Genomic DNA, 288,358 nt, shown 5'->3' with positions numbered 1-288,358 from the left:
TATTTTTGTGGCATTATCCAGTCCCCTAGGCTAAGATGAAGGGCTAGTGATGGCAAGGATGAACAATGCTTTGGTAGCCTAACACTGACTGAAATCTGAGGTTTTGCAGTTAGTGTTTTATTTGGGGCTTAGGTTTGAGATATGCTAGTAACTCTCAGTAGCATTGTGTCACATAGTGCCCTGATGATCTTGAAGATCTTGAACACAACCTCTAACCCTAACATTAACTACTGTCCAGTGGAACTGCAGCGGTGGACTATTAAAGCAATAAAGCTCACTCTTCAAATTCCTCTTGCCTTAAAGCTTATTCCCTCTTCTCTTGCAAATAAATCAGTCTAGCTCTTATACCAACCTGTCCTAAACTTAGTCCTTCTCCCAGGGAAGGTTAGTTCAGTCACAGATTCTTACAGATCCCCATCTGATGCAGAGGTGTCCTTCAGCCATTCCTCTTCTCCAGCACCAAACTACACTGGTTTTATAGGACTTCCTGAACCCATTGGTTATCTGGTATTGTTAATCTCAACATGTAATGTCAACCCTAATCCTAAATCCATCTCATATATACAATAGATCTATGTGTGCTGTGCTGGACATGTCAGGATTTAATACCAAAGCTAGATTCTGACATGCACTCATAGTTTCTCCTTTCTCTCCTTCCCCATCTGTTGTGACATGGGATAGACAGCCAAAACCAGACTGTTGCCAATCGCAGAATGTAAATGAACAGGGGTTCAGGATGTCCAGATCTGTAACAAAAACAAGTTCAAAAATAACCTCACAGCCTTACATCTTTTTTTACAAATTATAAGTCACGAGGCTTATAATTTGTAATATATGGCCCCCATTTAAGCTTCAGAGCTTTTTCAGTGCCTAATTCTCTTGGAAACTCTTCTAATGCTTTCCTTCTGCCTTATTAAAAAGGATTGAGTGTTGGGTCAGACACAGAGACCAGTCAGTGAGGGATGCCTCGGTAGCCAAATGGATGCAAATATGACATAGCATGCAAAAGTCCCAGCATGCTGAATTAGCCCCAGGTAGTGCAGTGAAATGCAGGATGGAGAGAAGCAGAAGCCCTTCGAATCCCATTGGTGCATTGACCTCTCGAGGCTTGAGTTCAATTCTGTGTTCTTGTATCCAAAAATGTGAGATGATGCCAGTGAGCATTTCCACAGCATAATGACTGGAGCAAGACACATCACATTATCCTGGAAACAGTATTCTTTCTTCCATGATGGAAAGGGAAGACAAGCTTTGAAAGAGAAGCTACATAAAACTTGCTGAACGTCTTGCTTAAATGTAGTAACCCATCCAAGAGTAAGAGCTGCAATTAACAGCATAGTCCTTGCTGTATATATGAGTTCATTCATATTCAGGAAGTGCAGAGGATGAAGACAGAATATTGCTAAACCATGTTAATATTGCTAAACCATGAGAAGATTTCAGAAGAGGATTGGTGCAAAGCCTTGATTAGGTTCCATAAAACAAACTGACTTCCCAGAGAGAATACATGAAAACTTTTTGACTGTCCCCTTTTGGTAACAGATGAGTCTTGAACCCCACTCAAAGATCTTTTGGCTTCTTTGCATTATACTACACTGAAAATCCTTACTTCCTTGTTCTGCACATATAACCAAGGTCAAAACTTTCATTTCCATACTCCTTCCCCAACACACAATTTACATTGCAAAGATCTGTCTCTAGCCAGTCTCTTAGGACAAAAGCAGGAATGGATTTGATCCTGCTGTAAGCATCCTAGTAGTTACTGCCTTAGAAAGCCCTCTGGTTCTCAACTGAAGGGGAACCAGTTTAAGGATGTAACTAAGGTTATGATAGGTTTGTGTTGATGCAGTTACCTAGACAAGATGCCTGTGTACTATGTGAGTAAGAAGTTGAATCGTTCAACTGGCCTAATGACAGGTGGGGAAAAGGTGTAGGGCTCCAAATATCTCTAAAACAGAGCTGGTTCCTGCAACCCCCATGTGAAGAGAGAGTGAAAGAGGCAAATGATATTAAGGCAGCTTCCTAAACCATGTGGAAGTTGCTTCCAACTCCCAGGCTGCACAAGGAAAAATGCCCTGCAGAGAGTACTGCAATGGTGAATATTTCACAAATATCATAAATCAGTAAACATATGTTTTAGTAAAACCATACATTCCTGCAGGGTATCCTTGTCTCTAAATTGGAGAAACATGGATGTGATGGATGGACCACTCAGTTTGTAAGGAATTGGTTGGATGATCACACTCAAAGAGTTGTAGTCAACAGCTCAACATCCAAGTGGAGATCAGTAATGATTGGTGTTCCTCAGGTGTCGGTAACCAGCACTGTTTAACGTCTTTGTTGGTGAAATGTGCAGTGAAACTGAGTGCACCTTTAGCAAGTTTGCCAATAACACCAAGCTGTGTGGTGCAGTTGACACACTGGAGGGAAGGGATGCCATCCAGAGGGACCTGGACAGGCTTGAGATGTGGGTCTATGCAAACCTCGAGTTTCAACAAGGCCATATGCAAGGTCCTACATCTGGTTAGGGGCAATCCTAAGCACAAATACAGGCTAGGTGGAGAATGGACTGAGAGCAGCCCTGAGGAGAAGGACTTGGAGGTGTCGATTTGATGGGAAGTTTGACATGAGCCAGCCATGTGTACTTGCAGCCCAGAAAGCCTACCATATCCTGTGCTGCATTAAAAGCAGAGTGGCCAGCAGGGTGAGGGAGGTGATTCTCCCCCTCTGCTCTGCTCTCATGAGACCTTCCTGGAGCACTGTGTTCAGCTCTGGGGCCCCCAGCACAAAAAGGACATGGACTTACTAGAATGAGTCCAGAGGAGGGTCACCAAGATGATCGAGAGTCTGGAGCACCTCTCCTACGAGGATGGGCTGAGGGAGCTGGGGTTGTTCAGTCTGGAGAAGAGAAGGCTCCAGGAAGACCTCAATGCAGCCTTACAGTACCTAGAGGGGGCCTACAGGAAAGATGGGAAAGGACTCTTTATCAGGGTGTGTAGTGACAGGACAAGAGGTAATGTATTTAAACTAAAACAGGGTCAGTCTAGATTAGATATTTGGAAGAAGTTATTCACTATAAAGATGTTAAGGTGCTGGAACAGTCTGCCCAGAGAAGCTGTGGATGCCCCATCCCTGGAATTGTTCAAGGCCAGGATGGTTGAGTCTTTGGGCAACCTAGTTTGGTGGGAGGTGTCCCTGCCATGGGCAAGGTGGAATCAGATAATCTTTAAAGTCCCTTCCAAACCAAACCATTCTATAGTTCTAAAACTAGATACCAATTTTCATCTTTCTTATCATTTGGGACAATTAACTGCTGCACAGATAATGTAGAGAATACTCAAGAAAAAGCTGCTTAAGTACTCTCACTCTGGACTGAAACACAACTTTAAAATGCCTAAATGGGAGCCCCTCTGGATTGGAGGCCATGTGGATGTCAATGGCTGGAATGTACAGTGCCCTTGGGATACCAAAATAATATGCGTGGTACCAAAAGGAGACTGCTTTGCAGTGTACTGCATCTTTCAAATGACAACTCTCACTGCAGGTTGAAAATGTTATACAAGACAGATACAACTTCACACTCCAGTTCATATGCAGAAGTGTTCCATGTGGATATCTTTCCTTCCCCAGAGATGCTTTGCATTTTCTTTTTTGTTTGCTAATTTTCTGCCTTTGAAACAAAAGCTGTATTTTGTTCTTCACCATTGAAATGGAAGTTAATATTGCTTGCTGAAAGGAAGCCAGAGGAAGTCTCTCTGGAGGACAGGGTTTCCTTCTCCCCCATCATGGTACAGTGTGTGTTTGTTGTCTCCACAGAGGACTTCCCCAGGGAAGCCAGGAGGCACAAGCTGAGCATCCTGCATGGATTAAAATCTCTCTGATGTCTAAAACAAAAGCACTTTAGAGATAAATCATAGTTCCTTTTTCTACTGGTGGTTTTAAGCTGTTGCACACCACCTCAGCTTCTGCATGGTGGGAAGCTAAATAAATCATTATACAATTAATGTAAGTCTGACACTCATGGGAGCAACCATGTAATTAATTGTGACTAATGCAACTGTTACACTACAGAAGAGAAATTAAGAATGTTTTGCTACTTATTGTAAAGAATTACCAGAAGGCAGCCTATTACCATATTAACTACTGTCATTTAGTCATCAAGTCACAAACTGTCTGCAGTCTGATTTAGACATTTTCCACTTTAATGTACCAATCCCACTATGTGGAGGCTAAATACTGCATCAAAATTCTTTAGATGAAATTCTTCAAAACTTCACAAATGACATTGCCATTGAGGACTCCATCCAATATAGTTCTTTCAAGATGATTAAATATGTTAATGAGCTTTTTCACTACTAAGATAACTGACTGGAGTTTTTAACCATTTTATAATAGAGATGCATTCAGAAATGTGTACATTTCTTGTGCATGAACAGGTTTTATGTACCCCTTAGCTTTTTTGGACTTACCATTACATGGATACATAAGTGAAGGCATGAATATTTAAGCACACCTCTAGAACCTTTCACTCAGGTATGTTACTTTAGGTGACCTTTGGATGAAGTTTACGTGTACTTACACTAATGCCTGAAGATGAGAGGAGTTGATGAGAAAGGGTGCATCTCTGTAACATGTGCAGAGTAAACGTGAGCTCATTCTGCCAGTTGTCCAAAACAGCTAAGGGGAAAGAAAAAAGGAGGAGGAAAACAAAGATGCCAGTGCATGCCAATATGTACAGCTGCATGTGAGAGCTCAGAAAAATTCCTTCTTGTCCCCCTGCACTCCTCCAGGAACATCCTGGTCTGCACAGACTGGTGGAAAAGCTTGTGTTGGTTGATAACATTTATTTGTTGCTCCCATGGCTATGCTGCTTCTCTTGCTAAAGGGGCTAACAATATTGAAACATCTTCTGCTATAGGGAGTATTAGAGAACACAGAAGCCTATAAATGAACAAAGCCTTACCAGACGAGCAGTGGGACTCAGTCCTGGTATTTCCACTTAATCGCTATGGTATCTTATTGTATCTAGTTATTACAGGGTGACAATGGATGTGTGCCACAGAAAGCTCTCATTATGCAAGGATGAGCATGCTATTACTGTTTTAAAAGACTCTTAGTGAGTTTCATTTCTTTGTGTTTTGATAAGTCTGCTTCTCCTTCTCCCACAATTCTATGCAGATGGAGGTGCAGTGAGTCAGCTGGACTGTAACAGGACTTAATTTCTGGTACACGTCTTCAGCTACTTGTCCAAATCCCCTGAACTGACTAGCAGTGCTAGAAATCTGTGTCCTGATGCACAGGGTGCAATCCAGTTGCCAAAGCACAGGCATGAAGGGCTCTGCCTAGCCCTCAGCTCTTCCTCATGAGGACCTGTGTCTCACAGGCACTATGCCACATCTCCTAGTTTCATGACATGCAGTCCTGGATACCCTGCATTGCCTCCAACAGCACCAGTCATCCATCCCATTTAGGCAGTGGAATTTCACCCACAGTCTGGTGTCCCCGGGCAGGTGACACCGCAGCTGTGAGCAGCAGATGCTGCTGTGATTGCAGATCACAGCCTAGCTGCTTGTGTGTGAGGTAGCCATCTGCACATTGTTGATGTAAATACCCAATATTAACATAATTTTCATGCCCCTGACTGTACATATCAGACAACACTTCTGCTAGACACAGAATACATACTGCATGCTACCAGTGAACTATGATCTGTCAGATCCTTCAGGATCAAAGGAATTATAATACTTCTCTGTGTAAAACCTAATCTACCTCTCAGGAATATTAAGGAACGAGGAATGGGTGAGGTATTTCTCTTTCCATTGTCAAAATAAGTTCATGTAAAGACTGCCTGGATTTTTTTTAAAGTGATCAGTACTTAAACAATTAATTATACTTAGCATTTAGATGAACAGTGATGTGATGAGCTGTGTATGCAATTTCCAATATTTGACATTATAAATAAAATGAACATCATTTCTTTGTTATTACATATGAGTGAACCATTACAAACTGATTAATCTAGCCCACAGTTTTGCAAAGTTTTCTCTCTCTCCATCTCCTTTTCTTTATCCTCAACACTGGACAAAGTTACTTGAAGGTGTTTTCAACCAAGTCATTAAAGGTTTTTGCAGACATAGTTTTCTGATGACAAAGACCCGCAGTCAAGAAAAACTGACATTACAGCATGCAGTCATTGTTATTTACCATCTTTGCTGTAGGCCTGGAGAAAACAGCTCCTAAAAATGATAGCAGTTGTTGTTACAAAAGTCAGTGACATATCCCACAGGGAACTGCCTAGGAAAACTCTTCCTCTGATCCTGCTAATATAAATCAAGCTGACAATCAATGTCAAGGATGGCTATAAGCCACACACTTCCGTATAAGAAAAAAGACTCAGGGGGGAGGAGATTAAAAAATACATTTAAAAATAAATAAATATATAAAGTTGAGATGGCAAATTAACTTATCTTGATATTATACCTAAGGACAATTATTGACAATTTTAATGTCAGGCATCTCAAGTAGATAATATTGGGAAATACAGATTTTTTTATTTTTTTTTGCTCGTGTCAAATACTGTTTTTCCTTTAAGCAATAAACAGATTTTCAAAGATAAGAGTTAAAACTACATGACAGCTGAAATGTGGGATGTTGCAAAGTTTTTGTTTGTATTACCATGGGTTATTTGGTGCTCTTATTACAAGTTACGTAATAAAATAATGGCATTATATCGATTTATTTATTTTCAGTTGTCAAGGAGGAGTAATGATACTCTCCAAACTAGCCAGCATGCCTCCCAGCCTTTGTGATTAACCAGACCAATTGCCTCACTCAAGATTTGTGCACGCACCTCACCACCTGCATTATGAGATCTTACTCTGTAAAAAAAAATAATCCATTATGAAACAATTTCCATTAGGAAATACATTCTCTTCTCCAAGGAGATTGCATGGTTTTAACTAGCATAGGTTTGTAAGTTGTGATCTGTACCTCATACATTGCTTCTGCTCCAGAGGGTTTTCCCTTCCAGTTGTCATGCTGTTATGACTTGTGAGCTGGATAACTCCATAGAAGCACAGCTTAGCCTGCTCCTTTTTCACCTCTCAATACTATAAAAATTAATATCCTCTGATAATAATAAAAGTAATGACTTGATTTACAGTACCGTCAAAGATTTACTGTGTCATTGGTAAACAGTGATTCATCCAGATATAGGACAGCAGATATCTCCAAAAAAAAGTCACAAAGGGTAAAAAGATACAAAGAAGAAATGATGGCATTTTTCACAACATAGCAAACAAACAGAAGGTAAAATTTGAACTTTGACACTTGCATTTGTATGCCATTATCTGAAATGAAAAGGATGATGCTGGGTATTTGCCTGTATTATTAGATTATGAGTCTACCGTTTTCATTCTCATTGTAGAAGACACTGAACCAAAGAGCTATCTGGATAAATCACAAAAGGCAATGACTGGCTGGTATTTAACATTTAACAGTGAATATAAACTTATTCTAGCAGCCAAGGGATCTGTGTGTCAGGTGGGCAGAGGGAGCAAAAAACTACAGCTTTTTTAGCAGTGATAATCTGTGACTTTCACTCCTAGAGACTGTTTCTGCCTCTTCCTATGATCTGGGACAAGTGACATCACATCTCCAGGCAGGTCCCAATTCATCTCTATTAAGACAGTTGAATGATCTGTTTTAGGGTCTTTTACCAAGCAGCTGACAAGAATATTTAAATCAGTAAGCCTAGATTATATTTCCTTTTTTTTTTTTTTTTGATTCAGTGATTGAAGACTGTATTGTTGCCATAGTTCATAATTTTGCAAAGTTCCTACGTTTTGAAGTTATCTTAATCTTAAAGATTTTGTAATACTACTCCCCCCCTCCCCCCCCCAAAAAAAAAAAAAAAAAAAAAAAGAGTTCTTATTTGTTCCAAGGTTAGATGGTTAGATGGACTTCATGCTACTTTATCATTCACTGGACTTGTCTTCACAATTCTCAAACCAACAGAAGAATAGACAAGACTGGAACCATCAGAACAGATTGGTAGACTCACCTTTAGTCAGGCACTGAAAATAGAGTTCATCTTTAATTTATTCTTCTACTTCAAACTTGCAAATCTGAAAATCACCAATGAGTGTAAAATGCCTGAGCAGTTTGTAGAGCAGAGCCCACAGGCCAGTCCTTGTCCCTGGAGAAGTCAGGTGAAGGGTGCAACATAGTGCTTTCACTATCAAACTGCTGGCAAAGCCTTTGGAGACATTTCCTTTCTGGTTTTGTACTGTGGAGTGAGACATGAATGCTTTTGGTATGACAAGATAATTTACTGACTCTGGTGCCCCACAGATTTTGGGGTCCTCTTTTGTAGATCTCGACAACCTGAAATAACCCTTTTTCTGATCTTCTTGCCTGACAAGGCTGAACGATCACAAAACCTCATCATGAGAAGACCTGACTTCACCATGTCTCACAAATGTGTTTCCTAAAAGAGAGCAATTTTTACATGCTCAACTTTCAATTGATTAAAGTTTTGCACTTTCCAAAAGGTTTTTAAAAAGTCTTGTGACAAAGGTGATCCGGGGAAGGTTGGAGCCGGAACACAGAGATGAAATAACCTCAGCAGGGTGTCACAAGGACACACAGTAATAGATGCAGAGGTTCCTGACGTGCAGCCCTTCCATCTGATCTCTTGATGACATTGCCTTCATCTTTCTTGACCCAATGTCATCTAAAAAGCACCCTGTCACTTCCTTCTCTTCTGAAGTTGAAAACTATCATATCCATCACAAATCAATTAAAATTAAGAGAGGAACACAAGATAAAACATTACTGATACCAAGTGCCTATTCCTTTTTACAGGAGAGATGTTATTCCATACTGAGTTTTTTCCTCAGTTTTCCTGACATTTTTTTAAATGGTGTGTAAAACTATCCTAACTTCTTGTTTGACTAGTGCCACCCCACCCTATAATGGAGTCTGGGCTAGTGGTGTCAACAATGTATTTTTATTAGCAGTGGCAAACGTGAGCCTTGTAAACCATTTCTTTCCTAATCTTTGTCTAATTGTGCACATAATTATACACGCATGAAACATTTTGTCATTTAATCATATTTCCACACATATTCTATAGGCTACCTTCACTACCTTTTTTCCCCACTTTTCATGACTAGGGAGGATTTCACACATGTCCATGTGACAACAAGTCTATTCCATAACCACCTTTCCCCTGTTGGTATCCTTTTTTTTCTCATATTATTCTTCTCTGATTTTGTATTTATTACTTAATAACTAATTTGAAAACCAGTACTTTTAAAAGGCTTTGAGATGCCTGACCTATTAGCTGCATGCATAAAGATATGACATTTTATCCAAAACCACAAAGAAATTGTAAGTATATTGTATGATTTACATCGCTTTACTTTTACTATTTTAGGATATCCTTAATTCCTTTAGCTACTAGCTTGTTAATAGCTCCTGATATTTTTGATTTCTACCTAAGCAGGACACTGAAGAAATGTAATACAATACCAGATTTAGTCAGTTGTGTAAATACAAATCACAGGCTGTCAGCCGGTCAATACAAATATTGAAGGATCATTAAAAGGTTCATTACAAATAAGCTCAGGTAAGCACCACAACAATGCCTTTATCTTAAAGTTTGTTTAATGTATTCTTGTTATCCAATAGATATTTTCCCTGTCTTCTTTATGAATTTAATTCATGTGTCAGTGACAAGTATGCCTGAATAGAAAATTAAATAACATTTGCTTTCACTCATCAACAGTAAATTCTGCCAATATTATGAATACCAGCAAGAGAGGGACTGTCCTTGTACCCATTGCATTTGACACAATTTGACACTGCTTTGGGGAAGCAGTGCTTCCCCAAGTACACACCTTTTATATTTCTTTTCCTTTCTTCTTTCCTCCTTTTCAACCTCCTTTTCCTTCTTTTCAACTCTGTGCCCAGATGCTGCTTATAGCAGTGCTTTTAATGGCTCCTTTGAAGTCTGACACTTCTATTATAATAGCTAAATTGGAAGCCATTTAACACCCCCTATTTCATTTTCACTATTAAAAATGGGTGTTAAATGCAGACAGGGCATTGTGGAAACAATGGTGAATGCAGTATCCGGACCCACAGGGAACCAATTTATTGACAGATGCTCTGTGAGGTGTCCATCTCCCTCTCCACATGTTGGGTGACGGAGGCACTCTCTAGCCATCTCGATTGTCTTTCTGCAGCTTCAGCTGCCTTAGTTGTTATATTGCTTCTCTTTCACATCAATAATAAAAATATTTCCCAGTTAAACTTGTTAAATCCCAGATGGTGTAGCACATTACTTGTAACTCTTTCCTTGTCTCAGATAGCTTCCCACAGCATCCATCTGCAGTGAAATGTCCTCCCCAAGCAGTCAAGCTCTGTACCTCAGTCTGACAGTAGATACAGTTGTGATGAGGAACGGCTGTGGTCCTGTACCATACAGAAAACAGCTCTTCAATTATCATTTTTTGTGTGTGTTCAGCTCAAATATTTAGTGCTCTGAGTTTCCCTGTAAATCCCTACTTTAAGGAGCAAAATGTATGACTACTGCGAAAATCATGTAACTGCCTTCTCCAGAGCAATGGGATTGTAAACAAAAGCCAAAAAGAAAAAAAAAAAAAAAAAAAAGGTATACCAAGTAGTCACTAATCTCATCAAAAAGTGCTTTGAATCAAAACTTTTATTATTACAGCAAATGAAGAGAGGAAAAAAATAAACTCACAGAAGAAGAAGAGACACAAAGATTTTTATACCAACAAGAAGGAGTTGAATGTTCCTCATCAGGAGCAAGATTTTCTGAACCTTAGCTCAAAAGAAAAAGCCTGTGTAGCAAAGATTAAACATTGCCAGGTAGCTGCAAAGAGCTGACAAGGACTGTAGGAGCAATTCCTAAAGAAAATGAACCTTATGGTTCTGAATTTCCAAGTGAGAAAGAATCCACTAAAACAACAAAGTCAAACAATTTCCAGATATCAGCATAAAGGACACCCCTGTAATTTTCCCATCTTGTGCCAGGCTCAGACAGTGTCATTATGCTGTTACAAACTCTTCTGCTTAAAAAGCAGTCTTGAACACACCCTCAAGGAATGCAAAATGCACAGAAAGGTAGAGGAAATCATAACTTGTATTTGGTTTGTCTGTATGATATTCTTCTTAAAGCATCATACTTGCCATACACAGGCAAAACTTCACAGGACAATGAGCACGAGAAAAGTTGTGAGCCTGATTAAGCTTCAGAAGCAAGATAGAGTCAATCATGCCACATTTTCCTAAATGAGATTTGATCAAAATATGACTTCCTGCTGTAGAAAGACATACGTGAGCAAAGCCTCCTGACCAGTATATGTTCTAGAGCCCAAAGCAAACTGGTGATCGAGTTCCAGGAATTTATATTGCAAATGTCATGGATTTTATATTGCAAAAACCATCATCAAAGTGCAAATAAAATGCAGCATACATGATATCTCCCAAGCACATGGAACCACAGAATATTTAACAAAAAATCTCCTTTTCAATTAGCAGAATAATAATGGGATGGTATATTATGGTATGAGTTCCTACTTCATTTTAAAGTGAGAGCTACTACTGCACATTTTCTATAGATATCAGAGTGACTTTTATAAGTATGGAGTTTCTGGCTGTTAGATTGTCACTGACTCTTGTCAAATGAAGGTCATCCCTTTGCTAAGGAGACATCACATGTCATCCATCCTGCCTTGACAGCTGTGGGTCTGGGAGGCAGCACTTGAAACCTTTCCCAAAGATGTCTTGAGCTTTCTTCCTTTTCTGATGTAATGGAGAAAAGCTCACATATCTGTTTCTGCACAGATCTGTTCCATTCTTATTCCCTCAGTAATTTCTGCTGGCTGCAGTGCTAAGATTTTAATCCAGGAAGAGGGAGATGTGGTGTAATAGGAATGTAACCAAGGGTGAAGCCTTTCTGCTCAGTGAGAGTGGCCAGTTGTGATATCTGATGTTGGCATCCTACACTAAAATCCTCACAGAGAGATTTGGAAGAGGCCATCCACATCCTCCTAGTACATCCCCAACGTGCCGAGTCTTCTTACTTCTGCACTGGCAAGGAAGAGGGGAGGAGAAGGAGGAAGAAAGAAAAAAAAAAATCCTGACCCTTGAGGAGTTCATCACTCACTCTGTCAGAGGAGGAAAGCAGAGCATTTTTCATGCTCTTGTCAGTGTTGTCTCTGCTCATCTTTGAAGGCTTTGGAAGGGTATATGTGTCTCAGTGCTCCACAACATTCAGGGAAGGCCTCTTGTTTTGATTTAATGGTACAAAGTGAGAGTGAGTTAATTCTTACTACAAAGCTGCTTGTGTTGTAGCAAGCAGCATTATGAAGACCAACTTTCTCTAATCTCAAAAGCTTGCTAGGACTCTGAGATTGAAGTGTTCTTCAAGTCTACGCATAAGGCACTACTGAAGTCATGTTATTGAAGAGCATTCATGTTCTTTAGTAGCATTACCACTACCAGAGACATACTTTTACCTACTTAATATAACATCCTGTAAGTCTTGAATGCTTAAGCTTGAACAATATTTTTACTATTTCCTCTGCTGATTCTTTTCAGATGTACTGTGCTGAATTCTTAACAGGCAAGAATATTTTCATGGTATAATGACTGCTTTCTGAAAGATATAAACTAAAGAATATGATCTAAGAACTTAAAACTTCATCAGAGAGATTGTCTGAGTATACCTGATGCTGCAGAGAAAATGGAAAGGGAGGCTGTAGAACATCCTTTTCCTTATTCTATGAACCCATGCAGGGAAAGCCATTGGTCACATCAGTGTCTCGCTCAGAGGCAAGGGTGGGTGCAGTACCATGATCAAATGCTGCTAGCTCACACTGCTGACTATTCAGAGTCCTCCCAGGGGATGCTCATGGATTTATTCATGGAGGATGACCCAATCCCTCTCAGGCATTAAGACCTTGGGAAAAGCAATTCAGTGCTATGAGATCCTCTGCAGTAGCCCAGGGCTCCCTGAATCCTGTGCCCATCCTGACTTCTGGCAGCTTTCGTAGATATTTTCAGCTCCTCTCACGTTTTTAATGATCATTGGCCATGATCAGTACTGCAGAACTGGCACTGCCTTTAAATGCCTTTCTACATTTCTATTTGGATTCAAATACTAAAATAAAATAACATATTTACTGTTTGACATTTTGGCAGGCAATGTGTGTCTGTATTTAGATTCATGGTCTAAAAAAATAAATTCACTGTTTTGCATTTTGGCAGGCAATGCTGGTTCTGTTAAGCTCTGCCTGGACTTTCCTTTTATCTTTCAAAATTAATTTTTTCACTCTGAATCACTTAGCTTGCTCAAACCTTAACTTCAGGAGAGAACATAATAGCAGACACTGTTTTTGACCTGAGTTTCTGGTTATTTCTAGAAGACACAAACTGAGTAACTACCTTCAGAAACTGCTTTTGTGGTGACCTACCTGTGAGACCTCCTGGCAGTCTGCTGTTTGTCTGCTGTGTTCTGCAAAACTGTATGGAAAGGGCAGTAGTCTTCCTAGGAAGCAAAGCTACTTTCTTTCTGACCTTCTCATTTTGACTCTAATAAAGCCAAATAAGATATAATAATAAGATATAATAATAAGATAGTACTAAGACAACCTGAATATATAAAGGTAGCACTAAGACAAGCCAGAATAAGAGAGCAAAAAGGCAGAAAGGCAGAATGAAGTGTATATATATATTTCATATATATACTATATACTGTATATATTTAATAATCATATGGTGGCCTCATTATTCATGTGTTATAGATTATGGGAAAAACAGTCTGTTTTTCTTTGCTTAGCTGACTGTTTTTGTGTATGTTTGCAGTTACCTCTTGGAGCTACCTATGTGTGATTAGAACTGTCAAGAAACCTAGGTATCCAAAAACATTCAGATAATAGGATGTGCACCGCTCTGTAAATAATGATGTCAAGCTGTCAGAGAAGGGATCATAACCCCTAGCACCATAGTATCCATAGTATTGTCCTTTCTCAGTGTTTTGATTTTTATTTTGCCTCCATGCTGTTATTAAATTCGTATGAGCTTGGATGATATTTCAGTCTGATGAAAGCCTAAATTATAAATGAATCCATGCAGCTGGAAAGAAATCATCTCATATAAGTGTCATGTTTGAGGTATTGAAATAAGGGAATTCGAGTCCCCTCTCAAATGAGACAAAATTATCAAGAGATATTCAGTAGTAGTTGTAATACATACTAATGTGAAGATACTCTCTACGACTCAATCCCTTCTTCATACAATGTTTGAACTTGATGCTTTCTCCTTGGATTGCATGTAATTGTTTTCAGGTCCTTCAGTGGAAAGAAAACCCCACCCACGCTATTATCCCCAAGTACCAGAGTGCTTGATTAACTAGCTTTCCAGCTCAAAAAGAGAATGTACCAGGCTCTTTCCCAATGCTCACTAACTCTTTGTTCCCATCTCACAGCCTTCTGCCTTCCCTGTGGGATTTCGCTGCTGCCTGCTCTGCAGAGAGCAATGGACTGTCCATGACAAGGCAGAAAAGCCTGCAGGAATGTGAAGAACCTCCCTGATTTTGTTATGTATATACACAGAGCAGAGGGAGGTGATGAGGGAGACAGGCAGGGCGTTTCAGTGCAGTCCTCATTTCATTGGATTAGCTGTGTACAAGCTTTGCGTTGTGCATGATGTACCCCATCGCTAACTGTGGAAATGGGGCAATTTTGCAGCCTTCCATACTTCTGAGGTGACTGCCCCATCACTGGTCTCTTCATCAGTCTGATTAAGCAAGGACCCATATGTCTGGCTGGACTGCCACTGCCACCCTCTGTGTAGCCAGGGCAGACTTCTTACAGATATCACTCCTGGTTTCTCTGATAGGAAGAAAGGGAAGGAGCTGCAAGACTAGAGCCATGGTCACATCCCAAAGCACAGCCTTCCTGGCCAGCTGCTCTCCCTGCTTGGACCTGATCAGACCACTTGTTCCCTAGGTCATGGTGACATGGTGACAGCTGCATCTCCTCCCCAGAAACTGAGGACTTCTCATGCAATGAGTCGCTGTGGTCTTCATGACACGGGAAGGTGTCAGGGACCTGTCCTGACAAATGGGCAAAGCTCTGCCAGGCTGCTCTCTCTCCTCAGTAGTGCATTGACAGGCAGCTGTGTATAGTATCGAGAGGGAGAGTGGTGGCCATTTCTGGGGAGGAGGAGGGTGAAGAAACGCTTTGAGAAAGATGGGTGGATGGACAGATGGACGGACAGACAGATGGGCTTTTGCTTTATGTCAGACTGGCAGTCTGTCCATTTGTAATCCTGCTTCTATGTTCTTCTCTTTGTAAAATGAGTAAGATACCATTATCTGAGGGGGTGAAAAAAAGCCAAAAATCTGACAAGGCTTGACTTTCTATTTTTAAATTGAGCTAATGCCTTGTATGGCAGGTGGACACATTCCTTCTTCTTTCATGAAGCCACTGGCAAATATTTTTTATATCTTTACCTTATGTAGTGAGATTTATTTTTTAAGAGAGCCTACAGACGTGTGACAATCTGTGTTACAGCTTGAGATATGGGAGACAGGAATAGCCAAAATTTTGGAGAAAGCTGAACAGATCTGAGACAAAATCTGTCTCAGAGTGTTGTGGAAAGCACAATCTCTGCAGTCAGACCCAGGGGGCCTCTTGTGTCCATACCCCTGCTGAGGAAGGAGAGAGGGAGAGAGCTCTCCAACCCTGGTGAGCTCAAGAGGAAACCTCTGAGCTGCAATTGCCCCAGCAGAGCTCAGGGGACTTGTTACAGTTGCTTATTCTAAGCATTTTTTTATTGCAGATTTGCTTCAATATTACAATGTTATTACCCTCCAAATGACTATGAAATGTCTTTCCCTCTGAAGAATTAAAGTGGAATTGTTTTCTATCTACTTTTTAATGTCTTTCCTGAAAAACCTTCTGTTTGTCACAGTACTACTCATGCTTTTGTCAGATGTTTTCTCACACCTGGCAGTTTACAGTTCCCCTTCCACAGTAATTAGGAAGTGCACTGAATTTGCCCTCCCTTGTTTTGCTGTGGGTAGGGTAGAAAAGAGACTACAGTATGTGGCTGCCTTGTTTAAGGAAGATGGATTCTGCATACACAAACTAGCACTATCCTGGCTATATTCATGTCCAAAGTAAAATCTATTTCATGAAAGGAACACAGAGCAGTCCTTCCAAACCAGCCTTGCAAAAGACTACAAGACCAGCACATAGTACAAAATACTGGAATTATTTCTCAGTATGCAGCATTCAAAATAATGTCCATATTGTGAAAGAAGCCATGGTCTACTCCTTTTCACATTGGCTCCACAATGTAACAGGGCTGCTGTGAGGCTGCACACCACCTTTGCTTTCTCATTTAAAATGCTGGCTGATGCCCACTGCGATAGACACATTTTGGAAATTGTATTGGTACACGAATGACGTGTGGAATGCGACAGGCTTTGAGATACCTGTGGCTGGGAGTTTCTGTGCTGTATCTCAGGCAAGGCAGTGTAAGTTACGATGGGTTTGGTTATGTGGGACGCCATTTTTTGGCAGAAGAGTTATAAAATAGGGGGAAACACCCCTAAAATCTCCCATGTGAGACACAGGCTTATTTTTTCCCTGTTCAGATTAGTTCTCAGAGGAGAGCACTGGCAGTCAAGGCTGCATGATCGTGTGCAGAAAAGACAGGGCAGCTGACAACAAGGAGCAAGGACCCCGGTGACAATGCAGGGCTCATCCTGAGACAGGAGAGCTAGGCTTCAGCACATTTGCAGCCATCATTTAGCCAGTGCAAGTAACTGGAAGGTGAAGTTCAAGCAAAATCACTACCTGAAAAGCAGCCACAAATTAATTCAATAACATTTAACAAACGTATGTTTTTCTGCATTGGGTTTCCCAGCAACACCCACAATAACTACTGTGACTCTCAAAGGAAGGTCAGTCATTGCAACCAAATCCCATCCAGCCCTGCTCTGTTATTTTCCTGGGACATTTTCCTACCAGGACATTTTTTTTCCAGGTGTCTCTTTTGTCCTCCTGCTAATTGCTGGACTCAGTCTGCATCCTGTATCCAAAATGGTTTCACCATCCTCTGCTCCCACAGCTGGACTCCTCGCTGCTGCCCCTTTATGGCAGTGCTGTCATTCCCTCTCCTCACCCTGCTCACCATCTCAGACTCTGATGTGTTTTCACCTTCACTTCAACCCCTAGTGCCTTTGAACCTGTCTCTTTGTCAAAGCCATACTATTTGTGGTCCTTGCTGCCTCTTGAAGCAGGAGGTCCAACAGCATGAACCCCTCAGCCCCACTACATCTCTGGGTGTAGAAGAACTCTCAGGAGACACACTGAATGCCAGCGAGGTGCAAAACCACTGAGACTGCTGAGACACGTGCCTGCACTGGTATGCAAAGCCGTGGCAAAACACCAGTCATGCAGCACGGCACCACACTGATACTACCATCCATACCCCCACGTCATGGTGCATCCAGCCATGCCTGCCTATACAAATAAAGTCTCTTCATGACAAAGAAAAACAGGTGCTTGTTTACAGTAATCCAATTTTAGTCTCTAATCAACCTCAGCCAGTTGTTATTATTTCTTTATCAGCTGAAGTTTCTTGATGATACACAACTTCACTCACTTGAGGCAACTAAAATCCTCCAGCAGCAAAACACATATTATCAGGGGACTTCTAACACCGTGCAGGGAAACAATATTATCACCAGGAGTGCTGCAAGTAAATCTGGTAAAGAAAATAAATTATGCTATTTCTACCCAGTTAAAATGTGGAAATTAACTGACTGTGCAAAGCTATCTTGCACAGGCTACATTAACCTTCAGCTTCTCCTCTTTAAATCTTAAGGTCTGTGTTCTCTAGTATCTCCTTAAATCAGGTCCATAGTCTCAAATATTTAACTTAAACAGTGAATGAGTACCTTCTTCTAAGCTTATCCTTAAGGAGGATAGATATTTTCAGATACCAATAGTATTGCTTGCAAGGGTTTGTTTTTGTAGATGTCTAAGTCAGGTACAAAACCAGTATGACTGCGTACACTATGAAGGGAGAGAACAAGAAACTAAGCAGTTACTTAAAAAATCCAAAAAGTCTTCTCCCAGGAGGCAAAGAGGAGCATGTGGGTAAGAGTATGCTGTGTTACCAAAAGCTGAGATAGCACAAAAGTGGGCATGGGCAAAACACCCAGAAGGTGCTTTCCCCCAAGCAGGCTCAGTGTTGGAGGGGATGTGCGTGGCTGCACACTGTGCAGTGCAAGGCAGTGGAGCAGCATCTCTACTGCTTCTGTGCTTCATGAGCTGCCCTTTGGGGTGGACGGGAGGCGATTGCACCCTCCTGCCACCTGGGACTTGTGCTCTGCACATCCTCATGGCACAGGAGTGAGGAGTTTACATCCCCTTGTTACTTGCCGGAAAAAAAAAAAAAAAAAAGAGACTGGTTTGTATCTCTATGCAAAACATTCTTTTTCGAGAGAAGAAAGTACACGACACAAGGCAGTCTTTCCCCTGGAGACTCAGACTGATCTCACAAAGACAAAAACAAATATCTGCCAGGAAAGACAGATTGCTTATCCCCTCCTCATCTTCAAGCAGCTTGCAGCCTTCAGCAAACTCACTCACCATCAGAAATCTGAGCACTGGTTTTCCTAGTTTCTAAACTTCCCAACAGCTCTTTTCTTTGACAGCCAACAAATGTTGCAATGGAGCACCCTGTTTCCCAGCTTGTCATTTTTACTGTATAAATTACAAATTTCTCTGAAATGTAATGCCTTCACACAGACTTTGTTGGTTCAGCAGCGAGCAATATTTAAAACATTGGTGAAACTTTCTCATTTGGCACAAGGAGTCTCATGGTGAATGTTGCAAGAGTACTACTCAGTTTGAGTTTTAAAACATTTCCAACTCAGTCACTTTTGCCAATGATGCAGGGTACCCCATCTGTGCCAATCCCATCTGTCTACTTTAGATCAATCAAGTTAAAGAGTATTGCTGGCTGTTATGCCTTCAGGAGGTTTTCCCTGCTCCTCAAATGTGTCAGAGGCAGCGGTCAGAGCACCAAGCAACAGGAGACCCTATGTCACACCAGGGTTTTCGGTCTCACACTGAAGAATAAGTCTGTCCTCAGCAGCATCACAATCATTGTTAATTATTAATAGTGCTTTTTCACAGCCAGGAAATTTCTGATTTGTTCTGACAGGCCACTAGGCATCAGGATATTATGAGTGCCCGTGAAGGAGCAGAGCTGGTTGTTTAACAGGCTGGTGGGAAGGGAAAATGAGTAACTCTAACACTGGGAGGCCTTACCTCACTACTTGAAATCTTCATCGCCCCAAAAAGTCTTTTCTCTTTTGTGATAATAAAATGTCTATTAAATGCAATATGTACGTATACAGTTTCTAGGTAAGCTACAAGTATAGTTCAATGGTATCATTTCCATTTTATTTATTGAGGCTTAATGCCTTTTTATTTTTTCCCCTGTACAATCAGGTTGCAAAGCAGACCTGCTAGGACAGTTCATATTCATTTCAGCATGGATTTAGAAAAATTGTTGCTTTTTGCTACAGCTGCAATGTTAGATGCCAGATGCAATGAACCTCTCCCTTCTTCCAACAAGCACCAGCCTATCAAGGCAGGTTAAATCACTTCCTTGTACTGTCAGTTTTGTAATTTCAGCTGATATGTTTGATCACCTTCAGCATTTGAAGACTGTCATCACCAGCAATTACAGTAAAATTTACCTAAGTGTGAAGCAAAGCTATTAGAACAAAGATCACAGGCAAAAACATGTCAGATCTCTGCTGGGCTCCTTGCTCCACACTGCCTTGTGCCTCTCAAGCTGTGGAGGTGGCCAGCAAAGTTGCACCTGATGTTGTTTGCCCTTGCCCTCCTTGGCAGCCTGCAGTGTGCATGCCAGCCCTGACAGCACCTTCTCTTTCATGTAATCATAGAATGGCTTGGGTGGGAAGGGACCTAAAAGGTCGTCCAGGTCTGTTTAGATGGCATCCCTTCCTTCTGTTGTATCAATTGCACCACTCAGCTTGGTGTCATCTCTAAACTTGCTGAGGGTGCACTCAATCCCTCTGTCTATGTTACTGATGAAGATATTAAACAGCACCAGTCCCAAAACAGGCCCCTGAGGGACACCAGTCATCACTAGCCTCCACCTGGACATAGAGCCATTGACCACCACTCTCTGGGTGTGACCTTCAAGCCAACTCCTTATCCACTGAATGGTTTACCCATCAAATCCATCTCTCTCCAATTTGGATATCAGGATGTCATGTGGGACAGCATCAAAGGCTTTATAAAAAGTCCAGGTAGGTGAGATTGGTCTGACATCAAACAAGCCCTCACCCATAAATTCAGGGAAATGAGAGACATGGGCAGCCTGATTGACAGTGAAGCCTGAGGCAAAGCTGTTGCTCCATGTCTGTTGTTACCAGTTTACCCTTCTCATCCATCAGAGAGGGCACATTCTCCTTGGCTTTTCTTTTCTGGCCAATGTATCAATAAAATCCCTTGATATTTGCATCCCTTGCCAAGCTCAGTTCCATCAGTGCCTTGGCCCTCCTGATCCTATCCTTGCACATTCAACAGCACCCCTGTACTCTTCTCAGGTCACACGTCCCTTACATGTCTTTAACATCACTTAAGTGTTCCCTGACTGAGAGTCATGTGAGAGAGGTGCTTATTATTCTTTTTTTTTTTTTTTTTCTCATTTTTTTTAAACAGTGTAATACTTTTATGTTCAATAAACAGATTTATTAAAAAATTGTTTTCCACCCTCCAACACTCCTGTGATACCACTTTTACCCAGCTTCCCTCAGGTATAAATCCTAGCCAAATACCAAATTAAAGCAATCAAGTATTTTTTTCTAAGTCAATAATATTTTGTCTTCATTATCCTTCAGCACTGTATCACAAATTGTACTGGGATTTGTCTACCAGTTTCTCCCACAGTTTCTGGCAGAGATTGCTGTGAAATTTTGAATAAGTTCTGCATGTAAACCATGCCATAAGTGACAGCATGATATACCCCTACCCTCAAAGAAGGTGTGTGGCACAGAGGTATGTTTCTAGACAGAGAGTTTTCAAGCCATTGTCATGTTGCAGAACTCCATACATTTCCTGGGGGAGAAATACATCCACTTAAAAATTTTACCTAACATATTTTAACTAAAAATTGATTTATCTTAATATCTTAGCATATAATAAAACAAATTAAAATATAATGTGCTTATAGTTCTGGTCATCGCTTTAAAGATGGTTGAGATAACTTTTTTTTGGCACCAAATAAGTAAAGAAGAGCATGAATTTCAGTTATATATCCCTTTTCAACATATAAGGTTTTATTTTGTTTTAAATTTCATTTACATTTATTTTTAAAATGAAAATTCCCCTTCATATCAGTAGCTGGACAAAAATCATATCAGTTTAGGCATAAAGACATCTGGTAGTTTCTACTATTTTCTGTTTAACTAAGAGAGGTAAAAAAGTCCTACTTCAATCCAACTTTCAGTATTTTCAGTTTCTGTATAAATTTTTTTTCTTTAGTTGATATATTGCACCCAAAGTTATAGCCTTTTACAGACAGGTTTTGTGTCTAGTTGGTCTCTGTTGATTTCAGGGAAATGTTGACAAAACTAACAATTTAATTGCTAAATATTCCCCTATTTCTTTTAAATCTCTTGAGGATAAATTCACGTTTTAGCCTAGAAATTGACCAATTTTATAAATGTATCAAGGACTTTTTTGTTTCCATGACAGATCTGTATTTGAAGCATCATTACACTTCCACACTGAAAATGTTTTGTGAGAAATCAGGAGTGCAGCGATGCCTCTGGGTAAAGCAGGCTGCTTTTTCAGAGCAGCATAAACCAGTGTCCAGCTCAGTGGCCCAAACAGATTGTCTGGAAGGAGCTTTGCATTTACAAATGTGGCTAAAAAACCCTCAAATCTATTTTGGCTAGACAGTCTCCAAATTTACCTGGAAGGAAGTTCACGTATATATTTGCATTTCTTTACCTACAGATGACTTAGGGGTGACTTTGCTACTTAGAACATTTTCACAGTGTGGTTCAAAGCAATTTCCAAATTGCCTACCAAAGCAATAGTCAATGTTTTTGCGACTACTGCTTCCTAGATGGTGTTTAATGTGCTCCAGGAAGATAGCAAAGCCCCTTTACACTTGCACGCAGCAAATATAAGGTGTCTGTCACTCGTGTGCTCCACTTGTGTGATTCTGGATGCATCAGGCACAGCACAGCAGTCAGTCAAGGGAAGTGATTGTCCCACTCTGCTGTGTGCTGGGACAGCCTCACCTTGACTACTGTGTGCAGTGAGAAAGGCTTAAAACTGCCCAAAGGAGGGCTATGAAGATAGTAAAGGGTCTAGAGAGGAAAGATAAGGAGTCTCCAGTCTCCGCATCCTACTACTCACCTTTCACACTGCCCCATTTTGCAGTCCTGAAGCCTAAGCCAGGAGGTCAGGGAGGGCTCCTAAGCACACTTTGGGTTTCCCAGCTGTCACACCTCCGCAGGTCATGCAGGAGATGGTGGCTTGGGCATGATGGAAGCTGAGCCAACCTTTCCCTTCCTGGTTAGTTTGTTCAGTTTACGCGCAAGTGATACCAGACTGTTCTCCTTAAGAAGGGTGCTTCATTTCAAGGTCACAGTGAAAGCTAGTTCATTTTAAACTCTTTAAAATGTGGAATTTCTTACTCCATGTTGGCTACAGATTTAGGCAAAGCCATTGACTATATTTAGGGCCTCTTTTTTCCTAAGGTCTGGAAGACATCTGTTTGAATATTTTATTATTATTATTTTTAGTAGCAGAAGGAATGACTCTTTGGCTTAACACATGTTCATCAATCATTGTGATTATGGGAGAAACATTTGTTTTTCATTTCACTGTTTAAATTTTGTTTCACACTTCAGTCCCAAGCTGCAGATCCACTGTCAAAGCACAAAGCCCACAACAGTAAAAGCCAGTTGTAGCAGTGTTGGTATGATAAGAAGCAGGATTGATGGACTTACAATAATCGTATAAATACAAGATGACCAATGCAGCATTGGTTTAGTGAAAAATATTTTGTGCTGCCAGACTGCCTCTGGAACCTGCCACAAAAGCACAAATCACAGATGTGTTTGGTTTCTTGGTGCCTAGATCTCAGTTGTCTCTGTATTGTGGGCCAGAGGAAAAAAATGGTGTGCAGAAAGCATCTACTACCCTAGGGTGAGGAATAGCTGCAGCAACAGAAGAAAAAAAAAAAAAAAAAAAAAGCACAGATCACAGCTGAAGAGATTGAAAGACTTACAAGAAAATCATCAGAAAAAAATACAATTGCAAATGTCTAGAATGGCCTCTGTGCTGCTGGAAGTAGTAACAAAAAGGAAATGCAATCATGTTTCATTTGAGATAATGACATACATTCATTTAATATCAGTGTTTCCTCATAGGAAAAAGAATTTACAGTACTGTCACGTGGAAGATATTAAGATCTGAGTGTCCTGATATTCCCCTCCTGCATCTTTTCAAAAAAACATTGAGCAATGCAAGGACAGTAAGGCTTCATTCCTCCAAGCAGCAAGCTGCATGTTGTCTTCAGCAAAGAGCAAGCACTGCAGGCAGATTTCAAACACCTAAATAACATGGTGTTGTGAAATGAGTAAGCATTTTGTTTTCTTCATAGGCTAATCTTTGCATCTCTCCCATTCCTGATGATTCATAAGCAGTAACCTTTGTAAGAGACCAGAATGCTTCATTAGAACTCTGCAAACCTGTTTTGCTAAATCATGACTCAGATCTGGAAAACTCTACCAAAGAAACAGATTCTTTGGTAAACAGATGTGTGACTCCCTACATTTCAGTGGTGGGAACACTTCAAAACAAAAAAAGGGGGGGGGGGGGGTGCGGAGAAAAACAAAAAGAAAAAAAAAACATATAGAAATTGACTATTTTCTAGTAGATAGTAACCTAGCCACAAGGTTTGCATCCAAGAGATAGCAACTAATCCAACCAGAAGATGACTGCATTCTTCCTTTGTTCTTTGCAAGTTCAGATGCATTTAAAAAGAGAAGAGGACCTGAACCACAACATTGGGCACTACCCTGTGTGGAAAAAAAAAAAAAAAAAAAAAAGAAAGCTGGCCACCATCCAAAACAGCAGACATGAAGACACAAATACTGAATCACATGTAAGATGGCTCGGGTTGATATTCTTAAATTGTTAAATTATCTTCAGCTTGATCTGTAACTGCTTGCAAAATTCAACATGGTGTTGAACGTTTCCTAGAGTGACAAAGGACTGAGGACTGAGAACAGATTTGCTAAGGAATGGTGCACAATCAGCTAGCAACATCCAAACTAGACAGCTCCACTTCAACCAGATTATCTTGAGAAACTTGCAGGTCTGACAAACCAGAAGATCACACATCACATTGCTAACAAGACAACCCTGCTACAAATCTTGTGGGTTTTTCTCCTCTTCGCTGATGTTTCAGTGTACTGATGGATACATGGATGCTGAGATTTAGAAATTCTACTAGTGAAATTATAAAGTGTTGATCAAGCCTGAACAGATGAAAACTATTTTTTCTTGTTCTTAATCCCAGCTGACTCACTGCTATCTTTTCCTGAGCCACCTTGAGTTTTGATTATATGGCTTTCAAATTCCACATTTCCACTGCCCACTGCCAAACTATGTACAGCCCAGAAAAAAAAAAAAAAAAAAAAAAAAATGTTGCAAGGTCCTCCCTTCTGTAAATTGTAAGGCAATATTCCTTAAGATCTTGCATGCTATCTGAGCCACTGGCATGCTGCTAAGTCAAAGCAATGAGAGCACGAGAAGATGATGCTAATTGTTTCATATTCACACACAAGTTTAAAACAGCAGACCTTGGAAAAATCCTCTCTGCCTTGCCCGTCTCTCAGAGAAGATCTGATGAAGTCCTATGAATTCTGCCTCTTACAGGGCCCTTGTAGCTGGAATCACTGCTTTGTCTATGTCAAAGACCTTTCTCAAAATCCTAATGCCTTAACTGATTGTATTAGCCCTCTATATCAGTCATCCATATGGGAATGTTAGCCAGAATTATGTATTTCCTTTCAAAAATTTGTAAGAAGTGAACATTCCTTTGCAACACTGATTCAGAACTTAACCTTTTAGAGTGATCCCAAAGACCTGAACTCCATTTCTTAAAACACACCAGAAATATTATATAATATATAAGTAAAATAGTACTTATTGCATAAGTCAAACATGGCAACCTATGCTAAAACTCACAAATGTCACCTGAAATACAGCTTGTGCCTTGCTGTGTACTGTAGTTTCTCAGCTCTATGCAACTGCAACTCACTTTGAAGCAGAGAAAAAGACACCACATTCACATGTTCCCCAGCACTGGCTCATTATCCTCTCTGACTTAGTGACATTCAAGGAGAAGAAACTGCTTCTGAGTTACAAACGGCCTTGTTTTGTCATAAAGAGCAAAGCTTCTTGCTTTTCTACCAATTCATCCCAGCTCTACTTTGATCCATATGTTAAAATAAGTAAATCTGCATGGTCCAAAAGTTGGCAAATTTTGACGTGTAATTTTTTTTTTTTTTTAATGGATCACAGTCATTAGAGTGGTAAATTTGATCATTTTGGACCTTAGTTTTCTGTCTGTAATGGCAATAGAACCAACTTAAATTTATAGTAACAAAAAGCCTGTAAAATATGAAAAGAAAATGAAGTGCTCAAACAGCACAAGGACAGCAGTGAAGACAAACAGGGACAGAGCTGAGGAAACATTACAGAACAAACAAGTTTCTTCTCCTCTGTGAATCTCCTGCAAACACAGGGTAGATTTTCCACATTCTTGAGCCTTCCAAGGATTAACAAAAACAATATTTAACTTTTCAGTTACAGACTGCTACAAGATGACATCCATGTGACTAAGAAACTTCAGATATATTTTTCAGATTTATTTCTAGATTTAAATGGAAGGTAAATCTCACTGGAAAAGAAAGGAGCACAAACCTACCTGCCCACCATGTTTTTTCAAAGAGAAACTCGGAGTGGACAAAACCAAGATACTGCTCCTTTCTTGACTACCTCATCTTTTCTTTCTTGGGTAATACTTCCCAAGGTTTCTAGCAGTTGTATCAACACAAAACACGGGAAAGAATTGGATACCTGTCCTCAAGGTGGTTTTTTTTTTTTTTTTTTTTTTTTTTTTTCAGTTTCTCCTCAAGCTGGGAACCTGCTGGAGTAAATAGATGCTCTCTCTGAAGGCTCCCAGAACAGCGTAACTGCACGTGCTCCCCATAATCCCCATCCACGTAGCAGTACAGGACAGCCAGCACAGGAATACCGGGATGGACTCTCTGCACAGGCTGCAAATAAATTTCTTAACACTTGCTTAAAACCCCCGCAGGCATCCAGTGTGAGGGACAGGAAGAAGCATCACATCAGTCACAGTGTCTGCTAATAAAGCAATATGTGGGATTACATACATACCAACATAATTTGTTCAAGATAGTATTTAAAAATCGTTCTCTTAGGGTATAATGCAATGGACTGGCATAAATGAACATTGCTTTTCTAAGGTTTCCCACCTATTTCCAGACTAGACTAAGAACCCACGTTTGTACAACCATTTTGTAGAACAAAGCCTGTCTAGCTGCAAACTCCAGAAGAAAATACCATTTTCCTTTAAAAGGCGCTACAGAATCTTGGGTCACCAACATCAGCTGCATGCTTAAATTTAGGGAAAGAAAAAGGAAAATACGGTAAATGCTACTTGTGTACATGAAAATGCACTTCACGGTATGGGGATTATAGTCGTTCACTCATGTCAGTAGGTTAAGCATCAATCTGTAAGCGTTAGTTGTACCAGATTAATGAAGCATCTGTGGTGGTTGCCCAGATTTGCTTTCCTTTCAGCAATTTATCAATTGTAGCACTCTAGACAATAAAAGCTTAACAAATTCTGTTTATGCTTCTTTTTCACACTACCATTGTCATCTATATTTATTTAAATGATGCTCCTCATTTCTGACACTTTCCCTGGAGCTTGAAGAACAGGTGTTCAAATATAGCTCCAAGCTGTCAAAAATGAAACTGGCAATGGTTAACAGATACCAGGCTAAGGAAATGCAAGAAAGTTGTAATTCTGAAAAATTAACCACCACACAGGGTTTGTTAGACTGCATCGTCATTACCCAAAGGACATCTTAATTCAGATTTCATCATAAACACAAAATGATCCTCGTGGGACTGATACTGGAATTCGGATTTGAGTTCTAGTGTCTGAAGCATTTCTTTGCAAAATCTCAGGAAACCATGTTGGATTGGAACCAGAACTATCAAAATTGCTTTTATTTCTTCTCCTGGGCCCCTGCCTAGGGGAACACTTGCTCTAGGGAGACCACTTACATAGCTGGCTGTAAAAACACGTTGTGCAGCATTGATCTGCCTTGCACTCTTGGCTTTCTAGATGAAATTGATACATGGCTTGAATCTCTACCATTTCCTTTCTCTTCAAGCAGCAATGCTAGTTTGTTGTTTTGGCTACTGTACTGGAATGTACTGGAATATACATATATACTGGAACAACATGAGTAGATGTTAATCATTATTTATACTGGGCTTTGCAACAGAAAATACGTATTACACTATCTGTTCCTTCTGGTAAGTTCTAACAGGCTGTGTTTTTGCCCCTTTCTAAAAAAAGTTTGTACAGGCACATTTATTTCAGGGGCAAGGTCTTGTTCAGACCTTGAGACTAAAGGAAACAGGCACAGCAACTTCATGTTTTTGAAGAATATTTCAAGGCACTCACTGTTTCTTGCTGTCTGAATCACGTCCTGGCATATCCCATGGGCTCATCAAGATGAGCAAAATGCATAATTTACCATTCTTCTAAGAAAGTATTTTCAGCATGGGGCAAAACCTCCAAAAATATTTTGAAACAAACAAACAAACAAACCCAAGTGACAGTAAAATAATAAATACATTCTACTGCGGAAAATAAAAGATGAATAAACAAAAGTTATAGCCTTTTTTTTTTTTTTTTCTTATTCAAGCTTTTCTAAATTTCAACCAGCTCCAGTACAGTCCTAATGCAACAGATATGAGAATTAAAATTGGACAGAGGAAATATTACTAACAAATCAAGAGACCCATTGGCATAATGAAGAACTTAACTGCCCTTTGAGTGGGCTACCATTATACTTTGTACTGTGCTGAAGACTACAATGACTGGCAACTGAGAGGATTTTGTGTTGTGCCCCCACAAAAAGGGTTTTTTGTTTGGACGTCACTATTAACTTCTGCTATTCCATGAGAATGAATTGCCTACTGCAATTTAAAAAACAACCAACCAAAAAAACCACAAGTGCTATTAGCTGCAATCACGCAGCAATAATTGAATGTTCTCCAGCTGTTAGCCCAGCATTTCTTTCAATGTTTAGGAAAACAGGAGTGACTTAGAGCATGTCAAGTAGGTAGTTTGATGCACCAGTCTGGCAAATGAAGTAAATTGGGAGTTGAGATAGCTACTGATATAAATCTGGTAAGCTGCTCACTCTTTGCTCATGCAACTCAGGTACTTCAGTACTTCTCAGAAGTAGCAAAGTAGTAATTGCAAAGCTTGACCAGGAATCAATCTGAATCAGTCATCTGAATCAGTCTCAGCCAAGGCCAGCACGTGGAACTGCACTCACCTGCTCTGCGAAGAAGAAAAACCTCACTAGAGCCATGCTTCTTGGGAGGTAGATTTTCCTCACTTCATTTTCTAAGTAGTCTCTATGTCTAATGCTGTAGGCATTTACCATAAAAGTGGCAAAACCAAGATTTGTGAAATTTGAACTGAAAAGCAAGACTGAAATGATTTAGAAAACTGAAAATGGGAAGCTATGCTTCTCACTAGCTGCAGGAAACACAAACCCAGAAGCTGTCAGTGCTGGAAAGTGCCTGAGAAATAGGCATGAGAATTCCAAAGGTTATACTGAAATAAGTTAGCTTGAAACACTAACTTACAATTGCTTGCCTTTGTTCCACCTATCATGGCAATGCAGCAACTGACACAACACTGAGTCAGTTACTCCTCAGTGACCCACCTTCCAGGGAACAATGAGCCACACACTCCTGAAACTCATTTAAGATGATTTTTTAGCCTCACAGAAGAGCCCACAACATGCTCCTCTTGGCTAATTAGAACTAATTACTTTTTCCAAAACTAATGCATAAACTGGAAATACAGACTTCATGGCTCAGGCACAGTATCTTGTGAAACTACTGCAGGATGTAAAGCAGTGAGTCTTACCTGGAATGCATTTTGTTGAACAGTGATGTATGGACAAATTTAAATGTGTTCTATTATTAATATTTAAACCACAGTTATGTTTACCAAGATACGCATATTTGTTTTGTATGGATTTGCATTACTTCTGCCATGGTATTATCATCTGATATCTGTTTATCTTACTCTGCCTAAGAATTTAAGGTGATCTATTTTACTTTTGTCTGGTAAATATGATCAAAACTTCCATTATGCAACAGACTATGGGTCATTACCATATTGACCCCTACTTCATGCTAAGTATCTAGACTAATGAGAACCAAACCCAAGGACGGAGCTACTTTAAAAACACTGAACATTCAAGACTATGTATTTCCTCAATTTTATTTTGTAACTGCATTTTTCTGAAACATATTAAAATAGAAAAAAATGTTAATCTGATCCATCATACAAAGAAAATACCAACATAGTAATAGAATACTGAAAATATTTATGAAAGCACCAAAACATTCAAATATTCATATTGGCAAAGACTCTAAGAATATATTTCTTGCAATTTTACAGTAAAGTGCTATTCAATCCACTCAAATGAAGGAATCATTTTAATAGCATGGTTAGCAAGTATTATCTGAAAGTTACAAGTTAGTTACCTTTCTCAACAAGACAACAATCCATTTTGCTCAAAGCAAGCATTTGAATGTTGTGTGCGTGAAAATAATTTACACAAAAGTTTCATAGTAAGCAGTGAACAATATAAGTTGCCAATTCATTAAGAAAACCAAATGTTGGTAAGCAAAATGTACAGAAATGAGATTAGTGAAAAATTAAGAAAATGCAGATTAAGTAAAACTGTATAAAGTAAGAAAGGACAGAAGACCACGCACCGAACAATTCCGAAGACTTGCCTTTTACATAGTAGTTTTTTTTAGTAATCATATTAAATCATTGCTGCTTTATTAGTTAATCAGTTTACTAGCACATTTTCTAAACTGCCTTTTTCTATTTCCTAGAAATGGAACTACATCTACAACACATTGGAGAGATACTGTCAGCAAAAAGACAGTGGCAGAGTATTACCTTTATTTTTCCCCAATAATCTCTTCTTGTCTATTGAAATCAACCAGTCAAAACTAAATAATCTATTATGAAGTAAATTTGTAGCAAAAACTAATTCTAGTAAAGAAATTATTTTAAAATTTTAGACTTCATCTAGAGTGAAAAAAATAAATGTATGAAAGATACCATTAGTCTCCTTTAAGGTGTTTAGCATTTTAATGTACATATTTACAGCCATGAATACAAAGAATCCGTGTTAGAATAAATTCACACTAGCTTCATACACCATTTCTACAACAGTTTTGGAGAAATGGTAGATACAACACTTTTATGTTGCCTTTAATAACATTTAATCTTCCTGACTCGACTGTCTTTTTTCACGAATTCATCTGTGATTTAAGCATATTGCACATCTCAGAGTTAAGTCCTTACACTATTTATTAGCCTTTTTAAGAACCATAACTAGGTCATCAAAAGTCAACTGTTACACTCCTCCTGCAATTTGACTAGGATCTTTGGGATTGAACAAGGGTTATTTTCCTGGTCAATATGGCTGTGTGACTGTTATTTGTTTAGGAAATATTTACAGTACATTTGCATTCAGGAAAAGCACAAAAATAAGGAATTTAACTAATGAAAGCAATGACCCTGAAGTACCAAAATAATTACTATGAACAAATACCTTCCTTTATACGCGAATTTACATAGATTATACAAAAAAATCTGCCTATTCTACCTAATTTCTGTAAATTTTCCTGAATGAACAAGTAAACCTTTAGAATACACTAAGCAGACTGCTTACAATTTCTATTAGAGTAATTCTGAATGTAAGAATATGATGAAAAGAAATTAAATACTGCATTTAAAGTACTTGAATAGAGGAAAAAAAGTTTTAAATTATATTGTTGTATTTGGTTTCCTCCCTCCAGTTCAGTAGTATTAAGTTGTACAGTGAAAATAACTCCAAGCTCTAAAATCTTCGTGAACTGTTTGAAGTGTCAAGTTTCAGTAATTTCCTTTGCCAGTCATTCATTCCTTTTTTCAGAAAATTTTATCATCACTCATTGCTGTGGGCTCACAAGCCTCATTTTGGCAGTTCCATTATCTAAGAGCAGTACTGAAACCTTTTCCACTCAAGTCCAACATGATAAGCAGCACCTTCAGAGTAAAGCAGTTCTTTTCAGCCTCTCTGGGTATACACCAGGTAGAAGCAAAAGGCAACAACAGTAATTGATAATAATGATAAAACGGCTGACAACTGCTGAAACCAGAGGCAGCGATCAATCTGTTCTTGAAGTCTTTTATTAATTTGCAGTAAATGAGTTAGCTGAAATGAGAAATAGTTTCATTAATTTAAAATTACTACAAATGAAAGTATTTGATGATTTAGAGCTATTTAGCCATGATAACTTAAGCACAGTAAAAATATAAAAATGACATCTCTTAGTGATACATCTATCAGAATATACTTCAGGAAATTCCTAAATAAGCTTAGCACTTCTAAGAGTTACAAATTATTGCCTATATCAAGCAGGTGACATCTTTATGCTACTAAGCAGTACATAATGCTGAGTATCATTCACACCTGAGATCATACAAAAAAAAAGAAATGAATAAAATGCATTGAAAATGTATTTTATTAAATCATTAACACTCAAAGTAAACAAAACAAAACAAAACTATTACTGGTTTAGTTACTCTCAAGTACTAAAGTTTTTCAAACAGTCTAACCTACAAAGTACCAAAGAAGTTAAGTACAAAAGTTATTTTTATCTCTATCATATTTTAAGTTTATTCAGCACAAAGGAATATACTATTACCTGCATATGTAAATCTTCATTGGTTTTTGCTGGAATATTAAATGCATTCTCTTTTAATGTAAGAGTAGAAGGCTTACTACTTTCTATGACGTGACACCTGAGCCTGTTTAAAGGGTTAAAAAAAAGGATACGTGAAACACTGTAAGTTTAATGTAACATTGAAAAATTAATAGGGAAAGTAAACAGTCCAAACAACTGTTAGTTATATGTACTTTATAATCTGTTCTGCTTGATGAATTTTATAAATAACCATTGTAACAACAGTCTGAAAAGGCTTCTTCATTCTTCAGTTCACCAATTACATTTAGACAGTTTTTCATATATAAAGACAGACCATAATGACCTGTAAGCTCAGGTAAAATATACCTTCTTTATTTTAAAATTTGTAATACAGAATCCATTTGTTTATTTAGTGGTCAAAAACTTGCTACCAGAGATGTAACAAGTTATTAAACAGTAAACAAAAACTAAAGGTTTTCCTTCTGTTTTCATCTTTTTTTTTCATCACAATATTTTGCACATACTCCACCTCTCCTGCAGTTGAATATGTAGGAATAGAATTTCATGCCACTATGAAAGGCAGTGGAATCCTACACGATTTATAAACACAGCAGAAGCTCCCTGATAACATGCATGCTTCTCCTTAACATGTACAGTGACATCGCTAGATGTGAACAGATGTAAGAAAGGAGTAACAGGCATATTTAAAACAGTATATTGGGATACTTATTTTCCTAGTGGTATTTTTCCACCGTTATACAAGGAAAACATACATCTTAACAGGTGATGGCTTTTACAGAGATCTTCTCTACAATTATTTTTCCTAAGCATTTAGGGAGTATTTTCTAATATTTCCTAGAAAATATTTTGCATTGTTAATTCTCCCCTTGCATGCTTCTTTTTAGAAAACTAAAGGGGCATATTCCTATTAAAAATATGTATCTACTGTACACATGTATTTTCCTGTCCAATGACATTCATTTCCACTTATTTTTAAAGCAGCGCAAAAAAGCAACAATATAAAAAAAAAGCATGTACAGAACACCATGATGTTTTACATGTTAAAAAACTCCTCTAATAACTTAAAACAGAGAGGAAGTCACAGTGATATACTTCAGTCAGCAAGCACACAACTGGGGTTTGTAGAATCCTTCACTGATTATGATAATGCAAATGCTATTAATCAGATAAATGATGGCTAAAAAAAACCTGTCAACAGAAAACGCTATGCTCACCTATGTTCCATCACTTTGGTCCTAGGAACTTCTTTCCAAAACTGAGACAGATCTTGTACACCTGATCCAGAAGACTGGTCCATTTCTGCTGCCATTATAAGGAAACGATCCTGCAGAGAAGCTGCAAAACCTGCCCTCAAAGGAAAAAAGTAAAAATAAAAATAAGCAAAACGGGTGCTTGGATAAAATAACAGTATGACAAAACACATGGAGCATTTTTGAACAAAAACCTATTGAAATAAGAGCTTGTTTAGGGCAGGACATTGAACACTGACTTACTAGAAATAAAAATGGTGAAATAATTCTCTTATGCTCACCAATTTTCTCTACATTTGTTCCTAAATTAGGCAGTTGCTTTTTAACAGAGTTTCATGTGAGTGATTCAATGGCAACCCACAATTTTGTAATGAAAACATTCTCCAGAAAATTCACCTGCCCTTGCAACAATTTAGAAAACTTGATTTTCTACAGATAAACTTTCACTATAAGAGAGTGAGCCAGCTGCCACTAACTTTTTGTTGTTGTTGTTGTTTTTTAAGACAAGAAACTGAATCAGTTGCAGTCAACATCTGCTTATGGCTAGGTGTAGTAAACCAGTATGGGCCACTCAAATACTGTCTGACAGTAACAAATAGTAACAATGCCATACTTCAGTCAGGTAGACGGGAGTTTTAGTCAGCCTTACTACCAAACAAAGGTTTGCATCCAAAGTAGTTAGCCTGTTACTCCTCCAGGCTTTGTAAAAATTCTACAATAAGATTTTACTTACCACCATGAAGAGAGACTATTATGTCTAACGACGTGCCAGGTTCACAGCTACTGTTACTGGGTTTAACTCTGTATTTTTCAGGAGCAGTTGTTCTCACCTAAATACAAAAAGTAACAAGCAAGCATATAGTAAATACACATACAAACTATGACCTTTTAATGACCTAATTCTGCCTTGACTAAAAATACCAAAACTGTAAAACATTGTTTAAGACACAGTGATGCACATGGTCTTTAAATTATCGTACTCTGTAGGAATAATCACATTATTTTTTTCCTCTCAACCACTTTTATTCTTTCCTGTGTGGTATATCCTATTACTGCCTCTCTTATATGCATAAATAAAGCCAAGAATATCAAATGGACTATCTGTCCAAACCCTTAACAGGATTACGGAAACTACAGTTATCTGTATGTGAAGAAAACACAAAAGATGTGGTAGAAAACCAAATCAAGATGCGAGTCAACTCAGAATTTCTGAAGCAAACATAACTGCATTCATTCCTTTGATGGCAACGTCTGCAGACAGAGCTGCATCATTATTGAGCGTTATGAACTTGTTTCCGGCCAAGATTTAAAATGGCAAAAAGTTATAAAAAGATCCCTTTTCAAAGTTCTAAGCATATTTTTTTAAAAGTGAAGTATTAGACTACCACTAAAGAACTAACAATCACAATAGCTGTTTTTTGTCAATGCTCCAAAGATTTGTATTGCTGATTATCCCTTTTGGTGTGGTACGCCATATGCACAAATTCAGCTAAAAGATTTCTTTGATCTGCTCTAAATACCCCAACAGAATAAAAATTTGGACTGGAAAAGTGGCTTAATAGTATTTCCACCTCCTTACCCAAAACTATGCAAAAAGTTATACATTTCATAAAGTAAACCAGGTCACGCTTAAGATATTTACCTTAAAAGCTACTACGTTTTTAGTGACGTTTGTCAGAACTATCAAACACTTTTTTTCTCCAGTTTCTTTGGATCCAAAATACAGTTCTTCTGCAGGGCTAGTGAGAAATATTGAAAGAATAGTTTTATTCAAATCATCTTTATCATATATCATTGAAATAAACGGGCTACACATACAAGAAAATAAAACACTTTCAACCTTTCAGCTATCATCACTATAAACAGTTTTACATTTAAAAAGTTGTGAAAAAAATGCAAAAATTTTGTAGTGAAGCTTAGGGCTGACTCAGTGTCCACATGTGGATGGACTTAGTTGCATCAGTTGAGTTGTCTACAGCCCTTGACTGCTTCCATCTGGAAGAGCATGACCATCTGCAACAGCAGGCTTGGCAGACATACATATAGTCACTTTACTCTCTGCATTTTATAATGGTATGCTAAGGGAAAAGGTAATTAGTTTCAATTAATGCTAATATGAAGGGCTGTAAACTGTTACAGCCTACTAGCAATTTCCACCTTGTACGTCTGCCCTCGTTAATGGCCATCATGCATGCATACGAGGAGTAGGCAGGTATCTGTGAGCAGCATACATCTCAGCCACTACTGCTAAGTTGACTTGTACTTATTAGTCAGTCTTCACATACCTCTGAAGGTGCATGCACAAAAAAAAAATATCTAAAGGCTTTGCTTATTTTTAATATTCTTGTGAAATTACGAGTCACACAGTCTTTTAAAACCATGTTAAACTACCACAATTTATTCTGGATTAAGCATTCAAATGAACACATAGACCAAAAAAGCAGGGCATGCTCGTATACTGAGAGGAAACTAGAAACAAATTAAAAACTTGTTTTCTTTAAATATGCCACAATAGGAATTTGCAAAGAACTCCCAAAGTATGCAGTACTACAGAAATGGGTATTCTTTGACAGAAAGCCTTTTGCAAAAATGAACATTACTTTACTTCTGCTCCCCCCTTTTTAGAACGTCAGTTTCACATTTGACCTCTTCCTCCAATGATCTCCTTTCATAATGCCAATTCTTTCTTCTCTCTCATTTAAACATACAAGTGTATTAGCTAAAAAGAATAAATCCTTGGTGCTGGATGGCGAGCCTGAACTGCTATGCTAGAACAGGAGTCCAAAGGTGATTGTGTGTGGGAGGAAGGTGCCTATGTTTTGCAATGTATTAGGCAGTTCACATTCTTGGTGGTGAGGAAGGAACTGTGCTAAGGAAGGCAGAAAACGAGAAAGTGATGTGTAAAAAATGACTAATAGGGTAACTATCTCCTCCTCTCAGCTCTTTTATTCCTGTTCCCAAATTATCAGCCTAAATAACCAACAGCAGTAAGGAAAAGGAACGGAGATATTTCAGTTGTCTTACTACCACGTTACTGCAGCCATGAGCATTACAGAATTGCAAGATAAATCATAAATGGTATTGGAAAGCATTAACTAGTGTCAAAATAAGCAAAGAAACTAGCTGGAGGATAGAATATTGTGCCATAGCCTGATTTTTTTTCCCTACCACAAACTGTGGCAACTGACAAAAAAAATAAAACACACTTCAGGGCAACACTGAACGTTTGTTGTCTGTCAAGTCAAACAGTTGCACAGTATGGGATGGGGGTGGTATTTTAAATTAACACCAGAGCTTTTTTTCCATTTCATACTACTGTCTTTACTATCTGATGTGTGGGAATATAGCAGTTCAGATCATACTACAAATTCCAGTCTCCAAACATACTACAACATGAGCTGTCTTCTGCCAGACAGTGCAACTGAACCATTGCAGGTTTTTTTGTTTGTTTGTTTTGTTTTGCCTTACCAAATGTATTCATTTATTCATCAGGAGGGCCAAGAGAGATCTACCTTCCCTTGGAAGGAATGCAAGGCAAATGCAATAATGATCTAAACCAGGAAGAGATGAATCACTTGTGGCCACAACTATGCATGAACAAAAAGAAGAGCCCAAGTTTGCCAGTTCTGCTTGGTTACTCAGCTTTGGCCATACGCCAAAGCCACATAGTAGTAAGTAGACATCGGTTAAGAAGTATCTGTGCAGGGGGTACTTTGCAGAAGCACTTGGGCACAAAAATGCTACCGGTTGTTAGTGACTTCACACTACCAGCACCGCTGTGCCTCAGCTCCCTCCTCAGTCTCTTTGGGGCTCCCTGGACAGGGTAATGCTGGTATCAGCAAACATAACCTAACTTTACCGGCAGAGGTTCCATTCATGCCTCATCTGTGATATAGATGCTTGTGAGTGAAAATCTGCTGGTTATTTGGTTATAAAGTAAAATATATAATGTCAAGTCAATGCCCTGAGAAAGACTCCAGGGAAATCAAAAGCAGGTCTAGCTTCTACAGAGTGACAGCATCAATAAAGAACAAGGACTGTGCATACTCCTTCAAGAGTTTACTCAAGGAACAAACAGCAAAAACAATAAAGAAACCAGTATTTTATTTTTCCATGACAGCAAGTATTAGCACCACTGTAATTGACTAAGTTTATTCTTCTTGAAATTTACATCATCTCCAACACCTCTACTCCAACAGCAGAACTTCAAAGATTAAGAGAAAAAAGGCACTTTTTTTTTTTTTATTTTTAATATTTTTAAATGGATGGAAGGACGCAGCTTCTTTTGTCACATGGAGAGAAAGGAAAATATTTCATCTGAATTCTCTTCAGACAAAACCTAAGTAGATGTCCATGGATTTCTGAAATTCTTTTAAGATAATAACTCTGCAGTCTATGCCTTTGTACAGCTATACAAGAAACTAGGACTATAAATAGATTTTTTGCAAATAACTAATTTTCATTTCAAACACAAGGAAAACTTGACATACACAAGATGTTCACATGCTAATAAAAATGTCATTTTTCAAATTCACTTCAAATTTAATTCAGTGAAGCATTTATGAAATTAGCTAAGGAATACCTATATCTTATTTTCTGCATTCATCTAATAGCAAACTGGAAATGAAAAATAAAAGTTAACGTCTAAATCATTTTCTAAACAAGCATCTCAACCTGAAAGTTGGTGAAAAGAAAAAAAAAGATTTCCTGATTATTTTTTCTTAAACTTTCCTGATAAGAAGCACGTTAACTGTAAGACATAAGAATCTTGGATGACAAAATCTTCTAAGCAGATATGCCATTTATACAAGGCACTTCTCACAGGAAGAGTTTTGTACCCATTCATTTAAATTGGTTCTAACTACTAGTGTATATACTTATACATCTTAAGTTAAAACAAAGCAAGATTTAACAGTGTATGCTGTTTTCTCTATGAAATGCTACAATTTCATTGGCTTAAGAAATTAGTGTCAAATCATTAACTGTTCTTCTTACAGATATTCACAAATTTAAAGCCAATGAGAGTTTCCCGACAGAAATGAAATATACACCTATTAATTAGCACAAAAGGCATGCCAATGGTTACACCAAAAGATTCACTGAAGATTCACATAAAACCAGAAAAATTGTAAGAATTTGTTTTGTTTGCAACTACTGTGTTGTTTAATAGTCTAAAAACAATTTTAAAAATTCACTGTTCAAGTGTCCAAGGCACATTGTTGAAAAAATTAAAGAAAATTAATATTACCTGATATGTAATAAAGGTCCTTTAAAAGTGGTTAGTGCTTTCTTTGCATTTTTTGGTTTGAACTCTGTTTTGTCACTTTCCTCTGATTTGGAATTTTGTTCTATAGAATTCATCTGAGTAAAAATCATAGTTATAATGATTAACTAGAACACTGGGTTACACACACTACAGATTCATGCACGTATTTCAAGGAACATGAGGCTTATTTCAATTTATACATTACAGACCAAGCTTAATGTGCATTCATTCTTTAAGGACGATGAATGTCCACTGCATTAAAAAATGTGTATTAGAGGTTACGTTATATATTAAACATGAATGATGAAGCTTTTTTGCCTTTTTTCCCACCCTTGAGTATTTTCCTGATGCTTAAGTTGATTATTTTTGAAAATGCCAGACATATAAGTTGCAGTACTTCAAATATCAGTTTACCAAGCACTGATGTTACTCTTCCACTGAAAAAAAACTTTCAAAGCAGACCCCTCAAAACAATCACTGCAACACTGAAGAGCAAGCACAGCAACAGTTCCACACACTGCATTTAGGAGATGCTAAACAAATCTTCATTATTTTTAAATGGAACTCTGAAGTACTGGACTTAAAAGAAGTAACACTGATGGAACTGGTACATAGGAAACTGCAGAGATACTGTAGGTTCCAAAGTTTTTCCTCAATATATTAAGAAACTATATGCATGTCAACAGGCTTGGATGTCCACATCATAATTTTAGAGTTCTTTATTTTCAACAAAGTGCGTAACAGGGAAAAAACAGAGAATCAGAAACATTAGTGGTGTGATGAAGATCAGCTAGCTAGCTAGGCAGTTTGCTTAGCCTTGTGTTTATTCCACTTGAAATACTGACAGAAGAGAATCCAGATAATGTAAATTTGAAGCATGGGAATTAAAGAAATTGTTTTATAGAAGATAAACATAAAAAAAACACAGTTTTTTTTTTTTTTTTTTTTTTTAATAATTGTGGTTATATTAGAAGGTTATTGTGTAAATATACTGCACCTGTCATATGTTTGAATTTATTCTAAATACCTCTGATTTAAATTACCAGAAAAAAAAAATATTACTGTAGTGTACTTTAGATGTGGAATCTGTTTCCAAATATTGGTGTTGATATGAAAGGCACTTACAATTAAGTTTATCACTCATGGCTCCCTCTACTCTGTGAAAGAGCTAAGCATTTCTATAGGATGACAGGAGGCATACATACAGAAAACAAATCAGATGAATTCTTGATGATGACAAAATACTGCAGATAAACATTAGTACCACAGTAAATAATAATGAAGAAAAATTCTCAAAGATCACTTGAAACCTGTCAGTTTGGAAGCTGGCCTTATTCAAAAATAGTTAATTATTTATGTTTAAAATAGACACAAAATAACTTAAGACTAAGAAATACCAACAACTCACAAAATAAGGGACTGTTTCTGAAAAACATTTTGGAACAGGATGCAATATTGAAGCGACATGTTTCTGTGTAAGAAATAGTAAGTATTGCTGTGTAAGAAATAGGAAGTATTATCCTTAAATATGTGAACAGAACAGCAAATTTAAGAAAAACAATTCACTTTTTGTATTTTTTGGAACAGGAACAGTGAGATCTATAACCCAAAATTTTTAAAGTATGTTAAGGGTGACGCCTTAAACATGCCTCAGAGTTAATTGATAAGAGTAAAAATATCAGTCTGCTTAACTCAAAAAAAAAAAAAAAAAAAAACAACAAAAAACAAAAAACAAGTAGCACCTTAATTATACAGTACAAAAAAAAGAAGATACCATAAACCAAACCATTAGTTTTAACACTGTAATAGACAGAAATACCACAAGTATAAAGCTGAAGTCAACCAAGCAAATCAGATAGTAACTAAATAGAAATATTGAGGCTATTAAGCACCAAAGCCAACTCTCACACTAAGCAGGGATTCCTAATATGTCTGTATCTGAGAATCAGATCTTAAGAGACGTGCTATAACCAAAACAAGCTAGAGCCCAGTGGTCATGAAGCCACAATAGTTACATATTGCTTCTTTTTGACTTTAAAAAGATTATTTCACTGAATTTATTTTGAATAGAATACCAAGTTGCAAAAAAAATAAGTGTAAAGTTAGCTGTGTGCCTCAAGTGATTCTGACAAAAATTTAACACAGTAAATGAAACCAAAATTAATACTAATAAAATATTTAAGTGCTCCACTCAATTAAATAGAAGTTTTACAATTCATATTCCAATATTAATTATGGCACTGGTGAATGAATTTCAGATTTCTCTGTTTTTTTCCTGCCATTTTTAAAAACAATATCCCCACTGACTATAACTGCATATTCTGAAGTATAACTTCATGCACTTATATAAAATAATGCCTTATATTTGTGGATAAACAACACTGCAGGAAGATTGTATTGTCAGCATAGAATTGATAGATTAGCAATAAAATTTGTCCTGAGATTAAGTGATTACTTTCATATGTTTAAATTTTACAAACAATTTTTAAAAAAGTTAGCTTTCAGTAAGGCATAAAAAATTATTTTCTCACGTGCGTACTGATTTAAGCATCTGAGAACAATAGATGTATTTTAAAATATCTGCCACAAAATAACCCAAGCTTAAAAATCTACTAGGTAGAAAGACAAGGTTTGAAAACAGTACGCAGACTTTTTAAATATTACTGTGCAATTCACTAAATTCCAGACATACTAAGCATACTAAGTACTTAGTACAGACTTTACTCATTCAGAAGCACAAAGCTGGTCTTAACAGTCAAATCTGTTCAAACTAAGAAGCAAGGCTGAACCTGCAGTTATATTTTTCAGTTTTACTGTGTACTTATTTCAAACTAAAAAGAAAAAAAAAAAAAAAAAGCCTGAGCACAAAAAAAAGTTACATGACCCCTATCTTACTTTGTAAACATATAATTAGTTCTGCCTCAGCCTTCAGTCAGATACCTTTTTCTGATTAAGATTTTGTTCTTCATTCAGATCCCCAGTTTCTCTGGCATCTGCATCAATCTCTTCTTTACTTTCATGCTCATCTTCACTAGTAATGGGCCCATTTTCACATAAAGGTGTTTGGAAGTCATCATCAACAAGTGGAGGATAACTGTACTTGAAAGAATCCTAAAACATAAGGAGATTTATAAAAGACCATTTAGCATGATGAGAAGTGCCTTCTGTAGGTTTTTTTTTTTTTTTTTTTTTTTTAAATGGAAACACTATTATTTTGTTTCATATGACTTGCAAGTTTCATTTACCTATTTTATATTAGGTCCCTGTGCAGAAAGCTGATATTACAAATAGATTTGATTTTATCATCATTAATAAACAGACCCCTAAAGCCACTAAATTATAATAACTGTTACAGAGCCACATAGAACTGTAGTATTAGGTCTATCAAGGATCAGTATTCAAAGTCATAGTGCTTTTTTTTTGTTTGTTTGTTTTGTTTTTGTTAGGTTTTAGACCATGTTTCCTACAACTATGACAGCTTAGGATGTGAAGAAACAGCCTCAAGGTGTACTGGGGAGAATTAGATAGGACATTAGGAAGAATTTCTTCATGGAGACAGTGGTCAAGCATTGGAATAGGCTGCCCAGGGCAATGGCAAAATCCCTATCCCTGGAAGTATTCAGGAGACATGTGGACACAGCACTAAGGGACATAGTTCAATGGTAGAGTTCTGTATGGTTAGGTTGATGGTTTCGGACTCAGTAATCTTGAACATCTTTTCCATCCTTGATGACTGTATGTCTCTAAAGAATGTTCTAAGTGATTAAAAAAATGTTAGAAACAACTTCTAAATAGGGCACTATTTCTACTGCAATTTCAGTTTTAAACCCCAAGTAAACTGAGTTAGTTTGTTAGCTTTTCCAGTGGAAAAGGAAAATACCAAAGCATTGACTTCTTTGAGGCAGACTTGAGCCATGCCCACTGTTTCCAAACTCTGCCACCAGCAGAGTTGAAACAAAAAAAGTTTTGTCTTCTCAAAACAGATCTGACGTTAGGCAGGAAAAAAAAAAAAAAAAAAAAAAAGGAGAGATGCTATGTTTGCTGCACATTTCACTTCACCATGATGCTGGGTAATGTCATCAGCTGACGTGAATCTCATCACTGTGGGAAGTGTGGGACTTTCAGTTGTCAATCACAATCCATCAATTTCAGTGACACGGGCTTACCTATTAACAAGGCTGAAGCCTCAGACAGGTAAACAAGACAGATTTATCCAATGCTCGATACATCCATTCCACAGAATGACAGCTTTCTTTTAAGGTGAACACAGACTTTACACAGCTATGTTTGTCAGTAATGGTAGAGGTTTTAATCATGGTAGCCGTTATTTTCTAAGACTGCATGTACACAATGGCCATGAAATCGCATGCAAAAGGCCGACTAATATCTTAAACTTCAGGCCACAGATCTATTAAAGGTTCTTCCAAGAAAACCTAAGCTATAGGCTGTCAATTCATACATATGAATAGTGCAGCAATGCTGGCACCAGTGGAGGGAACCTTGAATTCAACAGGGGTGAACTGCTTACCTCTGACAAAGGAAAACTGGGCAAATAAACAAGCTTAATAATCCTATGGAATGTGCACATACTGGATCCTGTACAAAATGTTATTGAAGCAGCAACAAATTTCCCTGGCCAGACAAAAACATGTGTCTAACAAACTGTTCTATCATTATCTTCAAGAGCTGGAACCGTTCTTGTAGAATGTGGACTACTAAGGATTGTGAATCTAGGAAAACAAGTTTTGAATACATTTACTATTATATGCAAAGTATTAGGGAGTGGTTTTTGTGCATCTGACCCAATTTCACAAACTGCTTATCATCAACTTGTTCCTAAATCTGTTTGGGGCAATTTCAACAAGTTCTTCAAGACACACGCACCCCTTAATAAAAGATAGGGAGACCTATGCAGCACAGACAAGAAACTCTCAAAACCAAGTACATGGTACATAGGCCCTCTTTGATTAGCAGCACGGAAATAGTGACAGCCAACAGATATTGATGGATATAACTTGCGATGTATATGTGCAAATTCCTGCAAAAAACACATTTCTGTTTTCCATAATTAGTATTAATGCTTTGGATACCCTGAAGACACCTTTATCCACCAGTTGTCCAAAACCAGTTAGGTCATTTTCCTCCTTTCTCAGCTGGGTGACAGCTGATTGAAGGATTTTCTTGCTAAGGAAAGCCTCAAATTTATCATGTGAGTGACCCATGTCACAGCAAAAACAAAACATATTTGAAGACATCCTGACAGATGGAGACACAGAACAGTTCCCTTGATTAAGCAGAGCAATTGGTGACTCCAAGGTGAACAATTCAAGCTGTATTACCAAAACAGACTACTTTTTTATTTAATTCCAGAGCTTGTCTCTAAATAACATTCTTTTTGGACACCTGGATTCCATAGCAAACACTTTTCCCAAAGTGACCAAGTGACCTGCTCCACTAGCTGTTTACATCTGGCAAAATAAAGAAGATGAAACTTATGAAATGAAATGACTCTCATGAAATAAAATGAATCTCTCAGCCTATGAGGAAAGGCTAAGAGACCTGTGTCTGTTCAGCCTTGAGAAAAGAAAACTGAGAGGGGATCTCATCAATGTTTACAAATATCTGCAGTGTGGGAGACAGAGGGATTTGTCCAACCTCTTTTCAGTGGTTTGTGGGGACAGGACAAGGAACAAAGGCTGCAAAAAAGGCTGCACAGGAAGTTCCACACCAACACAGGAAAGAACTTCTTCACTGTGAGGCTGACGGAGCAGTGGGACAGGCTGCCTAGGGAGGTTGTGGAGTCTCCTTCTCTGGAGATATTCAAGGCCCATCTGGATGCCTACCTGGGCAGCCTGCTCTAAGGAACCTGCTTTGGCAGGGGGGTTGCACCCGATGATCTATCAAGGTCCCTTCCAACCCTTAGAATTCTGTGATTCTGTGCAAACCTGACTCCACAGGATGGATCCCAGTAGGGAACTAGGAGAGAAAGGAGAGTATACTTATGGCTAGAGTACTGAGCAAAAACAAAGAACAGATACGCTGTGTTCTTTCACCTGCACTATGCTGGTTGCAAAGCTGACCATGTTCTTAAGTGACTGGAAATCATTAAAAGAGGAAATGGATATGGGGAAAAATGCTTCAGTAGAAAGTGGAAGATATTTTTTACATATCAGGTACCTTAAAAAAAATGAACAAAAACCCCCACTGGCCTGTCAACACTAGCACTAGTAGATGCACTTCCTCTTCAGACTCTAGCTGTCTCAGGAGAAGGCAAGCTCGATCACATCAAGAGAAAACACACTTTCAGAAAAAGTGCTGGAGACTAACTGAATACTTGCTAACAACACTTGCAGATGGTGACAGTTCTGATGTAAAAAGTTCAGAACACCTATTAAGTGTTTAAATACTAAAGAGACTCAGTAGTTAGACAAAACATCTGCTGGTTCAAAATATAGGACTTAATAAGCAGTGATATGTTTTTTTTTTTTCTGAAATAAACACACTTAAGAGTCTGTGTTAAACAGATGTACTCCTGCACTACTAATTTATTACTGTCACTACAACTTAGCACCACAGCTAAGCAGGTTGGCCAACATGGGGCCAGCTTGGTCACTATAGCTAGCACTGAGAGCTTTCAGGACCAAGGTGAGATGAAGGAAAACTAACTCTGTGTGCTCAATATAGGGGGATAAAGGATGCAAAATGATATTTAGCAAAGCAGCAAGCTTCTTGAAAAGGGAATTAGCTGTCAGATACAACAGTATAAAGCAGACAGGAGATACTGAGGTCTAAGAGTGAAAAGAAGAGCTTTCCCTGCTATTGCAACAGTAAAACAACAACTTGGAAGTTAGGCTCAGAAGAGCCATTGTTGTTCAAATCCTTACTGAAGCCAGTTAAGACAACATCAGTCCTTCCCTCAGCGTCCACTATGTAAGTTCAGAGAGTTCAACTTTCTCTAACACAAGCAAGTTCTTACACAAGACTGTGGAGTTAAGGCAGCAATTTTCTATGGAGAAGGATACGATCTTTTCAGGTTTTTGTGATAGGAGCGTCACTTAAAAAGTGCTTTTTACAGCGTGCTATTTTCAGTTAAATAGAAACAGAGTAACACTATGTACATTCTCAAAATGTTTTTGCATGATGTTGTGGCTACCAACACTCTGCTTTGAGCTTAAATACTAAGGAACAAGCTTCTCCTACTTTGGCTGAAGCAGAATCTTCATTTTCTCCATATTGTTACTGTTTAACATCAAAAACATTCAGGAGAAAAAGTAAAAATGAAAAAAAGAAAAAAAAAAAAAGGTAAAGATTACTACAGTGGGTTTATTCCATTAAGATAAACTGTTTGCAAAAGTTTTAAAGAAAATAAATATCCTTTCTGCAGATTCTGTTACAAAAATTATGCAAAATTATTTACCAGCTTTACAAAAAATGAAGCTTGTTGTGTAAGAGCATTGTTTTGTTTTGCCATTTAGGTCATAATAGAATAGGATCCAGCTTCTGTCAAAGCAATACTGGATTGAAAAATACTTTGGAGTATGCTCTCTAACATCCTCTTAAAAAGTCTTCTATAGTGTCTTAGAAAATGCAGCCCTAGGGACAACAAAGGAAAAATAATTGCAATACTTTCTTTCCTAAACCATAGCTTTGGAGCAGGATGAATTTTCAGAGGGCCATGAAATCTATTTTCTGTTTGCAGAACCTGTATCATAAACCAACACAATCCTTCTTTAATTCATCAGGTAAGGGAAAAGAAAAGTGGAAAAAGGCATTTAAAACAGATAGATATTTTTTGCTGTTGAAGGTCTGAAAACTAAATTTCTTAGGACTTGAAAATGAATGATTAAAATCATTCACAAAACTGATTTCTACATTTAAGACTACAAGATACCAAATTCTTACAAAAACTAATCCATTTTATACTAATGTGATTTAGAAAATATCATTTTAACGGAACAAGCTCAAGAAATTTCACATCCAAGAACTGCCAAGTTGCAACATCACGTATGTTACTTAAATAAGCATGGCTCAACCTATCACAAAAGGATTATGAAGTGATAATATACTTACAGTTCCACCCATGTGAGGTGGCAGATATTCTCCACTGATGTATTCCTGTACATCACTCTTGTTTGTGAACTTCAGCATGCTTATTGCATCCGGGCCAAGCCAGCCCTTCACAATTTTAAAAGCAGCTTTATAATGGAAACAAAAAAAAAAGCATATGTAAGATGTCAAGAAGGTTTTTTTTCCATAGTGTATCAGTAGACCTTATGAAGCAAGTGAGCTACGCCCCAAAAATATGGGCCTGTTCTGAAAATCTGTTATAAAGTGGGAACATGATGCAAAGGAAAAAAAATATTATTTACAAAGAAAACATTTTACGGACTATGTTTTTCTATAGCAGAATGCAAACCTATCACAGACTAGCAAGTTCTGGAGGAAGTGGGGGATTGCAGTGGTACAGGGGAGAGCTGTAAAGCAACTGTATTTCCAAATCTGTATGAGGGAGGTTGGGAAAGTTATATATACACATTTTAAACATTTTGCTGCTTTAAATTACTCTGGTTTAGAGCTTTCAAACACCATAGTTGTTTTATTGGTGGTAAAACTTAATTATACAGGAAGAATATAGAGCTACCATAAAGGTATGTATTTCAAGTGGCATAGATACTGGAATAACCTGCTTATTGCATACATTATAATTAAGGATAAATAACGAAGTATACATCAGAATACATGCATATAACAATTGCCATGTTGTGTCAGGCAGGCAGGCATTTGACTTAAATTGTACAACATAGTTTTTGGCTGGTTGTTAGTACTCAATGTTGATGACAGTATTCTTGAATCATGAACTCATCCAGTTTTAAAGAATAAAAGTTGGAAACATTCATGAAATAGACTATTTACCAAAGTCTCTCAAGTTTTAAAGGTAACAGGACAAATTTTTAATCCATTTAAAAGTGTAACCCAAAATACAACACTAAACACAAAAACATCTATGTGCAGCCTACACATCAACAGATTTAAAGATGACCATTTAACAAATCCACCATTTTACTGTATCTAGAGAAAAAGATAAAAGATGCTTCTTGTTCACTCTAACTTTAAAAAGTCATCATGATCTTAAGAAAGCAAACCAAAAAGTTACTTGCCATTCATTATCCAAGGCATTTCAAAGATCACTATCTTTGCTGAAAAGAAAAGGAAACAAAGGTAGGTATTTCTGTTTAACAGGGAGTACAACAATAATGGTAATGTAAAAAGGGAATACTTCATTTTTTGAAACTGCCATGCTTTCTTCCTTGTAGAAGAAACTAGTTTATAGCATGTATAAGCCTATTTCTATTACTATACTAAGGCAGTAAGTATTTATGTGGAAACTGTTTACAAAATCTCTCTGGCTTACTGCTTTTCTGACATATTACTAGTAACTAATTACCCCAGTAAGGCAGAGAAAGGTAAGGATTTATCCTGATCTAGAAAAGTACCTGCTTAATGGAAAAGAAAGAAGATTAACAGGTATATTCAGCACCTCTTTTTCCCAAGCAGATAGTCTTTGTAAATCTACACTTGTTCTAATTTTTTTGTTGTTCTTGTTTTGTTTTAGGAAAGAAGCCTGAAAAGTTAGTGCCTTGACTCAAATGTCCCTAAACATTTTTCTCAAATGTCAAAATTAAAACAAAAACATTGCTGCACTTCTATTTAAGTTCAATCTTTGATCAAAGTTCAAAACTTGTCAATAAACTGAAATCTCATTTCAGAGTTCAAGCAATTGCTGATACAGAGCTCCAAAATTCAGACACTTTCACTCACGTACAACAAACTGGCAAAAGTGATTCAATTTTCACCTATTCATAGAAAATTAGCAGGCAATTAACTATGCACATACCAACATGCCTTAATCCTGTTCTGAGGAATCAGACTATGGCTACTGAAGACTTTCTATAGCCAGTATTCTTTTGTTCCCTAAAGACTCTTAAAGGATACCAATTGTCATATAAGTTTCCAAAGCTTCACCCCAGATAAAAGAGTGAAAGATAAAAAAGGCTAATTTAATTCTAGTAGATATATATATTGATTTTCAATCCACATGCGGATTGAAAACTGGTAAATACAAAGCAAATTATTCATATGTCTTGAAAAGTCAGCTCATTTGGGATATATTATAAACAAACTTTATATTCACAATTGTGCTGATTCTTAAAAGTGCAAAAATATCCTGAATCTACAATGTCAAAGCTTTCTATGCACTTAGGCTTTATCTAAAAATCAAATCTTATAGTCAGAACACTAAATTCCAAAGACAAGCCTTCCACTTATTTTTAAAAACCACATAAAGAACATGCAAAAAGACTTCAAAAAAGTCTCCCCCATCATCTGCAATATTAATAAATGCTTCTGTTAAACAAGTCTACTGTACTTCATATGCAATACTTACTGAGAAAGTTTGGATAATAATCTGTAAAACAGTTGACAATAAACCGAACAAAATCCAAGTCCTAAAATAAAAACAAAGTAAATAAAATGTAAATCAAAACATTAAAATATAAGCTCAGTTAAGATAAAACACTTATTGAGTAGTACAAGATAAGTATCTTGTAATCATCTGTATTTCTTATCTTAAGACATTACAAACATTATCCAAATTTGTATAATGCCTTTCATTTCATTAAATTGCTGCAGAATTGTGGTCACACAGGCTTAGCTTTATGATATAACAGAAGTTAACAGACTTATTATCAACACAATAAATTAGGTAATAAAGTAACTACTGATATCAACAGAATTTAAGGTGTACAGGAAACACAAAGAAAAATAAAGCTTTAACTCTAGGGAACATGACAGATTACTGTTAGCTGACTTATAAGGTTTTAAACACACTGAAATTTCAATTGAATAACTCATCTACCAAAAGGCATGCAAGATAACTTCATTCAGAATCTACCAGAAGGAAAAAGAAAATTTAAGAGAATTTTTGTTGTTGGCTTTAGTTAGTGCTATGTTGACAAATTATAGGCAGAGGCAGCACCCAACAAAACTGCCTGGATACCACCCACTGTAGGGGTACTCCTATCCAATGACCAGCAGGACAAATACAGTACAACTGAGTCTCCACTGCAAAATCCTGCTGTAATGGGACTACACAATAAAAAGCAAAAAAGGCATTTTATGAAACTGATATAGAAAATACAGGAAGAGTTACCTTATCACAATAAATTACTTCGGTTAGGTGGGAAGCCTGCCACAAGCACTCATTTTCCTTAGCCCTTCTAACAGAAGATTACCTAACAAGGAGGCTTTCAGAGGCAGGACAAAACATATTACTGATAGAGGATCCCCCAATGCCTGTCACATAAGAACAGTACGATGCTATGGGGAACTGGCTCCTAAAGTGATGTAAACACACTATTACTACATTGCTAATAAACTGATAAAGAAAAGCTGTATGAACAGGATTACCCAAGACCTGAAAGCTTCGTTAGGAGCTTCAGTAATTATCAACTAACTGAAAGCTTGGATATCTTTAGAGGAAAGAGATAGCATTTTGCAGAAGAATTTATCTCAACTCGCAGTTGCTTGTACCAAAACAGTATCTCCTACTTAACAGTATAAACAGTGATAGATTTTCAAGTAATGATTAGCATCTCCTGTGCATTAGCAAGCACACTGATCTTATTTCTTCTGTCTAGCCAAAAGCAACACTATCAGATATAAGGAGGCTGAATCCATTATTTTGATGAAAGTCAAATAAGAGCTTAGATTTGAGCAGACCATTCAATGACTGCATTAATTCTAGTTACCTGAAATGCCTCAACAAGGCATGAACTATCAGAATTATCTGACTGCATACCAATGAGAGAAGCTGACATAGCAGATGAGACAATATTAACAATAGAACAAACGAAACATGCTCTGGAAAAGAACTCAAAACCCCAAGTTCTTTTAGGATAACTTTTATCAGTTACTCTACATGGCTACAAACAGCCATAAAAAAAAATAAAAATACTTCTAGCAAAATGAGACTGTGCAATGTAAGACTTATGAACAGCACTTGCAGAGAATATCTCTGGGAGCCTCAAACAAAATGGAAACAAGTTGCTTCAGGATATATTCCACAAATTAAAAAAAAAGAAATCTAGCGTGGTTTTTTGTTTGTTTGTTTTCAACCATAAAGGTAATTATATTCTAGTCTTTCATTTTTATTATATAAAAACCATTGCTTCAGTATTAGCTTAAGATAATAGATAGACAGCTCTCAACTAAAAGTTAAGAACCCCAATTCAGTTTTGTAAGTTAGGATTGGCCCACACTTATTTGTAAAAATGTCTTCTCAAAAGCTTACAGCCCTGTATTGCATGGCTGCAAGATCACAACGCAACACTGGGGTTCGCTCATTTTTAAAAGGCATTTCCACCATATAAACAAAAATATAAGATGACATGTTCTAGCCATTCTTATAAAATGATAGAATGGCATTATGTAAATAAAAAATCCAATGATTTTACCTAGTCACTGTGATTTCTAATTATTGGGTATCTATAGAGTCAGTCTAATGATAGGCAAGAGCTGTGCCTTACAGTCTTAAACAGTTTAGATCCTGCTCCTGAAAGCGGATTCTAAAAATGGATTTCTCTGCTCAATTCAGCTGAAGAGAATGATCCACAGAACTCTGCAGATATTTACTCATCTAACATCCCTTCCTCTCCTACATCCCCTTGCCCCCCCAAATATCCCGATTTCAGGGATAACTTAAGGATTGGTAAAGATGTAGGCAGTGACAATGTTCTATTCCTCTAAACAGGTTTCTGCAAATAAATTCTTAAATAAGATGCCCGCAACAAACTATGGATATGTATTTATGCTTTCCATATAAAGATACTAACAGGTTAGAACAAACAAATAAAAAACAGACCTGAAGTAAGAGGTACAACATACATTCCCTCCTAAATCTATATAAATTGAAAAACGCATTTTTGTTTCCTAAATGTTATCCTTTCTAAGTTCGAACAGACCCATCGCTTCATTCTATACCATTACTAATCAGTTCCACTAATTGCAGTGGTGTCTCATTCAGCTTGCATTCACAACTGCAAATAAAGCTGCACAGAAGCAGACTCATATCTAACATGGATCACAAAAAAAAACAGACTTGGGCTGCATTTGTGAAGATGAGTAAAATAGCAATGCCTACTTGATAAATTGCTCTTACGCATCAAGCTAACTTCACAAGATAATTCAGTAAGTTGCATGCAGGATCTTCAGAAACACGCCATTTAAACGTATGGGGAAACATACACGGCATGCAGGATGGAGCAACAGGAACAGGATCAGAATTGTCAACTGAACATGCTGACTTTTCAAAACACATCATCATTCTCATAGATCTCAGCTTAGGTCTCAATACTTCACCATTACCCCATTTTTCCATCCTTTGCTCTTGACAAACTTTGATTTGTTGAAAGAAAAGACAACAGTGAATTTTGAACTGTTGAGGAAGAGGAAGCAACTATGTTAACAATAAGAGGCCTCAACTTAATTTTTAAGTACCCAAAAGGCAATAAGTTCCACTATCATCATCTGTAACAACTAACAAACTAAGCTTGTGAGCAACTACTATATAGTTGGCTCCATCCATTTGGCTCCATCACTTAACAAATTAAAAAGAAGTTTTCAGTGTGTTCTACAAGACTGAAAAACTGTTTAATATGTAACAATGGATTTCTGAAACTGTTTATGTCTTGGGAACAACCCCTACATAACACTGCTGTTAACTGTTATTTTAGTTTAAATGATTGCACAAGAATCCTCTTCTGGGGAGACGAGGACTTAGATTAAATAATTCAGAAAGCAATCAGAAAAAATAAATATACTTACTATGTGACTGATTCCAGTTTCAGCCATGTCAAATACCACTGTTAAGGGCTTTCCATGATCTCTCTTCGCATAATGTTCTAGCCAAAAAGCTACCAATTTCTTTTTCTCAAGTTGCTGTTTTTGATCTCTTACATGAAGTTTCACTCTAAACCAAACTTGGGAGAATAAAGGAAGAAAAACACACAGAAGTTGAAACAACAGATGTGAATTAACAGGAAACATTTTCATAACCATACAGGATGCACTGTGAAATTTACCAATCCCTCTTTGTTTGTATTCTACATCTTTATTGATTTTATGGTCACACTGAACAGTCAGAACAATTGGATACTTTTTTCCTTTTCTTTTGCTCTTTTTTGCACATTTTTTTTTAATTTGAAAATGTTACAGATAAGGGACAGTAGAGAAGAAAAATACTTTTAATGTATTTAAAGACTCCCACTACTTATTCAATAATTTCAAATTAAATGCATGCAGTCCTCAGATATTGTGTTCTGAAGACTGTTGTCGTTTTGACATTTACACTTTTATCTGCTTAAATTTTCTATGGTCTTGTAGTTGTCATGTCCTGAAAAAAACTATTTATACACAAGTTATTATGAATTATATAAAAAGCAACAGACCTTCCTAAAATAAAACTAAGAAGTTCATAAGATGAACAACATTACTTATATGAAAGCCTGATATATATCCTTCTGGAATAAGAAATGAATCACACAGAGACAAGTTTCTCATGTAAGTAGTGGATTTCAAAGTAAGACTTCATAAAAATGCCTGCAACCAAATGACTGACTATACAATTAAGTGATAAAAGAATTATTCAGGGGCCCAACATCAAGAGCTGCCTTCATTTGTGGTACATCTACACTAGGAAAAAATAGACAAGACACGAAAATAGCAGTAGATGTGCTAATATTTTTCTCCTTGAAATGTCAGGAAGTTTTACTTAAAATCATGATTTTTTCCCCCCATCTTTTACTTCCTTATCACAAGCTCATTCTGTGAATTCAATGGAAGTTTTCCAAGCTTTATAGCTTGTGTAGAGACAGGCTTTTTATTTATCTATTTATTTTTAACTGCAGCATATTAACTGGATTCTGTAAATGCAGAATTTCAGAAAGATATCCTACTTGAACACAGGACTCTTTTGAAAGCAAACAATTCTTTATAGCTTAAAAGGTCTATTTCACATAGTAGTTAAAATGGAGTGTGTGGCCCAAGAAATATTTCTCAAAAGCTCACTAACCAGTAACTCTTAACTACAACACAATCTCATTTGCATACTGAGATATTCTAACCCAGTAATATTCACAGAAGAAACACTTTAGGGATAGGAAATTGAGATATTGGTTATCATTCAGTGACAATAAAATCAGAAATATTTATTCGGCCACCTGACTTGCACATTCCTATAACGCAACTGAAGTATTCTGACTACCAATGCAAAAAAGTATCATGTCTTCCTACTTCACTTCCCCACCCTCTTCAATCTCATCAAATTGAACCACAGCATAATCATGTTTAGCTTTATAAATAAAATATATATCTGTAAAAATGATATATTTTTATGCTATAAAAATATCTAATCACCACTTAGCCTTGATTACTTACCTTGCAGGTGATAGAAAAATCATGAAGCATAAAAATGCATCAACTTTTCATAAAGCACTTATATCTTACAGTAGTAAGAAAAGGGACAATTTGACAAAATACAGCCAGGGAATATAAGCTGTATTTTTCTGGTCATGATTTTATTGGAAAACTAGCATATTAGTGTTTAAAACAGTCATTTCTGTAAGAGACTGGATTGTTAATGCATTTCTGGAGGTACAATCTGGCCTTGGTAAAAGAAGGAAAGTACAATTGCAGACTTTGTTTTTTTTTGCAGACGGTTTTCCCCTTTCCCCACTCCCCATCATTGAAGATTATTGCCTGGATAGTCTATCGGGTGATTTGTTTTAAAAGACTCTTTGGTTTTATAGGTTTTAAGGTTATTTTTGTCAAATGTTATACCAAATTAATTTATAGAAAATAATACTGCTCATCTACTACCCACTCAAACCCAAGAGTACTTCAGGAAATATTTACTGCTCCTCTACAAGTCTTACTCCTTATTGCTAAGTTAATCACACGGTTTGGGAGTTCATTCTCCACCAATTTTCAGCTGCTCACACTATTACTGAACATGCCAATGTCATAAGAAAACAAAACAAAAACCAGTGAACCCCTGCAAGTATGTAAGAATGTGGGTTGCTAGAAAAGCAGTGTCAATGCACTGCAATAATCAGCATTTCATAATCAGCATTTCTTCTATGTATATATTCAACATAGTAGATAAAGAAATAATGCACTTCAACAGGGAAGATAGAAAACCCACTGACAATTACACTTAAAGGATTATGATTTTTTAAAATTGATGATGATATTAATTATCAACTTCTGCGACCCAAAGAGATAATAGACATTACCAACTTCTCAGAATACAGGCAGTTGCTAATACATACATATTTTTATTTTGAAAACATTTATTTTTCAAAACAGATGCTACTGAAATGCTGGAAACAAAAAGTAATGACGGATGACTGAATATTATGTTTTGCATAACTTACATAATTTATAGCCTTCTTTATCATATCCATGCAGAAAGAGTGCGCCATTTTCAAGTAATGCTTTTGGAAGGACAGATTCGGTCAAGTCTGCAAAGCCAAAGGAAAAAATATTTCAGCCATCACATTAATAATCACATTTCAACTTAACAAAAGTCACTAAGAACACAGAAGAATAACAACAAAATATAAAAATGTTTTCATAGACCACCTCCCAAATCATTTTGGAAATTAATGCAAAAATTGAGCTCATTTGAGAATTTTATTATCTTCTTCTCAGGCTGTATGATTGGATCTGTTTAGGAAGACAAAAAAATAAAATTCTGAGGGAAGAAAAATATGCTGCAAGTGTTTTTTGTTCTGATCTACAGCCCTTCTTGCTCTATCCTTTCTTAATTCAGATTATGAAGTCTTGTAGATGAAGTTCATCTTCAAAACACTCAGAAAAAAAAAAATAATCTATTCTACCTGGCAGGCCAATGCTAGTGTGATAAACTTGTATCACAACATCAGAGATACGATTTTCATTTATTTATTAGGACCCCATTTTAGCTCACAAACACAAAACAAGAGAGAGCTATTTTCCCTTCTTTCCCTTAAACAACCTTGTAATTAGAAGTACAATGTTACAGTACTGGTTTATATAAGAAGCAATTTTTTATTTTATTTTTTTTAATTGAGTAGAAAAGTTCTTGCTAAGTACTCTGTGGTGTTTTCACAACCTTTGAGAGCGAGAAATGTAATGAAATTAAGCGTGGAGGTTAGATGTAGTTCAACAGGAAAGCAACATTCACCACCACAAGAATTACATAACATAGCTTACCATTAACAGTATATTCTTTCCTCCACTGAAAGCTTTGATCAATCATCTTTAATGTATCATCCACAACATCTTGACGCCAAATCAGGTAATTTTCAACCCATTTGTCATCTTGCTGAAGTCTTTCCACATCTCTGGAATCATATTTATCTGATTTATCTAGCAAATAAATGTATTATTGTAAGAACATAGCATTTGCAATGAAAATAGAAAACGATTTGTCAAGTTTCAACAGGCATTTACTAAATGTATAGGATTTCTTTTGCAGTCTCATACTTAAGGAGACAAAAATTTTCAATTAATTTTCTAACCCATGACAACTATCTAATGTGAAGATATTACAAACACTACTGTATTACTCTCACTAGAAAGAGTAATATCAAAAAAAAAACACATTAGAAATAAAGGTGTGTGTGTTGAGGGGTGGGTAGGTATAATTTTCCATAGACAAAAACAGTTTTTTGTAGTTAACACAAAAAGGTGTGTAGTCTAAGAATCTGCATACTAACAGATGCATATGTATTAAGAATTAGTAACTCAAGCTTGAGCTCTCTAGGCATCAGCATGACAGACCACAAAGTGTGGTATAAAAATTACTAGCACACAAAGTGTGCACACTAGTTTTAATTGTGCTTTAAATATCATTACATTATCATTGCATTCAACAATTATTTCATTTAAAAAGGAAATTATAGATTTTCATTTAAAAATCTATACTTGTTATAGATTGTTACCTTACTGAACACAAAATATGTGCTACTCTGGAATAGTACAAATCCCCCAAGCCTCATATATCATGTTAAGAAGACAACAGTTTAATACACTTTAGGAAGTACTTATGATGAAACAGGAGTTATTGCTACTTTTTGCTTTATTATTAATAAATAGCTTTTTTTGTTGTTGTTGTTTTGTCAGGTGTTTGTTTCTTTAAACAGGGAGGTTTGTAAAATACAAAAGCCTAAGTGAACCCAATTTTATTGTAAACATGCTTAAAGGACAGCTCAGTTTATAGATCAGTGTTCCCCTTTCTCTGAACAATCTGCATCACTGGAATGTAAATCAAGAAACAGGCTTCTGAAAGCAACAGACACTGATACGTACCTCTGCCAACCACCAAAAACATAACCTTTTTTTTTTTTTTTTTTTTTTTTTAATTATTCACTTAAACTGGTTAGTGTCTTGACCCCTTCATGGTTTGATTGAGAAAATTTAAGACCTTTCTTAAAATACTGTTAATTTTCACATACTGGAACAACCACTTCTCTCTCAGCAGCAAGAAATTCAATGTAAATGCTTTCAGGGAGGGCCATCACAATGAAAATTAAGTATTTATAACTGTTAGTGGATGGTTTAGTGATGCCTATTTCACTTAGACCCTAACACTGCACAAAATGTTAAAAAAAAAAACAACACACCATTAAATTGTAATATTTTTAGTTTTACTAGTTTACATGTAAAGACTTGACCTATTTTACTGATATTTTAGTTTATACTCTTTTGTACAACACAAATTCGATTTAAATGCAAGAACCACTCTACTCTGTGCTGGTGCAGCCTCACCTCAAGTACTGTGTGCAATTCTGGGCACCACAGTACAAGGAGGACATTAAACAGTTGGAAAGTGTCCGGAGGAGGGCGACAAAGATGGTGAAGGGCCTAGAGGGGAAGATGTCTGAGGAGCAGCTGAGGCCACTGGGCCTGTTCAGCCTGGAGAAGGGGAGGCTGAGGGGGGACCTCATCAGAGTCTACAACTTCCTCGTGAGGGGGAGTGGAGAGGCAGGAGACCTATTCTCTGTAAACACCAGTGATAGGACCCGCAGGAATGGTGTTAAGCTGTGGCAAGGGAAGTTTAGGCTGGACATAAGGAAGAGGTTCTTCACCGAGAGGGTGGTCACACGCTGGAACAGGCTCCCCAGGGAACTAGTCACTGCACCAAGCCTGTCTGAATTTAAGAAGCGATTGGACTGTGCACTTAGTCACATGGTCTAAACTTCTGGGCAGACCTGTGCGGTGCCAGGACTTGGACTTGATGATCCTTATGGGTCCCTTCCAACTTGGGATATTCTATGATTCTAACATATCCCTTCTTGTTCCTCTTGCCCAGTAGCCTCTCACCCACTAAAAACTCTCTTGCTCTTCCAGTTCCTTCTCTGATCATTTCTATGATCACACCAGACAACTTATTCCCTATAGTCTGACTAAGTTCAGGTCTGAACATCCAGCACACAAAAGACTGAAACGCTTTTCAGTGTTGTGGTCAAGCACAGCTGGAACACTGTGCAAAGATTTTGAGCATTAAGTTCTGTAAAGTCTCAATTGCTCATTTCAAATTTGATTATTCCTACAGTGATTTATGATCTGGGTAGTTTTGAAAATGTCCATGTGTTATGTGAAACATATCTCAATACATATTTCTGGCCCAGTGACAATTTTTTCCTCAAACTGTGAACTTCGATAATATTGAAAAATAGAATTTTAAGTTAATGTTTTACAAAAATGAAAAAGAAATGGAGAAAACATTTAAAACTGACTTTCTACATCACAATGTAAAGCAAGCTGGGTTGAGAGGTAAGGAAAGCAGAAAAATGCATTCCCACCCCTCCTTCAGCAACTAAGCTCTCTACAAAGTGACAATCTAAATTTATGTATATGCAGCACTCAAACATGTCAAACTAGTCAAATTCTGCTTCCACATGCACTTGAAGAATTTCAATCAGGTAAGCTCAGTAAAACTGATAGAACAACATGAGTGCTGATTACTATTTTAACCTTACCTGATTTATCCAACTCTTGCTACAAAATAAATAAAATTTAGAATGAGACTGTAAACCCGAAATACAATTGTATCTTGCACACATAAAATATTGAGAAGAGATTGCTGCAGTCCTTCCAATACCGAAGTTACTGAAAGCATGTCAATTTAAAGGAGGAATTCCTCTTCAAATCCATGCACTGCCAATAACTCTACAGACATTTGGAAACTTATTTTCAAACAATGCTGTAAAAGAATCAGAAAGCTTCTCAATTGAAGTTACTCTTGCAACATTTAACTGAACCTACTGGATTATTAGGAATTTCTAGAGTTTTCTAACAGAATTAGTTAAAAGAAAAATAGACCTTTCTAGTTCTCAACATATATTTTAAACAGCCTGCACAATAGTTGATGATGCTAAGACACTGAGTTCAGTCATCATTTGCTGAGGGATATGGGCATCTCTCTCATTTAGTTCATAACCAACACTTTCTAAGGTACTCAGAACACTCCCCATCTGCTCTGAGATTAAAATACCAGAAACAGCATTCACAGCGACTCCTGTTCAGAAAGAGTAAGCAAAAGCTGCAAATGGAACTGCAGTACTAGGTTTTTGTGACACATTGCATAGGTAAGATAACTGCCCAAAAGCTTGGAAGCCTGGTTCATCCTTCAGCTCAAGATACTCATGCCCTATTGTTCATCCAGAGGAGTGCCACTACCAGTAAAAGACACACAGCTGGGATGATGCAAGACTCTTCTGTTGAACTGACAGGCTGTGTAGAAACTAATCAAGACTCAGATCCAAAAACGAAAGAGCATACAGTGCTTAGTTATGCAAATTAGCCAGATGTTATTAAAAAAAAATTCTACATTACATCTGAGGGAATAACAGTCACAACAGCAAGGAGAAGAGTTCAAAACTAACTCTCTTCCTCCTCACAGATAATAAACCTTGAAAAATTTGAAGGAAAATTTGAAAGAACAAGAAGATAACTACTTCCAAGTTACTTCCATCTTCTCATTGGACATGTGGGATAAAGGGAGAAAAGGCTAGAAGACAAAAAAAGTTCAGGAACCACTTCTTCCTATTACTCAGCTTCCTTTCTTCTTGTCTAAGTGAGGAGTTATTTGTTATGGACACATTCTGCCCCATTAGTAGTAGTCGTCTTTAAGCTAAGATACTTTAGGTGAAAACCATGGCTCAGCTACCATCTTTCAAGACAGTAGATTCTATACTAAAAAAAGAACAACTCTAAAACAAACTCTACACTCATGCAAAACTAAACAAATGTGAGTTTCACTGCAACACTTGTTCTGGAAGAATTCATGAAATTCTCTGATTCACAAATGGAGATGTCCTTTCTGTGTGTGTGTGTGTGTAAGAAGTAGGAATAGCAACCTACATGACTCCAAATAGTAAGAATAGCTTAAAAAGTACTTTATTGTACAAAAGAATCGGAACAAGCAACTTATCAGATCATGTAAAACTTCCCATTAAACAAGACCTTTCAGTTTAACTAATGTTTTTCTAAAAGATATGTCAGTCAAGAAGTCTTGAGTCTGAAACAGTTATAATTACTCCTCCAGCCATAGAAAGAGGAAACCCACTGTAATTGACTGTTGACTTCTAACATGTCAAGATGGCCACTTATAACCACTTAGATAAGTGCCTTCAATTGTTAAGCAAGGAAATTGACAGGGCTGAAAGCAATTTAGGAATGTCAGTAGCCATACACAGACTGGGAGGAAGAAAACAAAACCATTTCCATCCAGTAAGGAGTCGTTTCAATAGAAATAGAACTGCAAGATACAAATAAAATATCTGCCTCCAACAAGAGGTAATAAATTTAAGCTTTCAGCAAAAACATACTATTGGTGACGATAAAAGCTACTTTGAATGGAAAGGGCAAGAATTAGTATCACATAGCTTTCTGTAAAAGTATGTTTGCTATCCTATCCATACATGTTTACTATCTTATCCTCACAAAGCTTCTCAGCCTTAAAGCCATGAATCTGAAAAAAAAAAAAAACAGATTTTTCAGAGCATAAGCACAGAAAAGCAGCTATTCAAAACATTACCTTAAGAGTTTCCTATGACAGTTATATCACTATACTTTCTTGGGGATGTCCCAGATGTCTAAAACCATATTTGCAATTGTCCCATATAGTTAATAAATCACATTTTGCCACTGGCTTGAAGCCATGATGAAATTTAATCTGTAAATTGCTGTGGGAAACCTCTCTTGCAAAGTGTTTTTTTTTGTGTGAAAATTAAGCTTTCCCTGAAGGAAAATGCAAGAGGATGCAAATGAGGAAGAACAAGGAGTACAGACAAGAAAGGTAAACGTGCAAAAGAAAGCATGGAAAACAGACTTCTTGAATCAGAAAACCTACTAAGATTTCTAAAATCTAAAATCCACCAAGAACTATAAATGAATTCTTTTGCAACATGAAAACGTTAATTTTCATGTTAACGGTCCAGGAATAAAACCTAGTTTCAGAAATATTCTAATGAGCGAAATCCACCAATGGATGAGAAAAGACTGATTGTTAGAAAATATTGGTAGTACCAGTCAGTACTGGAAAATAATCTTTTGTTTTCGTTGTTCCTGTCACCACACAGACCACTTACATCACCAACCCTCACAAAGAATCCAAACAGAAATCAGGCACCAAACTGCCGGGACAATGTGCTGTCCACCTACCACATCAGACAGAACTAAGAGGATACTTCTCAAAGGCATGCGTCCAATACTGAAAAGGAAGAGTTTTAATTACTAGGGATATACATTCTTCACAAGCACTGAAGTTTTGTCTTCCAAATACAGCTTGAAAATTTACTGTGAAGGGGAAAAAAACACACAAGATAACAGTTATCTGTGCAACAGTGCTTTATGATAAGATCTCACAATAGCTAAGTTTTCCTTCTAAAGCCCCGCCAGGGCCACGTGAGTTCAACAACTTCAGCAAGAAAATTCTCATGCAAACTTCAGGGAAATGAACCAGTAGAGTTCTCCAACACTACTTCCCAAACTGTATCTAACTATTAAAGCCATTCTTTGACTTAGTCACATAAAAGAAACAGCCATTTAATTCAGAAACAGATTTCTAGTGCTTTTATATGAAAATGACTGTCCCCATTTTACCTTGAAAATTGTCAAGACTGTAGCATATAATTTGATTATAACTTCTACCTGAGACATTCCGACACGCAGTATTAAATGTGGAAGTTTAACATGAGACTTTTCTCAGTCAGATATGATTTAAGATATTTTAACATATTCTGCTTTAATGTAAAACACTGTATTCTGCCAATAAATTTCAACCAAAATAAAGATTTCCAAAGAACCTTTATGTTTTCATTTCACAACAAAAATAAACACTACTGCAGGACCACACAGCGTATGTGGCCATTAGCAAATCATCCTGCATGGGGGGAGGAAATCCAGTAACTGTGAGTTCCACAAAGTGACTCTGACATTTTAACACAAACCCTTACTGTCTAGAATAATCACTACCACTGTTTTCTTCAGACGGAAAATAAAACAGCAGCAGCTGCAACTCCCCAGAAATAAAATCTGCCTGTAAGTTTTATTCAACTATTACCACTTACATCTCACTTGTAAGTGGAATTAGGATCATTCTGTGGTGGCTGACAATTCTACAACCACACCGAACTTTCTATGAAAGCATCAGTTTCCCAATGTACCTTGACAGTGACCTTACTTTTTCAAGCAGACTAAACTTGCTGAATATGAAGCAATCATCTGTACCTTTACAACTTAAGAAGTCACAGGTTTGGGGGTGTCTGTATCTGTGCCCCTTTGCATCCCTTTTCAAATAAGAAAGGATAGAAGAATACATTTTAGAATATATACAGTAAAGGCAGAAGGACCACAGTCACACAAAAACTTTTGTGTTTTTCACACTCAAACTGAATGGGACAACATTAATTTGCTTGTGGCATTTCTAAATTTAAGGGAGGGACTTAAGAACCTAAACTCAAAAAAATCCCTAATCCGATTTTCTCGAAAGGGCTGAGAGCCCTAAACCACAACCAAAAAAGGGAGCTTATTGAGAAAGTGTGTGTTCCAAATACTGCAGGCAGGATTAGAGCTCACCTTGCAACAGTGTTGAATTATTTTAGAGACTATGACAACCAGCCCAACGGCAGCTTCATTACAACTAAAGTAGTTTGCAGAGTTACAGGATTCTAATGGATAGTTCAAGTGAAAAGGTAATACTCTCTTTGAGCAGCAACTGGTCTCAAAGCACTTTAAAGCTAAGTAGGTTTTTGTTTTTTTTTTTGGGGGGGGGGAGGGGGGGAGGGTCGTTTTTGAACAGCACATGTAGCTCTAGGATAATAGATACATCTATCATAGGAAAACAACACATTAATTGAAAACATTAGCAGCCAAAAGAATTTATAGTTGAAGATTCTTTGCTCTCCTGAGTTTCAAGGCTGCTGAAGAACTTCATTAACAAATCAAAATGTAAGATAAACCCTTCTCTTCCCTTCAAGACATTATTCTAATAATTGTATTGTTATGCTAGAAATACATGCCATGGCTAAACATGGACCAAAGTAATTTCTTTATGACTACTAGAAGGGCAAACATGTGAAACAAAGTCATACCAGATTCAAGATCCCCCAGAATTTATAAAGATAAGTGCTTTAAGTGCTGATCATAAAGAAGTTACAGAGGTGCGGAAGCCTTATGAAGAAGTGGTAAGAAACTTTAATAGTCCTGATCAGGTACATCAATGCAAAGCGTGTGTTTGCAGGATTTGGACTTACAGGAGATGAATGCAACTCCTACGCTACTGGGCTCTTGCTGTATTTGCATTCAAAATTGGGGAGGAGAATGTTTGTAAGGGAGAGCCTTCGCACAGTCACAGCAAAACGTCGTGCTTCCTGCGGCTGTCAGCAGACTGCCCGACCTGCTGTACAGCCTCCAACCCTAAGCAATGCAAATCAGCTTGGGATCGAGCGAAAAGCCCCGCAGCCTTCCCTGGCTCCCCTCTCCCCGGGGGCTCCCCCTGCCCTTCATTCCGCAGCCCACACGCTTCCGAAGCTGGCAGCGCAGCTTTAATCCGGACCAGCACGAAGCGAAGGCTCGAGATGCTCCGGGAAACCAGCTCCTTCCCCACGCAGGCCGGCGGAGGGCAGGGCATTTCTCCCCTAGGGCCGCCAAGCGCCGAGCCCAGCACCACCAGCAGCAAGGGCGAAGCCACCGCGGAGGAGAAACCCCCCTGAGGCTCGGGGCACGGCGCGGCCGGGGCTCACCTGGCAGGTACTCGGCCTCGAAGCGCCGCCTCGTCTCGCTGACCAGCGCCGCCTTGTCCCGGCGCTGCTGAGGGCGAACGACAAAAAGGGGGAGAAAAGAAAGAGAAAGAGAGACAAAGAGGGGGGGGCGTGAGGAGGGCCCGCGGCGCCCCCCAAACCGCCCCCAACGGTCGCCAACCGCCCGCTGTGAGGGAAGGGAGGGGGGGAGGTGTGGGGGGGGGGTAGCGGCGCGAGCCCACTCACGTCAGCCATGCTCCGGGGGGCAGGAAGGAATGGGGAGGGGCGGGGCCGCGCGCCGCGTGACCCCGCGGGAGGGGCGGGGCGACGAGGGGAAAGGGGCGGGGCTTGTGATAGGAGGTCACGCCCCTTCCCGCCCTCCTCCCGTCGTGCCCCGCGCGCGGCGGCGGCGGCGGGAGGTTCGGACGGGTGCGCACCGCCTCCTCCTCTCCCCTCCCTCCCCTCCCTCCCCCCCCCCGCCTTCCGTTAATTCCGTTGGGGCTCCAACGGCCCCGCTGCTGCCTCAGGGATGGCCGCGGGGTCCCCGGGCGGTGGCGGCGGGGCGCACGCCCTGCCCTACGGCGGGCAGGTGCTGGTGCTGTGGCTGGCGGAGGCGGAGCTGCGGCTGAGGAGGACGGCGCTGGGCGGCGGGCGCTTCGGCGGCGGCTCGAGCGGGGCGTTCGGGCTGCGGGGCCGGCGCCGCGACGCCGCCATCGTCTGCTGCGGCTGCGCCGCGCACGCCGCCACGGGGGTGGTGCTGCCCTGCGTGCTGCTGAGGAGGAGGAAGGGGAGCGAGGCCGTCGAGTACCTGCTCCTCGCCGTGCACGGCTCCAACCGCTTCGAGCTCTGCTGTCGGTTCGAGTTGGACTACGAGCTGAAGGAGGACGTCAGGCTGCTCGGCGGCCCCGCGGTGCTGTGGAGGCACGCCGACAGGCTCTTCTACATCTCCCCCGGCACCAGCACGGTGCTGAGCCCGCCCGTTCAACTTTCTTCTGTGGTGTGGGCAGGGGAAATCGAAGGGGAAGGCACTGTAGTCCTAGGGGTGAGAACCGCTCGCCTGCAAGAGGGCGAAGCTGAGGATGGGCTCTCCGCTTCGGACAGAGCCATCTGGGGCACCGAGTTCTTCGGCTACGCCATCGAAGCGCAGAAAATGCTGGCCAGCACGTGCTTCATGCCCCACGCGTACAGCAGAGTGGTGTCCTCTGCCCACGTCTGTAAGAGCGAGATGCTGAAAAAGCAGTTCAGGACATCGGTGGTTGCCGTCACCCACAAGAATCAACTCATCTGGTTCCAAGACGGTCACCCTAAAGGTGTTTGCGAGCTTCCTTATGAGAAGCCGTGGTCAATAAAAACAGCTGTAACCAGTGGCAATCATTTGCTATTTATTGTGTCTTTTGCCTCTGGGAATGTGTGTGTTGTACGGAGTGAGAACTTACAGGTATTTATGGCCTTCAATAGCTCCCTTTTACTATCCTATCTTTTTTTTTTTTTTGTACATATTGTCTTAACTGAAGCTTCTGCAAGTGAAAAGCCTACATGTTCAGGTCCTATAACACTTTTTGGTTGTTATTGATTGTGTTAAAATAACCTGTTTTAAGTATGAGTAATGAAAAACTTTTGTTTATTTCTTACAGACTTGAAAATAAATCCTGGATTCTAGTATTTAATAATGCATTTTTATAAGCCTAGGCCAAAGCTTCTGCTGATAATTAAAAACTTCCATAGAATGAGGATTTAAAGTTATAAGATAGTTACGAATGGGTTTACGTATTTTAGGTTAAAATGATAGTAAATTTGTATCATTTTAAAGCATAACCTTCTTGAAATTGAGAAGCTTTTGAGTCTTACTTACCAGTCACAAAAAAAAACCCACACTGTTTCTAAGACATCATAGAATGGCTTGTGTTAGAAGGGACCACAAAGATCATGTAACTCCAACCTTGCTTTTCTTTCCTGAAGTCAGTAGTTACAAAACTGCTAGAGTTTTGTAATACTCTGTCAAGAAGTCACATAACTCAGGAAATGAAAGTTTCTGGTCCTCAGCATTTTATAGATATTGTTACTGTACAATTTTGGCTTTACATCTCAGTTATCTTTGTTGTGTATAGCTACACATTTTTCTGAGTGTTAAAGGTAGAATATCTGTAAGTGATCTGAAATTATTATGCGTTCTGAATAACTTGCACAGCTTTCAGCTATTCATCTGTTTGACTACACTGAAAAAGTGCAGTCTTTGCCACCTGTGTTCTGGAAAGTGGTCTTCAAAGAGGAGTGGCTAGGCTTTCCCAGTGTTACAGAGGCTCCAAACAATGGATTAAGATCTTGAAATTTATGAAATCACTGTATTCCAGACACTCAGTTAGGGTGCCTCATTCTAAAAAGCAAACTTCATCAAAACAACATCTCACGTACAAGATTTATTCCAATATACGTATTTTGAAACTTCTACTGTAGGTTGCTTCCAAGTGGCAGAAGGTGAAGTCTGTTCTGGTAGATGATTTTGTTGGCTGTGGAACTGACCAACTGTTGCTGCTTTTTAAGGATGACTCCAGTACAGACTTGTTAAGTACATTCAAAATAACGGATTTGGGAAAAGTCAACTATGAAGTAAGTTCAGTTTGCCTTTTCTCAGCTGCACAGTCTGTGCTTACTAAATCAAGAAACCTCAAGAAATTATTAAGATACTGGTACAAAGTGAAATTGGATGTCTGTTGCAAAATGCCCCGAATTTTGAATACAACACTCTCTGAGTCTGAATTGCAATGTAAGTTATCTGAGGAGATTGTTTTGCTTTCTGGACAGCATCAGTATTCTTTCAGGAATTTAAAATAATGTGGTTGAAAATGTTTCAGATGTGCAACAAGTTTGCTACAATGCTTAGCTTTTAGCTAAGAAAATTAAGGTAAATTATCAATTATCTTCTCGTAACTGGGCCTTTTTGTTATGTACTACCAAATACTAATTGCTGTCAGAAGATAAGACTTTTCTTTTAGAATGCATATGGTTACTCTTATGGTGTTCCCTGTCACCCCCCTCCCCTTTATTTTAGTAGGATGTAATAGCCTGTACCTTTCTTTCAGCTTTTTACTTTTTTAACTTATTTTTTTTAGAGTGGTATTAATTACAAAGATGATGTTCCTGCTGCAGAAGGATTGCAAGAGAATGGTTTGCTTACCATCCAAGCTCTTGAAAAAAGATTACAGGTTTGTACTCCATAGTACTCTGTATTTTCTGTATATAGTACTATGTATTTAGTACTCTGTACGTAGTACTCTGTATTTTCTGTGTTCTCTGTATTTTCTGTATTCTCTCCACATTACTTTATCATTACATTACCCAAAGGGTAAGGTTAACGATACTGTTACTGTTTTTATTGGAGAAGTGATTAATGGAGAAAACAATGTTATTTAGTGTCCATTCCTGAACTGGTGGTAGTCTGCTTTAGTTCTCTCAGTTATAAACGCATATGGGTAATCAGAAGGGTCTAATTTTATTTAAAATTTTGAGATAATGCTGAAGCCATTTTTTAAAGGCTTTGTAACAGTCATTTTACTGTTAGATATTGAACAACCAGTTTTATAAAATCTGAGTGGCTACTTATTTTGCTCGGCATTATGTGCTTTGAGCCAGTGTAGTGACAGGTTCCCAAAAGAGTGCCAATGAGCAGCAGCTAATCCTGAAAGAATCAACTTTTCCTTTGTCTATGGACTTCAGTCAAGTCAATTTTGATTTCTGCCCTACTTAGTAACCATGGTTATTTCATCACCTGCTGATGATTTTCTTCCAGTTATTAGCAGCTTTCTTAGGCTAATATTGCAAAGTAGAATGATTGAAGTTAAAATGCATCCTTTTAATTAGCTTCATTTATAAAACAAGCTGGGGGAAACTTGCTAGAGTATAAGTAATGATGGGAATATATTGTTGGCTGCTAGTGAAACATGAAAATGCAACTTTCTAACTTTCATCCTGCTAGTAAACCTCCAGCGTGCTCTCCAATATGTTCTTTTTCAGTACTGTGTGTAGTTACCTTGGTCTAAGGTAGATGGCTAGCAATTGACCAAATAGGAAAATTAAAAACAACAGCAAAACCCAGAAACTTAAGGAGATAGTATAAATCTCAAAGAGAGCCAATGATGTAAGAATGTTGTTAGTTTGCTGAGAATGCTTTAAGTATGACATAGAAGGTAATTATTCTGTTCATTTGAGAACTAGTGAAAACCAGTGTTGTGGCAGATCTCCAGCCCTTAAAAATTTGTTGAGTTGACTGCAAAAAAAAAAATTTGCAAGTTGACTGGGAAAAATTTAGGACTCAAATAAAAGAAGGAATCTGATCCATTATGGAAAGACTGAAAAAGGAGATTTTTCTATTTTTTAATGACAGAAGAGATGTTTGAAGTTGTGTCATTCAAAAGATAATAACTGTTTCTTGGAAAACACTGAAAAATGGATTTGTCTTTCCTGGAAGGCAGAAGAAAGTATTTTGATTAATTCCAAAGACCTCAGGAGGTCCGTTCCAACCCTAGATTTTCACAGCTATTTGCTTTGTGCATTAGAGGCTTATTGGCTTTCACATAAAAAAAAGTGCATATTTCCTTCACAATACACTACTTTCTCTTTTTAGACTCTTTTGGTAGTCAAATATTTTAAAATTGAATTATTTGTTCCTATAGTCTGTCCTTACTTAGTAAGCTACTTTCTCCCTCTGCCAGACAGACATTAGTTTTCCCTCTTGTTTGTTGATCCTTCCAGTTTGGTCATGAAGATGTCTGCCCTGCCACTGACTGCAAAATGTTTTATGTAACTTGTCTTTTGACATTGTTCTTTTTAAATACCAGCTGGTTTTCTGTTTTACATCTTGGTGGATCTGTGCTAGGATCAAATGAATACTCTGTTTTGCACATTCTAATGGCTCTGGTAGAAGCAAGCCACTGGCTGAAGTTCTCATGTTATCATCTGCTGATACAGTCCTTCTGACAGAGACACAGAATCAGTCATAAATATATATATTTTTAAGTAGTAGATTTCTAATTTCCAAAACCACGTGCTAGCACAAGCACTACAGGCAAATCAAAAATCCTCTTATGTTTTAATGCTGTAAATCTTTGCCATTGCCATGGTGATGAATTTGGACGTAGGTGCCTTGGTGTTGCTTCCCTGTTGAGATCTCTGCTGTTTTGTGTGTTTCCCTGAATAGTAAAGTGCTGTTGCTGCTTTGTTGCAATCTGATTTATTACTGAATTTCAGGGATGGTTGTTTGATACAATAGTGCATGGATCCTGCTTAGCTTGGAAATGTGCAAAAGTTATTTAGCCTTGGAGTGGGGGCTCTAATACTCATCATCAAAATTTGGGTCCTGTAGAATTTTGCAATCTAATCATGCTTTGACAGTCTCTGTGCTATCTCCTATGTTAGGACAAAGTGAAATAGCAAATGCAGCCCTTTCTCATACCTCTGTTTTTACCCCTAAATATTCTACACTCGCATAGCTGTTTTCTAGCCACGTGAAAACTTTGGCAGGACTAAGTTGAGCTCCACTCCATAGGAATAGGCTGCATTTAAGTTATGCACAGTAATACGTGTAAGCTGCATTTTGCAGATGGTAAAACTGAAAAATCTGGAAGTGTATTTTTGGAACTGTTCTAAGTTTCTCATGCATTCATTCTTCCTTCATTCTTCCTTAACATTCATTACAGTATCTTCTGAAGAAAACTTCCTTTGGCAGAGTAGTGCAGCTACACTACAACAGCCACAGTTACAGGGTTTCTGATGATTTTAGTTGGCTGTTCTGGCAGGAGTGCTGGCCTGTTCTATATCCAGCTACTAAACAATTTTGTAAGGATTATAATGCCATGTTCTTTTGACTGTGATAAAATTGCTTCCTTCAACTCGGCTTGCCTGTTTCAGGGCAGGGTTGGTGTTTTTTTTTTGTTGTTGTTGTTTGTTTTTGTTTTTCTCACATCCTTCTGATTTATTGGATTGCTACAATGTCTAATTGTTTCTGTTCCCGTCCTAGTAATGTTGATTCAGTAGTGGGTGGGAAGTATTCAAGAAATGTTATGTACAACTAATTTTTATTACTGTGTTTTATTACTGTGTTTAGTCTGAACTTTCAGTAGTTATTCTTCTATCTTTGCTGTAAATCAACCCTTTTTTCAGTTTGTTTTTTCATAATGGATTTTAGTCACTAGAAAACCACAGAGCCTGTTACTTACTATAGCAGCAGCTTCAGATTCTAGGCCTCTGAATTAGGTTTCCCTTTGGCTTTGTCGACTTTTTCTGTTTCACCTTTACTTTTCACAGTATTTTAAGTCTTATCATGAATCTTCCTTTTCATTCTCTGCCCTTTGCAAAAAGGCCACAGTTCTTGGTAGCTTTAGCTTTATTTATTTATTTAATTATCAATATTGTAATAATTATCAATATTTATTTATAATATTTATCAATAATTATCAATAATTATCAGTATTTAATTGCAGCGTGTCAAAGCACTGGCTGTTTTACTTGACACTAAGTCTCTGCCTTAATTTGTTTTGTTTCAGACAGTGATTCATCTGTTCTGCTGTTTATGCTGGATTTTCTCTTAGCTCTGTTGTATTCAACTCTGTACTGCAATGGTTTTATGTTGGTATTTATCTTCTGTTTTAAAGTGATGCACTCTTATTTTCTCAGTTCCACAGCGCAAAGGTTGTGGCTTCTGCTGACACTTGTTGGTCAGCACATCTTGGGGTATGAGACAAAGAATGTGCATTTCCCTTCTTGCAGAGACAACAGTAGCCACATGTTAGTCTAGGTTTGCCATGTGATAAATTTCAGTTCTCATTCCTGTTGCTTTGTGAGGGGAAGAAGCACTTGCAAAAGTTAGATGGGTCAGCAAGCATAGATGAGTGAATCTTTAGCCATTATGACTTTTAGTCTGTGCTTTCCTGTTTGTTTTCTGTACCTCAGTTGCTCACTCAGGAGTTACTCACCAGTGGGACCAAGTAATGTAAGGTATTCTGATAACTGCAATTAGGAAGAGATCGTAGAAACATCTTTCTTCTTAACTTTTCCTTTTCTTTCCCCACCCTAAATCTGGCATTGGAGTATTTTGTGGAATGCGGTACTTTGGACACATGGTTTGATAGGTGGTGAATCATTTTGTTTTATGATGGGTACTACTTGCTCTAAATGCTCTTTGCTGTTGCAGCTTGAGCAAATGGCATCATTTCTGTTACTTGAAGTGCTTTCTATTCAGTCTTGCCAGTTGGTGATGACTTATCTTGATGTCTTTCTATTTCTTTATTAATTTAGAGGCTGTTTTTCAGTTCTAATGATAAGCTTTGTTCTCACGTCTTTTGCAGACTTCTTGGGATCTTGTCTTCCAGAGGACAGTTTTGAGGAGTTTTCTTAAACTTAAAATCTGGAGCTGGCATGCTTTTTTTTTTTTTAAGCTGAGAATTAGCCTACATATTTGTCTGTAAAACTGTCGACTCCTCAATATATTTACTTGAATAATAATCACTACAAGTCCTAATAAAAAATCAAAATTGATGTCGTTACAAAAGTAGGAGCAATAATGAAGGAGATTACCTACCTAATTTGAGAATATTTACTTTAGAAGTTTAAGTTCAGATCAAGCTTTAATTTTAAGAGGCCAGGACTCTTAGATTCATATTTTGGCAGCAGAGTAACCTGACCCGGACAACTTTTAGAAGCTCTTTTTGAGGAACAAAAGGTCGTGATGCTTGCTTAAAATGGAAAGCTAAAGGATATCTTGGTAACTTCAATAACAGTTCTTACTTGCTGTAGACTAAAGCCAAAGTCTGATAATCATTTTTATCTTTTACAGGCTGGTCTTTCTTCTGTTCGAGAGCTCCAGCAGCATTTAGGCCTCAAAAAGAGGGTTCTTATTGAATCATGCAGAGCATTAATAGACCTTGTTGAAGAAAGAAGCCATATTCTACCAACTGCAAAAAAGGTAAAAAGCAGAGGAGAGCACAGACCACTTCTGAGTTCTGCTGAGCCATTTGTACAGGGTGCTTCCCTCAACCACTTGTTACTTTTATCAGTAGGGATTGCCACTATCAAAACTCACTAATTTGCTCTAAGTAAAGTCTGGTTCATTCTCTTAACCTGTCAGTGTATGTAGAAAAGAGTAAATTTAATTGATTTTCCTTGAAATTGATTCACACAGTACCTCCTGACTAGGTTGGATGGAGGTGTAAACTCTAACAAAGAGTTAGTGACAAACAGCAGGGGGAGCGTACAGTCCTAATTGGCACAGTTGCCTAGATAACATGTTAGATCATGGACAGTTATTTGATATGAAAAATTAGCTGTGATAGATTTGTGTAAGCAAAATTGATTTTGTAACAGGGGCAGAGTGAATTGAAGCTAAAAAGGTGATGGGGTTTATTCAAATGTTATTTTAGTATGTTTCTTTAAATAAACATCTTAACTTACCTGAAATACACTTGATATTTCAGTTAATGTTGTTGTCCCCTTCAGGTCCCCTTCAGCCAGGTTTAGATGGCAAATTTTAAGCAATTAATGCAATAATATAATATAACTTCTAATACCTTAAGTCTTCTCAGGATAATTAGTTATATTACAGTACAAGATTTATACTCATGCTGCTTAGGAGAGAATGAGTTGCTTTTGTCATGACAGCTTGTGTTTTAAGAAAAGGTGATTATATATTTTAAATCTATTCTAGAGAACAAACTAGTTTATATAGATTTCATTTTATGTATCTTAAAAGCACTTCCAGGGATCACTTCTGGCAAAACACTAAAAAATGCAATATGAAAAGAACAAGTATATGCACTTAATTTATCTAAACAAACATTTTTCTATAAGGAAGGTCTTGTCTCTCTCTGGGATGATGTAGAAAATCCTCCTCATTCTCTTAGTAAAGAGGCATCATCAACATCTAAAGTTCCGGACCACTTCGTAGAGAAATTGTGGCAGCGTGTTGTGGGTGAAAGCTTGGTAGTTGGAGTAAAACTAACTGAATCGTTTTCCTTGTAAGTATATGAAACTAATAATTTTGTTCTTTAGTTTTATAGAAATTGAGACTACAAGTTAAGCCCCGCAGTAGCAAGAGTGGATTTTTGAGATTTGACTTTTCTCATTGTGTGTATAAATTGTTTCATGTGTGTGTCTTGCCAGTGTTGTTGCTGCAGCTTGTCTCTCTCTAGCACTGTGCAAAAAATGCGTTATATAGCCAAAAATTAGCTGCATCAATATAACTACATCGTTACTGGAGACTTTTTATAACAGCTTTCTTTGACAACAATTATGGTTCTCTATAGTTCCTATTAGCATAAGTAAGGTATACTGATGTCAGCAAGTAGTGTAAATTTAGTTCTGTCCTAGCTATAACATGCCTGCTGCCTTAGTGTTAATATCTTGCCATTCCTAGAATGCGATTTGCTTAAAAAGAAGTGCAGAAGAAAACATCTTAAATTCTCTGATCAACTTAATAGTGTTCAGCGATGCTAAAGTCAATATCCAATCAAATAAAGTATTTGCTAAGCCAATTTATTATGTAAATTACATGGAACAAAGACGCATTCAATACTTAAAGTTTCAAAACTGTTTGTTTATTCTTATTGTTGTTATAATGATTTGTTTATTTTGTACATTATGATTGCTTAGTTCTGGTAGTAATTACTGCTGATGTCATTTCCCTCTTAGATGGAGGGAGATAATTTGGAGCATACTTTTTGAAAAAGCAGGATTACATTAAACAAACTTATGCTGGTGGAGACAGAACTTGCCTTTTGACCTATATTCCCACATGCTGTGTAGCTGAGACTGTGTTAGGGTAAGCTTAAAGAGTGTTGATGCCACTGAAAATAATTCCGGTGGCTGTGAGGGAGCTGACCTATTAGGCCCTTTGGCTGCTCTGTTGGAGCTGTGGGTATATTATTGCTCAACTGCCAGGTTGCTATAACTTTACAGGAAAGTTGATCTTGTCTTCTTGACGGCCTATTAAGAGCCACTGAGGCAAGAGATTGCTTTTGCCTTTCCAGTGCTTATTCTTTTAGCTTTGATGACAATTTGGTTTTGAAATTGAAATACCTAATTCCTGTATAGCTTCAGAAGCCTTCAAGATTTGTAACTGTTCTTTAAAAATCAGCAGCAATATTGCCCTATCCCCCATTTTTACAGCTGAGAAAAGATCTGTGAAGATCTTCTGAGATCATTTGTCAAAGGTTACCTGGTAGGCTAGCAGCAGAATCTAGGTCTTCTGGTCTCCAGTTCAATACTCTATACAACAACCTGTGGTTCCAGGTAAAAGGGCTTTCCTTCTTTCTACCCCAAAGCTGCAAGTCTTTACTGATTATTTTTTGGGCTTCCTACTAATGCAAGATTATAGTGATATTTTAGATTGCACTGTAAGGTGGTGATACTTCTCTGTGAAGAAAATTAGACATTTATAAGACTTTCAGGTGTCAGTGACATCTTGAGACTGAGTTGATTGACAGAAAAAAATAATCTTCATTAAGAGAAGATCAGAAACAGTACTATTAGGATTTCATGGAAGAACCCTGTGTTGAATGAACAAAGCACTTCATACATTTCAGGAAATTACTGAATGTTTAAGGAAATGGTATTTTAAATCTTTTATTTTACTCTCTACAAGCACTTTTGTTTGAATACCTAAAAAGCAATATAAAATACTAGAATAGCTTTTAGTTAAACCTCAAAGACAGTAGAGTTGATATTTTCTGAATTTATCATTAAAAGATTTGGGTTTTAAAAATAGATTACAAATGCTTAGAGTATCTGCAATAGTTATGTAGAATTTTCAACATATTCTGGGGGAATGAAATGCCCAAATTACTTGAGTTAGACGCATCGAACTCCTAGAAGCTCTTAATACCAAGCTTAGATGAAACAGTCATTCAAAATATACTCTTTGTGTGTTCTCTGAATTAATTTGGAATGATATTGGAGTTTCGTAGTCTTACAAGTCTGTATATGTCTGAAAAGTTTTGGTTATTTCTCAGAGGCGAAATGCATTCTGTGCGTGCAGTCATCTTACATGGATTTTTACAGGTCACTGAGTGATGTCAGTTTATCTTTAGTGGTGGATCAAGACTTCTCTTCAATTTCTCCAATTATTGAGTGTCGGAATAAAATCATTAAGCTGAACAAAGCCTTCTCAGCATTATCTGTTTCCTCGTGTCAAATTGAGCCTCCACCGAAAAAGATGAAATTGGACTTGCATAGCAAGAATGATCTGAAAAAACAGGTTCATAAGAAATGTTCAAAGATTAATCTGGAAGGAGCGAAGACAGTCACTGCTGTTACCAGCCTTTCACCCTTATTGGCATTTCATTGTGTATGTTGTGTAGTTCTACTACATGCAAAGAAACAAAAACATCAGAATGATGGTTTACAGAAGAGCAAAAAGATCACTTTACTCTGTGGGAAAGTTTTATTAAGTCTGGAAGATATCTCAGATGGAAAATACTCAGTAAAGATGCTAAGGGATAATAGTTACTGTACAGGTAAATGGCTTGATATGATTTGGATTCATAAATACGTGGTTGATTCTTCTGTTTATTCTAGATGAGGCTAAGTTTTCAGGGTGTAATTATGTCTCTCTCTTTGAATGCAAACTGCAGAGATTTTTTCAATTTAGAAATGGGTGAAATACAAGGCAGAAGAAACTTTTCAAAATGGAAAAAAGCATTGCTGTAAGGTTTTGTGATAGCATTGGTGCTGAAGCGCATCTGGAAAGGTTAACTTTAAAGATAAGTCTGAACATGGAAAGCTGCATCCTGCTTTTTTTCATCTAAGATATTTAGTATTGATTAGACACGCTTTTCTGACTTAGTATTACTATTTTCCAAATAATACCAAAGTAATTGAAGCTTTTCCTCATCTTCACATCTTTTTTTTTCTTTTTTTTTTTTTTATTTCAAAGTTCCTAATTCAACTGGTTTTGAACTGGGCTTTTACTAATGTAGTGAAATGTCTTTCTGATCATTTTCAAAGAATTTCAATTTCTTCCTTTAATGCTATATCATCAGCTAACACCAGTGTGTTAGCCTCCAATAGGAGGCTATTAATAGTATTCGTTTGGCAAGGTGATGCTTCTCTTTAGAGCTCTTTTTTTTTTTTTTTTTTTTTTATACAGATGATACTGTTAATCAGGTAACCATTTTGTTTGACAGAAGTACGTATAAGAATTTAGGTGAGAAGAAAATTTCCAGAGAACACTTGAATGCAGGTGCAGATTCTTCAAGTAACACTAGGAGTGTGAAGCAAAAATCTATTCACATTTACTGCGTGCAACCTGATCAAAATATTTAGGTCAAATATCTTTTTACTGTATTTTCTTGCAGGTTCCATGGAAGACATACTCGCTGTCCTTGCAGCATCTATGAGATTTTCCTTTCAGATTCAGTCTTCTGACTTCACACTAACTTCAGTAAATTCATGGTTACTTGGAGAAATGGAGTGCACACCATTTAAAGAATGCCATGACTATATGTTCTGTCATAAAGCAGGAAATGTATACAGTACAGTTTTTAACTGGACCCTGAAAAGTCCATTTGAAGGAGTTCTAACGCTATTTTGCAGGTAAAATTGGTCAAAAAGTGTGGAATATATTTATCTAACATATACGCTTTAGATCATCTTTATATTGTTTCCTACAGCTGCATAGAACTATTTTCATATCAGAACTATGTCAGAGCATGAGTTGTAACATTTAATTTTGTCTTTGGCAGTACATTGGATTCCAAATATTCTAGTCTCCTTTAATATGTGCTTGGTACTATTTTGTTCTTTTCAGCCAATCATAATTTTATATTCATTATTCTTATTAGAGTAATATGAACATATGCTGATAATATTTGTGTTTTGTTTTTTTTTTTTTAAAAGAAAATTTTTAAGAGAATTTTAAAAAACAATTGAATTTGAACTACAAATAAAAATGCCTTTCTGATCAGTGTGGGAAACCTAGCTATTTGCGGATGCTTGTGGATGCTTTTTGTTTGTCTTTCGTTCTGAAACAATTTTTTTTTTATTTTTTTTTTATCAAAAGACATCTGCAGAGCTCATCTGGCCAAATACAGGAAATAAGAATATTTTGAAAAACTCTGCATTCCTCTTAGAATGTGTGTCAGTCTGTCACTGCATCGTATACACTATACTGGTGTCTAAGGGAGTCAGTTCCCTGATGTACACCAACACTATTTTATCCGGGATCCTTACTAATTTTGAATATCTGAATTGAAGTGTAACACTTTCTTACCAGTGACCATTCCAAAAAGACAAGTAGTGAGCCACCAAATAGCTGTGCAGTACATATCTACTGATAGTAACAACCTATGAATATAACTGACTTTTTTTTTTTTTGCCTTTGCATGCAGACCAGGAAGCATATTTCTTTGTGTTATCCCATGTGGCCCTTACATACAATGAAATACTTCTCAAAGAAAGAAGAGATGCTCATGTAACTGCATGTATTTTAATGTAGATTATTTATATTGCTGAACAAACTTTTTTTTGTGTACATTGGCTAAGTGCACTCCATTAGACAGTCCTTGCTTATGGTTGTGTATGCTGTATACACAGTACTTAAAACCATAATCATCTTAAGTTTTTTCCCTGGTTGATTTAAAGTAGCGTTACTGTAGTTGCCACTACTGAATTTTGAACATACAAGGTAGATTAATTACAATACTCTTATTTTACAGAAGTCTGACAGTCTTGTTCCAGTGCCTTCATAGCCTCACTAAAGTTCTCCCACCAAGTTGTGATGTAAAACTCCTGAAATCTGGAAGCAAAGATGTACTTACTGAGCAGTTAGCGCTGGCTTTGGAAAAAGAAATGCTCACCTCACGGACTTCTCTCTCCTCAAAAGAAAGTAAAGCTGAAAACAGTTTGACAAGGCAGAATGAGCCTGGCAAAAAAATCAGTGATGCTCCTGTGGCTTCTTTACTGGACAGTGAGGACAAAGTTCAGCAATTCAGAATGAAGCTTCAGAATGAACGGGAAGAGAGTGTGCTAAATATGAATCAAACAATGAATGGTGCCCTTTACCAGGAAATGGCTTTGAAACTAGCAGAAGCTCAGCTCAGTTCTGATATGATTGTGTGGAGACTGAACAAGTCCTAGAAACTATTTATTTTGAACAAAATTTTAATTAAAAATATAGAATTAAATATTTATATTTTCATAGATACTTATTCATATTTTTAATCTCTAGAAATAACTATAGAATAACTAATTTGGTTGGTGACTTCTACTTCAGCAAAAAAGAGTATTCAAGAGTCATTTTGTTACAGATTTCTAAAATACATTAAGGTATTTTCTAATAAATGCTATTTCAAAGTTGTAATTCTCGATCTTGAAATACGTTAGAAAAAAATAGCAAGCAAGTACTGTTCAAATGTTCAAAATAACCCTATTAAATTTATAAGTGACTGCTTACACAGACAAAGCTAAACTTTTTAGAAATCTTAAGACTAATCTAAAGTTAGATCTAAGTTAAGCAAAAAATTTTAATTCATAATTTAAGTATGGGGTTTGACAAATTCAAAACAGCAACAGCCTATTTTTAATGATAGATCCAGTATCTTAAATAACTTAGATGTAGTGATAGCTCTTAAAGAAGAAAGCTCTTGACCATACCTTGCAGACCAATTTTTCAAGAGGCCGCCATTAGATCTGAGACAGTTTGGAGAACTTATTTGAGCTGGAGAAACTAGATCAGGCAGACTACAACATTTCAAGTATTCCTGAACATTCACCCTGTAATAAAATGCTTTTAGATTTGAGAGGTCCATCCCCATCTATAAGTCTGTCATAGCACTAATTTGGTTGGTAAATCGTAGATGAAACTCTGTCCTTCCTTGGACCTTAGTCAGGTTCAAAGACATAAGATTTGTTTGCTCATTCCCTCAGTTGTAAATGATTATCTGCTGATACTAGCTGCTTAGTGGTTTTGTCTTATCTTGAACATTTTAAGTAATAAACAACTCCTTGCCAATGGAGTTGCTTCTCGTTTGAAGATCATAGAATCATTAAGGTAGGAAAAGACCTCCAAGATCCAACCATTCCCCTACCACCAATGTCATCCACTAAACCATGTCCCTAAGCACCACGTCCAACCTTTCCTTAAACACCCCCAGAGACTGTGATGCCACTGCTTCCCTGGGTAACCTGTTCTAATGCCTGGCTATTCTTTCTGAGAAGAAATGTCTCCTGATTTCCAACCTAAACCTCCCCTGGCACAACTTGAGGCCATTCCCTCTAGTCCTACCACTAGTTACCTGTGAGAAGAGGCTGACCCCCAGTTCCTCACACCTTCCTTTCAAGTAGTTGTAGGGAGCAACGAGGTCTCCCTGAGCCTCCTCTTCTCCAGACCAAACAATCCCAGTTCCCTCAGCCGTTCCTCACAGGACTTGTGCTCCAGGCCCTTCACCAGCTTCGTAGCCCTGCTCTGGACATGCTCTAGGGCCTCAATGCCCTCCTTGTAGTGAGGGACCCAAAGCTGAACACAGTACTTGAGGTGCAATCTATAGCATCTGTGCATCCCAGAAGAGAGCTGCCTGTGATCTTGCAGGTAATACTTGCTGTGACAGTTCTTATCAATTTTTTTTTTTTGTAGTTTTGTAAGTGGCAAAAAGCTTTGAAAATCATAAATGATAATTTTTGCTTCCTTTTTCTGTGCCTTATGCAAGCAAAACAAAGCAAAACTTGTGTTTGTCACCATTTTTCTAAAGTTGTCAAGACTTTGCTTTTCAGTTCTCCTGTAAACAAAGTTTTAATAGTTAAGAACTTCAGCACGCACTCTGACAGTAAGAGTTAGGTGGGAAGAATGAAAGATTTATTAACCTAAAAGAACATTTCAGAAGAATACTGTATCATTTTTACATTAGAAAGTTCTATGTATGTTCTCTAGAAGCATTAGAGATGCCAAGAATTTGTTTTCAAATGGTGATGTTTTTCAGTGCAAAATGTCATCTCATACTGGCAACCAGAGTTCAAGTAGTGCACATCCAAAGATGTGCAAAACACTGGATAGAAAACCAGTAAATAAGAAAACACTTTTGTGTTTCCAAGGTTCAATTTTGTTTAGTGAGGTAGTTTCCCCTCTGTGACACTGTGACAAGTAATGAATGTCTTTATTTTAGGATACAGACAAAGAAAATTTTCATGAAGTTGTCAAGAATGCCTTAAGAACAGATACTCTGTATTACTGGGTGAGAAGGAAATACTAAAACCACCCACAGAGAGAAAAAGCCCTTGTTGTTAAGCCACAATTCTGTTCAGCCCACAGTCAAAGCTAAGAGCTCATTGTCAGGGCTTGGCTATCTGTTGTCACTGGAATTCCCAGAAGAAAATATCTAATTATAAGCACTTAAAAAAAAAAAAAAAAAAAAAAAAAAAAGCAACCTTGTGGTTTACAGTTAAAGAAGATGCCTCGGTAAACCAGCTGAGCAGGAACTTTCAGAGCAACAAAGTTATTATTCGTCACAAGGTACTTGAAGGAGGTTATGCAAAGCAGTGGAAATAGTCCAGTAATTGCTTTTTGTTGTAGCAGCATGGTGTCATGCAGTAACTAACCTTAGCATGTGTGTCTCTGGATCTAAAATGAAACCTCCATCTGTATTCTTATCAATCCCTTTGCTGAACTAGTACAGTTGACCAAATAAAGAGAAGCTTCTAAAAGACAGAAGTTGCCAGTTTCAACTCCATGAAATTGTTACCTATTATTTAGGTAACTTTAGGTAACTTACCTATTTTATATACCGAAAAGCAGCAGTGAAATCACATAATTATGTGGCTCTCCCTTAGAGTAGAACAGCTCATATAACAACATGTTTCTACTACAGAGCTCTTCCGGAGGCATGAATGCTTAGTTTGCAGGTCCTCAGGTGAGGTCATTATAAGCTTTCCTAAGACCTCTGACGCTCCTGAGAGTAGGTTCCCAAGTGACTGGTAATGCGTGAGGATATTGCACAATTTTTGTTGGTAGTAAGTGATGCAATTGGTAGATGCACTGTATACATGTGGGAGATTCTTTGATGTGGCAAAATGCTTCGAAGGTTTCTGCTGGTATATTTTCTGGGCCAGGAATCATGCAGAAAATGGAGCTGCTCTGAACAGAGGTGGTTTTCTTTAAGCAAGTCTTTTGAGAAAGGAAATTGGTTGATGGTAGCAGCCGTCCTTGTTAGGTGGGGATTGGTATTGCCAAGAAATACCTGATGAAATATTTGGATGCCCGATTCTGTAAATTTGCTTTTCCCTAACAGTGGATCAGGTTGGTGAAGATGCAGATCACAACCAACAGAACACTTTTTGTTAATAAAACTCTTGCCAATAGTAGGTAACTTCACACAACACATTCACTTATTTGTAATTACTCAGTAGGAGCAAATCCTGGGAGGCCGATCCCAACCCCTCAGAGCTCTGACTTCCAGGCCAGTAGTTCAGAGAATTCCTTGAAGGGTCCTTTGCTTTATCAGGTGCATACATATAACCCTGCAATGTTTTTGCCTCCATATAGCAACTGCTACCTGCTTGTACATGGTCCAAATTATGCAAGTTGATACAAGAGTGGGTGGTAGTCAAATGATAGAGCCAACTTGTCTTGACCCCAAAGAGTCAATAAAATGTAGTTTTTAATTTCTGAAAACCAGCAAACATCAGTGACTTCTGGCAGACAGCTATAGTTTTCTGGCCAGTAACATGTAGATACGTACCTTCCAATGGCTCTACTACCAGCTGTTTGAAAAAACTTGGCTGTAAGAGAGAAGCCTGGTAAAAGAAGTATGAGTTGTCATGCCTAAATGCACTCTTACATCTGTCTTAACACTTTTAAAGTCTGCATGATTTAAGACTGTAAGATGAGGCATTGTTTCAAAGGACTGTTTTTCCAGCCAAGATGGTATAATAAATAAATTTAGTTGTTTTAGTGATTTTCTCTGTTGTTTTCAGGCCTCTCAGACAGGGGAAACCTGTCTGCATTAAAGCATTCTCTGTTGGATGGCCATATTTCTTTTTCAAGTACGTGTACGTATGTATTTATACATTTCAGATCAACCAAAAGGCTGCTGGATTATTCACGGTAGTAACAGCTAAGCCTTCTCTCTCAGCTACTAATTAATTGTTTTCCCATAGCTTTTGATAATTTGGGAACTGTGACAGTCTTGTGACTGTTTTGAATCGTGCTGACTGTGCTAAGATGACAAAATAATAATGCTAACATGTTTATCCATGACTGAGTTACTCATTAAATACTATTAACAAAGATGACAGGGTCAGCAAAAGGAATATCCAGATAATGGTAAGGTTTTTTTTCCTCTCTTCCCTACTTTCCTGGAAGAGCTGAAGTTTGACAGAGGTAAGTAAGAGTCGATGTAAGGATTTAAAATCTTGAATAGATCTAAAGTCACAAGTGCAGGTGTTTTTTTTTTGTTTGTTTGTTTGTTTTAGGTTTGGATCTTGTTATTTATTTATTTATTTATTTTGATTTTTTTTCCCCAGATGTTGTCTGCTCTGTATTCTAGGCATGCCGCTGGGTAGGAACAAAGTGAACATCTTGATTCAGTACGAGTTTCTAGCCAAGAGAAAGGCTCTATCAAATGCTCCCAGGGGAAAGACAAAGGAGTAGGAGGTTTCATACTGCTCTTTAGTCTTATTAATTATTGCTTCAAGAAGGTGATACTACTTTGGTCTTTTGTGACCTCAGGTTTCTGGTATGTGGCAACCTTACTCCTTTAATGCATTGAGAAATTCATAATTCATAGGTGCAGGATGGCAGTTGCATGTTTAGAGCAAAGACTGCTGGGGTGTCAGGTCTGCATTTGTCCAGTTCCTGCTAGAAATCCCACACTCACAAAAACCTGTTCCTTAACTGTGGTATTTAGGTCAGTTCCATGGGTTCATAAAGCAGTCTCAGGTTAACTAATCCTCCTCCTCATTGTTTAAGTGGAGAGGTGGTGAATCATCTGCCCAGCTGCTATCCTTACCTCTGCAGAGAGGTATAAAGAAAAGTGCTTTGTAATGAGTTCTTCAAAACCACGTCTGCTGTCTCCATACCTGCCCCCTTCCCTCTTCTCAGAGCCCTAGTTACAATTTTGAACTGAACATGTGATGTCTTTTATGATACTGCCTTTGAAATGTTCTCAAGCACAAGGGGAAAAACAGAGGCTGCAAAATCTTCCCAAATACCTGGATGATGGGACTCTGCTGTTTCTGCACGGCCTGTACTGTCCCCTCCCTATAGGCTCTACCAACACTGTGCTTTGAGAGCCTTCATGCTTTCCTCCCCCTCTCACCCCAGTGATCAAATGCTGAGGACCAGAAAGGCAGTCACTTTTAAAATTAACTTTACCTCTCTTTGTCATATTGGGAACAGCTATATTTTCTTTTCCAACATATATATCTCTGCTAAGTCAGATAATCTGTGGATAAAAGTCACATCCCTGATGCAAAGCACACCTTGATAAAGCTTTCAGGTGTCTGAAAGATTCAAACAAGTAATTCTGTAACATAGATAAAGCATTTCCTCTCCACAACCCTTACCACTACCACCACCTCTAGCTGAGTACTTGATGACTAATTATGAGGGTAAGGCGCTGAATTTTTTGTTTTGTTTTGTTTTGTTTTTTAAGCTTTATGCAATTAAGTCTTCCTCTTAATTCAACTGTACTTACTGGCAGTGGATTTTATTGCTACTCATAATCATTCAAAAACTTTGCTTTGAATTTGCCTCTTAACCTCATTTAAGCAGTCACGAAATGTATTGTTACACTACTACAATTAAAAAATAATAATAATAACCTAAATGTAGATTAATAGATAAGATTTGTAGAAAATCAAAGAAGGGAGTGAATTTGAGAGGGGTTGACAGATTTTTTTGCCTTTATTTTTCCAAGTATGAAACTTAATGATCACATCAGCCAGGTGTGTCCAAATGTTGATAACATAATAGCTCCTTTAATGATCCCAAATCAGTTGAGAAAGGTGAAGTTACATCAGAGAAATCCGAGGAAGTTGTAAAATTGTAGGAATGCATACTTATCCAGTGCAATGAGAAGAAGCAACAAGAGACAGACAAACCAGTTCAATACTCTTCACTGTTTGTCAGCTGTTTTGTTTGAAAAACACCACCTAATCACTGAGAGCATCTGTTGGATTTGAAGATCTGTTCAGCACATATAAGAATCAGTTCATATTCCATAGAATCACCTAGGTTGGCAGAGACTTTCAAAATGATCAAGTCCAAGCATCAGCCTGAGTTTTGCTAACCTTCAGTAGATTGTGAGTGAGCCCTTCCCCATGCTGGCCAGTCAGTGTAATGACCATGTTGTTGCCAAGAGTGTTGCCTTTCACCATTCCCTCTAAAAGCTGTCCATGACAGGATGATGAATACAAAAGCCATCCTATGAATAATGATTAACCTCAGCAGGTGAGTTGGAGAAACCCAAAGTTACATTTTCCAGTGGGAGACAATCATCAACCTCCTAATGCTGGTGATTATTATCAGATTATTATGTGTTTTTTGTTTGTTTGTTTGTTTTGTTTTGTTTTTTTTCCTAGTTATGTCCCTAACTTTCTCAAAGCACATGATTCATATTTATTTAGTCAAACTCTGTACACTGTATTTCAGTTATGGTTAATTAACTAAAACACTCAAAAAATCTAAAATTTGTTCATTCCACGTGGTCTCAAGTCATGCATGTTGTGGAATAATTTACCCACTGCTTGTTCAGAGAAGTGCCCGCATAAACACAGGAATGAGCCATTATATTCCTGGGGTAATTTCTTAGTGTTTCCATCTCACTGCAAAACTAAGCGAACTATTCCAGTGCAAAGTGCCTCACTAGTACACAGCACTTTCTTGATAAAAAAATGGTATTTTTAAAATAGAGATCAGCATTTAATAATTTTATGGAAATAATATTAGTTTCACCCTTTAAAAGAAATGAATTTCATTGAAAAGCGTGCTCTGACTGTATATATGTTTTCCTATGAATGACTGATATATTTCAGAGGCTGGAAAAAATAAGATACTTTATTACTGGGATGTTTTACCTCTGAAAGAAATAGCTAATTTAAAAACTTTTCTTTGTTACGGTTGAACAAAGAAATAGAAGTGGCAGAAATACTCAAAGCAGATAAGTAATGATCCCTGTTTACTGTATTTTCCTAAAACTTCAATATATTGTCTTCTGACAGCTTAACTTCAATATACTGTCTTCAGCTGTGGAATTTATTTTTTTGCTGTATGCTTAAAATTAATAACTTCTGTTTTTAAATTCATAAAAAATTTTGACATGTCAGTATTTTTTTTCATAGGCCTGAGAAATGGCTATTTGTCTGTACACAACTATAACCAATCTTCCACTCTGCATCTTGATTTAAAATCCTTTTGGGATCCATTGTAATCTTTCCTTTCCTCCCCTGCTTCCCCTTTCCCTATCCTGATCTCCTTTTTAGGCCTGGTGAAACCTTTGGGTTAAATCCTGGCCTCTTCCAAGATGACAGCAAATGTTTCTGAGAGCTTCCACGGTCTGGACATCCATATGGTGATTTGGAACCTGCTTTTGATCTCAGCTCAAAGTTCAGTGCTGGAGTGTGGGGGGGATTCCACAGGCCCAGATCCAAAAACATTCTGCTCCTTTGCCCAAGCTTTCATTGGCTGTTAGTGTAATTTTTGAGTAAGCACTACTTGGCTGAAAGTCCCAAGTTAAAAGCAGAGAATAACAAATAATATACCCAGCAATAAATTCAGACCTGAATTTGTTTAGCAGTTAATTATTGTTTGCTTCTGAGTCTCTGTTCTTACTCTTTTATTTACTCTGACAACAGATGTGATGCTTCAATTTCATTTGAAATTGTTTGTAATAAAGCTGACCAATATGCCCATATTCAACAATGTAATAGTACATCTTGTTTTAGTAATTGCTAATGATATTTTGAGATATAAATCTTCATCTCAAATTGCTTAAATTGCTGAATGAACATGTGTTTTGAATACCATGGGTGGGCTGGAAAAGAAAACCAGTCTTCAGTCATAAGCTGTGAGAAATCATTAAAATTACATTTCAGGACAGGGGAACTCCATTCCAGGGGAACTCCAGAAGGAATTACGAAATTGTTTTCAGTGTGCCCCTCAAACCATAAGAAGCTCTACAGCTATCACCCTCCCACTCAGGAACTGCTCAATCTCCCTGTGACCGGAGCTGTTAAATGGAAGAGTGATATTCAAACAACTAATGCAGTTGGGTTCTTTCTCTTATGAGTTCAAAAAGAAGAAGAGCAGCAGGAGGAGCCCTCCTGTAAGATGGTTGCAGGAGGCTCTGAGGATGTGGGGTTCTCTGAGGTGATTTTGGTGACTTGTGAAACTACAATTTGGGAAGTGGCTTGCTTATTTTGAGATGTTATTTGGTATACGTCTGTAATCTTGTGCAGATAGCGATATTAGCACAAAATATTTCATTTACCTTAGAAGCTTCTACAAGATAACCAGTGCTGATACATTGCTTCAAAGGCATCCATAGGTGTAAACAACACTGTTACCATATATCACTTCCTGAAAAACAAAACAAAACAAAACAAAACATAAAAAAGTGAATAAATTCCTCAGCTGTTTCTCATAACAGGTTTTATCTTTTCCCCTGTCAGTTTACAAGTGTTATCCTTATTGCAGGTGATGTGCATTGATTTACCTCACCTTTGTGCTGGAATCCCTTATCAATCTATTCTGAATCAGAGCAAATCTTGTCTCGTAAGATAAGGTTGCTGAGCTTCTCTGCTTGCAACATACTGCAATTACAAAGCCATTTACACATTTATATTTGCCACTGGAGGAAAGAAAAATCAGGCTTGAATTTACTCCTCTATTATCTTGAAAAGCAAGATAGTATCGCTGAAGGAAGAATAGAGAACTTCGCTTGATACCTGAAAAATAAGTTTTTCTCCAAAACCAAAAAGTGGCTTTGGTATTTAATTTAAGGTCAGCTAAATGTGTCCTTTCAAATAGTCTTGGAAGAAATAAAGTCATGTTTAAACATATGGGTGACATTTACTAGTGGTTAGCATACAGCATATCTACTGATTACTAATCCATGGAAGACAGAAATGTTGCGTGCTGAAGGTGCATCTGGCTGCAGCTGTCCTTGGTTGCCACATGAAGCAGTGGGTGATGCTGTGAGACCACCTATGATGGATGCCTCACCGAAGGCTGTGTGGAGGATCTCTAAAATGGGCTTTTATGACTCAGTTTATCAGCAGGCCCTGCCTTCTCCCAGCAGTGGCCGGAGGTTGAGCTGGCCTCAGGTGCCTCCGTGTCCCCAGACTGCAGGGAATGCCTATGTAAATGGCTCCATGCAGTACTAAAATGAGGGTGGCAGCACATGATGCTCTTGGTTTATCTATGTGTCTGAAAGCTCTGGGGGGCTGGTAACAAAACATCAGGTTTACACAGTGAGCTGTTTCTTTCCCCTCCTCCAGGCAATCTAATTCATAAAAACCCTTGTTTTCCTCTATCCATCTCAGTTACTTGCTTGCTTGCAGGGACAACTATCAAAGAAGTTTGCTGAGCTAACAGGCAGATCCCAGTTTGGTAGCACTTTACTGGTGACCCGGAGTGAAAGCTGTATTCATGTGTGCACGCTGAGGGCTGGGGGACACAAGGCCAGGTCCCCTGCCATGGTCTCACTTTCTAGCTGCTGTCAAGCTAGGGATGATCCTGCTAGGAGAGTTCATGGTTCAAAGCTGAAGCAAAATAATTTTTTATGAGGCAGGCAGTTAGATGTCACTTTGTGATGCTGCAAAACAAACATCTCCATACCCGGTTTTAACACAAGATGCCACAGTCTGACTCTACCCCTAGCACAAACTGACAGAGATGTTCCCAAAAATGCTCCGCTGTTGGTGGCTGGAGGCAGATGGCTGGCTGAAGAGCAAACACATGGGGAAGGGACAATTTGTCACTGTGTAACTGGAACTTGGCTGTATGTGTGTGACAATGAGGATGCAGGTGAGGAATTATTTGTGGTGAATAGGTTAATGCATTAGACTCGAGCAGCTGTCTCACCTTTAGAGGGTCCTCATGTTTCAGTTCTTGCTTTCTGCCAGTGATCTCTCTAAAAGAAGCCAGCATGAAGGAGATTAAGCAGAATGTGGCAAATTACTTTTATTCTGCAACTTTGTTACATCAACAATTAATGTTCATGGTCCTAATGGTGTTTGTGAGCCTTCATGGGGTGCAATGTTAAAGGGGGCAGAGGAAAAAAATTCCTCAATACAAATTTGTAATCTGGACTTCTGCCAAGAAGCTGCCTCCTCATCGGGTATAAAATGTACTCCTTTATACTATGCACGTTATGGAGATAGCGTTTCTGATGGAAACCAACTGAGAGGCTGCTCACTTAAAGCACACTAATAAAGTCTAGTACTTGTTCAGGTGAATAAACAAATAAACACATAGTGACTTATTTTTCTTACACCCACGAATTTGTCTATTTGCTTTTTATTATTTTTTTTTTTTTTCCCCAAATAAAGAGAACATCAAGGGAACATCAACAGATGTATGTCAACAGGTGACTGTATGGGGAAATAACTGGTATGAGCTCTGCACTTTTATGTCTTTGCTAGTACTTTGCTGCTTAGCAAAAAGTCAAGAGGCTTCCATATTGGAGATGAGGGATGGGTTCATCTCATTTGTATGCATGAAATGTTTATTTCCCTCATAGCATTTTATTTTCCTGGTTCTTTTTCTCTACTGTTTCACAATATCATTACAAAGCATGTTTGTTTTATTCATGTTGACAACTAAGCACATTAAAACAAAAAAACTTTCCAACCTCCTTGCATTAAAACAAAAAAACTTTCAAACCCACTGTACATATCCAGGTAATAAATATCTAGAAGTAATTCATGCATATGGAAACCACTGTAGGGATTATTAGTCCCTGACTATAGTATAAGACCCTGGAAACCCAACAGCACAGTTGAGAGTTTATCATCAGTATTTCTTCTTTCCAAAGGGCAGATAAAACATAGTTTTTCTTTCAAAAATATTTTTTGCATAGATTTGTTCACAAGAGAGGAGAAGAACTTTCTACCTGGATGACTGGGACCTGTTTGATTTGATCTTGCTGGATTTGGTGACATAGCCATGACTGTCAATAATAAGCTTAACCAGAGTTTAGCCTTAAGGCTTTGCCTCATTGTGCACCAAACAGAAATTTTAAAGTATTTTGATGACATATTTTGTATATTTATTATAGAACTTTTATGAACATATAGCAAGCACTCATCCGTATCCTCATTTCTATTACTGGACTGTTGCTTGTATCTCATTGCTCTGAATAAGACGCAATGCTACATTTCATTTGACGTCCAAAATTGAACTCTTCCACCAGGGCCAAATGCCACCTAGTGATTAAATCAGGAATTGCACTTAAACACTTAATGCTGGTGGAGATCATGCGAGAAACTCGCAGCCAGAATAGTTCTTAAAGATAGCAAATTTATCATTGTGATTAGAGACGCCTGTTATAAAAATTTTATCTATGTGAACTATGAGTAAATCAATTTTTAATCTCCTAATTAGAGCACTATACAGTTGCAAAGCATCAGTTAATTGTAATGAGATGCATTTTCCCAAAGACAATATTTCCCATTCAGTTTTAGCTATGGTTTATATGCATAATATATATGTAGTGAGTGTTTCTCAGGATACCTCTCAATTGATGCATGGCCATAGACAGGATATGGGGCCAGCTGGTGCATCTGTTCTACCTCCTTCATAAGTCACATTTACCACTCCTGAAAATCCACATAGACATTTTTGTGCAAGATCATAACATTTCTTTTGGTATACTTCTTGGCTATTTTTGTGTTTTAAAAATACATTTTTTCCAGTATTGTTCATTCTGTGTGCAGAGGGAATGTAAAAGCGGAAACTGTTTTATGGAGATGAATTGCATTGCTTTCCCTGGTATGATTTCATTCCAGCAGCTCTCTACATGCAGGCTACCTCACCCTTAAGCCTTGCATTTTCACAGTTGTTTTTGTTGTTTTTCCCCTGCTTGATGCTACTCATATGCCAGGCTAGGAGCATGTCCTGCAGAGCTCAGCCCCATGGCCCTTGGTAGGGATCTTCAGCAGCACAACGAGCAGCGTGGGAGCTGGCCAGACTGCCTGCAGGGTGCTGAGCCTCCCCTTGGGAATGGCACCTGTCAGTATGCAATGTTGATGAGACAGATAATGTAATGGTTCCTCCGTTACATAGCTTTCTATAATGCTTTACTGGTCATGACCTGATGCTTGCCCTGACCCAACCTGGAATACAAATTTCATGTGCTTGGTGCAACTGATGCGACACAAGCAAATCCAGTGCCTCTCCAGGCGTAAAATACCATCCTTAATCCTGGTTTTGCATGAGATTTATTTTTATGAACTGTAGCTGGTGGCTCCTGAATCTTCGCTTGCTTGGTCTCTCTCAGTGCAACACAGTTCCTGATATAATTTCCTATTGCTCTGCACTCATTTCTCTTGCACTGACCCCCAGAAAGATGTTGAGAAAGGGAATTGTTCATCCACCTTTGTATAAAATTCAGCTCTGAATGGTAAGATTGTAAACAAAACTAATAGCTTCTGAAAATAAACTGGTACCCAGAATGCAACAGGTTGTCTCCAGCTGCAGAATAAAACAGTGCCTGATCTGAAAGACATAAAATCCTCAGGTAAACAGCACAGCTTTCAACAGAGAAATACATTAATTTTTCAAAGTCATTTTTATATTTACATAATTATATTCACATAGAAAAAAAAATGTACTTTAGATTATTATCACTAAATTCTCTGTGCATTTTTTTTTCTGGTATCAGTGGAGTTGCAGGAGGAAAACTTTTATGCTTTCATGTTAAGAGTGTGAATGCATTGGAGCAGAATTTGTCAAAGCTAACCAGTATATTATGAATATATTTATCTTTTCTTTGCCATTTTTTTTGAGGATATCTGTATAGAAGACCAAAAGACTGTCGTGATTAAAGTTTCTGAAATGTTGGTGTATTCTTAAACAATTCAGTAAAAATCCCAAGGGAAAAAAAAAAAATAAAAAATAAAAAATAAAAATGAACCAATAGCCATTCATATGGGAGCTGATCTCACCCAATAGACTTTGAAAATTGATAATTAACCAGACACAGGAAGGTTCATCACTTGGTAATGAGCTGCCTCCAAAATCATCTGATGAATAAAGGCTGTCAACCAAAATCTCTTGGCATGGCATGTCAAGCTGCAGGGCTTACTACAGATGGCATGTTGTGTCTGACCATCTGATCAAGTCAGGAGATACTAATGAAAAAGGGATGTGAGCTCCAGACAATAATTTCTAATTCTTCAAAAACGGCAGAAACAAGTGGTAGAATCTCCATATCCTCCATGGTATATTTCAGGAAAGGGAGGGAAACATGGTCCCAGGCCAGTGTTAGAAGCAAAACACAGCATAAAACAACAAAATTACATATGCATTATTTAACACCATTACTAGAGAGGATGCAGTTGTGGAGAAAGAGCTACAGTAAGAGGATGAAATGGAATCCCAGAGCATTTATAATATCCGTCTTCCCTGTGGCACAAACTGGCACACATACTGCTAGCCGCTATTTCTTCCAATTTGTACAATTCAAGGCTGTTTTTCACCCCTTTGAAAAAGGCCTACCCAGTAGTCTTTACTCAAAGGAGAATTGTAAATGATAGCTACTCTGGGCTGGAGCTCCATCTACCCAATAACACACAGTTGAGCTGTGCAGTGAAAACCATCAGTTCTCTTGTGCTGTGTAGCAGTGCTGTGGGTACCATAGATGTTACAGCTTTGTGGAGTTAGAGGGTAGCATGCACATGCATAAAAGCCATTTGGATAGAAACAAATGGTGTTGAAGGGTCACATCTTTTCTCTCTCCAAACCAGGCCACACCAAAACATGCTCCAGACTTTATTCAGCCAGTTCCCTCACAGTGAACATCGGCACTTAGCCCAAGATGGATTACTGTGTGCTTACTCCATGCAAGACATAAAAATAACCAAAAAACGACCACCCTGGCCACGTGCAGAGAGAGCTGGCGAGCATCTGGGTGCATAGGTTTGCAAGAACGAGGGCAGCTGTGTGGCTTCCAGGGCCAGCTTCTCCCCCTGGGAAGGAGGCAGTGAGGAAATTTCTTGGTTATCAAGAAACCTTACCCACCTCACCCAGCAGTAAAGCAGATTGTTACACCAAGCCAAGACAACCTGCAAAATTAGAAAACCCCAACCCAGCCGACTCCAGCACACTTTGCAACAGGAGGATGGCACCAACCTGGCAACATATCCCGTAGCATGCCTTTCCTTATCAGACCATGAGGAAGACAAACATAGAATATCCTGAGTAGGAAGGGACTCACAAGAATCGTTGAATTCAACTCCAATATCTTCCAAATAAGAAAAAATGGGTAATGGGTGGCAACCTGACCTAATAATTGTAATTGGGCTCCATCAAAATAACCTGAAGTCAGCTTGATACTTAGGTTAGCTAGGGAACAGTCCTGAAGAGCTGATGGTTCTCAGAGAGTATGAGAGATTTGTCCAAAATGGTTTTGCTGGTTGTTTGTTTTCTAGGGGGGTTGTTTTCAGGATGAACCCCAGTGAAAAATGAAGGACTTGACATGACAGCTGGTGTCCTTTGTTCTTGGTCATATACAAGTGATCTATGCCAGACTTGAGTGCAGGTATCTTGGTGCTCGTGAGTAAGTGATGTAAGAGTTGGTGAAAAAAATATATGAAAGAATGGTTGTTAACAGGTAGAATGGAATTTCTTGGAGCTGTTAATAAAGAAACATTACCTCCTCCTTCCATAATAGCTTACACTGAGTTTTGTCTCACTGTTCCACCCAAACACACACCTGGCCAGGAGAAATAACTTAAGCTGCCTACCAGGCAAGCCGGATTGGGATGGGCTGTCCCTGTGATGCTTTACCCAGCCATAGATATTGTGTGGGGTAAGCTTGTGGTTGGCAGGTTGGGTCTGGGCTACACACCAAGCTGAAGCAGCGTAATTCTGTAATTGTTTCCCAGGCAACCTTGGAAATGGCATAGTCGTGTTCATACCTAATGAACCTGGCTCTGTGTGAGTTGCCTGTGATGGAGGCAGTCCTTTCTATCACCAATGCCAAGGGATGGTTAATTTGGGATGAAATAAAGTGTCCTTCTGTAAATTTTTAGAGTGGGCTGATAAGCCTGTGGGATTTCCTTGGGGGGCTATCAGCAACCTGTTGGCTTGCTGAATCCCGTAATGGCCTGTAAATATTGATTAATCCCTTACAGATTTTTTTCTTGTGTTTGGAAAGTGGAAACCAAGAAAATATGCATTTATTTATTTATTTTAGATTCATTTCAAGGTAATTGAGACTAATGTTGCAGTGAATAGAAAAAATATTTCCTGTTCCCCTGCTGCCAGCACATATGGGACACACATGACTGCTGCAGTGACACCATCTGTCTTGAATTAAGCTTAATGTGTGTTTCATACATGCAGCAGTAAACAATGTGCTGAATACAGTATTTGACAGAGGTCAGAAGCTTTCCTTTTAGTTATGTTTTAGATATCTTTGGACATTTCAGATGGCTTAATTATAAAGGTTAGGAGCTTCATGGGCAGGGTTACAATTAATTTTGAACTTAAACCTCAGATTCATTTTTTAGTATGTGCTCTTCCCAAATTACATCAATTGCATTTTCTAAGGCTTTACAAATTAAATACACTGATTAGAAATTAAAATTAATCCATATTAGTATGCCAGAGCACATAACATCCAATATATAAAATCTTTTTTTTTTGTCCTTTATCTCCTTAGCAGAAGTACACAGTGTTATCTCTTTGTATGTGGCAGTAACATTATGAAAGGCCTCCATCTTCTCCTTCTCCCTATGTGAACCTAAAATGATCACATTTACTCAAAAAAAAAATGAGGGCTGTGAGCTGCACAAACATTTCTGCATTACCTGGTGTCATGGTTTTGACTGGGATAGAATTAATTTTCTTTGTAGAGGCTCATAAGATGATATGTTTTTGATTTTTTTTATTTTTTTTTTTGAAAACAGTGTGAAAACACAGTGGAGTTTTCAGTTGTTGCAGAGCAGTATTTGCATACAGCCAAGGAGTTTTTTGCTCCTCACATTGCCCTGCTATCGAGGAGGATGGGGGTGCAGCAGGAGCTATGAGGGGACACAGGCAGGACAGCTGACCCAAACTGGCCAGAGGGATGTCCCATACCATACGAGGTCATGGTCGGGGGGAATGTTTAGAGTGATGGCATTTGTCTTCCCAAGAGACCATCGCGCATGATGAGCCCTGCTGTCCTGGGAGTGTTTGAACACCTGCCTGCTGATGGGAAGCAGTGAATGAATTCCTTATTTTGCTTTGCTTGCATGTGCAGCTTTTGCTTTACCTAGTAAACTGTCCTTATCTCAGTCCATGAGTTCTTGCACTTTTACCTTTCTGATTTTCTCCACCAACCCACCTTGGGGGAGTGATTGGGCATTTGTGTGGGGCTGAGCTGCCTGCTAGGGCTAAACTGCAACACCTGGCTTCTTAAACATTGAACCAATGCCCCGCTGGAGGGATTATAAAGAATCATAAAATCACATAATTATTAAGGTTGGAAAAGCTCTCCAAGATAACTTTGTCCAGCCATTCCCCTACTGCCAATGTCGCCCACTGAACCATGTCCCTAAGCACTACATCCAGCCTTTCCTTGAACACCCCCAGGGACGATGACTCCACCACCTCCCTGGGCAACCCGTCCCAATGCCTGGCTGCTCTTTCTGAGAAGAATGGTGTATGCCAACCTGCTATTTGGCTGCACAGCACAGAAGGTTTTCCAATAAACTCCAAACCTGTGGAAACTTTATGCAAGTGGTATTTTCCAGTATGCATGTCCTTGTGAAGGAGCAGTGGTGACTTGCAGCTGCTCTATCTCATACTGACTGTCACATTTACACCAGAGACTCTGGTTCACCTTAATTTGTTAGAAGAGCTCCACAGAGGGCATGTCCACAAATTTGCTTTGCTCTCAGCAGGGATGACACTATGCAGCCCTAAATGTTGGCTGCTTCCAAGAACACATCTCAGCTGCCATTCCTGTGTCACAACTGAAGAAATCTTTTGTAAGAGCTTGTATGTAGGACCAACTTTTGGTTGGCCCACATCACCTGGGGGCTTTTCCTTGGTCTCCAGAAAGCTCAGCAATTATTTCTAATGACACAAGGAATGAGAGGTTGTCTCTTCCAGAAAAAGTGCAGATTTTTGTTGGAAGACCATTTTCAAATGCAGAAATAATAAGAACAAAAATTGGTGTTGATCCAAAACTTTATTTGAAAATCATAAGATACTTCCTGTATCTCCTTCAAAGGAAAAGAAAAAGGGAAGGAAAATGAGTCTCTAGATGCTTGGGATGTGTTCAGGAGAAGTGTAGAGGTGACAAGACTTAGCAAAAAGCTCTTTGGCAGGAATGATATTATAAAACCCTGCACTGTCTTGGTTTGCTCCAGGAAACCAGGCAGCTGTCTATCCAGGTAGTCTTGTAGTTCCCGTTTCTTTAGCACTGATTTGAAATGCATGTTCTGGTTATTTATTTTTAATGTTTTCCCCTCAAGGTGTCACTGCAGGGTAGACTTAAGGCTATTTACAAGCTCCAGCTGTATATTTTCATTCCTAAAAGCATTTGGCTTCCTTTGAAATGCAACCTTAACTACAAACACCTTGGGTAGACAATGCATCATCTGAAGCTCATGCAATATCTCAGTAATGTAAGTTAAGTTACCCTTCTTCACATTTTCATCTTTTCCCCATAATTGTATAGTTCACCTGGGAAGAGTTATGAATGGCTACAGCGTTGGGTTTAAGCTCATTCAAATGCAGCTCTTAGGTTAGTACTAGGGAAAAATAGATCCATACCACCTTTAATTCCCACCTCAGCACTAGGGCTGCTACTTGCACTAGCATCCTGTTGAAATATCTTTCTGTGATTTTTTTAATAGTTTTCTGTGCACATCTTGAATCCAAAAGGCAGTCAGCACTGCCTGACACATTAGCTGGCATCTCAGGTGGTCAAAGCACAGGGAGAACAACACAGGCTTACTTAAAGTGATTACCTCTTTGTTAAACAGGAATTAGGATGGACTTTTATTTATTAATTTTTATTTTTTTCTCAAAGTGGTGCAATTGATAGGAGCCTTCATTTTGTGAGAGGAAATATCAATTATTCCACTAGCAGTAGGAGGAATAAAGCCTTATATTGTTACATCCCCCCAAGTTACAGTAATCCCATTGCCTTGTATAGTCCCTGTGACACCTCTCTCTGAGGGCAACTTACATACCAGCTGGCAAATGCACTGATCTGCCAGCCAGCAGTTCTTAAAAAAATAAAAATAAAATAAGTGTAACACATGAAATCTACCTATCTGTCAGGGAGATGAAGGGATTGATGAAGGGATTAATTTGTGTGTTGTTGTTGTTGATTGGTTGGTTGTTTTTTTTTAACTTCTGCTGAAATCCTGGCTTTTATATATCCTGCAGGGTATTTTGAACGTGTACCTTATCATCACATCTGTTTTCAATTAGCCAGTGAGCTCAAAGGTGGTGATTCACAAGCACCATTTTCTTAGGACAACAACCTAAAAAATATCTGGTTAGGTGAGCTAGGGAAATTTTTTCCTACTGTGACTCAGATTAATTCAAAATCACTCATCTACTTGCTTGTAGGAGTATAAAGGAGTTAGTATTCTGTATAGGTATGGAAGACAACTAGATGGTTCCTCTGTGTCCTACATGCAATGCATCCAGACTCTTACAACAAGTGACTTCTTCATACTTTGCAAGTAACGTAAAAAATGCAAATACTTTGCACTTCAGTCTTATCAGGTACAAGATTGTGATGGAGCTGATGAATCATGGTGAACTGACACGACTTAGACTGGAGTGTTTTATGCACATGAAGTTCAAATGTGTCTTGGTGGAAGAAGATAGCTCTCACTGGTGATCCTTTTTCTATTTCAGTCTTGTACATGTTTAGACTCCAGACTTTATTATCTATTTATTTATTTATTTTTCTGTCCTATCTGCTTATGTACGTATTTGATTAAACTTCCCTAAGAAAGAAAGCGAGAATGCAATGAGGGTCAGCAAGAGGGTTCTACTTTTTCTTCTTAACCCAATTGCATTTTGTCTTGTGCCTTCCACTTTTTCTTCTGATATTTTCCTATTGCTGACAAAATAATGTATTAACATTACCATTTTTGCTGTCAGTAGAAAAACATCTAAGCTACCTCTCAGAAAACTGATTGGGTCAACAGTGGGTAGTATAAAGAGATCCTGAATTAAAGCACGCCTGGCTGAAATATATAGAGAGATGTAATTAGGGGCCATTAAGCTGAGCATCGCTACTTGTGATGCAGTTGTGATGATGTTTTAAGCCAGCCTCTGCAATCTAATTACATTCACTAACCATCAAGAGGATGTTATAAGGGTGATAATTCAATCACAAGAAAGTTAGAAAATACCAGCATTTAGGTTTTATCTATGATCCAAAGTGCGTATTACACAGCAGTCTCTGATTGCTTTCTTCTAAATATATTTTAAAATCCCTCTCAGAAAATGAAATCTAGACACAAGAGCAGAACCTGGAGGCTAGGTGTGGAGTTTAAATCTTCCTTGCAGCTATCCTAGCTCATAGGATATACACGGTTAGTGAGAACTTGCTCGCGCCCCTGAGTTCACACCCCTGTTAACACTCAGATACTTCCTGCCACCTCTTCCCTCACCCTTTGCTGCTGCACTCTAAAATAACATTGCTCTTTTCCAGCAGGACAGGGCTGCTCTGATCCCAACAACCCCAATAGAAATTGGCTCCTGCCTGCAAATTTCTTTTTTAATAGACCTTCATCAGGAACTTTCCCTCTACCTTGATGCATGATGGCACCCTCTGTGGCAGGTGGACTTCACAGTCATTATTTACCTCCAGGCTTCTGAGAAATTTTGTTGCTGTCCAGATAGAAATGAGGAGTGGACAGTCCATGTTGTGCAGAGCATGCAGGGCTTGTCCAGCTTGGCAAGTGTAGAAAGGGATCCACTTTAAGACTAAGAAAGTGGCCATGTGCACATCATTCAGAGGAAAATTCCTTGCAGATTATTACTGCTGAACCCACAAATGTAATGTCTACACAGCAGTCAGAGAAGTAATTGCTGCACATACTGTCATATATGAACAGGCTTAGCCCCACTAATTCAATAACAATAGTAAACTCAAGCCATTCAATAACAGTACAGGCTCAATCACAGAAACAACAGTGGTGACAATACAACAACACAACAACACAACCTTCATCTCCATGAAGTTTCTTGGGCAGCCAGGGGCTGGGAGACTTGGACAGCTGGAAGACATCAGATGCATTGTTATTATCATACCTGTCAACTGAAGTAAAGTTGGCTCATGTGTGCACTACAGTGCATTCCTTGCATTTTACCACAGATGTAAGCAACAGCATGATTTAAGAATACAGTATACCTGTTTGCCTCCCCCTGATTATGACTATTACAAATCAAATTGGAACACTGCTAATCAATTACACAAGCTGAGATTTAATTTGCTCAGGTACAGCTAAGTGACAGATCTCATTAAAATACAACTATGTGAAAAATTTGAGAAGTCTATGTTATTATTTTGTGAAGTTCATTAGGGTTAATAAGTATGAAGTAACTTTCTCTGAATTAAAACAAAAATAAGTTAATAATATTCCTCTGAAAACAGGGAAAATGTCCTATCCCATGAAAACTCAATATTTCTCTGGAGAGAAACTGTGTTGTATTTTTTAATATAAAATTAATCAGAGCATCCCAGACCTAGACAGCAGGGATACAAAATAAGGATGCTTTTTCATTTCAGAAAGTATAGGAATACCACTGAGTTACCAAGACCCTTTCAGCTCTTCAGCACTCATTAAGCTGCAGATGTTGAGGTTCAGAGAACTCAGCAGTCACCTTGTAGTCTAGGATGTATAATTGCTCTATCCAATTTTATTTGCCCTGCTTAATGCAGTATGTCAATTCATGACATATTGATTCGACTTATAGAAGTATTTTTTTTTTCCTGTTCATTTAAATTATAGTTTAGACTGAACATGCTTGAAGGAGATGTCTATAAATTATGTTGGCTTTCAGTAAGTCTATGTTCAAAAATACAATTCAAATAAAAAGTGTTAACTAATTTTGTTTAATTATTGATTTAAGTCTACCCTGCTTCTGGAAAATGTAATTACCAAAGTTGAATTTGGCCAGGTGCACTGAGGATTATATGGGTTCAGATGGTAAAAGAAGGAACTTGGTCTCCTAGATCGATGAAGGAAATGCATTCTTTGATTGTGGTTCCAAAGTCCAGCAGTGACTGAGAGTGTCTGATTATCCTACTAGCCATCCCCCAGAGAATAGAGAATGTCAGTTATTTGCTGGGACCTTTCCAGCATGGTATCTCATTGAAATATGAACCAGAGTGATGTTCTTTGAGTGAAAAAGAGGTCAGATTAGGCCTCGAGCTGAAACATGTGTCTACACAAGTATGTGTCTTATAAATGAATTTTGTACCTTTCTGACTGCACTCTTCTCACCCCAGGGCCTGTTTTTTCCTCTACAGCCCAATATGAACACCAGCAAAAGGACAAGAGTCTTCTAAGGAGGCTCTCAAGGGAGGGTCACTTCTGGAAGCATCTCCACCAGCCTCAAACCTGTGAAGCAGAGAAGGACAGAGTCTCTGACACTGACACCAGAAAACAAGGATCACTGTTTAAATTGTGATTGTTTGAATGAGTCTTACTTTTGTCCAAGAAGGAGGATACACCTGAGAACAGCTGGAGTTTCCCAGGTACATGTCCAGGAATCAACCAGATCTTTGAAGAGTGTGCTTTGACAAAGCTGCTCCCATCAATAGAGTTTCCTATGAGGCGATATTGTCAGACCATCATGTTAAAATTTTAAACTAAAAGTTTCTATTGTACTTCTTGCACTACTAAAATGCCAATTCATTTTTCTTTAATGAACATTGTAGTATTCCTGAAGGTTAAATTTATCACTTCCAGAAGATTTCAATACTGATCAAATAAAAGTCTTTTGCTGATACATTCCCAAACAATAGCATTAGGTTTGTAGGAGGATTTGAAAGATTATGTGTGGGATTGTAAAACAGCTTTAGGATAACCTCTAATTCATGTTTTTGAATTACTACAGTCTTAGTGCGGCAATCACGGTGGGACTCTTTCCTTTCATTACAAATATTCAGATTTCTTTCTGTCAGGAAAATGGGGGTCTCTTAATGGCATCCTTTCCCAAATAGTTTAGGTGTGTTGGAAGTTTTCCCTCAGATAGAGGTTGCTTTCCACTGGTTTGCACAGCTGAGTAATTTGTGGGGTCAAAAGTAACTCAAGGCAGGCAAGGAACCCAGCTGCACTTGTGCTCCTCTCTGTGCTCAGCTTTCCTGACGTTTGCCAAGCTCAGCAATTTTTTTGGCAGGGTAGTGAGGAGATCATGAGTCTTTGGGCAAGGATTTGAAGGCTGGCCAGGAGAATTAGACTGGGGGCAAATGTCAGGGCATGGGGATTATTCGCTGCTAAGGTAAGGTTTGTATTGATTCGGTACTGTCTGACAAACTCAGTGCTCCTTGCAAAGTCAGGAGGCTGGGATCTGTGTTTTTTTTCAAGGCCTATGGTTGCATGTTTGAGATCTTTTTCCTCTGAAAACTGTGACATTGCATTTGCAGGAAATAGATCCCTGTGAGGAGCTGAGATAAAGCTGATGTGATCTCTGTGGAGACTTCTCTGCAAATGAAAGGAAACCCATGCTACTGCCCTGCTTGGTCCAAGGCTGGGGAAGATGTCCCAGCTGGCCAGGAAGTATGGGTCATCTCCCTCCGAGCTTTCAGCCAAAAAGAAACAGCTTGCAGCCCATGTGGCATGCCAGGGCGAGCAGTACACACTACGTTAATGCTCATCGGAACCCAATGACCTGTCAGTGTGGGTTTGGCAGCACTGCCTGAACTGCCCCAGCATCTGTGAGCTGCATGGTCAGGGCAGCTGGGAGCACATAGGGACAGCTTGCTCCTGCCCCGGGGGGCTGCCTGGGCTTGGGGAGGGGGAGCAGCAGGGAACAGCAGTGGCCAAAGGGTCCCTGCACCCACCTTGCAAAGGAAAGCCAAAATGTATGGAAAAAGCAGGTCCTGTGAGCTCAGCCCTGGCTGGGCCCAGGGAAGTTTGGAGCAAAATGTTGCCATTACACCCATAAGGGGAATGCAGAGAATCATGGCACAATGCCTCATGGTCCCTGGTAGAGGATGCTGGAAATGATGCAATAAAAGCTTCTGGACATGCATAGCTGCTAACGTAAGCCATAACCAAGATCTACATCCCAGTGTGTGGCAGTTACTTGTTTGGATATTGATGGTCTTATGAAAGCCTCTGTTGAAAATGATACAGGATCAAAGATGAAGAGCTGTGTTGTATGGGAAGATCTTAGCATCCTCTTTTAATCTTTTAGCTCTGAGATATGTAACTAACATTATCATGATGGAAACTGCTGGGTTTGCTCTTTCTTTACAACACTTCTCTAGAAAAATGTCCAACCACCATTTTTCTTTTACATTTTTTCTTTTACATGTTGTTGTTGTTGTTGTTGTTTCTTTTTATTTTTCTTCCTGTTCAGGTGACTTATAAGGTCCTTTAAAAGTTTCCCATTACAGACACAAGGGACAACCTATTGTGTTCCCAAAAGCCTCATGCCCTGGTTAAAAGGCCAGTGGTGTGCTCAGAAACTACTCCTTGGAAGAAACGAAGGGAGTTATTAATCAATGAACGGGTACAACTTCAGGCAAAAGAGTTGCTCTGGCTATAATATTTAAAGCTGAGATTTCCAAAAGCACTTAATAATTATGAGTGCCTCACTTCTTGGGTATTCCACCGGAGAAATCTTTGAGGCCTTATGTTTGGAGAATAAGTGCTTGGCATTTCCTGAAAATTATGTCTCCGTTAACATATTTCAAGTGGTGCATGAAGAAAGGGAGCTATTGAAAATCACAAGGCCAAGATGTTCTTTAGTGACTTTAAATGGTCAGACAAAACATATTGTCATGCCGAGACACAGCTCTTCAAGGATTTTGAACATTTTTTTTCCTTCTCTGAAAGAGAGATTAAATAACAGTATATCTGAAATCTTACACTGCACTTCAGTTGTGTCATGAAAAATGGAATTCCTATTTGATATTAATGGAGCAGGTGAAACGTGAAATGATATTTCTTTAATCTTTAATGAAATTTCTGGTTTTAGCATTTAGCTCATCTGTTCAGTGACACAGAAGAGCTAATAATATCACTGTTTTTTGAAGGATTTATTCACTACGGGCAGCCTGATTTTCTGAATCTGTAGGAGACTGCTTAGGTGCTCCAATGATGCATGAAAATAATAATAAAAAAATCCCGTGTCCTTGAAGCCCAGTGAGCAGAGTTGCAAAGGTATAATTAAAAAAGAAAAAAAAAAATCTCCCAATAAGCCACCACCTTAGAACAGGAGCACAGTAGTTTAGAAAATAACCATTCTGAGAATTAACAGGAGCAATGGGTTCTCAGGAAATCTTCAAATGAGGATGCTCTATAGCTTGGATAAACAACTATACATTCAACACTAAAAGGTTGAAGGGTGCTCTCTGTAACAAACTGTTTCTGTGCTGAACTACCTTACTGATTTAAAATTGAATACCTGCTTTTGTAAAACCCCATGAGAGGGTTTACTCAAAAGGTTACTAATGAAGTTGCAAAATCTGTGGGGAGAAACCAAACTTTTCTCACAAGTGGTAGGATGTATAAATCAGAAAATACTGTGCATGACAGAAAGTTTTCAATCAGGTTGTCTATTGATTTCTCTTTATTTCTCTCCACATCTTGGCTGCTTTTCCATCACCAGACAGTTGTCCTGGAGCATGATGTCAGGGAATGCCTCTTGGCTGAAGAACAAAATGGAGCAGAAACAAGAGGAGGACGTGGGGGACAGTGGGGGAAGTTCCCATGTCTGCACAACCTGAGCGCCCACCATGAGCAGTATCCAGGAGACATGGGATCCATGGAATGACAGGGACAAAAATAAACAGATAAAACCTCCCATAGTTCTCCAAAATTCCTTCACCGACCCCTTCCAACCACCCCAGTCACTGATATACATCCAGTGTTCCCTCTCCAGCCTAGCCTTTTTGGGGTTATGGTATGCTACATGATCTCTTGAAGTCATCCCCACTTTGAATTTCCACTATTTCAGCCCAGACATCTTTCCTTTTTTTGTTTTTCGTTTGTTAGTGAGGGAAGGAGGAGGCTGACCTCTTAGAAGAGAGGAACATTGGAGGAGTGTCCAAGAGAAGCAGTTATACTTTCAAATTCAGAGATGCTCTCCAGTACCCATTAAAGCTAGCTAGTAATGAAGCTAATATAAGCCTTGGCCATTCTCCCAGCTAACTGTCCTAATAATAGAAATACCCCTGTGAATGAGTATCTGATACTGGGGATCTGCCAGGTGATTTCCATTAAAAAGAGCAATTGGTGACAGAAGCCCAGTACAACACCATTGGTGGAGTTCTGCTTCTCTTCTTCAGAACACGACTGGGATGAGCAAGAGGAGTTCCATTCTCCATGCCCTGTTTTCAGTTTCCCTTTTGTTATTAGCACTTTCCTGATGTCTCTGCTCTTTTGGACTTCTCTCCAAAGTCTGCTTCCCTTTGTTTCCCACTTATACTATGTCTGCACACACAGCAGTGCAAACAAATTCACCCTCTCACCCTTGTGTTAGTTTGTAGGAAGCCTCCAGAGCCTGTGTGGCTGAGCTGGGGAACAGTGCTGTGTGCAGCTCCATGCTGGTGGGTGGATTTTCCTCTATCTATCTTATTTTAAAGATCTATCTCACTTCTTCCGTGCAGCCTGAAGGAAGAATCACCTTCCTTCAGCTGGGGAGCAGCTAGTGAACCCATCAGGTTGCAGCGGCCTGAGATGAGATTTAAATGAGGTGGTCACAAAATCTACTGGTGCATAGCCATGTGGTCATTTAACCACAGTTTGAAAGCACCAGCATGAACAAAAGGGATCCAGCAACCTCTAAAAGACAATTTGTCCAAGCTATCACGAGAAGATTCAAACATTTGCAACGTAGCTTCATCTTGAACTACTCCAAGGACCAATGTTGCTTGTAGCTTAATGTAGATGCTTCTGGACATGTGCATCACTACAAGGCAAGACCCCCAGTGCCCCATGCCTGGGAAGTTGGTGGCTTTCCCAGGTGACACGAGGACCCTCCTTAGCCACAGCTGGGGCTTTTGGAGCCCGTCCATGTCAGTGTGCGTCCTCTGCCAGCATGAGGTGCAGGAAGAGGTTGAAGAGCTCTGTCCAGGCCTCTTAATTCATGTTTCCCTTCTGTTTTATTAATATCAGCTCAGATTTTAATTTACAGAAAAAATGTACCTCGGTAGTACCCACAATCACATTTTCTGCTGGGCTCTTCAGATGTGACCCAGAAACCTTATCAGAGTGCACCGGGCAGAGTGCCTGCTTAGCAAAACTCGCCGCAGACATTATCTGAGGGCTGCCATTTGCAGGATGTCTGAACAGTGTCTCAGCTATTTCAGATGACATATATATTTAATCCGTGGCAGTACATTAGCAGATCAGGCTTAGATTAATCAGGCTGAAGGTAAGTTTTGGACCTTTTCCACAACTAGGTCAGAGATAAATAAGGTAGATTGTCATGTGCCACAACACAAGCAAGCACTGGGTAGCAGGTGAAATTTTCAGGGACATCAAGCCAAAGAGATATTGTAATAAGATTAAGGAAAGCAAAGTGAATGGTGTGTGTGTATCTGCATGTATGCGCACAAATGTGATATGAGCTTTTCAATTTGCAGAAACCATTAATTTCCACTGAAATTTTCTCTGCTGTTATAGCAGGGAATATGCAAATTTGCTTTATGCTAAAATATCCTCCTCTATTTCCTTAGTGTTATAAAATCAGTCCTGCCCACTGATATTAATACAGAAAGCTACAGCTAGAATAACAACACAGCTGTTCAAAAACAAGGAAAACCCTTTGGTTTTGAGGCTCAGTAATGCTTGGAATATAGTCAGCAAACACAGGGGGATTAGTTCCTCTGAAAATGGAATAGGTCACGTTCAGGACCTCTAACATAAAATGTGACTGTGGGTATTAGTGGGACACTTTTCTGCAAATTAAAAATTGAGCTAATGTTAATAAATCAAAGGAAACATTAAAAAGCTCTTTAGCCTCTACCAACGCCCCTTGGAAAAGGGCTCTGAAGCACTACTCTACACACTGATTCCTCAACACCAGAGGGCAAGTGGTGAAAAGTCTCATTACAGTAATTCAAGGAACCGAAGTCACCGGACTCCAAAGCAAAAAGCAACTGGGCTATAACAGTGGATGTCTGAGATGCAGGTTATCTTGCCTACAATGAAGCTTTCCAAAGGATTTTTCACTATCAACTTGTAATGGCTAGTATTACATCTGAGGTGAGTAAAAGTTTCCTTTTTTTTTCTTTTTTTTTTCTCTCAAGCTACTCTAAGAAAAAATCAAGAGATACCATTTTGTTGGTGGTGTTTGTTTTGTTTCATTTTGTTTTGCTCTTTTCTTTTGCTTTGCTCCTTTCATGGAAGATTCTGATTTTCTTTCTTGGAAGATTCTGATACTCTTCCAAGCAGAGACCATGCTTTCAGGGCCCCATGACAATGAATGTCATACACATGAAAGGAGAACCCAATTTTTCTGCAGCTGGCAGCTTTTTCAGATCTTCCTTTTCTAAGCTAGTGGCTTGGTGGTAGGCCTTCTTCTCACCCCTCCTCTGAAGAGCATCTTTGGCAAACCCTGTTAGGAGGTACACTGACAATGTCCCACATTTCTCTCAGAGGATGAACCTCACTAGCTTATTGCATGAAAAATACACTCACTCTCATTTTCTAAAGGTTAATTAGCTCATTACATATATTTGTCCATGCTGTTTTTGTTGGTGTCCTCCAAAAGCAGCAATATACATCTCTCCTTCATGCTCCAAGAAATGGCTTAGAGAACATCTTTACCCACACAGCATCGGTCTTCTTCCAGACTCTCAAGACTCTTCCTGACATTTCTGCCTGACAATGCAGACAGAGGAGGATGTAGTGTCTCCAGTGTGAAATATATTACTGGAGCTTTCATTTTCTCAGTGGAATTCCTTCTAAAGACTCTTTCCAGATCCACATGCAAAGGTACTATTTCTTCTTGCCAGGAGGGCCAACCATATCCTGGGATGCATCAAGCACGGCATCGCTAGTCAGTTGAGGGAAGTGATTGTCCCACACTACTCTGTGCTGGTGCGGCCTCACCTCAAGTACTGTGTGCAGTTCTGGGTACCACAGTACAAAAAGGACGTGAAAATGTTGGAGAGTGTCCAGAGGAGGGCGACAAAGATGGTGAAAGGCCTAGAGGGGAAGACGTATGAGGAGCAGCTGAGGGCACTGGGCCTGTTCAGCCTGGGGAAGAGGAGGCTGAGAGGGGACCTCATCACGGTCTACAACTTCCTCGTGAGGGGGTGTGGGGAGGCAGGTGACCTATTCTCTGTAAACACCAGTGATAGGACCCAGAGGAACGGTGTTAAGCTGTGGCAAGGGAAGTTTAGGCTGGACATAAGGAAGAGGTTCTTCACCAAGAGGGTGGTCACACACTGGACCAGGCTCCCCAGGGAACTAGTCACTGCACCAAGCCTGTCTGAATTTAAGAAGTGTTTGGACTGTGCACTTAGTCACATGGTCTAAACTTTTGGGCAGACCTGTGCGGTGCCAGGAGTTGGACTTGATGATCCTTATGGGTCCCTTCCAACTTGGAATATTCTATGATTCTGTGATTCTGTGATTCTTATTTGGAGCATGTATCCTATCAGGCATATTGCAGTAGGACTTTCATTTCTATTAGTAGGATTGTACCCAGTAGACAAGAGTGAAAGTGTTCTGAAAATACATATTTTATGCTTGGCCCTTCTTTGATGAATTTTTCCCCTTCCTATTAGTCTAATCTGGAGTGGGTTCTGCTCCTGGCCCTACCACAACCTACTATTATGGCCATTTCTTGGTCACTTCCCATCCCTGGGGGTCCCATTTTTCCCATTCCCCTTGATTGGCCTTGCTCATAAACCCTGTATCAAGATGATATGTGAATTGGCTGGCTCATTCCCCCATCTCCCCACTGGCAACATCCTTGAGCTCCCTCTGTTCCTCTTGCACCATCCTGGTGCTCCTCAAAACCCTGGCTGTACTCTCCTGTCACCTGAGTCAGGAAAAGCCTTCACTGCTCCTGTGGGCCGATGAGCTGAAAAGATGCATCTTAGGGTTTGATGCATTCTGGGTCAGCCGAAGAGAAACAAACCCGCAGCAGCTGACTCATGTCCTCACACGAAGGCTGCTGAGAATACCAATACCACTGGATTTAGCTTGTGATGCTTGCATTGATCTCTCTCTTTTTGGAGTAAAATAAAAATAAGGACGATGTTTTTTTTGAGTGCTGCAGTATCTTTCAAACTATTTCCATGGCCACAGTAGCATCCCTGTTGAATATCTGGTGTTGGGATAGGACAAATGTGCTGGTAAAGTGATCTCTGAACACTCCCCCACAACATGTTTAGCCTCAGGACATGCTTCAGGTCTCAGAAGACCTTCTGGGCAACATATCCCAGGTTTGGGCTCTCCAGGGTGTCAGGAGAGTCACCCTTGCACATGTGGTCCTTGTCCTACAGCAACCACTGGTGGTGCATCCTCACTTCTCGTCTCTCACCTCCCTGCTCTGGAGCCATGGTGTGCAGTATAATGACCATCGAAGTTGTTTTTCAAGGACATATCCAGACTGCTTTGTCCCAAAGATCATGCAGGCAGACAAAGAGGACTTGCAGCTCAGAAGGGAATTCTCCAGGACCCAAGGGGTAAAGATGGGACTTATCCTGTTGCAGTGATGTCAGGGTTAGCAATCTGAGTCACCTTAGGGAAAACATATTAGTGCCAAAGCTAAGGTAAAGCAGAAATTTGTGAAACCTTCAATCTATTTGTGTCAATGCATTGTCACTAAGTGCTTCTGAGGAATGTATTCCCCCTGGGGACCCTCAGGCTTCTTGCAGTTTTTCAAAGACGGTGGAAAGGAGCAATGCCTCCAGGTGCCATCTTCCAAGCATGGCACACACTGCCTGCTGTTCCCAGCATCAGGAAGCCACTTTTGCTAAAAATCAGATTCAGATAGTGAGCTGAAAAAGCTGTTTATTGAATCAGTTATATAGCTGTTCAAATGACTAGAGAGCATTTTATATAATTTGTCCCAGTAAAAACATAGTGTTTATTACAAGTAAAATGCTGTCAGGATACCCAGAATTCATTTCCTTTTCATTAATACTGCCTCACAAGTTTTCTCCATAGCAAGAATATTAATTGAGCATGTTTGTTTCAGTAGGATCTTACAGAATTGAGTGTATGCATTTCACAAAGTCAGTTTTCCTAATTATTATCTGAGATGCTTATTTTGACTGAAGTTTCTATTCCCCCTTAGGGGATACTGAAGAGAGCTAATCCACTATGAATATTTTCCCTCCCAGATTATTTCTGCTGCTTAGCATTGGAAACTTATCTTTCATTAGGGACTGAACTGGAAGCTATTGAAGTCAATGAAGCACTTTTTTTTTTTTTTTTTTTTTTTTTCCTTCTGATTTCAGTGAGCACTGCATTGGAATTGGAAGCAAATTGGTTGGACGAGTTTGTCTGGCAATGGTGAAACTGCTCTTGTTCTGCAGCTTAGCCCTAAATGTGATGACATTTCATATTTTCCATGCAAAAGTAGGGAAAGTATCTTCAAATAGCAAAAATATCTTCTTTTTCTTTTCCTGTCAAGTCAGAGAAGATTAATTTTTAAAGTAAAATCTGTAAGGGACATTTATGGAGAAAGCACGGCTTTGCTCAGATTATTCTCCTAGGTAGGAGTTCCTCTAGAAAGCCTTGTTTTTTGTTTTCTAGTGTTCCAAAACAGTATAAGACATGAACTTCTATGCCCCATACTATTAAAATAAATTACCTTGAATGTCTGGAAGAAGCTGTTATTTTTCAAGATACTGTATTATTGATAACAAAAAGGAATAGATTCATTAAAATAATTTCATACTACTTTGTGTAATGCAGATGCCATCCTATTGCTTTTGTTTTTTTTGTTCCTTGCCATGTTCTAATTTTAAAGGAGTAAAGATTATAAAGCTGTGCATATGCTCTTTATGTCCACATGTTAAAATTATTTATTTCTCTATTTAGAAATATATTTCTAAACATAGAAATGTCAACATCATACTGTGTCAGATCTCTTGATTGCATTCATGAAATGTGACTTCCAGATGATGCAGGATCCTCTTGCTCAGATGAAGACACCAGTACAACCTAGTGAGAGCCCCCTGCAGGAAATGATCATGTCAGTAATTTCAAAGCTTAGTTTCAGATTCCTCCAGAATGTTTTTCATGTTTTTCGTAACATCTCTTATTTATGACTGTCCCCCCCCCTGCCCCCCAATTATGAGTTGTCAGTAACTCATGTGAGACTCCAAAAGCCTCTATTGTAATAACACATATCAGCTTTGATTTAGAGTATCATAAGTGATGGCTCTGTAGCCTGCAAAAAAAGTATGGAGAAAAAGAAGCAGGATAAGAGAAACAAAAGGAGATCCTTAATCTCATATTGCACATTTTTCTCATTTTCCTCCTATTGCAACAAGTTTTTTCTAAAAGATCCTTTTTATTGATTTGGCTTCATCATAGTGCATGACAGCATCTATCTAGTGAGAGATGACTAAACCTTTCTCTTTGAGTACTGAACCACTCAGGTCCAGCTAGTCACAACAGGATGCCAAAGACTGACCTGATGCTATATCCTTTAAAGACCTGCTTAAAGCTTTTAAAGCTTTCTTGATAAATTAGAAGTCAGTATAATTGCTTTATAGCTAAATGCAAGTAGTTTAAATGTCCTAGGGCTTCATTTTGTCTTACTAGCTAGAATTGTAACCTGCAGTTTTTCCAATATGTCTGGATGCTCTTTAGAATTAATCCTGGGTCTCTTTCCTTCTATCCCACTGTGTCTCCTACTTCACAAAGGCTATTTGTCTGGGACTTATTTTCTAAGCCATTCTTTTTCTCCTTAAATTAGTGTCTTGAAATGAAACTGCTTCATTATTTTATTCTACTACTTCTCTGAGTGTGAAGTGACTGGGTTTCGAGTCTTGTTTCTCTGGTAGCCCTACTGAGCATTCATTTAGGAAAGTTATGTCTTCCTGTAAGGTCTGCTACCCTTGTTATTTGACTTTTTATCTGCAGGCAGTTTCTCAGCAAGTATACATCTTCCTGGTGCCCATCATGTTCTTTGAGGAAAGGTTCTCTGATACCTGCCTGGTATCAAAACCTCTCTGGGTGAGACACTGCACAGGGCCATTGACTGGTATGTCTAGAAGTCTTCCATGTTATGTGGCCATTCCCAGTTGCCATGCTTGGTGGGCTTTGCCCATTTACATGCATTATTTATGTACAACATTTAGTAAGATATTTTCAAGATTCATAACTAATTGTTGTTTAGCTATAAATTCAATCTGTCTTCAGAAATGAGAGACCTGTAAGGATTTTGTGTTCAGATTACTCCCATGATTGGACCTAAGTTTTTTAAAAAGTCAAGAGCAGAGTAATCTTTCCATGCATGCTGTCAACATACCTCACACTTGATCAGCAGAATATTTTTTTTAGCAAGCTGTTTAGTCAATGTTTAAAGCCAAGCACTTTAAAGTGTGCAGGTGACTTTGCAGTGTGGGTGCTAGAGGCATGCTGGCTTCACCTTGAACAGAGACCTGCAACCATCCATCAACTGAGAACAGTTTTGCAACTGTACCGCAATGGGCTAAAATGGGGGAGTGGGCTGCAGTGGGCGGCACATTAGCAACACATCTGGACACTGAGAATAAACATTAATCCTGGCATTACACCTCAATGTAAAGCAGAATTTCTGGAATGATGGATGGGTAAAAGTGAGCACTGAATGGTTATGCACCAGTGAAGGCTCCTAACTTTCCATACAAATCCAGCTGACAGATAGGAATCTTCACCTCACCAGAGCTCATGGAACTACAATTGCACTGGGATTTTCTCAACGTCATTATCCACTAATCAAATACCGTTCTGTTGTAAATATGAATAAAACCAAATCTTACATTAAGAAAATTAGATATTTCTATAACTACATTTGAGTCAAAAGCTCATTTTGAAAAGCCTAATAGTTTAAGCAGTTGTCTTGAGTTCTCCCTTTAACTTCTGGTTGCTACCTCTGGCACTGTCAATCACACCTGGATCCACAGCCTCAAAGAGATGAAGCAGACTATTGCCAATTCAGTCCCAGGGGAGTAGGAGAGTTTACAGATCTGAGGAGGGTATGGGGGGATAACACATACAGATAGCTTTCTGCCATTGACTTACATAACTGCTTGGGAATTGGCCTTGTCAAGATCTCTAGATTCTCTCCCTGGTCATGGGAAAGGATGGTGCACCAGGGCGGTGCAGCTGGTGGAAGCAGCTCAGCTTGGGCTCAGCTCTACAGTACTTTTGGAATATGTCAATCCCTAGCTGCATTCCTGACATACTGCTTGACATACTCCCAGGGATGGCAACATTACTTTTACCGTAGAATAGGTAGAAAAAAAAATGGCATGTTAGACCAGTGTACCAGATCAAAAGAAGTTTGCTTTTCACCCTCTTTCTTTTGACTGAGCAGTGGCATAGTGGTAGACCTGGGTCTTGATGTGAACAGCCCAGCTGTATAGGAAAAAAAAAGAGTGAAGGAAATGTTAATAGCACATTTAGCTTTATTGAAATTGAACAAATAACCTTTTTTTTTTTTTTTTTTTAATAAACCCTTTTACATCAAGTGTAAAATTTTAATGTTTGATTCATTTTATGTTACAGGTTGTCTTCTGTGTAAGCAAAAATACCATCTTTTATTATTATTTTATTTTATTTTCTACTTTAAAACATGTAGCAAGGATTTGAATAACGCAGATCCGGCACCAAAAGGTAACAGGTTCTGAAAATCACAGTACAGTTTTAAAATTCTTAGGTTAATTGATGATATTTAAAATGATAGCCACTTTGATATAAATTAGAGGTCTGTAAACAAGTTGTGTTTACCTATAGAGCTATTGATCACAGCTACAATGAGAGCAATAATAGAAACTCAATGCTAAACTGAGCTACACCTTTGAGGAAACAAGTTCTTACTAAGTAGCGTGGTACAGGGTAGCACAATAGGTAAAATACAGTTTGGCACCTCAAGTTGCATGTAAAATCAGCAGAAATAAAATGAAGTAAGTGCACTGTATTCCAACAAAAATAAACTGGGCAGTTTCACTGGTTTTGGAGTGTCAGCTATCAAATAAATCACACGACACACAAGTTCAACCCCAAAATTACAATTCTAGTAAAGCAAGATAATATTAAAATGCACACCCACGAGGATAATAAAGTATAAATCATTTTTGTTTGTTTGTGTGTTCATTTGTTTTGCTTTGTTTTTCTTTTCTTTTGTTTTTCTTCTCTCCCCTGTCAGTAGAAATAATTTACAACCCACAAAAGAAGGACTCCTTGGTGAAACCACTAACTACAGACATGGTCATGGAATGTAGCTCAGTAGACTTGTTTCAAATAGAAAGGCAACATTATCCTGAAAAAGTTTGGTCCTCTTATAACTCACTGTACTGTAGCCACCACAGTCTCTTGGTAGATGCTTTAGGAGGATTGTTTGTTTTCTGATTCTCTTATGTTTCAAACAATAATATCTTGGTGATAAAGTTGGGTAAAATTTGGCCCCATTTACAGATGTCTGATTAATGGTGATTCTGGAAGAAGAACACTGAGAGTACATAAAGGGACCCCTTATTGACTGTTCTCAGGCATATTGTTTCATGCAATCAACTTTTCTTCTATAATTTTTTTTCTCTTTCATTTTCTCTTCAGAGTCCTGAGGGGAAAAAGAAACCTTTAATCCAAATGACAGAAAGACATTTCACTGTTTATTTACATGTGGATCACTTTGGCTGAGTAGTCCTGGCAAACCAGAGTTGCCTATTTCTTGTGAATGTCCTCATGCCGTATAATTTTGTATGTAATCCAGTAAAAGATGTTGAAAATGAGGAAGGCGAGTGGGAATGCAGCACGAGATATTGTATCAATCCTTTTTGCACGGTCAACAAACTTCTTTTTGATGGAATCTGAATCCTTTGGTGGTGCTGGCGGTGGGTTAGGTGGAGCAGCTTTGACTGCTGTGCCATCTTTCACTTGGAGACAGTGACCCATGCCATAGCCACTGAAATTGAATCGACTGTCACGAGCAACTTCATCTTCCTGAGAGATAAATAAGACAAATAAGTCAAAGAAGACAATAGGACACAATCTCCTCTCTATCAAGCATGCCATATACCTGAATATTTGATGTGCACCCCTCCAAACCACCTAAGTGAATTAGCTGTTTAACTACGATACAAAATCCAGATTTAAAAGACAAGCGAGCAATTAAAACTCACAAGAAAAGACATGGAAATTCGGTGACTGCCTTACTTTCTCTCTGGCTAAACCAACAGAGGAAACAGCAGTGCCCCAATCCCCACAGAAGAGGAAGGGATACAGCCCATCTCTTCCTACCCCATAGGAAGAGATATGACTTCAAAGACTCTTATTGTTCTCCTTGGGCTTACTGCGAGGAGGAACCCTGGTCATGTTGGCAGCAGAGAGTTTGCTCTGGCCATATTGATTTAAACAACCATGGGATCCAGGGGCCCAAGATCATGGTAAAGAATACACTTGGCTCAGTCTAGCTGCAGCCTTGCAACCCCATCCTTGATTTGCAAAACAAGGGTTGATCACATCCTCCCCCACCCCTGTGCTTGTAGGAATACTCCTAGAATCAATACTTCAAAACACACTGAGCATTTGGACTTAGTGGTGGTAACAGGTACAATATTGCAAGCTAACATAGCACCATCTTGCAAAAATCCATTTTTTTTCTCTTGTCTGAGTGGGTAATATTTGTTTTTGGAAAGGTGAGTAACTTAACTTTATCATCATGACCATGTGATGAAAGGTTTGTGTCTGTTTGTGCTGGTAAATTCTCACTTCTCCTGTCTGATAGCACAGTAATATATGAGTTAACAGTTACTGGCAGCCCTCCACAAAGGATACAAAACCAGCAAATAAGTAATTCTACTCTTTTTCATTCCAGCAGTGATGAAATGTAGTTCCAGCAGCTTGCCCTAGTTAAAGACATTCTCTTTAACCAACAGATACTTCATTGTTGACTTTAAATGACCTCTTCCTGGGTCCACAAGCAGCCCACTCACTCACAGGGAATACTCCCTCTTATCTCTTGCTAACCCACAGCCTTCTGATCTTAACGGAGAATCAGAGACCACAAAAAAAAACATCAGAGTAGCAAGATACTGAATACTGAAGTTTGCTGAACTTGGGATGGGGACAGAGGACAATTTACACCAAGTCGGGATGCAAATCACTGCTCCTTCACAGAAGCAAATCTTTTCATAATTACATTGCTCTCTCCTTGTCTTCAGCATTGGAATTGTATATATCACCAGGCTTGCTCTCCTTACCTTGGAGTTGACATGCAAATATGAAAAACCAATAGTGGAATCCAAGGCTACCAAATGAGAAATAGTCACTCTGAGGTGATGCAAGTGGTTATGGAAGGAGGATAGGCAATAAACAGTGCTTTTGAGCTCCTGTCACTTCAGGCTGAGGACTATTCTACAGTGTACACATTAATAGGTGGATAATTGCTTTATTGTAAGACTGTTTGAGCACCTCTCCATGTTTTATATCCCTTCCATCTCTGAAGCTCATCATCACTAAGGCAAAGAAGCTTGGTCCTTTCTTTTTTCAATTTTATTTATTTAGAGTTTGCAGTTCCTCCGTGAAAAAATACAAAGTTCTCCTTGTCCTAGTGATTATAAATATGTAGACGATTTAAAGATAAATCCATTGAGAACTAAGTTGTGGGCAGTCCTATGCAAGACTTCTCTTGCATAACTCAGTAACATCACACAGTCCTCCAATAATACAGGATTCTGCTTTCCTTGCAGCACTTTCCCTTTTACTGAGTTTGAAGGATAAAATGTCTGCTCAGGACATAAAAGGTGATTAAAAAGGGTAATAGATTTTCAACAGCTGTGTTACCATATGTGCTTCATTCTTTTTTTTAAGTTTAATTTTGGTTACTTGTGAGGGACCTGGGGGGAGAAGTGGGGGAAAGGGAGTGGAATAAAATGTCAGTGTAGGACTTGGAAAGCCCAGACTTCCATGCCCTGCTGTGCCACAGCTTTGTTGTGTGGGGCTGAGCAACTCATCTTCAATGTTATAACATTTTTTCTGAGCTTACACTGTTGTAATTCCAGTGGGAAGCCACCTAAGATTAGGGACATGGACCTTTAACCTGCATTCTTCCAGGCCTTCAGCACCCAGCCCTTATCTGTAAGGAACCACCCATTTTCCAAAAGTATTCAGAGCCCTGTATTTTGCCCTACAGACAGTTGGCTGCACCACTTCATTTTTACAAAACCCAGAGGAAAGTGTGCCCAGTTCCCATGCTATCTTTTTTTTTTTTATTATTTAGGACTTCAATCCTAAATTCAGTTTACACTGAATACAAGAGGTACAGCATTCTTCTGGGATATGAGTACAAACTTGGTTGCCTTCTCTTCTTGAGTAGATTTGAATCTCCTTCTCCCTGATCAAAGTTTGCATCAGCTTGTTGGCTTGTTGCCTGCTCTTCCAACATGGAGCTCTTTGCTGTTTGCAAAAAGTGAGAATTTATGTAGCTTTCCTTTTCTTAAGTTTACCAGAAAAACTCTTTTCAAAGCCTAATAACTAATGAAGAGAATGGCGCTGTGTCTCCACGCTATTCTTTTCCATGTTTGATATTCCACTCTTACAAAAACTCAGTATTACTGACACCTAAGGATTGCAGTTGTTGTGATCATCTAAGGCTCTGCTTGGTAGGGGGCTGGACCAGATGACCTCCAGAGGTCCCTTCCAACCTTGACTATGCTGTGATTCTCTGATCAAAGTGCCTCTGCAAGCAAGCAAAGCCACAGTCCTTTCAACCCACAGATAGCTTTCAGCTCCATCTCCACCATACTGTTTCCAGTGGTAAAATCCAGCAAGAGTTGAAGTGGCTTTGCAGTCTGGCACCCACCAGCCCTCTAAACACTGCCTGCACCTAAAGTCTCACTGGCAAGCTCTGACACCATCAGAGCTCTCCCACCTGACCAGACATCACTTGAAAGACCTCAGGGTGGTGAGGTCTCTGCTGTCTTTCATGAAACAGGTCAATAAGGTTGAAAGCTGAAAACAAAACCCTGTGGAGATCAAGAACCACATGTCTATGGGTTTCCAGTGAGAATGCAGTCAGGTGTGTGTCCTGTTGGTGCCCTGAGCCCTTGAACCTGCTCCACCCAAAATGACACAGGAGGGAATGTAAGGCTTTCTTTCTGCTGTTGAACAAAAAGAACCCAGAGGGTAAACTCTAGAACTGGAACTTCAGGGTCCATGCAGCTTGTCTTACTCCGGTGTGGACAATATGGACAAGCTTTCTTCAAGATACATTTGGTCCACTGGAGCCTAGCACTACACTCTGTGGTCATAAGCCATGTGGTGACACCTCATGGCCTTAGGAACAATAAAATCCCCAATGTTCTTAATTTTATCAATACAGACATGGTTAAAGAGATTTTCTTTAAAACACCGTAGTCTTACTGAAAAGACATAATTTGATGTTTCAGAGTATCTTCCAACATTCTATTATACATAAAGGACTTTGGGGAAGAGTCATGGAGATAAAATACCAAATGTAGATCCTTTGACAAAGAGAACCCTTTTTTCACATTTCAGTATTTGAGATGAATTCACCTCAAGTACCTTCTCTTAACATAGTGCACATTTTCCTTTCACCTGGAGGCTTGAAGAACTACTGGGCAAACTACCTAGGGTACCTTCTGACATGGCTGCAGAATTCCTCCTCACTCCTGACATCATATTCAGTTTGTACAATCTCACATAACCTACAGTGCAGACTCATCCAAAGACAGTCCTCAATTAGTGCTTTTCACCAGCTTAGTCACTGGTAGAATAGTGCAAACCACTTTGCAAACATTTCGATCTTTGTTTTCATCAGATTACACATAAAACTTGCATTTGTTTTAAACCGGACAGGATCTCACTTGCTTCAATCCCCACTTTTTTGTTTTCACAGGTTTTGAAGCTAAAATCGAAGAGTGGGTAGAAGCCACTGGACATCAACTGGAGTGGCAAAATCCACTGACATTGAAGTGAAAGACTTTGTCCTTCTAAAGGGATGTAAAGTTAGTGTTGCATACTACACACCCCATAACTCAATCTGCCCTTGATAAAGACACAAGCTAGATTTAAAAACAGAAAAGAAATAAATAGCAAGATGAAAGTGTTCTTTTGCTGTTTTTCTCTCAGATGTTCACACTCCTGAGTATTTTACAGGAACTATCCACTGAAAACTACATTTCCTGAGAGTTGGGCAAATGGTTTCTGCAGATGCATTTTCAACACCACATAATTTTCTAAATAGGTTTTTGTGTATTATCGTATGGTGTCATACCAAACTTATTTAGATGTTGACTTTAACCAATTTTCATCAAGAAAGATGTGTTTATTTTTTTTTTCCTCAAAAATTTTAATTCCTTTTATGAATACAATAATTTTATTTGCTTTACAAAATAATGGCATTAGATTCTCTTGTCCTTGCTTTACAATAGACAACATCTAAATCAGAAGGATCATATTTTTGACATGATTTTCTTTCTTCATATTCCATCTTTGAAAAGCTTTATTTTCTACTATGTCAGGTTTGGAATGAAACTCATACCATCAACTTCATGCCAAAGCAACCATGAACAGGAAAAACACTTTAGAAAATCAGTCCATTCTCTGCCTTGCTTGCACAGCTTTCTATACAATGCATTCTGAATTTCTTTGTCCAGAACACTTTTAAATGCTTATTGTCAGAACTGACTCAGTTTTAACAATGAGGAAAATGAGAGAGAGGCTGGCTTCAAACGGTGTATTTAATTTACTCTCTGATGTGATTTATTCATTTAATTTTGCTACTCTTTTTTCCAACATATGGTGGGCAAACGATTTAAAAGACTATCTAGTTTAATTAAATTTCAAGGACATAGGAAATTAATTTTAGCTATAGGGTAGAGAACATCAGGAAAATTTTCCTTTTGGCATTCATAAGCACAAAGTTAGAAAACCACAATAAATTTAGACTTGAATGCAAAATGGAATCGATATGAATTAGACAGCAAAATAACTTCAGAGACTTCATTCCTAAATCATTATGATTTTGAAACAACTCCCATCTCTCAGTACCTTACATAATTCACAGTGTGGTTTTGCAAAGACACTCATGCTCACATGATTTCTGTTCTCAGGAGTCAGTGAATAAGTGATGGAGGTAGTTCAGCCAAGAAGCATGGTTGGATTTTCAAAACCTTATTGCTTCCCCACAGAAGGCCCTCAGAAAGTTAAATTGTCAGGTGAACTGTCAGAGAAAAGGTCCTTTCATAGACTTCATAGGCTAACTGTTTAAAAGACAGTAATGGATTTTAGGAATAAAAGATCCGTTTTATAACTGAGGGATTTGCTGGAGAGGATCCTCCAAGCATCATCACTAGAACCAGCAGCAAGGAAGAGATTTATAAAAGATCTGAGGAAAAGGTCTTTTCCCCAAGTGAAGGTATGCAGGAGAAACAGGCTATTCAGAATGGACAACTTTCAACCAAGCAGAAGGATCTCTAAATATTGAGTGACTGAGTAATGAAATAGCAGTAGGTGAAAGGCAAGCTAAAGCACATTGCAAAAGGTAACCCTGATTAGACATAGACAGTAATTGGCTCAAATGCATTCTTTCTTGGGTGAGAACTGTGGGAATTACCATGTAGATGACTGAAAACATCAGTTCACTACTAAATGGAAGTCAGGCAAACAAATCAGAAAATGTCCTTCTGCCACTTTGTCCACTTAAAGCGTGAACAGTTTTTGAACCTGAGGAACATTTCTAGTCATACAAAGTCAGGAAAGACATAGCAGAATAATATAAAGTACAAAGAGAAACAACAACAATTATAAAAGACTTTTTATGTATGTAGGGATCCAAAGTAGATGAGATCTCTTCAGCTTAGAAAAGCTGTGTTTGAAGGACAGGGGAATATTACAGATATCATAAAATCACAGTGAAAATTAATTAACGGAGGGAAAATGAATAGGTTATAGTATTATTATTTTTTTTTTTTTCCAATGCAGGAAATAAGATAAAACACAATGACACAAGGAGGAAGAAAAGGAAAATTTATTTTTAGGAGGAAATTATCTTTCATTTACCTGTGTAAATCATTGTGTTAGAACAATTTAGAGGATGAAAATAGCACAATGGCACGGATTCAGGAAATATACACCTATGTGTGGCTATTGAATGTGCAACCTTAGTTCATGAAAAAGTACACCCTTAGCTCCTTGTTTTCAGAATACAGAAAAGTCCTTCTGGAGGAACCTGGAGGTTTTAAATACAATTTTTTCTCAACATCCATGCCCAGTCACTTTTCACTCACTATGGCATGTCTTATGAGAATTAAGATCTCCCATCTCTTGGTAATATGCTGGGAGCTGGAGCTAGTATTGTAATGCTCTGCATTTCCACTGATTTTCAGTATTTTGAGAGTCTTTTTTTTTTTTTTTTTTTTTTTTTTTTCTCCTCTTCACACAGCTGAGGCAGAAAGTGATGACTCTCACATAGCAAACCTATTTGGTCATTAACAGACTTCTCTGTTTTTTTTCCTTCTTGAACCTGATCTCAGGAACCTGATCTCTAGTTTGTTCCTTCCTGATGTGGATCTTAGTTCACCTACACCAGATGCCATTTCCTCTCCTCAATCAAGGTTCAGGAGCAGAAAATAATGTAAAATTGTTACTTTCTCACTGCAATCTGTCCCAAAGTATTGATCAAGATGGGCCCCTAACTTGCTCTAAGTATTGTTTTTTCCTAAATATTCACCTAGGTGTTTCATCAAAAACATAAGAAATCTTTCACTGATCGTCCTGAGTGATATTGCTCTGTCAGGATGCATCATTCTGTGTGTAACAGTGGTTTTGTTCCTTTTCTACCTCTCTTAACACAAACTTTTCTGCTCAGTGAGGTTTGTTTTTCTCTCATTTGGACACCCATGCCTTATAAAATCTAAGTGAAACAGACCTTGTATTATACACAGCATCAACATTTTAATTAATGGAAGAAAAATCAGTCATTGCGGTCTTCAGTAAGGGTTTCCAATGGACAAATCTAAGCTTGTTTTAGAAAGCTGTGTTTAATAATACCTCCTATCTCCAATAAACAGCAGAAGAATCTTTGAAGCATGACTGATTTACTTACTCTTTCTGTAAGAACAGCAAGTGAACTGTTGTTAATACAATAATGAAATGGTAGTTAATGTGGTTTTGCCCTCGTTGAGTAGGAATTGAGCATTATCCAACTGAAAGAGTAACATAATTTAAACATGTTGGGAAGCAAAAATATTTTCCTGCCTTGAAATATCTTTAAGTGGTACCTAAATTTTTCAAGAAAATCTTTAATAATAGAGATTATACAGTTAGTAAGGGTGATTGGTTTATTACAAAAAAAAAAAAAAAAAAAAAAAAGAAAGCAAGAAAAAAATTCTTCTTTAGTAAAGCAAGACTTGTTTCTCTCAAATTCTTAAATGCACTTAATATAAATTTATTATTCAATTTCATGTTTTATATATAATATGATTAATATTTTAATTTTTTTGGGGGGAGGGAGGGAAAAAGAGATGAAATGCTGTTTTGCAAAGCACCATAGGTATTCTGATAGACAGTTATAGATGCTAAAGAAGAACAGATCTATTTCTGGCACAGAAGAACTATGCCTCAGTTTCCATTTGTTTTAAATGACAGTGCCCAGGCTCAGTAATCTACGAGTGCCATACAGACTCATTTTGCCAGTTTATCAGTGGCAATGGCACATCAGTCTGTTATACATCAGAGAGATCCACATTAATGACCCAGATTTGAAGGATAATCTGCAGAAGTCTGGTGGATATGGGGTGACTAGTTTCTCTTCATCCTGTCTGCATGTGAAGCAGAATAAACTGCAAAGCTAGTGTTTAAACATGGGGCTATTCTGACATTTTACCAATGGAACACCAATGGAAACTTACCTAAATCCCACCTTTGCTGCTTCCTCTTGCTCTCTGCAAAACGGCTGTCTCAGGATAGACATGCTGCACCACAAGCAGACTCTCCCCCACTTGCAGCTGGCAGTACCTAAGCCCCATCCTCAGACTGCAGCTCCTCCTTGCCCTGACACCCGCTGCCCACCCAGAAAGTCCTGTCCCAGGACATATCTTGTGAAACAAGCCCCCTGTGTGACTGTTGGAGGGGAAACAGCCACTGCCTTTTCTACCACAGCATGCAGGAGACATGAGCTTGCGGCCCCCAGCTGCAGGAGGGGGTTCCTGAGTGCCTGCCCCCTCGGGAGCTTTCCCAAAAGGTTCTCTGGTGCTTTTATCAAAGAAGATTTAAATATTTTGGGGAAGATGATAGTTTTTATTGTGCCTCTGGGAAATTTTCCGCTGCTCCCTGCCTCAGCTGTAATCATTTTAGATTGCTTTTTTAGAGTACCCCAGTGCCCTGACCTCAGCATCTCAGAGTATCTCATTTGTCAAACAGCCAAAATTAAAAAAAAAAAAATGTATATCTGTGTACAAAGCCCAGAAATGACACTCGACACTTGATTTATGCAGATTATCCTCCAGAACAATACATTGCTAGCCAGTTTTTCAGACTTGGGTTTCAGTTCCCCCAGCTCCCCAGTTTTTGGGGCCAGGCAACTGGGGCCAGCCCTGTAGCCCATACTGTGACAGCCCAGGGACAGCGTACATCATCCTCCCTGCCTGAGCCAGGTGCTAGTGATGCAGAGTTGTGACCTGTGATATCAATGCCCACCACTGAGGACCAGTAGCATCCTACTCAGTGCATGCTGAGAGTGGCGAGCATCTGTGGGAAGCTGGGGGGAGAAGAGAGGAGAGAGGCTTCCCCTGCACCTCTGCAGCCCTGCATGGGGGATAAAGGGAAGGGGAAGGGGAAGGGGAAGGGGAAGGGGAAGGGGAAGGGGAAGGGGAAGGGGAAGGGGAAGGGGAAGGGGAAGGGGAAGGGGAAGGGGAAGGGGAAGGGGAAGGGGAAGGGGAAGGGGAAGGGGAAGGGGAAGGGGAAGACCAGGCTTTTTTTCTCTTTCTGTGGAAGGATTCTTTCCTTCAAGTCCTTTGCTACAACAGCATCCAGCACAAAACCCAGTAAACACAGAAACGGATTGCCAGAGCTTTCTCAGACAGACTTCATGCATTTAATTTATGCAAATACTGCACAAAACAAATTAAATATTGCAAATTATATTAATAATTTAAATTGTGCAGCTAAAAATAGTCAGGAATATCTGCAACATCTTGAAGTGTTCACATGCAAATTTTATAAGTTTTGTGTTTTTTTTTTTTTTTTTTTTTTCCTGAGGAGACAAGCCAACTGATAAATCAATGCCTTCCTTTTCCAGCTATCAGTTATTAATATGGACTCCCAATAAATAATGTTTTGGGGTTGGTTTTCTTATCTTCTATTACACAAATTATCCTTTCTGGCTTTGCATATCATTTAGTTCTTGTTAGCCAAGATCTCAATCTGCGTTTCTCTAGCTGTTTTTACTTTGCTCTGAAGCGTGATTTGGTTAAACAAACTATTTTACAGCTATCTGCACTTCAGACTTGGTTTCTGAAATTAAATTGTGGCTTCTTAGAAACATCTCGACAGTTTGAATATATTAGAAATTTACTACACAAATCCACTTCCTTATTTTCATCTTGATTTGTTTTTAAGAGGGTTGTTCCATAAAGGTCTGATATTATTTATTCACGGCAAAATAAACATTAATCATGGGGTTAAAATCAATGGCACTCAATGCTATAGCAACTTCATAGTCTAATCTTTACACAGATTTTTTTTTTTTCTTTATCTGGTAAGTAATAAATCCACAAATCCTACAAGGTCATTGGAAATATGAATACAACAAAAATGAAATAAGATTTCATTTAAAATGAGTTTGATAGTTTTTCTTCTACTGTATTAAACACAAAGATATATATACACACTTACATAGTCTGTATACACCCACACGTGTAGATATATGTACACATATATGCATATGTTCATCTACTTAATTTAGTAATCTAATGCCTTTTGTATTCGGTCAAGTCACATATTAGTGAGAAATGCAGAGATAGATTTGCTGTATTCCAGTGTAATGTTTGGAGCTCTCTCTGGAGCATTTCTGAAGCTACAACATCCATTTTGCTAGCTTTTCTGCTTGTTTTTCCCCTTCAGATGGGACTGCAGTTCTGAGGAGCAGGCATACAGGATGCACAAGCAAGAGTCATTAAACATTCCCAATCCTCTCTGCCTATGAACAGGCTCTTTGCTGGGGTGCTGGCACCTCTCCAAAAGGACCATCTACCCAGACCAGTAGCTAAGCAATAGATCACCTTGTGGTGGACTTTTATTACTTGGCAAAACTGATTAAAAGATAAAGTGAAACAGTAGATTTAATAGTATATAAAAGGCACAGGCAGACCAAATGTGGAAGAATGACTATAGCAGTGGAAGAGGCATTCTTGAGAGAGGAAATCAGATGCTCATCTGATCTCAAGGCTTGTTCAAGATGATTAAGAAGAACGGGAGAAGAAATATCCAATTAATTTATCTAGAGGAGACAGCATGAGAACACCCTATGCCAAAAAGTTGTTATTCCAGTAGCCTTCCCCAAATGTGTATATTGCATGTTTCATCTTTCACGTGTTCTGGAACATTAAGTCCTAAATCAGTGTTCCCAAAGCTGGAGAAAAGCCTGTCTTTGGGAGTACCGAGGAGATCAGGATTCACTTTGAGGGCCTAAGACCACCTGATCTTGAGGTGTTATTCTGGGAGGGACTAAGATCTGGAGAAGGATTTTGTTCAGCAAATGTGCCCCTAACTCAGAGCACGAAGTAGTGTAGGAGCCCTCCTGGACCAAGGGAGACCCAGCAGCATGGATTTCTACTTCACTGGACCTCCAACAGCCTCATGAGCAACAGGCAGAAATGTTATGCCAAGATCAAGCAACATGATGACTTTGGGAGCAACCTTTTTGGGGGATCAACCTATTTTGGGAGTGCATAGTAGCATACCACACACTGTGCATTCACAATGAGTAGACTTTAACCTGATTTGCTTGTCCTCTGAGCTGAAAACATGAATGGTGTCTTGAAATCACTAATGAGAAATACAAGCAAATCAATTAGGAAATGGTATTCAATAGCCACTCTCAGGCTGTCTCCTTCCTTCTACAGCTGTCTCTTTTCTTTGTGATTGCCTTTTTATTTTTTTCTACTATACATTTTGCCTCATTAATTCTCAGTTCTGCTCTTGCGTACATCCTCTTTGATGCTTTTGCCCTTGCTCATTTCCAAACACACGACCTCCACATTCTGCTTGTCAAATTCAGTTACTTCCTCAACCCCTGCCTGTTCTTGCCCCTTTCTGGTCCCTGCAGCTAAATTCTCTTCCTCCAAAGAGAAGTCAAATCATTAAAGTAGAGCTACACCTTGCCAAGACCACTTCTGATCTGAGAGGTGTTATTTGACCTTTTAAGAATAATCAGGAATTGTTTAATTTTTTAGTGAAAAGCCTACTTCCACTTCTGCATAACCATAGAGCTCCTAATTGCTCAGAGAGTTTCCAGTATGACAGAGCATTTTGAAAAGTATCACCATGCATTTGTACTACTGTTCATGATATATCGCATGCCCTGCTACCGGTGCAGAAAGCTGGAGATTGCCAAGTGCGTTGTTGGCCCATGGAGCCTCCTGTGCCTTTGTTCTGACTGCCCAGAGCTTGCAACCAAATCCACTTTGAGACTTTGGAAAATGAACACAATAAGTGCAAAAAGCAAAACCTTAAAGTGGGATTTTTCTTTTATTCCCAGTTTAAAACCCAGCAAAGAGAGTTGTCATTTGTGCATTTTACATGTTCCAGTCTACTGAGAGCTCAGTAGTGGAGTAATGTGTGCATATAGTAACAGATTAAAGACTTGGCATGCTCTAGAATGCTCCAATGACGTGTCCAATCGCAGCAGTACCATCTGCTTTTCCTTATACGTGCTAAATTTATAGTGCTGTGTTAATTTCTATATTAGTTTACACACCACCTACAGGAAATTATATTCAACAGATAAGCAATATTTGGGCTTTGTTGTTTGTCTTTAGCAAACAGTTAGTAAATGCCTCTCCAATTACTCTGAGCTCTCATTTTAGAGAAAGAAGGCTAGAGATCACTAACATTGATTGTTCTTTTTTGTTCCTGAAGGTGTGACAATGACTCACAATTCAAGTGTTATTTCCCTAAATTGTTGTTCATTCAGATCTGGGTAGAATTTTGAGAATGTATGACAGACTGAAAGGTGGTCAGACTTCCACCCAGAGTCTGGACACCCTGACAATAGAAGAACCCTGTATTTTAGCTGTATTTTAAATTATATAATTAAATGAACCTCTCCTATACCTTGTGGAAATTCTACTGTGCAGGAAAGCTCATTGTTAACTGTATTTTCTCTTCAGGTGGCATTCAATTTGATGCTACAGAAAATGCCACCTTATTGATCAACACAGTAAACAAACCTACAAAACATGTGGGTATGTTCTCCCTGTACTGTGGAAAGAAACAAAAATAATAGAACAAGGCCATGGAGTCTGCACAGTATTGGCAATATCCCACTCCTCAAGCTTGGTCACTGAAAATCTGAAGCGTGGGAAGACAGAAGGCAGGGCTAAAAAAAAATCCATATGACAAACATCTGGGGTTTCTACAGGACTCTTGCCCCACTAGCGTTGTGGTAGCATGATTTACTGAAGATTCCATAGCTAGCCCATTTGCAGCATCTCTGCATGACATTGTGCCGAGTGATTTTTCCCCATCAGATGAAAGACTCAGTTATCCCTCCATGGGTATGAGGGAAGCAGGCATTTCAAAGTGCAAGACCACTGAACTACCACCTGAGGGGACAATTGTCTAGAGGATATTTTTTAAATGTGTTTGCCACATTTAAATAGATGGTTTCAGCTTGCCAGTCTTGGAATGGCTCCTAAAATAAACATCAATATAAAGAATAAGGCAATTTGTTTTGGATGATTAAGAGAATCTGGCTCATATATCCGAGGTGTGACAATTCCAATCACATCTTCATTTCAATTTACAGGGAAAGAAATAATCTAGGCTTTGTTATTGTTCATAATGCTGTTGCTATATATTTGACATGATAATCTACAGTATTAGTCAGTAAATTGACTCACTGGACTGCCCTTGATCATATGTTCCATTTTCTGCTCAGCAGGGCCCTCTCTAACAGCTATATATAACCAGGAAGAAAAAAAGAAAGACAGCTTTCTCTTAGATCATTACAAGATGATGTTGCATTCAGTTTTCCTGTTGCTTCAAAGGTCATAAATGATGTGATCTTTTTGCCATCACAGATAATATATGGCTGCTGTTTCTCTGACTTGTCAACTCCTCATACAGAAATCCAATACTCCCCACTTGTCATATATTCATTTCCGATGCATCTTCTCTTGCCAGGCCCAAAATGAAATAGTCATTGTATTCCTACCTGCCAGCTTTCAAGTCTTGGCTTGTATGGTCCTTCCTTGTCAAAACCCAGTTGTCACGTTAGCAATCCACGAGTACTTGCAGTAAATGTAAAGTCTCCTGATCTTAATTAAAATTCTGTATGCTTTTCTGTTAAATAAAGAAAATTGCTATGTACCTTAATCCATAGCCCTGCTCTTCTCCCATAGTTTTTCAATGTCTGATTACTAAGCTAATTGCACAGGCAAGTTGCTTTTATACTGCATCATGCATTTATTAGTTTTATATCACTATCAAAATAAGTATTAGATTAATCTTGTCTCTTCGCATGTATTTTGAAAAATTGTTTCCTCCGTCCAGGCAGAAGTTAAAATTAGGAATGACCTCTAAAAGGGGCTGGAGTATGAAGGGCCGTTCTCAGGGCTAAGAAAGGATGAGAGCAGAGACTCAGAAAGCAGGCAGCTTAGCAGGAGATCAGCACAAGTTACAGAATATGAACTCATGTAGCTGTATTTTAGCAGAGTATCAGCAGCTGTGTAACCTGGGCTGCTGCCGAGGATGGGGAACTGCAGAGCCTTGGGACAGAAAGAGCCTATTGCTATTCCTGTCCAGAAGGGTAAATAATTGTTCAGAGTCCTTTGTACTGACCTTTGTTCTAGGAGTGCTTGTGAGTCAAGGAGAATTACAGGGTGTAAATCAGAAATACTCAGCTACAGGTCAGCACATCCACGAAGAGACATAATTCAGCTCACAGTCTCCCAGAGGAGCAATCCCTCACAAATCTCTCTTAAACTCCCTCCTGATATATTGGGCACGTTACAGAAGGAACTGTTTAAGAGCACTGATTAATATTATCAGCCACTGTAAATCTCCCAGTGTGCTGCCTGGTGCTGGCAGTGCCAGCTGGCTCTCAAGGACCCTTCTGGTCCTGTCTTCTGTGAGCCTCTGATTCTGTGTTTATAATATGAGGAATGGAAAAGGAATCAATAACTGGCCAGGACAGGCAGCTTCCTCAACATTGTAATGCTGTTTGCATATTTAAAACATGCAAAGAGGCTAAAGCCTAAGCCTCTTTGCTTCGAAAGCTGCTAGTAAAAATGATCCCTGGTTTCATATGAATCTGGTACCAGTTCCTAAGACATTTTCACTTTGATACAGAAGACAAGAGAGGAGGACTTGGGGGAAAGAAAAGTAGAAATTCACATTGCACCACAGCCTGCCAATCACCCTGAGGTAACCCACCTTGGGATTACAGGTATCTGCCTCGGGCTAAGGCAGCCTGCAGCTTGCAGAAGAGGTAAGGAATGGTATGCCCCCCAAAATGCTTTTCTATCTCTCCTCTGCTAGACAATACCACAGGAGAGCTTGGTTCTTGTTTCTGAGCTGAACGAAGTAGGTATTTGACAGACTCATGAGAGTTGGGATGGGCAGCAAGAAACATACTGCATAGGCAGTGACAGGAAAAAAGGGAGACTGGGAGCACTGGCTGAGATTCCACATGCAATAAAACCATCTATTAGCATCATATGGGGTTGGGAAAATATTCAGGAAATAACAGCTTTTCGACTCAAAACCAGTTTAAGATAAAAACAATCATATCATGATACAAGTCTGATATTCAACCCTAGCTATAAATGCCCACAATATAACTCATCAGAAAAAGGGGAAAAGCAATAACTGAACAAAACGTGATGAAATCATCAGTCTGCATATGTCAGTAAAAAAATAAATAAATAAATAAAATGCTTTTACAACAAAATAACACAACATAAGCCACAAGGGAAAGTGAACAAAGATCAAAGAGCAAATAAGAAACAGACAGCACAAGCAGGCATCACCAGTATCTAGAAGTAATAAAAGAATAAGAGCATTCAGCACCAGAGCATCTTAAAAGAGCTGTTGTGTACTTGGGGGAAAAAACAAACAAACAAACAAACAAAAACATCCTTCGTGGAAACGTAAAAAAAAGTCTTTATTTACGGCTAGGGAGCAAAACAACATTTTCTGTGCCTGCAAAAAACTACCTTTTTTTGACTATTTATTATTCTCTTTCACACTCCTGTGTGGTTCTGTATGAAAAAGTACAGTTTATACAACCTCCACATGAGCACACAGCACAGGTAACAGTAAGGGCAGAATAATAAAAGACTAACCCATTAGCAGCAAATACAGAACTGACTCCACTGCAGTTCATGACAGACAAATCTAGGACAAATCTCCAAAATAAGGAACAAAATGACAGTACTCAAAAACATTTTAAAAAAGAACTGTAACCGCTAGCTAAACAATTGCTTTTCTGTAGGATCTGAAGCCAACATAAAAGGTGAAGATATAGCACAGCAGAACTGTCTTAGTGTTATATGATTATTATTATATATATATATATGTTTTAATTATGGAAGCAAATAATCTTGTTTTTCTCCATTGTTTTTGTTTACTCCCTTGGATTGGTCAAGGATGACAAATAGCCCCACAACCACCATCTGAGAAATGTGGGATAGCAGGATGAAGCTAGCTTATGTTGAACTCCTTAAGTGTGTTAAAATGTTCCTGCTTTTATTCATATCATTGTACAAACATAAACACATCAGATGAGGAAAGAAAATACAAATACCAAAAATGCCTCACAAAACTAGCTCTCCTCCTTTTTCTTTCAGCCCGGTTCTCCTTGGAGACACAGTCACTGAACTCAGCCTTACTTTTTTCATGACGAATGCCAAATGTACCCTGTGAATATGCATTACAATTTGCAAAGTCATTAGTCATCCTGTTTGCTTTCATCTAACACATGGCTTTGGTTATTTCTATTCCCTCAATAACCTTGTACAAGATCCTTCTTCACTGCCAAGACCCTATTCACTCCACACAATTCTGGCTGCTCCAAAGGGCACGTGCACTCCTAGTTGCACAAATGCTGAGGGGATGGTATGAACATCTAAGAGCAAGTTCACAAAAAGTGTTTCAATAATCTATGAATCTCATTCAAAAAACTGAGAGGAAATCCACTTCTATGGTGTCCCTGATGAGAGACTTGACTATTGCCAGGTAGAAAGTTTAAGCTGAAAACAAATGCTACAATGAAGAATACGTTGAATATGCTGAAAAGGCATAAAGCCTATTTGCAAACTGGGTAGGAAGAGCAACTAAGCTAACTCTTGGTAGGCAAGAATGTGAAGTAACTAAAAAAAAAAATAATAAAAAATGCAGCTATATAGAGTGATAATTCTGAAGACAGCATGAAAATCAAGAAATGACTAATCCCCGTTAGTTTTGCTAGGCAAATCATAGAAATATTGGTGAGGCCACCTGGAGTGAGAAGCATGATATCCAAACATAAAAGGCTCAGAAAGAGAACAACAATTAATAAATTCAGAAAACCTGAAGCCCAGGCATGGCAGGACATGCCAGTATGTGAGGGCCTGGGGGAAACTGACAATGACTAGGCAGACAAGCACAAATGAGATCTGGTGACCTCTCTGGGAATCACAATGAAAAGGTAATGTAGGGAGAATAATGTCTAAAATATGTTATGCCTCCTCTGCTTTTTCACCTTAGACATGAACACTTACACACACAAATGCCCGCAGAATGACCTGTCTGCTAGAATATTGGCTGACTTTATGGTCTAATAAGCAAACTGCAGTTAAATAGCTGCCTAATTTGCCACTGCCATTCTATAAAGGATGGGACAAGAGCTTGCAAAACTTACAAGAAATGTAATTGTCTTTTCTGAGAGCCACTGGAAGTTTATAGGAAATAACTACGTAGCCTATTGATAGAACTGAAGGATTAATGAGCAAGAGCACAAAGTAATTTTCTGAAGACTTGAGTACCCACTCACTGGTGTAAATATCTGTGAACACAAGAATGTCCCCCTGAGTTTCACATGGGAATTCCTATGATGGTGGCAAGGTCATCAACCTGTCATAGATTGGACAAACTATTTGTGTAGTATTAGCACCTATGCTGAACATGCAATGAAACACATGGCAACACCCAAATACATCCTAACTAATCTAACTAGGTACCTTACAGCAAAAAAAAAATAAAATAGTGTTAAGACCTAGCAGTATGTCTTCTGGACAGAAGGTACCAACGGCTGTAAAAGAGCACCTTGTGAAGGACAAGTTGTCTTCATTTCATCAGCCTGTAATGGCATCACACTCAATTAGACTTTCTATAATTTCTTTTGCCTTCCATGCTCAGCACAGGAAAAAAAAACAAACAAACAAACAAAAAAAAAACTATAATTCTGCAGATGAAACAAACAAGGAGACTTAGTATTTGATTTTACACAATGTTTTGCAAAGCATCCAGACTGTGAATGTGCTAGAACCTTGGTTTTTGCAGAAATATCTGTTGCACTGACCTTGCCTATCAATTTGACAACCAAGACAAAACATATTAGAGTGAGACCTCCATGGAAGTGAAAAAGGAAGCTGACGTAGGTTAACAGACAACAGATAGATACACTTCTTGGAGAGTTTGTGCTGGAGAGTATCAGGGCTGATCCATGCAGGTACCAACGTGAAGCTGCATCCTGAAGAGGCAATGTAAGACTTGCTTTCCTATAATGGAATATAAGAGCTTGTGTTTGTGTAACTCAGATAATCCTTAATGAACAGGGTTTATGATCCCCACTCTTAATTAGCTATTCTTTTGGCAGATGAAGATTGCAAAGCACATGAAGGCAAGTCTCCACCACCAGCAGGTTTGGGAAGGCTTAACAGAAAAATGAATGAGTTGGTCCTAAGCAGAGCACTTCCACATGACTGGCAGAAAAAATGACCTCAGACAGCTTTGTGTAGAACCAGTTGAAGAAAGTGAGCTGAGGCATCAAAATAAAGATTTCCTGTCACCTCAGAGTCTTGTCATAATATGGAGAAATCAAAACTTTGGCACCTCACTAGAATAACCTACACTTATGCAAGTGGATTATATGTGTGTGTGTACAAATGCACACACAGTGTCTGTGTGAGAAATTATACACACGGGTTAGAAGTTTAATGATTCAAAGAGCTATACAACACCTCAAGCAGAAGTTACAAGCTTGATGCAGAAATTTACAGGCATGATTCTCGGTTTCTTTTAGTCCACATGTTTAGGAAACCACAGCAGCGTTTTCTGACCTTTCCAATCTGTTTATCCAAGAGCTAAAAACACTCTGGCATACTTATTCTGCCAGTAACACCCAATCAACCACCAGAAACTGAGCTTACCAATAGTAACACTACCAGTCCTTCTTGGCATTGATCCTGTTGGAGTACAGAAGTGTTGGGTGAGCAGACCCAGGGCTGTGCCAGCTCTGAGATGCCATGAGAAGAGCCCAGTCACAGAGAATGGAAGTGGGTAAGTGACCTGTGGCTGGCCTTGGAAAGTTTTCAGATGCTTCCAATTTGAAATGGCTGAGGACTCTGGGAAGACTCAGTAGCAAGCACTCAGAATGTGTGGATCTTCAAGGTGTTTATTTCTCCCAGTGTAACTCGTCCTATCCCCTTCCTCCTGTTGTAGCAAAAAAAAATCTCATTCCCTACAACCTACTCCCAGTTGGCCAATTGCCCGTTTTCTATTACCAATAATAATAATAAATAAAATATTAAAAAAGAAACCCATATTTACACTAACATCTTTTCCTAGCAGTGGATCAGGTGAAATAGACATCTCTGATCATTAAATCAAACTAAAGGTGTCAAGAATCAGTCTCTGACCAATCAGTTTGCTATAAGCAATGATTAGTAATGTGAAAAAGAAATACAAAACAGTGCTGTTTTCCCTTTGGGGGGAAAAAATGAATGAGAGAAAGAAAGAAATTACTGTAACACCGCTTTTTTAAGAGTCCTATAAAAACTGGATTTTACTAGAACCCATGAAGTTTTTCAGACCTTGAGAAACCATGAGGTTTCAAAAATCTAGTTAATACAATTTGGTTTTGCACAATGTCATTTGGACAACATCATTACAGAATGCTTCACAATTAATTACATTAAAATAACAGCTTCCATCCCCTGTGGAGAACGGGATTAATTGGGTCAGATGTAAATGTGCATTTCATGGATCTTACTGAACACTTGCCCATCTCACCAATTTACCATGTAATTTGATACAACTGGTGTGCTATCCTCTGGAGATGGGTAGAGCAAGCACAGTTGCAAATCTGGGTAGAAATACACTGATATAGCAATGCTGATATTCTTAGCCTGTATTATGCTTGGCTATAACAGTGTCACACTTTCATTCTCTTGCAGAAACACTAGTTTGTTCTTATTCATGCTGAAATACTCGTCAGTTGGCTATGAAGCTTAGGACAGAACTCAGAACTGATAAGAAGTGTTGTGATTGACAAAGGATCAGAAACTGTCCTCCTCCCAGGTGTCTTCACCTTCCATTTCCCACCTGCAGTGAGAAACCCTGAGATCAGGGCCTTGTTGGATCCTGATTCTGGGCAGGAAAAGAGTAAAGATAAGGTATCTACAATGGGATAAACAAAGGAGCTAACATGGGACAAAGTTTTTTTTTCCTTGACACCTTGTGCAGCCTAAACCAAAGTCTTGAGACTGCAATGTATTTTCATTCTTTTCTTGGACGCTTGGGCAGGGACAATTTAGGTTAAGTGTACTCCTCCTGAAGCCTTCCTTCTTCATTTTTGATCATGAAGTGTGTATTCAACATTTTTTTTTCCACTGGATTTTTTATTAAATAAGATAGGTCAGAATGCAGCCAATGAAAGAACCACCTTTTCTAAAATAATCTGGAAAACACAAGTTTATGCCTGTGTCAGGTGGTTCTTGAAAAGCTATTTTTTTTGTGTGCTTTAAAGCATTAAAAATAAGAACACTGTTTCCTGGCTCTTTTTAGCTTTCTCTGCCCTATTTTCAGTTTGCACTCTCCCCTAGGTATAATAAAAAATGAGACATTTGCACCCAGCTGGAGAGTACCTTTTATGAGCTGGAAAACTGCAGAGTTCATTTCTGGTGTATTTCCTGCTGTTCATGAGTAACTACCAAGACAAACTCACTCAAGTGAAGTGCAAACTTCAGTCCTCAAGGCTTGTCGGTTCAGAGTTGATCTTTTCAGCCACTGCATGCTGGGTAGGTACAAGAGAGGACTCAGAGCTTCTAAAGCAAGAGTAACACTACCGAGCAAACAAAAAAACTCTATCAGGTACACCTTCAGGCTTTTCCAGTCCTACCTTTCCCAGGTGGCACAGCATACTGCTGTTTCATAGCTCTAGATCTGAAATATTGTGGGTTTTATTGTTCCACAGCCCCTTTATGCTTCTATGTTCTGTGACACTTACATCCTGTTCATATCTTACTTAATGCTAAGGATTAATGTGCTAGCATACTTGCAAGCTAGCCAACGTGATTCATTATTCTGCATTGTGTCCTGGCTGGTGTTTTGGAGCAGAGCCTGGTCCCTACAGCCCCTTCTCCCACAGGGTGCTCCATGTTGCACCTTTCTGCTCATTTCAGTGAATATTAATATTTGCCATTTTGCAGTCTTATCAGCTTCCTATCAGTTCTCTACTTTTCTGGATTTTATACCTCTATGCTAGGCATTTTTTTTCCACTCCTCCTTTTCCCTTATATTTTTCATAGAACTATGGATTTTGTTCTCCTGATTTTGTCCACTTGGCTCTGTCTCTACTCTGATACTTAGTCACAATAGTTCAGCTTGTATACATGAACTCTACCATCTTTTCTAAATGCTTAGATATTTGTGACTTGATACCTGGAGGTGTTTCTCAGAAACTCGTATTATGTATTCCATAAATTAGTCTGCCTTTAGTTACAGAATGGTTAATGTGTCCTTTTTTATTATTATTTGGGTTTCAGAGTTCTCTCTTTGGAAATATAACTGTCCTTTTTCTCTTCTGTTTCTTAGTTTCAAATGAAATATATAAAAAAATCCATCATTGCATAGTGTTTGAAGCTATAACACACATTAATCACAGATATTCACTTATTTTGTTTTCCTAGCTTCTCTCTTACAATATTGCAACAAAAACTTTAATATCATTTTTCACAACACTTGTAAACAGCCCCTTATTAAAAATAACAATAATAATGATCCCTCTTCCACTGTCTCTTTTTCTATGTTTGCTTTTCACTGGAAAATCTTCTGAACACATTGGTGTTACTAAATTTTTTTGATCCATTGCTTGTATACCACCCTCCCTTGGCTGAACATCTTTGTTTTCTACAGGTTACTCTGTCTTTTAGGACTCTTGTCACTCTTCAGGCTTCTGTCTAGAGCTAGACTATCTGTAAAGATATTTTTCTAGTTTGAAAGAATACTTTTGTTTAAACTCACTACAGTAAGCCCATTTAATAAATAATAGATACTTTGATGTTAACTAGGGCCAATGCTAGTCTATTCATGCTCACAAAGATAAACAAGGACATTCAGATGAAGTTGCAAGGGAAAGAGCAACGTGTTGGAATGTATTGTACCTATTGCTTAACTGGTTCTGTGTGGTTGTATATGGGACTGCTACTTCAAGATAATGATCATTTTGGTGTATTTATCTTCTGCTAGAATTTTTCTGCACAATTACATTAAAGTGCTAATGCAATTGCCCTGGAGAAGGAAAATAACCACAATATCTTGAGCGTGTTTATCTACAGCAGGAGCTACCCACTCTTTAATCCGCTAAGTAAGCAAGATGTCAGAGAGAGAAAAAGCCATTCAGACTCTGATTCCTATTTTTCACAATGAAGCTCATGTGCTACAGCTTGCTCTGTGAGTACCAAAAATAGAACACCAAAGAGGGCTTTCCTTGAGCACTTCCATTATTCACATGATGCGGCATCTTACATAACGCAAACCCTGCATGTTATCCCACTGAGTGCTGTATGCACAGATGCTAGTGGACAAAAATTTCCATTGGGGACAGTAGTAACAAGTGCTTTAAAGGCAAATTCAGGATAAAGGCAGTGATTTTTTTGACTGGCAAGTCTAGGAAAGCTCAGAAAATTTACTGGGGGTCTGGTGGAGGGATTTTGATAGGATTAAAATGGCAGAGATGGTCTTTACTGCTCAGTGCGTACTTCTCCTTTTTGAAGATGGAAACATTTGATCACCTTGACAGTTGCAATGGTTTTGTTCAGGGTACCTGCCTGCCCACCGGCAGCTCCATCCAGAGATCAGTCGTTCTCTGGACCACTTGGCCAGCTGCTGCCACCTCTGCTTAGTGGAGTTATCCTTTGCTGCTGTAACCACCGAGTCTCAGTCCCAGCTCTGTCATTCGAAAACACCATTTGTGCCTCCCTCTGCTAATCTGCATGCATCTGAGCCCTGCTGGCTGCAGCACTGTTATTTGTATTGCTCTGTGTTCCCTGCACATGGGATTAAAGTCTGTCACAGCCTCCAGCTGCACAGTTTTTTGCTCAAGCTACAAAGTATTGATTTTAACACTAACTGTCCCAGACTTAACCCCTACTCTTGGCCACGGAATAATTTAGGAAGTCATCTTTGAGATGCTGGTATGAATACTAGTGTGCTGTGACTCATTTTTACTACTGAACGTATAACATAATTATTACAGTTTTCAAAAAGGGATGATTGAGTCCATGTAAACAGAATTCTGCTTTCCTGGAAACACATCATTTTGGAAAATAAGCAAGTCTTGTTCGATTATTACAAATCATATTTTAAAAATAAGTTTTTTTCTTTCAGTTGATCTGGCACTAATAAAATTTAGATTCTAATGTAATGAAACTGTACTAGATCTTCAGTGCCATCAGACTCATGGCTTCTGTAGCCTCTACACTATATATACAAAAAGTGGTATCATATACATTAAATAAAAGCCATTTCTCTCATCAATGAAATATAATTACTCTTGGATGTATTTCACTGTGAGCAGGAAGACTACACAAATCTTTAGGATAAACATTCAATATTTCCTCCAACAGAAACTGCACGGGGGGCACAGACAAGTTGCAGGTCTGAGTAGCTGAGGACATAGGGTTTTATTCTGTATGGAAGGTGGCAACTGGTCCTGATAGTGCAATCTTTTCTAATGCAGTGACAGAACAGTGGTTCAGCTGTAAATACAATTTCTTGTACACCAACAATGCAGCTTAAGCTTTCCTAGAGAAACATTAACCAGTCTGACTTCTGGTTTCAGAGATTTGACAGGCTCAGGTTTGTTGTGCTTTTGTGCAGTGCTCTGAGGGTTGCAGCACTAAGAGGAACAAGACACAGAAGTAGCAATAACAAAAGCAGTGATAGAGGTGTAGGCTTACAAAACTGTGAACAGTCTTGTTTTGCAGATCTAGCTGCTTAACCTAGGAATCTTGCTCAGGCATGGCTTGGTCCTTATTTTTTCAAATTAGCACTGAATGATACAGTATAAATATTCAATCACCCTTCTTTTCCACTCTCTCTTCTTGACTATGTCACAGTCACTTGCCTGTGAGTTTTATGTTCGCATTCACCATAAGCCCTTAGTTCAGCGAGCAATAACTCAGCAAGCCAAACTCCCTGCTTATGAGGCTTCTTGTGGCACCACAGGCTATGTTCCCCTATGCACATAAGTGTCCTTTTCTTGAGCAGAAAAGTACAGAGCTGCAGCTATGGCAGCACTGCTCCTGAAACCTCCATCTTGATGTATTTACTGTGTTCACCCTGCTAGAGCAAAACACCTCTGTGTTGGGAGTTCTCTAGGGGAAATCAACTCCAGTACAGCTCCAGCTCTTAGGGATTTACAGCAAAAATAAATAAATAAATAAATAAAATAATAAAATAAAATAGAGATATATAGTCCCTATTTGTACAGTCCTGGATGTAAATATAACACCAATATTAAATATATATATATACATGTATATATATATATAAATAAAAGAGAGAGAGAGAGAGATTTCTGCAAGCTTCCCTTAGGCAGAGGGTATCTTTGTCTTACATGAACCTTAGCTGGGCTACTTGTACTAAGTGACTGATAAAATATACAGCACTGACTACTTACTTGGACTGTTTTTGTAGATGTATGACACCAGCTTTCAACTGACAGCACAGTAATACTGAATAATGATTATATCTTCTAGGAGACACTAAAAAAATTATTTTTGTATTCATTCCTGTATGTGTGTAAGTATGACTATTTCTACAGTAGAAAAAATGCAGAAATGAAGGCTTTCTCCTATTGTTTGATACTGTAGCTCTTTAAGAGAACAATTTATTACTTTGCAAGCCCTCTATCCTAATTTTGCTGTGTAACAGGAGCAATGTTTTTCATTTTGATTTGGAAGGCCAGCAATTCCCTTTACAGTGTACAAAATCCACTGAAATCATATGCATCTTATAATCAAATGACTTTACGGACCTTGATCAAAGTAAGGCCCATTACAGCTTAAAAGCTCTTCAGGCAATGATTTTTTGTTATTGTTGTTGTTTCGGAAAACCAGGTCCTGAAAGATTTAAATTCTAGACACATTTTATTTAAGCGAATGAACCGGTAGCAAGCAGTGAGCTGCACGCTAAACTCATTTCTCTCTCCATCACTGATTTTATTACTTCCACAACTCACCCGTAATCTGGATCTATCAGCTGGTATTGTATTGCTTCAGATCTGCTACACATCACACTGTGTAAAAGATTTCAGCCCCATGGCTCTTCTCCAAACAAGTAAAAAGAAACCAATGAAATACATTTTTTGGTTCACAGCTATTCATACTCCACTAAACAAGGTTTAGGACAAGATGAGAAGGAACAGTGAAGGCATACAGGCCAGGAATAAATACCACACCAGTAAAAATGTATTTCATTATACATACCTAAGTTGGTTGGACTGCATTCATCTGAAAGATGACACAGTGTGGGGTTTTCTGTCTCAAGGCATTCCTTATGCTCCTGCTTCATGGTCTCTCTCCCTCCCCCAGCCATCCCCACCCCACAGCTCCTCTTCCCCCCAGGTTAAACAGGGTTAGCCTTCAGAATATACATGCACTTTGCTTAGGTTTGGAAAGGGAATTGCACAACCCAACCATGGAAGAAAAGCAAGCATAAGGAAGGGCCACAAGAACGTGCAACATGAAACTGCTGTTCATGCTGGGGACAGTACTGAATATCTTGTGGGGACATTTAGCAAAGAGAATACCAGAGGTTACTAGTGATGCCATGAAAATCATCCATTCCGCTGATTTATGACATCACTGCGCATACGAAACCTCTCTCTTGCTTTCTCTTTCTCACTACGGTTTTACCCTCAAACTTGAATTGCCGATCTGATTCACTGTCCCATATGCTGATGACTCTTTGCTCCGCAAGCCATTCACGCGCCTCACGGACTCGACGCTTTCATTCCCAACAGTCATAGTCTGTGCCTGTCCCCAGATTGTCAGCAAGAATGAGAACAGCACAGTGGCAACACAACGACATACGTACACAACACGCAAAGAGAAGAATGGTTCTGTTAGAGAAGACCATCATGCAAAACAACATGAACCACTTTCAAAGCAAAATAAACTGAGAACATTGTGAGAGACAAGCTCAGGTAAAGAGATACAGAAGATGCCTCATAAAGAGATGGCCTCAGCATCACTATTCTCTATTTTGAAATTTGTGCAAACATTCATAGGAAAAGTGATAGTAAGCCTGTGCAAATGGATGTGTCTCTTACTCCAACAGAATATTTCACAGTATTTAATTATGGCATTGCCCATTTTGCATAGAATTAGGTGGTATCTTCTGGTGATTAGGTCTTAAGTATCTTTCTCTTAATAATCACTAAAATAATCCTTCCCATAGCAGATGAATGATGACTGCCCTGGACCAAAACTTCATAATTTTCAAATGATGTCACTGTCATAGTGTTACCAGTAGTGGCTGCTTGCCAACTAGTTTACCCCTAATGAAGACATCATACCCCAAACTGAAATTACAGACCCAATTCAGCAGCTTCTGCTGCTGCTATGCAGTTTTTGGAAACAGAGGTTTCCAGTGGTGGTACCTCTGGCTTGCGTGCCTGCAAATGAGCAAGCATTTCTGTTCTGTCCCGTAATCTAATATTAACGGGAATCTCAAATCATCTGACAATAGCATTAAACCAGAGGACAGCACTGGATTGCTTCCCAGAGCGTCCATCAAATATTACATTAGCTAATGAACAATTATTAGACAGACCTGTCAAAACACAAATGCCCTATGCCATTGTTGTCATCCCTCTTATAAGGGAACCATTATCTGTAGCTTGAAACACTTGCACAGCTTAAGTGAATATTTACTTTGCCTAGCAAATGTTCATGTGAAACAGCAAACCTAAGAATTTCTACTGATACTAAGATAACAGTGGCACAGATACAGGAAGGATAAGATGCTATAGCGATGGGAATGATTACTCCTGGACTAAAATTCAGTTTAATATATATTCTTGCCTTTTCATTTACCAAAGAGAAAAAAAAAAAAAAAAAAAAAAAAAAGTTGACAGACTTCCTAAAAATATTTTTAGACTGACATCTAAGTTAAGAACAAGCCTCCCTTCTGCATTTCAGTTGCTGGTATTAAACGATATAATCATAATACTCAAAAAGCATTTATTTGTTTAAAAAAAAAAAAAAAAAGTGAAATTAATATCAGTAACAAACTTTGAAATGATAGAATATAGAAAGGAAATTGTCCTAATCCTTCCCTTTTTCTGGGTGGTCAACTTTACAGGTTTTGAACATTGGTGCCCACACCTGCAGTGGGCTATGCTAAATAATTTCCCATTTTAGCATAAAAATCAACAGGAAAGATAGGTCTCAAGCACATGCTGATGTCAGCACATCTGGGTGATATCAAAGAAATAATATTGGTACACTATCTGTGTCACTGCTTCCGACTGTTCCTTATCTGCTAGTTAGTGCCACATATCAGCAAAATATTTGGGGATTAGAAGAAAATATAATGCCAGTCCAGACTGGAATAGCTAATAAATTTATGTATAAAGGTGAAGCTGCTTCAGCAATTTCAAGAAGACAATAACATTCTTGGAACCAGTGACCAGTCTATTGACATTTATTGATATCTTCATGAACTGCAAATAACCACACTGGCCAATTTTCATCTCTTTCTCAACACGTAAAGCACTCAAGAAGAAATTTTAGAATAAGACTCTCCTGCAAGGGCAACAACTGAAGTGAGAAATCAACCTGTATGTCAAGAATGCTGTCAGGGCAAAGTCAATTGTCCTGAGTAAAGAGCAAGTTGTACCTTGTTTTGTCTCCTTTGCCTTCTTCGAAGCCTCAGAAACTCCTTGTGCTGCCGTGAAACAAAGTTGACTGCTGCATATTCTAGCAATGCAGCAAAGACAAAGAGAAGGCACACGGCCATCCAGATGTCAATAGCTTTTACGTAGGAGACCTAGAAAGAAAAAGAACATAGCATATTATGTTTCAAACTTCTTCATAAGCTGAAGGTATTGACATGAAAAAGTGAACACATTTCTGCACAATGTGAATTCCAGTTGCTCAATTAGGTGTTAGTTCGTTTTTGTTTATTTATTTATTTATTTATTTGGTTTGGTTGGGTTGAGTTTGTTGCCTTGTTGGCTTATAACAAAATAATCCATCTATTCATGGACGAGTGTCTTCACAAAGAACACACAAATTATGAGCTACAGCCTTGAGCAAAAGAATCAGGATAAGTATAACAAAACACAATTGCGTTTAAAACTCACAATCCCAGTTTATCAGAATGAATATGAATACAACACCTGTTGAAAAAAAATCCTAGAAAGGTTATATTTTTTTACCTTTTTTTCTCTATTATCAACCAATTAGCATATTGATTAAATGCCTATGTTTGATGCCTATAACCCAAAAGTAAACTCAGGGTACTGTATCGTAATGGTTGGTATGACTTCACTAATACATGTGATATTAAATATTAGAACACAGTGCCTTGACCTTTATCCAACAAGTTTATAAGTAAAAATAAATCTTCACAGACATTATCCATTAGAAATATACAAATACCAGATGTCTTTTTTCTAGGAAAAGCCTATTCTGATTTGAGTTGACAGGTCCACAATATGATCAGATGTACTAAGCACAGTAATGTCACAAGATTTTTATCATATTACCCACACAGCAGGCCAAATAGTAGCCAATTAATGAGCTACACACTATCCATATCAAAGGTACATTGTCCTCCATCGCTGTATTTGGTCTCTGCCTTTCTTTGTAGTCTTAGAGTTTTTAAGTAAAGATCTTATGATTAAGCAACAGCAGGATGTCTCTACTGTTTATCAGATATTACACCAGGGTGGAATTATAATCATCTGACTTTTAATGTCTGCAATATATATGTGAGCTAGTTGCCTAAACTCCTTTGATATAAACGAATCAGGGAACGAAGAATAGGTGTTTCTAGGATGCAATACATCTGAGCTGTTTTAGATGTCTGCTTTAGGATGAGATGAATAACACCCTAGCAGTGTTTTTTTGTCTTCGTGTCTGTGTATAGTAGCTTAGAACTACATGATCTTACCATAGATGCACGGGACTTTATGCAGTTGTCTAAATAAAAGCATTGCATACTATCATCTTAGGTATTTAGCCTCCATTTGCTAATCGAGGACAGCACAGATCTCCAGTATCAGGTCCTCTGGAGATGTCTCAGAAACCCAAAGGAACCAACACTCAACTGAATTAAGCTAAGAAAAGTGGATTGTATCCAAACTCTGAAAAATTATAATCAACAGGCATTTAATGTCAGAGTAGTACCCTGCAGGTTAAGCAATTCAATGCAGTCAAGACATGCAGTAGACCGAAAAAAAAAAAAAAAAAAAAAAAAAAAAAGGCAGAAAAGAATGTATTGTGCATCTAATCTAATCTAATGTTTAGTAGACCTAATCTCCACCTCAGGAGACTTCCTTCTTACCCTGAGACACTTTGCACATGCTATTTAAATTGTCCTGGCTCTTACACTCATGGCTACCATTTCAAGACAAAGAGAAGCATGCCTATCTCTGTCGATTTTGCTCCTGTTCACCATGTGCTTAAATGACATTATTTTTCAAAGCCAGTAGAACATTTTTTGATAGCATAAAAGAGAATATACTGCACTATATGTTCCAACAAGCAATACAAGAGGAGGATAATACTAGCATTTAAAGCATGGCAGAAAAGATACAGAGCTCCATTTTGCAGATCCTGAACACTGAGAAGATCTTTTTGGAAGAGCCAAGTATTGTTATCCAACCTGCATGAGGAGAACAAAAATTTCTGCAGCTGAGTTCAGCCCCACACTGCAGTGCCCGCTTCAGTGTTCACAGTACAGCATGACCAGGCTGGGATGGAAGAGGACCATTCAGCAGGCAAAAGTGATAGTGCGAATCTGTGCCTTTTGGTTAGATATACCACAGATATGCATTTCTCTCTCACAGACAGAAAAATCTTGTAAGTGAAATCTTCATTGAGCAGCTGTGAAACCCAGTGAAAACTCTTCAACGTTCCAGACACTCTGTACCACAGGCTGGAGCGCAGTAGGAATCAAGTCACTGTAATTTCTGTAAAATGCAGTTGGGTTTAGGTTGTTTGTTACCTTCCTCGAAGGGGCAGCTTGTTTTGCTTTACAAATGCCCTTAGGAGACATATTAGACATGCATAAACAGCTGGACTGTGCTGCCAGAGACAGCACAATGCAGGGAGCTGAAGTCACAAGAATCAACGTTTCTGACTGTGCAAATCCTGTCCTGGTGGGCTTAAAGCAGTGAGGGCAAAATAATAAAGAAAACTCTGAGTTCACCTTCCTGCCACTGACACAATGCTGCCATAAATGGCATCCACACACTTGCTGAGCCAGCTGGATTATTTTAGATCCAGGATGCTGTGCTGGGATCAGAGGATCACAATATACTTGGCAAGTACTCAGCTTGTTTTATTGTTTAGTCACTGCCACACCATGGCACAGATTTAAATGCACAAACAGAAAGCAATTGCTTCCAAAACACACTCAAAATAAATATATGGAAAAGTGCTACAATAAGTGAAATCTGACCCCCTCATTTCAAACCACTTTATATCATTTTTTTTCTGCATATCTATCCCTGGTATGTACAAAATTCTGCTGCTAAAAATCTAAAAGCCTATGCAATTTTATGAAGCCAGACTTTTTTCTAGCCATCCCTATGCCTGGAAAATTACATGAGTCTTTTACACCAAGACTAGGAGGTCCTCATCTGGTACACGTTTCCAGGGAAGGTTTAAGGTGGGTGCCCAGCTTTTAGGTCAGCAATTGATACATGCTGCAAAGCATACACAAAGTAAAAAATCTATGGACTTCAGGGTCTCCCTCTGCTTTAACTGACTTTTTGTCTGTATCTTCCTTCAACTGGAAAAGGGCCATAGCTACCAGTTCACAGACTGCTCTGAAGTGAGCCCCTCCCAACCATCCCTGCTGAAGCTGTGCCACTTTGTATGAAAACACATAAAAATACATTGGCTTGGGGACCGGGACCAGTCTCCTCTTTCCAGATGTAAATGATAACCTGTGGAATGAATTCATCCCGTCTGTGTCCTAAACACATGCAGTGATTGAGAGGGCCATATCACAGAGTCTTTCAAGGTGGATGAACAATTTCCTCAGGGACATGAACGCAGAAAGGTTGTGAATTTGATCTACACATTCCAGGTGAATGCTATAACCACTTGCCTACCAGATGCTTCAGCTTCTCACTGTGGTATCTCACATGTCAATGAAATGCCCTTTTCTAGAAGCTCCTCAGCATTTCCCACTTATCTCCACAGGAAACTCTCCACTCAGCAGGCTCTATGATGTATCTCATTCCTAGATGCTTATTTCTCCTTTGCACTATACAGGGAACTTTTCACATCTAATTTTCAGATAAAAATACTTCTGAATGAGGCACTCTTAGGAGCTGGGGTCTGCAAAACTGAGTACTTTGTGATAACATAAGCACACTCCTTGCTTTGGCAGATTCTTCCAACAAGCCCAAAAAGAGTTAGCACACTGTTAGCAGCTTTTTTTTTTTTTTTTTTTTTTTCCCCAGATTGCAGTCTAGCATGAAAACTGATGTGTCTGCCCAACCAAAAGGCTAACAGCACTTGCTTCAGTAACGACCTCATCAAACAATACTTTATCTCCACCTTCCTTAACTACTGCATCCAAGCTCTTTGAAACATAGTCACTAATGTGTACATGTTCTTGGAGAAGGTTCCTTGCCCCTAACTAAAAAAAAAGTTTAAAAAGTTATGTACGTGAGATTTTTGTTTGTTTTTATGCTAATGGTAAGAAATTATAAAGGGGGGGCAAAATGCATCTAAGTGAAGCATAGACATCAACACCATAGTCAAAAGAACTGGACCCTAAAAATGTCAATCTCTTATTTTTGAGCAAGTCTGGAGTTTTGGATGGCTATTTCAGGTATAGATATCTGCTTGATATAGGCCTGTGATGGTAAGATAAAGCTTGTGAGTGAGTCGTTGTTAGCTGGCGTCTTGTTACCCCACACTAGCCTATGTACTATGTACTGTTACCTTAGTGTCTACCAACTTTCTCATAGTTTCTCTTACAGGACAGAATACAAGGCCTACAGTAACACTACCAATTCAGAGTTTACATTATCAAGCTGCCAAGCACAAAATGTAAAAGTAGTACTGGTTGTTGTTTTTCTAAAGCTAGATCTTGTCAAGCATTCTCTGAAAAGCCCGTAACTCTGATAGTACACTGGCTCCATTTACTTTGCAGTACTTTTAGAAGTATTTGTTTGGAAACTCTTTGTCATTCTGCATTATCATGTTCAGAAAGCACATTCAGATTTTTTTTTGTTGCCCTTTTCTTTCTTTAAATAGCTGTTCTGGTTTTTACTGTGTGTTGAACAGCTTTTTTTTTTTTTTTATGGTGATGGTGGTGGTGGTATTTAATGGTTCCCACTAATAAAACCACAAATTATATCAATTATTCAGACACTCTTTAAATGTTTTAAGGCCAGCTCTATTTCTGTTACAGTACAAGCCTCTTGAGACAACTGCTTTAACTCTCTGATCCAGTCTAACAGGTGTAAAATGGGAATAAAGACACTTCAATTCTCTCCCAGTGTGAAAATGATTTCAATAAGCAGTGTAAAGATCTCAGAATGTGATACAATCCATATATTCACTTATTTTGGCTGATCTCAAAAAAAATTAAAAAAAAAAATAAACACTTTGAAATGAGACATTAAGCTCAAACTCTCCACCCTCTGTTTTGTACAATGCTACATTCTAGGCAAGAATTTTTGAAGAAGCAAATTTTCAGCTACTGGGAAATGTACAATTTGGAAATAAATGTCTCTTATGCAGTCAAAAATCCCTTGGGGAACAAAAAGTCAAAGAAGTTTTTAGATTGGAAATATAGAAATAGAAGAAAGTAATATTTTAAATCAAAACTGAAATCAAAGTTAAGTAAAACTGCCTTCCAGTACTCGGAATTGTTGCATTAAATTTCATTTTAGTTTTTAAATCAAAGCACTTACATGGATTTTTGTTATCATAAAATCTAAATTCATAAAGAAAGTGATAGCTCTTTCATTCATATCAGCTTTACATATTTGAATCTGGAAGCACCCACTCTAGTTTCACTGAATTTTCTAGACAGAAAATTTTCTGAATGATGAACATGTTGTCTGTGACTTCTTTTTGTTTCACCATTATTCTGGATCTCTCTTTTCACCCAAGTGTTTCACTGCCATAAATTCATATAAGAAAATGCAAATTACTTTTCCAGTCCTAAACTTTCAGGCATTTTATATTATTCTGTTGTTGCAATGAAAAAAAAAATAAAAAATAAAATAAAAAAAAAAGAGAGAGAGAGAAAGTCTGACAGCATCAACTTTAAAATCAATGGGATTGACCTACTGGTGAGAAAACCTTCATGAAGCATTCAAGTAAGACAAGTAAAACAACTGCCCATCACAGATGGCTCTGGGACTTGTTCGTGAAGGGCAATGTTTTTGCAGGATAGTAAGAGGGCAGATCATTATCAGTTCTAACCGCTGGGATCTCACTCTTTCACACAAGCATCCCTGGAAATCTAGAAAAAGTCCTCCAGGCCAAAATAATCGGGTCTAATATGTTTTATTTTCTCTGTGCAACAACCATTTGGTTGGAGAAAAGGAGAAACTAGGTCAGCTTTTCTTGCCTTGAGTTGCTCAGCCCAGCAAATACCTTGGGTTAGGAGCTGGGGCTTTGCTTGGGCATGGGAGTGAGTAACCAAGCTGCAGAAGATGTTTGGCCCATTCTCTGTCATAATAAATAAATAAGTAAATAAATAAATAAATAAATAAGTCTGGAAGAAGGTGAGAACAGACAGGGAAAGGATGAGGCCATTTTTGTGATGTTTATAGTGCACCCACTACAACACAGTAATCAATAACCAAAGTAATGACAAGGTTTACTGCAGAAAGGAATATTGTCAGGCTCCAGAAGTTCAGTGTAAAGGATGGAAAAGGAGGGAATGATAACAGAAGCTGTCATCTCCCAGACTGAGACTGTGACAAATGTTTGTTTGCATCTTCAAGACTTCATTGTTCACATTCTTTCACTTAAGGATTTGTAATGGAAAAGTATAAGCTATCAGAACTACTATTCTGTTACTGGAAAATAAACACTTGTACTATGGGCCTGATTTTAACAGGATATGGTTCGTTGGTGAATGAGTCCTGTGGAAGCTGTATGTGCCTGTGCTGATTTTGCCTGGGATAGAGTTAATTGTCTTCATAGTAGCTCATATGGTGCTATGTCTTGGATTTGTGATGAAAACAGTGTTGATAATGCACCAATGTTTTAGTCATTGCAGAGCAGTGCTTATACTGAGTCAAGGACTTTTCAGCTTCTTGTGCTCCCTGCCAGCTAAGAGGCTGGGAGTCCACCAGCAGCTGGGATGGGACACAGCCAGGACAGCTGACCCCTGCTAAGGACAGCTAACCCCTAGTGACCAAAGGGATGTCCCATACTATATGAGGTTATGCTCAGCGATAAAAGCTGGGAAAGAAGTTTTCAAGGCAGCCATTGCTTGGGGACTGGCTTGGTGTCTGTCAGATGGTCATGAGCAACTGGGTTTTGCATTTCTTGTTTTTGTTTGTTTGCTTTTTTTTTTTTTTATGTTTTTATAATAAAAAAAAAAAAAACCACTGATTTTGCTTTTCTTTGTTTCTTTTTTTTTTTTTTTAATTATTATTATTTAAATGTTACTTATTAAACTGTCTTTACTTCAACTCACAAGTTTTCTAATTTTTGTCCTTCCATTTCTGCCCCTCATCCCACTGGGGCAGGGGAGTGAGTGAGCAGCTGCACGGAGCTTAGCTGCCTACCATGGCTACACATCAGCACTGTCCTTCACCAACTCACTTACTTAATTGCTAGGCAGGTTGGGAAGACACTAGCCTGGATGGTGACCTTCTTTCCTTTTCAGGTTAAATGGGGTTAAAATCAAATCCCAGATGTTCCACTGCAGAGCCCAGCTACTATCTTCAAAGTAAAATGTTTATTTTATGCTCACATAACTGGTTTGGTTGGCTTGTTGGACGAATGGAAAAACAGCAATAACTGGTGAATGTAAAACACATTTTTCCCACTTGTTTTAATAAAACATCTTTACTTTAATTTGCCTAAAATATGTTGTTTATTTCTTTCCCCAGAAACATCTGTTTTGTCTTCCATTTTCTAATGCAATGTAGAACATTTTCAAAACAAAATAATAAACAAGGAAGAAATATTTAATTTAAAAATGCTGAAAAAAATATCCTAACCTCCCTCCATTATTTGGATTCCATTTGAAACTATCCACCAAATCATCAGGGATTCACAAGTTGTTCCAGTCACCCAGAAATGCCTCTTTTTAGTGAATAAACTATTCATCCAATTTTTTATATATATATTTTTTGCTCTATTTGTATCGTGGGTTCTGCCAAGTCATGAGATGCGAGGCCTCGCACCCACCACTGATGCAGAACTAAATGCTGACTGTATTCAAGCTAGAAAAAGTATGGAAAACACTTATGTGTTGTTTTTTTTTCCTTCAAAGATGAAGAGTATCTTTTTATATTCTTTGAAGATTGTAAGGGAGTTACGGTGTTTACAAGGATGCTGGGCAGGAGACAGAGGAGGTATGTAACAAAATTCAGTAATATGGCTAATAGTGATTTTATTGTCGCTAACCATCCCAAAATGCTGCAGTAAGTATTTGGAAGTGCTGACTGACACCACTGTACTAGTTCAATCCTACTCCCCTGGAAGAGGGAGAACAAGATACTCCCCACATTTAGTCAGAGTGAAACTGGCTGCTGAGAAACCACAAGTACCCAACACTTTGTGAACCTCTCCAACACTTTGTGAACCTCTGCAACACATGGTTGAGACCTGATTCTGATGACACAGGACTGTGTTATAGTGCACTGTATCAGCAGCAAGTGATAAAGTGAGCACAGAAAAGTTACTTCACACTGGAGACCACTATTTCTTTAAAGTATGTAACTCTATTCTGTATGATATATTACAAAAAAATAAACAGGTGTACCATGTAAAGGAAAGCTATTCTATAGAAGCAAATATATATATGTATCTTTTAAGCATGAGCTGTGTCTGTACATATTTTATGATCTTTCTTCTCAAACAGCATATTTACACCTCTAAAAACTGTAATCCCATAAATACTGAATCAGTTATCAGGCTGGTGAAGCCAGAAGACTGTTTGTTTTTCCTTCCTAAGGGCGTTTGAAGTATTGGCATATTCATCATGTGTCATTTTCTGTGATCATATGGTGTAGTTGCCTTGTATTTCTGTGGTGGGTTTACTCAGCGGGGCACCTGAGCTCTGCCACAACTGCTCTCTCACTCCCCATTCTCAAAGGAAAAGGGGATAAAATATGATTAAATGGGCTCAAGGGTTGAGATAAGGACAGGGAGATCGCTCAATAATTATCATCATGGGCAAAACACACTCTGCATAGGGAGATTAATGTAATTTATTGCCTACTGATAACAGACTAGAGCAGTGATAACCGAAAGCAAACTATAAACATCTTACCCCCATTCAACCTCTTCTACCTCCCCCTTGAACATTGCGAGGGAATGGGGAATGGGGGTTGCGGTCAGTCCCTGAGACTTCGTTTCCACCACTCCTTCACGGTCACTCCCTGCCCCTGCTCCCCATGGGGTCCCTCCCACGGGATGCCGTCCTTCCCCAACTGAGCTTGGGGGGCTGCTCACAGGCAGCAGCTCTTCAAGCACTGCTCCCACATGGCTCCGTACCACGGGGTCCATCCATCCCCCAGGAGCAAACTGCTCCAGCACGGGTCCCCCACGAGTGGGTGGCAGCTCCCCCCAGGCCCCCTGCTCCTGCGTGGGCTCCTCTCCACGGGCTGCAGCTCCGGCCTGGGGCCTGCTCCTGCAGGAGCTCTCCATGGGCTGCAGCCTCCTCCAGGCCACATCCACCTGCTCCACCGGGGGCTCCTCCACCCATGGGGGGGCTGCAGCATGGAGATCTGCTCCATGTGGGACCCATGGGCTGCAGGGGGACAGCGTGCTCCACCAGGGGCCTCTCCACAGGTCACAGGAGAACTGCTGCTGCCTGCCTGGAGCACCTCCTGCCCTCCTGCTGCACTGACCTGGGGGGCTGCAGGGCTGCTTCTCACTCCTTGCTCTCCCAGCTGCTGTTGCCCAGCATTTTTTTTCCCTTTTCTTAAATCTGCTCTTACAGAGGTAGGAGCAAACCCAGTGGTTTTATTATGCAGTGATAATGCAGGGACTAGCTGGTCACTCCTACTGGGAATGAAGTGACACATATTGAAATCGTACCCTCAGAATCAGACCTCCAACACCAAGCATAAGCTCTCTCCATATATATTCCACACATCTCTGTTCTTTCCCTTGATCTCATTTTGTCTTCTTCAGTCTTCAAGAAATCAGTATTGAATAAGAACTCACAGCCATTTGACTGTCTTCTTTTTCCTTCAAAAGCAACCAGATTTCAAATAAAGCTTTCTACTGTCAAAAGGAAAAACAATCCTCCTGCCCTCACCAAAAAACTAGGACTCTGCAACCGTGAACTACCCACAGGTTGCTACAACATTTCAGTTCCCCATCAATTAATCCTTCAGATTTGGTTTGTGAATAAAGAAAGTCATAAAAGCAATCTCATTTTGGAAGAAATAAAATACCAATGTTTGTGACATTTCTCGTGTATGGATTAAAGAAACTAATCAACAGATCAGCAGAGCAGTGGTGATCAGTTTATGAAGGTGACAAATAAGGATTAATGTCCCTGCTACAAAGAAGCAGCTTCTCATTTCTAAGTAATTGAAAGACATTTATCACTCAGAAACACCCCCATACCCAGCTGGATCAGTGCAAATTGAGAATTATGTGTGGCTGCTTTAAGACATGGGCAAATATGCATAAGAGCAGCCTTTGCAGATACATGACAATGTCTCAGGTATCATTTACAATAAAAGTTTCTGAGCCTTCCTTCCTAGTGTAATATAGATAATATTTCTCTAATGTCATTAAATGCTCACTTGTCTACTTGGACTCTAAGTGGTAAATTCCTCAGTGCATAAAATCATGGATAAAAACAATCACCAAGGAAAAAAAATGAGGAAGATTAAAGTGGAGCCACAAAACCATGATTGCATGATTGCTGGCAAGAGCTGCTGGCAGGATTTTGAAACAATGTCATTAAATTCATTAACAGAGTAAAATACTGATACTTACCAAAGGAGAATTTATATTTCTGATTCAGTTGAAATAAGAAGCCAATGTGGTATGTACCTGAATACAGCCAAAATGCCTACTTTTTGAATGCCAGACTCTCTGCTGTGATTACAGTTTTCTGATTTATTTTTTTTATTTTTTCTAACAGAGCATTAACTTAGGTTCAGAAAACCCTTTCTGTTTGCTCTGTAGATCCCAAGCTGTCTAAGTCACCCTGAGTGAAAAGTAATCATCATTCAGCTCAGCCACGTCCATTCTGGATGTAGTCATTACACCTGCCACCCAGTTAGGTAGAATTGCACTAAATTTCATTATTCTTTGACCTTTGAAGAGTTAACTGACTCAGTGCCTGACTGGTATCAAATAATACTCACAATATTATTTTTGTAGCAATAGGAACAAATCCCTTCCTTTCACATCAACCAGGTAAGAACCACAAAACTGGTGGGCAGCAGTGTAGCTGCTGTGATCAATACCAAGAACATTTGCACCTAAACATATATTTTTAGGTATATATATATATTTTTAATTTTATATCAGTAAAACTGGGCTGATGCTTAGGTGACTGCAGAACATTCTACAAATTGTCTCCATGTTGTATTTCCTATTATAGTCACAACTAAGTAAATCATTAAAAGTTATCCAATTCATTGAATAAAACAACAAATACCTAAAATTAGGAAAAGGATGCCTAGGGCAATATGCCTTTTTGCTTTAACTCTTGGTCTTTGCTGAAGAGAGTTGATTTTTCTAATTCTTCCCTAAGATTCTACTCCTAAAGTCTGTATTTCTTAGGACTTTGAGCAGTTTAATCTGGTGGAAAAAGGCATTTGTTTATTTTTGTGAATAGGGTTGATTTTTGTGACCATCAGTCTCTCTAGATTAGAGATGGGTAAATTAAACAAAACCTTTCGTTAGAGAAAATTGCCTTACTAACTCTAAATACATCTGAGTAAAACAACTGAGAATAGGACGGTTCATTACATCACATTACTCAGTATCTACATATGCTTCTTTCTTGAGTATCACTTGATTAGTTACTGCTCCTGAGCCACATATCATTCTTAATGATTCTTCTGTCTCAGTATTCTGCATTGCTACTTTCATCTGATTTAACTGGGAGGGAGAAAAAAATCATTTATGTGTGTGTGTGGATAGTTGAAGCAAGATGTAACTAATAATAATGGTGCAACAAAACAATCTGTATATGCAGTCCATCAAAGAATTCACTTTTTTTTTACTTTTTTTTTTTTTTAAAGAAAAAAGAATTCTAAATTAAAATAAGTCTCCTTAAAAAAGATTCCAAAGGTGACATTGAAGAAAACATAGGCTCAGGAGGGATAACAACCCAATTCCAATTGTAAGTGGTAGTGAGTCATATTTCATGTACAGTAAAGCACTTTAGGAAATGCAGAATTGAAAGAAGATGCACGATGGGAATAATAGAATACGGCAAAGGTGAAAATGTATGCAGAAAGAAATTGATGGTCTGAATGTTAATAAATAGAGAGAAACAAAATGGGATAAAGAAGGCAAGTTAAGGAAGAGAATAAGGAATTCAAATAACTGGGCTTGAAGAGCAACATTTAGCAAGTTTCATACAATAATTTTTTTTTTTAATTTTTTTATTTTTTCTAAATATTAACCGGATCATGTCTCATGGACTCCTCCAAGGGATGACCCATCTGACTCACAATGTAGGTCTGACCAACCAGTTCCAGACTGACAGGGGTGTTCCAGGCAACGTGCACCACATCTTCAGAAGAAAAAGGCTGGGACTGAGGGTTTATATTGCACTAGGTTTTGTGGTAGAAGCAGCCCACACAGCAGGTTTGAAATACCTCCTGACAAGTATTTAATTTCCTTTTTTTCCTGTTCATGTTCTTCGGAATTTAGTAGTCCTTTAGTTCACTTTACTAATGAAGATCTACTTGTCCTTTTTAGTCTGAGGTGTCTGACCAATTACCTCCAGTTAACTGAATCACATTTTTGATCCAGTTGTGTAGACCACACATGGAATGAAGGAGCAAGAAGAAACAACACATGAACCATCCTTGTATGTTCCCTTTAGTGTCGCTCTAGAACCACTGGGAACACTTGTGTCTCACCACAAAAGTGCTTCCTGATGATCAGAACCTCGTTGTGCCCATTGCCTCTTGTCCTGTCACTGGGCTCCACTGAAAAGAGCCTGGCTTTGTCTTCTTTGCAACCCCCCTTTGGGTATTTATTGACATGGATGAGACCCCTCTGAGCCTCCTCTTCTCCAGGCTGAGCAGTCCCAGCTCTCGCAGCCTCTCCTCATAGGAAAGGTGCTCCAGTCCCTTGGTCATTTCAGTGACCCTATTTGGACCACTTGGACTTTTTCCAGTATGTCCACATCTCCTCTTGTACTGAGGGGCCCAAAACTGGATGCAGTCCTACAAATGTGGTCTCATCAGTGATGAGTAAAGATAAAGGATCACCTCTCTTGATCTGCTGGAAATACATGTACTTTGCCTAATACAGACAAGAATACTGTTAGCCTTCTTAGCAGCAGGGTTATGTTGTTGGCTCATGTTCAACTTGATGTCCACCAGGACCTACAGGTCATTTTCTGCAGAGCTGCTTTCCAGCTGGGTGCCCTCCAGCATGCGCTGGTGCCTGGGGTTGCTACTGCCCAGGTGCAAGACTTTGCTGTTCTTCTTGTTGGACTTCATGAGGTTCTTGTCAACCCACCTCTGCAGCCTGTCAAGCCTCAGAAGAGACCAAGTCACCTTTTATGCTCACTTTCTGCTGCAGATCCTGATTATTTGTAATAGCTTACTGAAGATCTGTTGATAACATTGCAACTCAGAATGCAGTTGTCTCCTTAGCAATTCAAGAGACAAAATAATCTGTTGATTTATAGTAACACTCGGCCCTCCAAATTCTGAGACTTTGTTTCCAAGCAAGAGTTGTGTTTCGTTTGCAGTTATTGTGTTTTTCATAGAATTTCATTTTCACCTGAGCTATAAATCCAAGTACTTTCTGAATCATACTGTAATGTTAGATTGTCTCCAGAACTGTAATATTAAGAGCTTTGTTCAGAACTTTGCCATCATGCAGTGAGGCTGAGTGAAGTCATTTTCAGCCACAATATGTATCACAGTTAGAAATCTAGTGCAATTATATATATATATATATATATAATTATATATATATATAATTATAATTATATATATATATATATATATGGCAACAGCTAAGAACATCATTACTTCTCACTGAAAAATATTTGTGCAAAAGCCTTCTAGCCAGGCATTCTTGTGTTTAGGGCACATCCATTTTCTCTTCGCAGCTTAGTTTGGAGCCAAAGTACTGGAATTTCATAACAGATTTTTATTTTTTTTTTCCTAAAGGTTATTTGATAGTTTATCCTAAAATCCAATGTTTGCTCCTATAAAAACCTCTTTGCTCCTCATCCATTTTCTAATGCCAGAGTAGGTTCATTTGTTCTGGACTATCTGCAGCTACAGTTAAAGCATTCAGACACTCTCTGAGGAATAGAGAATCAGAGGTCCACAAAGCTGAGCACTGGAAGTGCCCACAACACCCTCAGTAGTAGTGACTGAAGCAGCCTAGAGTACAGAAGGAGAGCTATATGCAGGATCATTCAGACACCTCTCAGAAAGGCTGCCGTCAGCCCTGGAGGTTCAAAGCACTGCAGCACAAGCGAGGGAAATGGTTTTCATGTCACTCTGATGCCACTCTCTCAAGAGCTGTTGAAGTCTGTTGCCCCATAGCAAGATAAAGCTTGCTGGCTGCTTGCAGGCTGACTTCATCATACTGGCAGACAAATGCTTACCTTACTGTCGTGGTTTAACCCGGCCGGCAGCTAACCACCACGCAGCCGTTCGCTCACCCTCCCCCTCCCTCTCAGGGACGGGGGAGAGAAATGGAAAGTGAAGCCCGTGAGTTGAGATAAAGACAGTTTAATAAGACAGGAACTTAACAATAACAATAATAATAAAATAAAATAAAATAATAATAATAATAATAATAATAATAATAATAATAATACAATGGTGATACTACTACTACTAATAATAATATGTACAAACAAGTGATGCACAATGCAATTGCTCACCACCCGCTGACCGATGCCCAGCCTAACCCCGAGCAGTCCAGCCCCCTCCCCCCGGCTAGCCACCCCTATATATTGTTTAGCATGACGTCAGATGGTATGGAATACCCCTTTGGCTAGTTTGGGTCACCTGTCCTGTGTCTGTCCCCTCCCAACTCTTACTGCACCCCCAGCCTGCCTGTTGGCAGGACAGAGCGAAAGGCTGAGATGTCCTTGGCTTGGTATAAGCACTGCTCTGCAACAATTAAAACATCGGGGTGTTATCAGCACTCTTCTCATCCCAAGCCAAAACACAGCATTCCACCAGCTACCAGGAAGAAAATTAATTCTGTTCTAACTGAAACCAGGACACTTACAAACAGGTTGGAGAAATCCTGGAGGGAGCTAGCAATTCCATATCCACCGAGCATATCACCACTGCGCAGTGAATATTCACGGTGAAGAACATTCATCTTTGCAGAAAGTAGGGAAAATATCATTTCTGGTTCTTTTATTTCTATTAGCTATGTGTTAAGCTTCTGCATAAGGTGTATGGAATTATACCCTTCCTGAAAGCATGGCACTATAATAGGTGATACTGGTCACTTTACTCGTTGGTTTTGTGTGTTTCTGATTTGTATCACATGTTATGTCTGTAAAATAGTGAATAGGACAGGTAGAGCCACCTGCAAGGAGAGGAGGCTGCTGCATCCTCAGGGATCCTGTTCAAACAGAGAAGCTTTGAAAGACCTAATGATATGGGGTCTGGAACAACTGCACTGTGGAAAAGCCAGACACGCCTCAGAGGTGATGGACAGCATAATTTCCTTACACCCAGAGGGGACCAAACTGAGTTTTCTGCTACTCAGTCATTGAGATGGCTGGAATAGAGGATGTGGGAGGCAGGAGGAGAGTTGTTTATGGACCTATAAATTTCGGCTCAGTCTTACCTAGTTGCTTTGAGCTTTCTTTGCTTAAAAAAATAAAAATAATAAAAAGTTATCTTCTCCTGATATATTCATGGAACATAGTTAATGAAACATGGGGAATTCTAAAGTTCAGAAAAACTTTTAATCTCTTGAGGCATCTAATTATGAGGAGAAGATACAGGCACATCCACCTCAAAGCTCTGGCTGATTCAAGGTCTTAACACAGGCACCATTTCAGGAAACAAGGACACTCAGTGCCTTTCAGCAGACTGCCCAGCCTTTCATGTGTCAGGCACTGAGTTAGAGGGCGTTTCTTTTGATACTCCTCTCTGCACTCCAAGGGCTTCAGAGCAAGAAGCAAAATCCAGATTGTTCACCAAGAGCATAATTTGCTGCTGCCCCACAATGCTCCCATAAAGAAATTGCCAAGCAGCTCAAGGGGCGCTTCCAGGGATTTTTGGTCTTGCAGAAGTCACAGCCCTGGATGCCACAAAGCATGTTTTCTGCTTTTCTTCTGACAACAGGGCCATCTGATATGAGCACTGCACAAGCCAAAGTTTTACAGGTCACACAGAGCACATGTCAAAGGCAGGAGAGAAAAGAAACAGATTTTCTGATCTAGGGGCAATTCTAAACTCAGATAAGTCAATTGCCATGCTATAATTTAAAAGAAGCTGCAAAATTGAACCAGCTTATTTAAGAAAAGACAACAACTTATATAGAAATAACAACCTATATAACTTTACCCCTGTCAGTTCCATAACTGGGTAGAGATGAACAAAGCTTTGAAGCAAGTTGTGTTATTTCCCTCTCTCTCTCTCTCTCTTTCTCTTTCTTTCTCTTTGACCGCCATAAGGAACCTCAGAAAACACATTGGCCATAATTTTAAATCATGAAGATCAGGGTCAAATTATAACTCTTTCAGGAAATTTTAATAAACCGGCAGCAGCCTAGGTAAGTGATTCTATTTGCATAATTAGAAATGAACAGCTATCTTCTTTAAATTGTTTTGTAGGCATTTGCCTTACTGATAAGTCTAATATAGTAATATCCACCTTCAGCTTTCTTTCCAATGCTACAGATTCTTGCAACATGAGTCTTTTTCTGCTGCTAGCATAAATGACTACACCAGGAGCACACACCTACATCCTTTATACCCACATCGTTATTACAAGCTCCAATTCCATTATGGCTCAGCAAAATTAGCATTTAATATCCAGTTTTGGCTCCTATTAGGTCAAAATAAGTCCTGTATAGAAGCCCGGATTGTTCTGCCCTGTTACACAGCATTTTCATTCAACTTTAATACTTGTAGCTTTTGAAAAGTCCTTCTCTCTGACCCTGCTAGCAAGTTGCTGTGAAGAGTGACACATGGCTAGAAATACAAAGAGACACACTTCATATTATATTTAAGAGCTATCTTTATGTCTGATAAGTTATTAATAGATGTCAGAAATTTCAGTAACACTTGCTCTATCATTATTAATTAGAGCTGTGGAGAAGTACTTGCCTGACTGGTGAACCCTGGTAAATGTTTCTCATATGAACTGACATTTTCTCACTTGTCATTAGGTTTGAGATGAAAAAGAAAACAAACAAACAGGAAAATCAGAGAAATATTCTGCATGGAGCAGTACATTTTAGTAGAGAATAGATTGTACATAATAAGACTCAAAGACTGCAAAATAACTTGCAGTATTTCTCTGTTTTTTCCCCTGAAAGATCTTAATGAAGACTCTCAAAGAAGCTCATCCACCTGTTTCCCAAAGAGTATGTACAATGGAAGGAAATATTACCAGATCCCTTTTATAAACAGGGAAATTAAGGTGTGCACACAGCAACCCCACTTCCCAGGGCTACACTAGGAGTCCAGATCATCCTTCCCACCTGGCTGTGAGAGGGTCCACACGCCTGGCAATTCCACAGATATGCCTAAATCCACAGGAACTTTCTGGGGATGACTGGGCATCACCATCATTCACCATGGAATTTTGCAAAAGATGGCTATTTATATCATTGTCAGGTATATCAGGAAGAGAATGGGAAAGTGACAGGAAGAAAATGTGGATTAATAATACCTACTCCTTCCCTTTTGATGACTATGTTTTTGACATAATAAGAAACAATGAAGAGAAATTGAAAAATATTTGAGGTTTTAGTTTTTTGTTTGTTTGTTTGTTTTGTTTTGTTCTTTTTTTTTCAGTATAGGTTATCCTCATGGTTAAGTTTGTTTGTTTGTTTGTTTGTTTGTTTTTTCCAGCATATGCAGCTGCAAGAGAGATTTTGCTTAAGTTTCTAATACAATGCTTATTTTGTAAACATGTTTGTCAAGTTTGCAATACTTATGCTGCCTAAAGGTACTTTGAATCTCATGTTATTCCAGCAGCCATGACTTTGATTGATTGCACATCAGGAAGCTTAAGTACAGAAAACTCCTACACAAAATCACTTTAAAGTATGGAAATTAAAATTTAAAGGCTGCTTCTTTAACATGCTTTTTGTTGCCAGGGCAGCCCCAACCCCAGTCTGAAATGTGGGGGCAGCAGGGATGAAGGGGGGCACAGCCTTTCAGCCATACTCCCATATGTCATAGGCACAAGCATTAAATTAAGTGGTGTTAATGTGGGAGGCAAGCAAAGGAAAAGAGCCTCCCAAAGCCTCCTGTTTCTAACAAAGCCACATCTGTTTAACACCCATAGCTGCCAAGTGACTGCAGAAGATCACAGAAAAGCCACAAGCAAGACCTGGTTCTCCAACAAACATGCTCACAATATCCCTTTTATGCACATCCCACCAAACACCATCATTGCCATCCGACTGATGCTAATATGCCTTTACCACAGGGAGAGATGCACACAGCGACCTTAACCAAAGGCTTTTTGTCTTTAGTGAATACCTTTAGAGCTCCCCAGCATGTATTTTAGCAGCTTCTTCTGCTCAGGGTGGTCTCCAAAGAGGATCTGCTGAGCTCTTGAAGAGCCCTTTGCATTCTTAGCCTACAGGAAAGTGGGGGCCTATAGAAAAGCTGGGAAGGGACTCTTTGTCAGGGAGTGTAGTGATAGGACAAGGGGTAATGGTTTTAAAGTAAAAAAAAGGTAGATTTAGATTAGAAATAAGTAAGAAACCCTTTACTCAGAAGTTGGTGGGGCACTGGACGGGGTTGCCCAGAGAAGCTGTGGATGCCCCATCCCTGGAGGTGTTCAAGGCCAGGCTGGATGCGCTTTGGGCAGCCTGGTCTGGTGGGAGGTGTCCCTGCCCATGGCAGGGGGGCTGGAACTAGGTGATCTTTAAGGTCACTTCCAAACCATTCTGTGATTCCATGATTCTTATCTGAGGGCTGTTATTTTTAGAGTACATATCTACAGGAAGTGTTCCTGTTGGCACTTGTAAGGTGCAGTGACATGGATTTTCCACTGTTACAATAAATGCTCACAATCTCATTCCTAAGAAAAACATCCCCTTCACACAGGGCAAGTGTGTTTTTGAAACTGTATGAGGTCTGATTTTCTGTGAATTTGCTCTTTCATACTATATTCTTTCTTTTAACTCAAGCAATGTCCCCTTCTTGGCCTTTCTCAAGGAAAACAAAACAAGCAACCAAAATAAACAAACAAACAAAAAAAAAACCAACACCATCACCATCAGTTCTCCAAAGTTTTTACTCTTTTCCACCCAATGGCTGTAAAAAGGAATAACAATTAGCTAATGGCGAATGTTTAATTCATCTTTCCTCTCAGTCCAGTATCCCATTGATCCCTTAATATGGTAAATTATATGGGCGCTTAAGTCCAATAATAAGTGCAAATACTTTGCCTTCATTCAGCTGCTGCTTAACTCTGGAGATAACCAAAATTGAGTAGGTCCTTCTTAATTTGACTTCAAAGTCTTCTGGGCAGCTGAGTTCTGCTCATGCCCAGAATAGCTCCTGGTATATGCAGGGAGATATCTAGCTCCAGCCCTAGTCCAAATGTGATTCAGGAGCTGCAGCGAGAACATCCTGGAACAGTGCACAGGGTGCTTGTTCAGAGACCACCTAACACCACTCAGAATCTCAAAAAGAATTTCTTTTATTTATTTTTATTTTTTTTTAAAGACCTTGGTAGCTGTGGAAGGGTTAAAATAAAGTCATGGCAGTTGTTCCATAGGAAGCTTTGTGGTACCAGCCCTCACCAAGGAAGAAAGAAATACATGTACATCCTCACTGCCTTCCCAAGCCTGAGAAAATACCAATGCATCTCCTCTACTTCCTATGACATCTGTATCAGGCCATGGGCTGGACTGGGAGGAGAAAGGGTTTTAAAGCTCAAATAAGAGCTATTCTGCTGCATAGAAAGGAAAGCAAGATTCATGGATTTAGTAGCAATGAAGAGGAGAAAAGGAGCTATCAGTTAGATGCCTCTGGTATGTTGTCATTCACTGTCTATAAAGAAGTGCCTTATGTGGTTCATAAGCTATTCTCTCTATCCAATTTGAAATTATGGTACTGTTACTGTCAGAGGAAACATCCTCAGCTATATGAATGATAGGAGCAGGATTCAGCTTACCATCAGAACAGATAGGCAGCTCCTTCGTAAACTTCATCCCATCTACTTTAGCTGTTTACTGGCCATAGGAATGAACTTTCTCTCTGGAGGTATCAATTTCCATCCACTGAAGAGGGAACTAAGATAAAGAATACCCACTAGCCAAATCTATCTGAAAAGCCACATTCAGCATTCTGGGGTGAGGTAGGAAGCTAGAAATATAGTATAGAAGAATCTAATGAAATTAATTTGGAGTTTAATTTAAAAACTGCGAAGTCATAGGGTTCCCTGACATTCCATCCTCTTTCTCGATGCAGTCTCCTAATTGGAAGAGCCATTCCCTTGTTTTAAACTGGTATGTCTATTTAACTTCAAGGCTTGACAGAGATTTTAATCATTAACATGATTAAAATACAGTTTAGAAAAAAATGTTCAACACTGTCATTTATTTTAAACATTATTGTTTAATCACCTATTTCTCTGTGGTAATTATGCTATGTTTAGGCTTTGGGATTTTTTAATCAATGTTTTCCTGTAGTTTGGGTGTGATTCCTGTAGAAGCTTCATAATAACCAAATAACTAGGACAGCCTAATCTAATAATTTGTGCATGCATAGGATGTTTGGGGGGATTATTAAAGTTATTTTCTCACTAAAATGTTATCAGCTTAGAAAGCTGAGCTGTTCCAGGCCTATGACTTTTCATTGCAAAAATGTTTAATACATTTTTTTTTTCACCAGATTGCAGTTGCATGTTAGTGTCATTTATTCCATTGATTTTCCCTTTTGAAAGGAACCTTGCTAGCCTCTAATTTTCACTTAAATAAATCCTAACAACCAAAATAATGTTGTTCAAATGGCAAATGTTTTCTGAAATTGAAAGCTGGAATATTTGTCTAGGCTAAAAACTATTAGCAAGGCTCAGATATGCATTAGTTTGACAGGACTTGTTATTAACTTTGGAATTGAGACCTGCACAATTTCCTTCTGTTTTAATAGTGTTGTATTTCAGTCCGCCCTCTACAACTAATTTAAATGGTTCCACAGATAGAACCTAATCACATTTGCACACCAAGATGGAATTCTGTCCCTTCATATAAATTTCCCTGCAAAGTAAAAACAGAGATAAAAAAGAAAGACAAAATAAAATGAAATAGCATGAATGCAAGTAGCATTACTCAGACTTTTTTGTTCTACTGGAGCAGTCTGAATTTCAAAGCCACCTCCCACGCATACACTCAAATGTAACATTTTGAAATACAATACTTCCTCAGATGTTGCACTCATTGCAATGCAGTTTATTCCTAGATATGGAGTAATTGCTATAGAAAGCAAAACTACATCAGTATTTTTCTGCTCTAATGATTCATTCTGGACATTGAAAGAAAGACCTGACTTACAATAAATCCAACCAAAATCACATGAAAAGGAGAAGAGATAAAGATATGGGCAGACAAACGTCAAATATTATTCAGTTTCTTGGGCCATGATATGCACAGTATGCCTCCACAGTCATACATACCTCATATTTCTCATTTGAATGATAATTCTTCTTGGTGTAATTCTAGCATTGTATCCATTATCCTTTCAGTGAATTATCTTAGATTTTATTTATTTATTATTATTTTTTTAAGTAGCAGAGCTCACACCAGAAAGGCTTTATTTAATCAGCTAGAGAGCCCATAGCATCAAATTGTGACAAGCCTTTCTCAGTGACATTAAGGAGGCAAAGTCTTACATTGCTATTTGTACACCCTTGTTACTTAGCCCTGATTATTGCAGAAATAATGTTTAGTGCAGAAGAGTTCAGATAACATACTGCATTCTAAACTTCAGTTGTATCTGAAAGTTGACTCATTTTTCCAGTGCAAAACTTCTTATTAAATAGGGACACCAGCAGTTCGGTAGGGGAACCAAATCTTGGTAGCCCTGGCCATGGGTTTAAGTTGAGCCAGGGGAGTTTTAGGCTAGATGTTAGGAAGAACTTCTTCACTGAAAGGGTTGTGAGGCATTGGAACAGGCTGCCCAGGGAAGTGGTGGAGTCACCATCCTTGGAAGTCTTCAAAAGACGTTTAGATGTAGAGCTTAGGGATATGGTTTAGTGGAGGGCTGTTAGCGTTAGGTTGGAGGTTGGACTCGATGACCTTGAGGTCTCTTCCAACCTAGAAAATTCTGTGATTCTGATTCTGTGATCATCACCCCACCATTGCTGAGGTCCTGGGGTACAGCGTCTTTTTGGAGAGACCCTGGCCCAGTCTGTGCTGCAATAGTCCTTGCCCCCTTGGCTTGTTCTTCACAGTGGAGCAGCCGAACTTATGCCACTCCCTAGCAGATATCTTTGGGCTACTATTACTACTATCACAGTCATTTAAGATTTACTTCATTTTTTGAGGGTCTTTCCTACTGGTATGTGTTTGGACTCTGAAGCGTATAAGAGTATTTTGCCAGCAGCAGTATGGAAGCTACAGAGCTTTCAAATAGTTATCCTGGGGAATCTCAAGTCCACTGAAAACTTCATTTAAGATGTTAATTTATGCATGATCCTGCTTTAACTTATCAAACCCAATCAGGAAATACACAAAGGTAGTAAATGCATAATAATTCAAGACTGGGTGGCTAAAAGTTCATGATGCAACATTACGAAGCTTCAATACATTCTTCCCACTCTAGATCTACCAAGAAACACCAGGCTTCACAGGACCTAAATGACAGCAAATGCTCTACAACAGAAACAGCTCAGGTGGTGCACCCAAACTTTTGCGCTGCTAAGCCTTCTGGTAATGGATTAGTTTTTCTTGAGGCCTCTCTGGCCTTTCTTCACTGGTATGAATGAGAGAAGGCAGAAAGTTTCTTTGGGAAATTTTCTGATTTTCCCTTCCACAGCTGGTTCTATTACTCTACACATACATGCCCTTCCTTTTTACAGTTGCAAACAATGAGTGAATGATTCCTCACTTACTGGAAGAACAGTCTTTTTCGCTTTTAATTTTAAATTTAATTTTTAGTTTTTAGTTGTTGTTGTTTTTTTGGAACACGTTTTTTCAGTGATTCTTCACATGAGCCAGCAGTGTACATTTGCAGCCCAGAAGGTCTACTGCATCCAGAGGAATGGCCAGCAGGGCGAGGGAAGTGATTGTCTCCTTCTGTTCTGCCCTTGTGAGGCCCCACCTGGAGTGCTGGATCCAGCTCTATGACCCTCAGCACAAGAAGGATGTGGGGCTGTTAGAGGAGATCCAGAGGAGGGCCACAAAAATGTTCAGAGGGCTGGAGCACCTCTCCTATGAGGAAAGGCTGAGAAAGCTGGAGATGTTCAGCCTGAAGAAGAGAAGGCTCAGAGGTGACCTTATTGCAGTTTTTCAGTACTTAAACAGGGGTTACATAAAAGGTGGAGGGCAAGTTTTTGCTCAGGCAGACAATGACATGACAAGGGGGAATGGTTTTAAATTAAAAGAAGGGAGGTTCAGATTGGATGTTAGGAGAAAATTCTTCACTCAGAGGGTGATGATGCTCTTGCACAGGTGTGGTGTAAATGCCTGAAGTAACTAGGAAAATAAAACTAACATTCACATTTTTAAGGAAAAAGTACAGCATTGAAGAGGCTTTCAGGGTAGGGCATAACTGCATTATCTGAGCATTCCCTAGGCTCCCAACCTTTGATGCTATCGTGCTGGGGAAACTTGGTGTGCTAGCTCTAAGGAACAGCACGGAGCGTAGAGTGGAGTGGAGACACCACGGCTAGGCTCTGTAATCAGATGGGGCCTCGATTGTTCTTGTGCACAAAGCTGCACTTTTTGCCACCCTAAGCCAAAGACCTGTCATGTTTTGACAAATGCTGTACCCTAGTGTACTTTTTGCTCATTATAATATCATTATAATACCAAAACACACCTCCATCCCAAAAGCTACCCGCCTCCAAGGTGCGACCACCCCTCACTGAGCATGCGCTCTGAATTTCTCGGAGCCTATTGCTTTAAACGGAGACGGGAAAACTTTACACCAATCATAACTAAGATATGCTTGACTAGAGCCACTCAAGCTCCACCTAAAAGATAGAAAATAATATAAATTGGCCCAAGAGAAAGGGGATGTTAGAGAAGATACCACCGTCAGGGGAGATACCATCCTGAGGACAACATCCTTAGGACCTCCTGACTCCTGGGATCAGTCGACGGGCTGAGCCTCTCTTCCCCCCCCATTGGGACGCCTTTGGGTGAGATCTAAATACTTGCTTATAAATCTCTATAGAGTCTTTGATCCTTTTAACGCATTTATTTCTAGGCTGCGCACCTGTAACATCTATAACACCTGTAACATCTATAACATCTGTAACATCTATAAACATCTATAACACCTGTAACATCTGTAACACCTACAACACCTATAACACCTGTGTATTTTATGCATACTGACTGTCTTTTGCAGACAGTCACTATCGCCGGCAATCCAAAAGAACCTGATTATCTGTTGCTGTAATAAACCATACTTGATTGCATTGTGATAACTCTCATTGAGTGCAACGAGGGTGAGGGTGGTTATCCGTGATAGTTCAGTGTTCTGAATCTAACCAGACCCCCAGGCGGTTAATGCATTTTTGGTGAATGTCCGAACAGACCCCCAGATGGTTAATGCGTTTTTGGTGAATGTCTGAACGGACCCCCAGGCCGTTAATGCATTTTTGGTGAATGTCTGACTGGACCCCCAGACAGTTAATGTGTTTTTGGTGAATGTCCGACTGGTTCAGTATCCTGAATCTGACCGGGCCCGTAACGGTTAATCAGCTACACCCCTTAACGCGACAACAGGCTACCCAGAAAAGCTGTGGATGCCCCATCCCTGGAGGTGTTCAGGAGCAGGTTGGATGAGGCCATGGGCAAACTGGTCTAGTGGGTGGTATCCCTGCCTATGGCAAGGGGGGTGGAACTAGATGATTTAAAGTCCCTTCCAACCCCAGCCACTCTATGATCCAGAACAAACACTTGAAACATTAAAGTTGAAAATAGCTTTACAGTTTGGGGAATTTTATCCTAGCCTTCCATGCCACTTTAGTGATTGCTATCTTCAAATTATGAACCACTGGTCATAGATTCATGTATTATGTTGTTCAAAACAAGGTTAACCAAAACTTTACGTGGTATAATTAATTGTTTTTGGTGGTCTTTGAGATGAACTATATTGAAATCAGCATGAAAATCAAGAGAAGGAAAAAAAAGAATGATAGGATGACATGATTTTGAATTCCCCTAAAATGAAACATACAAGGAGTAGTGGTGAACATTTACATCATTTTTAGTCTTTGCTTTTATTGGTCTGTTCAGCAATAACATAAAATTGGAACATTGGTAGCATGTTAGGAATATGAACACCTTTCTAAAAATACTTGTCCGTCACGAATCTAGGGTAGAATAGTAGTAGTCCCAAAAGAAGGCTATTTTCAATCCTTACTTCTGTTTTCCAGTGAACTTATGGTGACAGAAACTTCTACTGCCATGTAGGAACTCTTTGTTTTACTTTTTTAATGAGCTCCTACACATCAGAGACTTTTTCCTTTGGTTTTGTGAACCTGACAAAAACACGTGTGAAAAGATACCTTAACTGAAATTTTTAAGAATCTACCGTGGTTTCTTTACTGCCCTTACATCTTCTGGTGAATAGTTCACTGAAGTTCACTTTTGATCAATTTAACTGCCATTCTTAGGCTTATCTTCATTCATGAATAATGTCAGAATCTCCTCTCTCTGTTTCTAATCTTAGGTAATTGCACAGTACCTATGTGTAGTGAATGTTTCATACCAGACAACAAGAGCTTGCATGAACAAATGCAACGTAATATGTGCATCAATTCTTTGGTCCTGCTACCCTGGTATCTGAGAACGTCTGGTGCTATAGTAACCTGCCACATAAGCATTCCTAGGAAGCCTCCTTATCTGCAGCTGATGGGAACCAACTAAAGTCTCCAGCAACACGCAGTCTCCACATAAACATTCACTGAAATCTTGAGTCAGTGCCCAGTTGTAATGCAGGACTTCAGCTCCACAGTTCACAAGCTCCAGAACAAAGTGTGGTTAAATCAGGACAAAGGAGGAATACTTAGCACCTGACAGGAGAGATTTCTAACAGAGCCAGCATGGTAACTTCTAAAAAGTGGCCATAACTACAGTTTTCCCCACATTTTATTTATTTATTTTTTTTTTAAATAAGAAATGCCATTCTGAGAATTTTATTTCACAAGTGTATGTATGTAACTTCAAACCATTATATTTTCCTTTTAAAATATATAATTATTCTGCCAAAATGAATTATGAACAGTCTGAATCCTTCTTAATTTATATTTATGGAGTATCAGTACATGATAAGCCCCTTAATCACATCTTGTGTTTTACCAGGACCACAGGTCCCATTCAAAGTCATTATACACTGCATGTATGGATTACAATCTCCCGGGCTATATGAAAGCTTTGTTCCTCCTTATACTGCTTGCACTGAGACCCAGGTGGATGGGGTCACAGAGAACACCTGGTCTTGGGGAAATTACCTTGATGTGTGTTTGGTCATTCCCAAACTTGCTCAACCAAGTAAAGCAGAATCTCTGTGCCCATCTTCAAAGGCCTTCTGCTCACTTCAAAAATGAAATCCAATGATTTGCTCTGATGCACAGGTCAGCACCTCAGACTAGGTTACTGTCACATAGGTTTGATCTGTCTAGGTAGAAAGGGTAGTGAGGGAGCAACGTCTGAGCTGTTACATACCCAGTCTCCTCCATTTACATGCAAGCGACATTTCCTTCTCACAAGTAGCTACTGACTATGAACACACTGTTGACTCTTTTCTCTGTGACGCATAGCCCAGGAAAATGGCAGTAAATTAAATTGTTTTTTAAGTTGTGATCCTCTGGACTCTTCAGCCCCTGGAGGTGTAGCAGGCAAAGACACTGTGTCAAACTGCCTGTAAAATCCCATTCTAGCCCAGGTCTGCCTGGTGTAGCGAGCACAAGCACCTACACCATGTCACAGTTTCACACTAGCAAGCTTCAGGAACCTGCATTGTCCCTTGGGGACAGTGATTTTAAAATACTTGAAATGTATTTCTTTTGTGTTTATCCTCATTTTCACATCAGGAAAATATGCCAACAGTTTGCTGGGGGGATAGCTGGAAGTGATGGGGGGAGCGCTTTGGAAATACTAGGAAATCACCTGCCATCTGCATCAGCATGATGTACAACAACATGTCAAGCCAAACACAGCTCTATGGTGCTTACTCTCATGACAAGACAAACCTTTAGTCTGAGCACCCAAAGATACATGTGCGTAGAGATAGCTGTGGCTGCCCCAGCTCAGCTTTCAGCCTTTCCCATTCAGGCAGTGCCGAACCAGTCAGGCAAACCAGAGAGCAATGGTGTCAGCTGGGAATGGACAAAGCCACTGCTCTGTGCCACACGTCTGACCCAGAGGGCTTTAGTTCAAGGGACCCTTCTTTGCCACCTGAAATGTTTTAGAAACAAACCCATACTTTTTAGTGGGCTCATGATGGAAGTCTGGAAAATTCCTTCCGTTTTACTCCTTTGTGGTGCAGAACAAACGTGCACATCAGTGATATCTGCCACTTTGTTTTCTAGAGGAAAGTGTAGCAGACAGTTCCTCATTTAGATTTTCTCTGTCACTATCATTAAACTCACATTTGGAAGGATTTTCCTGAAGAAGCAAGCTTCATGTTATTATGAGAACAATAGAATGAGAAGTGCCCTTGCTGTAGTGTTAAAAAAGAGTCTTGTAAATTTACAGCATTCACGTTGAAGTACCTCTGAAATACCAAGGTTCACGGGAAAAATAGAAGCATTCTTTCAGTTTAACAAAAGGGTAATCACATTAAGATTCACAGCAGGCCTTCTATTCCTTTATTTTTTATTTTTTTTTTTACAGGAACACATGCTGGAATATAAGATCAATGGTAATGGCATTACTGCATAATTTGCATATGGCTTTGTGAGATGTTTATTACATTTGGTGTAAGTATTTTTGCATGACCCATGTTTTCAATGTGGGTGAGCTGTGGGAAGAGAATGAGTATGTAAGCTCCATAATCCCCATACAGAAATAAGAGTAACAGGCCAATACTAGTTACTCATATCTTGAGAAGGGCAAGAAGAACAGCTTATTTACTCTTTACGTGTCTGATTCATTGCTTTTTACTCTCTGAAACGTGTCTAGCTGGAATCCTTGTTTAAATCATGACATTTTTACCCTGATACTGAATTTAAAAAAAAAAAAAAAAAAAAAAACAACATAAACACATGCACATAATAATCTGCTGTAATTTTTCTGGTCATCACGTTTGCTCATTGCCTTTTTCTGGTATGATATCTGAGTACCTTGCAGACAGACAGATTCTAGAAAGGTGTATACGCAAACATCTCAATACATTAGTCAAATTTCAGAAGACCCAAACTGGTCACAGAATTATGTAGGGCATCTTTTATCCACTTCCATAAAACATAACAAGCAAGTTCTCTCTCACGAACACTGCCTTGGCAGAAGATAGACTGCCAACTCCATCATTTGGTGGCATCCAGGCTTACTTCACATACTTCCTGAAAATGAGAACTAGTTTACCACAATTTGATGACATGACTAAACTGACACCACTGACTAGCCAGCAACATTCAACTTTAGCTGACAGTGAGATAGCTCTTGTCAGTTATTTAATCATAATTAGCTGACATGATACTGGACGTTAAGTTCCTCAGAAGAGTCAGTCATGCACAGAATCGTGTTAGCTAATTTGATTTTTGACTTCCGTGTTCAAATGAAAATTGATGTTTAATCAAGGCAACACCTCCAAAATCTTTCTCCCATTTCTATTGTGCATGCTCTAAGCCTTCAGACTGTCTAACACATTCATTTGATGCCAGCCTAATCAGCACACTATTGATTATGCAGTGAAAAAGTGCAACATGTCTGAATGGGAACAAAGGCAAAATGCAGAGTATACACTGCAACTTTTTTAAGTCACAGTTTCCTGAACAAAAATACCTGTAACACGTTTCCCTATATTTCAATTTTATTATTTATTTTTTTTTAGCCTGATTTCTGAGGAAAAAAACACTGTATTGCTGTATATATCCCTCCTGCTGTTCTATGCATATATCTCACTGCCAGTTCTCAAAGAACCTTGAAGAAATTGAGCAATTTGACACCAAGAGAAAAATTAAAATACCCAAGGCTATTGAAAAACAAACAAGCAAGCAACAACAAAAACCTGCATTTGTTTGCCCTCTGAAAAACAGTTGTACAGGAAGCACAGCAAGTCCTCGCCTTCCTGGATAGCCAACAAAAATGTGTACTGCTCAGCCAGCCAGCAAATATATATATCTGGACTGGATAGGACAACCCTTCCTAAGTGAGTCTAACACAGCAGACATGGGAGAGAGCTAGGAAGACCATTTTATACTGCAGATACCAGAGTACTAGTGAACCATATTTTCTTACAGGAGACATCCTCAAAACAAACAACACCCCACCCCACCCCAAAACAAACAAAAAAACTAAGCCTCTTAATATCTACATTAACATATATAAAGTAGTAAATATACAGTCATGCTTCTAGCTAATCATTCAAAGCCACATAAGGAGTTATTCAGACAGCCAAAATAAAATGAATTGAACATTACTGTAAGGACACTTCTCATTTTATTGTTTTTATAATAACATGAAACTTGCTTCTTTGGAAGAATCCTTCCAAATATGAGTTTAATGATAGTGACAGAGAAAATTTAAATGAGGAACTGTCTGCTACACTTTCCTCTAGAAAACAAAGTGGCAGATATCACTGATGTGCACGTTTGTTCTGCACCACAAAGGAGTAAAACGGAAGGAATTTTCCAGACTTCCATCATGAGCCCACTAAAAAGTATGGGTTTGTTTCTAAAACATTTCAGGTGGCAAAGAAGGGTCCCTTGAACTAAAGCCCTCTGGGTCAGATGTGTGGCACAGAGCAGTGGCTTTGTCCATTCCCAGCTGACACCATTGCTCTCTGGTTTGCCTGACTGGTTCGGCACTGCCTGAATGGGAAAGGCTGAAAGCTGAGCTGGGGCAGCCACAGCTATCTCTACGCACATGTATCTTTGGGTGCTCAGACTAAAGGTCTGTCTTGTCATGAGGTAAACACAACAGAATTGCAGAATCATCTAGGTTGGAAGAGACCTCCAAGATCACCGAATCCAACCTCTGACCTAACACTAACAAGTCCTCCACTAAACCATATCACTGAGCTCTACATCTAAACGTCTCTTAAAGACCTCCAGGGGTGGTGACTCAACCACTTCCCTCGGCAGCCCATTCCAATGCCTAACTCTTTCAGTAAAGAAGTTCTTTCTAATATCCCACCTAAACCTCTCTTGGCGCAACTTTAGCCCATTCCCCCTCATCCTGTCACCAGGCATGCGGGAGAATAAACCAATCCCCACCTTGCTACAGCCTCCCTTTAAGGTACCTGTGTTTTATGACAGTCCTGATGAAATTTCCTTGTCCCTAATTTGAAGCTTGGGAAACTGAAAGGTACAGAGCCCAGTTATTTGAGCAGAATCATCCAGCTTACAGGACACAGAGCTGATCGCAGCCATACAGATGACTTTTCAGCAGAGAGATGCCAGATTTTATACGGCAGGTGCAGTGAACTCAATGTAATGAGGTGCCCTCACCCAGCTGTGTGTGACATGCTTAGTAGGTCTGACATTGTCTCTGTTACCTATAGATGCCCTTGTAATCTGGCTGGTTCTGGACCTGAGCAATGCCTTATGACTTCAGAGAAACTGGGAATAGACCCTGAATCTGAAACATTTGGTCCAAAGAATTCTGCTACCTATTATGTTTCCATACCTCACACAGGACAGATGTCCTTAATTAGTGGTAAAAACATGTTACCTCAAGTCCCAAACAACAACCACCAGAAAAAGAAGTGAATTGTGATAGGCATATACTGTATACTCTTCAAGCTCCAGCTTATAGATTGTTAGGTTTAGAGCCATTCCTTAGGAGGCATCTGTTCCCCACAGCCTGATCTGTGCTGAAGCACCTCTGCTGAGCCTTTCTTTTCCTCTATTCAGCTAATTAATTCCCACAATAGGGAGCAAATTGAACCAACCTGTGATCCATCTAGTCTCCCACAGTCTGATCCCTGCTCACATAACTTTCTCTGCTGCCTTTTTCTCTGCTGCTCACAGCCAGGCCCTTTCCCCAGTCTCTCCAGCCCATTTGCTGATTTCCTGCTGTGCACAGGCCCTGTTCAGGATCCGAACAGTCCAGCACAAAAGATTCTGGCTTTCCAGGGAGCAATGCAGAGTGAGCAGGGATTCCTCCAAATGGCATTTACACACTGTCTCCTTCCAGCCCCTGCAGCTCAGAGAACACACTTGCCATTCTCATTTGGCTTCTCGTTCCATAATAACCTGCAGCAGATGTTTGATGTTTCACTCACTACTAACTACAGATGTATATTGTTTTAATTTCCATTAGTGGATCTCTGATGCTTTCAAAGTATTTTTTATGTATTTTAATACTCAGCTGATATTCAACACAGAACAATTAAAATCTCCATTTCACGGGGGTAGTTCAAAAAGTCTAATGTGTACTGAAATATGAATTTCTCTTTCTGAGAAAGAGTGATTAGACTGACAATGCAGCCTACTGAAGGGTTGCCTTGGCTACACAGCTCTTTAATACAAAACCTGCAAAAGACAATCATGGCAGAGGTTTGGTCAAAGCCAGCCACTCCAAGATATTATTCCAGTACCATCCAGCAGGAGTCCAATCACTGCTGAGGACAGACATAGCCATATGACTGGGTTTCCTAGCACTGTTTCAGCAGCTGAGCCTTGAAATCCACTGCAGTTCAGCAGAATTCAAATAAATAACAGAGGAATTGTTGCAGCCATGGTGGGCTACAAACTCAAGAGCAAGAAGATTTGAGAAGGTGAGTTCTGTCTTTTTAGAGCATGTAACATTCCTGAGAAAAGCAAATTGAGTTGGGGGATCAGGCACTATTTGTAAGTATAACCCTGACAGAAAACACAACACACAGAAATCACAACACAGAGAACAAGCAACAGTACAATAAAGAGCCTGCTGACCCCTTTTTTCATTCTCTGAGGTGGTTATCTACTTTGTCCCACTCCATCCTGTAGGTCCAGCCCATAAGGGGCTCTGGTTGCTGTCTTAGAGGCTGTCTCACCAAATTAACTCAGTGAATTCTCTGTCCTCATAAAGGTGAAGGTGGGAAGGAGGTCCCAAGGACATGTAACAGAAGATGAAATGTGTAGTGAGGCACAGGAGCCCGTGGTTTTCCCCAGTCTTTGTCTATAGGAGTGCTGGTCCAACCTTCTGATAGCAACTGATCCTAAATCCTCCCCACTGTAACCTTCATGAGAGGCTGCTGTAAAGGGATGGCTGCAGGGTGACAAGAGTCAGGGGCTAGGGTGATTCAGAAAAACTTATAAGAAGAAACAGCAAGTTATCAAGAAGGAAACTAGAAAGATACTCTCTGTGAAATCTCTAGATGTAGTCACATATTGTCTCTGGCTCTTTCTCTTCTCCTGATTCCCATCCTGACTGGAATAAGGATGAGGAGAGGGGGAAAAGTTTTGTGGCTGAATAGAGGGTGGCATGGTAAAGACAAATCAAGGAGGGCTTCAAAAGACTCTTTAGACTGGCTGTTGTGTACCTGTCAGACTGGTATATGTCTACACATGTGAGACAGGATAAGCTGCCTTTTACTTTCAACTACAATTGTATAATCAGTTTCAAAGGAAAATAGTTTTCTTTGCCTCTTCTTGTCTGCCCTTATACTAGAAATCATTTTTTATCCTCCTTTGATGTACATAGCCTGATATTCCACAACACATGAATTTTAGTGAAAATTGACATTATTCTGACCAGGTGTGCATAATATTATTTTTTCTCTGTTTATTAAAAAAAAAAAAAAGGTAAATACTGTTCAACGCATACCAACACATAAGCTACTTCCTCAATATACTGAGGTGGGTTAAATTCATTACTGATGCCCTTTTCTCATAAAAGAACCAGCTTCTATAATAATAATAATAATAATAATAATAATAATAATAATAATAATAATAATAATAATGGTTTGCTTGAATTTATAGCTCAAGGAAACAATGCACATTCAGAAACTAATATTCTCACCAAAATAAATAAATAAATAAATGTATTTGACCTGAATAAGGAAATGGTCATAGAAGGCTTCAGAGAAAGTCATATTTTAGTGATAGAGTTGGTAGCATTAGGTGATGGTTGGACTTCATGATCTTAAGGGTCCTTTCCGACCTCAGTGATTCTGTGGTTGTGCTATGTCTCAGTACTCCCCTAGCAATTTGAAAGTTTGCCACTCCCACTGTGCACCCCACTAAGCACTCCTACAGGACTTAAATACGTGAAACCTTTGAGCACTTTTCTTCCAGAATGTGGAATTTGGCTGAGTTCTAGGTAACCAAATGTAAACTTCAGGATAAATATTTATTTTGATTCTAAGTGCGTAAGAAAGGGCATGAAGTGCTGCTAAAATCCTTATTTGTTGTCAGGAAGTAATATTCAGATGTTATTATAGGTCTTTTCTATCCTTAAGTCATGAATATAGAAACAAGTCAGCAACAGACATTCAGTTTTAGTTTTGTCATTTTTTTGAGAGGGAGCAAAGGGTAACTTTTACTTTTCAGTTTTCATTAGGACTTGTGCACTTATAAAAAAATCATATATGCTATTGTCCTAATGGGTCTGAGAAGGCACAAATCTGTCTGACAAGCAGAAAGATGTGAGTGATGCTGCTCCTAATGCTTACATAAAATCCTGCCTCTCTTATGGTGTTTTCTTCCTCAGTCCTTGCAATTAGCTTCCATCATGTCTCAGACTTGGAAAAGCAGCAACTAAAGTGGCTTATTTCCACAGATTTGTAAAAGCTACAATGAAAAGCAGAAGGACCTCTGCCATGTGGGCAGGGAGGAGGACTGGCATGTAATGAAATAGCAGGTCTTTTCATCTAACAGGTGATGTCACCAATTATTCTTGTCCCTTCACACGTAGCCTCATTTGCTCAGTAAATTTTAATTACTATAATCTAAACCTCAGTTTCTTTTGTTATCCTAGCTACCTGCAGTAGATAAGTTGTCTCCTAAGGTATTTCAGATGAGTGGGCATTACTGACTCTTTATGCAGGCTAAAAATATTTGCTCTCTTAATGCCATGGTAGGTTCTGTCCATAAGAGGATTAATTAAACCACGGCTGTGAATATACAGATATCATGGCTGCCAACTGCAGAGCACACCCGTATACTCACACAAGCAGCACAGTGACAAGAATTAATGCCTCCAGTCAACCCTGTCACTTGATCTACCAGAGAACTTCTTTAACTGGGCCCCATTTGGTTGGCTGTGAAATGAATGTGGACTCCAAGGGAGCATGGGACTTCATCACAGCTTTGTGTCCTTCAGGCAGGATTGTGTCCTAGCACACAGGAGGCAGGGGAGTGCTTCAAACCTATACACAGACACAGAGAGTGCTGATAGCTGTCTGTCAGGGACGCTCCAAGCATGATCTGAAGGAATCTGCACCTCACAGGGCAGGATTAACCCATACTTCACCAATAAGTACCACAGATAACTTTGCAAACTGAGAATACCACCAGATGTTCCATGACAGCCAGGTGTCCCTGTAATTTTACTCTAGGTTTTGCCCAACTAGAACAACATCACAACATATTAATAGATTTTTTTTTTTAGTGATGGTCATGCAACAGCAGGCTGGCCAGAGCAGAACAGAGAGCAGAACTGTCTCTCTGCTAGCATGGTCAGCATATGACCATGTTATTTCACCTGTATGGATTTGGAGCTCTCAAGTTACGCTTCTGATGCACAGCCTAAGACAACTCTAAGGTAAGTCCAGAGCCCATCAGCCATTTTCCAGGGTTCCTCATCCCTGACCAAGGTCATGAAGACATAACAAGAACAAGGGTAGCTGTATGTGTAGCTTGCTGTTCCCTTCCCTGAAAAGGCTGAAATGGCAAGAAAAGAAATGGGACACAAATCGATAGGACAAAACATTAAGTGATAAATTGATATAGTAGTGGCTTCACTGCTACACCAGATCTTCTGGTACCTCTCTATTAAACTTTCTATCTTGCTACAGAGGGAAGAGTGGACAGAGGCAGCAGGCTGTTAGCACATGAAGTTTCAGAGATTTGCTAGTAGAGGGGTAGGTGCCATTAATTTGTTTTCTGTCAGTTAAATCTTTGGGTGAACCCAGAGGATTCAATCTATAATTCCTAGGATGCCTTGTATCTGAAGGGTCTCCTGTCCTGTCTTCATATGTCCTTTCACTTCCTGAGCAAAGCCAGGCATTCAAGCAGGAGATTTTCAGAAAACAATTTGAGGTACATCAAAGCTATTCAGCAATGAGATACAGAGAGAAGCTAAAAGGCTTAGACACCTAACTATCTGTTCTTGGCATAAACACAACCACCTTCCCTTGGATTTAGATCCTGAAGCTGACTTCTATCAGCATATCTTCACTGAGACAACCTGCAAACTAACAGCAGCTGAGCTGGGTCCCCAACCCATGGCTCACAATCAACAGTATGGTCCTCCACTACTGAAGGGCTCTGCAGTTGTCCACACTGACAGCCAGCAAGATATTGTACTTGTATTGTAATTGTATTATTGTAATTATTATTGTAATAATACAGGATATTGTAATTGTACTGTTGACCAGAGTAGGTGAAGGTAGAGAACCCAGGAGTGTACAGCGAGTATTTGGCAGGTACAAAGATGTTCTACATGATTTGGAAAGGAATAGAGAAATGGGTACCAACTCAATGTCTTACCTTCCAGCTATTGACTACTCTAGGAGATAGGAACAGGGCCAAGAGATCAGGAGAAGGAGAAAGGGAAGAGATGGAAAAAGACAGGTTTTTTTGTTTTTGTTTTTGTTTTTTTTTTTTTTTTTTTTTTTTTTTTTTTTTCTCTACTACACAAATAACAACAGACCTTTAATTAAACATGGCTCAGGAAGATGCTTCTTGTCTTTACCTCTAGGCAGAGCAGGAAGCTAATTCCAAATATTTCATGTCCCTGAAGTGCCCCAGACAGTAGTTGGACATGGTCATATCTTGCCTCTCTTGGAAAATGCCTACAGCACACACCATACTGGCAAGACATACCCATTCTAAAAATTGCCTACCAAGGCTCCAGTATGAGCTGGGGTTCTTCACCTCTCATTGGGTCAGGAGTGAGTCTGGTGCTGAAGCAGCACAGACAACTTAAACATTTTGATGATTATACTGCCAGTAACAACATGTGTGGGCCCCTAAATAGCATGAACCATTTGCATTTGTTTCTCAAATATCACTGCGAAATTTAGAATATGTCTATGTGGTATGAAACAGGACATATCTTCAGAAGTGTAAATTAACCCTTTGCTGATTTGCCAATACACCCTTCCCATATCTGTTTGCTTGTTATCACCACAAAACACATGTATTTTAAAACACATTTCATAGGAAGTCAGTGGTGAAATTTTTTTCCTGTATTTTATAGTTTTCTTTGCCTATATTATGAGGTCTGCACGTCTACACCACTGGCTGTACTATCCCAGTATCCATACAGCAGAGCTATATGGTAAAATAATTTTTCCATTCTCATTCACAATTGACATACCCATGGACAGGATCACTCCTTATTGCATGGCATCTGTCATAGTTCATGTGTAATTATTTGTCCACTATCAATTCTAAAACTTTTGGGGGAGTTACTGTTTTCCAAAACACATTTCCTGAAATGTGAACCATATGTGTTTAATAGTATGAAAATAAAAATTTTATCTTGGAAATATTTGGAGCTTGGTGTGTTGTTGGTGATGTTGTTCTACTACTTAAAAAGAAATGGTGACATATCTACATTTTTCATAACACTCTGCAGAGACAGAAGATTATAAACTAAAATAGCCAGCAAAATTGTACTTAGTGCAGAAGCTACAGATATATGTGATGACAGGGGGGTCATTGTTGCAGCATTTTTACAGCTCTACATCTGACCTGCTATTTATGAAATAAGTGGAGAGGATCAGAAATCTCTGGGGTGTAATTCAGTTCATCTGTTTGAGACATTTATATTATTCAGTGGAGTTAAGCTTTAGAGTTAAAATCAGACCTGGTTTTAATCAGACCCAGAAATCTCAATTTGCCAGGTTTTTTTAGTTCAGTCTGCTTGTTACTCTGTGATCATAAAATGTCATCTTGACCCTAGGAAACTTTCCTGAATTTGATGAATTGGTATTTTCAAGCAAAAAATAAGACTGTGCTAAAAAGTTCCCCATAAGTCAAAAATCCCAATTCTTCAACAGACAATTCGGGCACTTGGCTATGCTTGTGAGTCCAGAGCATCACTTGGACCTCCATGCATTTCTGAAGAGTAAAGAGTGGCCAATTTCAGCACCTTCTTGCTGCTTCTCCAAAAGCCATAAATGTTAGATAAGCTTAGCAACAGTTAACAGAGGCAAATATGAAAAACACAGCAGAAGAAGATAGATCTCAAGAAGCACATGCTTCAGTGTATTCATGTGCCTCTCCCAGAAAGCCTCCCATACTTTCCCTATCGTGTTTAAACTATGCATATCTGCCATACCTGTCAAAGTGCCATGAAAACCATGTGAAGAGAAGCCTTCTCCAAAGAAATCACACTCCCATATCTGGTCACAGCTGTTAGCCCTGCAAGAGCAACCTTTCTCACAATATCCTGGCAAGTCCAGATTAAGTGTGTCTATACATAAGGGCAGAGAGGCAGGATGGTGACTGAAAAGATTTGTATAAATATGTTCACTTCAAGTTCTTTTCTACAAGTGCCATGAACCGTACAAGGATGGATTTCTTTGTATGTTTTTCCAGCTTGGCTTTGGTTTTGTGTGAATCCACCAATTTACAGATTCTAGGCTAAGTTTATAGCATCAGAAATGACAGTTAAAGGCAAAAAGGGTGCAAGATAATTACTTTCCTCAAATTCCATTTTAACACTCAAATCCCAGTTGCACTGCTCATATCTACCTCTCATATCTATCAGTTATTACTGACCATTAGTAGCAATGGTGAGATATTTTAGGCCTTCTATAAAGGCTTTTCGTGATGTACCAGTAGGCAGAAATGTTGAAAGTGTACAATATCCCTGATAAAATTCTCAGGGGAGGGGAATGCTCCCTGCAACTGGCAAAACATGTGCTTATCTGTAAAATGTAATTTTACTTCTGGTTTAATCTCATCACAGAATTCTTGAATTGTAATTCATTTTGAAAGACTAAATACAAAACATTCTGATTTAACACTAAATTCATATGAAAATAACATTCAAAAATTAAATAATTGCATATAAATATGCGGTGCAATGGTAGGTCACTGCTAGTTTTAAAACTAAAATGTTGCACTGAAGCATATCCGATAGAATAAAAGAAAAGCTAAAGTTTTCACAAGATGGGTATATTTGAAACTGGTTGTGGTTTCACAGCATTGTTTTTCTTTATCAGCAAACCTTCCTGTTGATTTAAGATCCCGGTATCTTCAAATTCTAGATATAACCAAGACAGAACAACAAAGAGACATTATAAATCACATAAGCGTTCATGTGAATAATGTTGAAAAGCTGCAACAACTTCCCTTTAAGTGATCACATACCACTGAACCTGGTAACAACACAGAAAAACATACTTGCGCCAGCTTTCAAATCTGGAACAAAAAAAAACAGTCAGCAAGGAAGTGCTACCATATATGTTCTAGGGTGTGGTTTAGTTCTATTTTCTCCTGGGCTCTCCATTGGTCTTTCTCTCAGTTCAGACTATATTTCATGGGATGCAGTCCCTTGGAATGAGGAGGTAGTGCATTATATGACACAAAAAAGCATCTGAAATGTCAGAGAAGGGCACATAAAATGCAAACAATTCCCAATGTTCATGAAGCAATTGCAATAGTGTATCCTAATGGAAACACTTCATGCTTTACTTGGGTAATCCGATTTCAAATCTTCTGAATAAAAATTGTTACATTTTCCATTAAAAGAATATATTTATCTGCAGATTGTCGATGTAATTAAATATATATATATGTATGTATATATATATTTATATATGTATTCTTCAATCAAAAAATAAATGTCCTCAAACCAGGTCTCCAGCTGCTAAGTTAGCCAGAGAATTTGTATCAGTTTAGAGAAACAGAAGGTTTAGCCTCCTATATAAAAAACAGTTCTTATCTGCGTGGTTTGTGCTAGCTCCATGCATATGAGAGATCCATGAGTCTGGTAATGCTAGAGAATTTATCCAGGAAAGTTCAGCTTTTTGTTTTCTTTAAGAGTTTAAAATCTCTCCACGTAGCCTGTTGGGCATACTAAAGCAGAGGACTCAATTAAATGCTTTATATTAGATTCTGTGATGCATTTTTAACCTTGTTCATGAACCAAGCTCTAAATGCATTTATACACACACACACACACACAAAAAAAAAAAAAAAAAAAAAAAAAAAAAAAGCAAGCAAACAAGCTGTGACCCCAGTGAGTAAGTAGCTCTGACAGTACATGTATAGACTAGATTTCAGCACCAGTCTTCTGCACAGAGGGAGATATACCTTCTGAGCCAGAGACTTGCATGTGCCCTGAATTTTCCTCTCCTTCTTTCAAAAGAACAATGACATCCGCAAAGGTCTAAACATCCAAAATGTGAATAAATGTTACCCAGAATGCTCAGAGAGTAAGAAACATTATATAAATGGTCCACACCTGGCAGACCTATGCATAGATGGAACTGGTATGTCACTCAAAATGGTGTAAGAAATCAATATTGGCTCCAGTCAGTATGTAATGAGACCAACTTATGTACAGAAGGATTTGATAGGATTAGATGATGACAACACATTCTTGAAATGCTTAATCATTTTTATCTATAAATCCTGCCACTGAAGAAATGGCTAGCTAATATAAGAAACTTTCTCTGATTTCCTCCTAGAATGCACAAAGCCATATGCCAGTTTATGCTGAGAATTGATTTCTCTAATCCACTGTGAAGTTATACATCTACTGTTTCAATTACTTTTGCTTGGTATGTATTCAATTTTCTTTCCTATTTTACAACTCTGAGAGTCATACTGAATCTTTGTGATTGTGCAGGTCTTTGCCTGTAAAAATATTATTGCAGACTGAATTATGCTCTGTGGGCAGCCCTGCTAGCACTATGCAGGGCCTTAGAGTCATCTCCTGTAAACTACTTGTCTTAATGATTAACAGATATTTAACAGACTGCAATGAATTAAGTGTTTGGTAAACTCTACATCCACAGTTCATTCACCCTAATCCCTGTTGGCATTGCATGTGAAAAAGAATGAGGAGATAAAAATGTATTTGCTTTCCTAAATGCAACAGGTTTGACCTTAATCATACTCAAATAGTACATAAGTAAGTAATGGTAGGTAAGAAGATTTTTATATAGCCACTTCTCTGGGGAAAAAGCACCACCACCACCACCAGAACCTTCATGTTTTGAATATTTCAAAATGATGATGATATGCATTTTGCTATTTTTCACACTGTGTGTTTGGGATTTCCCTCATCTATCTTTAGACATCAGACTTGAACGTAACCTTATCTCCCTTATTGACTTGCAGAAAGAGGCATTTGAAATGCATTCATCTGACCTACCCTGTGTACCTGTCTGGGAGGTAGAAGAAACTCACTGTGGAGGTATCTCTTTGTCTCTGTTGACTAAAAAGAAAGCCTAAAACAACTTTCAGCCATCTAAGTTTTGACAGATTAATCTCTCCACAGGTTTGCAAGTTCAATATTTTTGTTCTGATTCAAAATTGCTTGTGAAATACAGATGTGTATAATAAAGTAGTCATCATTAGCATAAGTGAAAAAAAATTGCTCTGGTTTTCTCTGGAAAACTTTAGAAATGCAAATGCAACAAGGACACAATTTCTTTCCATGGGTTGTTGTAAGCTGCTATTATAAACCAAAACTGAAAATAATCCTTTATTCATGTTCTTTGCACACAGATATATATGGATAATTTCAATGTATGTATATCACTAGTTGATTTTAAACAATAGCTATTAGGGTCTTGTGATCTATTTCCTCCTCTCTCTTTCCCCAGCCCCCATATGTTAACTTTTTTTTTTTTTTTTTTTTTTAATTTCCTGCACTTTTTTTTTGCCTTACATGGGTGGAAAAGTAACTCCTTATATTATTACTGTTCTTCAATTCCACAAGCAAATCACTCAGACTAATGTTGCCATTAGTGGTCTGTGGTCTCACAATTAACAAAACCTTCTCTTCTCTTTTATGTGTTCCACCTTAATCCAAATCTTTCATATTTGGTGATACGAAGACTTGACTTCTTATGAATTCTTTGTTCATTTCACTTATTGCACCTAAATTATCAGCTGTTTGCCTGGCTGGGGACCAGACTCTTGCGTAATCAGGTTTCTCCCAGCTACCCTAGACTCCATCACTATTTAATTGGCCAAATGGACATAAATAGACATTTTTCACTAAACAGTTTTACACTACTTGCAAGTTACTACCCAGTTTAATCTAGCTTTTCCATTTTGATTTCAATTTAGTTCTCAGCGTACCCCCTTATCCCACAAATGGCAATCAAAAGTCATGGAAACTTTCAGTCTTCCTTCTTGTCTGTATTTGCACTCTGGTACTTTGTAAGTTTTCTGTAAGTTTTCTCCCACTGAGTATTAGCAATTTAGAATCAGTTGGGCTTCCAGAAAGCAGTGACTTGGCCTAATGTATATGGAATGAGCACAAGCTATAATAAATGTTTGGGTTTTTTTATTATTTACTAGCACTAACTATACTACCACCATGCAATAATTAAAGCCTTTAATAAATGCAAACATAACAATCAAACAGGATAAATTCATTATTATTATTATTAATGTTAATATCCTTTATGGCATCAGAGGAGGAGCAGAAATAGCCATTACAATTGAAAAAAGCTAAAAAGAAAATACTTACAAGACAAGTAAAACTAGAGGAATATGAGAATCAAACAATAGGAATAAGAGGTCCAGAAAAATGCCAGATGAAAGAAACAGTGGTAGAATTATCAGCAATGGCAGGAACAGTATAATTATAATTACTGGTCACTTCCAAGCCAAATGCTTTTGAAAAAAAAAAAAACAAAAAACAAAAAACAAAAAACAAAAAACAAAAAAACAGTATCAGGTCATGCTGTGAAATCACAGAGAAAGCCACAACTGCAAGAAGAGCAGCTGTGACTTGCTCCAAAAGTGGTTCTGAAAAGGGGACTGACAACGGAGCATCAGTTATGTGAAACTGTGGGTAAAAGGTTAATATGGCTGTTGAGTCTATAAACAGAACATAGAGGAGGAGGAAGAGGAGGAGGAGGAGGTGAAAGAAGAAAGCTATATTAAGAATATGCACAGTAGTGTAGTTATGATCGCTATATTTAAATATATATATATATTGGCACAATGAAAAAGAAACAAAGTTGAAGGCTGAACAAAATGTCTTAGAAGTGAGAGACGTAAGAACCTCAATCTGTTTAGTTTACCAAAAAGGAGATCACAAGGTTGCTCACTTCCATCAAAGGATTTATTGAATAAGAAAAGACATTGTGTCTAGGAAGCCTAAGTAGTCCAGAAGATAAATGCACAACAAGGAACACTGTCTGGAATGTAAAGCTGGAGCATCCCCCGTCTCTAACAACATTTATTTTTATTATTAACAATAATATTATATAATATCACACTAATATATCATAATAATACTATTATATATAATATATAAATAGATATGCAATATTATAGTAATTATATTATATATTGTAATAATATATTAACAGTATTTATAATTTATTGTTTATAATGTATCAACTGAAATGAACATCCAGACTTCATTTTCAAAACAAGATGATACTCTTCTTTAAGACACATTTGAGTAAAATATAGAATCCAGCTGTGACAGCAATTAGATCCAATAAACTGTGTTATCCTAGATGGTGACTTTGGTGACTTTGTCCCTTCTTGACTTGGAAAAAATAAAATAAAATAAAATAAAATAAAATAAAATAAAATAAAATAAAATAAAATAAAATAAAATAAAATAAAATAAAATAATAAAATAAAATAAAATAAAATAAAATAAAATAAAATAAAATAAAATAAAATAAAATAAAATAAAATAAAATAAAATAAAATAAACAACCTGTAGTTTCTAGAAGTCCATGAAGTATACCAAAATAGAAACAGCTGATGATTTTTAGCTTCCTATACTTGCTACAGTGAGCATGGCTGGAACTCACTATTAGGCAGTGTGGTCTTGTTCTTTTCCTAGAACATTTCAGTGCCTGAGCCTGCTCCTGTGGCTGAAGGAAAGTTTTAATTAGAGCAGTTTTCCTCTAAACTTCTAATATTACTTAAAGCTGAAAAGTGCCTACCAGTATCTCAGTAAATGTTAGATCTGAGTGGGATGTGGTTTTTCCCTTCCCTAGGGATTTTTGACATTTCAGAAATGCCTTCTGAATTAGAACAAAAAGGAAAAACATAAAAAGTCACAAATTACAAATATTATTTTTTAATATCATATCAAATGAACCACTTTCATCATTTCCATTTTCATGTCAAACTTTTCAGATATTTTTAGATTGATTAACTTTAGATTTCCAAGAAAAAAAGCAGTTTCAAAATGAAAAAAAAAAAAAAAAAAGAAAAAAAGGATGTCTTGGAGAAATCCAACACTGGAACGCTGGTGGTTAGAAGTCAACAATGATCACTTAGGAAATTTTTCCAATAAATGAGAACATTACTGTAAAGTACCCTTTGCATAACTTCCATGGAGGATTTTATTATTATTATTATTATTTTTTTTTACAAATAGGAGATCCTCACCGAAAATATCTGATGCTATCTAAAATGTATATTACAGCTCAAGCAGAGTGTAATACAATGTGTACAACACAGAAAAAGAGGAGCAAGGAAGATTTATTTTTAGTTTTAACTAAAAAAAAAAAAAAGGTTTTTTTTTTTTTCTGAAAATTCTGTAGCTGAAAACTTATTTTCATTCTCTCTTCAGGGTGACTTTCAGTTGTTTATCAGAAGGACATCTCAAAAAAATATGAATTACAAAATATCATGCAGACAACAGCTAGCAGTGGTAAGCATATATTTTAAGTCTTTTTCACAGATGGTAGACAGAGGAGCTGGGTAAGAGGCTTTTGAACTCTGCTGCAGTCAACAGCTGATGTTTAGACTGCCTTGCCTTGACTAGGAGGGAAGCACATCTGGAGGAAGCCAGCATTATCGTGGAAATCATGAATGAAACTGGCCAAATGGCTTGCCATGAAGTGCATTACCCACATTCAGGCAATCCACAGTCTTTTAATTACATATGCCTTTCAACATGGGAAAAGCTTTTACTGAAACCTCATTAATGTAAGAAGCTAATCAACGCTTATAGCTGCATTCACTGAGAGTGTTTTACCTTTAAACAATTCTTCATGAAATCTTTTGCCAAGCTACAGTCTTGCCTGAAAGCATATGTAGCAGACACCTTTTTGACTGGTTGCAAAACATCTGTCTCCTGTTCCAGTCAATATAGAAAAAGATAAGAGAGAACCTCTAAATGCAGTGGTATGGTTGGCACATAACAATTTCAGTTTTAGTGCATTTTTTTTTGTTGTTGTTGTTTCTTTAGTTTGAGCAAAGTAGTGTTTATCTCCTTTCTAACAGGCATTGGAATATGGTAAAAAGTAAATAAATTTCTCATTTATCAAAAAGACTGTTATTCACTTGTACAATCAACACTACATTATTACTAAAGAATGACAAATATACCAACTTTACAGAGAATAATTAACCATTTAAGAGAATAATTATGCATTATTCTTCCCACTCACTAGATAGGACAGAAAGAGAAAACAAGATGTTAGGACAGAAAGAGAAAACAAGATGTAAGAAAGACCATGATGCTTCCTGAAGCAGCCATTTTGTGAGACAGAAAAGCAAGGTTATCTTTGTTTTCATATCCAGGGATAGTTATATGCATAACTAATTTGTTCTGTACTGTTTTCTTTGTGGCATAACACTGTCTTCCTTGACTTTGGGGAGTCCTGGTAAGAAATAACAGCAATGGTAATATCTGAGCATATGAATGCTCTAATTTAAGTCATTCTCAATGACTGGATTTTGTTTTCATTCTGAGAAGATTCTGTTTCTGTTAGGAGGTTCAGAGGAAAGCAAAATACAGTCAACATATCATGAAATAGATCCTGTCAGATAATTATGGCTTCCTTAAAAAAATCAAACAAGAAATTTGATTGTTGGAGAAAGCAACAGGACACACTGTCCAACTGTAAGAGTTTTTATCATAATCCTGACATTTGGGTTTCTTCAGTTCCTTTTTTTTTTTTTTTTTTTTTTTTTTTTTTTCCCACACAATTTTATACTACTTTTAGTCAGTTTTTGATGAAAAGAGCATATTCAATCATAGACAGATTCTGACCAGGAATGGTCAGAATTACTCTCATTACTGTCTGTGACCATCTACATGGTTCCCTGGAAAATTAAAAAGTGTTTTTAAATTGATCGTGCCCTACAAATGGGATTGTATCAGTGCCTCCTGACTGCAGATAAATTTTAGAAGTACTACTGTTCATCATATTTCAGAACAAATCTATCAATAAAGTGTTTTGATTGACATTAAGCACACAAAGAAATATGCCCTTCTGGTAAAAAAAAAAAAAATAAAAAAAATAAAATAAAAAAAAAAATCTATGAAAAATGCAATCATTTATATCAATGAAATACTTTAAATTACTTTTTAGTGTCCCAGCAGACCATTTTTAATAGAAGTTGTTTCTCCTATCAGTGACAGATATTGATATGCTCTCATCATAATAGTGTCATAATGGATAATTATTTATAATATAGCCTGCACTATCATTCCTTTGAAAACACGTACTGAGGAACATTCATTATGTTGTCTGTTTTTCATAACTTATGTTGACTTGTGATTTAGTCACTTAAGTTTCTCTCCAGAAATATGAAGAGTTCAGTCTCAGTTATCTAAAGGCTTAAACTTTGGAAGAAGAAGGGAAAGACAATGCACTGTCTACTTCTCACACACACAGGTATGTCTAACACAGGATACAAGCTACTGAGGATCAAAGTACTGCTCTCACACTCTCTTCTCTTTAAGGCAAGATACCCCAATTAACCCCTCTAGGCTTCTAGGAGGAAGAAATAAAAAGAGAATACTTCATCAAGGTTTTTAACTTTACTACTAAGGATTTGTGAATAATGACATATTCTAGAGTTCCATGTCTTAAAAACAAATTTTATTGTTTTCTTGTCAATTACTAGTTTATAATTGCTTCATTTCAAAAGTTGATATTGCTATAACAAAAATAGTGTTCCCCAGTACTTGTAAATTAAAGTTATCGTCATATCATATCACAGGCATAAAAAGAAAAAAAGAACACACCAAATCATTTAGTTACTCCTGTAGAAGTCTGATGCATCCATGAAGAAAAGTAAATAACCCCTCTCAGTTTAAACATGTGTGTGGGGAATACTTCTAGTCATCAATACCAATAAACAAACTTTTTATTTTTTCAAATAGAAACATTTACCAAATGAAAAATAAATAAATAAATAAATACCTTTTAGTCAAGTTCTTGCAGTTGCACTGCAACTCAAGTAAAACTTTGGGAAAGTAAGGCATCAGTGGCCCAGCTGCCTTAAAGCAGCAAGCAGTGTTCATTAATGTTCAGACTGATTGCAGTAGTCTTAAGGTGCACCACAAATGAAAGCATTTTTCACAGGCTCTAGGGGGTCCCGTCAGCATTATTTCAAATGAAACATTAACAGGAGATATTCATAAGTAATATTCTTAGATGATCTAATAGAGTCAAGACTTGAGATTATTTGAAGTGAATGAGCCACAACAGCATATGTCATTGCCTCAGAGTGGGCCTGCAGTGCTTATATGTGCAAAAGAGCAGCACTATGCGCTCTTCAGAGAGCTGCTAAAAGCTGCTAGAAGGTCCTGTAGGGTGCAGGAATGAAGCTGGAGAGCCCCAGTACTGTGCCAGGGTTATGAAACAACCAGCAGAGTGGCGTGCACAGTAACTCCAGCTCTTCTCTGATGCTTGAAATAGGCTATGCCAAATGCCAGACCTCCCAGATGACTGCATTATAAAAGCCAAGAAGTGCCAGGAGTACTCAAACTACATCCCAGAGGTATTCAAACACATCTTAATGCATATTTTTTGCTGTCACGCATGGCAGCAACTACTGTTTTTGTAGTACAGTAAATACCCCTGTCTCCACTATACAGGAAAGTAAACTATAAAGCTTAGATTAGTACAAGGAAAAAAGTGACTGATTTAATCTTTTATTTTTTACTTTCATAGAGTAAAATATGTTATAAAACCTAATGTATTAATATTTATCCAGTCAGTATCTCCTTGGTCAGCTTTGCGCAGAATTAAGGGCAGCATGAAATTCACTAAAAAACATATACAAACACTTTAAGATCCAAAGATTGGCCAAGCTAAAGAGAATAACGTGGTCATTTCTAGCCACATATTTAGGTGCTCTGTGTAACAACTACATCCTTCTTTCCCCTACTCTCCTCACAAGAAGCATAGATCCTGCTAGGTTTTGGTGTTGTTGTTTTGATTTTTTTTGTTTTCATTTTCTTGGCCTTGCAGCAGAGCCAAATCTTTGGTTTCACAGAACTGGAAGTGGTTGTGGAATGGAAGAAAAAAATGATTCCCCATAATAGATTCATGATCACACATATATAACCGTGCCAAAGCTTCAGATGAGATACTGCTCCCACTGAAGTTGGAACTGCATAGGCTAGCCCTGGAAGTATCTACCTAGATTTTGAAGGAGCAAGTTTGAAGGAAGGAAAAGTGTCTTTTACAAGCTGATGTGGGTCAGAGAAACAGAGAATTTTCATCAGGTCCAAGCATTTATTATCAAGCTATTAACATGGTATTAACAAGGCCAAAGTGCTATTAATACTCAAAGTGGCAGCAAAGTTCTCTCTGGTACATCACCACATACCACCTTTTCCACTACTGTCAAACTTTCTCTTGCCCTCTAGCACAAATACATATATCTTGACTAGAAACTATTGATAAGAAAATGTAAGTAACGTGAAAAGAAGAAAGAGTAAGGAAATTACATATACATACTAATTTTTGACCCTTGCTTTACTTTGGAACAGTTTTTGTTGAAAAAAAGAAGCTTCAGTGAGTTCCTTTGTTAAGTAGTATAGAATAAATCCCTGTATCCAAATTCAAATACTGTATGGAGTATAAAAAAGGGTATTGAATATACTGTGTGAATACAAGATTTAGTTGTTACTCTTGTGCTTCCTCCTCAGGTCCTGAAACTAGAGTAGAAGTAATCTGTCAAAAACATCTTCCATTCAAAGTTACTTTATGTCTTTATTTTTATTTTTTTTTTTACCATACTGCTGCACCAAAATGCATCATCTGTTTTGTTACACGAAAGAGCAAGCTATCACCTTAGACACTCTGCTTCCTATGAAAACAAATGAACATAGAATAGCATAATCTCTAAAACCAACATCTATTCCTTTTTCTCTAATGTTTTTTCTCCTTTTTCTCTAATGTTTTTCCTCCTTTCTTCATTTTCTTCATTTTTTTTTCTTTTTATTTATTAAGACATTATATTAACCTTAATTCAAAATAAAAAATGTGATGTACTCTCAGAGCTTCTTTACTTGATAACTTTTGGCATTAAAGAAAGGAGAGGTTACTTTCTCAGATTGGTCTGCCAGAAGCCAAAGAATCTTGAAAAGTCTCCAAAAATGCTGAGGATAGTGGATGACATGTAAAAGCAGTAATTTACCACCAAATGGAATGGACTTCATGGACTTTGGCTTTGCAGGTAGCTCCTATTAGAATATAGTGCTTTTATTACAATTGGCAATGCATTTAGTGATGCAAAACAAAATGAAGTGAATGAAAGTCTTCCCAGGGGTTTCAGTGAGTTTTGAATAAGATTTTTTTTTTTTTTCTGCGGAGATTGCTCCCTAGGGAAGGAACATGCATTCATTAAGTACTACACACTAAAGTAACACAATATGAATGCTATACAACTGTGTAAAATAAAGCTGCTATCGTTTACTTGACTTAAAGTATCCTCAAATGTTTTTCTTTATGGCATGAAAAGTAATTCACTTTTTTGGACTGTTATTGTTAAGGTTTGGTTTATATGTGTGTTCTAAGAAGAAAGCAATCTGAAAAATGCCAATTACTAGCACAGCAGAGAACTAATTATTCTTTCAAATGCCTCTTTCTAAAATGCTTTAAAACTTTTGATTCTGTTTAGTCAACAAAAGGTAAGCTGTTTAAAAATAAATAGAATGGGCAGAGAATAGTTATCCAATGTTCTGGAGAAAAAAAAAAAAAAAAAAAAAAAAAAAAAGAAATGTTTTCTGTAACATTTCTCACCTATTACGCACTTATTATACCTTTGTGCCCTCCCCTTTACTCACTCAGTTTATACACTGCTGGGACCATAGAACATAAAACAGCGTATTCTATATTTCTTTGTCCTTTGTGATGTTCAGAAGTTCCTCAGACCGTGTTTTGATAAATACTAGCTACCATGTTTGTGCAGTGGGTCAGGTACTTCCAGAAGGCATACTATCAAGCTACATGTATGTGCGTAATATTGCATGGGTGTATGGCAGTTTACATCAAAGTCCTGATCTGTGTGCCATAGATCTTCTTTGCAGCTATGAACTCAAGCAAGCTCTAGATGCAAGACAGCTCCTGGGCTCATGTACAGGACTTGCATATAAAGTTCAGAGTTTCCTGAGGGCCTCATTTTGGATGCATGGCAGGGCTGATCACCTTGCTCACATCCAGGATTTCTGCTCAGCTGGCTGATCAGTGAAAGCTACTGCACAGACATTAATCTAGCCAAAGTTTCTATGTGGAAAACGATGACATGACCAGAGGAATCCAGACATAGACACATCAGACATAGACACATCAGATGTGGATAAGGCTTATGCAGAATAACTTCATCATTATAAAAGAGGTTGAGATCATGGCAAATATTTCTCTGCAGTTACTAGTTATTATTATTAATACAGCAGCTTGTATTATTGAATGCAAGCTATTCTTGTATTCATAAACAAGAAATCACTATTTCATCTCCATGAAGGAAGCAGAACTTGGTATTGTTCATTTTATGCTAAAGTGTAGAGGACGAGAACATTTCTGCTCTCTGAAACAGGCACTGCATCTCGTGCTTCTGAGATCAATAGCTTTGTTGGGCTCTAATCTCTTTCACAGTTTCTTCCTTTATTTTGTAACAAATAAATCAACTTTGTAGAAGAAAAAGAAAAAGAAAAAAAAAAAAAAAAAGAAAGAAAGAAAGAAAAAAGCATATTGATTTCTTTATTAGTGGGTTGTTGTTATCAGAATTTGACCTTATATTCTTAGGCAAAATTTCAAATACTATGAAGATGATAATTCCACAGAAGGACTATGAAAATTTACCAAAGAAATATATTTCATTTGAAAGAAGCTTTCTAGATACTTAAGTGCAGCAAACACAAACACCAGCTGGAATTAATCCCTTCCCTTCCCAACAGTCTCAAGCTCATGTTTAATTTTCAGTAACCAAATGCCGAATGTCTGTCACCATGACCTGCCATTGTGAAAAGCTGTGTATCAAAATGAATACTAGTTATTAATACGGAAAAGAGCAATTTCAAGCAAACAGAACTCTGTCATGTAATATTGTACCAGAGTTGAAAACAATACGTAGATAATTACTTCTAAACCATACAACTTACATCATTTAGATAGTAACTTGAAAACTAACCAAAAAAGTAACTAGGAATCATCTTGGTGCAATTAGTCTTTGCCTTTCTTTAGGTAAAGGAATTATTGCCTTAAAGTTTGTGAATGTTGATGCTTAGGTGGGTTTTGTTTGTTTGCTTGCTTGATTTTGTCTCTGCTTGTTTGTTATTTGTTTGTTTGTTTTGTTAGAGCTATAATAAAATAATGCAGAATAAGGAGAAATTCTTGGAAGGAGCCAGTGGGTAAGTTAAAGGTAAATTCTACAAATGTGTGTTAACAATACAACACAAAGAAAGATGGGGAACAATATACAACTCTTGTATTCAAATTTAGGTTGCTTTCACAAATCAAAGTTTCATCTGTTTTTTTTTTTTAGTGCTCTTACCAAAATAACCCTCCTCTCAAGTCTTATTATCTTAGATATTCATGCTTGGAGCAATTTTGGAATGGGTGTTTTATTGACAGCCTAACTTCCTGTGTCTTGGCAATACGTAGACAGGACTCAGAAAAACATTGCTTTTAAAGAGCCATTTTGCAAGTTCAGATTTAACGCTGATTTGATTCAATTATTTTTATATTTTTATTTTTAAATGCATTTCAGCTGGACAGATTTTATTAAGAAATACAATTTTAGTGTTAACTTACAGATGGGGTTTTAAAAAAGCTGGGCTCATGCAACAACAACAGCAAGAAAAGCTTGCTTCTTGTAATAGAATCATAGAATACAGAGAATGGCCTAGTTTGAAGTGATCTTAAAGATCATACATGTAGAATCATAGAATCATTAATGTTGGAAAAGACCTCAAGATCATCTAGCTCCAACCCCCCTGCCATGGGCAGGGATACCACCCACTAGATCAGGCTGCCCAGGGGCTTGTCCAAATTAAACTTGAACACCTCCAGGGATGGGGCATCCACAGCTTCTCTGGGCAACCTGTGCCAGTGCCTCACCACTCTGAGTGAAGAATTTCCTCCTAACATCTAATCTAAATTTCCCCTCTTTTAGTTTAAAACCACCCCCCCACACACCCCCACCCCACCCTTGTCCTGTCATTGCCTGCCCGAACAAAAAGTTGTCTTCCACCTTTTCTATAAGCCCCCCTTAAGTACTGAAAAGGTGCAATGAGGTCACCTTGCAGCCTTCTCTTCTCCCAGCAGGACAGCCCCAGCTGTCTCAGCCTTTCTTAATAGGAGAAGTGCTCCAGCCCTCTGAGTATCCTCATGGCCTTCCTCTGGACCTGCTCTAACAGCCCAACATCCTTCTTGTGCTGGGGGCTCCAGACCTGGATGCAGCACTCCAAGTGGGGCCTCACAAACACAGAACAGAAGGAGACAATCATTTCCCTCACCCTGCTGGCCACTCCTCTGGTGATTCAGCCCAGGATGCAGTTGGCCTTCTGGGCTGCAAGTGCACACTGCTGGCTCATGTCAAGCTTTTCTTCCACCAGAACTCCCAAGTACTTCTTTGCAGGGCTACCTTCAAGGAGTTCTCCCAATCTGTCCTCTACCCATGTCTGGGACTGGCTCAACCCAGGTGCAGCACCTGGACTTGTTTAACCTCATTAGGTTCACATGGACCCACTTCTCAATCTTTTCCAGGTCCATTTGGATGGCATCCCTTCCTTCTGTTGTATCAACTGCACCACTCAGCTTGGGGTCAGCTGCAAACTTGCTGAGCATGCACTCAGTCTAGATGTCTATGTCATTGATAAAGATATTAAACAACACTGTCCCAGGACACACCCCTGAGAGACATAGCTCGTCACCAGCCTCCACCTGGACACAGAGCCATTCTTCCTTGTGTAAGGAATCAAATACCGCTGATATGGACCTGTACACAAACATGAGTGTACTGCTTGCTTTTGCACACAGAGCCTATTCTGAAGGAATTTATTTCACATCAGTCCCATGTTTCTTATGGCATAGCTCAGCTGCATTCACACAGCAGAAATGCAACAACCAGGTGGTGTATGACTGAAGTAAGTGTACTGGACTTTTTGGTGAGGTACATGTTCTTAGTGTCTGTCTTGTGGCAAAGGAACAATAAAAAATACTAGGAGAGGATGGAATGGGGCCAGAGCATCACCTCTGACAACTATTGAGATAAATCTATTTAATCTTGAAGCTGAAGAAGAACCTCTCCGGTAATCAAATTGCCACAGTCAATATATTCCAGATCTCCCCTTTTCTTCCACTCAGCAGAAGCCCAGAAATGTATCCAACTAATGTTTTTCCTTGCAAACAAGGCAGAACACAAAAAGGACAAAAATTTCAGCTGGATCTAAGGCACATGATGAAAAGTCTTTCTAAAGCATTAGCTTTATGGACATAGAAGCACTGCAGAGCTTTTTGGCAGAGTGTGTATGCTCTGTTGGAAATGTTAGTGGAAATCTCCACTACAGTGATTGCATCACTTCCAGTACTCAAGGCAATTAATTCGGAAGAAGGTTGGAATATATCAGCATGGAATCATGTTGTACCATCTAGACACCATCTTCAGTAACTCCAGGCTTGCTATCTACAGAGCCTGCATGGTTCTTGCCAAGATTGTCTCTTTGTTGACTTTCTTCTTGGAGTGTTCATTAGGTAATATTGACTGAATTGTCTGAACAAATGTTAAGAAATTATATGTTTGAAATTCTGAGTTAATACATGAAAGATTTTTAGTTTGCATGGAAAATAATTCGTAGCTCAAAGTGAACAAGTGAAGCTGAACCAACTGTTGTAGTCACCAGATTTTAAGTGATACTTTCTTATTACCAACAGAATAGTAACACAATCTGTGCAGTTTTTAAAGTTGCCCTATATATGCTCCATTTAAACAAATTACAGTACTTGGAATGAGACTAAATATGATACTGAGGGTAAAGCAGAACAAAATACAACATGCCTTTTGGAGTGGATCATATGCTATACAAACACTCCAAAAATGTGCTTTCATTGTTGCTAGCATGGTTTTATGATCCTAGTCCATGTGATTCTGGACAGCTCTAAGAGAGAATTCTTTAGGGAATTTATCTCATGACTCCACAGATGATTGTAAACTGATCTACCTCTGAGTTCTCATCCAGAAAATTGTACAAAACCTGAGCACACACAATAAATTCTGCTGGGAATGCTAACAACAAAATCATTAAGTCTGTGCCCATGATGAAAAGAGCTGTCATTTTGACTAATCAAAGAACACAATCTGTAATCTATAATCTCATCTACAGCAGCTGCCCCAATTTAAAATAAATAAATAAATAAGTAATCAAGTGAGAGGATATTTTTGTGTGTAGACCGGATGGAGAACTGCAGACAACACTTGAATGAGAACATAAACTAAATCTGCCATAAAACGAAGAGAGACATTGACACTTCCTCACCGAAAAGATTCTCCAGAAACACATTTCAGGTGTATATACGTTATATAGATGTATTTTATACACACACAAATATATTTATATATCCATCAGATTAGGTGCCATATCTAGCCATGTTAAGTTATTTGGGAGACTACATTTGGGAAACAGTCCAGAAGAGACCAGACAGAGTTTATTAAGTTCCCAATCTAGTTTTCAGAAATTGCTTTCAGAAATACAGTCAAGTACCTACATACTTCAGAAAATCTGTCTTCTATATGTTGATGTCTTAAGTGTCAAAACTAGCAGTTTTAATCCCACAAACCAAGAGAAAATTAAGAGAACCATAATACAAATGCTAAATACCTGGATGCTTCTTTCTCAGGTATTCTTATCAAATGCATACATACATAGATCTTTAAGAAACTTCAGAAGTACTACCATTATTTCTTGGTAATAACAAATCAATGGTACAAAATTATTTCCTTACTTTTGGGAGGGAAGCTCTTGATCCTGAACTTTGGGTGGTCATTGTCAAAACTGTAGTGATACCCAGTGCGACTCTAGCCGGAGCAGCGTCCATGTTGATCCAGAAAGAAACCCAGGACAAAATGACAATCAGCAGGCTAGGAATGTACATCTGGATTAGATAGTATCCCATCTGACGCTCCAAATGAAACTTGACTTCAATGCATGTAAACTTTCCTAGAACATGAAATTATTTTCATAAATGTTTTTTGCACAGTTTTATCTTACTTTCTAAACATATACTAGAGGTGAGGCCTGTTCTGTAACCTAGCAGTACAAGTCAGCCACTTGTTGCACTCTAGCCTGGGCGACACATGGAGGCCGTGAAGGAGACTGTTTCCAATTCTTCCCATTAACTGAGAAAACAAGTATTAGAACAGTTGTTTCACCTCCAGAAAATATAATATCTTTTTCTCAAAATTTTAAAAATATTTTGTTTTGAAGTATAATGTTTAGTATTAAAGGGTATCAGTATTTTGCTCTACTAATTTAATGAGATTAAGTAAACTTGTAATTAGGCAAATTATAAACAATCAAAGTCCTATGGTAGATTTCATTCTGGCCACATCATTTGCTTTTGTCTGTGGGTTCTACTTCTAATGGCAGAATCAACTCAAAGTTTACTTTGAGTTTCACCAAAAGGCTAACTCCTGGAAATCCAAAATAATGGATTACCTCTCATGTGAGGTGATTCTCCAGACAATAAATACCTATTTTGCAGGGGTAAAGGAGGACGTAAGTTTAGGTTTGCCTGACAGTGGAGATAGCCATGCAGTGGGGATATAATGTCCAGAGTTACAAGAGCTCCCCAGCTATGAAGCCATTCACTTTGTGTTGCTCTCCATACTAGTGTTCTGGCTGGGGTTTAGATATTGTGAATGCTCTCACTAAAGGTAGACTATCCAAAGCACAGCAACGTCTGTCATTCCTGAAACAACATGCTAATTGTTTCCAAGAACCTTTTTTTTGTCAGTCAGTCAAGTACACTAAGAGGCATTGTTCCTCATAAATCCTTTGCAGGTGAAATGAGACTTTTGCTCCATTTTGTGATAAATAGATACTTTCAGCTAGTCTACAATGCAAAATGGCAGGTTCAGACAGGTAGGAGTTGGTACTAGGGACAAAGCAGATGCAATTTGTCAAAGTTAGGAGGAGAGAAAAAATGAGTAATCTGGTAGGACAGAAGCTGTGAAATGAGTGATTCTGAGACCTGTGTACCTGTGTAAACGCACATCCTGACCGGTCTGTCCATACAGAAGGAATCTGGTTTTTCAAAAGAGGCTACCTGTGGCAGTGATGGCACTGGAGTAGACCAATCTGCCAAATGCTCTCCAGATTCCTGTGGCACAATCTGTGTGGAACACCTTGCAGCGTGGGTAGGAGAAGGCTGAATACAGCTTTCATCCATATTTTGATTTCACCCCAAACGTGAAAGACCATGCCTCAGAGAAGACAGTAGTGCATTACTGTGGATGTATGTAGGCAAAGTTTTCTTTGGCTTGAATACTGCTTCTCATTTCCCCTTCCCAGGCTACACACTTTGAACTAATTATACAGTCATTTTGTTTAACCACATGTAGTGGGAGCTACTAAAAAGCATTTTTATCATTTGTGGGGAATCTCCATGGTTATACAATGCAGCTCTTGCCCATGCTCTCCCTCCTCTTTTACTTTTGGTGTTCCACCCTGTAAGGTGGTTAACTGAGAGTCAGCAGTTAGAAAAGCACATGAACTCACCTACTCAGAGCTTGAGTCATGTGGTGGGAAATAGCTGAACTTTGCAACAGTCAAATTACAAGTGCATAAATTCTGTTGATTCATATTTATTTCTGATGCTCTCTTTTATGATGAGCAGTAATATTAGTCCCCCTTTCCACAGATCTTGGACTGTGGTATCACAACAAGTCCTTCCTTGGCAATTTGCGCCCCAAAATGAGAATCTGCATTTCTAATAATTAAAGATAATAATTTTATTTTCATAATAAAAGAATGTGACTTTATTTTTGATGGGGGCAGAACATCTCATGTTGTGTTATTTCACAGAGTGAAACAAATATCTCTGATGCAAACAGATTGACTTTTATGCTGAAATGATGAAAAAAACTATTTTAGATGACAGGGATTATATCTAATCCCGGGAAACATCCAGCAAACCATTCTCTGAATTCTGGCCTTATTAAACAGACTCCAAGCAGATAAATCCAAAATTTTAACAGACCTCTCTCTTTTCTCTGCTCTGTGAAGCTTAAGATAGAAAGTGCATTTGAAACTTTTAAAAAGCAAAAGCAGGGAGAAAATTACATTATTTAGCAAACAAATTCCATTCATTTCATGTCTGTACACTAGTCAGATCAGCAATGAAAGCATTGTCACTTCAAATACTACATCTCATAAATCAGACCACATATAAAAAGCTGCTGAAAGTTTGATATTTTTCCTCAGTATTTTAATATACTGGAGAAATAAATCAAATCCATAAGACTCAATACTTTAAACCCGATGTATCAATATAGTTAAAAAAAAAAAATAGTTTTTTATAAATGTTTCATTTTGAGGAAATGAAAATTAGTAGATTTTTCCAGTTTTTAAAGTTTTTAAAATCTTTAATGATTTTAGGGATGTTAGAATATAAGAATATGCAAGTTAGAGTATCCTTAATGAAGCTAAAGGAAACTTGGGGAAAAAAATATATATATAAATATATATATATATCTTTAAAGTAAACAAAATAAAATGGAGATTTTTTTCAGATTTAAAAAATGAGTGGCTGAATCAAATTTTAATTTCAATATATATATATATATTTGCATTTCACTCATCTTTTCCCATTTCACATTGACAATAGATACTGTTAAGAAGAAAAAAAAATAATAGAATAATGCTCACCAGTGTTGTAATGTTTTGTGCAATAACCAAGTTCTTTATCTTCTTTCAAAATAAACTGTGGCAAGGTTAAGCCTTCTGCAACCTGCACAGGTCCATCACTTAGCCACTCAAATATCAGATCATTCATAGTGTAGCCAACTATAATAAAGAAATCAGAGTTCATTAGATGGTAACTGACTGAAAACATCAAAAGCAAGTATTATCATGCCTTAGAAATGCCATTTATTCCAGTAAATGTAAGCTATATTTTTCAACTGATTAACAATAGCAGAATTGCTATTAGTTGCTAATTTCCCAATACTTCACTACTCCTATACTAAGAGCAACAAATGTGTAACATCATTATTTTCTGAAATACTGTCTTGGTTTGCCCCTAAAATAATTTTGCTGGCCTATCAATGATACTGTTTACAATTGAAATGACATTTTTGTGTGTCTGTGTGTCTATGTATCAGCTGGCATTTTGCTTTGTTTACATTATTCTTTCATTATTTAGTTGTTGGGCACCAGCAAACAAGGATTTATGGACTGCATGATGCTGGGTCCTTACCTAAAAATAAACCTGCAGCTTTTGTAAACCTTACCAGTGGGAGGTGTGTAGTTGTAAGAGAGAATCTTGAACTCTCCAAAGTCTCTTTGATTGCAATGGTTACACATTTACAAGCAGACTAAACAAGACCTGACTAGCTTGTTCTTCAGCCACACACAAAGTGGTAACCTGCAGCTTATACTTGTATAGGTAAACCTGTTTCTCTCCCAGATGCCCACATAAAAAAAAAAAAAAAAAAAAAAAAAAAAAGTAAAAAAAAAGAAACACAAGGTGGCCTGGAACATGCTGGCTATCAGGAATGATTGCTGGCTTGTGCTGTTATCTGAAACACTTCTGTTTTTTTTTTCTGACTGTTGCTTGGTACTGGTCAAAATGGTGTCAAGGATCCTGTTAACAGCTACATCCTATGGATGAGCATGTGCTAGAACCTAAATCAGATTTGGTTTATTACTGTTAAGGGACAGAACAAGAGGAACTGGGCACAAACTGGAGCACAGGAGGCTCCCTCTGAGCACCAGGCAGCATTTCTGTGCTGTATGGGTGATGGAGCCCTGGCAAAGATTGCCCAGAGAAGCTGTGGGGTCTTCTCCTTGGAGATCTTCAAAAGCCTCCTGAACAACCTCCTGGGCAGCCTGCTCTAGGTGTCCCTGCTTCAGCAGGGTTTGGAGCAAGTGAGCCCTGAGTTTCCTGCCAGCCTCAGCTATGCTGTGAGTCTGTGATAGCCAATAAGACCTCTGTTTCATTTAGTATGTTGCTTGTATTTCTCAAAAAAACTTAGCTTGTCTTGATCAGACATAGCTCATCCCTGGGTGTATACTAGCTGTTCTTACTTTCCTGAGGTTTATTTTCTCATGTACGGTACTGCTGGAAGTGGTGCAGCCCTGACGGGAAAGGTGGAGAAAGAAAGGAAAGGGAGCTGGAAGAGCACAGTGAGTAGGCACTACCAATGTAGGTGATGGGTAGTTAAAGCACTCCTCCTCCATGACTCTTCATTACAAAATAGGAATATTGAGTCTGAAAACACAAATACAAAAATGCACATACTATCTAACCACCAAAAGTTAAAGTCCTGTTGTTCACTAGGTAAAGCAATTGGACACTCACAGCTCTCTAGCTGCATTGTACATGTCTGTACATCCATAGGAAAATTCTTCAAGTCCATGGGACAGGATAAGGTTAAAGTAAGCCTAAAATTGAATGAGAGAAAAAAAAAAAAAAAAAGAAGAAGACGAAAAGCTGTTGTTAGAAATCTACAGATTTTATCCAAAGCTCCATACTTATAGTTTGAAAAATCAAGGACAAATCTTAGACACTCAGAGACCAGACTCTCTGTCCCCTCTTAGCTTTTAAGGACATGAGAGTGTGTGAGGACTAAACATGTAAGCAAAGCAGGCTGCATTGACTGGACAGAAAAGAGGCAGAGACAAGAACAGTAAGACAGCAAGAAATGCTCTCCACTAATGTACCAGTGAATGTTTTACGTAGAGCAGTGAACCCAAATAATGCAAAACCTGAAGTGACTGATCATGCAACATACATTTTAAAGCTCTGTTTTGGAATAGCAAAGGAAGAAAACATAACAATTGAGTTTTTTTCAATAGAGTGTGCTTTTGTTGCGTATGAGACCCATTTTCAACCATTCGTCCTTACTGCTTATACATTAAAAGAAAAAAAAAAAAAGTAAAAACAAGAATCACATAGCATTAAAAGATAAAGAAGGCAGAAACAAGAAACTAAGCCTAAAGGAACATTATCATACAAACTAAATTTATCTTTTAATTTTTTAACTGTTTTTGTCCCAGATAAGGCATACTTTTACTTGGATGGGAATATACTTAATGTTTTGTTTGTTTGTTTGTTTGTTTTTAAGGGGGGGGGGGGGGGGGCAGGTAGTTTACAGTTGATTTGAAATCTGTTTCAAGGCTTCTCCTCTGTTATAATTTTCTTGTAACTGTGGGGAGAATAAACTGTTTTTAACAAGCCAAGATGCTGGGATAACATAATTACAAATGACTATCTGTTTTGGAAAACAAAACAAAGTTATATAAAAAGAACACATTTATTTCAGATTACCTTCAGCCCCCCCCCCCCAAAAAAAAAAAACAAAAAACAACACTGACACACATACACACACACAAAATAATAAACAAAACTTTCTGTGTTCCTTTTGCCATCAAGGATGAGAACTAAATTGTTTCATTTGAAGGCACATTGAAACATTAACATGGTACGATTAGAAATTATTATTAGTTTTAAATTATGTCAGTGAACCAACAGGCTAGCTGCTAACCTAGAAAGTAGGTTGTCCTACAGGCAAATGTGATGTTTATGAAAAAATATTTCACTATTTGTGTCCTGTGGATCCTCAAGATATATTTGTTTCTCAGCAAATACATCTTACTCAATCTCTTTCAGCTTGCTTCTTCATCATGTGACTTTTTTGGGGATGGTTTGACTGAATCACTTAGTCCTACTGTCCTGCAATTACATCACTATGACAAGAAGATGATATTTAGAAAACTGTAATCAAAATGTTCTGATCAAAAAGCCCATTCACCATTTCTGTGCTTTTGCCTACTCATGGGCTACACAGAGAATTTACCATTCTTGTCCTCTTGACACAGGCTTCAGTGTACAAGATGACAATATCAGGAAATCAGAGATTGGTTGTCAGTGGTAGTGAACTGCATTGAGATGAAGAAAAGAAAAGCACCTAGTAGTCCTCTGTACATTACCATAGGAAATAAACTCTTATTTAACCTTTGGGAGCAAATACCATATGCATTAGAAATATAAGCCATTAGAGGAGAAAAAACATACATTTTGTAGACATATAAATGCCATTGAAAATATGATCCTTACTCCTTTAAATATTTGAAGTGTTCTGAAAATGCTAACTAGTCTCATTTTACTAGGTAATCTCCTGGATTAAGGTTTGAGCTGTTCAAATTGCTGATTTCAAGTATTGACAAAAGACCGCTTCTGCATTTTTTTCCTGAAATGTTGATATATCAATTTCTCTTCCTTCTTTTCAGTCATCTTCTAAATATGGGTTACATTTGTAAAGTTCATTTCAAGAGTATCTTTATGCAAATGATTTTCTAAAAGGCTGCAAAATGTCTTCTTCTTGTACTCATTGAAGAAGATATGGCCTATCTACCATTTAGATTTTACTGACTGTCAAGCATGGATTGTAGGATGACTGCTTCTTCTCCCCTTCATCCCTTTCTCCTCCCCCAAACCCTCAAGGAGTCTGGGGGCTTGACTACATACATGGGAAGAGGTGTCTATTCCATTAGTTTAGTATGAAACTAATCATTAGTCAAATGCATCCATCTACAGATTTCAAGTCTCCCAGGGATTAAATTGGTCTATCTCCACAGATGGCTAGATGGATATGTCCATTTCTCTTCTGCAGGAGAGCTGAAAAAATGATTATTATGCTGGTTCACACAAAGGTTGACATCTCTTCTTTCCCTCCCTAACCAACAGTGTCTTTCAGAAAGGCTAAATTATTTTCTGCTTACCCTGACAAATGGAAAATAACTTCTATTCACTGATTGATGAGGTTAGCTCAAGATACCATGCCATTACAGATTTATCACTACTTGTTGTTCTTCTTAGCAGAGTAGCCATTCATAGTTAACATCTTTGCCTCTGTAACCCTTTTTACCAGAAGTAATGCAAGCATTGAACCCAACACTTGTTGCCTAGTGTCATCTGTAGACCCACTGATTTTCAACAAGATTACAACAAGCTAAATGTTCTGCTCCCAAAGTCCGAAGTAGCTCAAGTGAAGTCTACAGTGGTGAGTCACTTTATAGCACTTGACACTTTTTCATTAAAAATAAATAAATCAATAAATCAATAAATAAATATGATCCTGTATGTGTTTCCACACTTAGGTGCCATGACACTACTTCTACATTTACATTAATAGTGAAACAGGATCAGAAGTGCGTAGGCTGATGTAGCTACCCACATTGCCCATAACAATAACATTGACAGAAAAAGTTTCAAAAAAAAAAAAAGTGTCTCAAATTTAGTTGGCAAATTCAAGAGACGCTCCCAGAGACTTGGTACAAAGTGCAAGTTTAACTGGCAATTAGATTGATGAGTACTTTATTCATTAATAAGACAGAAGAAACTGTTAAAGAACTTTTTTCTTTTATTTATTTTTTTTTTTTCCAGGCACACCACTCCCAAGGCATTTAAGATTCATAAACAACAGATTTTGTAACCACCCCCTAGAAGGTAGGCTCAGGTCACACAGGTAGCTCAGGGAGGGTGCTCTGGGGATGAGGACTTTAGATTTTGCAGCTGAACAGGCAGGGATCAAAACAGAGCTGGATCTTCAACACTCCAGCATGTCAGGCACAATGCCAGGGATGGCAGGACTCTGGAGGGGAAGCCAAGTTACTCTCTTCTTTCCTTTGCTCATCCCACGCTCAAGGAAGAAATAAACCCTGGAATATTGCAAATAGAGTATGAACAGAACAAAATGCAGAGGCAGAGAATGAACAATTGGCCAGCACTGTGAAAAAATAGTAATAAAAAATAAATCACTAATATTACTGAGTGATGTCATGGCAGAGGCAGGGCTGTAATCGAAATACTCTAGAGATCCTCTTCATAAGGTCTCCTTCATACACTAGGTAAATCCTTCTGAGCAGCATTTGCTGATGCTTCTTAAATGTCTTCAGAATTAATGGACACTGCTCAGATTTCTTCACCTAACATTTCATTCAAGATCCGGTCTTTTTTACCCTGGTTTCAGCAGAATGTCATAAGATATCATTCAGACTTGGACTGTTGGCCTATCTCTCTTTCTCATCCAGCTCAACATCTTTCATTTCTTTTTTCATTTCTGGTAACCCCAGAAAGTCCCCTTATCAGCTTTATCCAGAGGTCATTTATTCATTTCCCACTTCTGCAAGCAGAGAGGCAGAAGTCCTGTAGGCTGCAGCTTCCCTCATTACAGAAACGATAAAATTTAAAAAAATAATAATAAATAAATAAAAAATTCTGGGAAAATAAATAGCCTGACAGCATGTTTTTAATCAGAAACACTCAAGCTGGTGATCTTTAACACCTGAACACTTTGTTTTTGCAATGTCAGTGTTTCCTCCAGATGGAAATAGGCTGGCCCTCAGATGGGCCAGCAGCGGAGCTCAGCTCACTACATATGCCCTAAAAATAGCAGCTGTAGCCAGTCATCAACATCCAAGGAAAAGCCTGTGGAGGGAGGGTGACATATATGTGCAGCCAAGGGAGCTCAGAGGTATTCATGTGCACTGCAATGAAATCTCACTGGTGCTCTGTGCTCACCTCATTCCTCTTCATCCTTCACTCCTGTCCTATCCTTTCTCTGATCCCTGGACATACTTTACCACCTCCTCCTGTGCTTGCTCTTGCACCCCACATTTCAAAAAGCCTCTTTCCTCTTCATTCTTGTTTAGCATTGTACCTTTTCCCCCTTCCTTTCCTGTTGCCCTGTCTTTTACCCCAGCTCCTGCCACATACCACCCCCACCTCTCTTTGGAGCCAGGATCTGGAAGCAAAAATTAAACTGCATTCTACCCCACTTCATGTTTATAAGCAGCTAATACAGCCTGATATGTTTTGACTGCCCCAAACCTCACTTGATGTAAGCGATAGCTCCCACTCAGAAGGAAGGCATTGAACCCACAAGAGAAAGACCCTGTGGATCTTCCACACCAGGTGTCTGACAACAAGGGGAATAGCCTTTTCATTAACAAACCTGTAAGTGTGGCAGTTTGTGAGTGGGCTACAGAACACCAGCTGCCTCATACCATTTTTATAATGAGAAATAACTAGAATCAGACTTAATTACAGAAATACTGTTGGAAATTTAAATAGTGCTGGTGACAAGGGTGCAAGTCATATCTATCTCCAAAGAAAGCATGATTAGCTTACAGAAAGTAAGAAGAGCAACAAACGCCTTGCCATGAGTGGGCATGGTATCAAAAATAACTTTTTGCTTCTATTCTTATCACTTCATTCTTTCAAGCTACACCCATCTGCAGCTTAGCTGGTGGGACAGGCAACATTACAATCTGGGAATTTACACTGCAAACACCAGAACACAAGTAGTGCGTGCACGGTCATGTCAACATTGGCTACTTGCCATTTAAATGAAAATTCCTATACCTGTGCAAAACCCACAGTCCTGGGTCTGTTAGAGGAACTGGGATATTTTTCATCATTGCCAATTCTAAAGATGCTATCATAAATTCCACGATTTCTGATGTTTGTCTTAAAGCTCTGAGCTGACAATAAAGGTAAATATCTTAGCTTTTCTTTTCTCTCTCTCTGTTTTTTTTTTTTTTTTTTTTTTTTTTTTCCTGTTGGAAAATTGGATTTCTGATCCTTTCAGCTGCTGAAAGAACATAAAAATATTGCCTAAGCACAAACAGGCAAAGTTCCCCATTAACTGGCAGGGGAGATAGAGTTGCACAGCAACCGTGACAGCATTGCATGACATGGGAGCAAATGCCATTTAGACTAGTGGCACTGAAACAGGCAGGAAAATGTAAAATCTCCTTACATTTTTCCCAGCCCCACCTCATGAGTGATCTGTGCCTGAAATTAGGGCACACACATTGTTCATATATTAGAAGACCAAAACAACAACAACAGGAAAAAAAAAATGAAAAAGAAGAAGAAGGAAAGAAGAAATGGTTACATTTATTTTTTAAAAGGTTTTTCATTGCGTAGACCATCTCATTATTTTTCAGAGACCTGACTCATCATTTTGAATGTCATTTCTGGTAATTTTCACAGTCTACAGGCTTTGTCCAGTTAAATGGAACAATCAAACTGTTTGCTTTTCCCCTTATTTTTGAGGAGCCCTGGAATTCCTCTCTAATATTTGTTTCATTTCTGTCAGATGGGAACGGGTTGAAGTTGAGCTCAGAGGAGACATGGAGCCTTCTCTGCTATGGCAAAAAGTGAAATGCAGCCTGGAGTTTCACGTACTGCTGTTTATGAGCGTGCTGTCTCTCCCTCCAGTGCTTTGCTTTGCTTCATGGACTGCTTAAAATGGGAGCTGGCACAGAATGAGCAGGGTGGTGGATTTCTCATTATGGGCATCCCACTTCTCATTGTAATGCCAGTATTGTCTGTAAATACGCAATGCCAGCACACGAGTTGCCAGCAAATGATTTCCCGATTATTGCTCAACCAAATCTGTGGAATGACATTCAAGTATGATTTCATGTAACAGTTAAATTCTGTAACCACCTGCTTCCTTTCCAGGAAGAATATTATTTCATCTCTCCATTCTCCTCTGTTATTTTCTATCTTAATTTTCCTGCAGTATGTGTTTAGGATGCTGCTGCTTTCCTCCTGGAACGATGACATCTCTGTACTAAGCCATACATTGCAATGCATTTGGCAAAAGACCTCCATCCCCGAGAGCAAGTTCCAGGAAAACATGCTTTTTTTATGCCATTTACTTAGAAAAGGCTCCTGTACCTACAACTTTTTCCATCTAACCTTTGACTGCTCTAAAGTAAGCTCAATGGTTAAATGCAGTGATCAGTCACAAGCAGTCAAGGGCAGACATCACTGTTAACCAGGAGAGCAAGCATGCAGATGTGTGGCTTGGCTTTACAATCCTATTGGCTTAGCTATCCAGAAGTAACCAGCTGCCAATATTTTTTGATCTTGTCAGCCAAGACAACTGCATGTGTACAAATTGATCTCCAACAGCATTTCACAGTTTTTTAACTCAAAAAAAAAAAAAAAAAAAAAAAAAGCCTTCCTTTTTATTTGAGACACAAAAATATAGGGCTATAGAAGTGACATCTTGACATCTTGGACAATTAAATATGGTCATCTCCTATCACATATAGTCACATCATCTAAGCCCTTTCAAAAATGATCATGGTTCATTTACTGATATTGAGTTCCTTCCTATGCCTTTCATTATTTCTGTTGGAATATTGTTTTAGGAATTTGAAGTGTAGATGGCTGGAAAGGTTATAACTTCCAGTTTAAGCTTTCTCATGACTGGCTCAGAGCCTTTCGTTCTCTTGGCAGCATTGCCCTTCAGTTTATGTAGCTCTTCTGTTGTGTTTGGATTTACCTCACATCCAATGTTTTTGTATGTCAGCTGGAGACGTGCAAAGCATTAGAGGAATTAGTGAGGCAGTACATGTTCAAGTATAATGTCCATATCCCCACTTTGCTTTAAATGCCTGATGAAGTGAAAAAGCAACTAATTTTGTGTCATTAAAATGTAAATTATTCTTTCCTTAAGCAAGATGATCAATGGGGTTTTGACAATAGCTGTGCTAGTTGCATAACAAAGTACCTGCATTAAGCTTTATTATTTATTTAGGAGGGTTTATTATTTTTATGCAAAACAAGTACATTAGGCACAACAGAAAAACAAGGGTATTGGAAATTCATTGCTAGAGACTCAGCCAGGATTTGTATGTAGATTAGGAGGAAATGAGAGAGACAAAAGTGGATGATGGGAGGGCACAGTTAAGATGTTAGGGAACCATGCAAAAGGATGAGAAGCATCTGAGACCATTTAATTAAAAGACCCCAAAAGGAAGGGACATGATGGTGGAAGAAGAAGTAGGAGGAAGGGCAAGAAGGAAAGAAAAAAAAAAAAGAAAAAGGTAAAATGTGGGGAGCTAATCATAATCCAAAGACATTGAGTTCAGCAATAATTAGAATGGCTACTTGTCGTAAAAAGGGACACAACTTTTTAGCCTTTGAAAGCATTATTATTGTAATTATGCCCATGGGAAGACAAATTTGTCAAACTTGTTGGATTCACATAGCATGCAGTTACAATTTCAGAAGTCACCATATACCAGTAACAAACAATGTATAGTTTAATAAAGTCTAGTGGTTCTAGCACTATTTATATGTCTGTAAAGCCTCTACCTATAGTATAGAATAGCTAACTCAAAACTTTATATGTTTTTTATTTCAAGTAGAAATTCTGCATTTCTCCTTAAAAGTCTTTATATATATATATATGTATTTAATGTAAGAAAGTTACTTCCAGACATGTGAAGATTTTTTTTTTTTTTTTTTTTTTTCTTTTGGATAATCATGGTAATGAACATGGAACTGGAGTTTTGCCAGTGGAAGAATAAACACTTTTATAAGAAAATGTTCATGTGCTGATTGAGATTCACTTCCAAGGGACAATCCCTACCTTGGCAATATCAATATTATTCTGGTAGAAGTTGGGGTAATAAATATGAGTGTGAGGTAGGAGATAAGGGTTCCTACGTAGCAAACAACCACTTCAATCGTGGTAACATTCTGTCTCCTCCCCCTCTTCTAATCTGTCACATGAAAAGACAATGCTGTTAGTAAAGTCCAAATCCTCTTAAATCCCAACACTAGATTGTAAAATAAGATTGAAGTCACTGAACTTAAGCACAGGATATGTGCAGAACTGTGGAACACAACATTTTCTACCACTCTGTTAGGCTAGACTTTGTCGTGCTGTGATGATCACACACAACAATGTCATCAGGTGTAAATGGAGTTACATTGCTGGGTAGCTGATGAGGTTTGTACCCTAAGATTATTGTTAAAGATCCATGCCTGAATTTACTGTAATATGGCAAGAGATCTTGTAGTAACAGTACAGATCTAAGATATACTCTTATTTATAAGAAACATTTTTCAGGAGGGTAATGGACATCATTTCCCAAATACAGTCTATTGTGAATGGAAAACCAGTGTAACTTATGTATCTCCTAAATCTGCTTTGCATTTTCTTCCCATAGGACAAAGAACACAGATACAAAGGAGACTTACACAGCACAGGACTTTCACTCAGAAAAACTGAATTATAGAAGTGTTATAGATTAATTCTGATGATTTACATGAGTGATATTGTAACCATAGATTGTAATGTAACCCAAAATGGTGCCCTGAGTCTAACCCCACGTCAGGGTTAGACTCAGTGGTCTCTCAATGAAGAGTCAGTTTTGGAAACTTGTGAGTAACACGAGTGGCACAGAGGATGGTATTGTAAATAAATGTGCTGTTTTCACAGATACCTCTCCTTGGTTAAATAAGTAGGAGAGAGCTTTTGGATATGCCAGCTCATCCTGTTAGATACTTTTTCCAAATGAAGTGTCTATAAATCACCCCCAGAAGAGCTGCACAAATACAGACCAGACAAATATCTTGTGTTTCCAGATTCATGATGCCCTAGCTGCACAGTATTGCTCTCTAGTAGACACCACCTTCCTCTGTAATAATATTTAACAATTAAATCTAGGTTAAGAGTTGAAACCATGCAGAAGCAATTGTCTAAATAACTCCAAAGATAAAAAATACTATTTTGAAAGACTTGAGGGATTTCTTCCTAGGTATTTCATTGCTCTTGTAATAGAAGTAACAAAAATAGGACAGAAAAATAATTTGTGATATGCTCAAATCTCCTCCCTAGAATTCCATATAAGTCTCTTGTCAAATTATGCAACACCTTCTAAATTCTTTGCATATTTTAAAAATATGAAGTAATCTGCTTTGTAACTTTGCCTGACTAAATGTAATGGAATGACATTTCAAAATACAGCTTCACAGCCTCTGTGGCTATTGGAAGTGAAAAAAAAAAATAATAAAATAAAGTAGTAGAAGAAGGAGAAGTTCCAGCCTCTTTACCTTCCTGGCCAATATATTCCAGGTTCAATGGATCTATGCTACTGTTGAGTTATATCAGCTTGTGCATCAAGCTCATATGACTGAGATGCAATTAAAATATTAAAAGGAGAGGGGGGTAATTAATTCATAGAAAGGAAGGGAGGGAGGAAGAGAGGAAGGGAGGAAGGGAAGAAGGAAGGAAGGAAGGAAGGAAGGAAGGAAGGAAGGAAGGAAGGAAGGAAGGAAGGAAGGAAGGAAGGAAGGAAGGGAGGGAGGGAGGGAGGGAGGGAGGGAGGGAGGGAGGGAGGGAGGGAGGGAGGGAGGGAGGGAGGGAGGGAGGGAGGGAGGGAGGAAGGAAGGAAGGAAGGAAGACACTTTGCTAAAATTACCTTTTTGGCAAATGCTAATATTCTGAACTGGCTGGCAGCCTGGAATGAATTTTTGGGAATCAGGTAGCACATATTTGTAGCTCAGAGAGAAAGCAAAGTCTCCTGTGTGGTTCTTTAGCATTTTACTGGTGTCCCAGGTGTCCACAGTGGGACAGAGAAGATATGATCCTTGCCCCTGGAACATAAAATCCATTGAGCAGTGTACACAATAGAAAACCCAGGTGTCATATGGGATTTGAGTGCCAGGAACAGGCCTCTCAGTACCATCGCATAGCACTGCCATTATTTGCAAGTGTGTAGTCCCTCTACAAAATCCAGTCCATGCAGAGATCATTCAAGGGTCGGGAGCTCAGAGGGATGAGTCACAGGCATCTGGGGGGTTACATTGTGTGGGATGAGATTCTAATTCTCATTGTTTTTCGGCATACAAAATATACACAACATAACCCAATTATATTGAATGCTGCTATAATGAACCCCTCTCATTGAGTGCTCTCTGCAGAGTGCTTTAAAACAAAAATTATTGTTATTTAACAGTTTTCTGTAGCTCAAAGAGTGCCACTGAGACTGATCCCGAATAAAATACAATTGTTTGCTGAATTTAACTTTACTGTAACTGCTGCCTTTTAAAATACATGCACCTCTAAGAGCTGTGGCCATGTCACTAGTGACAAAAGTGTATATTTGTGGTATTGAATAAATCTGGTTTCCCTTCCCAGTGTTCTTGTTCTCTCTGCAGTAACCAAGGGTTTAAATCAGTTTTATCCAAGGACCTAGTCTGTGTGCTAGTTTGCTTCCAGGGCTGGAGCAAAAATATCATCCTCCACCTTAAAACTTCAAGTTTGTCTGTCCTTTAAAATGATACAGAATCTTTTGCAAGTATGAAACTAAACTATTATAGCTCCATAATCCTTCATGTTTCCCATACCCATCACCAAATCTCTTACAAATATTGTAGGCTCAGAAGCTTTCTCCATATTGGTCTTTCCTCAGGCTTTATATAGCATATATACCATGATATCAATATCTGAGATTAAAACAGATACCAAGGTAGCCATCTGAGCATGCAGAAAACATCTAAAGATAGGTTTAGACTCCTAAACTTACATGATTCATAGGTGAGTATATCAACCACTCCGGCTTTATTTTCTATAACAACTCCCAGTGAATTAAATATAGATCTAGCAGTTTGCAAGCATGAGCATGATAATTAATTACTATAAGGTAAACAATGACTGAAATCTACGCCATCTCTACCATCACCAGTGAATGCAAGATGGCTTATCCCTCACTGAAAGAAAGACACACAGCCCCATGCTTACCACAGGATAAAACAATTCCCAGAGTTGAGCACTGTGTTGGGAGTAACACAGGGGTTGTTCCCTCAGTGACCTTGAAATAACTTACCTGAGCACACATCTCCTACACCAGCTGTTTCTTTTAAGTAAAATATTGACCTATGGCTTTCCAAATTCTTTTCAGAAAGGGCAGGATTTACCTCTCACAGCATTTAACAGCACAAACAAGCTGTGCCTCTGGTATAGCATATTTCACTGTTTAAGTGCAGTGTACATGTATAGGGAAGATGAACACTGTTGTTGTATAATACACACAACTTGTTTCTTACCCATTAATTACCGTGAGATGTTTTAAGTTCATTTAATAGAAACAGTGCATATTTATACAAGATTAATTTGTCCTTGATTTTATTAAATTTGGAAATATGACAAAACAGCCTGCACTACTACATTTCAGACATATTTGTGAAGTGCTTTAAACATTTAGAGCACACTAATTGCTAAATGTTAAATACCACTGTGTGAGGTTAAGTCCTTTTGGTGTAGTAGTGAAAATGGCAACATTATACCTTTCTCGGTGTACTGAAACGAATCACTAAAATATTCTTGTTTATTTCAACACAGCACAACTAAAAGCAACAGGCAACCAGCATCTAGAGAATAAAGACAAGTTTTTCTAATTAATTCTGACTTCAAAGTCCAGTACTCAGGAAAGATTTCTTCACTGTACAGTGTTATTCAAAATTCTATGCCATGTGAGAAGTACAAGGTAAGCCTTTGTTGCTGTTGTGTGTTACAAATGAGAAACGATGAGTTTTGTTTAGTCCTTGGTTGGAATACTGCTTACTCTACTTTGTATGAATTTGCATTTAGGTGTGGGAATTTTACAAATGTGGTATGACAGCTTGAAATATTACTTTTCCCGCATGGACAAATGTCAGAGAAATTATCTATCTGTATTCAGAACAGCACCCAGCTGCACTGTTGCCTCCAATAAGACAGTGTCTGATGTCATTCAAACAAGCAGATGCATTCATTTCTTTCCCAGGATGAAACAAGAAATATTTGTAAGTGACAGCATATTTATCACTCCGCTAGTGCTAGCTTCATCCTCCTATCCTACTATTTTTCTCAAACTCTTCAGGTATGTCAATTTGAAACCTTGCTCAATAAACGTATAAGTCCCACACTGGTTAATCTATCCAAACACAAATGAGGTCTTATTGAGTAATTTCCACTGGAATCATGTAAAATCCCGTACTTGGTGACAGAGCACTGCAACAGGCTGCCCAGGGAGGTTGTGGAGTCTCCTTATCTGGAGATATTCATGGCCCATCTGGACACCTACCTGGGCAACCTGCTCTAGGGAACCTGCTTTGGCAGAGGGGTTGGATCCAATGATCTCCTGAGGTCCCTTCCAATCCCCTACAATTCTGTGATTCTGCAATTCTGTGAAATGGAGAAAGTGCCATGTTATTATTTATTAATCTAGCATCCTACAGAACACCACTCTCCTTAGCCAGGACACCTGGATCAATAAAAATTCCTTAGTGAAAATCCAGGTCACAAACAGAATGCCTTGTCAGAAACAACTGTCTTCTGAATTGATTTTCCTTACCAACAAGTAAATTCACTAAGCAATCTATTAAATAGATACTACCATATTTACTTTCCACAATTCAAAAATGGGAAAAAGTAAAAAGCATTCCCAGGAACACACAGAACAATACATTTTTTTAAATCACCCTAAGAGCAGTGGTTTTGCACCTTTGACTACTTATACTAAGATAATGATGCACAATAAGCTGAATGTCAAACAAATACTGCAGATTTGCTGTAGTTTATGCCTGTGAAATGCAGTTGATTCTCTGCACATGTCCTGTTTCATCAGATCATATCCAATCATATTTTGTCAAAGTGTTTATTCATTCAGCCTAAATCCAGTCACATGATACACACTTCAATGCACTTAGTATTAAAACAAAAGCTTTCCATAATTCCAGTTATTTTTAACTGTGAAAAGATACATCCGATTACATGGCCACTCACGTGTCATTTACTGTGTTTCAAGCCCATTTTTACCTAAGGTTTTCAGAAGTCATTTAAATAATATTCCCCTTTAATTTTGAATTACAACCCACCATCCACTGAAGAGCTGATTTCTTTTCTTTCTAAGAAGGCTTGAGCTAATGTTGATGGGAATACTGAGGAATACCTATAAATAAGTAGACATCCTTAAGTTTCCAACAAGGTTAAGTAGTACTGCTGTGCCACTTTCAGACCATCTTGTGAGAAGTAAAAGCTTAGCAAAGGAATGTAGGCATATTTTCTTTCTACCCTGCTGTGATTAAGTCTCAATTCAGTTGTACACAAGGGACAAGAAAAAAATAAATATGTAAAGTATATTCTGCAAGCCTAGCTGCATTCAGAAAAGCAGGGATTGAGAGGAAAGAATAGGATGAAGAGCCAAAAAATAAAGTTAACTGGTTTACCTGATACTGTACAGCACTTTTCCAGTCTTAGAAATCCTTAGCAGCTTGTTGTCTGTTGTGACGTCATGGAAGTTTGCTCCCTTCTCATTGGCAAAGAATAAATCTGGTTTCCAAATAGAGTCCAGCATAGAGGGATCCAAATCCAGGGAATCATCAGGATATTCACTGTAAGCCAGGCGTGAGTCGTTCCACTGCTGTCTCAAAAAAATGTTCACTCTGTAGTCCTACAGAAATGCCATGTAAAAAGGTTACTGAGCCACTTACCAAAATTGGAAGCCCACTTTAGCATTCATTATGCTATTACACTTATTACAGTACCAGTGTTACAGCAAATATTTATGTTATCTTTTGAATATGAGAGATGTCATTTGAAAATTAAGCAGTATAAATGCCATACTAAACCAAACAAACACAACTGGTACATTTTCCAAATCAAAATTACTTCATTGATGAAGAAAATATTAACTGCAACCTCCAATGTTAAATACAACGTTCTTTCAAATGCTATAGATTATCTCAGTGGTACTTAGAAAGTCAGAAAGCATTGTGGCTAGCTATATACAATTTCAACAAAGATGCTATAAAACGACTAATTTAAATAAATTGCTTCCGATGTGTAAATCAATTATTTCTAATGTACTCATGAATAGTTGCTAATTTCAGTGAATCCAGATTTGTAGAGGAGAAATTAAATCAGCACTTCTTATTTACTGTTTGCATCCTTATTCTATCTACCGTATGCTTTTCTCTGTATGTTATTTCATTCACTCCTCCCTCCCTGCATCCCTTTAAAACTGTTCTAATTGCATTCTTTTGCTGAGTGGTCTGTTAGTCACAACTGGGAAGACAGCAATTATATAGAGGTTCATTTAGAACCAGCATTAATACCGTGTCGAGAACTAGCTATTAAAAAAGAGTATGAAAAGAGCTTTCAGTGTCTAATCCAAAACCCAACAGAGAGAATGGAAAGCTTCTAATGTCTATTCTCCTTATCCTGAATTTACAAAGTCAGCAAATAAAAGCATCATCTCCCCCATCTTTCCCTTCTCTTATAGCATATTTACCTGAAATTGCAGCACTTAGCTAGTCTGTGAATACTTTCTTGGAAATATATCTACTCTTCCTCTAAAGGGAAAATATTTAATAATATTTATATAGGTTACGTTATCTGAAGGAATACATTAGCAAATAATTCTGTCAAAGGAACAAAAGCCTTACATTTAAGATTTGTTTTGTAGTAGCAGCAGTACATTAAAATGGCAGCGCTGTGCTTTTGACTTGGAAAATGTATGAGTTGACATGGGTTTAGTTAGGCCACTGAACCTTATAGTCTAAAAAAATCATCATTCTTAAAATGTAAATAATTTTTTTCACTCTGATTAGACCTGCAGTAAGCAGCTTGCCAAATATACGAACTCCATGGAATGAGCCCCACCAAGCTTCAGCGTTTCCCACCATTCTATCAATAAGTTCATGATGAAATGTGCTGCTGCTCAGGAAGAATATTTCTAACATCCAAACAGATGTAATTTTTGAGACTATGGAATGAAATTTCACAGTCTTACTAGGAATGTGTATTTTCTCATTTTCATTATCATTTCCATACTAGCTGTTGTGTAGATGTGAGTCAAAATATGAACATCTTCTAATCAGAGCAAGACACACCAGATAGAGGTCTAAGAATAGCACGTTTATTAAAGGTACTTAGAAAAACATCTATCTGCTTTTCACAAGCCACCGCACTTTTATGATGGAGTTCTTTCATGCAGTTTAAGATCAAGTATTAACTTGCAGTTTTGATTTAAAAAAAAATATTATCACATCTTGTGAGGATACAACAAACCTAAGCATACTTTGTCTTGTCTCCTGGTCTTAAAAAATTTCTTATATGTTTACATGGGACAGTATCAATAAAAAAGACAGGAAGGCTCTTGACCTTCCTGTCTACATGACCTTCATTCTACATCAAAGGCAGGAACTGCCATCAGTGACTGACATATAACTATATAATAATATACAATTGCTATTGCTAGTTTAGCAACTGTTTTTAATTTTTATTAAAATAAGATATGTAATGAAGACCACAGAAAGCAGAGGGATTTTTCCCCCATGACACAGAAATCATAAATCAGTCAAATCAGCAAACTGTTTAGAAATATCTAACAATAAATAAATGTGCCTTCATGAATTTCAGTAGTTGATGATCTAGCTAGCAAAAGCTAGTCTGAAAAATCCTTATTCATAGGAGAACCTCCATATAATGATATATATTATACCAAAATCATAAATACCAATAGAGTTATACTATCTTTTCCAACACATACGTAGGTTGAAAATATATCTTCATAATTCATAAATATGTTAGAGCCATCACACTGATACTCTTTAAAAAGCTTTTGTTGGTGGTGGTGGTAGTGGTTTTTCTTTGTAGACTGTGTTGTTAGAAGCAAAACAGCACTGAAACCTTTCTTTATGTCTGACTGGCTTTCCTATCTATCTATAAATATCTATATCTATGTATTTATGTATATAGAGAGATATTTAAATAAGAAATAAAAATGGAAATATAACTTGCATATCAAAATACCAGTTACTTGTTTTCTAATATGCTTGCAGTATAAGCAGCCAAGAGGGATGTGCATTTATACAGTCAGATGCAATCGTGCAGAATTTTGAATTTACTTTTTCTGTGCTAATGTTGTAGCTATCTTATAAAGATAAATTCTCCTGAGAATGATACCACAACATGGAGCTCAGACAGACTATAGTGTGTATTCTGTGAGCTCCTGAGGGTAGGTGTGGGTGGACTGTAATCCACTCCTACACTACCACAAGTACACCTGCTCCACAAATTCTTTCTGACAGTACCACTGTTTTGAATGAGAAGTGTGGACCTGAAGTTTAAATCTCTCTGGCAATATTGATGCCAGCAATAGCTTAAGGCAACTCAGATAAAGAGTTTTCCTCTGTTCTCAAGACATAAGATCATGGTAATGCTAACACACTAAAGGAATATTCATCTGAACAGTTTTATTAGATTTACATGAAGATTTAGGGACTCAATCCACATATATACTAAGTTTCTGTTACAGGAATCTAGAGAGAAAAGATTTTTCCATTCACTTCATGCTGGGCAAGGTCAGGGATGGCAATTCCATAGCCAGCAGGCTCACTCCCCGGAACTTCTGCAAAGTTTTGTGTTCCTTTGGCCTCAAGCACTGCTGTGTCAGGGAGTGCTGGAGATCCCCACTCCCTCTTCAGTCCTATTTACTAACTCTGAGCTTACTCTCATCTTTGATCTCAGCCTTCCTCCCATCTTTCCCTCCGATCCCATTGATCACCCAGGTGTTGAGTCAGTTGTCTGATGCAAACATCAGACTTAGATGGTCTTGCATACATAGGAAGGGCTAACCAGAGAGACTACTCTCTCTCGAAGTCATGAACATGAGTGCTAAGTGGAAAATAGTGGCTTAATCATTGATTTCAAAGCCATGGAACAGGAAAGTGCTTGGTTAACTATGCATCTAAGCATGTAAGGTGTCCTCAATGGCTTCATTGGGAGTCCTTTATGCAGTGAAAACTAGACATGTAAATTGCTCAACTGAGATCTAACAAGCTTATTTGTAGTATGTGTTTTCTTGTCGGAATATCATCTATCCAGCCACAGCCAACTTCTATCCCCACTAAAGTTTTTAAAGAATGGCTGTTTTTTCTGCTAACGTAAGTACTCAAAACACAATTGGAATTTGATGCATTTATCCCAACAGAGAACCTGATGCATAGTATCAGTCATTAAATATAGGGCATAACGACAATAATAACATTCTCACTGTTAGTCATTTCTGTAATTAACAATTAGTTCATCAATGCACAAACTGCTCTTAGCTTCTCCTACAGCTGATAACTAAAAAATCCTGGTCATTTGTGACACTGAACATCTGAATTCCTTGGGACTCTGCCCAGCCTGATGTAGATTACTCATCTGTGATACTCAACTGGAGTCATGCTGTACAGTGGATTTTCTGCTGAATGCTGCATGTGTGAATGCTTCCAAAAATAGATACAAAGCTTACTGGCATAATTGCTTTATTCTGTGAACTTACTCAGGAAAATCTTGGCTCTTTCTTTCTTTAATTTTTTTTTCTTTCTTTTTTTTTTTTTTCCCCCAACAATTCTATCAATTCTATCTTGACTCTGATCTAGCATTTTTTACTATTTTATTTTGGTATAATATACATCATTTTAATGTGGAAGAAACTGTTTCTTTTGGAACAAAGAAAAATCAATCTTTATACTGTCCCACATGTGCATAATAGAGCAGAGAGATTAACATATTTGAATTTTGGGAACAAAATACATGAAAACTCTGTGGAATTCATCCTCTTGGAGACAGCCAGCACAGACCTCTGTTTTATTTCTCAATTAAGGATTTTAGCTTTTAGAACACATTGGGCATAGCACATAGGCACAACACAGAGTTGTGCTGGCCTTCACATAGGGATAAATTTCATTCTGGTGTTTACTCTAATTGGAACAAAGAAGCTACTACTGCTAACGTTATTGAGAATTTATTGAATTAAGTAGGCCTGGGACTGTAATCCTGTTTGCCATGTTCATTTCTCCTACCGAAACCCTCTCTAACAAGTTTTCATCTCCCAAGGTTTCCAATGCAGCTCTTCCAAGTTATATCTTGATAATGTCACTTCAGTATCTATACGTGGTTTCACTTACCATCCCTGTCCTCTGAGAAAAGAACATTTCTTTTTGACTTACAATCCAGGGTCTTAAAAGAATCGTTTAGTTTTATGTCAAAACTATCAAGAGTATTTTATGAATAAATGAATACTAGGAATCAAACAAAACTCATTATTTACCAAAAGGGACGCCAACATTTTTACCTTGATTGCATCTATTTCAGAAAGTCAAAGTAGATGAAACTGTAATTGATGTCTGCCTCTCAGAGCAAATTTAAAACATCCTAAAACTAGTCATACTAGTCATTAAATAAGTGACAGCATTAAGAAAATCAATATTAAACCATTGAACAGCATCTAAGGGAACACTTTCCACACTTTCAGCAGATATTATGAACAAAGCAAAATAAGAAAGCCAACAGTCTTTGTATTCATCTACTTGAATGTTTAGCTGTTTTCAGCAGAATGTGTTAATGAACATTGAAAAGGTGCACATTAACATATTTGATAGACGGTAAAATGCAATGAGGGGATTTAATCAAAGCAATGAAGGAGTCTAATTAATGCAATCAGCATTAGGTCGTGCAAATATTTTCATTGAATGCCATCTTGTAAAGCCAGTGACATGCAGGATTTTTTGCTACTTAAAGCTATGCTGATGTCTCTACATCTTAAGATCAACAGACAAAGCTGGATAAAAAAGGCTACATTCATAACTATATTTTCAGAATCTCTCAAACACAGGATAACAAAGTTTTCAAAAAATAATAAAATTTGTCTGTTGATCATTATGTTACATCAAGATTATGTTTTTCATGTCATTTTAAACTTATTTTTTTTTTTTAAAGTTTACAGATACGTATTCTAAAGCATTAACATATCTACTTATTTTTTATCTGTGTATGTTATAGTTGTGTCATTTATAAATGACTCTCCTATACAATTTAAGAAAGCAACCTGCCCTAGTAACTACTCGCCCTTTATCTCTGTGAAAATGTTAAATAGCCGTTGTTGATTTATTTATTTATTTATTTTTGTATAAGTAAAAATATTTAGGAGCATAGGACTTGTGACTCAACATTCCTTAGTTACCTCTTTCCCAAATGATGGTATAATTGCAATTACATTTAAATTAACTATTTTAATATTAAATATGATATTTAAGTTAGGCAAAATATCTGCTGTTCCTTAAGAATGCAAAGATTTCAAGGCATCTTTTATCCCATTAAATAATAATAATAATAACAATAATAAATATATATAATTTTTTTAAAAAAACTCTTTTGTATAACTTAAGTACTTTTCTAAGTAACAAGTTCATTTTTTATTTATCAAGAACTCAGTCCTACAGGATGCAAAGTATCTTTATTGTCTCCAGTTTCAGCAAACAGAGTAAGACCTGGGCACTCTACAGGAATTATCAGAAAACAAAGTATTGAAACTATACTGCAATCACTTCAAAAACGTCCATAGATGTCTGTTACATCCTAAGGTAATGGACAGCTATGTTATGCACATAGCTCTTCCAAAATTTCAGTGAAGGTGAGAGCACCCTTTTAAGTTTATTTTGTGGGAGAGGAGTATTAAAGAATCTGAAATAAAGCTGGGATTCGTCACAATACCTTTCCTAGAACAGTTTTAACCCACATACAGAATCATCTGGTAATTATCATAGATTTATTACACTATTATATTATTATATTTTCATCAAAAAATCTATCTCAGTATTAACCTAGTAACCAGTTGTATATATGCTTGGATAAGTTAACAGATCTTCTTCATTCAGTGTTTGAAAAATTAGATTAAATAACTCAACATCTTTTCAGATGTACTCAGAAAATATATATACATATATATTTTTTTTTTCTTAGGAAATATTAAAGAAAATGAAAATTTAATTCCAGACTAAGAAAAAATAAATAAATAAATGATTGACTACAATTTTCTTTTCTTTTCTTTTCTTTTCTTTTTTATTTATTTTTTTTTTGTCTTTGGTTTCCTTACTCTTAAAATCCATCAACTTTTAAAAGAAAAATCTCATCTTGAAATGAAAATTTGAACTATCTAATTTTTAAATTATTAAAATTAGGGTTTTTTTTGTTGTTTTTGTTTTGGCCCTGTTTGTATGGCTGATAGTGTTCTTTGAATTATTCAAAATATGCATTTCAGTTACCTGGATTCATGGCACTTTCAAATATGAGATTGGCCCTGAAAACACCCAAGTTTTCTTATAGTTATATGTTTCAGTCATTTGACTAAAGTTCATTCAGTCACTGATGTGATTGCAGTTCAAAGAGATAACTAATGTATCTGCAGCTCATACTTTAGCTAAGTTGAAGAAGACGTTTCTGGTACCTTTGTCAGCACAGTCTGCAGCAGCAGATAATTCAGCTTGGGGTGTAAGACTCACTCAAAATATCAGGTTCTTGGCAGGAAACCCCACAGCTGAGCTCCAACTATTCCATCTTCTGCTTTTCTGGTGCTAACAAGAGCTGGGAAATCTGCCTTGGGCATCCCTTTATTTGCTGCCATCACAGTCACTACAGACTGTGGCACAGCCACTATAGATATACATTTAGACTTGATAGTTGAGTTTAATTATTTATATATCTCTAAATAAAATTGTTTTATATTTTTTATATTTTAATTAACTGGTAGTACCTTGAGAACTTAGCAAATGTCCTCACATCTAGAGCATCTCTATTCTATATCACATCCCACTCCTTCACAAGATGGCTTCAATGACCAGTCCCACTCACCATTGTAGTTTCTGCTATTGAACCAAAGCTGTTGATAAATATGTTGCAGGTAACATTTACAGGAGGACCTGCAAGTTGAACAATAAATAGAAAAATTGACAGGTTGTGTTCATGACATATATTATGTATTGTTGTTCTCTTGCCAATGGCATCATAGCACTTACCATTGTGGTTTCTGTGACTGATCCAAAACTGTTGATAAAAATATTGCAAGTAACGTTTACTGGAGGACCTGTGGAATGCAATAAAAATGTTGCAATATACATTGAAACAAAAGTGCAGATCCCTCAGCCTCCGCACAATCTGATACAGACGTGGCTGAAAACAAGCAGAAAGTGAGTTTTCCCAATCAGATCACATAAACGTATATCAAAAGAAAAACATTATCAAAACAAAATTAATTAACCTGGCTCTACTGGATGTTGTTATATAAATATGCAGGACTGCGTCCTTCCATTTAAGGATGTAGGAAAAGTTTTGGGTGAAAACATGAGTGTAACAGCTCTTAATCCACAGCTCCAGTGCAAGATACACTACAGCATTGCAAACGCTCCTCATTCCCTTTCTCTCAGACTTACAGTTGTAAGATTATCTCTCCATACTTATCCCACTCTGTGTCTAACATCTTGGCACAGAAATTCCCAGCAAGGACCACTTTTCATATTGACTCCAGTCTACTGGAAAAGGACTTAGAAGAGCAGGTCTTCATGCACCTGATATGGAGTTGTCTGCCTTCCTATAACAAAATGTTTTAACAATATCTGTTTTGGCTTGACACAGCTGTCATTAGACAGCTGTTTGTAATCTCTTCCCTTCCACCTCCTTTCCTGCTATTTAGCAGGCACTGATGTGTAGTAGAATGAATGGGGACTTAATATTTAATTAGTTTTCTATTAGCCCCTTAGATTTTTAGGCTTGATGAAATAAACAGGGGTTTCACAACTGAATTAAAATGCCTGAATTTTAGTGACACAAAAGTTGATATAAACATTTAGTATCAAATACTTTTCTCTCTTTTTTTTTTTTTTCCTCATTACTATTTTAACAACACAACTTTCCCTATATTAAAAAAAAATAAAAAATAAAAAACAGTGCACAAAACATAATTACCTACATTCAGGTCCATCTTTACATGAGAAATTGTTTACAATTGATGTAATTATTATTATTTATTTATTTTTTGAAGAATGGAAAGACAAAGTGATGTGCTTAGTGACGCACAGTAGTGCAGAATGCTACAGTATCATCTTTCTGAGTGCTAGACTACCCACCTTCCAGGAAACAAATTTCCTGTCTTTGTGAAGAAATAACACAATAGTAATATATTTTAAGGCTGTTAAATTCCGATGAACTATGCTGGTGAACCTACAGGTGCATGGCCTTGTTCTTCCCCAGGAGCATGAGTTTACATTCCCCTTGTCAAACTTCATGAATTTCCTGTTGGTCTATCTCTACAACCTCTCAAATTCCTTTTAAATGGTGGCATAACCCACTGGTGTAATAAACTCTCCTCTGTGTTTTATATCTCCTGCAAGTTTGTTGAGGGTGCATTTTGTCCCATCAGCTAGGTAATTAATTAAGTTAAATAGTGTAGGTCCAGTATCAACCCCTGGAGTGCACCAGCATTGCCTGGCCCCCAGATGGACTTTGTGCTGCTGATCACAACTCTTTGAGTACAGCTCTTGCTCCAGACTTGCCCACAGTTTTTAGGAATCTGGGATTAGTGATCAGCAGCCTTATCAGTAAAGACCAAGATGAAGAAGGCATTGAGTACCTCAGTATTTTCCATGCCTTGTGTAACCTTCTCTTTAATCTTACGACATTGTCTGGCAAAAACTATCACATGTGAGAATCCCAGGTTTCAGTTCCTAAGTGACAATGGAAACCCTATAAGCTTAAATAAACACAATTACATGTGTTAAGGGATATGTTACTATACTACAGAATGCAGGACATTTGTATACTGAATGGTTACATGCTACAGTACCACATCTTATAACAAAGCAAATATCTCCTTTCATTTCACTATTCAGCTACATGACATCTGTTACCTTCTCTGCTGCTAGATGTAGAGCTGTATGAGAACTCAGTAAACGTAAGTACTGCCAACAAAATCAGTCACATTTCCTTCATTCTCAAAATTATCTTGAAAGAGGGTTATTGGTGAGTTATCACTTTTTTTTTTTTTTTTTTTTTTTTTTTTTCCTGGTCATTTCTATTTGTTTTTAAATGTCAGAGGTGTAATGGTGGATTGGTGGATTTATAATCATATGAGAACAGAAGGCACTTAGTAAATGATCTTATAAAATGACATCTTACCATATAATTTACAGATTCTGAGCAAAGAGCCCAATTTTCTCTTAAAGTCACTCTGTTAGTTGTGGGTTTAGTAAATGTGCATAAGAAACATGGACCAAATGAAGTAAAAAAAAAAAAGGAAAAAAATATATCTAAACACTGAAGTTTGCAATGTTTTTACTATTTTGTCTATTGATTATTTTTTTTTTCCTATGGAAGTTGATGTGATTATTCCAATGGGAAGAGGTTGTACAGGTGTTGTATGTCTTAAGGAAGAAGTGTTGTTTAAAGAGGGCACACCACATCACGTTTTCCCATGAAACTTTTCTCACACTCACTCCTAACTCTATCAGACTTTTCTTATCTAATAGCTCATTTAAAATGAAAGCAGTAAAATTCTATGAAGTAAAGCCAAGATTTGTGAACATAATCTAAAATTTTTCAAAGGTAAAGAACACATTTATTTTGATTTTATTGCCTAAAATCTCAAAAGAGTTGATATAACCTCTACAAATTTAAGCCAAATATACTTTATAATCAAATCTTTTTCACTGCCTATTTTCGTCACCTAGAATGAACAAGCAAGCAGTCTAGGTGCCTTTCAGGTACATTTGAGATTGTCAAAGTCATTTTTAAGTCATGAGAAAAATGCCTGTTTCATGAAAGTACTCAGGCCAAAAAATAACCCCCAGGTAGCTAATGTACAAATACACCAGAAAGAAGGTGTCTGGTATTCTGACAAGCAAACAAGATATCATTATTGTTCCCTGCAACTCCCTTCCCCTGCTTTCCTGTACGGTGTGTTGCTGTTGACAGATGATGTGACTCTCCAATAGACTGTCTTCTTAATAATGCCTGACACTGTAATATGTCATACCCCTCCTGTGACTTCAGGGCACTTAATGGTCACAGAAAGTCCTTAATACTCATCTGCAAGAAAGCCTGAGTACATTGAATATCCACCTATATTTGCTTTGGTATACAGTTTCACACCTCCTGTACCAAAGGTGCACTGCTGTGACCTTGCCACCATCTGGCTGGAGAGTGAATCCTTTCCTTGTCATCTGACAGAGTGGGCAAATCCATCTCACAGTCTGAGGGAGTACCACTGTTGACTGGTGAGTGCTGAAAGCTGTAAGCTGAGACCAGTCCAACTGCTAACTGCAGCTTTTGATTAATATTCTCAAATTTGGTTAACACACGACCCCAAAGCTTTCTTCATTTGGCAGGTTCATGAAAGACTTACTTGTACTCTTTCACTGGACATCATTCTAACCACAACTAACCATATCTGTATTATCACGTCCACTTCGACTCTGTGTATTTGATACATTTTTTCTAGGCTGCACCTGGCAGCCTTTTGCTCTTCAAATTAATTTCAGCCTTATTGCTAAAATGTCTATGTTAGGAAAATTATAATCATACTGCATTTGGCAAATGCATTAAACACAGCACAGCCAGCCAGTCAAAAGAGGTGATTTTCCCACTATATTTAGTGTTGGTTCAGCCTCAGCTTGAATATTGTGTGCTCCGCAAAACAAAAAGTTCTGGGCTCCACAACACAGAAAGGCTGCTGAGGTCCTTGAAAGCATCCAGAGGAGGACAGCACAGCTGGTGGCAGGGCTGGAAGGCATGTGCTGTGGGGGGAGGCTGAGGACACTTGGGCTGCCCAGCCTGGAGGAGAGGAGGCCCAGAGGCAACCTCGCTGCTTTCCGCAGCCTCCTGAGTAGGGGAAACGCAGGGGGAGACGCCGGCCTCCGCTCCTGGGGCCCGATGGCCAGGCATGGGCATGGCACAGAGCTGCGCCGAGGAGTTCAGGCTGGGCATCAGGAAATGTTTCTTTGCTGTGTGAGGGTGCTCACACACTGCAACAGGCTTCCTGGGGAGCTGGGTGCTGCCCCATGCCCGTCAGTGCTCAAGGCGCGTTTGGACAATGCCTTTGGTAATGTGCTGGTCAGCCTCAGGCAGCTGGACTGGTGGTCTTTGGTGGTCCCTTACAACAGAACTATTCTATTCTAGTCTAATCTAACCTATATAAAAGATTTAAAACAATGCCTGCACAATTGTCAGTTTTGTAAGGCAAACTAAAATATAGTTCACGTACACAGAGACATATGGGTACACATACAAAGAACTCTGGGCAAAGCAGAGAGGCGTGGAAGCAAAATTAGAAACGATGAGCCAGAACTCTCTCATGGAATTAAAGTGAAAATTGCGGGAATCTATTAAGAATCTTAAAGCCAAATCTTCCACCTTTTTGTTTAAACAGTATTTTTTGGTCAACCTTCTGACTTTGGCACATGTGCCAATGGAACAAGTGCTTTGCCATTATCCTGGATAATCTATTTAATTCTGTATATCAGTGAGAAAGCTGAACTGAACTGCCTTTCTCCTCATACCATAGAGAGCAGGATAAGGATGAGGACTGTTTGAAAAGATTAAAATCAATCCCTTCCAAATGTAAGGATAAAGCAGGGATCCAGAACCAGGACCATAAGGCAAAGTGAGGGGACAGTGATCGCACTAGGGACTGGGTGTCCCCTCATCAGTGGCGTGGGGATTTCACATCGAAGCTTAAATGAGGGAGGAGAGTGAAATGTGATTGAGGACATACATGCTGACCTGAGCACTGCTAACACAGATACCATAACAGTAGGGTAGAGCAGCAAGATTTCTGAATGTAGTTTTTTAAGTTGCCAGTTCCAGAAGCAGGTGGGGTTTTACCAACCATTTCTCCTCCACCAAACTAAACAGCCTCCAACATCCAGCACAGTCCTCATGAGACCAAAAAGAGCCAACTCCCATGGAGGGCTCTGCTTCTGCAGCTGCAGTACTACATGTATCTGAATTACCACTTCAAGAGCTTCACAACACATCTCTTCATGGCCCTGCAGGCACATCCTTGTACGTCAGGCAGCAACACCGAACTACTGCTGGGACACCACAGCTTGCCATGGTCATAAGGCAGGAGCAAGTTATTTATCCTTCAAGCTTCCTCCCTCCTCAGAGTGAAGCAGGCAAGGTAAGGACTGGAAAAGTGTTATCAAATGTGTCTCAGCCAGTCCTCTGGCCAGGGACCATGGATACATGCCCAAGGAAAGAAAGGGGGCTTTGACGCACTGGAAAAATTCCCCTGAGTAGTTTCAAGACCCCTGTCTTGAAACTACTCCAGAAGCAGATCAGTTTGTACACTTGTTTTCAATGTTTTGCCTAAATACGTAGTTCAACACCTGGTGAGAAAAAGCTCATGATTTAAGAAGTTTACTTAGGTTTCTGTTAAGAAAGCAGGAACCACAACACAAGTGGTCTTTATTTCAAGTACCTAGGTGAGCCTCCTTCTCCCTTTCCCTTTTCTTTTGCCTTTAGGCAAAACCAACATTTTCCCCCACCTTTCCTCCATCATCTCATTTGTGTCTTAACAGCAAAGGAAATATATCAGTCATAAGAAGCAAAACTAATAACACCAGGACAACATAATCACCCTAAGGCTTGAAAATCGAGGTGATGTTTATTGTTGGGAAATGATGCTTTTTCACTAAGGACATTATTTTTCTATAGGATTTCTGTGGGGCACATCACCCTAACTCCCTAAGTATAATCATGCCAAGAAAACAAATTAGTCTTTTTCTTTAGATGTGCTCACCACAATCCAACATTACACAGAAATTATTATGCTTACATCAATTTTATTATTCATTGATGGCAATTGTATCTATAAAACAAATGAATAAAATAAAAAAGGAACCTCACGAGGAACCTCTCAGGAACCTCTGCAATATAGCAATTGTATGGTACTTTGCACTGATGCAATTTACTGTGGGAAAAAAAAAAAAAAAAAAAACAAAAAACTAATAATAAAATAAAAACAAAATTATTTTTCTGCTTCATCAAGCTAAAACCAACATACTCTGTAAGTTCATCTGTCATATATAATAACTTAGCTGGCTGAGAATGCCATGTCTCCTGGTGGGAATGTAGCAACAGTTTTGTGTGCTTACTCTTGCATCTGAATACAGAATTGTATTCTGTGAAGTCAATATACATATACATTTATGAACAACAGGATAAGGCCAAGAGCTACAAAGACACTGACAGATCCAGAGCCAAATCTGCAGACAAATTTAGGTGCCTAAAGCCTCTAGGAATCTCATGCCCATGGATATTACTGAGCCCAAATACTACCAAGTAGTTAAAGAATATATTTGAGCAATGCCATTTACTGCAATGGTATATGTAGAGTGAAGGACATACAGAATGCTCTGCCCAAAGTAGGTAACACAGAACCAGCACAAAAACATTACAGTTAAAGGAATGCCTTAAGTACATTTTTTCCCTAGTTTTCGTGTCTCTGCCTATTTCCAGAAGTGCCCATATAGGTGCACACACACTCATATAAATATACAAAATGGCATCAAGACAACTCTTCTACATCAAAATTTAAGCTGCTTCCTTCATTTGTTTAACTTCAGAAAACATTTGAGCAAAACTGCAGCCTTACAACATTACCTAGATATAAAAAGGGCACGTCACATTCCAAAATTGAAAGCTTTTCTTCAGTAAAATACCACTGGAGACTTACAAGACAAATACTACAGTGATTGTCAGATTCAGGTGATTACAGAATGAGTCACAGAAATAAAAGGTCTCTGAGGTAAGTAGAGCTAAAGCCATCCATATATGCATTGACATAGTCTGAGGTCAAACAGTAAGCAAGTTACAAACAGTAAGTAATTTTTGAAGTGGTATGTGAGTTTTCAGCTGTGGGACTATTGCTGAATGTAACAGAAGTCATGCTGCTAAAATCCCATCAGCACATCACAGGAGGAAAATCCCTGCTAAGATGCACTTTTTGTGCCTTAAAGTGCCTGTGAAAATTGTTGGATTGGCATGTTGGATTGGTTCCTTACACTGAAGGAACGCCTCTGTCCTCAGACCCAGTGCTGGAAGAGGAAGGTGAGTCTCACGCTACAAAACCTCTTCAGCTCTGCATTTGGCATTACAGGATAGTCCATATGACGTGTTCATTCTTCCCTGCCTCTTTTTGCTAAGGCTGATAACAGAAACATGTATTACTGTCAGCTTTGGGGTGCAGTGGGGTATTTCCATGCAGGTTATCTAACAGACACCACATGAACAATTTTCAGGCACTATTTCATTTCACTCCCCAAACCAGGAGCTCAGAAGTGAAAAGCCTTTTAAACAGTTGACATGCTCCTGATTTACCCAGCTAACCTGAGCTAGTCTACAAAGAGTATGTAGCAATAACAGACACAATGGATCACATAAAGGCATTGGAGCTGACTTTCACATAGGCAGTTTGAGGGCTGCTACCAGTGCAGTCATGGCAGGTTGGAATTCACTGGAGGCCAGTAACCTCAGGCATTATAGCTCCTGCTGAGCTCTGTATCATCTCTATGTGGCACAAAGCACCTCTGAGCAAATTACTTGAAAGCTAACTGAGATATTTCTATACAAGCCTGTCACACTTGTGACTGAGTGCAGCCAGTCCCAAAGCTAAAATCTTGCATGTGCAAATGAGTCTGTGGAAACAAATTTAAAGAAAAAAAAAAAAAAAGTGAATAAGAAATCTTTGATCCAAAAATTTCCTAATGGAACTAGAAACCTGCACTGCAAAGGTACTTTAGTACGTATGCCAACTTTGAAAATATTCAAATAAATGCTTTAATTCTTCATATGTTCTTTTTTTTTAATTTTATTTTTTTTTCTCTGAACTCCCCTCTCTTCTCTCACATCTTTTCATTCTGAAGAGTGACCAGCACCTTACTACAAGGCATTTACATCTGAAGTCTTTGTTCCTCCAGTGCAAGGGAGAAATGGGTACTTTCTGGTTAAATTGAATTGTTAGCTTTTCTTATGGGATGAAAACATCCAGGCACCTACTTGTTTTGTTTTGTTTTGTTTTGTTTTGTTTTGTTCTTTATCACAAAGTAATTTTCACTGACATGAGAAAATGGAAAGCAGAGGCTCTCACCCTCACTGGGAGCAGGTAGCAGAGATGCTCCTTGCACCTGGTTCTGAGAAACTGCTTGCTTGCTTTGCATTAATGAAGACAGAGCTCTTTGCTGCTGATCAGCATGTGAACTGCCTAATGTGTTCAGAGGCCTGAGACACACCTTAATGTGGTTAAATAAAATATGGTATTACATCTCTAGTCATGAAATCTGCATTCCTGCATAGGGTCAGTCAAACTACTCTTGGGTAATCTTATTTTTAATAATATTTTACAAATTCACTGTAGCCAACTCATCTAAGAGACCACACGGAAACACAAGATAAAAAATATGCACTGAGAGGAGAAGGCAGGAGGAAAGTTCTGCTTAATGAAAAAAAAAAAAAAAAAAAAAAAAAGTAATAATAATAATACAGAAATTCTGTTAACCCAGTCTAGGCTTTTATTTTCAGTCAGAATTAACTGCTTTATGTTCTGCTACTCACCTCAAAACATTTATTAATAATAATAAATGGTGCTTTATTCCTTTTTCTCTAAATATTTCTTCCTTTGTTCCTTCTCTGTGATTCTGATCTTGTACCACAGAAATTGATGGAAGCTTAGTTATACGTGTCAATAGGTACGGTCTCAAATATAGAACTTGGTCAATATCACTGTCTGTATTCAGAGAGGTCTCAGAATATATTTTAACTCCCTTTTTATTCTTCTGAGCCTTGGACACTTACCTTATTTCATAATTCTGCTAGCTTTTATTTTAACATCTCCCTAATGCTCCTTGCTTTACTGTCAGAAGGCATATGCAGGAGTTCAAGAAAAAGAGCAGTTTGGTTGACTAACATTACTGACCAGACATTGATTTATTGTTGCTAGGGAATTATGCACCAAATGATGTATGGGATACAGATGAACAACGGGATTTAGACAAATGGGATGGCTCAGGCATAGGGACAAATGACAACAGAAAAGGTCAGGAGCTGATATAGATGGCAATCTGCAACTGGTCACAGACAAAACCACATATATTCACCACACCTAGAACTAACATTTTTATTTCTGTTTTTAAACATTTCAGCTGTTGGGAACTCCCATTTTTTGACCTCCTTATAGTTCCACTCATTTCCATACAATCTATACAGAATATTACTCTGAACTTAATTCCTCCCTCCTGACCCATCAGCTGTTCTGTTGTACCTTTAGCTCAGTCTCCTGTACACTCTCTTTACAAATCCTGTATCCCTCTGAGAACCTGCTATGTTGTCTCCCACATCCTGAATACCAAAAAAGGAACTGCAAGACCTCCTTTAAGCCCCCTCTATTCTGCCCTTGTGAGGCCTTACCTGGAGTACTACATGCAGGTTTGGGGCTCTCAGCACAAGAAAGATGTAGTCATGTTGGGAGTCCAGAGGAGGGCCACAAAATGATCAGTGTTGAGCACCTCTCCTATGAGGAAAGGCTGAGGGAGCTGGGGCTGTTCCGCCTGGAGAAGGGAAGACTCCAGGGAAACCCCACTGTGGCCTTTCAATACCTAAAGTTTTGTTATAAAAAAGACAGAGAGGGACTCTTCACTTGGGTAGATAATGACAGGACAAGGGCGAATGTTCTTAAACTAAAAGAGGATAGATTTAGATTAGACTTTATGAAGAAATTCTTCACACAGAGGGTGGTGAGGCACAGGAACAGGTTGCCAAGAGAAGTTGTGGCTGCCTCATCTCTGGAGGTGTTCAAGGCCAGATTGGGTGGGGCCTTGGCCAACTTGATCTAGTGGGTAATGTCACTGCCTATGGCAAGGGTATTGGAACTAAGTGGTCTTTAAGGTCCCTTCCAACCCAAGCTCTTCTATAATTCTATGATTAAGGCACTTCTTGGATGTCTTTAACCAGCAATTTTTCAGTCATCAAGGAACTCTGTATATAAAATGGCTGGAAGAATAGAAGTGGAAATGAGAACTCTTCGCCGGCCTAGAAAACAAGCATCTTATAAACTGGCTGGCTTATTTTTTTTTATTAATGCCAAATCATCTGTAGTAAGGAAATGATAAGCTCTACTATGCAGGATGTTCACTGCATCACTGAGAGGACCATGACATGGTTTAAGAAGCTCAAAGCTCTGCTAACATAAAGTTCATTGTAGGGTCAAAGTACAATCTTTTTACAGTTTCTACAACCAATATCCATGTTAAGTAGGAGTCTATTATAAAGTTGTCCACATGAGACCATATTCACACCGAGGAGTTTATTGTATTGGCCTATATGGAGTCTGTCCCTAACTGTTTCCAATTTTGATGAGTCTACGAAGTTTTTCTTATACAGGAAAAAATAAATAAATTAAATATGTGTGTGTGTGTGTGAACTTAAGAACTGTTTTTAACAGATTGTTCAGGCTTTACCCCATGCAAAACCCACTTCAGAAGTGTGAAAAAAAAAAATAATAATAAAGTAAAATAAAGTAAAATAAAGTAAAATAAAATAAAATAAAATAAAATAAAATAAATAAAATAAAATAAAATAAAATAAAATAAAATAAAATAAAATAAAATAAAATAAAATAAATAAAATAAAATAAAATAAAATAAAATAAAATAAAATAAAATAAAATAAAATAAAATAAAATAAAATAAAATAAAATAAAATAAAATAAAATAAAATAACATTTTCAGGGATAAGGAGACAAAGAACTGCAAAGTCATTCTCAGTATTATGGAGCCAAATGGCTGCAAAATTCTCCCGGATTATTATTTTTAGGATGGCTCCTATAACCAGACTGACCAAAGGTTTTTAATACCACAGACTTCTCCATCTGATAGGACATCACAGTCTGCAAAGGACAATTGTTGCAGTCTGAAGTTCTTATGTGGAGTGGCCACATGTGCATTTTGGTTTGTGCATGAATTTATGAATAGGCAACAGGCTATATTCACATCCTGACCGAAAGCAGTTTTCACATCCTTTGTTGGTTTGGTCTAATTCATGTAATTTGCATGCATCTCTTCAACAGAGTGAGATATTGCTTTACATTTCAGTGTGAGAGGTTATAGCAGCACTCCTGCCAAAGTGTTGTTATTATTTTATTTATTATTTAGGACTTATTCTTTATTAAACAAACTAAACAGCACAAGAAGAAGCAGCAGTCGTGATAAAACAGTTTTATAACCTAAGATGAGACATGAAGACAACACACATCGGGAATGTAGTCATTATAGACAGCCTAACATAACAAATGTTGATCTGGTAAATTTTAATCTTAGGTTTAATCTTAGGTCCTAATTATGTTGGTTTAAGGAAAGCATTTGGCCTCTTCTCTGCTGTATTTCCTTAAGTACAAAAACAAAGGAGATAACATAGACAGGTTCTTGTGACAGAATAACTTTATCAATTGAATATCTGTCACTATTCTTCAAGAGAAAGTGCCCACAACTCATCTAGTCTTGGATTCACCCAGTTTCTTCCATGTATTCCTGAACTTTGGAGAGATAGAAACACAAATGTAGGGATATTAGCTTTCAGAGAAGAGCATCATAACACTGCTATTCTTCCCTGGACAGGCCACTGTTAGCTGTAACCAACAAAATCTTAGTCCTGAAACAGGTAGAACTAGATGCAATTCTGCTGCATTGGTGGTATTTCTGAGTCCTCCTCAGTAAGGTTTAGGTATTTCATTCAGTATCCACAGTTCAAATCATTACTCTGCAGCATGTAAAAGCTTTGAAAGAGCAAACACAAATTTCAGTCCTTTTTTAAAGGAGTGAAAGGACTTTCAGTCCTGTTTTAAAACCCAGTCAGCTTTGCAGCTAATAACAAGACATTGGGAAATACCATGCAGAAGGAGTTATTTCTAGGATCTTCTGTGCATACCTCAGATTGAAGGGATGAAAACTTGCACCTCCTAAGCTACAAGTCTATGAGTTTCTTGGGACTGCAGAGGGAAATCTCTCATTGTCACCTCATATTGATAATGGATGGGATTAATCCCAAAGTGTAGCTATGGTCACTTTTTACAATAGCTAATAGGTGCAGATGGTGTTCTGAACTCACCTTATTGTGCAGCAAAGCACTTAGGATTAAATATTTGGAGAAAGAGAGAAACTGAATTCATAAAAATTTGTATCTTAGCTGTCAGAGTAATTATTGGGAAGAGTGAGAGAAGTGTTGGTTTCCAATTCCTGTCCTTACAACTTTTTCTGTAACAGGTACTTCAACAGACCACAGCATGAGATGGTTACAACAGTCACGTCTGTGCACTATATCAAAATGGTCAAGACTCTTAGACAACCAGCTACAAGGTTAAAAAGCCATGTTCCCCTCACATTTTCTCCCTGGACTAACTGAGTGCTTGGTGATCTCTCGTGCTTTCTAGAATTGTAACCTTTATATTTCTCTATGCTTTCATTTTAACCATGGATTTTGTCTAAATGAGATCGGCAGATAGCTATTTATGCCAGACATTGCATACTCTTCATTTGAAAGCTGGGTCAGACCCGGTACCACCTTGTCTGCATCATTTAGAGGGCTCTTCTTTGCAGACCATTAAAATCACTCATTTCTGTGAAAGACTGTGAAATGCATATTTGGAAGCTGAAGTATCAAACATGCATTTTCTGATGACTTAATCAGAGTTTTATATTCATATTGGAGGGTGGGGAAGATTAAAATAATTAATCTGCCTAATAAATCTGCATATTTCTGCTTTATGTGTACATATTCCTAGTTACTGTATCACTGTATGGAATAGATTTTGCAGTTTACAAATGTTATATTTATAGTAAATCAAGTGTATATGTTTTATATATTCTATATATAAACTGAATGCTATTTAAGACAGATGAAACATAACAAGACACTTAATTACTGACCCCAAGGCATTGGCTTCAACTACATAAGATATTTAAATCTAAGCCCAACACTGGAAATAATGAAAATAACACAATTAAATTAGAACATGGTGAGAACAATAGTGTCTCCTGTTTAGATATCAAAAGACTTTGGATCTGCTTTAACATTTGTTTATCATAAATCCACTTGGCAGTTTATGCAGCAGCAGACCAATATTCCATGACTACTGCCAAATCCATTGATACCTCTTAATTAAATCACTGGTACTGAAAAAAAGCAACACACCAACACAACATAAATGACCATGGCTAACCTTTCAAATGTAAGATACCAGGAACAGATCCTTAGCCTGGAGGTCAAGCAACATTGTGTTTACACTGCTGCAACCTCACAGCCTTTCTGACTTGCTTTGGAGGGAAGGAAGCTATTTGGAGGAAGCTCAGAAAGAGATTCAGGGAATGAGCAAACACATAAGCTGTGTAGGTAGTCAGGGAGTCTACCTGAGCTTGCTGTCTGGCCCCAGTTGTCTAGTAGGCTTGACATAACCTAACTAGCTATAAAATTCCCATAGCCTGCTGATGTTCTGGGAAAGAACATGAAACTAAAAAAGATGGGGAGAAGGACAACTTCCATAGCCCTCTTTCCAAGGATTTATAAAAGAAACACAATTGAAAGGTTTCTCACATAATTGCAGTGGAAAGGTTTCTGCATGAAAACATGCATATATAGAGCAGTGACAGAACATCAATTTCTTAGCTACATTTCTACAGTTGAAGAAATAAAACAAACAGAAATAATCAACCAATCAACCAACTAACAACAAAACCAAAACAACCCCCCAAAAACAAACAAAACAAAACAAAAACAAACAAACAAACAAACAAAAAAACCACAACACACCGATATTCTGTGGATAGGATATCCCCATATAGCATCTCACATAGCATCTACCTTTACACCTTTACAGTGAGAGGCCTGTTGCAAAGATGAAAGTAAATCATAAGCATACCTTCCTAATAACGGATATGCACACATCTCAAGAAACCTGTGTTTAAGGAGTGTAACAGCCTGGCTGCTTCCAGAAACTGGCCATGTGTCTTCCCTCTGCCTATAATAAAACTTCTGCATATGCCCTATCATGTGCATCAGTAGGGTGCACTTCCTTCCTCTCTGATGTCATGCCTGATTCTGATTTGAGCTTCTACTGGATGTGGCCTTTTGAGCCTCAACTCTATAGAAAGTAGCCCAATGTAGAATACTCACTGCATCTGATGCTATGGGCAGTGGTTGTTACCAATTAAAGTCTGGCATTGGGAAGGTTGTTAACCACTGGAGAAAAAAAACATGCCAGCTCCGTGTCTATGTCATGCATATGTTTCAGCCTATTAATATATTTATAGGTTATTTTTCCAACAGGTATTTATTGTGAAGCATATGTTTATATTAAGGTAAATATCATCAGACAGTGCCTCATCTTAGCATGTACATAGAAGCTGCTTTTATGTATTACTCCTGATGTCATTCATTTCACCCTTAAATGTCATTCAGTGGTTTCTATTCATGCTTTTTTAAATATTTTATTGTTGGTCAACTTAGGGGCCAAACAAGCAACAGGCTTGAATGCATGGGAAAAACTGACCCTTGGTGCCAAGGAGTTATAGTATTAAAGTGCATAAGCCATTTTCTGTAACAGTTGTCAGGCTAATTTTCAGTAAATGACTTAGTCCGTGCGTTTATTATTCAGATGTAAACCCACTGACTCGGCACGAGAATGGCATTACACCACTGTAATCACAGACTAATCTTTTACAGCTACAGTCACTACATGCCCAAACAGCATCCCTCCAATAAGACTTCTGAGTTCAAAAGCAGCAGCTTTTGAGCAAGTCGGTTCACACTGCATTGCACCATCCAGTGATGAGGATAATGTTGATGGGCACGCTTGCTACACATCTCCACTTAATTCCATAAAAATCAGAATATTCTTCAGAAAGAAAAAAAAAAAAAAAAAAAGCCGGGGGAGGGGGGGACGACTTAATAGGAAAGAATGCACTGGAAACATAGAATTAAACTCAATACAAAATAAAATTACTCTTATCCTCATTATTAAGATTTTCTGGAGATCTTGGGGACAAATTCCCCATCTCTCTCCAGTGCATGACAGCCATTTAATTCTTATAGTATTAGGCATAAAGGACTTAGTAATGCCTATGGGTAATTAGTTTTCTCTGTCTGATCAGTTATACCTTATTTTAGATTTTAAGTGATTTTAGAAGATGAAGGTATTAAAACACATAATTTATTATCTTCTGGAAGTCAATACTTGCCAAGGAATCTTAAATTCAAGCTGACTTCCCATCATCTTTGCATCTCATATTGTGATTAAGTGGTAGGTTGATCCTGTGTACCATGGTATTGCATATAGTATTCTTGAGGAAGCTTGAGGTGAATATATATGAATCTATGATATCACTTTGCCATCTCTACTTTCTACCATCACAAAACTACATTCTTGGCTAGTGCTATAACACAAGTGCCCTGCACTACTTCAGGTTTTGTTGAGGAAAACGAAGTGAACAATGGAGAAAGTACAAGACTTCACTCTGATTTTTGTTGTTGTTGCTTTTTACCATTAAATGTATATATCGTTGATATTAATCACACAAAAAGAACATCATGCAGGTTCACTTTTTATTATTTTATGTAAACCACACTTAATTGATGTTATAATTGAAAAAGAAAGCAAATCAAGTCATAGGACCCCAAGTGTATTTTTGCTGTCAACAGAAGGACTCTCAGGAACTTCAGTTAGTATTAGCTTGTAGTCTTCATATTTACATTTAAAAGTATTCCCTTCTGTATCCTTACAGAAATTATTAGGCTATTCAAATTCAATAAGAGATAAGTGTGAGATGGAAAAGCATGCATTAAGTATCTGACAAACTGATTAAAGAAAGGCAATTTTGAGAGCATCATTCTGGCACTTCATCTCTGAGAGCATCATCTCTGGCTGATCGTTGGGGCGACAGTTTCTCCCTGGTTGCTCTGTATCTGACCACAGGCTGTGTCAACAAGAACCAGAAATCATTCTTTGTGTTCTCCAATGGTTGTATAAGAGAGAAAGATAGGAAAAGAAAGGATCTTTACTATACAGCACTGCTGGGAAGAAAAAGATATAAGACTAAAAATAGAAAGAACTAAGCAGTGATATGTGTTCTTGATGTCTAAACGTTTATATATTCATCTGTTGCTCTCCCAGTATCTTCCTGAATGTTCTAACTCACAAGAGGCAGTTAGGCAAAAGCAGTAACTAGTAATGAAATGCTTTATCTGGATAAAACACCTTGTTCCAGTAAGCAACATTTTCCTCTCTTTTTAGAATGTGTAGACTTTATTTCACAGAATAATCAAATAGGTCCTGTTTTTTTCTGTTTTCCAGTAATTCAGACTAGTCATAAAAATACATTTAATTATTCTATAATCAGTGGTATAAGATAAATGGGTTCTACTCAGTTGCCTTTCCAAGAATATCAGACTTTTCTGACATTTTAAAATGCCTGGTGCACTAGGAGAAAGATATATAACTGGTCTAAAGCAGAAAAAGTCAGACAAATGCATGAGTAGTGAACACATTATCTTCATGCAGAATGTCTCTTGCAAGTCACAGAAAATGGATATTAACCCCAGACTATATGCAGAGTCAGATATTTTACCCCTAGTTTAAGCTATTCTTCCCACAAATATATTTTATGCTTAAAACTTCTTGCCTTAAAATCCAAAAAAAAAAAAAAAAAAAAAAAAAAAAAAAAATTATAGCTTGGGTAATCTTTTAATATCTCATACATCAATAGAGTTATGTTACTTAAAATATCAGTATTGATTGTACAACAGAGCATATCACCAAAGAAAAAATAAAAAATACAAAATCTCACACAGGCTAATAAATGTTAGAAACTGAAATAATTTGTATTAAGGTCACAATAAAGATTAGGTACAAAATAAATAAATAAATCTTTATAATACTTAACTATAAGCAAGATAAATTTATTATGACCTCTTTGCAGCTGTGCTCTTATTCTTTAAAAGGAAAAAATGTTATATAGAACATTAAGTATTTTTTATTATTTAAAAAAACTACAAGACCTGGGCAACTATAACATAGGTATGCATCATAATGACTAATAAAAATAGTTATCAGCTGAAAAGGTTATCACTTGTGCTGTGAAGTTCAAACCCAGATGACTTAGCTCTCTAGTTCACAAGAAAACCTTTTATACCCCTCACCACTGAGAGCTCAGAGATGTGAAGTTATGAAAAAATGCAGATCTGTTTGTCAGTTCAAACTGCTGCAAAGTACCACACCGCACTAGAAAGTGACATCATGAAAGTATACATGTATGAAATGCCAGACTCTTTGATATTAAACACTCATAGGTGTCATCAGGCAGCAGCTTCACCTTGAGAACATGAACTATGGGACTTGGAGGAGAAAAGCATTTGTCAAACAGATCAGCATGTACCTTACGTTGTGCACACCATACCTACTCTACCCACTTGAGCATCAGGGGAACAAAGCTGTGGATCTGTTTTCTCCTGCCTTTTTCACAAAATGTTTTTAGATGTGTTGGGAGAAATAAAGAGCTATATTTTTATTGCCCTATGCACATGACTGCCAGTCTCACTGATTTTACCTGAGCTACAAGAGATGAAGCAGAAGTCTTCCTTTACTGTGCATCCCACAAAAAGGGTAGGAAGAAGTTCTTAACAATCTCAATTTTCTGCCTTTATCTGCATTATGAAACTTCTCTAATATTCATGCAAACACATTACATGAATGTAAAAAGCTAATGTAATATTACTACAAGCCAATGTGGACCCCAATTCAGGGACTCAATAAACATTTTGAAAACTATTCTGAAATTAAAACTCGTCTGACTAAAGTTTTATTAATTTAAAACCTTTCTATCTGAAAGTCAAACTAGAGTCCTCCTCACTGGTAAGCAGTCAAAAAAGACATTTCATTACAAGTCTTGTACTTGGCATATGTGAAAGAGAGAGAAAATGATCTTTGATCTAAATTTAATTAAACACTTTCCTCATTGACATGTGAGCTCCTTTTTTCCTAACGGTTCATTTGCTGGCTAAGAAATGATTATTTCACTTGTTATCAGTGTTCACAGCACCGCTAACAAAGATCAGTATAGAAAAACGTGCATTTTGGTCAACAAAGCCAATAGATACGAGTGCAAATGTACTTTGGCACCAGATTTGTAGAGGAAATAATAGTTTTATTAATTTTCAAAGTAGAACTACATTCCAAGCTTAGAATTGGCTTAGAAGAGCCTGTTTGGGTGGTATTAGAGAGCTCTCCAAAAACATTAAATATTTACAATGAAAACTTGTCTCCAGACTCTCTTCATTTGAAGCCAAAAGACATTCTTTGTTCATTTCCACCAGGATTTAAAGGTTTACAGCAAGGAAAACGTGCTCTGATAGCAATGATTGCAAATGAGGCCTCCAGTCCACAGCCTTCTGGAATAGTGGTTGTGATTCTCCTCAACTCAGTCAAAATTTTGGAAGAAAAGGGGGAAGAGGGGGAAGTCATGGAAATTCCCCAAACAGAATATGTTTTTGCAAGTTTGTATGGATCCTGAAAAACTGATTCTTAAAAATGTTACCCAGATAAATGTTGTGTGCATACCCTGAATTCTACCTCCCTGTTTTGGGGAAGAAGATTTTACTTTCTTCAAGTTGAACACAAGCATAGACCATTTTTTTTTCAGAAAGAAGAAGAAGAAGCCTGCTATAAAGAAGACCACAATTCATCATGGAAATATTGAAGATAGGCTCTTCATGGCTTAAAATTTTCAGGCATCTCAATTGTTTTTAGAGAGGGACCTGGAATCTTATTTCTATGTGGAATTAGTAAGATCTTCAAAAACAACCTCTGGCACCTAAGTATTATTGTCATGTACAGGTAAATTTGAAAAGAGGGTTTTCAAGCTCTGTACCCTTATCACCCACACTGTTCCTCCAGTATTCCATTGGAATGACTGATCTCCATGACAATATCACACTAGAAAGCTGAAGTTATTGAAAAGAGAATAAAAACCCAGACGTAACACCCTTACAACTACATTTTGATCAAAAGGTAAACAATTAATTTATCAGCAGTTTTAAAAAACTTACCTTTAAAATTTGGTCTGATTCTAGCATCATACCCCGATGTCCTTCCCATCAACTTGTCCAAAAAATCTGAAGGAGACAGGGTCTGTGAGGGGGATTTTCCAGATCTTGAATCATGTTCTTTACAGAAAGTCGTCCTAAATAAATTATTAGCCACCATTAGCTACTATTTAGCTAGTGTTTCATTCAAGTCATGAAGAAATTCTAGCACTAAATAAAATTGTATCAATCCAGTGAATGTAATGATTAATATTTTTATAGAGTAATATAGACTATTTTTCATCAGAAAACTTTAGTCTAGAAATAAAAATGAGCTTCAGGTAGTATGCATGGACACAACTTGCTCTTCATACACACAAAAAAACAAACAAATAAACAAACAAAAACCTCAGCTTTAGGAAATTTATTAGAGCTTTAAGAGTTTAGACGATAGAGTTTACTATTTGTCTTAATGTATAGAACAATCACACAGGGACTTTGATATCTATTTCATATCATTGTTTTAATTGTATGTATGCAGTTAAAATGCATATATGTTAACACTGATTTAAGGTAGTCTTAAAATTCCAAACAATAGCTGGCAACACTCACCAAGCAACACTGAAAAATATGTTTGTTTGTTTGTTTGTTTGCTTTTACTGAAAATGGTATAGATTTATTATTATTTTTTAAATGTTCTTTACAAATGTCACCCAAAGAAGACTGAAATCATGCTAATGAATATCTGGATTCTTCCCCAAAAGGGCAAAAAGGTTTCAGTCAGTCATATCTGATATTAGCAGGGTTTTTCTTTAGTTTACTTTACTTTTGTTTTGTTTTGTTTACCAATGAACATCAAATTATAAAAATGATCAATATTATCACCAGCTGGTATTTATATGCAAGCTCTTAGAACACATTTCTGTTTTCAGGTTTTAAGAGCAAACTTCTGGTACCATATCATGCATGTGAAACTTTCTGCACATAACATATTACATGTTGCAAGCACCTCGGGTATTTCAAAACAAGAGAATTCACGAGTTTCCCCAGGTCATTCAAAGGGGAAAAGAAACTATAATGAAATAGTAATATTTGGTGTGCAGGGGCACAGATTTTATCATAAATAGTATTATCTTGATTCCTAAATGTCATAGTATCTATGTTTCAATAGTATCTATGTTTCAATACAGTCTTTCAGCTATACAAAAAGTAATTCTATCTCCATCTGAACCATTCACTATTTAAATATCTACCCAAAGGGAACTACTCATTTTTTTGTGCATCTACATGTAAGTATAAACAAAATAGATATACAAGTGAACATCTGAAATTAAAAGCAAATATTAAATCTTTTACCTCTTTATAAAGAAATCAAAACTGTTAAAAAGCAATGATAGTAAATTCTTGAGGTGTGATTCCCTGCTTTTTTCAGGTTCCATATACAGAGGGCAGTTGCTTCTTTTTGCTTTTGTCAGTGACATGGTACAGTTACAACAACTTTAATTTTTTAATACAAAATAGATAACATTTCCATCTTAAATCACAGAAATATTCAGTTAAGATAATAAAAACTGGAAGATTAATCTAGTGCACTTATCTGGGATGATCCTATACAAATTACTTCTGTTTTCATTCTGAATCCACTAGTTATAAGTTGTGTTGTGATCTCGTGTATGCGAACTCATGAATATAATCATTATTTCATTCTGTCACTGTATATATACATCATTATGCATATAAATACACTTTATACATGTACATATAGATACACAGCTGTGTATATTATAATAATGAATCTCAGCTGAAATGGTGTTTTGGCTAATAAAACTGACCTGTTTGCCTTGTACCGCAAAAAGTCAATAGCTAAAGCAAAAGCTTATAAAACATTAAAAAAAAAAAAAAAAAAAAAAAAAAAAGCAACAGTCATATGTACTGATACTTTAAGTTAGCATAGTACTGGTCTAACCCAGGGTTTTCCCAAAATCAGAGGGCTGGCTCTCTAATTTCAAATAACCATGTCCCTGACAAAACTGATTCAGTTATTTCCAGAGCATGAAGAGGAGGGAACCGAAGCAACTTCCTACATAACCTCTGGTGGGAGCAGAGATTAAATTCAGAAGAAAAACTGAAGGAACTGCTTTTTGCTATACTGATAATCAGTAACAATGTACATTTTTCAATCAGAGAAATGGAAAATAGATCACCCAAACTTGATTTTTTGGTGTTTGTTACCAAGCAACGAGTCTGAGTGTAAAAGGGATAGCCTATATAGAATGAACATGAAATACTCTCAATACAGCAAAACAAACTAGGTTAATGTCACGTAGTTTCTTTATAGTTATGATTTCCATAACCTCTGAAAAATATCATCACATAGAACCATATCACCTACCTGAAGTGGTTTGTCTCTAAGAAAAATGCAAACAAGGTTGTCAAAATTTTCACTAGCTGCCGGTTCATTCCTCCTGCTTTCAGTGGTGATTTTGGAAAATATCCCAGAAACGATTCCAGAGAGATGCAGGGAAAAAGTATGCTGGTGCTGCCTAGATTCCCCAATTCAGCAATAGTTTATTTTTCTTGGAAGTCGGGAAGAGAAGGTCTGGATCTCTACAAACTGGGGGTAAAAAAGAAGTGCCAGTCCTTGGAATCATGGTCAGGTCAAGCCTAGGCTCATCTCCAGCAGCCAACACAAAGGAGACAAAGCATCAGACCTGGTCGCTCCCTCGCCTTGATTTTAGTGGGTGAGGGAGAAAGGGGAAAAAAAAAAAAAAAAAAAAAAAAAAAAAAAAAGAGAGGAAGAAAAAAAAATGAAAAGGAGAGGAAAGAGGAAACCCCACTACCCACAGAGCATCACGCACAGGGGAGCAGCGCTGCGAGCGGTCTGTTGCCTGTGTGTTTTATTCCCCCTTTTTGCTTTGGAAAGTAGTATTTAGGAACGGTGGCGGGGCTAGTGGCTCGGTCTGCTTCTCCCCTCTGTCGGCAGGGAGGGTGGGACGGGTGGAAGGAGGGATGGAGGGACGGAGGGCTGGGTGGGTGGATGAAGGAGAAGGAGGAGGAGGAGGAGGAGGAGGAGGGCGGGGGGCTGCGGGGCACCCCGGCGCCTGTGCCGGAATGAGGCGCTGGGGATTCAGCACTCGGACAGCTCCGCGCCCGCCGCCGCGCATGCGCCTGGCGGCCTTTCGGGTGGGGAGGGGGCGAAGAGGGGTGAGCGCCTTTTGGGGGGGAGTGAGGGGGCCGCCATGTCGCGGCACCGCGCCTCAGGGGCTGAGGGTGGGCAGGGGGCAGAGCGGCCCCCGTGGGGTCCGGGAGGGTCCCTGAGGGTGTGAAGGGGGACTGGGCGCTGGGGAGGCGGTGGGGGAGCGTGAAATGCTGCCTTGCCTCAGCTGCCCGTGTGGTTATCCCTACCTGCAGCCCGCTCACCGTGTCCTGTGCACCGCCCTGAGGGGGAGCTGCGTGCCCCCGCGTCAGCTCAGGTGGTTCCTGCAGGAAAATCCTAAACTTTCCCTGAATCGGCATCAAATCTGCTTAAACGACCTGAAAAGCAATTCATGGAAAATAATTACAAGCGGTCTTTTCCCACTAGCCAGCATGACCAAAATAAATTACTCTTCATTCTCCAGTTGGAGGTCCAGCTGTTTTTCTCCCACCAGAAAACCTGTCCGCTTGAACACTGTTTTGTTTCCACAAAATTCACACACACACACACACACACATTTCTCATATCTCCAGGCAAAAAACAAAAACAAACTACCACTTCATGACAGATAACTTTTACCATGCTTGGAGTCATAGTCAAAAATGTCTTCTGAACAGCACTTGCTGTGTTCACACATTAGCAAGAGATCAAAGCCACTTACCGTTCATTAAATGAAACTCGGTTATTGCATTTTGTTTATTTTAGTTTAATACTGTAGGACATGTCTGAAAAAAATACATACCTTGCTAGGTATTCATAGGTTCAAATGGTAGATAACATAACATATTATGCAAAAAAATAAATAATTAAACAGAAAAAGCAGTCCAAACATGCAAATCTAAGTGTAATCCTTATTGCCTTGCCTGCCAAGTCTGTGTTAGTACCATAATGAAGGTCCAACAGAAGGAAAATTAAAAAAAAAAAAGACCACAAAGTTTTCGTTTATTATAACTATCAACGTTTAATGGTAGATACTGAGTTGATGCTGAATCACTGCACTACGACGTCCTCTAACCTCGTCAGAAGATAGTTCTTCATGCTAACGTGGTATTAAAGAAGAGTTATTTCTCTTACTGCAGTGTCTCATCCTGAGGAATGAAGCTCACAAAGCTACATCTGGAAACAATAAAATAGTTTTGAGTCAACAAAGACATTCTTTTCAAAATTTTTTCCTCTCCTTATCTGGGTAGGAACCCAGTAGTGGTGCTATATATTGTTACCTTTGGTTAAGATAAATCGAGAAATTGGAAAGCAACAATCTCTATCGGCTGCAGGAAAAAACTATGTCTCTTTAACCGACACTGCCACCTGCTTAAAAGTATGGGGAATCTCAGGAATGCATGCAGAGTTCCCATTGCAGGAATCACTGAATACAGCAGGTATCTTTCAGATGGTGCTGTTCGCATGGATCTTGTGATACGACATGCTTTTAAAGACCTATAAATGTCCATTACCTTTTTTTTTGTTATTGGAAAAAGTAGCTAGACATTTTAAAAGTTTTTTTAACTGGAGAAAACCTACTTGAAAGTCTGCTTTCCAAGATTTAGCTGCTAGCAACTATTTTCTACTCTTCACAGTTATTTGAAATGCTAAATAACTGTATCCCGAAGCTAAATATATATATATATATATCAGGAAGTGCTTCAAAATAACCTGCCCTTAATTGGGGTGGGGGTTGTAAAAACATGATGAGAGATGTAGTAATCAGAATCTGGGGTACCTGCTCCATCATTCCTGACACCTCCCAGTGCCTAGAGGCTTCAGTGACATGTTAATCAACATGGTAGTTGCATGGAAGTACCAAACAAAATTTAATACATGCTTGAAAACGGGGATTTACTAACTTAAGGAACAACCTGTTCAGCCTGGAAAGGAGGAGGCTCAGAAGAATCTCATCAATGTCTATAAAAACAAAAGGGAGGGTGCAGTGAAGACAGAGCCAGGCTCTTCTCAGTGGTGCCCAGTGCCAGGACAAGAGGCACTGGGCACAAACTGGAGCACAGGAGGCTCCCTCTGAGCACCAGGTAGCACTTCTGTGCTGTGCAGGTGATGGAGCACTGGTACAGCTGTGTAGGAGGCTGTGGGGTCTCCTCCTTGAAGATGTCCAAAAGCCACCTGGAGATGGGCCTGGGCAGCCTGTTCTGGGTGTCCCTGCTTGGGCAGGGCTTGGAGCAGGTGAACTCCAGAGGTCAGCCTTGTCCTGATTCTGACTCTAAAGAGTCTCTAAAGCATTTCTAAAGTCTATGAGTTGCCATTCATCCACAATTAAGTAGTATCTATATAATGCACAGCCAATTGTGAGGAATAAGCTACAGCTGTACAGGTTCGGGGAAATAACTGCCTAGATGTCCGCAGCACCTTCCCAGGTCCCCTTCCTCCTCAAGAGCCAGAGCCATCAAAATGCAGCAGTTTCTATATGAGCTGTGTATGTCCTGTTGCACAGATGTGATTCTTTCCAGTGTCACTCATCTGTTATCTCTCACAACACATTTTGACAGCAGAAGTGTGGCAAATGAATGGGAGTCAAGGACTCCCATGCAGGATGGGGGAGCCAGGGAGGGTGAGTGTGTAGTAACATGGCACGGGAATGTGAAGAAAGATGAGAGGAAAGTGCTGTTCTTCCAGTGAAGATGCTAAATAATGCATCCTTACAGTTCCCCAGGAATATACTAAAGATTAATAAGGGTACTAAATATGATATATTATGTTGAGTATGAACTAATTCAATCACCTCTCTATTCTACCTGAGTTTCTTAAGCACTAACTGCTGAGCAGAAAATAGAACAGAATCACCCTTTTTCCATGTAAACGGTTTTATAACAGTTAATTGATGGCACATGATTTATATTTGTTTGTATTGTGTGTGCATTTTTGGAAACTTAAGAAACAGAAGAAATAAGGTCATACCACTTTCTCAAATTATGATAAATAAGTTATCCAGGAGCATGCTTCTGAAGGAACAAAATCCATCACTTCAAATATGCAATTAGTGTCCATAAGAAGAGAAAATTCAATATAACTTTCAAAATGGCATGTCAGATTATCATAATTGCTGGATGTTTGTTAACAAGACCTAGTGTATTTCAATATACTGCCAAACATAAATTAATAAAGAGTACATCCTATGTAAAAGGTGCAATTATAGTGGAGGGAAAAAAATAAAAATAAATAAAAATAAAAATAAAAAAATGAAGGTAATCTAACATGTCTGACAAATGACAAACTAGGGAGAAGAAAACAACTGCCCTGTTTTTCAAACTTTACTGTAACAAATTATGTAAAAGACCAAAAAAGTTAAGCAAATCCTGTTTCTCTTTAAGAATTGTATTAGTAAAAAGTCTCTATCGAACAATGATAATAATACCCTTGTTTATATTAGGACAATGTAATAGCTGTTTGTTCAGCTGTTCAATATAAAGTAAAATTATGTATTTCAAGCATTTTTTTTAAATCTGACATTAAAAGCTCTAACACACCATTTGTCAATACAGCTCCATTTTGCATATATTCAAAATATTTTTACATCCTTCTTTCTCTCTTTTTTTTTTTTTTTATTAATTGCCTGAGTCTTATTAAACTTTTTAAAAGATAGAAAGTTCTTATTGTTCTCTATTACATATTTTTCCTTTTAAATAATAAGCATAGATGGAAAGAGGTTATAGTAATTTTTATTTTAAATACAATTAAATATAATAAATATATTATTTGTACTGACTTCAATTCCTGTATGTGAATTGTGCCTTCTGAAAGTTTGAGAATATACAGAATACAGAATATATAGACATATTTATCTACTAATTTGATACTCTTCCATGATAAGATCAGCCACTTAGTGGAAGAAGGAAAGGTGGAGGATGTAATTTTTCTGGATTTTAGCAAGAGTCCTGGAAAAAGTGGCCAACTTTGGGACGAACACATTCATGCGTCACTAGGAGAAGAACTGGCTGAATGGCAGAGCTCAAGCAGTTGTACTGAAGGGGGCTACATCTGGCTAATGACCGGTTGCCAGCAGTGTCCCCCCAGGTTCACTCTGGGCCAGTTCTGTTAAACATTTTTATCAGTGATCTGGATACAGGAGTTGAATGCATCCTTTGTAAATTTACTGACAATTCTGTGTTGGGAGGTGCTATTGACTGTCTGAAGGGACAAGAGGCCCTGCAGAAGAATCCAGATATATTGGACTTTTGGGCCATTAGCAGTAGCTTGAAATTCAACAAGAACATATTTAGCTCTGGTGCAGTGTCACCTTGAATATTATGAGCAGTGCTGGGCTCTACAATTTTAAAATGATTTTAAGATACTTGAAAGAATCCATAGGGGGTCAAAAAGCCGCTAAAAGGGCTGGAAGACATGTCCTGTGAGGAAAGGCTGAAGACGCTTGGATGTGCCTATAGTTTTGGAGTTTTGCCAAGAGGCAACCTCACTGCTCTCTGCAGCATCTTGAGGAGCGGAAGTGGTGAGGGAGGTGCTCATCTTTTCTTGGAACAGAATATGTGGGAATGGCTCAAAGCTGCGTCAAGGGAGGTTCAGATTCGACATTAGGAAAAGCCTCTTTACTGAGAGCGTAGTTAGACACTGGAACAGGCTTCCCAGTGAGGTGCCTGATGCCCCATACCCATTCAAGAGGTATTTGAATATATTTAAACTTTGAGCCAGGCCCAAAGCAGTCTGACAGTTGATCTTTGTAGGTATCTTCTGTCTGGAACCATTCTGCCATATCCTATCCTATCCTATCCTATCCTATCCTATCCTATCCTATCCTATCCTATCCTATCCTATCCTATCCTATCCTATCCTATCCTATCCCATCCCATCCCATCCCATCCCATCCCATCCCATCCCATCCCATCCTGTCTTTACAATACCAGTTCCTAGTGTGATTTTTATTTTTTTTAAACACAATAAAGATAGAAAAAATAGAACGCCCCAAATCTCATTCGAAAATGTGTTCTCTATTCAAGGTGTGACAGTTTCACAGTGTCATTAGGGATTTAGTTCAGTTTTAACAGTCAGATCAAGTGGGTTCAACCCTTGTTTTTCTGGCATTGCCATCAAATTAGTGCTTTTTCCAAGAGCTTTCTATGCTACAAGGCCTGTTTAAGTGACTGATAACACTTTGCTTCTGGTGTGGTACCAGTGAAGCCATTACAGTATACATGAGCATTTCATACCAATAAAATGAAAACATCTGGTATTTAGAGTAGGATAACATAGAAAATAAGGACAAATATGAATATAGTTATATACACATGAACCAGTTCAAATCTCCTTATCTTGGGGAGCAGTAGGAGGAGGGAAGGTTAACAAGAGGTACTAATTCAGTCCTTGACCTTCTTTTGTGGTTCATACTGGAAGGCACAGGCAGATATCCAATAGGAAAAAAAAATCTACTCAGAAACATCACAATATTGATCTTATCCTGCATTTCATATTGCCTCCTGGAACTATAGATATGACTCTGAATCACTGATAGCTCTTAGGTGTCATTTATAACTTAAATTATGGATGCATTACATATCACAGGCTTCAAGAAAGTATTCAAAGAGAACACTTCCACCAAAGGCAGCCTCTACTAATGACCAAAAATCACTCTTAAACTGATTTTAAAATTGTTTTTAAAAATCTTTCTTGTGAATCCAGAATTTCCTTACTTAGAAATACTTGCTGGGTTATTGGAAGGGACTCCAGTAGCCAGAAGCAGTTTGAGACCTGTTCCAGCAGTGAATTTCTCCCTCTCTGCACTGTGCTGCTTTAGTTTATGCTTTAGTTTGTGACAGCCAGAAGGCAGAGAAAGTGGCACGAATTAACAGGGTGCTATCCATTGCCTGTTTCGTTGTTGTTGTTGTTGTTGTTGTTGTTTTTATACAGTCCAAGAAAAGTATAAACAGCAAATTACATTGTTTACTTCTGCATACTTACATTCAAAGTATTGTTAAGTGTGTTTGTGAAGTAATTTTTCATTCCTCTCTGTGTGTCTGGGCTTTGCATTACCTTCCCTAAGACACTATTGCTACGTGAAAACATTTTACAATTCTTCCCATGTATTCTTGTTTTAATCTCAATGGAACGTAAACATCCTTAATTAAAATTTCTACAAAATAAGTCACATGCAAACTGAGGTTGCTATGTGAGGCCACTAAAATGAATGATCAATGGTGTGAATTAAATTATTTTTACATTTGCTGTGTATGAACCCATACTTGATAAGTTTATTGTAAATACATTCTCCTGTCCACTTCCTTTGTCTACTTCATTAGTACAAGAGGGACATAGAACTTCTAGAGAAGGTCCAGCACAGAGCCATGAAGATGATTAAGGGATTGGAGCATCTGTGCTACGAGGAAAGACTGAACAAGCTGGGCCTGTTTAGTCTAGAAAGGAGATTGAGAGGGGATCAGATCAACCTCTACAAATACCTGAGGGAACAATGTGAAGTGGATGGGGCCAAACTCTTCTCAGTGGTGGCCAGCAATAGGACAAGGGGTCATGGATATAAATTGAAACACAGGAGCTTTCATTGCCATATGAGGAAGAACTTCTTTACTGTGATCTGTATAGACTTTACTTAGAATTTACTGTGAACTGGATAGGCTGGACCGATCCAGCCTATACAGGCCAACTGTATGAAGTTCAACAAGGCCAAGTGTCTGCACCTGGGGCACAACAACCCCAAGCAGAGATACAGGCTGGGAGATGAGTGGTTGGAAAGCTGCCTGGCGGAGAAGGACCTGGGAGTATTGATTGATAGTTGGCTGAATATGAGCCAGCAGTGTGCTCAGGTTGCCAAGAAGGCCAACAGCATCCTGGCTTGTATAAGAAACAGTGTGGCCAGCAGGGCTAGGGAGGTGATCGTCCCCCTGTACTCAGCTCTGGTGAGGCCGCACCTCGAGTACTGTGTTCAGTTTTGGGCCCCTCGCTACAAGAAGGACATCGAGGTGCTTGAGCAGGTGCAGAGAAGGGCGACGAAGCTGGTGAGGGGCCTGGAGAACAAGTCCTACGAGGAGCGGCTGAGGGAGCTGGGCTTGTTCAGCCTGGAGAAGAGGAGGCTCAGGGGTGACCTTATCGCCCTCTACAGGTACCTTAAAGGAGGCTGTAGCGAGGTGGGGGTTGGTCTGTTCTCCCACGTGCCTGGTGACAGGACGAGGGGGAATGGGCTTAAGTTGCACCAGGGGAGTTTTAGGTTGGATGTTATGAAGAACTTCTTTACCGAAAAGGTTGTGAGGCATTGGAACAGGCTGCCCAGGGAAGTGGTGGAGTCACCATCCCTGGAAGTCTTTAAAAGACGTTTAGATGTAGAGCTTAGGGATATGGTTTAGTGGGGACTGTTAGCATTAGGTCAGAGGTTGGACTTGGTGATCTTGAGGTCTCTTCCAACTTAGAAAGAGAAATAGAAATAGAAAATAGAAATAGAGGGTGACAGAGCACTGGACAGGCTGCCCAGAGGGGCTGTGGAGTCACCTTTTTTTGAGATATTCAAGACCTGCCTGGATGCCATCCTGTGTAACATGGTCTGGGTGATCCTGCTTGAGCAGGGGGGATCTCTGGAGATCCCTCCCAATATCAGCCATTCTGTGTTTCTGTGATTTATCTGACCTAACTGCAACTATGAGAGACAAGTTTTTGTAGAACCATTCATTTCTTTAGAATTTGGTGGCCAAGCTGATGAATATTCATCCATCTCTACTATTTCATTTTTTTTTTAAGTCCTGACAGAAACAGTGACAAGAAAGTACTATACAAAAGACTTGTCTCACGGATGCCTGGTAAGATGACTAACAAAGAGTTCTGTTATATCATGCTATTAAGATAATTTATCTAGTGAAGCAAGTGCATCAAATATATATATACATGAAAATTCTGTCACAGTTCTTGAATTCATTTGCAGTAATTATTTTGTTCCAGATGTTATATATTAATCTGATGAAAAAATATCTTACTTTTACTGTAGAATAGAGATTTCAAGATGCAGCACAATTGTATAGTAACGATGACTAATGCTGTACATCATAATCAACTTAATCATGTCTTCCCTTAATGCTTGTAAGCTGAATTTGCCTCTGTTCTGATGGTATTATTTTGTAAATTTTGATCTTTGATATTTAATCAAGTATGCATTCTTCCTGGCTTGCAACAAAACAATTTTTTACCCCATTTAATGCTTATCAAGATTATTCAAAATAACATTTTAAAATAGACTTTACAATATGGCATCTGATCTAGGCATAAGGATGCTAAGATCCAGAGCATTGTAATCATATATGCAGAATGAAGAAAGCTGTAAAGCTTAATTTATTTATAAATGGATTACAAGAGTTTCTTTAACATGATCTTTTAATTTTATATGCCTGCTGAAAGGAATGATTACATCAATCACAGTACAAAATATGAATGATTTAGGTAATTATGTCCTGCATGTGCTGGATCTATCTTACCAGGATTACCCATCCCCTAGCAAATCCAAAATGCAGACACATGGTTATTTTCAGTACTATTAAAGAATGTAAGAAATAAAATAAAAAAGTAACAGGTGATATTTGTCACAGGTGATATTTGGACACCTACCTATGGCATTTTCAATACAATGTTCTTAAGTGACGAAAAGTGCTGTGACTAAAGCATGATGTATGCAATAGGGTAGCAACATCACAAAAGAGATAATGCTATATGCTCTGAGAAGTCCATTTTGTCATTTTCCACACTACAAAAGTGGCTCTTACTTCAAATTTTTCTCTAGCTTTTACTAAAGAGAAGTATCAAGAGCAAATGTATGAATGTGTGGGTGCATAAATATCTTTCCCCTATCTTCTCCATAGTTCTAGTTACTGGGAAGGAAAGTGGTTCTTCTACCTCCTCTTACTACCTCTTCAGTTTCAAACCAGGACAATGTAGAGAGGAAGGGGGCTCATTTTCTGCATCCCAATGACTCTTAGCTCTGCAGCCTCCTGGTAGCAGACAGAATGCAAGTATTCCTGCTACAAGCAGCCTGTGTAACTTCAAAAGCAGAGGAAAGACCCTAGAAGATGCGTTGACAACAGACACAGGCTACATGTTATTGGTATGCGCATTCATAAATAGTTTTCTTTATGAGTAAAGGCAATCTGCAAGGTACCTTCTAAATCATTAGCAATATTAGAGCTATGATTGTTTCTTAATTTTAAAGCATCTCTTTCCTTATGACAGAAATATATCCTGTTGTGGGGTCAGGTGCCTTGACCTATAGGAATCAAAATGCTGCTGAGTTCTGCCTCAGTCACATTTGATTAAGACCAATCCATCTGTAAGGCTGTTTGAGATCTGCACATGAACAGTGTTCCAGAAACTGTGATTTATTTATAAATTTCTTGAGTAACATCAGCATACTATGTGATTTTATATAAAAGACTTTCTTGAATTCTTCCTAGCATACAACTAATAATACATAGTACTAGAAAATCACGTAAACTAGTAATTTAAACTTGCTGGGGAAAAAAATATTATTCAAGTGGTATACAATCATATAATTAAAGGATGTAACACAATGCATTATTCATCAGAGAGTAAAATGAAGATTGCCCATACATTTCCTGACTGGAATGCTTAACCATGTGGGATTGTATACTCCCACCTTAGTTTTTGTATGAAAATTTTTATTAATTCAGTGTTTAAATTATTAAAATATAAACTACTCTGCTCACACCTGATGCTATTCACTGGTAAAAACCACTGCTGAGTGATAGAGAGACAGTAAAAGGAAAATCTATCACAAAACACATCTTTTATAAACTCTTTTCTCTTTGGAAAGTAACTAAGCAATAAATGTATATTAAACATTTTATCTATATTATTGCCACTGCTGCAACAGGATTTTGACTAATGCTTATTAACTCACTTTATTGATCCATAGGCTATGGAGCAGTGGTAATAAGATTTTATGAAGAGTTACGGGTTTAAAATTTCTGTTCCCTCTCGTTGAATATGCATAATTATTATTGACACCAATGTGAGGTATACATTCATTACATGGTACATACTGAGAGGAGAAATGCTCCTACAGAGAATTTGGATCAGTTCATATCTATCTTTCAATTGTTTACACTCTAGGGAACAAGCAAAGGTCATTCTCCCAGGCTTTTATCCTTTCCTGCCAAAGTATGAGCCAACTTAAAGTCAATTGGAGATTCATTGAAGCTTTCAGACATTTTAAATATTCGGCTTATTAACCAGGTTTGTAAACAAAAACAAACAAAACCACCAGCACCACCACCAAAGTGTTTTTCAAGTACATTCCATAAAGCCTGCTTATGCCAAGGCCTCAGTCATCTCCACAGTCATATTTTATAGTTAGGTAATTACTGACTCTTCTAAAATCATCTAGGTGATGGTGTATCCTAACAACATCCCAGAAACAACATATTTTAAAAAATATATATATTTTGACAATCTTAGCGTGTTCACTTCAACAATTATTATAAAACTGAACACACACACCAGAATAAATAAATTAATAAATAAAAATCAAACCCTTCCTGACAACAGAATCTTAAAAAATTAACAAGACTGTCTTGCAGCTGTTGCTATGTATATTAAAAATGACAAGAACAGTACTGTTTTTAAGAAGGATGTTAACTACCCACTAGTTGATGTTGTGGTGTTGTGGAATTAACCCTGATATTAGGCAAAAGACTGACATTAATACAGAAGGACAGCCTGCAAGTCTATTTAAACAAATAGAGATCCAAGAGTAACCAGCACCCAGAGCATAGCTACTGACTGTTAGTGATGCAATCAGACATGTATACATTTATTTTTTAGAAAAAAATAAATATATATATATATAATGAATATATTTTAAATTTTCTATTTACTTTTTTTTTTTTTTTAATTTAAATTATTTTCCCTGATCTGCATCATTGATTTCTATGAATCTTCATATAGAACTCATATTGATATCAACAGGAATTGTGACTATTTGATTTACCTCCTACTGCAATCAAAACAAGTCTGTTTTCTGACTTCAATTAGAATTCATGTTCATTGGGAAAAGGTGAATAAATATGCAGAGAAATGAAAGGAAGTGTTCAGACATTTGCTTCTTTTTATTATTTTTTTTTCTGAAGTAACTTTTTAGAAATGAAACAGTGATATTTCTCTGAATATAAATTCTAGTCTTTTCCACTTAGCAGAGATCGATCTTTTTGTCTTGCATTTTCGTTAGAGCACAGCCTTCCTTCATTTAATTTCCTCTCTTGTGACGGAACATTATTCACAATGTCACCAATCCTTCACAACAAATTCACAGTGCAGCCTAGTCTTTTTCACATTATTTATTCACTTTCATTTTTTTAACATATATCCTCAAAGTATATTCCCACTTTGTCACACTCTAAACACTAGTTCAGCCCCACAAAAAGCATTGCTCTCTACAATAATCTGCAGTTTTCTTAATCGGAAAAATAACCCAATTCTTTGGCCAGGAAGAGTCTAAGGTCTTGCATGATCATGAACTTCATCTTCTCCAGGGCAGCGATCATGGCACCAAGCCTGCCGCAGTTCAAGAAACATTTGGCCAACACTCTCAGACACATGGTCTGATTTTTTGGGGTGGTCCTTTGGGCAACCAGGAGCTGGAGTTGATGATCTTTTTGGGTCCCCTCCAACTCAGGTATTCTATGATTCTAGAGCTTCCTGGCCCACTAAAAAGAATGTATTAATGGATTAAAAAGAAAAGTATCTCATTAGTGAAATACTGAGTTGCTGAGTCATCTCAACAAATGGCAGATACCTGTAATGAGATTCTCATTTTCCCAGTGCAGAACTACAAAATGCTTTTTAGATGATTACCCATAAAGACAAGCCTAGACTTATCCTACAAGAAAAAAATAGCCTAAAATGAAGATGTTGTTCAGGCTAGAAAGGAGCATTCCCATTTGGATAGTATCATAGTTTTATTTTTATGCAGAATGCCATGTGGACATGGGTAAATTGGAAAATATTCTTAAAGCTGTGCAGAAATGTAAAAGCAAATGTAGATGTTCACATAGGCACTTAAATTAGAATTGAGTCTGACCAGTAAAGATCTGTTAGTATTATTCAGGTAATGTCGTTGCTAAGTCTGATGCACAAAAATTGACTGAGGAGCAGTGCTTCTGGGTTATTCATCTCCAGCAGAAAACTTGTTTCAGGACAGTTGCCTGGGAATACTGAGAAATCCAAACCTGCTGTGTCTCTGCTGCCTGAGATTCAATGAGGTCACTGTGACACCACAGCACTGACTCTGAGCTTTGAAAGTTCAGCTAAATTTAAAAAACAAACTAACAAACAAAAACAAACCAACAAAAAGCCACTTCCCAACTGACTGTTTCTTCCCAAAGAAAAAATGAAACCCTTATGAAATGAGCAGTATTTCCATTTTCATATCACGTTTCTTTTCAGCTACAAGAAAAGAAATCTGGTCTGAAAGGGAAATAGCTGTTATTTCTTCTCCTCTTTCACGTACTCCTATCTTCAGACCTTTGGAATCCTTAATACATAAGGTGGTAGAGGATATCACTGAGAATACTTATTACAGCAGTGCAGCTGAGCAGCTGGCAAGTAACACATCCATCAGCATTGTTCTTCAACATGAAGAAGAGAAGGAGCTGGGATGGCATCCTTAAATGGTCAGGTTCAGAAGGTTCTCAGATATCACTCAGTATATTAAAGTCATCAATACTGGACGGAGAACATGACTGACTCCCATAATTATTATGGATTTTCACTATTGATCAGCATTTTGAGAATCTCTTTTCTTTGCAAAGTTAAATACAGTCTGATATCACATATGTGGGAAACAAAACCAAGCATAAAAAGAATAATACTTTTTCTATCATTCCAGATATTCAAAAACAATAAGAATAAAGGCATTTACATCATATATTTGTATCACATAAAGTTTTCGTATGTCACCTGAAATTTATATAATATTGTAGCCATTTTCACCAGAAGCAGCACAGTGTCACACCACAGTGTGACAGCCTCGATGTCTTTGCTGACTGCATTGCTAATGCTGTTGTGGTTTAGTCCCAGCAGGCAGCTCAACCCCACACATCCACTCACTCACTCTCCCCAGGTGGGGTGGGGGAGAGAATCAGAGAGGTAAAAGTGCAAAAACTCATCGGTTGAGATAAGGACAGTTTACTAGGTAAAGCAAAAACTGTGCATGCAAGCAAAGAAAAACAAGGGATTAATTCACTGCTTTCCATCAGGGGGCATCAGTTCAGGCACTTCCAGGACAGCAGGGCTTGTTCTGCATAATAGTTTCTTGGGAAGACAAATGCCACCACTCCAAATGTTCCCCCCTTCCTTCTTCATCCACTAAGTCATCCACATCTTATGGATGACTATGAAGGACACCAAATTGCAAAGTCAGGAGTTTCCTTTCATAAACTAATGCTAACTATGCCTGATAAAAGCCCCATTCATTAAATGCCTTTCAACAGCACCTAGCATAATCTTCTCCATAGTGTTTTTAGGGACAGGTTAGACTAATCTAAGCCTTCCTGGGTCTTATTTTCTGCCCTTCTTGTTGATCATGAACTATGGTCACCTGACTGGTAGTTGACAGTCAACTACCTGACTCAGTCACCCTGACTAACAATAAAATGCAAGTCTAAGTTTCCATGGAAATGATACAAACGAGATGAAAAATGATATATAACAACAAGTGGATTCCAGATTCGTTGAATCTTCTGTAGAGTTATAAAAATAAAATGATATTTCAAAGCTTAATCAAAATTTTATTCATACTGTTTTTTACACAACCTGACATTTATTGCAAATATTTTGGAGGTATTTGCCAGTTCTACCTTGTTCAGTTCCACATCATTTAATAAAATGTCTCTGAGAACTGGAGAGGGGGAATTTAACACCACCTTCAGAACAGGAGGTAGCAAGATTCCTCGTGAACCATTGGAGCTAATTAAAGAGGTTTTAGATGGCCAATTATTAAGGAGAACATTATTTTTCCTAACTGATAACACCTCATTTCCATTCTTAAAGATTAACCCTCATTAATGTGAAACAAAGCAGCAAGAAAACTGCTGAAATTTCATGTGTAGTCTGCCTACTTCCAGCTAGACATCTCAGTGACACTTCCAGTTCTTTAAGAAAGGGGAAGGCTGTATAATCACCAATAATACAACTTGTCAAGAACTGTTCCGTCCATCAAATTAATTTTTTTGGCTCCTCACATTATCTGTAGAACAGTGAAGTGAACCTCAGGTCTCTCATACCTGCTTTGCATTGGGATGTAAAAGGAAATATAGAGGCAATGGGGGAAAAAATGAACTATCTGACTTCACATAAGAATGACAAATTGGTCAGTTCTGTAGCCGCCTACTGTATGTGATGGAAGATATTAATGGAATTTCCATGCTCAGCACAACGGAAAATTTTAATCCAATGGATAAAAAAATAAAAAAATAAAAAAGTATATGGCAGAGTTTGTGTTAAAGCTTTTTGTTTCCCAAATAACACTGTTCACTTTTCAAAATTAGATATATCACATTTTTTTATTTTATTTTATTTTTATTTTTTTACATCTGACTGTATGAAAGAATGAGACAGCCAACAAACAAGAGGCAAAAAGAAAAAAAAAGAAAAAAATGTGTACAACAGATTTGGGGTCAAACAGCTTGAAATGATCTGGAGTTATTTCTGTGTACAAAGAAAATAAACTTCAATAACCTAAATCAAACTAAAGCTATAACACCAGTTTTCTTATTTGGTGTTAAGTACTGGAAGTTGTCTTATCTAGTTTGTTAGTATAGGTATTGGGATGTGTCAACATTGTGACACATTTATTCAGACTAAGATTTTATTTTGCCTTTTATACCCTCAGAAGACAGCACAAGTTTTGTAATCTAAATCTGTTTGTATGAACGACTCCACAACTATAATCCACAACTCACTGGTGTCTGTGAAATGGTGAAAAAGAAAAAAAAAAAAAAAAAAGTGTTTACAGTTAAAAGTTTGAGACCAAGAATGCCCAGTGGTCCATGAAGAGTTGTGAGAGTTGGCAGTAATCAATGACTCTACAGATCATCATAAGATGGAGTCTTTGATTTTGCCTTGTGTTCAGTAGAATATACACCATATCTGCACCCAGGCCATTTGATGGCTTTCCCATTCTCCTTCCTGCAACTTCTTTCATTTGTGCACCTTAGTAACAGCAAGTACCTAAACATAATTTTGCATTGAATGTTTCACTTAGCTTTATGACCATTTTCTGTCCTTCAGTTCCTTAATCAAACAGTAGCTCTGCACCTTTCAGACCAGAATTCATTAGATATGCCTGATTCTGACATAGATTTCTTGCAGGCTGGCCTCACAATTCCCCCTGGTTTCAGTTTTACTCAAAAAGGAAACCATCCAATGGCTGCTAATGGATTTGAAAGCCAATATTTTACTGTTTTTAACACAGTTTGAGGTAGAAAGAGCTAAAAAGGTTTCTATGAGGCATCATTATTTTAACTAATCTGAAGTGATCCATCCTGTGTATACTATTCTTGAGGCATTCCTAGAAGCATTCATTTAAGTGATAGAGTGTTCTTAGTAGAGAAAACATTTCAAGCTTTCCTCATTATTTCCAGATGTCCCTTAGAATATGGCTGTTAACAATTGTATTTGGTTCCAGAGAACACAGAATAAAAATTACAACATAAAAAAAGTGCTGTAGCTAATAAGGAAATCCAACCAGGTACAGGAACCGTGCATTTTCCTTTGAATCCCTTGCACCTAGTAGGAAGTTTAATATAGCCTGCTGTTCTTTCTGATAACAGATGACAAAACAACGTTCAGCATTTGCAACAATTAACTGAAAATACATGCTAAGATATTATTATTTGGCTGTAAGTCTATTGCTTCCCCTTCAGACAAGCTCATATATTTTGCTAGGACAGGGAGGCATATATGAAAGTACATGTTCACATTTTTCTTTGAAATACAACCCTTCCGAGTACCACAGAGTTCCAGCCAATGGCCTCCTATAATTTCTGTTTGCTGCTGCTGAGAGCCATATCTCACCAAAAGACATAATAATAGCAGCGTGCTAATCAAAACATGTTTGAGAACTTTCAGAATGAGGATAACACTTTAGAAGGCTTACAGCTGAAGTTGAGCCACTGATATTATGCTGTTTTTAAAATGGTAAAATTATATTGTGAGCTACAAAGAGGAGCATCATTGCTAAAAAAGCTGAAATGATCTTCCATTCTGCTCAGCACTGGAATGGGCTCAGCTGAGAGGCTGGGTCCAGGTTGGGACTTTGTTTCCCTGAGGGCTTCTGACTATTACAGGAAGGTTCAAAGGAAATAACCAGGGCAATCCCCCCAAAGCAGTACAGAGTGGGGCATGAATAGGTGGAGAGCAGCCACATGAAGAAGGGCTTGGGGATATTGGTGGATGAAAAATTGGACATGAGCCAGCAATGTGCACTTGTAGCCCAGAAAGCCAATTGTATCCTGGGCTGAACCAAAAGAAGGATGACAAGCAGGTTGAGGGAGGTAATTCTCCCCTTCTCCTCTGCCTTTGTGAGACCCCACCTGGAGCACTGTGTTCAGCTCTGGGGACCCAAGCATAAAAGGGACATGAATCTGTTGGAGTGAGCCCAGAGGAGGGCCATAAGCATTATCATTTCCTATGAAGACAAGCTGAGGGGGTTGGGATTGTTCAGCCTGGAGAAGAGAAGGCTCTAGAGAGACCCTACAGTGGCCTTCCAGTACCTAAGGGGGGCCTGCAGGAAAGCTAGGGAGGGACTCTCTGTCAGGGAGTGTAGTGACAGGACAAGGGGTAATGGTTTTAAACTAAAAGAGGGTAGATTTAAATATAAGGAAGAAATTCTTCACTCAGAGAGTGGTGAGGCACTGGCACAAGTTGCCCAGAGAAGCTGTGGATGCCTCATCTCTGGAGGTTTTCAAGGCCAGATTGGATGTGTCTTTGGGCAACCTGGGCTAGTGAAAGATCTTCCTGCCTATGGCAGGGGGTTTGAACTAGATGATCTTTGGGTCAGTCTGTTTGGATCAACCCAAATCATTCAATAATTCTGTGATACTGTGATTCTGTGAAGAATGATCAAAGGTCTAGATGTCCTGCAGACTGAAGAAATGTATGTTCCTTAGTCTAGGGAAAAGGAGCCCAAGGAGATATGCAGCTGTCTTCAACTAGAGAAAAGGTAGTTGAAAAAAGAAATACTAATAAACTCTTTTTTATCCAGCCTAGGGTAGGGAAAAATATAATGGGCTTAAATTACATCAAAGAAGATTCAACTTCAAGAAAAACTTCCTAATAGTATGTATATTTGTATGCCGGAACAGATTTGCTGGCATTCCTCAGGTGTCTTAGGACACTAATAATTTGCTATTTCTTAAAGAGGGAAGCATATGTCATGCTCTGTATTTTCTTTTCTATAATCAATATAATACCTCCTCCTGTTTTCATCCTGAATTCCTAATAGATCAAAACTTACTGCCCCTCACGCTGAAAGGACAGACGCCTTTCACGATCCTTACACATGGCTATGTAAGTGCATTTTCAGATTTGTGTGTCTGGAGAAACAGCAATGGAGACTACTCCACACGCAAGTAAAAAATTTAACAGAGACCTATCAAGAGGCTAGTATGAATCACACAACCTGTAGAACCAGTGTTTGAAATCAGTGGAGTTGTGGGTAATTGTTTTTCTGAATAAATCTTGCAATGTTTGCATCTTTAAACCAGAAGGTTTTAAGATCACAATCCCAGGGAGCACCTTCAGTGACCAGTGAATTGTTTTTCCCAGAAGCATTACAGCTTTCTAGTAACAAGTTTGTAGATGCATTTAATCTCTCCTCCTCTGTCTCATGCAGCCTCATTCCCAGTAAATATTTATAAGCAATTTCTTTTACAGAACAGCTGACATTCTGGGGAATTCCTAGTTTCCGGATAGTTTGCTTGATTAATAGGAATGGCTGAGGAGAGATCTATGTTGCCGAGTTTCAAACAGTGCTCAGACCTGCAAACAGCAGACAAAAAGCACTCCAGGAACACTCTCTGAGTTTCCCCTGTTCAAAGTGTTAAATGTGAGTACAGCCAATAGAGATAACACAGGTTTTGTTTTAGCTGCATAACTTTCCACCCAAAATGAAAAAACTGTGACTAATAATTTCACCGATCTATAAATTTAATTAAATTGTAGTTTGTAATTCAAGAGCACAATAATATGCAGAGCTGCCATGCATGATTTCCTTAGTCTTCCAGTTCCTTTGTAAAATCTATGCAATGTAAATAATAGGAATACTGTGGAAAGTAAGTGTTCAGCTATGGGGATTTTCAACTTTGTAATGAGAGCATGAAGTGTATGAGAATTATTTCTAGATGGATAACATCTTTGTGTGTTAAAGATTACTTGGGCTAGAAACTGAAGCTTTTCATCTCACCTAAAGAAGCATAATGGCTTAGATTTGGGTGTAAGTAAGATAAATGTCAGGTAAGAATGATAAAGGTGAAAACTTTCTCCTTGGTCTATGGGAGAGGGATCATATTTCCTGTCCTTTGTGTCTTTGATGATATTCTTAATGCATATAGATTTGTTTAAACTGATATTGCTCCCTTTGCCTTATAAAAATAATAACATGCTTAGTTATTCTTGAATATTTAGTTTCCTAATTTGATGTGTATTTGAGTAGGTCTTCAAAGTAGTCTACCATTAATATTGTACCTTTTGCAGAATTATGACCTAGTCCAAAAGAGACAGAATCAATTTGAATGAACTTATTTTTAATTTGTAGAATACTGAATTTATGAAGAACAGTCTTGGTAATTTTAAGGAACTGGAGATGTGCCAACACTAGTGCTACTAAGAATTTTTTTCCTAATTACGATGTTGAACATGGTTAATTTCATACCAGTCATGAGATTTTACAATAGGTTGTAATATACAGTGAACCTACACTTCCACATTATATCAAAATCAGAAGTGATAATTGCATTGTATCATCCTACAATAATGGTCCAATTAACCTATCATACCCTGTTATAGTAGATCCCATTTTGACTCAGTAGTTATGTCTAGTTAAAAAAAAAAAAAAAAAAAAAAAGTGTTCACTCTATGCATTAAAGAAGCAGATAGTTCCCCACGTCCTGTGCCAAAGAGAGCATTAAGCCCTAAATGAAATCACAATTTTTCTCCTACAGTCTGGATTGTACAAGTTATATCTGGGATATTCTGGAAAAAATAAGTGAAGGTCTCTCTGGGATGACAATTAAATAATTAAACAGAGAAGTCTTACCAGCATCCTTAATTATATTAGTCTAAGGTTCATATTGAAGGAAATGTGTTGATTTTCTATAGCTTCTACAAATACCATCTTGATTTTCAGTCCCCGTTCCTCCCATGGACACTTGACTTCCATTTCTTGTCATTTTCCTCTTTTCTAGTAATATATTTCCCTGTATTTTTTGTTTTTTGTTTTTTTTTTTGTTTGTTTGTTTGTTTGTGGTGTTTTTGATTTTGTTTTTGTTTTGAACTGCATGTACATTTTAACTGAACTTACAGTATCATGATGTTCTCACAATCTGCCAGAAGTCCTCAGCAAATCATGAGTAATGTGGTTACTGTGATGGTGCACTTTGATAGTCCTCCCACATTCTAGGGCTGCACCTAAACAAGTGTTTCTTGAACATCTCACTGACATGAAGCTATCTTGACTTTTTCACTTAGAAACCTGGTTGTACAGCCATATTAGACCTTATGTAGGTAAAGAGAGGAGGAAGGATTTTGTAATGACTACTGCATTGGATAAGCATAACATTAGAAAACTAGAGCAATTCGGTTTGGAAGGAAAAGCATTTAAATTTATACAACCATTTCACAGTGAAGAGGTCAAGACAGAAAAACATCTGTACTGCAGATGTAGCTGCAGCAAGGAATTCATCCTTCTGTGGATGGGAGTCTGTGAATATTTTCCACAGAAACCATCTTTTTAATTGATATATATGTGGATCTTCTGGAGTTATTTGAGGGTGAATTTTCTTTTTCTGTCTCAAAACTTAGTGAAACTGTAGAAAGTAGAACTATAGAAAGGACAAAGAAGTAATTGCCATAAAATGGCTGAGGAATCATTAGGGAAAGATGAGGAGTTCCACAGAGGCCAAATAATGGAAAATGGAAGAGGAATGCACTGGAAACATTTTGGGGAAGAGTTAACAGATAAATGGGAAAATAATTAAATATTGAGGATACTTCCAAAGGTAAATAACACTGCTTTCCAAAATGATAAAATTTATGCTTTACAGGTGCATACTGACATGAAATGTGGAAAAATGTTTTCTATAAAACAGAAATGATAAACTTGTTTGTCTTATTACTGTCACCAAACAATATCTGAACTCATGTTTGCAGACTATAATTGGCAGATTTCCACTTATGCCATTTTTTTGTTTCCTTCACATTTCTGTTCCTGGTATCAGTAAAAAAGAAGTGTTAATTAACCTTAGCAGCAAAGCAATGCAAGACCATGTTCTGAATTCAAAACATCTTCTGACAGGAGACTGTAATCTGCAGTAAATTGTAAGTAATGCTGGCCTGTCAATTAAACAGGACAAGATAGGGAAAAAGGGCAGAAGATCTTCACATTGTTTTCTTGAACTGAAAAGATCAACAACTTGGTCAGTCAGAAATAATTGTCTGCATCACTGCTTGCAATTACTTTTAATGTGGCTGTGGTAGTATCTGCTCGCTGTGCAGTACTTGTGAGCCAGGGAGATGAAACAATGTTTGTTCATGTTTTTGAAGGATGTGACTCAAGGAGAGATGTTTCTCTGCAAAACTGGAGGTGTATTTCAGAAAGAAATGCACAGAATAATGACATTCTCTAAGTTGTCTGAAAACAAGTACAACAAACTTCTGAAACAGGACAAAATTATTCGGTGTAGCACTAAGCATGGATAACAAGAATAATGCTGTGTGGGGCCTGGCCGAATAAAACTAACTTAATTGAAGATATTTCTGTATAATTGCTTTCTCTTTGTTGTTGTTGTTTTGTGTTTGGTGATCATAATCTTTCTTTAAACAGCTACCAGTCAAACTTTTCCAAACTCAAGGAAAGGAGGCTCTGTGGAAAAGAAACATTGTGGTTGCATGGAGGGAGTAGCTCACAGCTCTTGTTTTTTCAAAGCCTTCTGGAAGTAAGAAAGAACACCAAAACCAGGCCCCCAAAGTGGCTGCTGCCAGAGGGTCCTTACAAGGAGGAACCCAGAAAGAAAATACAGGATACAATGAAGAACATACGTAGAGGAAGAAAAAGTCCAAAGTAGAAGTAGTCTTCTTTTTCCAAATTTTCAGTTCCAGTGGAAAATTTTGATAGGGTAGATACAAAGGTCAGCCTTGATAGGGTGGATGAAAACTAACAAAGTCCTACATGTTTTCTCCCTGCATGTTTCTTACCTGCACATTTCTTACCTGCAGTTTACTTAGTAGTAATATATGTATATTATTACATATATATATATATATATACACAGGAAAACAGATTTTTCTTGATTCCTTTTCAGTTTTATTTTTTTATTTGTTTGTTTATATCTCATTAGATCTTTATGTGTTTTTCATAAGCAGTCGATATCTGTTTTTTAGTCATCTGCTCCTAGAAAGTTCATACAAATCAGAAAATGGAAAAATAATATTTCTAGTAATATGGTTTCAGAATTCAAATGATATTTTCAATACGTGAGATCAAGGAAGACTGAGGTATGTGGAGTTTTTTTGGTTATTGTTGTTTGATTGCTTGTTTGTAGTAAATAAACATTTAAGTTTGTTAATTTATAAAATCAAATACACAATAATGAAAATTGAACAACAAGCTAGAAAAGATTATAAGCACCACAGGCCTCCTTAGTTTTTTAATTATGAAAGTTTCACACATAGAGGAAAAAAATTATTAGAAGGAAATTGTACTTAAGAGAGTACAATTACAGATGGCATGTTAGCCATTTCATGAATAAATAAATAAATAAATACATACATACATTTCAATGGATTTATAAGTTTTATTTTTTGTGGTAATTTCTTATTATTTCTGAGGTTTTACTGAATGATCTATTGCTTGTTGTCCAAATCATGTCATGATTTTGCTAATTAATAATGAAAACATCTCTTTGTGCCACTACCAGAAAGAGTTTCAGTTCTGCAGGTGAAATTTATTAGTGTGAGCTCTATATAGACATGTTACACTCCCAGAAAAAAAAAAAAAAAAAAAAGAAGTCAATTTACAGACCACTGTCCTTTGTTGTCTCATGGGTTTTCTCCACTTACCCTCAGAATCAATCTCTTCTACTTTCTATTCCTCTCTAAGGAGTAGTTTTTTGTTCTTGTGGGAAGGATGCCCAGTTTAAGCACAGTCTATACAACATCCTATCAGTGAATTTGAGATTTCTACTGAGGAAAAAATAAAATCCAAGACCCCTTGTACAGATTAACTACCACCAAAAACAAACTCAGCTTTTCATTATCAAGACCTTTCATCTGGGTTCATATTAAAAGAGAAAAGAATAAAGAGAGTTAAGAAAATAAATGTTTTGCTATAAATTAGTTACAAATAAATGCCTTTTGGCATTCACATGACTACCCCAATATCTTACCTGTCAGTAACAATTTGCTCACACGATTTGCAAGAGCAAGGAAGCATGAAATGACTTGTCCCTAGCATTACAGCAATGTCAAGAGAGTTCCCAGCTTGTGCTAGATCTATCATTTGTATTTCTAATTTAAGCAGCTGAATTCCAACAGCATCAACTCTTCCCCTGAACTATTTTACAATTGCCTGCAAACACTTGTATCTTGTTTGTTTTTCTCAATCTTAAAACAAAGGTGGACAATCAGCTTAATATGGTTTCCAAGTTTCAAGTACTGCTCTGTCTCTCCAGTCACCAGAATGCCATCCAAACAATACCATGCAACATCTGTTCTACAGTGATTTGGAAAAAAATAAAAATAAAAAAATTCACTGCTACACTCCTGCATCCCAAGGCAACAAGTTACACTGGAGTAATCTTCTTAATAACTGATGGTAAGGCAGGGTGACCTGGTAAGCTGCTACAGAGCTCGGTGAGCCCCTGCCCTCCGTGACACACTGGATGAAGGAGGCATCGATCCATGTCTGAGAAAAGTTTAATTGCTACTTTATAATCCTCATAAACTGGTACACCACCATCTGTTTCCACTACAGTGCACATACAACAGGGGAGATTATTCCTTTGTTTTCAACATCCCTGCTCTGCTGTTTCACTGAGACTCTTGGAAGCATTTGGGATGGCTTTTGTACAGAGATGTGGAACTGCTCTGCCTTTGGACTGGATTTTTGGACTCAGCACTGTTAACAGAGCCCACTCCCTAACGTGAGAGTGAAATTTTACATAATGAGCAGTTGCCTGCTGTCTAATGCCTAACCTCTCGCAGCCTCTGAATTCCCCTTGTGGGAACTGCTTCCCCCTTCCCTCCCATACAGTGCCAAACCTTCATCTACTGCTCTTACATTCATTAAATTATTCCAGAACCACTCTCTCCATCAATCACTGATATTTGGCCCTCATTTTCTGCCCAACATGCCACATGTGCTTTTAAATACTTGTTCCTAAGATGGGCTGTAAAATTGCATCAGACACACATGCACACGCACACACACACACACACACACACAGAGGCAACAACTGATTGTTTGAAATGATCTGAGATGTGCTCTACCTTAAGTGATGTTCCACCACACTGGATTGCAGGGTTTATTGCCTTTATTAAGAAGACCAAAAGCCTGCCATGGTGAGGGAAGAGGAATGCCCTGTCCCTGGGAGGTGTGTTGCTGGCACACCAGGGGAAGAAGGCAATGGGTACCCTGGGATGAAGGAGAGACAGGAAAAGCAGACAACACTCAGCCTCTCTGATGACATGAGACCCCATAGCAAGCAGGCCTGATGACCTGCTCTAGTGTATTTAGCTCGGGGACAGAAAGCTTTTATTCCCTCAATGTATTTCCCTCTAACATGCTTTGGATTGTCACACACGTTATTTTTAATTTATTTTTTTTTAGATTTTAAGTTTGTTGCCTCTTTCACAGGCACAGTACTTGTCACAAGGTGATCCTGCTCTTGGTGGAAATGTTTAGAAAATAGTAAAAGTCACTGTAACTTGAATCTAGCCATGTGAGTGCCCAGCAGCAGACAGGCTGGTGGTGCAAGAAGGTGTTCAAAGGCTTCAACATAACACAGTCAAATGTGAGCAGAATCACACAGGATCACACAGGTGTGTAGCTTGCCTGAACCTCACAGGGTGACTAGCTGCAGCTACACTAGCACTGTTCTGCACTGGAGGTGCACAGTTCTGTCCAGCACCTTTAGGCATTGAAATCCTGTGAGTTACTGCATTTTCTGTCCTATTTTACCACTATTAGATGAACTCAGATGACCAGTTTTTTAAATAAAAATAGTTAACACATTTTTAGAGAACTGAAAAGCAGCAGTCACATCTAAGTATCGAGTATGACAAGTACTGAGATTTTCTTAAACTATAAAAAGACAGATGGTCTGGCAAACAGCTTGGCAGTTAGCCTTTGCTCTGGCTAACCAAGAAACTGATGAAATTTCACATGCTTTAATTATATTCCTATTTTCAAACCACATTTCTAATGTTTTCAGGGTTGTAAGAGGCTGTGCTAATCTTTTTTTTTCTTTCTTTTCTCTTTTCACTTTTTTTTTTCTTCTAAAAGTGAATATCTCTACTACTAAAAATATCTCTATCATGGAAATCAAAGCAGAAATCATTCAGATTGACTTATCTTGTCCAAATACTCTAAGTTGATCCCATCCTGCAGGGAAGTCATTTACTCACAATTAATAACAACAGAAAAACAAACAAATAAATAAATAATAATAATAACAGTTGTGCGTGCCTGAATTAAGGAGAATGCATGGACAATATATGCACTCATTCACAGCAAAATATCATATATACACTAGAACAAGCACTGCAATTTAATGCAAAATAAAATAAATATATATAAAATATAAATATAAAAAATAAAATTCAAAATTCATGAACTAACTTGGAAAAATATCTGTGAAAGGTTTCAACAAATCACTTTCAACTGTTACTAATAATACATTATGTAAGGGCTGTAGATGCAAGCAGCAGCAGCAGTCAGAAACAAGGTGGACTAGGGAAGCTCAGCTCTTAGGGTTTATTCAATAAGAAGAAAGAAGGATCCATTAACACAAACTATACTGCATCCTGACCTTTGTACTCTCTCTTTGATACTCTCTCTTCATGTTTTTCCCCTTTCAGCTATTAACTTAGTACTGCAAAAATTCTTCTTTACAAATAATTTCACTAGTTTTCCTGATCTAAATTTGAATACTGGTGAAATTTGTCCTGCAGCAACATCTGACTCCAGACATCTCTATCATACCACAGTAGCACCCGATGGCAGCTTCAGGAGTTTCACATTCACCATCAGCCAGTTCAAACCTCAAGATGTCTATATGGACCAACCCCCCAAAACACCACCTTAGTGCTACCTCCCCTTATGTTGTTGGTGAACCCAGAGGGGTCTTCATGAGTGTATTGGGTTTATGTGGCAAAATTTTGGTAGCAGGGGTGACCTCTGTGAGACAAATCCATAAACTGCCCCATGTCAGATAAGGGCCAATTTCAGACGGCTCCAAACGGACCCACTGCTACCCAGAGCCAGGCCAATAAGTGATTTTGTTTGAGTCTCTGTGAGAGCAGATTTAAGAAAGGAGAAAAAAATGCTGTGCCACAGTGACTGGGAGACAGGCATGACAGCCAGCCCTGCAGCCCCCCAGGTCAGAGCAGCAGTAGGGCAGAAGGTGCTCCAGACAGGCAGCAGCAGTTCCCCTGCAGCCTGTGGAGAGGCCCCTGGTGGAGCAGGCTGTCCCCCTGCAGCCCATGGGTCCCACATGGAGCAGATCTCCACGCTGCAGCCCCCCCATGGGTGGAGGAGCCCACGCAGGAGCAGGTGGATGTGGCCTGGAGGAGGCTGCGGCCCATGGAGAGCCCCCGCAGGAGCAGGCCCCGGGCCGGAGCTGCAGCCCGTGGAGAGGAGCCCCCGCAGGAGCAGGGGGTCTGGGGGGAGCTGCCGCCCACCCGTGGGGGACCCGTGCTGGAGCAGTTTGCTCCTGGGGGATGGATGGACCCCGTGGTACGGAGCCGTGTGGGAGCAGTGCTTGGAGAGCTGCTGCCTGTGGGCAGTCCCCACAGGCTCAGTTGGGGAAGGACAGCATCCCATGGGAGATGAAGGGTTAGGGACTGACCGCAGCCCCCATTCCCTGTTCTCCTGCACTGCTTGGGGTGAGGACATGGAAAAGTGTGGATGGGGAGAAGGCCTTTTTAGGGTTTTCTGTTATTGTTGTTTCTCACTGCTTCAGCTTGTTAGTAATAGGTAATAAATTTTATTAATGTCCCTATGCCAAGTCTGTTTTGCCCATGACGATAATTGTTGAGTAATCTCCCTGTCCTTATCTCAACCCATGAACTTTTTTCATTGTATTTTCTCCCCCTTAACATTTGAGGAGGGGGGAGTGAGAGTGCAGTTACGGTGGAATGAGATGTTCTGCCTCTTTTTTTTTTTTTTTTTTTTGTGTGTGTGTGTGGTGATATCCCTGCACAAATGTGGTAGTTTATGAGGCAGAGTGGAAGAAAATCATCTTCCTTCAGCTGTGCCCTGTGAAGAACAGGAGTAAAGTCTAGTAAAAGGAGACTTTTTAAGGGACTTAAAAAGTGCCACAGACTTCATACAAAGCAGAACATTAATCTTTTCTCTTTGTAGGGCTGAAATGTAGTCTGTAAACCATATGAAGAAGTGACACACTTCATAAAACACGTTTCTATACAGTGCATCCAAATAAAACATATTTCTATATAGTGCACCCAAAGAACAAGAGAAGATTGCAATAATCACACCTCAAACCAGCAAGTCATCATTGAGGGCACAATATGCTGTACAAAAGGTTATATAAATATAAAAGTTATATAAATATAAAGCATACTGAAATTTTGTGAATCTTCCTACAGTGAAACAAGTCACCTTCCCAGTTACTTCTAGAAATGTATTTCCTCTTTCTAGTTGCTTTGTTTAAAACTTGCCCATCTCTGCACATAGCGAAGGAACAGCAAACTTCCTTTTCTCAGGACAAGAAAAATTACTCACAGGAAGAAAGCAGGTGCTTAAGAACGTCAAGCCTGAAATACAGGTTAGCCGGCCTGAGCAGGAAAGCAAAGCTAGGAAACTATTGAAACTATCCATGCAGGGAAAAAAACCTTTAAGATTACAAAATCTTAGGATAAACCCTTAGATGCAGAAGTCAATTTTAACCCTTTCTCGTCAGTGGTCTAGAATTTCACATCTACTGTATACTGCTCCAGAGCCACACTGGTTTCCTAATTAATGGAGTTCTTCTACTGATAAGCCTAAGGTTGATGCTTGGTCAATTCCTATCCTCTTGGTTTTTTAGTATTACACACCAGGTAGTGCAGAACATCCAGATACTAGACAAAACTAATTTTCTGGAGTCTCATATTGCCTGGAAAATCTCTAGATGCTGAGGAACCATTGCAACATTTTCCCAACGATTTCTCTGAATTTAAACCAAGCTCTTTTTTTGGTGAGATCCTCCAAATCTCTCATTGGCAGAGCAACTTTTGGGCCCAGAGGCAGCATCCAGCTGTTAGGCTTCAGCTTGAAAGTGATGGCAAAGCACACTGCAGAGGGGCTCCTGAGAAAGAGAGTTCAATAACCTGGTCTGTGAAGCCTATAATGTGGATCGATCCATATTTCTGGCTTGGGTCTGGAAATGACACGCCACGTTTTGCATAAATTAGTGCCCAGTAAATGCAACCTTCCCTGGGCTATTAGACTGGGGAAGTGGTGTTTGAACATGCATTTTTCTACATGGGCTGAGCTATTTTCATGCTGTACTGCCCATTGGCTCTGCTCTACACCCTAAATGGCTACATGTGACAGCAGGGACCACCTTGTCTCTTCCCCAAGACTAAGCAAGAACAGGCAAACAGACCAAACGATTCATCCTTTCATCTTTTCAGATTACCTGGATAACTGCCTGGTCATCAACTAACAGAGTAAAAGCTGATGCTATTTGACAAATATGGTGAAAGCAGAAGGGTATTAGTTTAAGAATTTCAGCATTAAATGCTAAAAGATTTATCTACAATGATCTGCCAGAAAAAGAAATGCCATTGAAAACCTTGTCATGCCTCTGTGTGCTGTCATATACCAAAGCACAAAGAAAGGCATTCAGAGTAAGCTTTTAAATGATTTTAAGCTTTATTGCAAATTGTCCTAAAGATATCTTAGTACGACATGGCATAAGTTGGTTGTCCATGACATTTATTTTAATTCCTATGGCATGACAGCTTGCCATGGTATCTGCAGTGTGATTCAAGAATGGAACAAAGAGCAAACAAATGTTAATGTGCCATATGCAAACAACATTTAAATTTGCTCTTGGCAGTATAATTCGAAGCATTATTCAAGAAACTTCCAGCCATGACCCTTATTAAAAATGTCAGTCTACAGTTAAGTACTTGCACCTATTTAAATCTGCATGCTTTTTTTTTTTTTTTTTTTTTTAACTTATGGCTATTTATACTGTCATAAACATAATCTTGACAAAAATTACCAGATTTATTAATAAAGTATTCAATTTTGTACTTTATAATGTGAACAAGATGGATTTCATCCAACATAATGGTTACAGAACCAGAACATTATTTTCATTTTTAATTTCAGAATTTTATATAAAATTTGAGACAAGTTAGTTCAGACAGTAACTCTCATAGGGCAGAATCTCTGTTTATACAAATAGACACTGCTATCTTCAGTGGAATTTAATCTATTTGCCGATTTTAAAGACTTCTTTGGAGGAGTGTTGCGTTAATGTTGCCTATGTATACAAATGGGGTGGAGAACAGAGAGAAATAAGGGCAGTGTGCACCACGGGAGGTCAGCTTAATGACAGTTCAAGTAAACATTCTGTGTTGCAGTAACCTTTTCTCTAGAAAAAAATGATCTAAACCCCCACACTGCTGTAAGAAGTCTGATTTCTGATGAAAGTCCATTTCCAAGAGAAAGCTTGTTGGAACTGCAAAATAAATCTTGAAATAGAAGAAAGACCTGATACGACAATATAACCAGCAAAATAGTCATAAAAGTTTTCTAATACACAATCCTAAATGTTTTCTAATACAAATGAAGCAATTTGTTCTGATAACTTCTTTTAACGGTATAGATCATGGTCCCCAGTGTTCAACATGCTGAATGCTAAACTAAGACAGCAGATTCCTGGGGAAAGTACTGGTGAGGATGGTCCAGGATCTGTAGTACTCTTTTCTTGTCAAGCAGCAGTGGAGAGGTCCTCGGAGAGCTCAGATCAGTCTCTCCTTGGACAGTGAGGGTACCACCACAGCCCTAATATGTAGACCACTAAATGCACCACACTGGTCAGATACTAACCTTCTGATGTCATTGAAACACAAGATTTCAGTCTTGATGGAACAGAAGGTAAAGGTAAACATTAGGACCCAAGGGAATGAAACTGCAACAGGAGTTCTGACTGGGTATCAGTAAAATGTTGTTTTTTGGAAAAAGCACCCAGCTTGCCAGAGTTCAAGGAGCATTTGGACATTGCTCTCAGACACAGGGACTGATTTTTGTGTCGTCCTGAGCTGGACTCAATGATCCTTGTGGGTTCCTTCCAACTCAGGGTATTCTATTATTCTGATTTTTCCCAATGTTTTTTAATGATGCTATACCATACATAGCATTCTGGTGATACTATAATGTCAGCACTATGTATATGTGTATGTGCCCTGTGAGTGTGTATGTGTGTGTGCCTGCTTGTGTGGAAAATTCATCCAAGGCTTTTCATTAGGCAATAACAGGGTATAATTATTTCTCTTTGGTAAAATTTTTCTAATGTTGCTTTTTCTATCCAAAGTAAAATTCAGCCAGCACATTTAATCCCATAAATATTAATCACAGGTGTCTGTATAATGTTCATTCCTAACTGGCTGTGCTGGGGAGAGGAATACTTGCTTATGTGATGTGTATTCATCAGTGCTGTGGTACTATACATTAGTTTTTAATTTATATTGTACATTTCATATGGGTTTGTTTATACTATGATGGAACACTAATAACTTGTAAAGGTTTTTCACTAAACTCATTTTACTAACATGATTTTTGTGTTAGGAAAAAGATGGTGAATTGGTGTTCAGTATTATCATTCCAGGTAAGAGCACAACATCCTAACAAACACAATACTTGATCTTTAAGTCTATGCCTTGATAAACCCATTTACATGATTCAGGTCATAACAACTGAACATGAGATGATCTGTATTTATTGATTAAAAAATCTCACTCAGAAGGGATCCTCACAGCTTGCTGAATTTAAAATTCTAAAGGTTGCCTCAAAATAATCAACTTTGCCTTCCTGTGTGGCTGGTCTCTGGTTTACCCCTTTTGCTATTCACAACAGTATCACTTTATGCAAAGCACAGGCTTGCCTTGCTTGAAACATGGTAATGCAAGGAGTATCGTGCTATTAATTTGTCAGGGATTTCACTTGAGTTTAAGACAGCAACACTGCAACTGCATTTTTCTCATCATAGTAGGCAGCTCTATTTACACTGCCCTTAGGTCCCCCCATGCACCCACACCCACCCCTAGCTGTCAGTGTGACCATAAAACCCTGCCTGATTTCTTCTGTGAACAGCTACATGTCACTCAGCTTTCAGACCACTGAGCATGGGCTTGAACAAGCCTCAGATATAGTAGTCTTTGAAGCTTTGGGCAGGAATTGGAGGGAGTGTCACCGAAAAGGAAGTTCAACTTCCTCCAGTTTCTCTCACCCTATGGGCATCTGGCTCACATGTATTAGCCTTATAGCATACTAAATTAATTTGTCCAATTGCTGCTTATAATGATCGCATGGTGTTTTATATACTTTGGTCTTGAGGTGCCTTAAAGCAACACACATCTTGCAGCATTATTTGTACTTTCAAAGATTATTTCAAAAGCCTGCAGTGCATCAGCTCTTTATTGTTCCAGTTAGACAGGAACAAATAATTGCAACTTGTAGGAGTTCTCTATTGTCTCTTACCCAAGCAATGTACATCAGATGTCAGTATTTATATTCTAGTAACCTGTCACATGGCACAAGTCTTTTATACCGGTAACTCCCAAGTTTATTAAAATAGGTGAAGAATTAAAAAATAATAATAATAATAGACAAATCAAAACTCAGGTATCTGGCAGCAGTGATAGATCTCATATTCCATGATACATCATTTTTTCTAATTGACCTGAGGCCCCTGTACACAAGAAGACCTGTTCTGGGATCACTGTCTTTAGGAAGACTGTTCATGCAGTCCTTTGGACTCTTATTTGCATGGTGTGTAAGAAAGGCAGGGTGTTTGGATAGTCACCTTCCATTATACAAAGAGAGTAACTGTCTCCTGTTCAGAAAGTAACATCCTTTCCATCCATTTCTCACAGACCTGACCTCGAGACCTGTGGGAGATATATCACAGGAGGCTGTTTCCTTCACCTTAGGTAGGTGAGCACTTATATCTCTTATAAAAGCCTTCCCCTCTTCAGGCATGGCATGCAGGGACTGGAAGACAAGTGACATGGATCCCATTCTCACTGGCCATATTTATCTTTTTTGCAAAACTTATACTTCTAGTAAGTTCCTTTGTTTGCTTGTGTTTAACACAGCCTATGATTTTTCAGGTTCCATTAAACTTCACATTGAACCAACTCTCTGTGCACACATTTCTATCTTTGCTTTCTTCTCACAGGATATATGAAGTGATATCTTGATCAGGGAGCAAGTTGGCATCTGTTTTTTTTTGTGATTGAAATGGAAAAAGACCCTTGAAAGAGTGTCTTCTCTCACCTTTGCACCAGAAACAAGCAGGAAACAACCTTTGGGTTATGAAGCTGGGTAATGAAGCTGGGGAAATGATTAATAGAATTAGTGAAAGCAGTAGAAAACTTTTTCCATGGACAACTGTCTCTTTGTACCATTTTTCATGAAACATTTCCATACATTCATTTTTGTGGCTGTGAAGAAAAAGGTGGAGGTTCAAAGCTTTCTTCTCAGATTAGAAGATTTGTTGTAGGAAAAAAAAAAAAAAAAAAAAAAAAAAAAAAAAAAAAAAAAAAAAAACCAACCAAGCAGAACTTCTGTTCTTGATTGAACCAAACTGTTTTCCAAAATCTATTTCTATTTTTGGATGTGACCAAAATCAATCAGAATCATTCATTCAGAATAATCAATCAATTATTGATTGATCAGAATAATCAATCAGAATCAATCTTAATCAATCAGAATCCATCATTCTTCTTGAGTTGCAGTTATTACTCTCCTTATTTAAAGGAAACATATTTAAAATTATTTCACCATTTCTGAAAATCATTATCATCATCATCATCTGAGATTTGGAGGGCCAAATGTCTAAAAGGTAATCATAGATGGGAATTCTACTGAGGTACAGAAGTTACCATAAACAGAAGAATGAACAAGGTTCATTTGAAACTCATCCCTCAAAGAGATCCAGAGAAGCCCTCTCCTGGACTTGTTTTTCAGCCTTCAGCTTCAGGAACAGAGGATGACAGGCACAAAGTATCTCAGGACTCTTTAACTTAACATGGTAAGAAGAGAGATTACCTTCATAATGCTGTGTATGAACATATACAGATATTTGTCGTTCCCATTCTACGTAGTCTGGGATTACACAATGCAGACTTTAACTGATGCAGTTTTACTTGGTTCAATTTTTGTTACTTAACCCAAAGTCATTGCTAAAATAACCTACAGCAAAAACTCCTTCATCCTATTTCTGCATATCATTATTGCTCCTATTTGTATCTCTGTTCCCTTCTGAGGAATATGACGTCTGTTACCCCATTAAATCTAAACAATGACTCAACCTGCAATGACAACACAAAGCTAGAAAATGATTTCCCAAACCCATTCTCAATAACATTTGCAATGGAGAGGTCCCTAGTAGTTATAAGAAGATGAGAGCACAGAGAAGCTGACTCACCTGGCAGTCAGAAGACCAGTCTGCCACTATTTCCAAGCCAATTCCTATTTAATTACAAGATATTTTCTAAAAGAAAATTCTACCAAAATTAATAAATATAAATTTCAACATGATTCTAAAAATGGTCTGCTTATGGATTGCTTCAATTTCCTTTCCAGCATGCCCTGTTTTTTTTGCCCCTTGGCTGCATGTTTTCTTTTTCACTTTTCAAAGGAGAAAGTTTGTCATCCTTGTCAATCAAAAGATCATCAGAGCTCTTGTGTCCTGCCTCATTAGTATATACCCAATCAATTACATCCATTCTGTTTTCCTCACTATTTTCCTGAATTTCCTCTTTCACCCATGACTATTTTTAAACATCTCAAATTATCTTATATTTGATAATGACAATGAGCTTCCCCTTTTGGAGATAGTCCAGCAACAGGATCCTAAACCTAATTTGGATTTCTTGCCTCTTCCAAGACTCTTGTAAACAATCAGTTTCTTCTCACGGGAAATCAGCTTAAAAGGAGGTACTGCAGAGAAATTCCTCTAGGACATGTAGGAAGGTGTTCTGCAGAAAGAAAACAGTAACCTTACTTTTCTCTTAGCAGGAAGGTAGTGAAGTTTGCATCACATGAATTAAGTGCTTGTGAAGGCTCAGCCAACCGAACTCATACTCTCGGTGCCTCTCTCTCCTTCACAGTTACAGCTGAGTCTGAGGGAAACCAGGTCAGCTCCCTCAGTTCCTCTGGCAGGTGAACAACTTGTTCCATCCTTTTGCTGTGGTTCGCCTGGAAATCAAAAGAAACCATTTTCTGAGAAGAAGCTGGTTGTATATGCATTAATCATAGCAGTTTGTGGGGGATTCTCCTCTGAGGCTGTACAAGGAAAAGAAAAGCAAGCACCTGCTTCAGGAGGTAAGCCCTTAGGGACAAACTGCAAAGACAAGTCAAGGCAAACACTTGTCTTGCTGGTGAGGGTGGGCTGAGAAAGACCTTGCTGTAACACATGCCATAAGTGGGACATGGAGAAAGCTGGGCAGGGCAAAATTTTTCAGAATATTTCAGCACATAAAGATGCAATCAGAGAGCAGTGGGATTTTGAAAAGCATTGGAGCTTCATATCCACTTGCTGGAAATCCCTATCTGGTTCTTCTGATGTTTCACTGCTTGCAAACTGGGCTGATCATCTGAGCATTATGTACCCTGAAATGCCCAGAGCTAATTGGGAAAGAACTGGTCCCAGAAACCTTCCTTCAATGTAGAGACAAGTTAACTGGGAAAACCTCAGCAGCAAGGCAACCCTCTCCACTAGGGACCACTTCTGAACCCATTGCCATAAGCTTCGTACCTTTTGGCATGAAGGGAAGGGTTGAGAGGATTTTGTGAAGTACTGTCAGTCACTGCAGAGAGTAAGGGGAGGGCACAGCACCAGAAGAAATGTAAGTTTTGAGTAGCCTATAAGTTAAAAACTGAAGCTAAATTAAAATGGAAATCTCAATATGCCTTTCTACACTCAAGAGGTCTTGGTATCTTACTTCACATGTCACCCACAAGTGCAGCCACATACCTTCTAAAACTGAACAGAGCATACCTAAGTGTTGATAGCTTCATTTTTTACCACTTGACTTTTTTTTTTTTTTCCCTTTCATTCCCCCATATTGCTATTATTCCATTCTTGCTCACCTTCATTCTACCCTTTGCCTTCCTACTAGAAGGTTGTAAAATGGCGTTTCACAATATGTTCTCTGGGAGAAGAAAGAAGTATATTATCTGCCATCATCAAAATGGACAACTCTCACCACAAAGCTCGTGACTACTGAGGGATATTACTGCATCATGCCCTGTGGAGTTCCCATCCCACAACCCCACACCAACCACAATGGAGCATTCTGCAGCACCTCTACCAAACCACGCAGATCCAGCTTTCACTGGGACTTTAAAATACCTTTAATTTATCATAGTTCCAGGCCTGGAACACAGAGCATGTCAGAAAATGTCTCAGGCACTCATTTTTAAGAGAATGTCATGTCACTCTTTTTTTTTTTTCTTTTTCCCCAAGAAACTTGTTTGAAGGTGACCTTGTAATTGTACATGTTCACATGTAACCAATGTTTCAAGATTGCTGTAGTTTTATATTACTTTTAATCGATGCAACACATATTAACTAAGTACTTCATTGTGAACTTGCATGATTTATTAGGTCTTCCTTCATTAATGTGTTTGATCAGAAAAGTAATTAAACAATGAACTGTGGCAGCAACACATACTTTGCATCAATTATTAAAAGCAGGTTTCTTAGAATAAAAATGTGATAATGAATGCTTGAGCTACCATGGGTTACACTTTATGTCAAATTATCTGAACTGTTAGTAATACTAATACTTGGCTTTGCCACATATGAACAAACTAGATATGACAGTGGTGAAGACAAGCATACTAAATTTGTTTCCAACACTGATACTTTAAATAACAGCAGATAAGGATTGAGTTCCTAGACTTGAATTACTATGCAGGTATGTCCTATATATTAATATCTGTCTTTTAAAACAATGCTATGCCTCTTTTGTCATCTTCATTACCAGTTACTAAGTATACTCATACCATATCCGGAATTTGCTATGCTGAACACAGAAGGTATTAATAATGTCTACATGGATAAAACAATATTTAGATCCCCCATGCGGAATTTTAATCTAAAAAAAATAAATAATTTATTTCCTTACTTGTTTTTCAAAACGCATTCTTCCTGTTCATTTTCCTATGGTTTATTAAACCTAGTTTATGCCAATCAAATTACCCATGTTGAGAGTTATTCAGACCTCACAGGATTGTTCCTTAGCAGACAACAGTGCTGCTTTCCTGGGTGAATCTCATTCTGCTCACATTCCTCTGTCAGACACTGAGAATTGCACTGACAGGGCATATTCCACACTTTCTTCCCTCTCAGTTATTTCTGAGGAAATGTTCTCATATATTTGTCATGTTTAGTATAAGAATAAAAATAATAATAATAATACTAAAAACGTAACCGTCCCACATTCCAAGTATTCATTCCACTCTTCCTTAAATGCCTTAATGCTATGTAAAGTTCCCTCTATCATAATCCAGGATTGAGATAATAATCTATCAATTTTATTTCATATGCTTGATGCGCTCCTCAAACATTGGACCCCAACTGTTTTGAGAAATACTGCATCCCTACAACCATGCGTTCATACCTGTGTCTGTCTTATTAAAATACATAATTTTGAGAAGTAGTTTCCTCTTTATTCCCTGTTAATTAAAATCTAGCTTAAGCCTTCTGCACCACCATAAAGTATTTGGACTGAATTTCCTCAGTAACAGTTTCATATATTGCTCAGATCATCTCCCAGATGTGGCCAGCCATGAGCTGATTAACTTCTCGACCAACAGGACATTTGGAGGAATACATTTCTGTAATGGGTCTCAGCTTGTGCCAGAGAAAGGGAATGTTCCTATGAGTGGGAGTTTACTGTCTTTTGTGAAATTGGCTTACAGTATACCATTGCCATCTGACTTACAAAAGGCACACTCACTTCCATCTGGCTGAGTTAGTAAGTTATCTGCCTGCACCTATCGTTCACTTCTAGATGACGGCACATTATGCAAATGCTGGCACTCTGATGGGGAACAAAGATAAGCAATAAAAATCAGTGTTTTTCATAATCAGTGTACATTTCTTAGAACTTCCGTGTTCCCCAACAGACCTCCAGTTTCCCCGATTCAGCCAACTGAGCACAGCAATGGTTCTCATCTAAATAACTACTTACTGCAAATGCCTTACTGTTACCAGCTCCTACTTTCCATTCTTAAATTGACATCTCACTGTGCATCTGTCTTCCTTTTGTCTTATGCAGAAGCCAGAGCACACATACCCCACAAATGCAAGAAGTACAAAAGAGCCCAACCCTGCTCTGGATGGATTGGGAAGGATTTTGAATTAAAATTGTTCTAAAATCCCTTGATTCATTTAAGTGCTACTCCCACAACTGTTAAGCTTCTTACCACTATGAATTTACAAATATGTACATTCTACCTGTACTTACAGTGTCACATTAAAATTTCAAGAAGCTGCAAATAACACCACAGCCCACCCCAATTTTTATTACACTAAAAACAGGCTTTTATGCAGGATTCTTTAGCAGATTTCATTGCATTGTACTACAGAATGACAATACCAGGATCTTTCATAATATTTTGATGCTACACTATAACATGCTTAACTTTTCCATTATATGCTACCAGATACAAACACTCTTTCATATAGAAATATTCACTTTAATCAACTTAACTAAGAGAATCTTCAACCTGCACCATGGTAAATATGTTATACAAGTTTGGCTGACCAGAGTTTGATACAGCCTCAAGGCTCCTTGATTTTGCATATTCTAGGAGTTACCATTAAATGTGATATAGATAAAAGAACATTATTATCAGTAGGAAAAAAAAAAAAAACATTCTGCTTGCAAAACACATCATCCTGCAACACAACCAAAGATAATTTAAGGACAGTGTTAGCCTTTATCTGCAATAAAGACTTAAACAGCAAGCTTCTATGAAAAATTTATTCTGATAAGTATCCAGACGTGCTTCTATCTGACCCACAGCACTCCCACTTGTTTCACCTTCCCTGCAACCTGCTGTGATGCTAACCCCTTGTTCTGCTTTATCAGCTCCCAACCTTGGGCTGAGCTTTCAGGTTCTCATGTTGTTTGAACACCGTTGGCATCATACTTCAAAAAGTTGCCTTCTGTTATCTCAGACGTTTTGTGAAAGTCCAATTGAAGATGTTTTTCCCAAGTGGGTGCTGGAAACTGAATGTTTCATTTTATCATGTGCCAGCTTTGGTTACAGCAAGAACTCTCTGTACAACAGTCAGAAAGGGATTTTTGCTTGTAGAATGTGTTAGAGCTCATTCAGAGCTAAATGACCACAGATCTCCTCTCTGTCCTACAGCACATTTCCATTTTGCCTTAGCTTAGGTGCAATGCTGGAGTCCCTTTAGGTTAGATTTAAATATCTGTGCCTTTATTGCAATTCACATTTTACTCATACTGCAGTTAAGGCATGGACCTTTGGAGCAGAAGCAATTTCACATTGTCCAACCTTACTTAATAGTTTAAGCTTATAGAGTACTTCTAAATGTCTTGAGACATGAAAGAACAAGGTGAACAGTGTTTCAAGGGAAATTCCTAATAGTGAATATTTAGTGACCTTTTCAGGATTTGGGAACAAGCTCCCAAGCTACAGAGGGGAGGAAGAATGACATTATTTGGGAAAAAATAGGCACTAAAAAGAAGACCACACTTAGAGGTCAGGTAGTGGAAGAGTGCTTGTGCCATGATAGTTCCCCCAGAAGAATCTCCACTCCAGATAAGTGTCTCATACACCTCTTTTAACTTTGTGATGTTTTGTTCTACATTTTTTATCTTTGTTAGTACCCAAGCTGATCATGCAAGGGCTGAGCATGCAAAGACAATAAGAAAAGTATCAAACTTGTTGATAGAAAAACACATGCTTGTGTGGTGAAACAGAGGAAAAATAAGTTTTAAGATCCATTCACTATTTAGAGTAGTTGGAGAGATACCTCTTAATATGAAAGAGCAGAAGCTGCTAGCTTGCTAGCCATTGCTTTCAGATAACTGCTTGATAAGGCCTTTTATTCCACACAGAATTTGCTGAGGAGGTTTTAAATGACTGTGATCTGCCAGTGATAACTCTAAATCTAAAATCCATCTCCTCACCTCTGGAGATGGCTACTCTATGTCTCTCTAAGATACATATCTTTCCACGATGCACATTTATCTGTGCAGATGAAGATCCATGGATCTGAATGACCTCCTACACTCTCTGCTATATGCACTAGGGAAAAGAAAAAAAAAAAAAAAAGTTTTATTCACACAGTTACAGTTTACCTCTTACCTAACAGATAAAGTCATTACTTCTGGAGACAGGCAACTCAAAACTACAGTAGTCTTTCTGCTTCTCAGAGTTATTCACGTAACAGTCTGGTCAGTCTGGTGGTCCTCCAATTGCACCAGGACTGTAGAGCAAATATCTAATCTCTTTTTTCCCTCTGCTACAAAGTATTTCTTGTTCACCAAGGCAACCAGCTTTCCATCACCACTAAAAAGACATGCAGGCCTACTTAAAAACAAACAAAAATTCAAATTTTACATGGCACAGAGTTATTTGCAGGTATATGAAAATTATATAGATTTAACCCAGCTGCTGTATGTTGATATTTCAGTCTTCAAAGTGCTCTTCTTCTTATTGGGCCACTGTTAATGTGAAATGCCATGCTTGAGAGCTTCATATGGATAACTTATGCCTTTCCAATGTCTCTTTAGTTTCTCTACACTAGTGTGCCACAGGAAGATCAAATTCTGCCATTTTTCTTTGTTATTGTTGTAGTACTGTTGTTGTTTAAAAGGACTGAGAAAATAATCTTCTCCAAGAATACATTTTCTTCCACACTGAATCATTCTTAAGTATTTGTACTGTAAACATGATTCTAATCAGACCTTGTACTTTTCAAATCATTGCCTCTTCCTCAGCTCCCCAGGCAATAATGAAGGCAAAAGACAGATGTTGCTGGGTAGTTCCTATGTTCTTGAACCTGCACTGGAACCCATCTTTCTTACCATGATGCAGTCAAGATTAATATATACTTTTATCTCTCAAGTGAAAGTGCAGCATTTATTCTAATGAACACTGCCAAGACTCAAGCAAGTTTATTTCCAGTGGACCATTTTATCTGCCACTTTTCTTAATGGGAAAACAAATGATGAAAATGAAGCCTAGCAGACAAAAGTATAGAAATACCTATTAAACTAGAAATAAATTCAGAGTTTAGAGTAGTTTTCAAAGCCAAACATAATTTATTTGATCAAAATCAACAAGCCCCCCCCTTCAACTGTCATGACCATGCACTTCTGTAATATGCTCAGAGGAGTGTGTACCCTAAAGCACATATGTGTAAAATATGTATAATACCATCATGCATCTATTGGAATTATTTAGAGGACAGAATGTGTCTGAAAGGCCATACTAAAAAGGATATGTTATATGTTCTAAGCTGTGGAAACTGAAATGTGAATAATTTTAAAAGATATTAACTGCAGGAAAAAAAAAAAAAAAAAAAAAAGACATTTGTGCATTTTCTAGATCTAGTAAGTCTGACTGTAGTACTTTCTCTTCTCTCTGGTCCTAGACAGGGTGATCACATTTCTTTCCAGATTTACTGTCTATACATGAAACAGCAGAAAAGAAGAGGACCATAAGGAAGAGACAGACCTCTTACCATGAGACATTTAGGTCTGTGTAAGATAAATACATGAATACAGAATGCCTGTGTCTGAAAGTGATCCAGTAGTCTGCCAACTGCCTGGCACAATGAAGGCAGGTCCAGTGCTCCTCCTCCTCATCAGCCTGCCCTATACTTCTGCAGCCTTACAAGCACCTGCTTCACACCAGCTGGTCCCCCAGGAGACTGTGTTTCCAAAGTCACAAACAAGCCTGCAAAAGGCACACAGCAAAACTATGTCTTTCATGTTGTCATCAGATTGTCTTTATTGCATAACAATTGAAAGGACAAGCCTGCTGAAATAGGGAACAGATCCAAAACTTGCTGCTTAAAATGATTTAATATATGCCTCCTTTTAAATTCCTTCTCTTCATTTTGGAAGATCTTCTAACACACAAAAACCAGATTTTCTTTTTAAGTGGAGTTATTTATTCTTAGGTATATGGAAGGGGATAACTTTGTCTCACTTTCTATATTTCACTGAGTTTGAAAGACCACAAAATTTCAATGCAAATGTAAAGTGTATGAAAGCATTTGAATCAAAGAATCACAGTATAGCTTGGGTTGGAACAGATATTAAAGACCATTTAGCTCTAACCCCCTTGCCATGGGCAGGGATGCCACCCCCTAATTCAGTTTGCCCAAAGCCTCATCCAGCCTGGCCTTGAACACTTCCAGGGATGGGGCATCCACAGCTTCTCTGGGCAACCTGTTCCAGTGCCTCACCACCCTCTGAGGGAATAATTTTCTGTTAGCATCTGATCTAAGTCTCTTCTCTTTTAGTTTAAAACCATTCCCCCTTTTTCTATCACTATCTACCCACCTTTTCTGCTCTACATTTTCTGGCCACCCCTCTGCTGATATGGCCCAGGATACAGTTGGTCTTCTGGGCTGCAAGTGCCCACTACTGGCTCATGTCAAGCTTTTCATCCAGCAGAACCCCTAAGTCCTCTCTGCAGGTATTCTCCCCATGAGTTCTTCTCCCAGTCTGTGCTCATATCTGGGATTGCCCCGACCCAGGTGCAGCACCTTGGACTTGGACTTATCGAACCTCATTAGATTCATATGGGCCCACTTCTCCAGTTTGTCCAGGTCCTTTTGGATGGCATCCCTCTGTTGAGGGTGCACTTGATCCCACTGTCTATGTAATTAATAAAGATATTAAATAGCTTTAGTCCCAAGATGGACCCCTGAGGGATACCACTTGTCACTGAGTGACCAAGTTATTTGGCCTACCTATAGGTTTTTGTTTGGTTGGTTGTTTTTTGTTTTGTTTTGTTTTGTTTTGTTTTGTTTTGTTTGGTACATTTTTTTCACGTTTTATGGAAAAATATTGCATATCTAACATTCGGCCAAATAACTAACTTAGTTAACTTTGCCAAGTAGTATTAAGAGCTACTTCAAATTTTCTTTTAAATCCCTAACTCATTGAATTAATTCCAAACATTGCAGGCATCTCTTCACATTTAATGTTCAGGAAATCTGTATTTCCTGTAACGGTTGTGCTGCAGATATACCCTTCAAAGGAAGTAAGGAATCCTCACAGGTCTGTCTGTAGGCACTTATTGTATTAAGTGCTGAATTCTGCATATAAGAAGTAGCAGGAAAAAAAATAATAATATTTTCCATGATACTTTCTTTGTTTATAACTCTACAGTTTTCATAGCCCCTCATAAACTATTCTTTTGGCTGTCCTTTCCCCCTTTTTTAACTATAGTATAGTTACTACAGGTGCTTTTACAACTCACCAATGACTAATGCAAACCCAGATTAAGAATAAAACTTTCCAATGAAATGTAGAATCAATAATTTTTCATGCAGGCTACTGCCAAAGGTAATCCTGAAGGCTCTTTTGTCAGCAAATGCTTCACAGCATAATAAAATGAAATCATTTAAGGCAGACAGTCACAGACTGTAAAGGATATCACATATAACAAATGACATTTAAAGAGGCTTCAGAAGTTCTGTAAGTGCAACCTGTATCTAAGTCAAGGCATTACATCTCAAACTTGCGGCTGTATGTTTTAATGTTTTGCTTCAATGTGACATTAACTCCCTTTGGCATCTTTCGAAATCATAAATCCATACAAATCAAAAGTTTAAATATTGTCAAGATAAATAAAATTGTAGTGATATGCCTGCAGGAACTCTTAAGGTCTCTGATTCCTTTTAGAAACTCTGTCACCACGTTGAGGAGAGGCTGGCATGATTTTACTGCTTCTGATGGAGATAACCCAGTGCTGAATACTACCAGAACTAAGACTGAAGGAATCAGAAATACACTGCTAACTCTTTACTGCCCTGGTTGGTTCAATGCATGTAATTCCTAAATCCCACCCATCTCAGCTAATTCATATTATTTGAATGCAAACAATTCTGCATAAAACAATAGTAAAAGGATTAAAAAAAAAAAATCTAAGGATGGTATCTCCACATGGTATCTAGGTTCAGAATTGCAACAGCTCTTTCAGTGAAATGTCAGGGTTTCTTTGCTTCAATTTATTTCTACAAAAAAAAAAAAAAAAAAAAAAAAAAAGTGGAAAAAAATAAAGAAAACATTTTCCTTAAAAAAAAGGGGGGGGGGGGAGGGAGGGGGAAGGAGGGATTACTAACCAGCTCAAAGACCAGGTTCTTTTTCTAAGTATGATTTGCTGTTGAAAGTTCCTTTTTATTTGTCTGTAAAATACTCTCATGCTTTATTGACAATTAATAAAAGTAATAATGATACACTAACAAGTCTGCTGAATTTAATGTGTCATAAAGAGTTCACAGCTTCATCCACGTGTCACTATAATCAAGGGAAACCAAACAGATTTGTATAAGAACATTGCAGATTTAAAATGTAGATCAAATAGAATTGAGTCCTGCTTTAAGTTAAAGGGTCTAGGGTTTTGAAGGAGTTACAGTTTTTTTTTTCTTGTATGATCCCCCATACAGTGCTGAAAAGGATGGGGAAGTGCACAGATGAACACACTTTCACTTCCATGTACTGCTGCATATATAGTTTCTTCTGAATATGTGAACTGAATTAAGATAAAAAGAACTGTGAATATGAGTGAGAGCAAGTGAGACTGTCTGATCTTGGAAATGTTCAAAAGCTGTCTGGATAAGGACCTTGGCAACCTGCTTAGGTGGTCATGCTTGAGCAAGGGGTTAGACCAGATGACCTCCAGAGGTCCCTTCCCATCTCAACCATGCTATGATTCTGTAGTTCTGTGAGTTCCACAAGTAGAAACAATAAATAACACCTTAAATCATATTCTGCTGAAATGCAAGATAAATATCATAGAGTCATAGAATCATAGATTTATTTGTATTAGAAGGGGCATTAGAGAGCCCTGAATTCCAGTCCCCCTGCCCTGGTCAAAGGCTACCTCCCACTAGACCAGGTTGCCCAAAGCCCCATCCAGCCTGGCCTTGAACACTTCCAGGTATCAGACATCCACAGCTTGCTGGGCAACCTGTTGCAGTGCCTCACTACCCTCAAGGAGAAGATTTGTAACATAGACGAAGTGTAACATAGGAAAAGATCATGAGTAAGAAAGAATTCCCAAAGCCCTAACACCAACTTGAGCCTCATGCACCAGCATTTTTGAAATAAGATGTTTTCTTTAGCTTCTTTATGTTACTTAAAAGTCAGA

At 38.2% G+C, this 288,358-nt stretch overlaps 3 protein-coding genes across 4 annotated transcripts; 1 reads left to right on the top strand and 2 right to left on the bottom strand.

Moving 5' to 3' along the window:
• Positions 1 to 29,758: 29,758 nt before the first annotated feature.
• MOSPD2 (motile sperm domain containing 2) lies at positions 29,759 to 64,417 on the bottom strand. Its single transcript, XM_082768786.1, has 15 exons — positions 64,376 to 64,417; positions 64,133 to 64,196; positions 56,094 to 56,249; positions 55,274 to 55,360; positions 52,665 to 52,819; positions 49,228 to 49,288; positions 47,942 to 47,980; positions 46,854 to 46,978; positions 41,724 to 41,894; positions 38,766 to 38,878; positions 35,160 to 35,256; positions 34,251 to 34,347; positions 33,482 to 33,611; positions 32,247 to 32,349; positions 29,759 to 31,753 (listed from the first exon to the last, which is right to left on the bottom strand). The coding sequence occupies exons 1-15, from the start codon at positions 64,382 to 64,384 to the stop codon at positions 31,607 to 31,609; spliced, it is 1,554 nt and encodes a 517-aa protein (XP_082624912.1). The 5' UTR covers positions 64,385 to 64,417; the 3' UTR covers positions 29,759 to 31,606.
• Positions 64,418 to 64,658: 241 nt separating this feature from the next.
• FANCB (FA complementation group B) lies at positions 64,659 to 78,340 on the top strand (the record flags this gene model as incomplete). Its single annotated transcript, XM_082784737.1, has 8 exons — positions 64,659 to 65,567; positions 66,584 to 66,736; positions 67,240 to 67,332; positions 71,958 to 72,086; positions 72,968 to 73,134; positions 75,176 to 75,630; positions 76,471 to 76,708; positions 77,830 to 78,340. The coding sequence occupies 8 exons, from the start codon at positions 64,659 to 64,661 to the stop codon at positions 78,248 to 78,250; spliced, it is 2,565 nt and encodes an 854-aa protein (XP_082640863.1). The 3' UTR covers positions 78,251 to 78,340.
• Positions 78,341 to 113,365: 35,025 nt separating this feature from the next.
• On the bottom strand, positions 113,366 to 243,542 carry GLRA2 (glycine receptor alpha 2; the record flags this gene model as incomplete). Of its 2 annotated transcripts, none has more annotated exons than XM_082753525.1 (9): positions 113,366 to 113,644; positions 141,275 to 141,424; positions 196,064 to 196,278; positions 198,988 to 199,125; positions 200,642 to 200,724; positions 214,367 to 214,590; positions 221,984 to 222,051; positions 241,107 to 241,240; positions 243,475 to 243,542. In XM_082753525.1, 9 exons carry the CDS (start codon positions 243,540 to 243,542, stop codon positions 113,366 to 113,368), a joined length of 1,359 nt encoding a protein of 452 aa, XP_082609651.1. The 2 variants fall into 2 exon arrangements, with proteins under 2 accessions (XP_082609651.1, XP_082609650.1); XM_082753524.1 differs by lacking the exon at positions 221,984 to 222,051 and adding an exon at positions 221,820 to 221,887.
• Between the last annotated feature and the right edge of the window lie 44,816 nt (positions 243,543 to 288,358).

Source organism: Aythya marila, assembly GCF_965140915.1.
Source record: "Aythya marila genome assembly, chromosome: 1".
Classification (NCBI taxonomy): Eukaryota; Metazoa; Chordata; class Aves; order Anseriformes; family Anatidae; genus Aythya; species Aythya marila.
Note: the sequence above shows the minus strand (reverse complement) of the source record. Positions and strands in the feature narration are given on the sequence as shown.

What these genes read in the sequence shown, in the direction of transcription:
- MOSPD2 (XM_082768786.1), bottom strand. An exon ending in CGAGGCCGAGTACCTGCCAG is followed by an intron (nt 56,250 to 64,132) that starts GTGAGCCCCGGC and finishes TTTATTTGCTAG; the next exon opens with ATAAATCAGATAAATATGAT. An exon ending in AATGCCTTGGATAATGAATG is followed by an intron (nt 46,979 to 47,941) that starts GCAAGTAACTTT and finishes TCCATTATAAAG; the next exon opens with CTGCTTTTAAAATTGTGAAG.